Consider the following 248722-nt stretch of genomic DNA (forward strand, 5'->3'; position numbering starts at 1 on the left):
AATCTATTCATCACCTCCACTGTATATTCATAAGGGATATGATTGAGGTCATACCTGAATGGTTTAGTGGTTTTCCCGACGTTCTTCAATTTAAGCCGAAATTTTGCAAGAAGCAGCTCATGATCTGAGCCACAGTCAGCTCCAGGTCTTGTTTTTACTGACTGTATGGAGCTTCTCCATCTTTGGCTGCAAAGGACATAATCAATCTGATTTCGATATTGACCATCTGGTGATGTCCATGTGTAGAGTCGCCTCTTGTGCTGTTGGAAAAGAGTGTTTGCTATGATCAGCGTGTTCTCTTGGCAAAACTCTATGAGCCTTTGTCCTGCTTCATTTTGTACACCAAGGCCATGCTTGCCTGTTATGATTTCTTGACTTCCTACTTTAGCATTCCAATCCCCTATGATGAAGAGGACATCTTTTTTTGGTGTTAGTTCTAGAAGGTGTTGTAGGTCTTCATAGAACTGATCTTCCTCAGCTTCTTCGGCATCAGTGGTTGGGGCATAGACTTGAATTACTGTGATGTTGAATGGTTTGCCTTGGATTCGTACTGAGACCATTCTATCATTTTTGAGATTGTACCCCAGTACTGCTTTTCCCACCCTTTTGTTGACTATGAGTGCTACTCCATTTCTTCTAAGGAATTCTTGCCCACAGTAGTAGATATAATGGTCACCTGAATTAAATTCGCCCATGCCTGTCCATTTGAGTTCGCTGATTCCCAAGATGTCGATATTCAATCTTGCCATCTCATGTTTGACCACCTCCAGCTTACCTTGATTCATTGATCTTACATTCCAGGTTCCTAAACAATATTGTTCTTTACAGCATCGGACTTTCTTTTCACCACCAGACACATTCACAGCTGAGTGTCCTTTCGGCTTTGGCCCAGCCACTTCACTCTTTCTGGCGCTACTTGGAAATTCCCTCTGCTGTTCCCCAGTAGTATATTGGACACCTTCCGACCTGAGGGGCTCATCTTCCGGCGTCATCTCTTTTAGCCTTGTGATACGTTCCATGGGGTTTTCTTGGCAAGAATACTGGAGTGGGTTGCCATTTCCTTCTCCAGTGGACCACATTTTGTCAGAACTCTCTGCCATGACCTGTCCGTCTTGGGTGGCCCTGCACAGCATAGCTTATGGCTTCACTGAGTTACGCAAGTCCCTTCACCACAACAAGGCAGTGATCCATGACAGGGGACAAGTATTAGGAAAGGATTTTTTTTTCTTTTAACCACACATCAGGTGAAGGGGTGTAGAAAGATGAGTAACCAAATGCTTGCCGTCCATATTACCCCCTCCTCTGATCCAGTTCACTCAATATGAACGATAATACTATTTATGAAATAAATAATAAATATATAGGAGGATGAAAAAATTAGCCTTGCGTTTTTCTTTTGGAGGCTGTGCCCATGGCTCTTCTCCAGCTCCTAGACAACAATTAAAAAAATAATAATTTATTGGCTAACATTTGGGAACAAGATAATGTGTAATTGCTATAAAACAGGTCTAGAATGATTATAGCATTCCAATAACAAACCCCCTGGGGTTTTTTGTTGTTGTAATGTATCTGGAAGCACCCCATATCATTTTCATATAATTACCAAGGCTCACTTCAGAGAAGACAATACAATACCTAGCACAAAAGGTACTTTCTTATATTTCTGTTCTTGTCTGAAGTGGTTTCAATAGCAGTCTTAAAAAAAGAAAGAAAACATCACAGACATAGATTTTCTTTGAGAAGAATCATAGTGTTCACTTTCTGACAATGACAAATTCATTGCTCTCCTTGCCAAGCAGAGTCCAACCATTTAATAAGCTAAGACTAAAATATGATGTGGGGTGGACAATTTTCACAACATTTAAGTCATAAAGATCAGCCTGTAAAGCTGAATGACAACGTGTGACCCACAAAGCTTAATGAAGCCCATCAGCCATAAATGACAGCCCATCAAGGATTTAATAAGCTTCCTCTGTTCCTCTCTTTCTCTCTTGCTTTCTGAAACTCCAGTTACAGGGGGTTGTGCAACATCTGACAGATCACAGTATATGTCCTGAAGACTATGTTCATCTTAATGAGTGCAGCTGTGCAGGCTTGATGTAATGTAGGGGGGGCACTTGTGACCCTCCAGATGTTGTTGGACTACAGCTCCCATCATCCCTAACTATGCTGGTTGGGGCTGACTGGAGTTGCACCCCCTCATGTAAGGGCAAAAATAAGCATAAAATCTAGGCTTAATGTCCAACTTGTACAGATGTTAGTAACTGGTTCAAAATGTAACAATTCCTTAATCATATGTCTTAAATTATTGTGTTAATAACAATATCCCCCTTATTTCTGATGATAATTTTGTCACCTGAAACATGGAGCTGAAAGTGTTAATGCTGTCTCTTTTTTCTCTTCATCATTTCCTTTACTCTATCCCTTTCCTGTTGTTTGCTCTTATTCAGTCCCTGCTTTATCTCAGTACAACATGTGCCTTAATGACATCCAATCTCTCAGCTGCAACTCTTATTGATTGCTGTCATTTTATGTGACCAAGACATCTTTTGTGACAGCTGTTTGGCTATCTGAAGTTGTTTTTAGTGTGCACGTGCTTGGCTGTTGCGTAGTGTGTGTGATCTCCTTCTTGTTCGTAACTAAACATCTTACAGTCTGTTCCACAATCCAGTTAAAACAAAATTAATGGAGGTGCTTAACTAGAGGACTCAAGAAAATTTAGTCCAGGGCTGCACTGAAGCTGATGTGGGTTCTTTTGCCAGTAATAATTTTGCTCCTTTCCTTAAGGCACAGTAACCTCTCCAGCAAAGATTTACGTGATGTAATCTCCAGTATGGAATCAATAGGGACATTACAGCTTGAGACAAAGTAAACCTGTGAAAGTTGAATCAACTTAGAAGCTTGTGAAAAGTTCTTTCAGTGGTGTTTATCCGTGGTGAATAGGCCATTCACACATGCAAGATCCCTCCTGATGTTGCTGGTGTCAAATGATAAAATATGTGTGTATGGACCATCTCCACATCTCTCTCTTTTTCTGTGCAAGAAATACAAGGACCAAGCTACACATCTAAAGGAAGCATAGGAGGCCTATGTTGGATTGGGGCCGTAGCAGTGGGGCAGCTTTCAGCTTTCTCTTTGTTGTTTCCAACTGCAGAGCTGACAAACTGCTGTCTTCTCAGCTTGGTATAGTGACAAATTTTGAAGTGTAGGTGCTCATCATGACATAGCCATGCCCCCAAGGAGAGCCCAAAATATAGCCATGCCCCCAAGGAGAGCCCCAAAATGCAGGCAGTTCTGTGGATCCATATCAACAAACCAGTTCTAGCAGTTTTCGTCTTCACCAGGAGCAGGTCTTTTGTGAAGCTCATGGGCCGTAATTGCTCATTCAAGCCACCCCAAAGCATTACAACAAGGATAGCTCACAACAATATATTGTTGCTGGGGAAATCTGTTTCCCCCAAAGCACAGAGGGAACAGGCAGATCCAGGGGGATGGGCGGGGGGGGGGCAGATGAGGTAATTGTCCCAGCTAATCAAAAGTCCTGGCACTTCTACCCTGTGAGCCCTGGTTCCACTGCTTGGGAGGTGTCGTGGACTATTAACCAGTAATCTTTCTAACAAAGGTACAGTTGACCAGCAGCTATAACACAATATTTCAGATGCACAAAAGGGCATATTCATGACAGAAAGGTTACTTGGTGATATCAAGGAGCCTCCACAAGGGGGAGCCTTCACCTCACTCGATCCAAGTGGTTTATTTAAAATGAAACTTCCATGATTTCTGTGAAAGTACAACTGGAATTTTTTAAGTGTATCAATGATAGGATCTTTGAATAGACTTAATTAGCTAATTGTAACATTTCCTCTTTTCTAAAGAAACATCAGGAAAGGATACACAGTGTTCTAAGTCTGCCAGATAGTGTTTTAGTTGCATGTAAACTGGCAGGGCTGTGGATGGATATTTCTGTGCTAAAGGTTATTAGACTAATAAAATTCAAAGCCCGTGAGTCATTTTTCTGTCTCAGCACCAGCACCTTCGACAAGCAAGGAGGCACTAGCTTTCTCTCCTTTCCATTGCCATCTTGCTGTTCACCAACCTTTACTCAGGGCAAAGCTTTGGCCAGGTATGAATTTCCATCAATTTCATAATTGCATTCAAGCCGAAGTTAAATATTTACCAATCTGGTTTCGCACACAGTCATGAGATGCGTATGCAGTTGACATCAATAACAGATCAGGCAGAATATGCTATACCCACAGGTGCCTCCACCCTCAAGGAGATACTTGCGTCAGTAAAGCCCAATAGTGGTCAGATGGTGTTTTTTCAATTATCCTTTCCCTGGATACACTCTGACCCGGTGCCATTCACAGCAGAACGAGAATCTGCTACTTGGATTAATTCCTACTCTACAAAGGTAAGAGACCAGGTGCTGTTTTTGCTATTTGCGAAAAGAGAGGCAAATGTGTGGATAGCAGTCAACCTATTTGCCTGGGGACATCTGTTGTAGTGCATTGCAGTTTTCCATTTCCACTGTGGGTGGGTAATGCAGGTACAACAAATTCTACCCAGTTCACCAAGGCTTTCTTCCAATCCTCACAGGCTAGCATAGCCATCATGTAGAGCATGGGTGGGGAAAATCAGGCCCAGGGGCCAAGTCTGACTCTCTGGAGGTCCCAATCCAGCCCTCTGGGGTTCCCCAGAAGGCCCCACCCTCTTTCCCTCAGCCATCAATTATTTGGTGGTTTTCCACCTTTTGTGTAGTTTTTCCCCCATTCTAAAAGGTTGGAATGCCTCTCCTAAGGCTTACTTACTGGCAGTAAGAACTTCAAGCTAAAATACACTGGTATTTTTTGTATTTCTGACTCTGCCCCTTTCCCTTCAGATCCACCCCCTTTGCCCACTGGAATACCCCTGCCCCTGAGATTCTCCAAAATTGAAATTTCGCCCTCATACTGAAAGAGGTCCCCCACCTCTGATATAGAGACATACTCTGACACGTCATTCCAGTGGGAAAGCTTTGGTGGATACTTTGTCTAGATACCTTTACTCCCAAAGACTGTGATCCCTGTTACTAGAGAGTAAAGGGGGAGTTTCTTGATCTTTTAATACAAATTAAATAACCTCTAGGTGTGTTGACCTTCAACTCCTATCAGATCCAGCCTGCATGGTGAATGGTCAGGAATGCTGCGAGTTAAAGTCCAAAACATTTAGAAGACAGCAGGTTAGCAAACCAGGGCCAGGCACTGAATATGCAAATCCTGCCACAGCCCACTGTGGAATAAATAAGCCACCGTGGGCTGTTTTGATCATGCAAACTGGGTCACTGTCTTATGAAGGGGCTGTTCACATGATCACAGGGCCCACTGTGGATTATTTAAGCTACGGTGGGTTGCAGCTCATGCCAGCAGCCATTTTGAATATTCAAGTTAGCTGGGTGGCCATGGTTTATCATCATTTTCTTTATTATTACATTTATATCCTACCTTTTTCCTCTTGCAAGGAACCCAAGGCAGCTTACATAGTCATCCTCCTCTCCATGTCCGAACCTGCCACAGGATGGGTTGTTGGCATGGTTAACAAACCACATACAACATTAAAACAGCCCACGGGTGTCTGGCTTGGTTAAACCATGGCTTGTCGTGATGTCTGAACCCAGAATCAAAACTTATTCCTGGGTTGTTTGCACTCCTGTCTGCCCTGAAACAGAGGCGCCCAGCAGGAGCAGCCTGAATATGAAACCTGTTCTGAAGATTAGAGAGAGAAAGAAGCAAATCAGAAATAGGGAAAACAAGCCATGATTTGTTTGTTTGTTTGTCTGCGATATAATTCATAGCTAAAGCAGCAAGCCATGGTAAACACAAACCATGGATTAGTTTGGATGAACAACCATGGATGAACGCAGCCTCTGTGCCTTAAGAGGTTTTCTAAAGGCCTGTAATGATGGGGACCCGATGCACCCCAGTTGTTTTCCCAGTATTTGTTGGCTAATAATACACATTTCTTACATATTCGTTAATAGTGTTAATACATCATATCTAGTTGTTCATTGATTAGAGAATCCCATTGTTACCAGAAATAACTATTTTGGGTCGGTTTGAATAACATTTTGCTTTTGAATGGAACTTCCTCATAGCAGCTAAAATAACAGTGTCAAAAACAAAACAAAACACACCTGAGGTCACAACATGGTTCACGCCAACCGGAGTGGTTGACCACGGTTTAGGATACTGTGGATATGAATAAATTAACATATTATGTACATGTTCACCAAAGAATACCTGTAAGGCAATCCTTGACAGATGTTTGGCATCTATTCTGTACTTTATGGAACTTCTTAATTCAAGATATAAATATGAAAGAAGTTTTCTTAATAACTTTGTAACAGAACTTGAATGAGGCTTCTACCTCTGTTAACATCATGTAATTGTTGTTGTTCAGTCGTTCAGTCGTGTCCGACTCTTCGTGACCCCATGGACCATAGCACGCCAGGCCTTCCTGTCCTGCGCTCTCTCCCGGAGCGTGCTCAAGTTCATATTCATTGCATCCGTGATGCTATCTAGCCATCTCATCCTCTGCCGTCCCCTTCTCCTTTTGCCTTCAGTCTTTCCCAGCATCAGGGTCTTTTCCAGGGAGTTTTCTCTTTGCATTAGGTGGCCAAAATATTGGAGCTTCAGCTTCATTATCTGTCCTTCCAATGAGCACTCAGGGTTGATTTCCTTTAGGATGGACTGATTTGACCTCCTTGCAGTCCAGGGGACTCGGAAGAGTCTTCTCCAGCACCACAGTTTGAAAGCATCGATTCTTCGGCACTCAGCCTTCCTTATAGTCCAGCTCTCACAGCCATACATTACTACTGGGAAAACCATAGCTTTGATTAGACGGACCTTTGTCGGCAAGGTGATGTCTCTGCTTCTTACTATGCTGTCTAGGTTGGCCATAGCTTTCCTCCCAAGGAGCAAGCGTCTTTTAATTTCATGGCTACAGTCACCGTCTGCGGTGATCTTGGAGCCCAAGAAAGTAAAATCTGTCACTGCTTCCATTTCTTCCCCTTCTCTATGTCAGGAAGTGATGGGGCCAGATGCCATGATCTTAGTTTTTTTAATGTTGAGTTTCAAACCAGCTTTTGCACTCTCCTCTTTCACCCTCAACAAGAGGCTCTTGAGATCCTCTTCGCTTTCTGCCATTAGGGTGGTATCGTCTGCATATCGGAGGTTGTTGATAATACTCCCAGCAATCTTAATTCCGACCTCTGATTCATCCAACCCGGCATTTCTCATGATGTACTCTGCATATAAGTTAAATAAGCAGGGTGACAATATGCAGCCTTGTCGTACTCCTTTCCCAATTTTGAACCAATCGGTTGTTCCATGTCTGGTTCTTACTGTTGCTTCTTGACCCTCGTACAGGTTTCTCAGGAGACAGGTAAGGTGGTCTGGTACTCCCATCACTTTAAGAATTTGCCACAGTTTGTTGTGATCCACACAATCAAAGGCTTTAGCGTAGTCAATGAAGCAGAAATAGACGTTTTTCTGGAATTCTCTTGCTTTCTCCATGATGTAGCGAATGTTGGCGATTTGATCTCTAGTTCCTCTGCCTCTTCGAAACCCAGCTTGTACTTCCGGTAGTTCTCGGTTCGCATACTGCTGAAGCCTAGCTTGTAGGATTTTGAGCATCACCTTGCTGGCATGTGAAATGAGCGCAATTGTGCGGTAGTTTGAACACTCTTTGGCGTTGCCCTTCTTTGGAATTGGAATGTAAACTGACCGTTTCCAGTCTTGTGGCCACTGTTGAGTGTTCCAGATTTGTTGGCATATTGAATGCAGCACTTTAACAGAATCATCTTTTAGGATTTTAAATAGCTCGGCTGGAATACTGTCATCTCCGCTAGCTTTGTTGTTACTAATGCTTCCTAAGGCCCACTTGACTTCACTCTCTAGGATGTCCGGCTCAAGTTCAGTGACCTATCATGGCTATCAGGGACATTCAGATCTTTCCTGTATAGTTCTTCTGTGTATTCTTGACACCTCTTCTTAATCTCATCTGCTTCTGTTAGGTCCCTGCCTTCTTTGTCCTTTATCAGGCCCGTCTTTGCACAAAACGTTCCCTTGAGATCTCCAATTTTCTTGAAGAGATCTCTAGTCTTTCCCATTCTGTTGTTTTCCTCCATTTCTTTGCATTGTTCATTTAAGAAGGCCTTCTTGTCTCTCCTTGCTATTCTCTGGAACTCTGCATTCAGTTGGGTATGTCTTCCCCTTTCTCCCTTGCTTTTCGCTTCCCTTCTTTCGTGAGCTACTTGTAAAGCCTCATCAAACAGCCACTTTGCTTTCTTGCATTTCTTTTTCTTTGGGATGGATTTCGTTGCTGCCTCCTGAACAATGTTACGGACCTCCGTCCATAGCTCCTCAGGCACTCTGTCTATCAGGTCTAATCCCTGAAATCTATTCCTCACCTCCACTGTATATTCATCAGGGATATGATTTAGGTCATACCTGAACGGTTTAGTGGTTTTCCCGACGTTCTTCAATTTAAGCCGAAATTTTGCAAGAAGCAGCTCATGATCTGAGCCACAGTCAGCTCCAGGTCTTGTTTTTACTGACTGTATGGAGCTTCTCCATCTTTGGCTGCAAAGGACATAATCAATCTGATTTCGATATTGACCATCTGGTGACGTCCATGTGTAGAGTCGCCTCTTGTGCTGTTGGAAAAGAGTGTTTGCTATGATCAGCATGTTCTCTTGGCAAAACTCTATTAGCTTTTGTCCTGCTTCATTTTGTACACCAAGGCCATGCCTGCCTGTTATCCCGGTGATTTCTTGACTTCCTACTTTAGCATTCCAATCCCCTATGATGAAGAGGACATCTTTTTTTGGTGTTAGTTCTAGAAGGTGTTGTAGGTCTTCATAGAACCGATCAACCTCAGCTTCTTCGGCCTCAGTGGTTGGGGCATAGACTTGAATTACTGTGATGTTGAATGGTTTGCCTTGGATTCGTACTGAGATCATTCTATCATTTTTAAGATTGTACCCCAGTACTGCTTTTCCCACCCTTTTGTTGACTATGAGTGCTACTCCATTTCTTCTAAGGGATTCTTGCCCACAATAGTAGATATGATGGTCACCTGAATTAAATTCGCCCATGCCTGTCCATTTGAGTTCGCTGATTCCCAAGATGTCAATGTTCAATCTTGCCATCTCATGTTTGACCACCTCCAGCTTACCTTGATTCATTGATCTTACATTCCAGGTTCCTAAACAATATTGTTCTTTACAGCATCGGATTTTCTTTTCACCACCAGACACATCCACAGCTGAGTGTCCTTTCGGCTTTGGCCCAGCCGCTTCACTCTTTCTGGCGCTACTTGGAAATACCCTCTGCTCTTCCCCAGTAGCATATTGGACACCTTCCGACCTGAGGGGCTCATCTTCCGGCGTCATATCTTTTAGCCTTGTGATACGTTCCATGGGGTTTTCTTGGCAAGAATACTGGAGTGGGTTGCCATTTCCTTCTCCAGTGGACCACATTTTGTCAGAACTCTCTGCCATGACCTGTCCGTCTTGGGTGGCCCTGCACGGCATAGCTTATGGCTTCACTGAGTTACGCAAGCCCCTTCGCCACAACAAGGCAGTGATCCATGAAGGGGATCATGTAATTACTATGATGAAAAAAGAGTATACGTATAGCAATATTCAGGCAATCTAAACCTGAATAGGGAAAATATGCAAGGGGAGGGAGTGCTCCAGTCCCACCCCTGTACCTCGTCACGTTTTGTCACCTTCTACCTATGGAGGGCAACTGTCTGAAGCTGAGAGTCTCCCCTCTCTGTGGGGGCTCTCCATGTGATCCAGAATGCTGATTATCCCTCCCCTCGCATGTTTACCCTATTCAGGTTTAGAACGCCTTAATATTGCTATATTCTCTAAAGCAGGGGTGGACAAAAGGTATATCTCCAGATGTTTGGGACTTCAACTCCCAGAAGTCCTTGTTGCCAGCATGTCTAATAGTCAGGGATGCTGGGAGTTGAAGTCCCAAATATCTGGAGATCTACTTTCTGCCCACCCCTGCTCTAAAACATGTGCCATCCAAGTTATAAGGGCCAAACTACATGTGATACTAAGTCATAGATATTCTTTCACAGGAACATAGGAAGCGGCCTTACACCAAATCAGACCATTGGCCCATCTAGCTCAATATTGTCTATGGTGACTGGCAGTGGCTCTCCGGAGTTTCAGACAAGAGTTTTTCCCCAGCCCTACCTCCAGATGCCAGGGATTGAACCTCAGTGGAACCTGCATGAAAAGCATTCCCTCTGCCTGTGGAAAAAATTCCCCAAGGGTTTTTTTAAAAAACAAAATGCAGCCAGGAAGGGTACAAGCTCCTGGTATGGCTGGTGCTCCTGTCGAAGCCCAGGTCGTTCTGTGGAATGCAGAGATGACTCGGGCGGTTGACACGATCGTGCCCAAGCGCCCTCTCCCTCTGAGCAGAGCCCGGCCAGCTCCTTGGTATATACCTGAGCTGAGGGCAATGAAGCAAGAGGGAAGACAGCTAGAATGCAGGTGGAGGAAAACTCATGCTGAGACCGACCGAACACAGGTTAGAGCTCACTATCGAGCCTACTCTGTGGCGGTGAGGGTGGCAAAGAGGCAGCATTACATCTTCTCAGTATCGTCCAGCAGAGCTTTTCCGAGTGGTTCGCAGCTTGTTACATTCTGGGCCAGGGAGAGAGATGGTAGAACCCTCAGTTGCATGCTGTGACGCACTTGTGCGGCACTTTGAAGATAGAGGCACTCAGATTCGCCATGAATTGGACACCACCATTAATGCAGTTCCATTGGTAGAGGCGTTCAGAGCACTGTCTGGTCCAGTTCTATTGGATGAGTTTCAGTTATTGAGGCCTGAGGATGTGGACAAGGTGCTTGGCCAAGTCCGATCGACCACTTGTGTGCTTGACCCTTACCCTTCATGGCTTATTAAATCAAATAAGGAGGGGATGTTCAGCTGGGTCCAGGAGGGAGTGGTGCCAGCCTCTTTAAAAGAGGCGGTAATCAGACCACTCCTGAAAAAACCTAACCTGGACCCAGAGGATGTTAACAATTATAGGCCAGTGGCCAACATCCCCTTCTTGGGCAAGATGCTTGAACGGGTGGGTGCAGGACAGCTCCAGGCACTCTTGAATGAAACCGATTATCTAGATCCATTTCAATTGGGCTTCAGGCCTGGTTTTGGAACAGAAACTGCCTTGGTCACCCTGTGGGATGACCTCTGCCGGGAGAGGGACAGGGGGAGTGCGACCCTGTTGATTCTCCTGGACCTCTCAGTGGCTTTCGATACCATCAACCATGGTATCCTTCTAGATAGGTTGTCTGGGTTGGGAGTTGGAGGCACTGCACTGCAGTGGTTCCACACCTACTTGGATGGCCGACACCAGAAGGTGGTACTGTGGGATTATTGCTCTGTGCCATGGCAACTACGCCATGGGGTTCCACAGGGCTCTATTTTATCCTCCATGCTGTTTAACATCACATGAAACTGCTGGGGGAGGTTATCCGGAGGTGTGGGCTGAGGTGCCATCAATATGCAGATGACACCCAGCTCTACCTCTCTTTCTCATCAAACCCGGGTGAGGCAGTGGCTGTTCTGAATCAGCGCCTGGGCACAGTAATGGCCTGGATGAGGGACAATAAACTGAAACTCAATCCAGACAAGACGGAGGTACTGTTAGTGGGTGGTTCGTCTGCCTGGCTAGGTGATATTCAACCTCTTCTGGAGGGGGTTGCACTCCCCCTAAAGGATCATATTCGTAGTTTGAGGGTGCCTTTGGATCCAGAACTGTCACTTGAGGTACAGGTGAACTCAGTGGCACGGAGCACTTTTTATCAGCTTAGGCTGGTATACCAACTACACCCTTATCTGGACAGAGATAGCCTAGCTACAGTTATCCATGCTGTGATAACTTCTCCTCTGGATTACTGCAATGCGTTATATGTGGGGCTGCCTTTGAAAATGGTCCGGAAACTTCAGCTGGTCCAAAGTAGGGCAGCAAAACTGTTAACAGGGACTGGCCAACGAGCTCATATTACGCCAGTACTTTTCCAGCTGCACCGGCTGCCAGTCCATTTCCGGGCCCGATTCAAAGTGCTGGTATTAACATTCAAAGCCCTTAACGGCTTGGGGCCATATTATCTGAAGGATCGCCTCCTCCCATAAGTGCCTGCCTGGATCGTCAGCAGCCCTTCTCCGTGAGCCCCTGCCAAAGGAAGTGAGGCGGGTGGCTACTAGGAGGAGGGCTTTTTCTGCTGTGTCACCCTGGCTGTGGAATGAGCTCCCTAGTGAGGTTCGCCTGGCGCCTACATTGTATTCCTTTCGGTGCCAGGTGAAGACCTTTTTATTTTCCCAGGCATTTTAGCATTTTAGCTCTTTAGACTTTTAGCTTTGCTGTTTTAAATCTGTATTTTAAATCCCTGCACTGCTGCTAGGTTTTATTCTGGTTTTATTCTGGTTGTATTGTTTACTGTGGTTTTAATGTTTTATATATTTTGTATTGTTTTATTGTGTGCTCTTTGGTTTTAATTTTTGTGAACCACCCAGAGAGCTTCAGCTATTGGGCAGTACAGAAATGAAATGAAATGAAAAAATAAATGAATGAATGAATGAAGTACACGGGAGGATGGGTTTCTTAAATCTTTCTCCCCAGCATTTTTTCTGGTGAAAGCTTCTCCGCTCCCCAGCTACCTTTTCCCTGATGAAGGAAAGGATACATGTAACTGGATATTCCACTTCAGTTTGCAGCATCTGTGGCTGCATATATATATACATATATATACAGTATAGAGAGCGCAGGACAGGAAGGCCTGGCGTGCTATGGTCCATGGGGTCACGAAGAGTCGGACACGACTGAACGACTGAACAACAATATACAGTATATATATATATACTCAGAGAAAAGCTAATTCAAAACACATAACTCAATGTCACCTGTAGTTGGCCTTAGAGTGTAAAGTTCCAGTATCAGAAGCCTACCATAACATAATAATCAGTCTTACAATGGAGGAATTGTTATAGCTTTCAAGAGAACGGTGTGTAACCAGTAAATTAAGGAGGAAGAACTGAATGATGCACTATATAATCTCAGCAAAGATGAGGCCTATGTCTGAAGGGCAAGCCTCACATTTTCCATGGTTAAATTGAAAATCACCTTTAGAGAAACCTGAAATTGAGTTCTGCATAATTTATAATAGAATTAAATGAGCCTCATTTCTCTAGGGTGTGCAATTTTATCCTAAAGGCACCTCTCTCTCTCTCTCTCTCTCTCTCTCGGTCTCGGCCTCTCTCTCTATGAAATACATCAGTGACCTTGATTATTTCTCTGCTTCATAATTTAAACTAAACCATGATGTCTGGATTCCTGACTTACAACTCTCTATGTTGCTGCTGTTCTGTCCAGCAGACGTCCCCAGGGAAATATTTATTAATCTAAAACCTTTTGTATCACTTTTCAGTTAAACATTTAGGGCAGTTTACAAGAGATCTGAACTTCCATAAGAGTATGGGATTGTTTTATTATTTACTTATTTATTTGTTCATGTATTCAACTTATGAGTTACCTTATAGCTGCTATGTAAGCTAATGCTTAAGTTGAATAAATGTTGAATATAGATTCATAGATATACTTTGAATATATATCACAGATAAAACACAATGAAATCAATCAAAATCAATCAAATGCAACTAAGGTTAGAAGTCTCTCAATCACTGGTTGGACAAAAAGGGGCTAACCAGTTAAGGTGAGTAATGACAATCTGGCTCAATGTGTGGAGAAAATTAAATTACCGGTTATAGAGGGAAGGTAAATGTAGAAGTTGCCTCTTTTTACCTTCCCCAGTTGCCTTCCCCAACCTGGAGCCCTCCAAGTGTTTTGGACTAACTCCCATCAGTCCCAGCCAGCATGGCCAATGGTCAGGAATGCTGGGAGTTGTAGTCCAAAACTTCTGGAAAGCACCAGGTTGGGGAAGGCTGTTTTATGCTGATACATGACCTCATCTGTGGAGAGAAGTGGTGAAGTCATACCTGACTCGGCTCATGAGACAAGATTCCCACACAGGAAATTCAGCATAAAGATACATGCATCCAAGCTGACAAACACCTAACAATGTCAATGGGGTTTAAGAGGCATTTGGTTAGTAAACAGACTTCAGTTCACAAAGGGGATTGCACAAACACAGGCCACACACGCACAGAAACAGGCAGAGGGAAAATGGGATTTTGCAGGCCTTGGGGGGGGAAATGGGCTTGGATCCAGACTTAGTCATACTTAGAGTAGACCAATTGATTTCAATACCTCTGCTCTGACAAAGTCTGGATTCAACCCATGGATAGACCAAACTTCAAAAGTCCAGCTAATTACCTCACAGCTTCCATAAATTCATAGAACTGAAGTGTTAGCATGGGCCCTAAGAGAGTCTCAAATATTTTTGCTCAACCCCTCTTGAGCCCAAAACTCTTGTATATTACCCTTATATATAAGCCTAGAGATGCTTGAGCAGTTCAATCTTTGCAAATTCTGATATGAAGTGACCAGATTCAAACCACCCAGAATAACATGTGGATCAAAGCTTAGTTATCCACTTGCTTTTGTTCTTCCTGAATGTTCTGACTCAGTTCTCAGCTCACACAAATGTATAAAAATAAATTTTAGAATGTGTTATTTTGAAAGAATTGTGTTTAGAGATGATTAGTTTGAGAGAAAATACATTTAAAGATATGTCTTTAATACATATTTAAATTTAAATGTTCATGCAGATTAAAAGAACAATAGAAATTAATGCAAAAATGGGACAGAACAAACTTAAGGGTGAGCACCTGCAAACGTGATGTAGACTGGAAATAAACTGATTTGCCCATCCCTAGTTTGGGCATCACTGCCCATAGGTGCTCACCACAGTAACTTTAACACTATGCTGTTTCAGTAGAACCCAGAGCCCTCCTCGACCTACTCAGGTGCTCTTTTAGTCACTGACCTGGTTTCCATGATCATCGCAGCCCACCATAGCTTATCCTGCAGGCACCAGGTTGCCAGTTTACATCCTTACCACAGCTTTTTTTTTGCCATCTGAACCTGGTGAAGGTGGCTTCTTGGGGTGGTTAATAAACCACCTCACAACCCTACAACAGGCCATGGCTTCTGGGTGGTATGTTAACCAGGTTCAGACGACATGAGAAACTGCACCCAGTGAGGATAACTAGGGAAATCAGCCAGCATGTGTGGGGGTGATTAACAAGCCACCATGGGTTATTTAACCACTCTTGTGTCATGCAAACCAGTATACTTACTGGCACTGTCTATCCCATCCAGAAGACATGTTTGTAGTACTTAAGAGCTTCATTGCAGTATTTTAATCATTCCTTAATCGATTATTTGAGGAGAAGGCATGTAGTGATGTGCAAATCACTATCTTCCAATTATTAGAAAGAGGATGATTCCATTGACTTCAATTAGAGTACACTAATTTATCCCATCAAAAGGGACAGGAGTACTCAATGCACCAATCAATACACTGATCTCATGGGTCTATGGGAAAAATGCTGACTTACTACTTCATAACCTGTCATGGTTAAAGCCAGTTGTACCCAGGATCAAACAGTGCCATGGGAGAGCTCCCTTAGGGCCTCATGCATACAGGCAAAGAAAGCTCTTAGAAGCAAAAGCAAGAGAATTCTGTCCCAGAAATATGCTTGGCTTGCTCATTCACATGCAAATACCCTGGATGTTCTGTTAGTCCATAGCAATTGAAGGGAATTGCCAGAGTCCTAATTTTGAGAGTGAGCTGTATTTATCGTGAGCTTTTGTGTTTGTTCTGTATGAAGAATGTAATTATGTGTGTTTTCCATAGAACAGACAGCAGCACAAGAGCCTTCATTCAGTAAGTTTTCCATTGGGGCGTGAACAGATAAAAGTCAGCAGTGGGAGCCAAGGAAACAGTGAGTCAGAATATATAGTGGCAACTGTTACGTAAGGCAGAGAGATGTGGAAAAAGTCATGAGTGTGTTACTGTCAATCTCAAAGGATGAGAGTTTGCACATCAACTGGATATCAGGTGTGAGAGCTCCTTGGCCGCTAGCTCTGTGTTTGCCCAATAAATATTTGCACACTGCATGAATGGAATGCCAAGCATATAATCTGCCTGAGCTCTAGTTTGACTAAAAAAGCATGCTCAGCTAATGAGATCATACTGGAGTTTAACTTAAGCACTCACAGATGTAAAAATGGCCAACTACCCATTCTTCTTCAAAGCATATGGACATCAGCCATTAGGAAAGACTGAAGGACATGGGCCACAGGGAAAGATTTCCATGAGCACCTGGTCATGCCCAAATGCACATTATGCACAATAACCCATTCATGTGTTAATTTTAGCACCCCAGTGAACAATGGCCTGGGCAAGTGCACTGCTGTCATGCTAACATGAATGGTCCAGAGCATACAGAAAGTACATTTAAACATGATTCCATGAACATGAAAGGTTTATGTGAGTAAAGTTCTTTTTTTCTACACAGCTGGCATCCTGTATAAATCAGGTCTGATTTTTTTGTTTTGTTGTTCAGTCGTTAATACATGTGCACATATACAGTTTTCTTTATCAAATTCAAATGCATTCTACTCAGCCATGTGGGAAAATTCTGTCATACTGATGGGATTAAATGTATTGATTTGATTTGTACTCCGCTCTTCTACCAAGAAAATGGCACTCAAGGCAGCTTACAGTCATAGGAACTATTTTTAAAAATTAAATAAACAGTTGATTAAAACAACAATAAAATAAATACATTAAAAGCACAATTTAAAAACACAGCAATGCCAGGATGAAAACAGCACCCAGTTCGCTGCCTTTCGGGGTGGCCTGGACAATGGTGGTGGTGGGAAGGAGGAGCAGCGGGTGCCGCTGCCGACTTGTTCAGTGGCTCTCTGCCCAAGTGGTAGCCACAATGAGAAAGAGGATGAGGAACAATAGCTGCTGGTGACAATAGCGGTGGAAGGTAGACTCAGTGAGGGAGGGGGCCACTGAGGGTGTCTTGTCCAAGGGCCCCCAAAAACCTGGAGCTGGGACAGAATCTAGCCTCCCCTGCCAGGGAGTTCCACATCCTGGGAGCAGCCACCGAGAAGGCCCTATCTCGCATCGCCACCAAATGCACCTCTGAAGGTGGCAGTACCAAAAGGAGGCCCTCTGCAGAATATGTTAAAAACCTGGGCAAGATAGTATGGGAGGAGGCAATCTTTCAGGTCGCCTGGCCCAAGTCCCATATAGGGCTTTATAGGTCATAACCAGCACTTTGAATTCTGCTCAGAAACACACTAGTAGCCAGTGAAGCTGTTGTAAAAGGGAAGCCAGTCAACAGTCTGGCTGCAGCATTCTGGACTACACTGAAGTTTCCAAACAGTTTTATTTTATTTTATTTATTTTATTTTTTATTTATTTAATTTCTCCATTGCCCATCTGGCTGGTCACCCGGCCACTCTGGGCAATGAACAACAGTACAATTTAAAACAGTAAAATCACACATTAAAACATCATTTAAAAATACCCTAACCTACCCAAATGCCTGCCTGAACAACCAGGTTTTCAATGTGTGGCAGAAGCTCATTAAAGAGGGGGCATAGTGGAGTTCCCTAGGGAGGGTGTTCCACAAGAGTAGGGGCCACCACAGAGAAGGCCCTCTCCCTCGTCCTCACCAGCTAGCTGTCCTGGCTGATGGGACAGAGAGAAGGCCATCCGAGGCTGATCTTGCTGAGCGGTCAGTCTGGTGTTGCTGGAGGTGCTCCTTGAGATCAGCTGGACCGGAACCATATAGGGTTTTAAAGGTCAAAACCAACACCTTGAATTTGGCCCAGAAAACAATTAGTAGCCAGTGCAACACTTTCAGCACCAGAGTGATGTGATCACGCCAGCAGCTGCCTTTAATCAGGCGAGCCGCCACGTTCTGCACCAGCTGCAGCTTCCAAACCGCCTTCATGGGTAACCCCATGTAGAGCGCATTACAGTAGTCTAGACAAGAGGAAACCAGGGCATGTACTACTGATGGGAGCAGATGGTCGGGAAGGCAGGGGCACAGCCGCTGTAAGATGGAGGCTGCGCCCCTACCTTCCCGACCACCTGCTCCCATTGATAGTACATGCCCTGTCCTCCTCTCGTCTAGACTACTGTAATTTTCAAAGGCAGCCCCACACAGAGCTCATTACAGTAGTCCAAACGGGATGTAACTAAGGCTATGTGACTGTGGCCAGATTAGACAACTCTAGGAATGGGCACAGTTGGCACACTAAAGCACACTAGTTGTCATAACCTATAGGAAATAAGGAACCCACATGGACAGTACTACTCTGCTGACCATGTTTATCCCATGTGGGATTTTATACAGCTGAATGATCTGATGTGGGAGAACCAAGAGAGGTGTGACCCCCATAATTTTCAGGAAAAAATCAAGTCATCTTACCATTTGATAATACCACTTCAGCTTTCTACTCAGTGGTCAGCCACACATGTGTGGACACACTGCGTGGCAAAACAAAGGAAAGGCGAGGCCAGGAGTGGGTCTGTACAGATGTGGATGTCATGTTCTGGCCTGAGTATGAACCCACGGGGCTAAGAGCAAGGCAGCCAGGCAGGCTAGATGTTGCAGCACATAGGAGAGCTCCTAGTGAACAACTTGCTCCAATGGACCAAACTGAAGTATCTTATGCTATAGTCCCAGGCTCCATCCTTTCCTACAAAATGGTAGCCTAAAAGTGATAGACCTTGTCCTGAAGCCTAGCACTCCTCTATTTCTCCAAGAGCTTATGCTGGGTACGCTACTGGGACTGGTGCATCATCTCCATGGAAGGTGGAGCTCTTGGAAGGGAGTGCTGGGCCAATGATGGAGCTAGGCTTGGGGATCTTGAGCTTAGGGGTTTCTGGTTCCACAGTGGTGCTCAGGCCTAGAGTTTCCTCTGTTGGCACCGCTGGTTCTTCAGCCTCTGAATCTACATCTAGACCACTGCTGGACTCCAGCATGGTGACAATGGGGTGACTCAAAGTGTGGTTAAAACTGTAATTAAAACTGTGAACCACCGTTGTCTGAAGACCTTGTCAGAGAAATACAGAATGACATGGCTTTAAAGAAGAGGAAACTGCTAGCAGAAGTTTGAGACACCTGTGGACTCCACCCATTGTGAGAAGAATGACCCACACAATACTAGATTACAAGACTCAGATTTTCTCTTCAGACTGCCTAGCTGAACTGAGAGGTCTAATCTTTTATACAGCTTTGGCCCCAAGCCTTTTAGAGATTTATAGGTCAGAAAATAAGCACTACTGAACCCAATGGGGATTACCTCTAAGTATATATACCTAGGATTGCTCTGTTAAACTGATTTATTACTCATTCCTTCTACTTAGGAAACTGTAGAGCTTTGAAAGAGGCAAGGGATCTCAAACAGAGAATTCTCAGCACCTTCCCCTGACCAAACTACAATTCTTAGAACTCGGGGAAGGCTGTGACAGCTGAATTGATATCAAATCAATAAACAGCTGCAGCATACGCATATCCAAAAATAATATTTTGCCTTGAGCAACTTCAAAAGCTACATCACTGTGGTAAAGTGCATGAAAGAAACTGTGGTGAAAGAAGAGTGAATACTTGCAGGAGCAGCCCTCTGCCTCCCAGAGGCAACGCGGGAAGAAAAATTCCTGGTTGTTGTTGGCTGTTACTGTTAAGATGGCTGATTGTAGTTATAGGCTCTAGGCCTCTATTGTGTTTTATACTCAAATAAACAGTTTAAGTTAATTCTTATGACGCTGTGCCTAGTCTTTGTGGAAGCCAGAGAACATGACTGAATCTCTATTGTAACATTCACAAGTATATAATACAGGGCAATCTTTTGTACTAGGGCTGCCAGACATATAGTCAGAACAAAGTTTTAAAAGGTGATCCTGAAAATTGGGTTCCACTTGCTTGTGTATTAGGGAGATGCTGATTTCTTCTCAGGTTATTTCAGAGGAGACAGTCCCAAAATGGATGACTAACAGAACAAGAATGTTATTGCCAAGACCAGTCTACAACTGCAACATAGCTGACTTGCCTCAGTTTGGACACCGTGCCACCTATAGCTGAAACAGCAATAGAACAGCTAAATCCCCTTTCACATCTTCCCACTCCATTAACCCTTACATCCTACTTTAAAAATACTTCCTTGCGTGTTTGGCAGATACTGGTTTCCTTTGCCCAGTGTACCTCAGTACTAAAGAGTGACTGTGCTTTAGATACACTGACCTTTGGGTACTGGACCAGTCTTCCAGCAGCAGGGCACCACTGGATCCAACCCCAGGTTGCCTACTTTGCTCCATTCCCTTCTCAGCAGGGGCATCGTTAGGTTGCGGCCCACAGGCCCCGGATCTTTTTTGAGCTGTCCTAATTGCCATTTTTTTTTACATTTTCCCATTGACTTCCATTGGAAAACAAAAACGGCCATAACGTTTTTAGTTTGTATGATAAATACATGAAATTTGGAGGCTTAGTAGCCCCTGTGGAACTGATTGAATCTGCCAAATTTCAGGCAGTTCGGTCCAGTGGCTTTTGTGCTAGTCACAGGTAAACTTTGCTATTTTCAAGAAAAGCTGTCAAAGCAAAGAGCTATATTTTTTTGTGCTTCCACATACATGCATGGAATTCGGGGACCTGCCAGCCCCTATATATATGACAGAATCTGCCAAATTTCAGACAGTTAAGCCTAGTGGTTTTTGTGCTAGCCACAGGTAAAAGAAAATGTGTCAAAGCAAAGAGCTATAATTTCTTTGTTCTTCCATGTAACTGTATGGAATTTGGAAATCTAGCAGCCCTCATGGAGCTGATGGAACATGCCAAAATTTAGGCAGTTAGGTCTATTGGCTTTTGTGCTAGCCACAGGTAAAATTTGCTTTTTCCAAGAAAATCTGTCAAAGTAAAGAGCTATAATTTTTTTGTGCTTCCATATAAATTCATGGAATTTGGGGCCCTATGGAGCTGACTGAGCCTTCCAAATTTCAGACAGTTAGGTCCAGTGGCTTTTGCGCTAGTCATGCATAAATGTTCCTTTCTCAAAGTCTAAAACAAAAGTAAAAACTGTCAAGTCACCCAGGGGATTAGAGATCCTAATCAGAAGGTGTTTAAGGTGACCATTAGGAGGTCACTATCCCTAATCTCTGGTGTAGGGTTTTTTAAGGTGCAAAAAACCTCTCTCCTTTTCTTTTCTGCTCTTACATGCCCACTGTTGGGAGCTTGCCTGCAATGAAATTTTGAAGAGGGAGAAGGAAGGGAAGAAAGAGTTCGATGTGAAATACTGGTATTTCACACTGCATCTGATTTTACTGCCCCAAACTGGAACATGCTGCATCAGACCAAAGTCCATCTAGTCCAGCATTCTGTTCACACAGTAGCCAACCAGATGCCCATTGGAAACCCACAAGCAGGACATGAGTGCAATAGCACCTTCCCACCCATGTTCCCCTGCTGCTAACATTGGTGAAATGTAAATAAATTCTAGTAATTCTAAATTAGAATGCATGTATATCCTTCAGAAACTTTGCAGGTTTCTTGCCTGGGGGACACCTCTAGTGACCTGTGCATTTTCATACAAATTTACCCAAAAACTATTGGGGAAGGGGTGAATGGAAGGGAAAGCAAATCACTCCCTCCCCCAAAATGGAGAATTCCCCTTCCACATGAACTGCTGCACCTATCCTTCTGAAACTTTGCTGGTTTCTTACTTAGGGACAACTGTAGGCTGTCTGTAACTTTCAGAATAATGGTCCACAAGGAACATAAGGAAATAAATATGTCCTCTTTTGGAGACCTCAAAATGTCAAGACCACCCTTGCACAAAAACCCTTGTGGGTAGCATTCTGAACTTTGGCAGACATGATCTCCTCTGATGGGGCAATGAATCCTGAAATTTTTTATCCAATTCTCCCAAGGAATTAAAACATTATTGGCAGTTCCCTTTAAAAGAAAATAAAAATATAAAACCTGCACCTATTTTTCTGACATTGGGCAGGTGTGATCCCCTTCTAGGGGGCTACTATGCCTGAAATTATCCAGTTCTGACCAAGAGGAAAAAGTTACAGTTTTTTTTTTTCTTATTTCCCATGGTAGTCAACAGGAAACATAAAGACTCATTTTTCCAACCCTTGACTCAGGTTTGGTGCTGAGCTGAAGTGGTCTGACTACAAACTGGCCAGAGCAGAAGTGGGATGTTTTCCAAAATGCTGAATCGGGGTCTGAGTTGAAGTGGGGGGGGGGTCAGTGCACACTTCTTATGTATGTATGTATGTATGTAATCTATACACACACTGCATGCACACACCACACAGACACACACACACATATATTAGACGTGTGCTTAGACTCGTATGTGTGTGTATATGCATGCAAATTTGTGTTATGGGCCTGTGCCCCGGATCTTTTAAGGCCATAGCTCCTGCTCCTCAGTGTATGCCTCCCCTAATAAAACTAGCAGCTGGTGATGGAGTTATGCATAGATTGCATACTAAGTCCTACAAGGAACGTGTGGATTTTGGAACATGCCAAACAGCCAATAAATTTTGGATTAAATATGTCTGTCAATGATAAAGCAGGAGGTAGTTTGGGGATTATGGTATTCTTCCACAATTTGCTGGGAATCCAGAGTCCTCGAGAGATTCACATTAGGACATCTTGGCAGCTCCGTATCTGCCTTGATGATCTCTACTTTTAGTTGTGCTTCTTCTGTCTCCACCTCAACTGGCAAAGTTGTATTCATAGTCAGTCAATCATCTTTTCCATACCCTCACTGCTGCTTCAGGCAATGGCTGAACCATCTCAGCCTGTCAGTGCCTTCCCTTTATTGCATCTGATTCCATTGTTACTCCTACTTATTGCCTGACCTGAAACTCACTTCATTCTTGTCAGAGCGAAGAGTTCATCTACACAGGCTGCCCGTGGAGTCAATCCAGTCAGTAATGGGTAAAACATGGCAGGAGTGCACCACTGTGTACCTTATTCTTCCCCAGTAGGCCTCTCTTTTACTACTTTTATCCTGCCCCTAATAACTGGAGCCTTCTATCCCCCTTTTAGCACCACCGGCCTCTCTTCAGCATCATCTCTTAGCTGGACTTATTTGCTAGGTCACATCTGTCACTGCTGTTTCCTCTGACTCACTTTTATTAGATAGTACCACAGATCCCCACAGATTCAGACTCCCAAATGCATTTACTGTTCTGTTGGCAGGCTTATTATACAATTTTCCTAGCATTTGTACAGACTTCTAGCGCCCTTTTCTAAGCCAGCAATTTTCCCATCATCAGACAGATCCCATCTGTCAGTGCGGTCGTCTCTGACAAGTCTCCCATATTGAGGAAGTAACACGGCCTAGGCATGAGATGGCTTTGCCTGTCACCTCTCTATGGTAACTAACCATTGCAATACGTGCCTCTTTTCAAGTAAATGTTGATTAGAGCTATGCATAGTTTCCCTGAACTGTTGTTTCATGATCACTATATTCTTCATTGTATTTAATTTGTGCAGCGTCTGTATCTGTGCCAAGGTTATGAATTTACTACAGTTGAATGTAGTAAATGGCGGGTGTAGTAAATGGCAATAGTGCTATTTAAGAAAAGGAGACAGTTTCCCCTTCTTTTTGTTCCAGATGGCATGTTTCATAAAAATCTAAGAAGTTCAGTTCAGTTTTATTGATTATAACCCTATCACAATATAACACAAATAAAAATATTAACTGTATTGCAAAAGTCAACATGGACAAATTAAACATAGATCAAAGAAAATGACTAATAATCCGGAACTAACAAACTTAAACTAAAGATAAAATTCCATACTTCTGATTTCCAATTTTTATAAAAGTGTCCGTTAACCAAACCAAGGATAAAACATTCAAGGCTAAAATCAAACATTTGAACAATCAAAATTCTCCAGTGCAGCCTCTTACATCTGCCTTATAAAATCTTGCATGGACCTTAACTAATGCCATTAGGCATTGGTGCAGCTAGGTAATTTTAGAACGTGGACTTAATGGTCTTGGGGGGTGGGATCTAGATGGCCTCGTGTATTACTTGAATTGTGAAGCACACAACTAACATTTCTCATCCCCCCCACAACTGATGGGATTATTTTGTAATAATGCCTCCTGTTAGAGAGGCAATTAACAGAGAAAAAAAGGAAAAACAGGATGAGTGTTTACCAGTCCCATGTGCACACAAGACTATCTTAAAATAAAAGGAGACAACACCCTTCTTTAGCGAAGAAAAGATAAAATAGCTTCACTCACAAATGTTCTTGCATAAAAATACAGGTACAGCATAGAGTTTCAAAAAGAGTTTGTTTAGTCTATTTTGTGTTCCATTATACCAGCAGGAGGAAGAGAGCAAACACAAGTGCTCCCAGAAATCGTGGAAGTTGGGGGCGGGGGGAGAAGGAAGGGGAGGAGCAAAAGGAAGAAATCATAGGAAACCACACTGTAGGCTATAGAGACCCTAAGGCTAGCTGTGGTAAAAATTCCCATGAACTAACTTCAATACTGCCCCCTTACAGTCATTTGCAGATGAGGTTGCAATATTCCTAACACAACCACCATTCCATGCTTTACAACTGCTTCTACATTCTTGTATGTTAGAATGTTTGCCAACCCTTCTAAATAATAATAATAATAATACTCTGAGCATGTATAGTTTTGCATTTTACGCTCACTTAAATCATAGCACCATCATGACTACAGGAATAAAATGGGGCGTGCTTCTGCTACTCGCATGCCCTCATCCCCTACCGCTGGTCATTTGGGGGGCTCCTGGGTTGCAAGGTCCAGCCCTAGCGCACTTCTAATGGACCTAAGATGAACCCTGCTGGATCGAACAGAAGGTCCATATGGACCAGTATCCAGTTTTCAACAGCCAGGTGACTCTGAAAAACTTACAAGCAAGGTGTGAAGGCAACAACTCTCCTCTCTCCCCCACCCCCCAGAATCTGGTATTCAGAGGAACACTGGGCTTCTCTACATTAAGCAAAAATAATACCACATCTTTACTGGGCTTGCTTCTTCTGGAGTCTTTCCAGATTTACGATGGGCTCCTTTAGATGGCGAACACGTGATTTGAAATTGAAAACTTCCCTTGTCTGCAATGCTGTATATGTTCAATCAAACACCACTATCTAGTAGCTGAATTATAGCACTACTCCAGCTTTACACACTGCCATTATCACAGCATTTCCTTTTATTACAGTTTATCTCTTATCTTTTTAAAAGTGGGATTAGCAGGGGATAAAGGGGGGAAAGTGCAAGAAGAGATGTCTTAGAGGTTGATGACGTCATGTAGAGGACCCACAAACATCTGTGAGTGACCAATCACAAGCGTGCAATAAATTGCTCGTGTACAGAAGCTCACCGTGTCCATTCCATTTAACTGTCCTGGATTAATAGCCACGAATAGGCATATCCTCCATGGATTTCTGTCATCCTTTTAAAAACCATCTAAGGGCAAAGCGAGACGTGATACTAGATGCACATTTGCATTTAACAGTCAGGGTTTTTAAATAATAATGATGCAAATAGCATCACGGGGAGGGAGGGCTGTTATTGATCAGGATCACAGCATGTGTGGAGGGATGATCTGGGTAGAATGTCAGGTGCGTTGATGTTTAATGGCACCCAACTAGCTTGTCTTGGTCAAGCTAAATGCAAAAGGATGTTTTTCAAACATGTTTTAAGACAGGCCTGTTGTATAGGAAAGATTTCTCCTAATACAAACAAAGCCTCAGGTTTGATGTTTTAATTTTTCCAGGAAATAATGCCTGGATCACACATTGCACATCCAAGTTTCATAATCTAAACTATCTCAGATTTAACACAGAAGACCATGGGTGGGATGCACAACACTAGGGGGTTGTTATGCTAGCCAGACTTTCAGAATGTAATGCAAGATAAGTATCAGGTAACACATCTCATCCTATTGAGACATGATGTCCCATCTTTAGAATACCCTGCTCAGGAAGAACACACCTAAAACTTAACTAAGCAGGATTCCTGAATATTGCCCCATTTGTATCGTAGTCTATAGGAGGGGAAACCAATATTTATAACCTTAATCTTCAGATAGCTCAGCTTGGAGGACTATCTTCTATACCAACTTTCCCCTACCTGGTGCTCCCCAGATGTTTGGGACTACAACCCCCATCAGCCCAAACCAGTGTAGGCTGGTGGCTCTGATCTTGGTGGGGCTGTAAATCCATTCTGGGTTTCAGCCAGAACTCTAAATGAGCTAATCAAGGTGCTGCACCTATTTTGGGGCTAGGATTCAGCACCTTGGATAGCTTCTTTAGAGTTCGGGCTGGTTCTGGCTGAAACCCGGAATGGATTCACAGCCCCACCGAAATTGGAGCCACCAGCCTCCACCGGCCCAAACCAGCATGGCTAATTATCAGGAATGATGGAAGTTGTAGACCAAAAACATCTGAAGGGCACCAGATTGCTGTCCTATGTTTTAGTAATAGCAAACTCAATTATCCAAATGCCCATCATTATGTAGCCACGATAGCACCATCCACACATAAGAGGGAAGTATCAGCAGGCTTGGGGGAACCCCAAGAGCTTGCAGAAGTACAAACAAATATTTAGGTGGGAAGAAAACCTAAAGGGGGGATAGACCCAAAACAGCCCAGTGAGGGCCAAGTATGCTCACTGGGCTGAGCAAACTCACTCAGAATGCTGAGTGTTGGGGTATGTGGACAGAAAATGGGGGAGGGGGGAATAGGATTAAGTATCCTGGCCATGGATGGCTGGAACCCACAACAGAACAGGAGCACTCCAAGCTGTAACATTTTGCTGCCAGTTCCATTTGTCTCATATACTTTAGTAATTCCAGAACAGCCTTCCCCAATCTGGTGCTCTCTGGATGGGTTAGACGACAATGCCCATCATTCCCCGCGAGTATGGCCACTGACCTCCCTTCTGTTTGCGATAAACTGATGACTCAAAACTCGGAATGATGGGAGCCATTCACCACAGGAAACCCTAGTGCTGGTTTTGTGATACGAAGATCAATACAACATGGACAGGATACTAACCAGAATTCCATAGCTACATTCCATCTTTATTTTTCCAGTGCGATTTTCACCTGCCTCCTCCTCCCTTCCCACCGATGACTTAGAATTTATTTTATGAAGCCAGTGATTACACCTGGTTTTCACAATGGTTATTTATATAATCCTGTCTTGTTGTATCTTGCCTTAAGATATCAGGACACACCTACGCTACAAAGATAGATTGGTGTTGATCAGTTTAACTGTCATCATAGCTTCCCCCAAGAATGCTGGGAAGTGTCGTTTGGCAAGGGTGTGCTACGCATTTTCTGTTAAGGGTCTCCTAGTCCTTCTTCACAGTACTACAGTTCCCAGGATTTCCTGCGGAGAGGAAATTATTAAACCAGTGTGAGTCTGTGGTGCAGATTTTCCCATACAGTCTAGATCAGGGATGAGAAAGGTGTGGCCCTCAAGCTGTTGTGGGACACCAACTCCCATCGTCCCTCACCATTGGCTATGCTGGCTAGGCTAGAGGAGAGCTGTGGTCCAACCACACCCAGAGTGTCACACATTCCCCACCCGCTGCTCAAGACAGAAAGCTGTGTGGGCTCAGGGCTTGATACATTCTAGACTAAAAAACAAACATGCTAATTTAATACTTACAGAAATAACAGCTATTAATGTAATTCTCACTGTAGGGTCAATTATAAAAGATAGAATTGAGGGCCTTCGTGTCTCAATAAAGTGCCATATTCTTATCAAAAGGCAATATGCAAGTGCTTGACAATAAAGCAAGGGCGCAGAACTTGTGCGGTTGTGCCCCTCAAAATGGTGTTGGATTCCCAACTCCCATCAGCTCAGCCAACATGGCCAATGATCAGAGATAATCAGAGTAGGAAGTCCAACATCTGCAGGGCCACAGGTCCTCTACCACCCCTGCAATAAAGCAAATGGGCTTTTGTAATTTAGAAAAAGATGTACACCGTGTGTATTTTCAATAAAGCAACTGTGAAGGTTGATTACAATGGGCACATGATTATTTTGTTCCTTTCAGAGATGCTGTGGCATACATGCAGCATATTACATTCTACAGCTTATGGGTTTCCTCAACAAGATCATCCTTGGGGGGGGGGGGTTGCTTCCTCTTTGTAATCCACTATCTCATAATGAACCTCTCAGTTTCCTTAACAGAGACAGAAATGCAAATGGGCACATGCAATCTCAGACAACATGCAGAAAATATGAGCAATTTTAAGGCTACCTTTGTTTAAACAACGCATCACTCTCAATCACCAAATGCAGTAGCTATAGTCTATGGCTTCAGAGGTAAATTGCATGCTATGTGAAATGCAGGTGACCCTAATTTTTCTTTTACTTTGGTATAAGCGCGCTGGCCCCTGATCTGGATTGGGACAACAACACACAGGTTGCGGGGGGGGGGGGTGTAAATCTTCCCACACAGCTATTCTTCCCACCTAAAATTGTCCCCCTCCTATGGAGGCTAAAGAAAAAAAATCCTTCCTTCCTTCCTTCCTTCCTTCCTTCCTTCCTTCCTTCTTGGCACCAATGGAGGGTTTCTTCTTCAAAGCCCGTTGGGGTGGGGTGGGGGATTTGGGGAAGAAGTGGCTCAGTGGGAAGGTTTCACACACACACACACACACACACACGCACACGTAGACATACATGGTGGTCCTGATCTGGATCACCGCCCTGCGCACTTACACTAAAGAAAGTAAACAGTTAGGATTACCTCCATACTATGCATTTAACATATAATGTGTAGTTTAGCTCTCAGAATATCATACTGAGGTTGATGCTCTGATTTAAGATGTAAGAATGCAATACAAATGCCCAATACGAATTGACCTGTTTCTTATGCCAACATCATCATGGATGCCGACACTGTCTCTTTTTGGAAAAGCCTACTCTAACCACAAACTGCCATAGCACAGAATTAACTGATGAACAATAGAGCTTTTCTACATGAGGCATTGGGTGTGTGCCCATCATTCCCTACTCAGGGTTACTTACAGGTTGTTTAGATGATATAGTGACTCTCCAGTTTCACTTCAGTCTGTAAACAGCACTTTCCTGACGTTTTTCTAGAGCAGGGAAAAGAAACCACTTTTTTCACTTGTGTATTTGTGCCATTCTGCTATACCACAGTGCCACATGCATGGGTCCCCAAAACAGTGCCTGGAGATGTGGCACCCATGTGGCACCGGAGGGACCTCCAGTAGCACCCACAAAGCTCTCCCTTCCCTGCCCCCCTCAAAAAAATTGTTTTAAGAAAAACCTTGGAAAATGTTAGGGCATAGAATCATAGAATAGTAGGGTTGGAAGGGGCCTATAAGACCACTGAGTCCAACACCCTGCTCAATGCAGGAATCCAAGTCAGAGCATCCCTGACAAGTGGCTGTCCAGCTTCGTCTTGAAGGCCTCCAGTGTGGGAGAGCCTACCACTTCCCTAGGTAATTGGTTCCATTGTCATATTGCTCTAACAGTCAGGAAGTTTTTCCTGATGCTCAGTCGGAATCCGGCTTCCTGTCACTTGAGCCCATTATTCCATGTCCTGCATTCTGGGATGATCGAGAAGAGATCCTGGCCTTCCTGTCTGTGACAACCTTTCAAGTACTTGAAGAGTGCTATCATATCTCCCCTCAGTCTTCTCTTCTCAAGGCTAAACAGGCTCAGTTCTTTCAGTCTTCTTTCTCTCCCTTTCTCTCCTAGCCTGTAGCCTCGCTCTTTCTCTCCCCTCTACCCCTTTGCCTTGCTATTTCCCCCTCCCTCCCAGCCTCTAGCCTCACTATTTCTCTCCCTCCCCCGCCCCACACCACCTCTTTAGCTCACTTTTGACTAGCCAGGCCCCCATGGCAACCATTATGTGACTAGCCACATCCATTGTGGGAGCCATTTTCTGGTGGCACCCATAGTAGTTTCTGAAATTCGCAAATGTGCCCACAGGTCCAAAAGTACTGGGGACCCTTGACTAGAAGTTATGTAGTGGGAAAGCAGGAAAAGGAAAGGAAATGTTCTATGTGTAGTGCTCAGATCTCAGTTCTGCGACTAAGCCAAAAGTAGATGCATTGGATTAACTGCCTCATATAGAAAGCCCCCAGATAATTAAAGGAGGAGGAAGCAGTCCTCAGAATTTCAAACATTTACTATACACAGATCATGATGAGTAAGTGGAAAAAATGCCTTGATGGCACAGGGCTTGGCAGCTATCTATATGTACCATGTATTGTACATGCTTTGATGAGCCACAGCCAATCGTTATTCCCTAACACATATACAAGTGGTGGAAAAGATAAACAGTATTTAAGATGTGATGGTGTGTACACTACAAACCAAGTCTCTAAGGTGTAAAGACATCCCTAGATTGGGAGCTCTTGGAAGCAAGTGTCTTTTGTTAGCTTAGATTTTGCCGTTCCTGCAACTGACACAATCAAATAGATTTATAATTACTGTTTAACTAATATATATATATATATATATATATATCGGTCATGTTAGCACAGCTCTTAGCATGAATCACATTATTAATTACAAAAATATGTAGTCTGCTAACACATACCTTAACTTGCTCCATTGCTCAAAATTGTTCATTTTCAGCTATTTATTCATCATGAAATAAATCAGTTCATAATGTAAACATATACATTTAAAAATAGTATTTCTATAAGAACACTTTAAAAGTATCTATTCCAATATAATACAAAACTATTCCAATTTTCATAATAACATCTGATCTTATCTGGAGTTGGACTCGATGGTTTTGCAGGCCCCTTCCAACCATACTATTCTATGATTCTAGGATTCTAGGATTATCTACTCTATCCCTACCTTCTCAGAATCTAACCAAACGAGAACATTAAGTAATATGCAAAGTATTCCATGATCTCTTTAATCAATCTTCCAACCTTGAACTATGGGAGATTACACACTCACATTCAGGATATTATTGCTCTAACACGGAGCTTTTCTACAAGAGGCTGTTAATCCGCTGCATCTACTTTCAGTTTTGTGGCAGAATTGAGATCCTTCTCCTGCTTTTCCATTGCATAACCTTTAGGTGGCACTGAAGTATAGCAGAATAAGCAAATACACAAGAGGAAATCACACTTTCTTTCACTATCAGAAATAATAACCCACTTTCCCCTTCTCTAAAAAATCTCATGGAAAGTGCTGTTTACAAACAGAAGTGAAACTAGAGGGTCACAATGTCATCTAATGAATGTGCAAACAACCATGAGTAGGGAATGATGCACAACAAATGCCTCATGTAAAAAACCTCAAAGTTTAAATTCTGATTCTATTCTTCCTACAATTCACTCCTTTGTACCAAGACAACAACTCATGGGACTTTACTGAGTGGGACTAGTGCTTGCTCTCAGTCTTGACCTAAACCTCAGGGATAGTGTTTAGGACTAAAGATGCTTTGGCACTTATTACTTTCATATTGGGCCCTTCCTCTGGGAATATGGTACTCTTCCCATTTTGTGGTCACAACAACCCTGTGAGAAAGGTTAGGCTGAGAGATGGTGACTGATTTATTCCCACCCAGTAAACTTTATGCCAGAGAGGGGATTTGAACCCAGGTCTCCCTGCTCCTAGTCCAACCTTCCCCAACCTGCTGCACTCCCGGTGTGTTGGACTGCAGGTCCCATCATTCCCAGCTGGATGGGAATGATGGGAGTTGCAGTCAAGCACCTCTAGTGGGCACCAGGTTGAGGAAGGTTGTCCTAGTTTACCATGGCATGACACTGGCTATGCTTCACACAGGGCCCTCCCATAGTACAGGGGGATTCAGTAACTCACACTGAGATAGTGGGATCCCTTATGTGGGATCCCAGGGGCCATTTGAAGAGTGGGAACAAGGAGTGCTTTGGTGTGTAAGGGGATCGGTATGGCAGATTGGGAGGAGGGGTTGTCGCTGCCCCATTAGCTGAGTACAGAATGCTGCAGCACTCTTTGCATTTGGGCATTGCAAGAAATAGCTCAAAGATAGGTAAGAATCCTGTAAAACGACACCCATGCTGCTCTTGCCAGCATCCATAGATATGGAACAGTCCACATACAGGACTGGAATAGCAACAAACACCCACACCAGAAGTAACAGCCAGAACATTGGCCAACACCAGACACCGTCATGGGAAACCACAGAGGTGATTACTGGTTTCATTTTCCTAGCACAGGCTGCTATTAAGTTATAAGCAGAAGAGGTTTAAATGTAAGCCTGTCTGAAGGGCATGTTCTATCTATATGGGGAGGGGCGGGCGAAATACAACAAAACAAAACATTTCATGAGCGCAGACATAGTGTAAGATTATCACAAAGGCCAGATCTAATTACAGGGTTTGACTTTTCCTGGTAACCATTTATAATGAACGCTGTATGCTTTCCTGTTAATTAATAATCTACTGCTAATACTGTTTTCTTGAGTAGTTAGGAAAGGTAATGACATCCAAGGGGAGCACACAGTTCTGACAGGGCTACATGAGAAAAGCTAGTCTTAATTAAATCTTGTTCAGGAGCAGCCAGTTTTTTATCACAGCACTGTGTGTGGATGTCAGCTACTAGACAGCTGTTTCCTCAATGTAGGACCGGGGGTGCGGAGGGAGGATGTCTCATTAAAACCGGAATTGACATTTAAGACCCTAGGGAAAGCAAGGAGCTGCACTATTTTCTTTCAAAAAATTGCATGAGCAAGTACACAAAAAAAGATCTTACAGGCAGTTGAGAATGGCAAGAACAGCATCCAAGGGTCAGAATCCCGAAAAGTGTTATTTACATGAACAAATGATATATGCTTTGTCAGAATGGCCTAGTTTTTGTGGCGACAGCAATTAAATGATGCCGGTGGCTCTGGAACTCATGGCAATATACTGAGATTTTGTCCTTCCATGCAGAAATGTAGGCCTTATCCAGAAGGCTAAGATTAAGGTCATTCAACACTGAGAGACAAAGATTAAACAAAAAAACATATAGACACAACAATGTTGCTTTTGTCATTTAACATTCCCAGGCACCCGACATTTCCTATCTGACTTAACAAAAGGTACAAGGAATGTTTTGAGATAACATTCTTATTTGTCTGTGCCTTTAACAACCAGAGATGGCAATTTTATTGCTACTTGTGATTCTTATGTGCTTTTAGAAGGTACCCACTCTTGTTTTATGTCGCCTGTTTTGTACTGAGGTTTTGATTTGATTTTTAGTGATTTTATATCTTTTTTGTGTGTTGTTTTAAGATTGCAAGCTGCCTTGTGAATTTTTTGAAAAACCGGAAGGCCGAGTATAAACATCCTATAGAAACACACTGAGAAATAAAACTAAAATAACATAAATCTGCATTACCAAAGGGCTGACAGTGCTTATATTTAAACACACAAGAAAAGTCATGCTGGCTCACACCAAAGTCTTATCTAGTCCAGCATTCTGTTGCCAAAGAGTGGCCAATTAGATGTCTAGGGGTAGCCCACAAGCAGGACAGGAGTTCAATATCATCCTCCCGCTCATGGCCCCTAGCAATCTCTTGGGTGGCCCTGCCTTCTTTTATAGATACTTTCTGACGTTTTCTTTAAAAGTGTTACAGAGTTTTAGATGTTCTACAGACTACCGCTGAGCACGGATTAGTCTCAACTAAATATAAACAACAGCTATAACTTGGAAGGTGAAGAGCTAGTCCATGCAATGTCTGGAAACCAGGTATGCCTACCTCGTAATGTAGTTCTGCTGTAACTGGGTGCTTTTTAAAGGCACTATTTTACAGTTTCAATTCTCCATCTGTACAATGGCAATAATGACAACAGAACTGTTGTAAGCCTAAATACTATATTTTAAATTCCATGTATGTTACACAGTCATGATGCCTACACAGTTCAAGATTACCTTTTTACCCCTATATAAGAATGAGTATACTGTGAAAGAGAAATTGTTTTCCACCATACACAAAACATTATATTAGTGTGTTTGATCCTGTATTTAAAAGGCAGAAGGGAAACTAGTCTGTCTCATAAAATATTTACAGACGACCTTCCTGGCACTGTTACTTACATGCCAGTTACTTTTTTACAAGTATGTCATAGTTTACAGAGCAATCCAGAACACTGTTAAACAGGTCTTTTTCCATCTTAAAAGATTTAACAGGGTGGTTATGAATAGAAATAGGAAGGGTGTTCCACCTAGAGGAACAGTTATGGAACGTTTTCTTCCAGTGGTACAGGGTGTGGAACTTCTTGTATGAGGAAGAGAAACAAACAACGTGTGTCATTTGCTTGGATAAGATTATCTCAGCAAATGGCCCTGGACAATCTTAAGTGAGTTGTTCTGCTAGGCAAAGCGAGCTAAATCATTTAGTCCAAGGTTTCAAACCCATTTCCTTGGCACTAAGTCAAACTGCCCTGAAAAACCCTATCAGTTTGATCCATAGACTATATAAACTGTTCGATTTAAGAAAGACCCTATTAAGATAACACCCCGCTTAGGGAGGGACTGAGCCTAAGAAACAACCCATTCTTATTATTAGTCCCTCCCTAAGCTGGGTCTACCTTAATTTTTCTCTCTCACACACTATAATTTTATGGTTATCCAGGGACCCCAGAATAGGAAGGGCAGAGGAGGCTAGACACAGACACATACACCAGGGATGATCATGAAGAAAAAAAAGACTGCTGTTGTAGTCAGGGCCATGACAAGTGATTTTGTTTCTGGAGCGAAGAACAAGATGGTGGCCTCTCCCATTCCATGTACAAAGGCTGACTGGACTGGTAGCTGAAGTTTTGTTCAACAGTGGGGATGAGACAGTATCCTCCACTTTACCTGAGGGCAGGAGGCTCCCTTAGTGGGTGTAGGGCAGGCAGCATGGCCCACATCTCTCTCCTCCAAAAGCTTGCTGCCTCCTTCCAGCATCAGCTGCCTGAGGCAACTGCCTCACTCTGCCTAATGGTAGGGCCTGCCCTGGTTGTAGTCAAAGCTAATTGCATTGAAGTAGTCCTTAATGACAACATTTCTTAGTTCATGAATATGAAATGAAGAGGGAGCTGCAGCCCATTTTCTAGGATATTTGTTATTTATTTATTTATTAGATTTATTTCTAGGATCTAGCAATGGACTGCTCCATCTTCCATGCTATGTCTTGGGAGGAGAGCTTTGTTGTGGAGGGAGGAGCTGAGCTGAACTATTGTGTGGAAAAAGATAGGGGAGAGAGTCAAGGAGGAGAGTGAAGAGGCTGAGCCCTGAACTCGAGTTTCTGGTTCTTCTACTATTCCATAGTATTCCCGAATGGTGTCTTTTCAGCACATAGGAACCTTTTGGAATTTAATTTTTAATTTAATATTGGACTGCCTTGATCCCACACACACATGCTTTAAAAACAACTCTGGGGTCCCTGTGGTTAGTTCAATCCAGCCTTCCCCAACCTGGCGCCCTCCAGATGTTTTGGACTACAACTCCTAACATTCCCAACCATTTACCATCTTGGCTCAGGCTGATGGGACTTGACATCTAAAACATCTGGAGGGTACCAGGATGGGAAAGGCTGGACTCTAATCCCAGGGATCTGCAATTCTGTGTGCACGTAGACTGCTTCAACCAGTTTTTTGCACAGGTTTGCACCTATTTTGTTGCACAGTCATCAGCTTTGCTCAGACAAATGGGACACCTGGCTAAATTCAGCTCCAAGGCTGCCAAGTCAGTTTATTACAAGCAAATCTGGGCTTGGAGTTTTACAATAAGCAGCTGCTTATATTTTAAGCTTTGTTGCTTGTTTCAGAGCTTATTCTTCCCTTTCCTTGTGTTTGTTCCTCTAACCATGTTGCTGGGCTGGTTTGCGATCACTAAGTAAGGTTGCCAGCTTTTCTTTTTATTGGCTTCTCAAATGCACATTTTGACTCGCAGGCCTTAGCAGGTGATCCCTGTTATCTCATTAAAAGCCTCACTGCTGTTTCCTGCATACCAAGCTATTATGAAAGGGTTTGTTTGTTTGTTTGTTTGTTTGTTTTTCTGGCCAGTTGGCAACCCTACTAGTGACTTCTCTAGAAAACAAGACACCCCTACATCCAGCAGACTGGCCAGTTGAACTTACTACCTTCCAGTACCCTGCCACAGTAAGACATCATGGGAGCTGTATCAGCATAGAATCAACAGGGCAGATATCACCCACACATTGTAGAGCAGGAAGGGAAGGTGAGCAGAACAGCTAATAATTATGAAGCAGCAGGAGTCTTTCTCCCTTAGCACCACTACTGATCCAGCATCAGTAGCTCAATTACTGCTTCTTCCTATTCTGTCAGTGCCTGGGTTTTTTTTTTTGGGGGGGGGGGGTCTGATCCTTGTTTGCAATTGTCATTATCAGTTCAGCGTAAAGAGAGGGGATGCACAGCAGTATTCATTTCTAGAGGCAGCTGTTCAACTACTCAACCCGCTTTAACTAAAATATAGAGATTTATGAAACCTTGGCTGGATCTACACTTACTGCTTTTTTTCGCTTCCAATGAGGTTTCACCGCCTGCCTTTCACAGTACGCAGTAACCGCCTCGAATTGGAACCGGAATTTCCCACTTCCGTGCTCCCGCTTTCAATACCCTAATATCCCGGTATTTCCCCTTAATGTGCTCTGATTTTCCGCCTTCGCTACCATATCCAGCCATAGTCCCCTCCCCCGCCTGTCCATATGGGGCGGTGTTTGTATTTCCCTCCTGTCCAGTCACAGCTCTCGACAGCCCCATGTCTTCTTCTGGCTACCGATCACATCATGATCACATCATTCCTCAGCAGCCCCTGTTTCCTCAGCAACAAGCAAAGGGCTGGATGTGCGTGCACTTGTCTAATCTTGGAAGCTAAGCAGGGTCAGTCCCGGTCAATGCTTGGATGGGAGGCCGCCCGGGAACCAGGTTTCCTGCCCTGAGCAGGGGGTTGTTGTATCTCTTCAAATGAGATTAAGTTTTACCCCCTCCTATCCCCCGCTCTGGATAGTTTTTTTAAAAAAATTAAGGTGTTATCCTCACAGAATCAGGGCTTCTCCGCAATGTTTTTTTCCCCCTAATTGAGCCATGATCTTCGAAGCTTCAAAGTTGTGGAGCTTCGAAGATCATGCCTCAATTAGAAAAAAAAACATTGTGGAGAAGCCCCGATTCTGTGAGGATAACACCTGAATTTTAAAAAAAACATCTGGAGTGGGGGATAGGAGGGGGTAAAACTTAGTCCCATTTGAGGGGATACAACAACCCCCTGCTCAATGCAGGAAGCCTGATTCCCAGGCAGTAGCCCATCCAACTACTGACCGGGGCCAACCCCGCTTAGCATCTGAGATCAGACAAGCGTGAGCAGGAAAACAGCAGAAAAACAGCAGGAAAACAATACAGTGCTCAAGTGTGAACCGAGCTTGCGTATTCAATGAAGCACTGCAACGGGGAAAATGGGTGAGTGTGAATAATCATGTTTTAATGAGAGAGCGTTTAACCCAATGGGACACCGAATTCATTGCGATAGTGGGTGCAATGTAGATCAGCCCCTTATCAAAATTAATGGGGTGAAATCAGCTTACATCCAAATGTTTTGGTTAAATTTAGGTTTTAGTTGGGTTGATGAGATTTAATAAAGACAAGGTATAGGCAGAAGTGCAGGAATGCTACAGAGAAAGTTGAGGTGCATGGATGATTTGTACTGCTCTATCAAAATGCTGCATTGTCTCAAGTATATGCAAGTACATTGAACACTTCACTAGAAACAAAAGTAGTTTCATCTCTTGAAACAAAGGGCTCCTTCACAGGGAGCTTTTATCTTGCAGTTGAGATTGCTCCTTCACGGACGTTTGCAGGCTCTTTACATGACCCCGTGATCATTCAAGGCATCTCCTGCACTAAATGCCCTTTGTTCCATTTTTAAATAGATCGCAGATAATGAGCTACCAAATTACCCCATTGTGTTCCGCTTCAGTTCCCTCTGTGAAAAGGGTTAAAGCGGCAAGAAGAGGAGTGAGATCAGTGAAAGATAATGGAAGACTCAGATATGGGGAGAAGGGGGGGGGAGAAGGAAGCGTGTGCAAAGGGAGTCAGTTGTGATCCTGCATTTAAAACGGAAGCAGAAAGCCCCATTTTAAATGCAGGATTTTAGGCTAGTGTAGAAATGCCCAAAGCATGGTGAGTCATTAAAGCTTTCATTTTATCAGAATGCATGTGTCAAAAATTCCACCATTGTAAGCTGTTTATGTATTACCTGACTATAGTCAGGCAAGTAAAACTGGCTAAGGGAATGCTCCAGTGAGAAGCCAGCCACTGAGGTGTGTTGCCCCTGCAGTGGGCGTTGAACTCTTAGGTTAGAAGCGCCAAGATAGCAATAAATCAGATTCAGAGGCTTACTTACAAGGCTTCACTGCATTACTGAAGCTGGGCCTTTGACATTATTTTCGCTCTCATAACACTTTACTCTAAAAACTTACTCTTCTCCCCCCCCCCCCCGCTTTCTCGGCTTGGTTGCTCAGAGATTGGTGAGGGGAAGCGACTGTCCAAGCTAGGGAGCTTGCAAAAACATTGCCAGTGCTTCTGAGCTTTCAATGGGTCTACTAGACATTCTAAATCTAAGCTATTTCAAGCACATTAAAAACAACTAAACTATCTCCTTTGCAAGGAGAAAAGGAGAGATGGGGCTATCACTGATCTCTCCCCCTACTCAAAAGTAAGCTTACCGTTACTGGGCAGTTTTGAACTGCACAGATCTAGATGGTGACTAGCCCAGGGTCACCCAGTGAGCTCCTTGTCTTAATGAGGATTTGAGTCTCCCCAGTCTACGCTAACCATTAGACCACACTGGCTTTAGTGTAAGATCAACTGAACAAGCTGCTTTTACGTAGGTAAACCAGTGTCTTAAACTAATGGGGCAGTATCCTATTCAACACTAGTGCTAACATAAATTACATTGCACTGGTGTAATCCAGCTCAAGCATAACACCAATAGCAATTTCTAGTGCAACGGATTTCTCTGACGTAATTTATGTCAGCACTACTGTCAAATACGATATTGCCTATAGTTTTGAATATTACTTTTAGTAAGGGACCTATCAATAATATTTTTCTTTGGAACCCACTTTCTTGTTTCCAGATCCAAAGTAGTTAACTTCCTTTATTACTTTTGTGAGTGCCATTGTTCCCAAAGAGCTACCAAAAGACAAGACATAGCAAAGCTGATGGACGCAGGAGGGACTGTTTACACAACTAATATTTAGCACTACTGTAATATTTAACACTACAAACAAACTATATTTATTTGTTTGTTTGTTTGTTTATTTATTTATAAGTAATTGCCCCAAAGTGTGCTGAAAGAAAAGGAGACAATAAGATAATTAAAGACCAAAACACCCACCAACAAAGGAGGCTGCCTGCTGCATCTCTGCAAGACTCATTGCTCTGGCCTTGCATCTTTTCAACCAACCTCACCTTGGAGGGCGAAGGAGAAGAAGCAGAATTTTCAGCCTTCAGAGGGGGCTGCGTGTTACATTTTTATATGAGTCACTGCTCTGGGCTTTTTTCCTCCCTCCCAAGCAGGAGGCATGCTCAGAACAGTAGGTCATGGATAAACAGAGAGGCTGGGCTCCTCTGTGGGTGGGAAACATCTTACTTTTTTCTCACTCTGAAAGTCAACTTGTTTGAGTCTGAGAGTGAAATGTGCCTCCCATTTTAATTCTGAAAAGAAAGTGTGCTCCACAGCTCTACACATTTTGAGAAGCACAGTTTTAAAAGATGTCAAAAGCTGTGGGTGAAGGGACAGCTGGTGCAGTTTTTATGCACTAGTCCAAGCAGCTATTTAAAATTGCCTTTAGGAACAAAACTCTAAGAGCTACAATATCCATATTCATATCCAGCTGCTAGTTTTGCCATGAAAAATTCACATGATTGTTATTTAAAAAAATGAAGATTATCTAGTCCTCAAAACCCACACCTACTTTCTAATACAGTTGTTTCAATATTTGCTCTGGTAATGCACCATGAAAGCAGACTCCTACAGTAAAATCCATTACAAAATAGAACTGAATACATGAAGGGGGGGGCTAAAAAGAATGCAAACAGCACGCCAGATCAAACAACTACAAACGTTACATTCATAAGTCAACGTCCCTTGGCTCAAGAGAAACATTTGCTCACATCTGCCACAGAAACTGTAGGTTGAAAACAATTTTAAGCTGAACATTTTACTTTTGTTGACAACAGGCTTGGTCAAAGTAGTCAGAATCTATTTTAATTGTCAGATCTCACAAACCCTCTTCCAGGAATCTGGAAGTTACAGACGGTGGCTGTTGAAGTTTCTGAGCTCAGAATGTGATATCTTGGTTATGGCACCATCATAGGCAAAGTGAACTTAAGTCCAGACAAAATGACAGCTGACCCATTTCTCCTTTTGCCATGCAAATCCAGTTCAGAGGAGGATTAATATAAATGGAATGAAATAACCTATTGATTGAAGGAAAGATATTTAGATGAAATACATATATTAAGGAATATTTGCAGCAAGAGCCACTTGGGAAATAATGACATTAGCCTTAGTCTGCAGTCCTATGCGGACCAATCTGGCCAGACTGCTGAGTAAACCTATTCATCAATAGGTTTAATTTTATCACCAGAGGCTTGAATCAGGATAAAGGGGGTTTTTTTTAATCACACTACAGGTGTTAATTGGCTTATGTAGTGACAGGGTGTTTGTGTTATCAACCACAATTGCATTGTGAATGACCACTGTGATTGTCACTGTTTGCATTTAATTTCCTTCTCACCTCACTCTTTACAATTCTTTCATCACCACCACTGCATGTACTGTATAGAAACCTGAATTCTTCATAATACTCCATGCATCTGATGAAGTGGACTGTAGTCCACAGAATCTTACGCCAGACTAAATTTGTTAGTCTTTAAGGTGCTCCAAATCTCTTTGTTTACACACATTTGAGCAATTACGAGTAGAAGCCTGCTAAACACATGGAAGTTGGGGCTCAATACAGGGCCAGGCTGGCTTGCACAGCCCCATCCCTCCTGTGCCCTCTTCAGTATAACGCCGAAGTCGAGCAGAGAGCCTTCTATATCAGAATTGCTTGGAGATGAGGGAAAGATCCCCACCCAATCCCGCAGCGATCCTCCTACAGATTGCTCATTCCTTGCTGCTGCTAGCAGCAAGGAAAGAGCGATTTGTAGCAGGATCACTGGGCTGTGTGCATGAATGCACATACATGTGAATGCATATGTACATTTGTGTGCATGCGTGCAGCCCCCAAAGCCAGCATCACATGTGCCCATTGAGGCCAAAAAGGTTGTGCACCCCTAGTCTAAAGGACAGAGCCAGTTATGAAAACCACACTATAAGCCAGGGGTCCCCAACCTTTTCGTACACGTGGACACATTTGGAAATTTGAGATACGGCTGTGGGCACCACCACAAAATGCCTAATCAGTAGATTGCCGCTTTGGGTTCTACCTTTTGTGTCTATGGATCTTAGGCTGTGTCTCTTTCAGCAAAAATGTTTGCTTTCTGTCTGTTGGACACTGCAATGTCTCTTTAATAAGGAATTGTCTATTTCAGCTAATTGCCGGAAGTGGAATACAACCAATGTTTCTTTTAAACATATGTTTTGGCAATGTCCAGTGGTTGCTTCTTTTTGCAGGGAGCTTATTACACAGAAAAAGTTTGTACTGGAACAGTATTTAATATTCAGTGATGTACACGGTCTTTTAAATTATTTACCATCTTCATGGAAATTAACAAATGGTCAGCATAAATGGCATAGATGCCACCTTCAAATGGATACTTATTTGGATGTTTGGTCCATTTTTGTTGACGCCTATGTATAATTTCTGGGCCGCAGTGGCTTAGTGGTTAAGATGCTGAACTGCAGACCGGAAGGTCGGCAGGACAGCAGTTCGAGACCCGAGTGCCGCGTGACGGAGTGAGCTCCCGTCTTCAGTCCCCAGCTCCTGCCAACCTAGCAGTTCGAAAGCAAGAAATTGCAAGTAGATAAATAGGTACCGCCTCGGCGGGAAAGGTAACAGCGTTCCGTGCACCTCGGTGTTCAGTCATGCCAGCCACATGACCATGGAAGCGTCTTCGGACAGCACTGGCTCTTCGGCTTAGAAACGGGGATGAGCACCGCACCCTAGAGTCGGACACGACTGGTTGGGGACACCTTTACCTTTACCTTTATGTATAATTTCTAGAAAGCTGTATGCATTTCATACAAATCAATGTATGTATATTTTTAAAATGGGGTTTTTTAAAAAATTAAAAAATTGGGTACCCATTCGCAAGCACCATTGGAGGTTCCCTCAGGTGCCATGGTGCCCACAGGCATCGCATAGGGGACCCCTGCTATAAGCTATAAAAGGAACTTTGTGTCAAGTCTATATTTCTTCAGGAGAACTTCAGAAAATCATAGATACCTGAAGATAACCAGATCCCCTTACTCTTAAATGCTCAGGAGTGGAACTTCCCTTGACTGTGAAATACATTCACCCTGTTAACAACAGTATAAAAGGACTGTATAATCTATTGGATATGGGTTGCTATTGTCCTTCTTAGCTGTGCTACAACTCATTCCCATGTTCTATACCTTATGCTGGGTACAGTCCTTATGTTCTAAGGCCTAGTTCACACATACATGTTTATCCATTATTAACTATAGCATCAAGTGATAACTTGCATGTCTGGATGAGCCATCACAGATAGAACTTTCATCTCATTCAACGTTGAGAACAGTTCTGTGGTTGTTGCTTGGCCATAAGCCATCAAAAGAGGTTGGTATATCAGTAGTATAGCAACTGTACCCTTATCTGGACAGAGATAGCCTAGCTACAGTTATTCCAGCTCTGATAACTCTTGTCTAGATTACTGCAATGTATTATATGTTGGGCTGCCTTTGAAAATGATCCGGAAACTTCAGCTGGCCCAAAACAGGGCAGCAAGATTGTTAATGGGGACTGGCCTATGTGACCATATTATGCCAGTACTTTTCCAGCTGCACTGGCTGCCAGTCCATTTCCGGGAACGGGTGCAATTCAAAGTGCTGGCATTCACATTTAAAGCCCTACATGACTTGGGGCCAGGTTATCTGAAGGATCGTCTCCTCTCATATGTACCTGCCTGGACCCTAAGATCATCTTCAGCAGTCCTTCTCTGGGAGCCCCTGCCAAAGAAAGTGAGGTGGGTGGCTACCGGGAAGAGGGCCTTTTCTGCTGTGGCACCCAGGCTGTGGAATGAACTCCCTAGGGAGATTTACCTGGCGCCTACGCTGTACTCTTTCTGGTACCAGGTGAAGACCTTTTTATTCTCCCAGGAATGTTGGTAGTTTAGCATTCTAAACTTTTAGCTCTGTTGTTATAAATTTGTTACTGTATTTTAAATCTCTGCTTACTGCTAGGTTTTACTCCGCTTGTATTTTATACTGTAGTTTTAAGCTTTTATATTATATATTGTTTTTATGCTGTACTTGTGGTTTTAATTTTTGTAAACCACCCAGACAGCTTCAGCTATTGGGCAGTATAGAAACTTAATTAATAAATAAATAGTACTATCAATTATTACAGTTGTCTTTATCAATCTCAATGCAATTATAGTCGACCAAAGCCACAAACACGGTCTCAGGGCTGCACCCAGTTAAAATGATATACAAATAACATGGAACGGAAAGGGAAAAGATTAACTTTTTCACTGAAAGTTTATAATAATCTGAAAGAAGAACCAAGAAACTGACTATGATTTAGCAGGGCTATGCAATTTATCTGCTACATAATCAACTATGGCGTTATCACATAAACTTCATAAAGAATGTGTAGCAACTGGAAGAACGTATAAAAAGTAAATAGTCCACTCATTTCCCCACTACAGAGGCAAGATCAAACCATATTAATTTCTATAGTTGTTATTTTTTTAACAGTTGGGTTTTTGTAAAGTCTCTGATTGGATCTGCTATTTTACTTAGGCACAATCAGGCAAGTCTGAGGGAGGATAAAGCAGGAGTCTTCAAATACTTAAAAAGTTCTGTTGAAAGATAAAATACCAGCTGTTCAGTATGGTCATACTGATGGATAGGCCAAAAGCCTTGGCATCTAGTTACAGGGAAGACAAGTGTGGTCAATTATTAGGAAATTCTTTGTGAGTGACTTTGCAACAGGACTTTAACTTAGATAGTAAGCAAAATTGGTTGGGGAAAAGAATTCCATGTTAGTGAAAGAACATTCTCTAAAATGGAAATACCAGTCCAGTATTGTTCAGCAACTGACAAATACTACAAGCTGTAACTTGATTTCTTCTTGTGATCGGCTCTTTAAAATTAAATGTGTAAAATCAAAACAAATTAAAGTAGCTATATCATAGACAACCTTATATTGTCTTTGTAGCCATTAGTGTATGTAATTTCACCTTTCATGTTTATTTATTTACTTCCGCCGTTTAGTCCACTCTTCAGACTCGCATACCTGGATTTCCATTAGCTTTCAGATTTCATCTTTCTATTCTTGTTCAGTCTGTAACTCCCTCATGATCATGATTTTCATCTCCTTTCGCAGAAATTGTTTTTTCTGCCCCCGTTGTTCTTTTCACACAAAACGCATGCCATACACAACTGAAACCAAACTAATAGGAGTAGCAATAACAGGAACTCAACCAGGATCTATTTTAGAAGAGGCTGGAGCCAGCTCAGTCAGTCGGGTATAGGGATGTACGAAAGTCACTTACCTTTTCGCAGCTTGGATTCGCGGTGGGGGGGAGGCGCTCTGTCCCTCTCCCCGGAATCCTCCCTGGGCCAGCTCTGCGGAGCCGCCAGCCGGAACCAGGAGTTCCGGCCACGGACAGGCTGCTGCGGACGCAAATGGCGGCTGCCGTAGCGGCCGCCATTTGCGTCCTGTCAGGCTGCCGTGATAGGCTACGTAAGTATTTACGAAGCCTATCACGGCAAAGAGCAGGGGCGCAAACGGCGTAGTGGCCGCCATTTGCGTGGCTGCCTTTACCATGATAGGCTACGTAAATACTTACGAAGCCTATCACAGAGAGAGCAGCGGCGCAAACGGTGTAGCGGCCGCCATTTGCGTGGCTGCCTTTACCATGATAGGCTACGTAAATACTTACGAAGCCTATCACAGAGAGAGCAGCGGCGCAAACGGTGTAGCGGCCGCCGTTTGCGTCTCTGCTCTTTGCCGTGATAGGCTACGTAAATACTTACTTAGCCTATCACGGCAGCTTGGCAGGATGCAAATGGTGGCCGCAGCAGCCGGCTGAAAGACCAGCCGCTGCCGCCGCCACCCCAGGTAAGTTTTGTTCCGGGGGGATTCCACCAGGGGGGTGGGGGGTGGGAGGCCGTTCCGCCACGGATTTCGGGGGGCCGAATGCCAGTGCATGCGGCCTCACTGAAATCTGTGGCGGAATTCTCCGCCATCCCTAGTCGGGTAACCCTGGTCAGCCAGCCAAGCCATTCTTCTGCTTGACCAGAATCCCTGGGAGGCAGTGTTATCCCCTGTCTTTTTGGAGCATACTCTAGGGCATTACTAACTTGGGCATTTACCACTTTTAAGGAACAGTTCACAAACACACAACATTCATTGCCAATTAAAAAGGGCATTGTCTGCATAGCTGAGCAACTAATTAAATTCATCTTACTCATAGGGCTGGTAACATTTTCTCACAGGCTTCACTAAGGTCTCGTTTATTTTTGTGTCGACCAGACGGAAGGGAGGAAACTACTCTCATGCCAGGGACTAGCCATTGCAACATGATGAATTCCCCACCACCCAGTAGGGAGCTTCTTATATGCCCGGGTACCATATACAAAATACTGACCTTCATCTGCAAGCCAGTTTGCACTTCGTCAATGAAGGAACTCATAATTTCCTGTAAAAGGCACTCTGTAACCCAGTGTACTGGGACCTGAGACCCTTGTTCCATTTGGGAAAAAGCTAGGTAAGATTGTGTGAACACCCTAGGTAAGATTGTGTGAACACCCTAGGTAAGATTGTGTGAACACCCTAGGTAAGATTGTGTGAACATTCCTACACTGTCTGACTGCTGTTTCCCATGTAATTATGTATGGAAGGCCAGCATTGCATTCCCGTGATGTCATTTGTGAGGTTTTCAGGGTCTAAAAAGGTTCTGAACCTATATGCACACTCGGTGCCATTTAGGAATATTTCTCCTTGTTTGTCTTGGCCCCCCCAGAAAATGGTTCATTAACAATAACTCTTTCTTACAAACTTGTTGTTCCTTTTCTCACTTCCCAACACCAAACCCTGTTTGGGCGACCACATTCGCCTATGTGACTGTACCCAGGCTGGGCCCAATTGCAATTTGCAGTGATCATGGTGTGGTCAGTTGGCCCAAAGGGAACAGGAATCATCGGCACACCATGCTTGCTAGTACGTGGTGCATGTGAGCATACCCCACAACTCTGTTGTTCTGTCAAATTGGCCACTCTTTGCATCCATAGGATGGCCAAGTTCCCATCATAGGAAGGGGGGGGGGGCATAGGAACATGAACACAACATTTATTATAAGCCAAACCATTTTTCTACTTGGGCTTGCCTGTTTTGTTCTTTGTAAAGTCACTACAGTACTAGGACCAATAAGCAAGGTGTGATATAATCATCTAACCCTGAAGCTGGTTTTCTAGGGACACCCATACATGGTTTTTTTCTCTAACAGTCACACCTTTTATAAGTTTCAGCAAAGGAAATAAATGCACAGCAACAGCAATTATACAGCAGCATTTTTTTTTCTTGGCTCTCTTCGAGATTTTGTTCTCTCTCTTTTCACTCAAACAATTTGAAAACCACACGAGCAGTCCGAATATTCTGCTCTGGAGAAAGAACAAAAGCATACATGCAAGCGCCAGCTGCTCTTGTTGCTGAGGGCTCATCTGTCTTGGGACAGCTGTACGCTTCTGGCAGTCGTCTATTTCGGGACCTGGTCTGGCTACCTGGCCTGCTGATCCTGAGCATCAAGGGTCCAGTGGTTCGGGCTCGCCACGTCTGTTCTGGACTAGACAATCTGCAGGGCCCCCTCACGGCTCTCGGGGCACGACCACCTTCTTGCAGTGAGTAATGTGGATCCAGGTGTGGTTGCCTTTCGCCTTAACTGCTGTCAGGGTCACCAGTTGCACCTCATGCGGGCTGGTCCACCTGGGCTGCACGGCGTTCTTCCGCTAGAGGGCCTTGACATACATCTGGTCTCCTGGTAGCAACGAGTGGTTTGGGGCCATCATGAACAGGCTGGCTCGAACCTGCTTGAACCCGTGGAATTAAATGCTGGAAACTTTTGAGTAGAGCTTTGCAATATTCTTGCATCTGGTTATCAAGGTGGTCTAGATTGCATGCCATCGGGGTGACACCTCTGTTCTCATTGGTCTCTCTGTCAGAATTTCATGTGGGCTAAGTTCATTTCTTCCTGGGGTGGCCCTCATACTGAATAAGGCCAAGGACTGTGCCTCTGGCCAGGGTAACTTGTTTTGTTCACATATTTTTGCTATTTTATTCAAAATGCCATTTTGCCTTTCTCCTGCCCCCGCTGGCTAAGGGTGATAGGAGCAGTGAAAACATTGTTCAATGGCTAGACTTTTGGCCACTAACTGAACCACTTGACCCTTAGGCATTTCGATGGAGTCCATTTACAGTGACAGGAAGGGACCCTCCAGAGGAGGGTGCACCCCCCGTTTTTATTGCATTTATATCCCACCTTTTTTTCCCCTCCAAGGAACCCAAGGCGGCGTGCATAATTCTCTACCTCTCCATTTTATCCCCACAACAACAACCCTGTGAGGTAGGTTGGGCTGACAGTCTGTGACTGGCCCAAAGTCACCCAGTGAGCTTTGATGGCTGAGTGGGGACTAGACCCGGATCTCCTGGCTCGCAGTCCAGCACTCTAACCACCACACTACACTGGCTCTTTAATGGTTTCCTGCTGTTATGCCTCTGACAGATTTCACACCAGGAGGCTGTAAATTCGCAAAGGGCTGTGACTCTTGGGGCATACCACACTTGCTTGATCATTTTACCATCCCCCTTTTGGCTGCATATCAGCCCATATGGGCTGTACGTGCCATACATTCGTGTTAACATACTTCTTCCTCTCATTCAGAACCAGAGTCAGGGTCCCATCACTGGTTATTTTGGACAGGGACATAGCAACACTCTCTCTTCATGTGATCTACTTGTCCACACTGGAAACATTCTTTCTAAAAGATTCAAAGAGGGAGTGGGGCCGCAGTCCCCAATTCCCCTTTCTCAAAACCTCTATGACTTCGCCCTCATCCCCTAACTCCTTGCCAACCTCTTCCACGATCCCCTCTACCTCCAAACTGAGCTATTTGTTACTGTAACTGCACTACTTGTAGGCTTAAATCTGCCCTTCTAGGTCTTCTCGCTTCTTCTTTTTTGTGCATCTAAACAGTGCTGTACAACTTCAGTAATTTCATCTGATTTATTTCCCCTCCACCCTTTTGAATTGGGGGAGGGAGAGCAGACACAACAGTGTCCGCTATTACTCTAGAGGCAGTTACTTTTGGGTCTTATATACCAGGCCATCTTTCAAATGCTTTTATAATTCAGTTTTGGAGATCTGCTGCTGTCTCTCCAGTTTTCTGTTTTATGCCGTGTATTTTAACCCAATTACACGTGTCTGGGAACACCTTGCAAAATGTTGCCACTAGATTATCTAGGCAAGCTTTCACGGTGTTATGGTCCGCTAGTGGGTCCTGCGGCCATTGTGACTGGGTTTGCAACTTATTCCAGTCTACTGGGCTAACAATTAAATACATTAACTGATTGACATCATCCCAACTGGGATTTTAACAACTCACAACACAAAGGCATTCTTCTTTAAATTTCTCTGGTTCTTTCCAGAGATCAGGGAACTATTTGACTAAGTTCCTCGAATCAAATGGGGATCATGGGGCACGTAGTAACATTTGTATTTTTCCCACCCCCGGAAGGCACTTGGCACATAGGACATTGAAGGTCCTCTGGCCTCTCTTGGTCCTGACCTGAATCAATGTAGTGGAGTCAGGAGGTGGCCTGTATGGTGGTGACTGACTTGTTGTTCAGTCGTTCAGTCATGTCTGACTCTTCGTGACCCCATGGACCATAGCACGCCAGGCTTTCCTGTCCTCCGCTCTCTCCCGGAGCGTGCTCAAGTTCATATTCATTGCATCGGTGATGCTATCTAGCCATCTCATCCTCTGCCGTCCCCTTCTCCTTTTGCCTTCAGTCTTTCCCAGCATCAGGGTCTTTCCCAGAGAGTTTTCTCTTCGCATTAGGTAGCCAAAATATTTGAGCTTCAGCTTCAGTATCTGTCCTTCCAATGAGCACTCAGGGTTGATTTCCTTTAGGATTGACTGATTTGACCTCCTTACAGTCCAGGGGACTCGTAAGAGTCTTCTCCAGCACCACAGTTCGAAAGCATCAATTCTTCAGCGCTCAACCTTCCTTATAGTCCAGCTCTCACAGCCATACATTATTACTGGGAAAACCATAGCTTTGATTAGATGGACCTTTGTTGGCAAGGTGATGTCTCTGCTTCTTACTATGCTGTCTAGGTTTGCCATAGCCTTCCTCCCAAGGAGCAAGCGTCTTTTAATTTCATGGCTACAGTCACCGTCTGCGGTGATCTTGGAGCCCAAGAAAATAAAATCTGTCACAGCTTCCATTTCTTCCCCTTCTATATGCCAGGAAGTGATGGGGCCAGATGCCATGATCTTCGTTTTTTTAATGTTGAGTTTCAAACCAGCTTTTGCACTCTCCTCTTTTACCCTCAACAAGAGGCTCTTCGCTTTCTGCCATTAGGGTGGTATCATCTGCATATCTGAGGTTGTTGATAATTCTCCCGGCAATCTTAATTCCGACCTGTGATTCATCCAACCTGGCGTTTTTCATGATGTACTCTGCATATAAGTTAAATAAGCAGGGTGACAATATACAGCCTTGTCGTACTATTTTGAACCAATAGGTTGTTCCATGTCTGGTTCTTACTGTTGCTTCTTGACCCTCGTACAGGTTTCTCAGGAGACAGGTAAGGTGGTCTGGTACTCCCATCACTTTAAGAATTTGCCACAGTTTGTTGTGATCCACGCAATCAAAGGCTTTAGCGTAGTCAATGAAGCAGAAATAGACGTTTTTCTGGAATTCTCTTGCTTTCTCCATGATCCAGCGAATGTTGGTGATTTGATCTCTAGTTCCTCTGCCTCTTCGAAACCCAGCTTGTACTTCCGGTAGTTCTCGGTTCGCATATTGCTGAAGCCTAGCTTGTAGGATTTCGAGCATCACCTTGCTGGCATGTGAAATGAGCGCAAATGTGCGGTAGTTTGAACACTCTTTGGCGTTGCCCTTCTTTGGAATTGGAATGTAAACTGACCGTTTCCAGTCTTGCAGCCACTGTTGGGTGTTCCAAATTTGTTGGCATATTGAGTGCAGCACTTTAACAGCATCATCTTTTAGGATTTTAAATAGCTCAGCTGGAATACTGTCATCTCCGCTAGCTTTGTTGTTAGTAATGCTTCCTAAGGTCCACTTGACTTCACTCTCGAGGATGTCCGGCTCAAGTTCAGTGACCGCACTATCATGGCTATCAGGGACATTAAGATCTTTCCTGTATAGTTCTTCTGTGTATTCTTTCCACCTCTTTTTAATCTCATCTGCTTCTGTTAGGTCCCTGCCTTCTTTGTCCTTTATCATGCCTGTCTTTGCACAAAACGTTCCCTTGAGACCTCCGATTTTCTTGAAGAGATCTCTAGTCTTTCCCATTCTGTTGTTTTCCTCAATTTCTTTGCATTGTTCATTTAAGAAGGCCTTCTTTTCTCTCCTTGCTATTCTCTGGAACTCTGTGTTCAGTTGGATATATCTTCCCCTTTCTCCCTTGCTTTTCGTTTCCCTTCTTTCCTCAGCTACTTGTAAAGCCTCATCAGACAGCCACTTTGCTTCCTTGCATTTCTTTTTCTTTGGGATGGATTGAGTTGCTGCCTCCTGAACAATGTTACGGACCTCCGTCCATAGTTCCTCAGGCACTCTGTCTATCAGGTCTAATCCCTGAAATCTATTCCTCACCTCCACTGTATATTCATAAGGGATATGAGTTAGATCATACCTGAATGGTTTAGTGGTTTTCCCTACGTTCTTCAATTTAAGCCGAAATTTTGCGATAAGAAGCTTATGATCTGAGCCACAGTCAGCTCCAGGTCTTGTTTTTACTGACTGTATGGAGCTTCTCCATCTTTGGCTGCAAAGGACATAATCAATCTGATTTCGATATTGACCATCTGGTGATGTCCATGTGTAGAGTCACCTCTTGTGCTGTTGGAAAAGAGTGTTTGCTATGATCAGCGTGTTCTCTTGGCAAAACTCTATTACCTTTTGTACTGCTTCATTTTGTACACCAAGGCCATGCCTGCCTGTTATCCCGGTGATTTCTTGACTTCCTACTTTAGCATTCCAATCCCCTATGATGAAGAGGACATCTTTTTTTGGTGTTAGTTCTAGAAGGTGTTGTAGGTCTTCATAGAACCGATCAACCTCAGCTGCTTCGGCATCAGTGGTCGGGTCATAGACTTGAATTACTGTGATGCTGAATGGTTTGCCTTGGATTCATACTGAGATCATTCTATCGTTTTTGAGATTGTACCCCAGTACTGCTTTTCCCACCCTTTTGTTGACTATGAGTGCTACTCCATTTCTTCTAAGGGATTCTTGCCCACAGTAGTAGATATGATGGTCATCTGAATTAAATTCGCCCATGCCTGTCCATTTTAGTTCGCTGATTCCCAAGCTGTCGATGTTCAGTCTTGCCATCTCATGTTTGACCACCTCCAGCTTACCTTGATTCACTGATCTTACATTCCAGGTTCCTAAACAATATTGTTCTTTACAGCATCGGACTTTCTTTTCACCACCAGACACATCCACAGCTGAGTGCCCTTTCAGCTTTGGCCCAGCCGCTTCACTCTTTCTGGCGCTACTTGGAAATACCCTCTGCTCTTCCCCAGTAGTATATTGGACACCTTCCGACCTGAGGGGCTCATCTTCCGGCGTCATATTTTTTAGCCTTGTGATATGTTGCATGGGGTTTTCTTGGCAAGAATACTGGAGTGGGTTGCCATTTCCTTCTCCAGTGGACCACATTTTGTCAGAACTCTCCGTCATGACCTGTCCGTCTTGGGTGGCCCTGCACGGCATATCTTATGGCTTCACTGAGTTACGCAAGCCGCTTCGCCACAACAAGGCAGTGATCCATGAAAGGGGGTTACTGATTACAGGCATCAAAAAGAAAATCTTCAGGAGTCCCATCATCAGTAAATCTTGTCTAGGGGTGCTGTATTGTAATTTCTGATTAGAGTTCTGAAGACTCTTAATTTCTGTTTCAAATAAGTGTTTACTAGTCTCTGCATACCAATCATAATATATATCCCACTGAGGCTGATTTATCCTTGACCCTCTGATTGGGTTCTGAAATACACGATTTCTAATTTAAAACTGCCCTCATTTGAGAACCAGAGCTTAGAGACTCCTCTAATGTCCCTGTTCCACTTGTTTAACCATTTTCATGTCTTGGGACTATAATTGTCACCAGGAACTCCATTCCTGGTGATGGCACGGGAATCCTCTTACTTTGTCCTGACCCCATCTCCTCAGTAAACAGAGACTAATACAACACCTCCCTCACCAAAGCACTGGCTATTGTTCCAGCTCACTGCCTGGATTGGCTAGTGGCTTTCACAGGGAGTCTTTGCTGATGTAGGAACACAAAAGACAGATGAAACAAGACAAACAAACCCGTGCCTTTTCCTGGAGCCCCCCTTTCCTGGTGGCAACTTCACCAAGTTGCTATGGCCTGTCCAGAGACCACCCTGTCTTAACAAGAGACTTCCGAGCCTCAAATGGAGCTCACCATTTCAATAGTCCATCCTGGGCAGAACCGTATTGCCACTGTGAAACTGGGCAAGGGACGAGGACACACCTTTGTCTCCTAGGAATCTGAGCCCTTAAGGGTATTTTTCAAATGGTTTCCCTCTTTTCCCGGGACAGCCGGGGTCCCATGAGACCTTGGTTGGTCACTTACCCCAAATGCCAGATCCTGCATGAGCCCCCAGCTGTCATGGTCAGCAGCTTAGCTGGACTTTCAAGGACCACACTAACACAGTCTGCACTCGCCAAAAACTTTATTCAGGACAGAGTATTGACACTGCACCACAATGGCTCACCTGAAACATTTGAGTGACCAAGAACGGAACTTTCAACCCTTTGTTATGTAGCAGCCATATCGGGGGTCAGACTAAGATGCTTCATGTTCTTACTGAGCTCTTGCTCTCTGAAATATATGTTTGCAAGCTGACGAGACACAGGAATTTCTTATCTTGTCAACAAAGGCTAAGGTCATAGAATTGTATATCTTGTTCTCTGCTGTTCTCTTCTGTTCTCTGCTTATCATGGCTACCCTATAACCCATTTCTTGTATTATAAACAATGGTGCTAGGAGAAGAAATGTTGAGGACTGCAACCCCACATGGGAGGGAGAGGAGGAGCCGTTTCCTATGTGTCACAATATCTATAAAAACAATGTGCTGATGTAAATCGGGGCTTCTGGCTCTTTGGAAGTGATTCCAGCCTTAAGCCTGAGCGTTAAATAAAGAAACTCTTTTTCCTTCACTCCGTGGTCTCTCTGACTTTGAGTTCTGCAACAGTTATAGTTGATAACATCGTACACTAAACCAAATTCCTCTGTGCTCCCCCCACCTGTATTTGCTATTCATCATTGTGGTTTCTCATACAAAGCAATAATGTGTTACGCTTCTCTACTTGAAGCCCAGATGTAAATTCATAAAGGTCATGATGACAGACAGGAAAATGTTAGCTTGATCACAAGCTCTATAGGAAACTAGAGAAACCCACAAACTACATCCTGTTATTTTTCACCTTCTGCATTAAGCTAAGCCTTCCAATAAGTATTCTTGCCTTACATTCTTACCCTAATCTTATTATGGCCACAGACTTAAGATGGAGTCTCTTTGGCCAAAGCTGAATGTCCATTACAGCCATGACAACTGCATTACTTTACCACCGGATAGACATAGCTCTCTGGACGGTTCACAAAATAATGATTAACGGTGCAATCCTATGACTGCTAGACAGTGTCTAGATGGCCATCAGATTTTTCGGTTTATGGGAACTGAGCTCAGAGTACTCCGCCCGCCCTGCATTCGATAGTCGGCCACCTCCAAGTTCAGAGGCGGCTGACTATCCCCATAGGATTGCACCCCAAAACCATAAAATATGTAAATATAATTTAAAAATGTCAAATTCAAACAGATTAAAAAGCTACAGAATAAAAGTAAAACCAACAGCAGAGGACAGCATCAGTGCAAGGATCTAAAACACACAAACATATGTTTTAAAACTGAAAGACTGAAAAGCCCAAGAGAATAAAAAGAATGAAAAGACCACAGTGGAGGTACCAGGTGAGTCTCTCTGGAGAGAACATTCCATAACCAGAAAAGGCCCTATCTGTAGTAGCCATCTGCCTCACCTCATTTGGCAGGGCATTTGGAGAAAGGCCTCAAAAGATGACCATAGGATCCAGGGAAGTATATACAGGAGATGATTGGGGTTCCGAAGAGCAATGCTTTTAGTAGAATCATTCTGTGGGAAGAGATTCTGTGCTTTTAACAGCCAAAGAGAAACAGGCCAAAAAAATAATCTACAAGTGAACGCTTTTGTGTCATGGGAATACAGCAACGGGGAAATGTTTCCATGTTGATTTCTGCTTATAATTCAGATGTTAAGGGTGCAAAACCAGTGCACTATTTTTTTTAAGGCACCATTACCTCTAGATTAATTACGCATGTGGGGAAACAAAAAGAGGATGGTAATGATGTCCATGTCCACACATATTTACAAAGATACCAAAGGGACATTTACATGATGTTGAAGGTGTGGAACAATTCCCAGGCAAACATAATATCTTAAGCTACTCAGATTCCACTTTTAAGAAATTTGTCAAGGGTGTCCCCCCCCCCCCCAAAAGCAGATATTATTTTTCATCATACTACCTGTTCTGCAGGTTTTGTGTGTATTTTTAGAAAGCTTGCCCTTTTAACTGGAAAGGTAAGGAACTTGTGAAATTTCTCAGCCATGTAAAGCTACGTTCAACGTTACTGTAAAGCTGTAAACTAAAGTTTGTTCTTGCCTACAGAGGACAAAGATCCAACTATAATGAAAAGAACTCATTCAGTTCTATGCATTTTAATGATCCTTAATCATTCTGAATTAACACTTTATTTATTTGTTTGGGATTTTAAAACAATGTATCATGCCATTCAGTTTATGTAGGGTGGCTTACAAAAGGCAACTATCTCCATAATATATCAGTATCGTTTGGAACATTATTAGCTGGTTATAATCCCACATACACTGTGAAACTCACTCCAAAAAGCTAGCTTTATTTATGTATTTAATTACATTTCTATACCACCCAATAGCCAAAGTTCTCTGAGCAGTTCGCAGCAATTAACCACAGCATGCATCATAAAATGCAATGTAAAATGTAAATGCTTCTAACTACAATATAAAGTACAAACCGCAATAAAATCTAGCAGCAATGCAGAGATTTAAAATAAAGTAACACATTTAGAACAACAGAGCTAAAGACTAAAAAGCTAAAATGCCTGGGGAAATAAAAAGGTTTTCACTTGCTGCCAGAAAGAGCACAACGTGGCGACCCTGTCTGGGAAGCTCATTCCCCAACTGGGGTGTGCCAGGGGCAGAATCTCAGACCCAGGGGTCGAATCTGGCCTCCAGTGTTCCCCCAGATAGCCGCATCCCCTGCCCCTGCCCCATCCCCTTTCTGTTAACCATCAATCGTTTGGTGGTTTCCTGCTATTGTGCAGTTTTTTCTCCATTCTAAAAGACTGAAATGCCTCTCCTAAGTCTGACTTACCAGAAGTTAAAGCTTTAAGCTAAAATATTTTGATTTTCTTGGCCCTACCCCCTTTGTCTTTAGCCCCACCCACCACTAGAATGAGTCTCCTGAGAGCTTCTCCAAAACAGATCACAACAGACTCCCTTTACATGTGCTTCCTTCTCCCTGTGCCCTTTTCCCCTCCTTCTCCCCCTTATCTGAGTCTTCCTTATGTTTCATTATACAGCCGCTAGATGGCACTGTGATCTATCTCCTCTTATTGAGGCTTTTCCTTTTTCATGGAGGGAACTCAAGCAGAACACAAGTGGGATAATTTAATAGCTCATGATCTCCGATCTATTTAAAAACAGAATAAAGGTAATTTTGTGCAGGAGACGCCCTGGAGGTTCATGACATCATGTAAAGGGCCGGCAAACTTCCATGAGGGAGCAATCTCAGTAGCAGGATAAAAGCTCCATCTGAAGAAGCCCCTAGCATTGCCAGACTTGCAGCCTAGAGAACCATTATGAGGTAGTACTTGGCAGCTGCTGTTGAACCACAGCCAAGTGGGAAGAGATCCTCCATGTCCTTACCAGAAGGAGACATGGCAGCAGGCAAGGTAGGGATTGGTTCTACTAGCACTGCGGAGATGCACAGTGCTCTGAACTGCCCACTGAAACTAGTGCCCCATGTATACATAGGGAGCTGAGAGCCATGTATCTGATCAATGCCAAGGGGGCTCAGACCAAAGACTCTGGTTACTCCCTGTATCACCAGGACAGTGCAAGGAGTGACTGGCCTGATTCTTGCTGCACTGCAACACCTGGGCTGCATTGCACCACCTAGATGATGTCCAGAGAGCAGCACTCCAACTCATCAGGCCAGTTGGACCAAGCCATGGTGATTGCTAGATTGTCAAACCACGTAACTCCATATCTATGTAAATTATAAAATGTATTTTAAAATGTAGGGATGGTTCTATCATCTACACTCTTGCCCCCCAGACCTCCCCCCCATGGGGCATCCCCCCCAAAAAAAGTTTTAAAAGAGGGGGGACCGCTCTTGACAGAGTGCTACAATGGTTAAATTCAGCTTGTAGCTGGTACAAATGCCATTTAAAAAATAATAAAATTAATTTTATAAAAATTAAATTAAAACTTTTTAAAGGGGGCGTTCTTCACAGTGCTATAAGGATTAAATTTAGCTTGTTTCCAAGAGTTAAATTTCACTTGTAGCCAGTACGAACGCCTTTTAAATTTTTTTTTTTTTAATTTGGGGGCACGTGTTGCCCACCCCGTGCAAGAGCATAGCAGCTAAGAGTGCTAGTGTGCAACAGCCTGGAGTATTATGGTCAGATTTTAACAAGACAGGAGCCATATTCTGGCTCAAATCTTACCTGAACCCTGAAATGGGTGATGTTAGAACTTTTCTACACAAGACTGTTAATCTGCTGTATCTACCTCTGGGTTTGTCACAGAACTGAGATCCAAGCACTACACGAAGAGCATCGCCTTTCCTGCTTTTCCACTAAATATCGTCTAGGTGGCACTGTGATATAGTGGAATAGCACAATTACACAAGTGGAAAAAGCATTTCCTTTCACTAATAGCACTGCATTTTCCCTGCTCTAAAAAAAACTTGCTGAAAGTGCTGTTTAAAAACAAGCAAAACTGGAGGATCAGGACGCTGTCTAAAGAACCCGTTAACCACCGTGAGTAGGGAATGACGAGTACACAATAAAAGCCTCACGTAGAAAAGCTCTTAGGCAAGCTAATTTTCTCAGCCACTAGTCCTCATCTGTAAAATACCTTAGAGGGCTCCTGTAAGTAGAATTACTAAGATAAATCTTTAAATTTTTCAAATGTGCTATAGACACTGTTGATATTGAATTGTTTTTATATTAGATTTTTTTTATTGATATGTTTTGTAACAAACTGGGATTTTTTCTTTCAAATCTTGTCTTTCGATTCATTAACATTTATTGTGAATTGATTTGGGTACAGTTTACTGTACTGTACAGTAAACTGTACTGTAGAAAAGAGCCATATAAATATAGTGGATTAAAATAAATATAGAAATAGTGACTATTTTTATTATGACAACTCAATGAACATTAAAGCATGGGCTAAAGATGTCAGCGTTTTTTATTTCACCTATGATGATGATGAAGAAGAAGAAGAAGAAGCAGCAGCAGCAGCAGCAGCAGCAGAATTTTCATTGCAAATTAAATAGCCATGATTTGTATACTCTGTGTTGGGAGAAGGAGTAGAGAATTGCTTGGGCAGTTAATAGTTAATGTATGGCATGCAAAGTGTGCATATTATTACAACAAAGAATTGGCAGCTGCAGAAGGAAAAGGGCTTGTGCTCTGCCGTTCAAACTTGTCAGTCAACTCATGCCAGTATTCTGGATGTCTGCCTCCTCAGCACACCCTCATTACATGTGTCTGTCTGACCAGACTTGCTCATCTGTTTGGAGACGCTCTGCATAAGTCAGGAATTCTCTGTCCTCTGTGGAATTAGATCATAACCCTTCAGAAGCTTCTGCCTTGTAACCCTCCTCCTCCTTACCAGAATCTATGTGATATCTCTTTGTAGCTTCCCAACCTGTGTGTTTGTTTGATTTCTAGAATGGAAGAAGCTGAACTGCTGAAGGAAAGATTCCAGGCCATCACAGTAAGTGTTTATCGTGATTATATATATTAGAAAACCATAATCAAAGCAGCTTAAAGGTAACTAGGCAGTAGAAACCTATCTCCGTATTGACTGAAATCCTTTGTTTCTCTTCTTATTTGGTTTGGCTTTGCAGACCACAAAGTTCGGAGATTCAGCATAATTCTGTGTATGAATTGCATTTACAGTGTGCGTGCGATTTGACAGTTAAGTCCGGGGCACTGAATGTAGCAGACGCAGGAGTCGTGCTATGTTTTATATCAGGCATACGTGATGCTGTCATTAGGAGCAAAGAGCTGTGGGCACATGCATGCATTTGAAGGACACTGGGTCAAAAAGCTATGAAAGCTGGAATGAAATAATTCCACCGCCTGAAGAGAAGTAACCAGGGCAGTGAGTCTTCTGCTTAGACGAATGTATATTTGCTGATGGTTCATGTCAACACCAGAGTTTGTTTTTTAAAGCATCATATCTGGAATTCAAATCAGTTCATGCTATGGTTAGATTGCATTCATTTAGGGACAGTATGGTGTAGTGATTAGTGTGTTGAATTAGAACTGGGGAGACCCAGGTTCTTGTCCCCATTCAGCCATGAAGCTCATTGGGTGACTTTGGACCAGTCACTCACTCTCAGCCTTACCAACCTGACAAGGATGTTGTGAGGATAAAATGGAGAAGAGGAGGCCCATGTAAGCCGCCTCGGGTTCCTTGCAAGAGAAAAAAAAAGCAGGAGATAAATGTACTAATAAAATAAAATAACAATAATGATGATGATACATGCCAAGGATTTGGAAGAAGCTGCCTCAAAGGTTTGCTTTTCTTAAGAGAAAGAAGATACCGGGGGGAAACTAGTCTAAGAAAAAGTGTTGATATTCACATCTCTACTGCCCGGATATAGCCCTCTTGCTCTCATGTCATGGCAAGTTTAGGCCAGTAGACTAGTTCATTTGGGGGGGGAGGGACTTGACTTTTCTTTAAAGACAGAGCTATGATTGGTCGTTGGCATCATAATCCAATAATAATCATGATCCAAGAGAAGGCTTCTAAAGCCAGACACATCCTTCAGGGGAAAAAAATCCAGTTCTTTCCATGAAATGGATTATTTCATACACATTTCCATTGCTCCCAATGCATCCCATGGGGAGTTATGCAGCCAAGGGCCAGAAAGTGAGGAAAACCTAAAAAGTTAAGGAGCAACAGATTTCAATTGCTTCCCTAGCCCTTAGTTCAACCTCTTTTTTCTCCATCTATCCAGGGCCAGCCCTACTATTATGCAGAATAAAGTAATTGCCTCAGGAACAGATGCTGGGGGGTGGCAAGGAGGTCTTGCAGGACAGAACTGTGTGTGCTATAGGGCCTACCCTCCATCCCCTAAATTAGCCTACCACCCTCAGGAAGGCTGGAAACACCCAGTCCCAACATCATTGTTGAAGTAAGATCCAACCACTAGTCCATTTGGCTTCTATACATGGAATGTGGGAAAGGGAGATACATCTTGCCTTTTGCCTCAGGCAGCAAAATGTCTTAGCCAGCCCTGCATCCATGAACAGCAAGATTTCTTAGTGATGAACTGACAATGTCACAAACATACTCTCTAGCCAGGCTTGTAAATACATACAATTTGTAGCCCATGGTGAATGAAGAGTTTGTTCCAGGGAGGCTCTGAGATGAGGTTTTTATCATGCAATTGCCCTGCCTCATTCATGGGATTTTAGGGGCAGGGGGATCCAAACAATAACATCTTCCACTTGTTACCTTCCCATGTTTTCGCATCACTTCTTTTTTTGTTTACACACACACAGAGTAGGGAGAAAAGAAACAGAATACCTGCGCAGTACCTTTTCATTGGTAGTGCTAGGAGCTGTCTGTCTGGAAGCACCCCAGGTGAAAAGACAAGGACTTAAACAAAAAAACCTGGAACAGAGCTGGGTCTCCGCTCTCTCCATTCAGGCCATTACTGTGCCACAAATGTCCCACTTAAGTATGGGACAAGCTGTTAAAATGCTTGGAAGCTACTAACTTTGGTGGGCTTGTTTGTAAGGTTGCAATAGCACATTTCTAAACAGTGCCCCACAAGAAACATAGAGGGCTTTTCCATGTCCAAGTAGCAAATAGAGAAGGAAAGTTGCTTCCTCATAAAGCATGCTTTTAATATATTAGCAGTTGTACAATTGTAGATAATCTAATTGTTATTTATATAGCACCCTCAACATGCATTGTACCGTACAGAGGACAAGAGGACAGGTCCCTGCCCCATGAAGTTTGCAATCTAAAATCTGGCATGAGGACACAACAGAAGGAGGTCAGGGAAATGGGGGCAAGAGTAAATGATGGGGAAAGTGTACATTTATTTCAGTAATACATTTAGGCTTGGTTAATATGGGGTGTGGGGAATCCCACAGAAACAGTGGGTTTTAAGAAGGAGTTTGAGAAGAGAGAGATGGCTTTACAGAAATGTCCTAAGAGGGAGTTTCTAATAAAAGAAACATTGACTTGTAAGCTGAGGAGATGGGAGATCTTCTTCAGGCAGCCTAGAAATAGAAAGAATGTGTGTTCTTTGAGAAGTTAAGGCAAAAGGAAAAAGAGCTCACCCAGCAGCAGAGGAAAATCTCCCTGTGTGTAGCTATATCTGTAAGTACACTCAGCTAGGAAAAGTGAGCACTATTTGGGAGTTTGTTTTTAACTGAGAAACTAATTTTGATGGCCTACACAGTTAATGACTGGATTATTTCAAGGCCATTTATATAGTGACATTAGGAAGAAAGGAATGTGTGAAGTTCAGAAAGTGACAGCAGGATTTGGACTGAAATCTGGATTAACTGAACCACCCCAGACTGCTATAGCAGTGCACCTTAGTAAACACACTTTTAAAAATAGAACTCTCTGAAGACCACTGCCACCCACAGCAAGCATTCTTTTCTTAAAGATGTGAGTGCTTTGGTTCAGTGAAGAGAAGAAGACCTTGCAGAGTATATGAACATTAGAAGGACACGTGTAAATACAGACTACCATATTATTGACTTCCCAAATGAGGTAGGATGTGTGCCAGAAATTACTCCTATTTGCAGTGAAGATTCCTCAAAGCCTTGAGATACAAACAGGAATATAGAACCCAGCCTGCTTGCTAAAACCTCTGTAACTGAAATTATCTCCTACCAATCTAACCTCAATTAACTTCCTCCTTGTTGTTTCTCAGTGTGGTACTAGTGAAAAAGCATCTTTTGAGATATGGGAGAATTGTCTCCTGAAATAAGATCAAATATATTTGGATTGGTTTCCCTAGCTTTTGGTCAATGAAATAAAATAATCAGGACAGCTGCACTTGACAAAAATAATATAGAAATAACTTGCATGTCTAGGACATTCATATTAAACACACCCATAAAATCTTTTATTTATTCTGTTCCCAACTCTGAACTAGGCACCTGATATGTACCAAAAATAAAAGAACTAAAAGGCCACCCTGCCAAACAACCCTGAGATCTGTTCTCAAAGGAGGAATCTACTCTATGGACTTTAGCAGTCATTTCCTCTTTCCATAGAACTCTGGGAATTGTAGTTCTGTGAGGTGAGGTGAGCCAAGGATCTCTATGTTAACAGAGCAGTCTCTGAAACTTCACCAAACTACAATTCCCAGAATTCTTGGGGAAGCCATGACCACTGAAATAGTATAAAGCTGCTTTAAGTCTGTAGTGTAGAAATGTTCAGATATTTTCTTTCCATTTTTGTGTTAACTTCTTCTTTTCTGGGATAAGTTTATTCCTCTTTCCAGTAGCTGAAAGCAGGAAAGAACAGACAGCTTCTCTCTCCCCCACCTCCAGTTCTAGCAAATAAATTAACTTGTACAATCTAACATCTGTTTTCTTCCTGCAAAAAGGTTTAATTCCAGGTCACAGATATAGTACATTTCCACCATCTGTTTCTTACCATCTACACAAAAAAGAATTCACTATTTTGAAGTACAATGAACATTTTTGTACAGATTTTATTTCCAGGTTGGTGTCAGGGGCTGGCACTGTTAGATTCCTGCTGAGGCCCATGCCCTAAAAAGGGGGCCCATGGTAAGCTCACAGAGGGCCTGGCCACACTGCTCCTTGTTTTTGCTACCTGTTCACAAGTGCTAGGGTGGCCAGGCATCCTATTTTAGGTGCCCTACCCCTAGTTTGTAGAGCTGGCAGAATACAGTTCTCTCTTTGAAGGTCTCTTCTGTTGGATCAGCTGTAGGGTTAGACTAAAGTCTAAAAGGGTTAGACTTTAAAGTCTAGTTTAAAGTCAAAGAAGCCTAAGGAGGGAGACCCAGCAGAGGCCTAGAAGCTACCCAGCAACATTTAGCGCCTGGACAGCAGACTGAGCAGGCGCACAGATGACCTGGCCACAGTCTTCCCCACTATGGTGAGATGTATTTACTTCTGTTTAAACTATACTTATTTTTAAATTTTCACCTAATACATATATATTTGCATATGCAAATGCCATGCAAATTAGTGTCTTGTCCTCTTTTTTTGGTGATGCAATTCCTCTTTTTTGGCAAATGCTTTCTCTAAGCAAGTGAGCAGTGAGAGTAGCAAGAAAAGGAGCAGCAAACACCTCCACTCACCCTGGCCTTTCCCTCTGGACAGCTGTGTGGATTGGATCCAGAGCAGCCAAGCAAATGGGCAGCAGCAGCGAAGAGATGGGCCCACTCAGGAGTGGGGCCCATTGAACATCGTTTGCCCAAGGGCCCCTAAAGCCTGTAGCCAACATTGATTTTGGTTTCTTCTCTGATAGGTTTAAGGTTTTGTTTTCTGGAACTTTCTCATTACATAGCTATGATCAGGTGCTATGTTGCCAACCCTGTCCATGGCAACCACTTTACTTTTTGTTTTTCTGCCATGAGGAAAATTAATAGCGAGTGGATCATCCAACTCATTTGCCACAAGCACAAGCTGAATTATTGTACACCCAACTCACACTGCACCAGATGCATATGTTCAGCTACTACATATAACAAGTGAGACAACTGTTTGCCATGACCAAGGATTAGGAAAAAAAATGCCTCTACAAGCAGGGCAGTTGTATGCCCTAGTCACTGAATGTGATGAGATAGATATGACAACAGTAGACTAAGGTCAGATGAACTGATTCCATTTAATGAGTGATTTCCTTATGCTATTAGCAGAAACTAGAGGCCTGCAGCCAAATGGTGCTTCCAGATGAGGTTTTATTGTGCAGTCAGCCTACCTTAGTCTCAGAAATTTACAATGGGTCCAGATGATGATGTCTTCAATTCATAACCCTACCATGTTTTCCCACTACTTCTTCTCCCTTTTTTCTTACCAGGAAGAACCTATTCAGGGGGGAAAGGACAGAACGATGTGGTTCACACATAATGACAACCCACTGTTTTGAAAACCAATGGTTTGTCGCACACACACACCTCTTCCACTTTATCATACAACCCACGATCAGCTCCTTTGTAAGTTGTGCAGCATGACTTGTGAACCTGGAGCACTGGGTTGTTTGGAGGCTAACAAACCATAGGTTAACTGCTGGGTTGTTTAGCCCCTAAACAACCGAGAGGTCTGGGTTTGCACATCACACTGCACATCCTACCAAAGAGCCAATTGTGGATTGTATGGTGAAGTGCAAGAGGTGGGTGTGCTGCCACATCCCCAACAACCCATCGGTTTTTAAATTGATGGGTGGTCGTTACATTCAAATAGCCCCAATAGCTGCACGATGCCTTTCGGTTGGTAGCTCTAGGAGCCCTCTGCCTAGAAGCACCCTGAAATTGGGCTGGTTATTTCAAATGAATATATGAACTTGAGCCTCACCTCTGTAGTTCCTGAACTTTGTGCACCTCTCCTCTTTGCCCCTTCTTTTTTCTAGTTTTCCTTCACCATTTAAACAACTTCTTTTGGCCTTCTCCTCCTCATCTCAGGACTGCTACCTCTTACAACCTTCTTTTCCTAGGCCCTTTTCCTAGACCTTATTCTGTCCTTCCTTTCCTAGGACCTTCTGGCTGCCCCCTACGGGGTCAGAGCAGTTCAGCCAATGGCAGTCGGAGACTCTTAGGATCAGAACATCTTAGCCCATTGCAATCTGCAATCCTTAGGATCAAAGTCAGTCAGTCAACAGCAGTCAGATGTGCTTCTGCCTGCCCAGCCCCTCTGTGACAGCCAGGCAACTGAGACAACACTGCTAGGGTCTGAAACAGCGCCACATAATCCTTTAGCGTATATTAAATAATTCCTAAATCTGAGAATGATTACAAAGACTTCTGCTCAATGCAATTGCCTTTGAGACCATGTGATAACGTGTGTTAGATATAGCCTGTGAGTGCATGCATGCCAACATGCAGCACTTCTGGGGCCTTGAGAGTACAATGCTCCCTCAAGCTCATCAATCATCTAAAATTACCAGGCTCTGGCCAGCTAGCATTGCTTCTGGGTTGCATTGTTGCAACCACATAGCCTCCAGCTGACTTGAAGCAAGCCACAGCAACTAGAGTCAAATGCTGGGAAGTATTGGGCTTGTATTCTTCATAGGCAATGCTTTCACAGTACATATACAGGCATGCTAGACTTTGTGTTATGTTTCAGGACAGAGGCACAATTTGCTCTAAGGTCTTGGTTTTGCATCCATTGGATCCAATGGCCAAACTCATACTGATTTTAATTGTAACGGAACAAAATCTGTTATTAAAGCAAGCCTGATTTTTTAAAAGTTTGTTTGTTTGTTAAAGGGGGGAAATCCATTTCCATCTTTGCAATTTTCAGGACAAGAGGAAACTGCAAGAAGAAATCACTCAGAAACGCCTTAAAGTAGAAGAAGAAAAACTAAAACATCAACACTTGAAGGTAACATGCCCCATGAGAAGGCTCAAGTAATTGTCTTCTTTCCTTCCTTAATTCATTGCATCAAAATGCAAGAAACCAAAATTAAAGGTGCAATCCAATGCATGTTTAGACAGGCTGGCTGGGGAATGCTGGGAACTGTAGGCCTTTTTTCTGTCTAAACATGCATAGGATTTCACCTTAAGAGTATCAAGACTTGAGTCATACCCGCATGTATGTCACTTGATTTCTCTACACTTAATAGTCTTAATGGCTGGCAGCTGAATCTTTGACTGGACTTCATTGAAAAGCAATTGTGTTGGTGAGGGAGAATATTGAAGCACTACGATGTCAAACTTGTGCTGGCCCATTTGCACATGCAATAATCACTTGACAAATATGTATGTGTGAATGAGCCCTGCATAAGTCAATACATAAACAATACAGGGCAAATCACAAATATTATTCACAAATCTCAATATTTCCTTAATGTTTACAGGTTGAGTTTGTGTTTATTTAGATTTACAGATGCATTTCGAGTGTTACCAGTTAGAAGACAATAGCCTTTATTAATAAGCCCTGGGCATTTCAGAAATCACATAAATAATACGCTTGTATTATTTGGTCATGTTGTGCAGTGAAAATGAGATCACAGCCAGAAATAATACCTTACTAAAAGTATGGCTGCAATTCTTCCGACAGAGTGTGTTCACTTTGATATCAGCACTTTACTTTATACACTATAACAATGAGATTCAACAAAAAGCATCAAACAGAAGATCCTGCTAAAATCCTTATACTTTATTTTATCTGGCAAATCTTTAGTCAATTAAGTTAATGGTTCTAAATGAAAATATGTTTTGACCCTGCTTCCCACGCATAGCAGAAGCATCTGCAGATTTTGCACTGAAACCAAACCTGCCAAGTTCCTTGGTACAGAATTCCAATTACTAATGGATCAAATTACCAGCCTGACATGAATGGGAAGGGGAAAAAATGACTGTGTATTCTCAGACTTGGCTTTGCAAGGACAGCTTGACATTTTGTTGTCATATTAAAAACTGAGCAAAACTAAAAGCCTACAATGCTCATTTGTTGAAAATAGCAACCACCCTTACAATCTCATAAAAAAGAATCTTAACACAAAGTGTGCCCTGTCCAGAGAGTGGGTGAAAGCACTTATCTGAAATATGTCTGAATATTACGATATTTCTGAATCGCCCAACCACTCAATGAGTGTCTGCTTATTGCTGGCATGCAGCCCCTATACTAAAATTTCATCTTCCACTGATTTCAATCAGATTTCTCATATCCTAACCATACTTTGTTGTTGTTAAGTCGTGGCCGATTCTTCGTGACCCCATGGACCATAGCACGCCAGGCCTTCCTGTCCTCTGCTCTCTCCTGGAGTGTGCTCAAGTCCATATTCATTGCATTGGTGATGCTATCTAGCCATCTCATCCTCTGCCGTCCCCTTCTCCTTTTGCCTTCAATCTTTCCCAGCATCAGGGTCTTTTCCAGGGAGTTTTCTCTTCGCATTAGGTGGCCAAAATATTGGAGCTTCAGCTTCAGTATCTGTCCTGCCAATGAGCAGTCAGGGTTGATTTCCTTTTGGATTGACTGATTTGACCTCCTTGCAGTCCAGAGGACTCGTAAGAGTCTTCCCCAGCACCACAGTTCGAATGCATCAATTCTTCGGCGCTCAGCCTTCCTTATAGTCCAGCTCTCACAGCCATACGTTGCTACTTGGAAAACCATAGCTTTGATTATACGAATCTTTGTCGGCAAGGTGATGTCTCTGCTTCTTACTATGCTGCCTAGGTTTGCCATAGCTTTCCTCCCAAGGAGCAAGCGTCTTTTAATTTCATGGCTACAGTCACCATCTGCGGTGATCTTGGAGCCCAAGAAAATAAAATCTGTCACTGCTTCCATTTCTTCCCCTTCTATATGCCAGGAAGTGATGGGGCCAGATGCCATGATCTTAGTTTTTTTAAATGTTGAGTTTCAAACCAGCTTTTGCACTCTCCACTTTCACCCTCAACAAGAGGCTCTTGAGATCCTCTTCGCTTTCTGCCATTAGGATGGTATCGTCTGCGTATCTGAGGTTGTTGATAATTCTCCCGGCAATCTTAATTCCAACCTGTGATTCATCCAACCCGGCGTTTCTCATGATGTACTCTGCATATAAATTAAATAAGCAGGGCGACAATATACAGCCTTGTCGTACTCCTTTCCCAATTTTGAACCAATCGGTTGTTCCATGTCCGGTTCTTACTGTTGCTTCTTGTCCCTCGTACAGGTTTCTCAGGAGACAGGTAAGGTGGTCTGGTACTCCCATCTCTTGAAGAATTTGCTACAGTTTGTTGTGATACACACAATCCAAGGCTTTAGCGTAGTCAATGAAGCAGAAATAGACGTTTTTCTGGAATTCTCTTGCTTTCTCCATGATCCAGCGAATGTTGGCGATTTGATCTCTAGTTCCTCTGCCTCTTTGAAACCCAGCTTGTACTTCCGGTAGTTCTTGGTCCACATACTGCTGAAGCCTAGCTTGTAGGATTTTGAGCATCACCTTGCTGGCATGTGAAATGAGCGCAATTGTGCGGTAGTTTGAACACTCTTTGGCATTGCCCTTCTTTGGAATTGGAATGTAAACTGACCTTTTCCAGTCTTGTGGCCACTGTTGAATGTTCCAAAGTTGCTGGCATATTGAGTGCAGCACTTTAACAGCATCATCTTTTAGGATTTTAAATAGCTCAGCTGGAATACTGTCATCTCCGCTAGCTTTGTTGTTAGTAATGCTTCCTAAGGCCCACTTGATTTCACTCTCTAGGATGTCCGGCTCAAGTTCAGTGACCGCACTATCATGGTTATCAGGGACATTAAGATCTTTCCTGTATGGTTCTTCTGTGTATTCTTTCCACCTCTTCCTAATCTCATCTGCTTCTGTTAGGTCCCTGCCTTCTTTGTCCTTTATCATGCCCGTCTTTGCACAAAACATTCCCTTGAGACCTCCGATTTTCTTGAAGAGATCTCTAGTCTTTCCCACTCTATTGTTTTCCTCAATTTCTTTGCATTGTTCATTTAAGAAGGCCTTCTTGTCTCTCCTTGCTATTCTCTGGAACTCTGCATTCAGTTGGATATATCTTCCCTTTCTCCCTTGTTTTTCACTTCCCTTCTTTCCTCAGCTACTTGTAAAGCCTCATCAGACAGCCACTTTGCTTTCTTGCATTTCTTTTTCTTTGGGATGGATCGAGTTGCTGCCTCCTGAACAATGTTACGGACCTCTGTCCATAGTTCCTGAGGCACACTGTCAATCAGGTCTAATCCCTGAAATCTATTCCTCACCTCCACTGTATATTCATAAGGGATATGATTTAGGTCATACCTGAATGGTTTAGTGGTTTTCCATACGTTCTTCAATTTAAGCCAAAATTTTGCAAGAAGCAGCTCATGATCTGAGCCACAGTCAGCTCCAGGTCTTGTTTTTACTGACTGTATGGAGCTTCTCCATCTTTGGCTGCAAAGTACCACCTCATAGAAGGATAGACTTTATCCTTTTAAGAGATTATTACTGGGATGTCGGCCGAAGAACCTCTTTAGAGCCTTTAAAAGGAACCTTTTAGCTCTCTTACCCCTTAAAATGTTCCTTAAAATGTTATATAAAGCATATGTCATGCCTCAAGCAAAATTTACTTCAGATTATAGAATGGTTGGCTGCTGAGGAAGTATTATGGGAATTCTTTGCTTCTGGTTACCTCATGGGCCTGTGTGCATCCCAAGCATTCATGAGGCCTAAATGATAGAAGTTCATGTTCCTCAATTCCAATGATATGGTGGAATGTGAACCACACAAGGCAAATATAGCATTCTATCATTTGAGCCATTCTGAAAGTCAAATTGCATCACACTGTGTTAGCAGCCTCTATATGGTATAATTTACCACAAGCTGTCATGGCATTTAAGTCGTTGTTGCCTCTGCAACCTCTAACAAGCAAGGGCTGCGTTCTTCTGTGGTATGTTTGCAAAGTAGAAGAATGAGGTATCTGGATAACCAAAGGCAACCGTAATTGTGTTACTGCATGTCAATATGTTACTGACATGCAGTAAGAAGTTATCAATTGCGCAATGCTTCCAAGTTCAGGCATTTCCAAAATTTTAAGTTGTTCACTCTAAAGAGTGGGGGAGGGGGGTTTCAGACATGCATCAACTGTAGCAGCAAGCAGTAACTTGCATGTACGAATGAGCAAACATAGATTAATCACAACAGCTTCATATCTCACAGGATGTTTTCAATTCAAACACATTGCTTTTCAATTGAGACAGTTCAAACATTCACCTGAGATACACCAAGCAAGGAGTGATCAAACAGTGACCTTAATTCAGTACTACTATATGCGACATCATTGCATACTACCCATTGTCTCGAAAGTTCTAGGTACTTCATGTGGCACCTACATACAACACTGGAATACATTCCTGCACAAGTAAGACTGTTTAACAGTTCCTCCCTTTAAAAAGGGAAGGAAAAGCAGGGTGATGTCACAAATTAGTTCATATGTCATTAAGTCATTAAGAAGTGGTATCATTGAAGAGGGCACTGAGTGACATCACTCAACTCGTCCTACAGGTTGGTTTTTCATCAGGATGGAGCCAATGCATAGCGGACACTGTAATTTGTGCTAGATGTGCAATAAAGGAAATTGCTAATGGGATTTTTAAAAAAAATATGTATAGAAAAAAGCTCTGCGTGAGAAATGGCTCTGGGATGGATTAAATACGCTTACTCCGAAAGAACAAGAAGAAATGCAAAACCAGAATCGAGAGGATCAACAACGGATGATAGAGCTGGAACAAAACATCCTCAGGTGCAGCACAGATTCTTTTTATTTTTCTACCATTCAAAGCTTTGTGATCTGATCAATTTTCTATTCTGAACAGGGGGATTAATGTCTCTGGGGCCGGCTATTTGAATTCTCCTGTTTCAATAATACATCTAACTTTTGTTGTTGTTCCCCCCAAAAGGTATGATTTTAAAAGATCAGGTTCTGAATATCCTGCACATGGTTGAGATTTAATAGAATCATAGAATCTGACATGGTATAAGACAGCTTCTTGTCCTACAGTTCCAAGCATTTCCCAGCTAGTCATGTTGGCTTGGGAATGCTGGGAGTTGTAGGACTTTTTTCCATCTAAACATGCATAGGATTGCACCCTTAAATAATCTATGTCTGAGGTGCCAAGCATAATCAACGCAGGTCTCTCAGCAACCATGGAAATAGGCTTCCCACATACTGTGAGTAGGAAGGATTTGGAAACATGGAATTAGCATCAAAACAACCCCCTGTAATGTTACCAAGGAGCACAGAGCAACACCTGTTGAAATCCTCTGTGGTCTCATTAAGACTTCTCTACAAGTTCTTTGGAAGAATTTTTTTAGAAGCGAATACTCTACAAGCATCACATCCTATCAGAGGCAGGAAATTCTAAAAACGGTTGGTCAACACCAGCGTCATTTAAGGCAGGTCCGCATATGTTAAAACAGCAAAGACATGCTCCCTACGTTGTGTAGGGAAAATGCATGTGGCAAAAATATACAGCAGAAATTGTGCATTTGTTGTGTACACACATTGAATTTTTACATGTGCACATTAAGGCCTCTTTGAGGTCCCTGCGTTGTAAAGGAGAAGGCATGTATCTCTCCTTTGACGTTTCCTTCCCCCCTATCCCCCCCCCACGGGGGGGTGGGAGGAAACACCACTGTATAGAGCAAAGGAGAGATGTATGTCTTCTCTTTAAAAGGCAATCTGACATTGCCTTTTAAAATACAATTGGACCACTTAGCTTTGTTTCCCTGCTGTTTCCTTTTTAGCTTTCTGTTTATCTTTCACATACAAGCTCCCTCCTTCCAGAAGGGTTCCATTTTGATGCTTACCCAAAAATGTATCTTGGCTTTTACTGGGATAGATGTCAGCAGATTCCCAATAAAATATCATCAGTATAAAAAGCCGGAAGGTTACCTAACAAGAAGGATTCAACCCACTACTAGATACAGATAATCATGTGGTATATGAGATGCTACATGAAGGAACAGAGACCAGCAAATACCATTTTACCCTGTATTGATTTTATCATGTCCTATGCTTAGCACATGTTTAAATAAGACAATATGAACTAGTGCTAATTTGATAGTAGAATTTGTCACCAAGGATGCTGTGAAGCATATTTTTAAGCAGCACTCTCAATCCAATCATCCATTTCAGATTAATTTTGGCAGCTGAAAACATGCATTCATACCCAAGCTACATAAAAGTAATTCCAGAGACCACACTGCAACTGCTGGGAATTTTTTTTTAATATTAATTCTGTATATATTGCTAACATGGAAAAAGGATGGTGTACAAAATATAAAATGGAATGGCCTTCTTCACCCATTCCAGTTCCTCATTACACTGACTGGGCTATTACTGGGAGATAGTAGGGAGCGGACTGAAGCTTAATTCAGCAATTTCACTTGATGAGGCTCCATTCTCTGCTGTCTCTGAATAGTCAGTGATAGGGATGTCAAAGAAATCCATTTGGAGGGTGGAGTTTGATGGGTTTTCCTAGGCTCGGCACACAGACTTTGTTTTGCTGGCTGTTGCAGCGCCCAACTCGATCTGCAATGAGTCAGGCCAGTTCGTAGATTTTCTGGGAGTTTTGCACATTTGGTGGTGGTGGGGAGTTTCTGTAAACTATGGCAGAATTTGCACAATTTGCACGAATTTGGCCGTGATTCAGCTGCATTTTGCGCATATTGGGGAACCTTCTTTTAAAAAACGCACAAAAAAGTTTCCAGAGTTCAGAGAACAGCCCACAGCTTAGCTCACAGATGCAAAGTGAGTCATACATTCTGCAGAACTCCACTGAGCCAAAAAAACCCCTGGATTTCCCAGTGATGGACAGCCCTAGTCAGTGATGAAAGGCAGCCCTCTCTCTGCATTCTCCCAACTCACATTTTGAGGATCACAAATCTAACCTAGGGGTAGGCAGATTTCAGGCTTGTTGGATCAACTTTGTTCTTTACTACAACTCCAGGGCCCCATCTACATGGCACTACTTTCACCCTTCACCTCTCACAACTGCGCAACATTGCGGCTTCAAACTAGCTTCTGGTTTGAACACTCACGATTTACTGCAAGCTTCCCTAACAGACTCCACCATGCCCTCTTTTTGCCATTATACTTTAATGTGCAGCTGTGCAGTCCTATGAGCATAGGGGTGTGACACTTGAGTGGTTGTTTTGTATTTTAGGGGATACTGTTGTGTCTTTCCATCCCTCGTTAGGTAAAAAGTGGGTGTTCTGTGCTCCTTCATTTCCACGCCATCTGTTTGTCAGTTCCCCAGCCTGAGACTCTCGTGATGGTTCGCGTGACTGGTACGTGCCTACCCACTGCTCCGAAATGGTGGCCGGAGCGAAGCTGGTCCTCCCCCAAGACACCCCTCAGCCCTTATGCACAAAAGCAACTATTGCAAAGATACAAAGCTGCAAAAATGTGCAGAAGTGTGATTAAATAAATGAAAACGCCTCTCAGTGCCTCTGTAACTGCACAGCTGAGAAGGGTGGGGGAGAGTAAAGGGGCGTCAGAGTGACGCAAGCACTATGCACGCCTACAACACGCCCACTGCAAAATGCGAAGTCAGTTTGGGGAAGGGACAGATGGCTCGCAACTGCGGGGAAACCCACAGCAAACAAAAAACATCGCAGCAAAACACCTCCTTGGAAATCCGCATTTTCCGGGAGAAAACCACAGATGGCTGCAAAGTGGCGACTGCATCATCTGTCCTGAGGGACCTCGACTTGCAGCTGCCCCGGAGTAAAAGGCTCATGTAGGTGGGGCCCAAGATCCACCAACCAGAACCAGGTGCAGAAGACATACACTTAGAACAGGGGTATACAACCTGTGGCCCAGGGACTACATGTCAGCCCCCAGGGCCTGAAATGTGCCCCTGACTCCCAGCCACTACAAAAATCCCTTCCCACAATCCTGATGGCTCTTTCAAGAGTGATCCATATCAAGATTGCTGGGAGTGTGGGTGCAGAGAGGTTATTCACTCCCTCCCCAGTGAGCTTCCTACAGCCTAATTTAGGTGGGAGTCAAAAACCCTTGCTGATCTACTGCAAATCACTTAGAGATCTACCAGTAGCTCACAATCTATCTTCTGCCCACTCCGGCTATAACCAAATGGGCTTGAAATCAAACCCACTGATGCACAAGAGATTAGTCTGCACCCATTATTCATGATCTTCATTGCAATTCATACTGTTAAACATTATTTCTTCAAATATTGTATATCTGCAGACTTGAGAAAGAAATTGAGGAGCTTGAACAAGAAGAACTAACCATCTCAGTTAAAGAAAAAGCCATACTGAAGAAGCTTAAATCAGTTGAAAGGACCACAGAAGACATTATAAAGGTTAGTGTCTAATTTTAAAAGCCTGCTACTGATTGTTGCTTTGTAAAAATAAACAGTTAAGGGAGATGGAGGAATAAAACCAAGGAAATGGTGCAAGGCTCCAATATAATGCAGTGGAAACTAGAAGTGACTAACAATACAATACTTTACATGTCTACCCAGAAGCAAGCCCCACTGAATCTAAAGATACTTGATTTTTGTGACCTGCCCAGAGAGCTTTGGCTATTGTAATAAATAAATAAATTACTCCAGAGTAAGTGTATATAGGATTGCAACCTAAAACATATCCTAGTCAAGCCACTTAGGATCATGTTGATAAATATGTCATGATCAAGGTTTTTATAATTATTAGTGATTCTGGATCTTTATTTTGCCAAATCCATTCCATGCCACAGGAATGTTTTCCTACATTTATACTTTTACTCTGTACTGGTATATTTGTAGTTTGTGCTATGAACTGTGACATTAGTTTAGTATGAAATAATCCAGTGTTAACTATTAACTATATCTATGCTGGCAGAATGCCAGGAACATATGGGGGAACATTCCTCTGCAGCCTGCCTCTCTCTAAGCTCAGAAAAATTAAAACACCCTCTACATTTATTCAACCTTCAGAAAAAGCCTGAACAAACATGCAAGCTTGCCCATGCGAACTGAAAGTCAAACAGGCCTGTAGGAGTGTTATGCAATTGCTAGAGTGGAGAACAGCAACTGCCCTAGCTTGCCTTAAGCAGTTTACTTGAGGACGTGGTAGGGCACTAAGAGCCACAGAGAAAAAGAACGGTGTCTTCAACCCTGGAATAGCAAATAAAATTGACCGATCTCAGATGCCATGTAGGAGGTTAAAAGATGAACTTAATACCCTGCATTACAAATGGAAATGCTTGATACATACAGGGAGGAAAGAGCGCCGTGATTTCTAGAGCTGAGCAGAATTTTCACATGAGACATTTTTTTCTGAAAATGTTTTTGAGATTATTTTTTTCATCCCCACCCCTAGAAAAAGGTGGCCAATGTGCAGAATTTTCTCCAAATATTCTCCACCATTTTTTGAGGTGGCCGCCATGTCCCCACCACAACGCTCAAAAACAACACTGGGTCTGGGGAATTATGGAGGAGGATGCAAAATGGTGTTGCAACTTGAAGCAGCAAAAAAAAAAAAAAGGGGGAGAAACCCTTAGGGGAAAAAAGAAAGGTTTACTACTGCCATTGGGTGAGCCCCATCTCGGGGGGTGGGGGGGACCTATTGGAAGAATTTTTCCTCACTCTGGAAACAATCTGTGAAATAGTCATCTCCCTCCACTCCCACTGTTATCCTGTCCACAAGTGGAGAATTTCGAGACACCATTTGCACGCAGCTCTAGCCTCTGCTACTACATTTCCCCTGCCACTATTCTGTAACTGCATGGTAGAGCAGCAATGGCATTTCAGACCCTACTGGTTATCCATACTGGAGCCTTGCAGTTTGGTTGCTAGATTTCTACCATTGATATAAAAAGAAATTATTTAGGCCAGCCTCCCACAGCCTGGTGCCCTTCAGAACTGTTGGTTTACAACTGTCAGTGTTCCCAGCTAATATGTCCATTGGGTCATGCTGGTTGGGGATGATGGGAGTTTTAGTCCAGCACCTCTGGAGGGCACCAGGCTGGGAAAGGCTGGTTTAGGCCAGGTGCACCCGAAAGTCTACCTCAGGACATGCTGCGGCTTCTTAGATCAGCTAAGAATGTCATTTGCTGACCTGCACAAATATAGCAGGTTTCCATGCATGCAATCATTATGGAAGAAGATGCCCATCTAGATATAATCCCATCCACATCGTGATACTCATCCAGCTCCATTGAAGATGCTGGATGCCTTTTTTTAATACGCCAATCAGGATACGCATCCCAATCTGGATACTAGTCACTGTACACAACTAGTTGTCCATGACTAGACCAAATTGGGGCCTATATATACTAAATACAGATGGCCAGGGCACACAGCAACTGCTCTGTAGTTATGTGACTGCAATACATTTGTGGAATCCTTTTCTTCCCAAAATTCAGCCTAAGTCTAAACATCGTTAGTTTACTTATATACTTATACTTACATACTTACTTATATACTTGAACGGTCTTTCAATGGCTGGAGTCATGTCAGTACTGGGTGAACTTTAAAATCCAAATGTTTGATATTTTGCTTTTGTTTCAATGTGTAACCTGTGCCCCAAATTCTCAGTAACATACCAGTTAAAAATCAAAGTAAGTGAGTAAGTAAGTAAATAAATAAATGTTACATAAAAGACTAAAGGATAGAACAACTTTGGGGATGGGGGTAATACTTATCAAAAAAAGTTGTAATTTGTGAACTAATTCTATAGTACCATTGGTGTTTCTCCTCGGTTTGAAAAGAAAAAAAGTCTGGGACCATTGTTGCAGAGGAATTATTTTTGGATTCCAAGCCTTTTAAATATTACAGTCCTGTGCATACTTACTTGGAAATAAGTACCATTGAACACAGTGGGATATATTTCTTAGTAACCACACATAAGAGTCACTTGCCAGGTAAGATGCTTTACACCAAACTTTAAAAAAAATCAGTTTGTGTCATAATTTCTTAAAACTACATGAAAATCACAAAATTTGCTGTTACTGTTTTTTTTCTTAGTCTGTGAAGGTGGAAAAAGTAGAGATTACAGAAGGTATGTTCACTCAAAGCACAGAATTTAAAATTATTTATGGGTAACACCAGTGGGAGAAATGATATATATTGAGAACCGTCTCTTTTCACAGAGCCAGCTAACTACATATATGCCAACATACCAGATCTTCCAAAATCTTTCAGACCTTCTGCACTTAAGAGGACAGGACATCTAGAAACAGAGGACGATGAAGAAAAACGAAAAGGTACAGTTCAGCAATGCATGTCAAGAAAGACTATTGGCTTATATGGACATATTAAATGTCATATTAAATGACATTTGATAGGGATAAATACCATGTTCTGCACCTAGGAAAAAGAAACCAAATGCACAGTTACAAGATGGGCAATACTTGCCTCAACAATACTACATGTGAGAAGGATCTTGGAATTGTTGTAGATCACAAGCTGAATATGAGCCAACAATGTGATGGGGCTGCAAAAAAGGCAAATACTATTTTGGGCTGCATTAATAGAAGTATAGCTTCCGAATCACGTGAAGTACTAGTTCTCCTCTACTCAGCACTGGTTAGGCCTCATCTGGAGTACTGTGTCCAGTTCTGGGCGCCACACTTTAAGAAGGATGCAGACAAGCAGGAGAGGGTTCAGAGGAGGGCAGCCAAGATGATCAGGGGACTGGAAGCAAAGCCCTATGAGGAGAGACTGAAAGAATTGGGCATGTTTAGCCTTGAGAAGAGAAGACTGAGGGGAGATACGATAGCGCTCTTCAAGTATTTGAAAGGTTGTCACTGAGAGGAAGGCCAGGATCTCTTCTCAATCATCCCAGAGTGCAGGACATGGAATCATGGGCTCAAGTTACAGGAAGACAGATTCCAGCTGAACATCAGGAGAAACTTCCTGACTGTTAGAGCAATATGACAATGGAACCAATGACCTCGGGAGGTAGTGGGCTTTCCCACACTGGAGGCATTCAAGATGAAGCTGGACAGCCATCTGTCAGGGATGCTTTGACTTAGATTCCTGCACTGAGCAGGGGGTTGGACTCGATGGTCTTATAGGCCCCTTCCAACCCTAGTACTCTATGAGTCTATGACTACATCTAAAATGGCTTCAAATCTGGGAATGAACTAAACATTTGAAGTGTGTGGGCATGTGTGAGATAGGTAGGTAGGTGATAGACAGACAGACAATGTCAATGTCCTGTGTTCTTATGAAATGTTTACCAGCAAGAAAAGTTAGTGTGTGCGTGTGCGTGAGAGAGAGAGAGAGAGAGAGAGAGAGAGAGAGAGGAATGTCCTGTGTGCTTATGAAATGGTTACCAGCAAGATGTATGTGTGTGTGTGTGTGTGTGTGTGTGTGTGTGTGAGATAGAGAGGGGTGGGGGGTGGGGGGCAATGACCTGTGTTCTTGTGAAATGGTTACCAGCAAGAAAGATTACTGTGTGTGTGTGTGTACACACACCATTTCATAAGAACACAAGATGTTGCCTTATTCCAACTTAAATAAGAGAGATCAGTCCATCCAGGCCTCGCCCATCACTAGTCCCACCCACCTGTATGGTCCCCAAAGGGTTCCACAACCACCAAGACTGCCCTTCACTCAAAAGAGTTTGCCCACCCTGGCTGGCCAGCTCCGCTCCGCTGCCAAGCCACGGAGCCACCGGCCGGCTCCAGCCACCCGCAGCCAGACATCCGGCCACTGGGCAGCCCTGCAGGGACGCAAATGGTGGCTGTTGTAGCTGCCATCATTTGCGTCCCTGCAGTGAGCCATGATAGGCTACGTAAATATTTATGTAGCCTATCAAGGCAGGGGGAAAAAAAACCCCTGCCGTTCCCTCCCCCCACCGTGATAGGCTACGTAAACCCCCACCTGCCGTTCCCCCCCCCCCCCGTGATAGGCTACGTAAATACTTACGTAGCCTATCACGGCTGAAGAAGGAGGAAGCGAATGGCAACCGCAGGATGGCCGCCATTCGCACAGTAGCGCGGACGGGAGCAGGTAAGTGCTCCGTTTCGCGCGCCTTTTGTGGGGTGGGGGCGGCGGGCTCTTCGTCCCACGCGCCTTTCGTGGGGTGGGGGGCGAGGGCTTCATTCGGCAACGGTTTTCGGGGAGCTGAATGCACTGGCATTCAGCCTCACCGAGATCCGTCACGGAATTCTCTGACATCCCTACACTGAGATTTCTGCAGTAGAGCAGTGTGGCCAGGCTGCCTGAGCTCCCTTCTCCAGTCTTTAATGGACTGCAGACAGGTAACCAGAATAGCAAGACAATGACAGGGGCAAGTCTATGAGTCTTTCTACATGAGGCTTTTATTGTGCGCTCGTGATTGCTTACCTTTGCTCACCCACGATAGTTTGTGGGTGCTTTACATGTCGTCATCCTCCAGGGCCTTTCCCATGCTTTGCAACCAGTACTGCAGGGTTTTTTAGATCGAGGAAGGTTCAGCATTTTTCTGAATGGCGCATTATATTTATAGCATGTAATTGCGCTATTCCACTATACCACAGCACCATCTAGTGGCTGTATAATTAAATACATAAAAAGGCAGAGAAAGAAGAACAGCAGAAAAACACACATGTAAAGGAGCCGATCTTAATCCTGCAAAGAATCTGGCAGCAGAAGCCCCGGTAAAGGTGCAGGATAAAAGCCTCATGTCAAAATGCCGTATGGGGGTTGGGGGGGAGGGAAGGTTCCCTGTATTCCCCATGAACTCCTGTGTTTCCCCAATTCTTACTACATGGTTCAAAATCTATTCCCGAGTAGCAATGTGCCCTGCCGGTAGTTGATCAATATAGTTGATGACTGAATCAAACCATCTGTGATTGCAGTGATCATAGGAGCTAACATGACATGCCAGTGGCAAAATCCATCCGTAAGAACATGGATTGTGCCAAACTTATATAAAGTGGGTGTAGGTTGATTTAAACTGGAAGGAGCAGGAAGGAGAGATGGGCTCATTCCTTCCCCTGCCTTCAGTTTTCTTCCACCAACCACCTACCCCAGCTGAAACATGATCGCAAAGAGGGATTCCAAATGAAAAAGCTGTGGATGGGGAAGAATTCAGCACCTCCTGCATCGACTGCATTAAATAATTCAACCCCACTTTCCAGGAAGTTGCTGGTGCCCCATGTTCTACTAACACACAGGTCTACTGCTGTTATGTGCAAGTTCTTAAATGTATCTTTACATATTGTGTTAAACGGCTTTTAAAAGGATTCTGTTCCTTCCAATACAGCCCTGTTTGCTATGGAAATTAAAGTTGAAAAAGACATCAGGACTGGGGAAAGCACAGTTTTGTCAACAATACCGCTTCCGTCTGATGAATTTAAGGGTGCAGGAGTAAAAGTATATGATGATGGCCGAAAGTCTGTCTATGCAGTGTGTGCCAATGGAAGCGTAAAAACCAACGAAGTAGATGATCTCGCACCTGTTGAAGTGGAGGACCTGTTAAGACAAGCGACTGAAAAGCAGTCCAAATCTCCCACTGAATATCATGAGCCAGTATATGCAAACCAGTTTTGCAGACCCACAACTCCCCAGCAGGATAAGCTAGCCAAGCGACCAAATGGTGAAAAGGCTGCTATTCAACATAAGATTAACAGATTTGATTATTTTTATAATGAACCTTCCTATAATAAAGACAAACGGCAACAAATGGAAGAAAATGGTCTAGAAGATCTTTCAAAGGGCTGTCAGCGGAATTCTCATTCTCCAGGTGTTCAAACAGAGCAGTCTCTACAGATTAGCCCCCCAAACAAGATGGCACCTAACGTTCAAAGAGAAGTTCTCCAAGAGGCTGTCGAACCATATCAGAAGGAGGGGGAGGGCCAACAAGATATAAAATTCAGAAACTCTGTAAATACTAATGAAAAGCCTCCTGTAACACTAAAAAGCGATGAAGATTCTAGTTATAGTGTGGTCCAGGCTGTGCCATGTTATGTGGATGATACGGAGCCCGTTACAATGATTTTCATGGGATACCAGCATGTGGATGATGATGAACTCAATAAAGCCATCTATGGATATGATGGGATTATCCATGCAGAACTTGTCGTCATCGATGATGACGGTGAAGAAGAGGACAGTAAAGCTGAGACACCTTTGTATCATCCAGTGGGACCTTATAGCCAGGTCTACCAGCCATCCAACCAAACAGGTGCAATTCCACTGACAAATTCCAGCAAAACTACTGGTGACAATGTGAACAAGCCACCTTACAAAAATTCCATATCACTCAAGGAGCAAGAAGAAAGTCTGAGCTGTTGTACCCACAATGGTCAACTTGATGGCCAATTAGCACGTGATGGAACTGAAGATCCCTCCTTAACAGGTAAAAAACCGGGCAAGTCACGACACTGTTGTGCTCTCATGTAACAGACCAATTACTCCTGTTTCTCTGTCTTCCTTCCTGTTCCTTCAGCTTAAGAGCTTTTCTACCCGAGGTGTTTATTGTGCATTCATCATTCCTAATTCATGATTATTTATGAGTTCTTTAGACGATGTTGCGACCCTCCACTTTTGCTTCTGTTTTTTAAGAGCACTTTCAGGGTTTATTTAGAGACAGGAAAATGGAGTATTATTTGCAAAAGTGAAAGAAAACTTATTTTCCTACTTGTGTAATTACTTTATTCTGCCATAGCACAACACCACCTAGAGGTTATGTAGTGGAAAATTCTTTGTATACAGCTTGGAGTTCAATTTTGTGACAAAACCAAAAGTAGATGTAGTGGATTAATAGCCTCATGTAGAAAAGCTCTGACTAATTCACAATTTCTAGACTATTTCCTCCTTGTCTTTTATGTTCTAATTGTTTCATGTAATCTTTAATCCTGTGCTAATAGCAGCCATAGTACTTTGAAGGACCTAAATGCTCAAATACTTTATTTAAAGGTTCCTAACGTCAAATAAGGCTGCTGCTGGTGGTGGTAATCGCATATGGACCTAATTCGAGCACATCTTGAAAACACTGATTTCAAAACTATCTCTTTGTTCCTTTGACATGCAAGAAAAATGGGCTCAGATTGCATTTTGGTAGCAAACAGTATTTCTTCCTATTACACAGATCTCCATTTTTGGAGCTCAGTTATGCCTCTCTCTGGTCTCCTGACTTTGTACTGTATAACATACCTTGCACCTTAACTCTGAAAGACTGGTTAAACAGGTTTGTTTTATTTTAACCTTGCCCTAAGGTGTCCGCTGTACTGGAAATGTCTTTACACAAGTTTTGGTATCTTTTCTTAGCCTGCTTTATTTGGATTTATTTTTTTTACTAGTAAATGTGACTATTTTGTCTGTACATTAACCTCAAGCTGTCTGTCCTTCTACCTTGAATAAACATGTCTTACATTTTCTAATATATTTGCATGAAATCTTTCACTCTGCTTCTCACTATAAACCTCTTGTATTCTAAACACTTTGTAGAACTCAACCACCTTAAATCCAAATTGCATAGTAGCTCATATTTATGCTAGAGTGCAAACAGCTGGTAGTAGCTCTGTTGGGTGAATGCAGGATTGTCCCTTAGCCAACGTGGACCACCACTGATAGACCTGATCCCCAAACAAGCGAAGCCTGATTATTTGAATTTAAAACAATTTACTTCTATTGACTTCTTTCTGGAATAATCCTGCAACCCTATATATGCTTACCTGGAAGTAAGTTTCATTAATGAAAATCAATAAGGCCTACTTAGACATGCATGGATTTAGCATCAGAAGGGCTTAATTCAAATGCTCTTTAAATTTAGGTAGGCCTAGACATGTATTGTAACCCAGCAGGTGCTTGACAATCCTCTCCCCTCCATCTTTGCATCCCTGATAGTCAGCAGAACTAGGACACTGATCAAGCCACTGATCGGCCACCATGTACAATGTGGAGTTGTGCTGGGTCATTCTTTGTGCAGGCCTGTTTTCAGTACTCCAGCTTAAATGGCACTTACACAGCCAGCTATGCATATTATGCTGCTTCGTGTTACAGTGAAATTGGGGGCAGTTCACACATTCAAACAAGAAGTTGTCTACCTCACCCCCTCTTCCATATTATCCTTCCCACATACGGATTGTGAAGAGAAAACTCATCATGAGCCAAGTACCCAGAGACAACCCATAGGAGTGTTGCCAGATGTGCAAGTGTTCTCATAAGTGAATAAAGTGTCTCCATACAAAGGTACGACACCTTTTGCACCCTCACATACAACATATACAAAAATTTGGGGTTGTTCAGTGCATTATTAGCTTTGAAAACTTAGTAGCTCCTCCTAATTGTCCAGCACCTCTCACGCCAAGCGTGTGAATGAGTGAAGGCTCTGAACACCCTAGGCCAGGCTTCCCCAACCTGGTGTGCTCCAGATGTGCTAGACCATGCTTCCTCTTATCTCGAGCCAGCATGGCCACGCTAGTTGGGGATGATGGTAGATGTAGTCCACCACATATGGGAGGCACCGGGGGTTGTGTCCACTATTATTCTAACCTCAGTCCCATTCATTTCAGTGGTTCTACTCTAAGTAGGACTAACATTGGATGCAAGCCAAGGCCAGAGAAGGCAGCTCTAGGGCATTCAATTCAGGGTGGTTTGTTATGTAAAGGACAGGTCCGATTTCATCTCCCTCCCCACCCACCCCATCCCCAAGCACTGGTAGCACCAGAGTGGAGAAGACCCCCTTCCCTTTCTTCTTCTTCTTCACATTAGGTAAATTATAGGCTACTTTTCCCTTCTAGGAGCGCCACTGCATCTGTTCGCATATCCATTTAAACAATGGAATAGACACTTGAAAAGTAGCTTTGCACATACTTTGCTAGAAGGAATGAATGGCACCCTTACTGTAGAACAGAATGGAGGAAATGGAAATTTAAGTTTAATATTGTATTTATCATCAGCTGCAACAAAGTCTGAGAGGACCAACTAAGCAAATTGAAAGCTATTGTTACTATACCTTTTGGGATGCTCATGACCAGTAGGATTGCTAGGTTAGCATCTAAATCAGCCTTCCCCGACCTGGTGCCCTCCAGATGGGTTTACTAGAACTCCCTTTGTCCCCAATCAGCATGAGCAGTGACCATTCTGGCTAGGGTGATGCGACTTGTAGTCCAACTCATCTGGAGGGCATTAGGTCAGAATGGCTGATCTATAGCTTGACACCTTTACATGTAATTTCCCTGATGAAATGGGAAACAGCCTATCTTCCCCATTTTGTCTTCTTGTCCTTTTCATCCACTACCCTGCTGTGAAGCACAGCTAGAGTTGCATTTGCTTAAAAATGAGGAGGCAGAAAAAGTGTTCCAGAAGAAGCTGCTGCTGCTGCCTCCCCCTCTCTAGCTTCATCTGGGAATTGGAAATGAATAACATCAATTTGCAAGTTAGAGAGCCTGGCAGCGCTCCTATCCAAAAGGATACAGTTTATATCATCCACTTCTTATAATAGCTCTTATGCATCTAGCAGGAGATAGTAAAGTGCAGTGTGGCGACATATCTATTGCTGTTCTGCCTCAGGCAACAAAATGTCTTGTAATCCATACTGATTTCCAGGGGATGCAAAATAAGTAGGACTTAGGTTTATTCCCAGGCTCAAATCCAACTCCTGCTTTCAATGCCAGGCCTTAACCCTGGAATCTGTGAAGGAATAATAGATAGTCATGAACAGTTCATGAACAGTTGCAGAGACAGAACTGAAACTGAATTTAAGGTAGCCAGCCAAAGACAGTTCTCTGTAGAACTTTAATACTTGTCCTTGCTTTGGTCCCCTCCTCTATTCTCTTTCACATGCATTGTTACTGTGCCCTACCACATACCGAATACTCAGAGAATGCTAGGAAATGAGTAATTTTCTAAAACAATCTCGTAATTATCCTGCTTGCCCTAAAGAGGAAACGAAGCCAGGAAGGCCCGTCATAGACAAGGTAGCAATGCACAAAGGACCGTTTGTGAGGGGAACAGAGCTGTTTTCTTAGAATTGTTTTGACAAAGCTCATCCTACTTCAGCCACCAAAATCAGTGCCAACTCTCCCACATTTGGAGGCGGTACAATCATGGGCTGTGTGAAGTATTCCTTGATACCTTCGCACTGTAGGAAGAAAGAGCCCAAACATTCTAAGGAATACGGAGAAAACTAGGGTGGCCTCTGACCCAATGTACATGTAGGAATAAATTTTGTTCCAAGTAAAGAGGGAGGCACAGGCCAGACTGAAAAAGGAGGCTCCTTCCACATCAGCATTCCACAACCTAGTGCTCTCCAGATGTGTCAGATTATAACTCCCAGCATCTCCCAACCAGCCATATTTGGATGAGGGTTTTCATCCAATACATCTGGAGGGCACCAGACTGGGGGAAGACTGATGTACATCTTACTGCATAGTCCAGCAAGGCAGTCTGTGCATCTTCTCGGATTCACACATGTTCAGCATAAGCAACAGTTTAGTATAGCCCAGGCATTGGCAAAAGGGAGCTCAGCGAAGGTTCTTGACTACCAACTGTTTTAACAGCAGCAACAAAAATATTCTCTTTCTAATTTAGGCATTTAGAACCCCTGATCTGTCCTACTGAACTGTGGATTTGTACTTGTATGTACAAGTCACTGTAGTGATGCATGAGGTGCCAAGACCATGCCCAAGTAGAGATGGGTGCATCAGACTATTTCTGGTCAGTGCATCAACTCTATGTGTTTACCCGTCAGTCCATTCTGGCCTGTTTTCCCAGCAAACTGCAAAAAAAAAAAAACTAAAAAAACCCCACCACCCTTTTTAAAATCCACACAGAAATTTGCATTTATATATTTAAATGTGTTTTCCATTAAAATACATGTTTCTACATGAATGTTGATATGCTTGAGATGGAAACTGCATCAGAACACTTGGGAAGAGCAAAAGTACTGGAAAACCAAGTTCTGATCTGCACATTAGTTCAGGGGTCAATCTAAACTAGCATTTTATTCTGATACGGCACTCCCTAACCCATTGTCCTGACATTCTCCATCCAGCTTTTATTATGACTTTTTCTGTGATTGCAGTTCCCATGCACTACCAGGTCATGTGTGTTCCAATGTAGTACTGTAGTATTGTTACTCCTACCAGTGGGAGTGGCTTTAAAGCTGTAGAACCTGTTTTGCAACTTTTTCCTTCCACCCTCCCTCCCTCCCTCCCCACTGCTGCTTTCTCCTCTTCCTCTCCTGCTTTTTTTTCCCTCACAAAGATTTTGATGGAATTCGCAGGCAAGAAATCTGAGGGCGGGAGGGGACATTCAGGCTATTTTTCACTGAATATCTACACAGCTGTGAATAAGCACATAATTTATTTCTAAACCTGCATTCTTGCACAGCTGCAAAGATGTGCAAACAGGTACCAGACTGAAAAACAAAACAAAATACTAGCCTGAAACAGGAGCTTGGCCTACTTCTCTTGCAGTTGCAGCACTATGCTGTGGCTTGTGCTCATGATACAAACACAAACAACAAAATACAAATAACCTTTTCAACTCCTCCTACTTCTACTGTTACAGCAGTATGCATTGGTGTGTGGCACTTAATTGCGCTAAAAATACAGTGTGCCATATTCATTAACGTGTACCCACAGAGCAGCAATTGTGTTTGAAAAAAATACCAGTACAGAAGTGCCTCAGAAACAAAAGGGACTCCACTGTAGATTTTACCTAGGTGGCATCCCTGCCTCTCAAGGCACTTTATATGAACATATGAAACTGCCTTATACTGAGCCAGACCATAGGTTAATCTTGCCCAGTATTGTCAGTACTAGCTGGCAGTGGCTCTCCAGGGTTTCTGGCAGGAATTTTTCCAGCCTTACCTGGCGATGCTGGAGATTGAACCTGGGACCTTCTACATGCAAAGCATGTGATCCCCAAAGAGGGAAGCCTCTGATCTCAGTGGCTTCCAAGTATCTAGTGCCCTGCCAGGCTGCTGCCGGCAGGGTGGGAAGAGCAACGGAGGCGATGTTCTCTCATCCACCCTTTATTAAATTTTCCTTTAGATGCACCTCTGAGCCTGTCTAGAGATGGCACACTGCTGGGGGCTCACCTGGGGCTAGAGAAGTCATAGGCTCTCTCATATCCAGGCCTCTCCTCTCCCCGCCCACCTGAACATCTCCTTTTCTCTCCCTCTGAAGCTGCATTTGCAGCCTCTTGAAACAGCAGCTGTGAAAGGGCGGCGGAAGGGAATCAGAACGTAAAGTCCCTCTTCTGAGGTCATAGCAGTGTCTACGGCCTTGGGAGGGTGACTCCAAACACTCCAATGTTCCCTGGGATGCTCTCCAGGGACCATAGGATTGCTGTCTCAGTAAGTTAGAACATAGATCCAATTATCACTACACCACCCTTGCAAAAGTGTTTCAACTTAGCACCCATTCTTCCTTTGTCTGTTGTCTGTGCTATAATCTCAGTGTATATTAATAACTTCTGACTTTTAACACTAATAAAATAATGCTGTCCCCGGGACCAACTGTATGAGGTAAGTTTCTCTTTCACCCACAAAAGATTTAGTATCAGTAATGGGATAATATTTTTCATATTCATTGTGGTGTTTGCTTTTTTATTTTACAGCTCTGAGAATGAGAATGGCAAAACTGGGGAAGAAAGTGATTTAACAGCTACAGTGGCATAATACTAAGTATCTGGCAGTGTAATATGAAGCAAAAGAAGAATTTTCTATGTTTTGGACCTGGGTGGCTTTTGCTTATTCAAATATACATACATAGGAATAATGGCACTTTATAGGGAAATGAATGGACAACAGCAAGAGACAAAGTTTGCCCTTCCAGATATTTACTCTGATCCATATCAATTTAGAATTGAATCCCTTCAAGAATTACTGGTAGCATTAATTAGAAATTTCTCAGTGTTATGATGTATCATAGGAACTTAAGAGTGAATATCTTGAACAGGACTGCATCCAGCGAGTTTTGTTGAATGAGTATTATCTGTCTCACTGATCAGTGCATTCTCTAAACCTGACCCACAAGCATGCAAGAGCAAGTCTTCCTATCCTTTCTAAGCCAGGTTTGGTTAGAGGTTCTAATTCTTACATTCCCATAAGCCAGTTACTTGGTCTGATGTAGACTGAAGCACATTGTGATATTTACCACTACCAGAGCCCATCCTTCATATCTCAGAGGTAATGTCTGCATATGCTCTTTTAGTTTTTGTTTCCCACTGCCTAAAATGTCTGCATTATTTTCCCTTGGGCTTAAGGAAACACCTGGCAATTGTCACGCAGTCAGAATGTAGTTCAACCTGCCTTCAAACTATCAGCTTGAAATAGGTTGCATTCTTCCTTATTTGATTCTACATGGCTGCACTTTATAGCTTTTCCTTTAGATTTCCCCAATTTTCACCCTACACAGGTGCTAGACAGAAAAACCCATCATTTCTCCTTGATCCTCCTCATTAACGGAAGTGAAAGGATGGGAGATAGTGGATTACTAGAGGGGAAGCAGTCATAGTTGCAGTGTCCCATTTCAGATTTCTACTTCTAACAGTAACAGCACCCATCCTCCGGTTCCAAAACAGAACACACAGCACCAGAGCACAAGCTCCGCTGGCCACATTGTCAGCAACATGGGAGCTGGGTAACTTTGAGGCAATGCTCACTGTAGTGGTCTTGTCTCCACATTAGTTCCCAAAAAAGTGAAGAGCACACAGACTTCAGGGAGTCTCAACAGCACTTGCCCAGGTGTGTGTTCGAGGTCTGAAACCCAGGACACCATGCAAAAGAATAAGACACAGAAGGGGGAAGGCTCCACAACTCTCTGCTAATACCAACTTGCTGTAGTCTCTTGGGCAAGCATCACTAAAAGTGAACTAAAACCCCACGACAGTAGTCCTGGATTATGTCAGCCTACTCCATTCCCCATTTCAGAATTAGGATCACTCCATCTTAAAAATTCATTTAATGGGTAGGTCCCATAGAGGGAGGAAAGTAAATTTACCCTAGATGTCTGATCCTTTTCCAACCCTCTTCTGCCTGTATCCGTTTTCATTTTGAGTTTTAGCCATTTAGCCATTTCCAAATTAAAAGAAAATTCCCTGTCCTATCCTTGTGATTTCCTTATTCTCCAATGCTCTGCTAAACTTTATTTTTTGATTGGTAGAGATATGCAAGCCCCAGCTTCTTAGGAAGAGATTTTAAACTTATTGTGATTAATTGTACTACAGTACCTGGATTGGCTGGAGTGAAATTTCTGGACTCAGATGAAAAATTGGCAGCCCCCGTCAAAACTACCTGCTTCAGGTCTCAGTCTGGTCCAGAAAACAGGTAAGAGGGCAGAATGCATGGCAACAGGATGTGTGAGGCTTTTAGTTAAGTTAAGCATAAACTTCTGTAGATAGTCTGTTTCATACTCACAAAGTATATGTACAGAAAAATACTACTTTTAACTTAGGGGTTTGTTTTTAGCTAACACATTATGCTTTTAAAGCATAGATTTCTATCTGTCCTAGGAAGTTCAGACTCATGTGGGTTGTTTCACTTCTTCAAGTTGGCAATTGCTGAACTTTCCCGCTATTAAACTTGAGCAAGAGCACCACGCAGTGTCTCAACAGAAGAAGTGACATGCCCAATGCTCAGCTGTGCATCCAGGCATTTTATATGACGATGCCAAGGATGGCAGCACTGAACCTTTTCTACAAGTGAAAGAAATGCAAATAACGTCGAAAATAGATTTGATGGGCAGTTTATTCTCCTGGAATGTAAAAATAATACACCTTGTGAGAGGCTATGAGTTTGTTTCCTTATTAAATACGGAAGACTATTTAAGGCACACTATTCATTGTTATGAATGCATTCACTCCGGTTGAGTGTTTTCTACTTTTTTTACTTCTCCAGAAATATATCCATGGCAAATAATATTAGATTGGGGGGCAGGGAAAAGAGAGAACTTCCATTCCAGAATGTCCATTTGCCATTCCAATTGTTCAGTGGATTTGGCCTTAAGATTCAGTTGAGTGCACTTCCAAGGTGTCTCCTCTAACAGCTTGGAGGGATTACAGTAGCCAAAATCCACTAAAAACTAGAAGCCAGATTCCAAATTTCTGCCCCTACTCCATTAGAACGGAGCAAGGGGCAGTGGCGGAGGAGAGAAGGTCAAAGCCATTATTTTCAGCTGTGGCAGGAAGCTATCTGTTCATGGTGACCCTGCCAGAGCTGAAGCCTATCAGCTGCATTCTCTACCTTTTTCTGAACAGTTTCTGGGGCTTCCTCACAAAGGCCACACAATATTAAGGTATTATCAAAACATGTGTAATGCTGCTTACCCTTTCCCAGAGGAGGCTGTTTCTGCATACTACCAAAAGCTGATAGAGGCACTCTTAATTAGAGCCACCACCTCTTCATCTAGATTAACACTGGAACCAGTAGGATTCCAGAGTGGCTAAAGGAGCAATCCTATGGCCCCTAGACATTGCATGAGGGGTCATAGGATACTGAGGATTCCTCCCTCCAAGGTTGGAGGCAGCGCTCCAAGCTCAGAAGGAGAAGTCGGAGAGCTGCCCCCCTTGCCCCCTTGCAGCTGGTGCAGAAAGAAGGGCACCGGTTGGCCTCCAAGGTCAGAAAAGCAACCTCAGACAGGGGGGAAAGGGGGCATTTCAGTGGGAGGGAGAAGATTGGAGAGGCCAGGATATAAGCTATCCTGAGGCCTGTCCAGCCTCCTTCCCTCCCCTCCGAAGCACGATCGCGAAAAAGTCCATCTAGCAAAAAATGCTGGGCAGGAGGACAAGGAAGCAAAGAACACTTCCGCTGTTCCTCCCACCCTGCACTGGATGATTGGAAGCCTCCGAGTTCGGGGGCTTCTGATCATCGAGGGTGTGCAGTCTATAGGATTGCACGCTAAGCTAATCCTAGATGAGATCCCTTTGTCTAAACCTCTCCTGTCCTGGATTTCATGGATCCTCAACCACTGTTAGCTCTGCATTATCAGGATGCCACTTTCATTAGCCCAAAACATTTAGAGGGACACTTACCACTGAACAAATCAGAGTAGCTATGTGTAAATATCAAGTCATGGAAATATGAAAATAACTTTTCATGTTTTGTAACCACTATAACTGATCAGCAAAACACTTTTGGTGCAAATATGTATGTAACAGACATGCAGAAGGCCAGCAGCTGTAATTCATGAGGCAGCCATACCCATCAAGTTCTCAAACCATTATTTTGGTTTTAAAGTAGCATTTTAAAATGTTACTTTAAAAAAGGACCCTTTCAAAAAAATCTGTACAAGACACAAGCCTTTTAATTTAGACAATTCACGCTTTCATAATAGGATAAAAAATATTAGGCACTGAAATGTAATGCACAATTATAAAACCACTATGTCAGTGGTCTCACACTTCATTCTTATTGAGTGTGACAGTAGGGGAAGTGATTAAATGCAAAGGGGATTGGACTGAAAGGATCAACAAGTATTGGAAACTTCATTGGGGACAGGGGATCAAGAAATCCAGTGATCAGCATGGCAGAAGCAAACTATAGAGGCAGCAAGTTGGCACTAGCTGTTTTCTTATGCGGGTAACATCCAGCATCGCAAAGGTGTACGTCCATTCACACAATGGAACTTCCCTATCCTTGTAGCACCAGAGTGTCCCCCAATGCTCCAGAACAGATTTGGGGGGTACAAGAAGCTTCAGGGGAAGGGGTAACCACTCTTCTGCCAGATGCTGTGCAGACAAACACAACTGGATGTCACACACACACACACACACACATATATATATATATATATATATACACACACACACACACACACACACACACACACACACACACAAATATAGGCCAATAATGCATTAAATAAATAGGTTGACACTTGCTCTAGAGAGCTTTGGGGGCACAACTGTTACAATTTGCACAGTGACTAGTCATTACCTTTTGAAAGACAGAGAGAGAGAGAGAGACAGCTGTAGTCTGTCACCACATGTAGGTATATTGGAAGTTTCAAAGGAGTGAGGATGTTCAAACAACGCCATCATTCTTGGAGCGCTAAGTGTCTTTGCTCTTAGCGCCCTACAATCTGCCAGTCAAGCTAAAAATCCTGAAATATTACTTCAGAATCTTGTGTCACACACATAACATTCCTCATACAATTCCTCAGGATTTTTCTTTATCGCCTGTTCGTGATAGAGGTGGTATCAAACACCTATTTGGCCTCCATTCATGTTGAGCCCTCCCAGCTCTAAGGTTGACAAATCGTTTGTTTCCAAGTTTAACTGCTGTAATCCCTATAGATTAAAAAAGCTCCTTAAAACCTAGTGCCTTACAGCCTCAACTGGAGTCTAAGCACAGAAACAAGTAACCTCTTGTGCAAGGCATTGTTCTTCAAGTCTAGCTTCATAACGCCTGTTATCTGGGCCTAACTGGTGGGGAGATGGGAGCAGGAAGAAATACGTGGACCATAAGCCATGTTTGATTATTCAGACCAGGAGAACATGGAGCTGTATGTCCTTCTACACTACAATAGTGGTTGTTACAAGTGGTGAGATTAGCTAAGTGTGACAACTACAACCTGACTCATTAGGAGCTGGCTTCTGATCAAGAGATGAAAAAACAGCTGCTCAAAGGCAACGACAGGTAGTCCAGTTCATGTAGATAGCAAGCGTGAAACAAGAAGGCCCAACTTGTCCAAAGCAAGATCTCCCCTCTTCCCTTCTGGTTGGATACAAGTGGACAATACTGAAACCAGGTGTTCAGTCATGGTGGAGATCAAGGCAGGTTCTAATTACGATTGGGACAACACTGCCAAAAATGTCTAATTCTGCTCTTCAGTGTTTGCATGGTGAGAACTATATTCTCATGTGATTTCTTAAGTCCTCTATTTCATTCACAGATAAGTCTTTCTGCTGTGAACTTCAGTAGGCCGTGTGTCTCCAAACCAATCCTATTAAAGCTTTTTAGGATATGAACATCTTCTTCAGAGTCATATTTGTACAATTGCTGTCAGGAAGGTGATAAGAAATGCGATGTTGCCACAAATGTAGAGGAATAGTACTGTCTTTTTAAACATATGGCCCTGGAAAGAAGAAAGGAAAGAAAATGTGAGGGACTGTGCCTGTCTGTGAAAACACCAAGCCATTTTCAAAAAGGCATGTCTACTAATCCTCTGAATTGTACCAGAGAGGGGAGACATTATTCAGAATAGTATGCAATGCAAAAAGAAGCAAAAGAGTGAGTGGGAAAGCAAGGGGATGAATGAGGAAGAAGAATACTCGATCCCAATATGCTTGCTTTTCACAACGACTAGGAGCATTCAAAATCTGCTAGCCCTGAAAAATGGTTTCATTCTTAGAAGGCCATTCCATGTTCACAAAAAAAAAAATTGCATCACCTGTCTCTCTTAATACACACACACATTATGCTTACCTGTGCCTCTGCACTGGTAATAGACTGCAAGATTTGTATCCTGTCATCTTCCAACACTTCAACTGCAACATAGAACTGTCATTAGAGCTACATCCATGGGGACATACACACACATTTTAGTTATTAGTTGTTGATCAGATTAGCTTTAAAAGAGCATGTGTCACCTGATAAGACACTGGACAATCTAACAGTGTTAGGCCCACTTAAGCCTGAGGTGGATGACATGTGGCCTTCCAGACATTTTGGCCTACAACTCCCATCATCCCTCACTGTTGGCTAAGCTGGCTAGGGCTGATGGGAGTTGTAGGCCAAAACATCTGGAGGGTCACAAGTTGCCCGCTCCTGAATTAATCATATCTGCTTTGTGGCCACTGAGCTTCATCCAACAATACACAACCTAAAAACAGCCACTCATGCATTGGATATTAAGACACCTTGTGAAACTAGCGCATTCTGTTTTAATTAAGGACTGGGGGTGGGGGGATCCTTTCCTTGCAGCTCCATTTTGGAATCTGGGATACACTTTACCTTTTATAGCACATGTCACATCCTACATTGAAGGCCAGTTTAAGACAATCTTGTACCATGCAAAAGTTTTAAGTCTGTAGGCAATAGAAGAGTTTGACAACACCAGTTGAAACCACAGGAAAGCAAAGAGAATATAAGGCTTCAAAATACAGTTTAGTTGCTTGTGACAAGCTGATATGTCTATACCTCGAACGCTGTGAGGTAGGACAGGCTGAAAGACACTCTTTGACAATACTCCTGCTACCACCAACTCCTATTTAATATTTAATAACTGTTAACCTGAACATATTGGAATCTAGAATTATGGCTTTTATACAGGGAGACTGAAACGCTCCTTTTCCAGAGCTTCCTGTAAATTCCTTAGAACCAGGTCAGCATGTTTGCCAAGCAGTCCGGTGCATGAGTGAGTCCAACTTTCAGGCTAGGCAAAGAACTAAGATCAACTCCAGTTTCCAATTCAGTATATGTATTAAAGAACCATGGAGTGAAAGGTTCAGAAATAGCTGCTTTTTAAAATAAAGCAAATATAAAATTAGATAACTACAACTTATCAGGATCCTAAGAATAACCAATGGAGGCTCCAATGTCAGTGGGCCTGTAAATCCGCTCTGGGTTTCAGTCAGAACGCTAAAGGAGTCCTCCAAAGTGCTGAACCCCCTCTCCAAACTGGGTTCAGCACCTTGGATAGCTCCTTTAGAATTCTGGCTGGTTCTGAGTGTAACCCAGAGCAGATTCATCTCCCCACCAACATCAGAGCCCCCACCCTCAAGTAAGAATAACTTATCAAAGCAGCTTACAGAGGACGGCCCCTGGGGTTCCAGAGCACAGCTTAGACTTACCTTGCCTCTTTGCCCACCAGTCGGAGACAAAGGAAGGCCTCAAAGACCAAATGTATGTATGTATTTCAATGGGGCTTAGCAGCTCCAGGAGAAAGAGAAATTCCCCTCGGAGGACCTGAGGTTTATGTCAGGAATGGGCAACTTGTGGCCCTTCAGATGTTTTGGCCTACATCTCCCATGATCCCTCACCATTAGCTATGCTGGCTATGGCTGATGGCAGTTGAAGCCCCCTAGATGTTTTGGCCAACAAGTTACCCAGCCCTGCTCTATGGGATTCCTGAATGTACGTATTTAATGTAAGGCCGAGTTATGGGGGAGGTGAAGGGGGAGAGTCAGCTTGGAATGTGTAGATAAGCAGATTGACGTCTACAGCTGCCTGGGTGTGTCCTTTCTTCAGAGACCTTTCCACAAGAGAGGGATGGGGAACAGTTGGATTCATCACATGGCTACTCCACCCTTCAAAGCTATTTTGGACATGACCATTTTGCACAAACGTTCAGCGCTGGTCTCCTCAAAACACACATGAGCAAACTGGAAAAGTTCAGGCCCCTGTTTGCTTTTGTTGCAAAAGGACAGCCATAGGAAATGGTGATCTTTCCTGCAAGGCTTGCATCTGTTGCAAAGGACAGCAGGGAAATTGCAATCTTTTTTCCCCCATCAGGGGGCAGGGAGAAAAAGAATCTCCCCGCACACAACCCAGTGATCCTGATCAAAATTGCCACTTCACCACTACAAATAGCACCACCAGAACAGCAATCTGTCCCCTGCTGCCCAGCTAATGGCTGATCAGCTGGGCAGTGGGAAGAAGTGGGTGGGGCTCTGCAGGACGCATGGAGGGTGACCACAGGCAGCAGGTGGCCCACCGGTGTTTGATGCCATGGTTTGGATAAGGTCTTGCAACAGTGCAATTTTCTAGGCAAAGATAGATTTTTGCTCATGTGCATGATGTTTGGACACAGTTTAAACAAGCAATTCTTGTGACAGACGCTCACTGACACCATCCTTATGAGGTACTTTTCAGTTCAGAAATACTGAACAAGGGGTTTATTTAGTGGTGGTTGCAAATGGAGAAAGGCACTAGCTAAGTGTGACAAGTAAAGGTTTACCCAACAGACTCCTCGCTGGGAAGTGAACAAACTCATGCATGAAGACACGTAAGTGACTAAAAGTACTCAATGGCCTGTTATTTCCATGACTTGAAGTAATGAAAATGTGTGTCATGAGGATAAATATGGACAGAGCATTCAATCTTGGTCCTAGAAGACTGAGAGAATTAGTCCTAGGAGATCTTGCTTGCCCATGCACTCATCTGGTGACTGGAGCATATCAACATCTCTGCCTCAGAGCCCAATACATGAAGGTACTGAATTGGCAGTTCTTTACCCTTCATACCCATCTGGCTATTACCTGCCACTTAGAAGGCACATGATGGACAAGTCTAGATACCAGCCCACCAGCCACCTCCCCCACATGATTGTTCCTGAACATCTGATCACAACTGCAGCCGTGTAAATTACCAATCAAGTACATCACATTCCATTTTCCCACTCAAAAGGCATACCTGGAGCATTTCCAGCAATTACCAAAGTGGAGAAAGCACCTGGTAAGATTAGTGTGAACTGTCTTAAAATAGCAAAAGCCAAGCTCTTTAAGAAGCACAAAGAGCTGAAGGACCTGTTGCTTGTCGCAATTGCATGGTTTTCAACGCAAACTGAAGTAGTATTGCTTGTACCTTTGCGAATGAGGCAATAGCCATGAATCTCCAGGAGAAGATCGATGCCAACATGCCATGCTACAAATCCCATCATTGTGTAGGTATCCCACGGATCTGGAAGGTTGAGAGCAGGCAAGTCCATTCCCAGGAACATTGTTATCACTAGTTAAGAACAAGATTAAGTTAATCTTCTTCAGGTAACAACCAAACATTTGAAAGGTAGATCAAAGAATTTCACAGCAACAAGCAAGCCTCTACTACATGTTGTTTCTACACAGAAGTATTTAAATCCTTCTATAGAAGGAATGAAGAGCATAAGCCAGAGTCCCACACAAGTACAGACTTCCTGGGTACATCTATAAACAAAGACATTCCACACCCTCCACATTGCTCATATAAAGACCTTGATGCAGAGTCACTGGCCCATGGACAAGATGTTTAGCAATAGTAGTCTATGCATTCCCAGATTATGATCACAGAATAAGTACCATGTATACATCACATGTTAAGACTCACCAGCTAATATTCTAGCAGTTGTACCAGTGCTCCAATGTAGCCAGTTGAAGATTTGCCTTCTGTTCCCAAAAGAGGAAAGAAGAATCAATGTATAGTTTCAAACACCATAGTAAAATGGCGAGAGGAGAAGCCCAGACCAGGGAGCTCATGCCATCAGCCCCCAAAAGGACCTTCAATGGCCTGAGAGGACTGTTGGGGTGGCCGCTTCCCCACCTTCCCCAGGGCTATTTCAGATCTGTGTGCCCTGAGGGAAGACAGAAGAGGAGAGGCCCGGGGGGGGAGCTCATCCCATCAGCTACTGAAGAGACCTTCAGTCAGCCTGAGAAAAGTATATTCTGATTTTTTGTTTTGTAATATTTGTTTCAGTATTTAAACATCGTAAACAGCTTGGATGCCTTGGCAGAAAGGCAATATAGAAATGTATCTGATAAACAAGCGGGGGCTTAGCACACCAATACATTTCATTAGGGCTGCTGTAGAGTTACGAGTTTTTGAAAGTTTGGGGTTTGCAGAATTTCTTTGGAGGTCTGCACATACCTAGTTTTCTATGTCTGTAGCCATCTGATCACTATCCTTTAAACCAGGGGAGGGAAGATTGTAGTCCTCCAAATATTTTGGCCTAGAACTCCCATCATCCTTCTCCATTGGCTAGGACTGATGAGAGTTCTAGGCCAAAACATCTGGAGGGCTGTAAGTTGCCCACCTCTGCTTTAAACCTTCTGAACAGGCTAGTAACATCTTCACAATCTCATTATGAAACACTTATGGCTCTTGCATATATAAAATCCAAGTACCTTGGTGCTTGTGGAGGTGGTCTGAATCCTGCCATGAGGGGTTGAAAGATTGCCAGTGCCATCACTGTGCAGCCAAGGTATGGATGAAAGCCTGCTTGCTAGACAGAAGATAGCTTTTGTTATAAAACAGCCTTATTAGGAATGCAATCTTTTTTCACAACGCCACACATCACACCGCAACTGGATGTATCTCTGTTACTACTTTGGCACAGTAGGCTCTTCAAGTTCTTGAATGCCTAAGAGACCATTTCCCATGTATAGAAAGCCAGGTTTAGGGTTAGATTTTTTGTACTGTGGAAAACATGGATCAAAAGACAGAAAAACACAAAGATAATGTTAAGAAGTAATTTCAGGTAAACTACTGAAAGATGGAAGGGTTTTCTAAAGATTAGAGGCAATGCACTACTAGAGGAAGTGCAAGTTCCATCTCTCGTTGCTACCCATATTGTGTTTATTAGGGTTGGAGCAGAGGTTGGAGTATAGATCCATCTTACTTCCCAAACACTTATTCTATACTGGGTAAAACCAAGTGCTCTTCTGAACAATCCTCTATTTTAAAGGACATTTTTGCTTCTCCCAAGCATGGCAAGGGCCTATGTATCTCGGGTCTCTTTGTAGATCAACTATGTGGTCGTGATCCAATTATCTGGGTACCAGCAATGATGCGCACACACACAAGTCTGGAGCAAGTGCATTGTTCCTGGTTTTATGGAGGATAGCAGGTAAACATAAACCACAAACCTAATGCACACACCATGTCCCAGTTCACACAATTAAACAACCCATGGTTTGTTAACTCTGGGTTGTTTGGGGGAGCACAGGAGCAAGTGAGCATGCTGGCTCCTGACCACTCACCCGCTTTCCAGAAGCTATGGTTTGTTCTTGGGCTCTAACTCTGGGTTTCCCTCAACAACCCAGAGTTCTGGGTTCGCACATCATAAAGAACAACACAGGGACAGAGCATCCCGTTGTTTAGTGCACCAGAAGCAGGCAAGCAGTTGGGAGACAGCATGCTCACTTGCTCCCAAACAACCCATGGTTAACCAACCATGGTTGTTGAATCATGTGAACTGGGTCATTTATCTGTGACCCCCTCTTTAGTATCTAGTACTGCCTTCAACTTTCAAGTAAACAATTAAGACTGGGCTGAAAAATTTCTATTGAGGAAGCGCTGACTGTATAGGTCCCCAGCTTCACCATATTAAACCTTCCACATTCGAAGTGTGTTATAAAGTAAGCATCTTGAGTTAATAATTTTGCCTAATTTCCTGACTTATCAAAGACCTGGGATAGATTACAATGTTCCAAATTTCTCTCTATCAAGGTGGCAAAGATTAAACTGCAAGGTAATTACTCCTTTCATATATATCCACGTGGTCCAGACCACTCCAAAAAATTCAGCATGGAGGGGTTCTGAACTTTACTTTGTTATACTCCAACCAGAATTCTATCTATGCTACCATGCAATACGATTATGTGAAAACACACAGAGACTTACTGCCATTACAGAATATTGTAAATTCCTTTTACTGAGATGTTTAAAAAAGGGGCAGTACCTGAATACTGAAACTTCAGTAGAAGGATATTTAATAGGCAATTATGAGATTAAGCAAAATTAGTATTCAAAGCTTAAGCAATGTCACTTACTTCACTCCAACCTCCACGGTAGACAAAAGGAAGAACAAAAGATGCACTTGTAAGCAACACTGTCGTCATCATTAGCATACGATGGACCTATTGTTGAAGTTACATTAAAAAAAATAGTTTACTTCAAAAGAAGTTGCGTACTGATTTTTATAGAAGCTCTAGTATTAAGAAATATTTCATTTATTTCATTTATTCCATTTCTGAGTTGCCCTAAAGTCACAGCTCTCAGGGCAATGTACATAATAAAAACCATGTGGCAGAAAACCAATCTGTTCGGAATAAAACTCAGTATAAGCTCCTAGGGATTCACAAAAAGACTTGACAGGAATCTTGCACAGGGCATAAGAGAGAGAGAGAGACTGCCATATTTCACTTTTTCCCTCACCTGAAACCAGATCTCTTCCCCAAACAGCAATGAATTAGGCCAGACGGGTTTGAAAAATCGAGCAACGATTACACCAATGCTTACTGTCATCATCCAAGCAACAAACATTAATGCACCTGAAAGGAAGATGCAAGTTACTTGCAAGTGCCTTTGGTTACAGGGCTGAGCAGCCAGTGCAGTAAGACTTTATTTCAGACATTCAAAGAAGAATATTCAAAGAACAGCAAGAGAACACACTCACACTCGGGCCATTTATATTTCTTTCATCACTAGCCTAAGCTCTCAGAAGCTGACCTTGCATAGCTTCCTTTGGAAGCATTCTTCAAGTTTGCACACTCTCTTCATTTGAGAAGGGGACGTGCCCGAGAAACCAGAGCATCTGGGGGTAGCAAAGGGAGGATGCTTTATGTAAGAGTTTTCCTCCAGCATGTTTGCCCACTCCCCTAGTTTCCTGAGTATGTTCAGGAGCCAAACCTTGGAGGGAGCAGAAGACCAAACAAAGCCATCACTTTTTGTGATCGGTCTAGGACAGCTCACCTAATAGAGAAGTTGCAAGAGGATCTAATTACACAGATGACGAGTCATTGGACAGCAGGAGCCAAATCTTGCTCTTACTCATACACTTAAAATATGTAAGGCATTAAAACTTGCCATGGATCTTGATGAGAAATGGTGAGCGGGATCCTCCAATATCCATTAGTGGTCCTGAAACATTATACTTTCCATTCGTGATCAGAGGCTGTCGGTGGTGTTTTTGGATTGTACCTCCTGCACAAGAGAATAAAAGTAGCAGATTATATGCTATTGGCAAAAGAAGGCTGGAATTACCTGCATTCTGCAGGTCTTTAGAGTAAGGGCTCCTTTTGTGTATGAAGGCCAGCTTCTTTATGCAGTTGTAGTTTTTCAGCCAGAGACAAAAAGCTGCCATATCTAAGTTTAGATGAAGATCAGAACAACAGTTCCTATAACAACTTGTAGCCCTCCAGGTGTTTTGCCTACAACTCCCACCATCCCTGACCATTGGCAATGCTGGCTAAGGCTGATGGGATTTGTAGGCCAAAACACCTGAGGGCCACAAGTTGCCCAGCCTTGCTGTAACATGATTCTACAAGACAATGTACATTTCATCTGTTGAAACATCAGTGTGTTTGTCCCTTGCTATGGAATAATGAACACTAATTTGCAAGAACAAAGATTCGGAATCATGCAAGTCTAGAATTTCGCCTATAGCCTGGTACTAAATGCTTCAGCATTTCTTATGACTGCTGGCAGTCTTTCTTTAAAATGAAAAAAAGAATATGAAGTACAAGACCATCTATCCATTTCAGTTGGCACTCATGTCTTGGGCCTACAGCCAGACAGATCAAAGGATGTTCAACCTTGTGTACACATAGGGAAAAGGGTGTGGAGAAGAGGTTGTTCAAGGAGACCAGCTTGACACAGACCTGCAATTGCAGTTTTCATAGGGAAGGAAGAGGCCATATACTCAATGACCTGGTTGCAAATGACAACCAATGGGTTAAACAACCCATGGGCCATCATGTATGAGCAGGAGGGAGTGGGTGTGCTGCCTGTGGTGTGCTGGCCACTTCCACTTTTTTTTCTCAGCAACCCACAAACGTCATAAGTTGCTGAACGTGATGTCTGAACCTGGACCACTGGGTTGGTCAGATTACACACTACTGGCAAAATAGTCATTTACAGACTAAACAACCCAGCAGCTAACCCTTGGCTTGTTGTTGGGTTAACTGCTGGGTTGTTTAGCTCCTAAACAACCCAGTGTCCTGGGTTCGCACATCACGCTCAGCAACCTACAAAGGAGCCAGTTGTGGGTTGCTGATAAAAAGCAGAAGGGCAGGCATGCTGCAGGCAGAGCATCCATTCTCTTCCACTTGTCCCCAACAACCCATGAATTGTTTAACCCATGAGCTATTGCTAAGTGCAAACTGGGCCAATAGCTTGAGGTTGTATTTCTTGAACATAGCTGGGTGGTGGGAGGAGAGTTAAAGCATTGCCTAATTTGAGGCCTACCTATAAAGATTTTCTCAAAACCTTACCAACACAGATTGCACAGAATCTACAAGCCATTTTCCTTCTCAGTTCTAAACATTATTTGGCAATGGGAAAACACCCAGTAATGCTCAGAACTGAGAAGGAAATTTAATCCACGGCAGAAAAACCACCAAATCCAAAGTCCTACTGGGCTCGCACTTGCCAGGGTAGAAGGGGGTAGAGGGGGGGATTATCTCTTTGTTGGCAGTGGCCAGCCTTTTCATTTTCTCTCCTGCTGCTTCCAGTGGGAGAGGAATAACTATGCCAGCTCCAGGGGTAGAATAATTTTCTCCCCTTGTTAGGGGTGTGTCAGAAGAATAGGAAGGCTTTGGATATGCCCCATTTTAGCCCATACCTTTGTCAGAACTCTAGTAGCTCAGGAGTGATGGCAGCAGTGCTTTCCACCACTCAACCAAGGAAGTTTCCAATGGAGGACCTCCCCTCCCCCCCGCCCATGGATCTCCTTCTCTGCCTATGGAGAAGAAGGTGCACAATATCCTATGCCCTCCCAGGGACCATCGGATTGCATCCTAAGAATCCATAACTGTTAATGGAACCTGAAGAAGTATAAGAACTCAGACACATTTTATTTCAGTCCCAAACTTTACCTTCACCGACTTCACCATCTGCCAGAAATATGTAGTAGCTGGCATCTAGGTTAAACCTCCCTTTAAAAGCAGGAAGATGAATTCTTCTTTTGAAAGAACACTGAATAAAGCCATCAGCCAGCCTCCATGATGATTCTTCCAGAGCATCCTGAGAAATATGCAGTGCAGATTTAGGATTGGTGCTTCAAAGGATGAACTACCACAAATACAGATTGTTACATGGCCAGTGCTGCCAAAGCCTAATAGGCCACCATTTTTACTTTCATCAGTGTCATCAGAATGAACTTGCCTGACCCAAATACCTTTGGTTGGCCTTTTAAGAAGCAGTTGTGGAAAGTTGGAGACAACTGTGGGATGCCATTTTAAATCATTAGAAATTCTTCCTCCCAGGTGATCTCAGCACCATCCCACTGAGATCTGTGAGAACTTCAGTGATTTTGAAAGATCAGGAAACCACACACCAGCTCTTGTGGCCAAAAGATTTTTCAGCATCCAATTGTGGGGAGGGGCTTGGCAAACGTGGTGATCACAGATGCAAGTAAAAGCTGGATCCTTCAAAGACATGCTAGTTCCACATGAACCCCATCACAAGGCACCTTAAAGAAAGTCACGGCTTGGACCTTACTTACAGCCCTGGGAAGTTTGTTATCTCATAGTGACTAGTAAAGACCATGCTAGTAAAGCATCTACATGCTACAGAAATCGTTGAAAGAAAACTCTGTGGTAGCCAATTGGTGTGTCATACTCCTTTTTAACCAGCAGAAGAGTTACCTTATGACCAGTGTACATGTACATATTAAATCCAGAACTCTCCTTTGCCTGATGTGCATTTTGAAAAACGTGACGTATACATGCAGAAAGAAGCCAGATATTGACTGGAGCTTCCTGCCACCCTGTATGCAGGTTCTTTAAGTATGCACCTTTAGTGTGACGTGTGAAGTTAGCAACCAACTAAACAGCAGTGAGTTGATAGAATTTGGGAGACTATGACTACGTGTAAACTTACTCAGCATGTGCAGCAAGCAAGGGACCTCAACTTTAAGAAAGGTATTATTGCACCATGGTTTTCATTTATTTCCTATGTTGAGGTCCTTCAGACTTTTGATCCAATTCCAACCAAGTACAGTTGCCTATATTTTTATGACTAATACACACATACACACAAATAACACGCACACACTCCTTTTATATGCTGTATACATTGTTCTTTTATTCTTTCATTAGATATTGAGCTCCTACTTAGGCCATTTTTCTGTAGATGGTTATAGACTAAGAATTATATTTAGTGAATTCCTATGTTTCTTTAATTATCTTGATTGATTATTATGTATGTTCTTCTTTCTGTTGCTTTTATTTCGTTAACTTTATCTTGAAATAAAACAAAATGTCATGAGGAAGAATACATCGCATGTTGTTGCATAGAAATCTAGGTTAACTGGGGCAAAGTCAAAAGCCTTCAAGAACCTTTTCAAGAATTTTGGTATACTGGCTCTGTTTAAAGCAGGATCCCCCAACCTTTGGGGGGGCTAGCAGAAACATTTGGAAGAGTGTCATGGGCACTCTCACAAAATGGCTGCCATGTGGGAGGCCTTGGTCATTCTCAAAACACCTATTTGCCAGAAGGGAAACTGCTGAGGCTAAAAGAAAAGAAACTTACTGAAGAACCTAAGTATAAAGCAGAGCTGGGATCTTAGTACCAAACACAAAACCACTCTTTTGAACCCCCAGTTTCTACTCACCCTTCTAGCTGCCCAGGATGCACCTTACCATCCCCCAACTTATCTTCCTCTTTTTTTCCTGGGTGGCTAGGCACACTTCAAAATGAAGTGCTGGGCTGCAGGTACCTGCCATTTTTATTTTCTAAGAATGCCTCTGTGTCCTATGTAGGGCCCAGAAGCATTCTTGGAAATAAAAATGGTGGAGAAGGCACCACACAGGACACCCCAGACTTTTGCTTCTAGGCAAGATACTTTGTAGCAAGAGTGTGATGAGCTCAGCCCTATGATCTGTAAAAAAAGAGAGACTGTCCATGGAATTTTAATACCTCTGAATCAAACTCTGGATACGCTCGTTCAGTCAGAGAGGCCGTACTGATGTCAACGTGATGATTTTCACTAATGCAGAGATATGCATCATCACCATCACCCTACAGATAGAGTCAAGAGATTAGTTAAACTGCATTTCCAAGATATTCTGCCGTCCATGTCTGTGTGGGGCCTTATTACCTAGCCAAGACAAATGAGGCTGAGATAACTATCCAGCTTGCACATGGGCTAACCATCTAAGGATACAGTCAGTGAATTTCCTGCTTAGTAACTCTATCACAGCTATTAAGTTCACCCTTAAAATTCCAATAATGGGTAGCTGTAATCCATGGTAGTAACATAATGCAAAATGTCACCCTTAAGCATTTCAGAGGCAGCTCATAAGAAGTGAGCCCTACATATCTGAACCACCAGCCAGCGCTGGCTCCAGGTTTTGGAGGGCCCTCAATGGGGCCCCTCGCTCAGTGAGTCTACCTTCTCTCCACCATTGTCACCAGCTCCTATTGCTCCTCATCGTCTTTCTCATCATTGCTACCACTTGCTTGCTTGACAGGCAGAGAGTCAGTGAGCAAGTAGGCATCTACTCCTCCTCCTTCTCACCACCACTGTTGTTTGGGCCAGAGCGAGAGGAAGGTGAACAAGCAGGGTGCAATGGTAAAGAGGAGGAAAAATTCCAGGGGGCTCTTGTCAGTGGGCCCCTGCTGGTGTGTGAACCTTGGCAGGTGCCCAACTATGCCTACCCTTGATGCCAGCCCTACCCACCAACACAACCATAGCATATTGGCAATTAAATACTTGCTCACTGGTGCAAGCAGCACTATTACATATTCATGGAGCTCGAAACTCACATTTCCCACAACAAACTCATTGACTGGAACATCTGGCTGTCTCCAGTTCCCTTGCTCAAGTAGCTGTATCATGGGTTTTTAATGGTTAATTCATATTTATGGCTGTAGGATTTAGGCTCACAAGATTATGCAGTTTTCTCCAGATTGGAAAGAGGATTCAGCCACAAAATAAAGAGGTTACTAACCATCCACTGATCATGAGACAATGCAAACGCAATGTAGCCTTCACTAGGACCACTCATTTCAACCAGCATTGAGTCATGATCTCGTCTGAAGGACAGAAAGAAGCAATCATCAGCTTGAGGATCGCAGTTTGAAGGGTTTCTCACACAGAACTTGTTATTTCCACAGTCTGAAGCATTGAACTAAGGAGACAAGAAGACAAGTTATATTACTTAACAGGTCCCCGCTTGAGAAACAGTGCATTTTCAGAATACTAGCTAGCACAGTTGCAGGCTGTCGTGAAAGCACATTTCCCACAACCACAAATTTCTACCTAGTAATTACAGTTTTTTCCCTGCAATTATTAAGCTGCAAGCCTCAAAGTCACCGTCCTGTTTAAACTAGGTACCTGACATCACAATATTAGAAGTCTATAATTTTGGATGCACATACAATCCCACTCATGTTCTAGTCAGACACTTAATTGTTAATTGTTCAAAACTTTGCATTAACAGGAGTATAATTAAAGGCTTTTTGAATCACCACAAACTGTTCTAGATAATTACACAAATCCCCAAAAGCTTAAAGTGACTTTAAAAAATCCACAAGGGCCTCCTTTTGACAGCCTACAGAGGACAGATTTGTGTTTGTTTTGCAGGAGCCTAATGCAGAAAGGGCAAAATGTAATAGCTATTTATGAAGGTAACCCTACCCCACTCTCCAGTACTTGAAGAGGCAACAATATTCATCTAAGTTTTAGAAATGGCAAGAATGATAATTAATACTTAAGAACCAATAAGACTTAAAGGAAAGTCTAGATCTAATCTAGAGCTGCTAGCCAAAAGGTGATTAGAAAGGTATAAATTGGATGACTGATTCCCAAAGTTTCATGAAAAGGATTAGAAATGGAGGTATCATTTTTTTGAGAATGACTCCATGTAAAAGTTAGGTTCCTATTTCTGCAATGGAATTTTAACCTGGGGATTAGACATTCAACAGAAAAACTGAACCTTGAACATAAGATTTCAGATCACCCATATCCCAAATTATAGCCACAAGTCATGAAGATCTAAATAAAAGTTTTCCTCCCAACCATGCGAACAAAATGTGGTAAGGCCTAGTCACATTGTGCATGCGCACACGCGCGCGTACACACTCACAGACAGAATGAGCACATAGCTGCCAGAAGAAAATACACAGCTTGCACTAAGTTCTAGCCTGGTAAGATGTTCCCAGGGGGTTTAAGGGTTTGCTGCCAGCACCCATCAAGATGCAGATAGGTATCAAAGGCATACCTAAAAAGCATCTGGTTGTGATCACATGCTTAAATATACCTGGCGAATTGTGGTCTTTGGGACACCAGCTAAAGACATTTTATTCTCCCAGGCATTTTAGTTTCTCAGTCTTTATTGTTTCAAATTTGTTACTGTATTTTTAGATCTTTATGGTTTTACTTTTGACTTTGGTTTATACTGTAGTTTTAAACTTTTAAAAGTTTTGTGCTATGTTTTGTCAGGTTGTTGCATTTCATGGTTTTAACTGCAATGAACCACTCAGACAGCTTCACCTATTGGGTGGTATAAAAATGAAATGAAATGAATGAATGCCAATCCATGCATGCCTCAGCACACACTAGCAGTCACCAAAGAGGTTGGTATAATATGTTGCTGGGGTGGACTTCAGTATGGGGTCAAACATTTTTCAAGAACACTTACACACAGTGTAGCAGGATCGGCCCTCCCATGAGGCAGGGCAAAACCACCACCTCGGGCAGCAGAGCAGCAGGAACAGCAGAGTGCATTGCTCCTCTCCTCACCTCCAGTGGGTGCTCTGGAGAACTCCTCCAGTCCCACTCTCCTGCTGTGGCAAATTCTGCATCGAGAGAGTGGCTGGTGGGACTCTCTGAAGCAGCCGCCTACCCTCACTTTGAAGGGAACCTCAGAGTGGAAAAGAGGACATGCGGCTGCCCTAAGCCACCCACACTCTGGCTCATGCCGAGAATCCTCTCAGTGAGTGAGGTGGACAGGCTCTCCACAGAGCTGACGGGGTGGAAAGCGGGGCGACACACCAAGCGAAGGGCTGGGGGGCAGGCATGATGAGGTAAGAGGTGGGGGTGCGATGCAACGGCAACACATGCGCTCTCACAACTCAGGTGATGAGAGAGCTTGTGCCAGGCCTGCAGTGTGCAGAGTGCAGGAGAGAGTGTTGTGTGACTAGGCCCCTAACTCTTTTCAGACTGCAGTCTTAGAGCTCCCCTGAAATCACATTAGATTAAAACTCTACTTACTGGCTGCGTTAAATGAGGAACAAGCAAAGTTGTTGGAACAGTCCCAATGGTTGTTGTCAAAATAGATGAATTAGACTGGGAAATTGTAGGAGCAGGAATTTTTACCCAAAATATGCTATATTTTTCTACAACCGTGACTCTGGAAACAAGACAAAAGACACATATTCAATATTTGAACCAAAATTGTATATCTTTCTCTTCCACATACAAGCCCTCTTGGATGATTCAGACCTATTCAGCTATTGCTTATCAGACAGTGATCTCGATACCTCTCCTCCACCTCTCACTGAAGGAGAAAGACAAATGGATATCTTCTTGACCTGTCCCAAGAAAGAATTAGGGTTCCCAGTTGTGGTGGGAAATATCAACTGTTAACCGCATAATTGAAAAAAAAATGGAGGGGGTGCTGCTAAACCATCTCTAATGTTAGGTACTTGACAGAGGCCTCCAAGAACTAAAATATTCTGAATAGTTGTCACATCCTCATTCACACACAGACACACAAATGTAAACTTATGTGTGTACACATCAATGAAAGCAGGATTGTTGTTGTTGTTCAGTCGTTCAGTCGTGTCCGACTCTTCGTGACCCCATGGACCATAGCACGCCAGGCCTTCCTGTCCTGCACTCTCTCCCGGAGCGTGCTCAAGTTCATATTCATTGCATCAGTGATGCTATCTAGCCATCTCATCCTCTGCCGTCCCCTTCTCCTTTTGCCTTCAGTCTTTCCCAGCATCAGGGTCTTTTCCAGGGAGTTTTCTCTTCGCATTAGGTGGCCAAAATATTGGAGCTTCAGCTTCAGTATCTGTCCTTCCAATGAGCACTCAGGGTTGATTTCCTTTAGGATGGACTGATTTGACCTCCTTGCAGTCCAGGGGACTCGTAAGAGTCTTCTCCAGCACCACAGTTCGAAAGCATCAATTCTTCGGCGCTCAGCCTTCCCTATAGTCCAGCTCTCACAGCCATACATTACTACTGGGAAAACCATAGCTTTGATTAGACGGACCTTTGTCGGCAAGGTGATGTCTCTGCTTCTTACTATGCTGTCTAGGTTTGCCATAGCTTTCCTCCCAAGGAGCAAGCGTCTTTTAATTTCATGGCTACAGTCACCGGCTGCAGTGATCTTGGAGCCCAAGAAAGTAAAATCTGTCACTGCTTCCATTTCGTCCCCTTCTCTATGCCAGGAAGTGATGGGGCCAGATGCCATGATCTTAGTTTTTTTAATGTTGAGTTTCAAACCAGCTTTTGCACTCTCCTCTTTCACCCTCAACAAGAGGCTCTTTAGATCCTCTTCACTTTCTGCCATTAGGGTGGTATCATCTGCATATCGGAGGTTGTTGATAATTCTCCCAGCAATCTTAATTCCGACCTCTGATTCATCCAACCCGGCATTTCTCATGATGTACTCTGCATATAAGTTAAATAAGCAGGGCGACAATATGCAGCCTTGTCGTACTCCTTTCCCAATTTTGAACCAATCGGTTGTTCCATGTCCGGTTCTTACTGTTGCTTCTTGTCCCTCGTACAGGTTTCTCAGGAGACAGGTAAGGTGGTCTGGTACTCCCATCACTTTAAGAATTTGCCACAGTTTGTTGTGATCCACACAATCCAAGGCTTTAGCGTAGTCAATGAAGCAGAAATAGACGTTTTTCTGGAATTCTCTTGCTTTCTCCATGATGCAGCGAATGTTGGCGATTTGATGTCTAGTTCCTCTGCCTCTTCGAAACCCAGCTTGTACTTCCGGTAGTTCTCGGTTCGCATACTGCTGAAGCCTAGCTTGTAGGATTTTGAGCATAACCTTGCTGGCATGTGAAATGAGCGCAATTGTGCGGTAGTTTGAACACTCTTTGGCATTGCCCTTCTTTGGAATTGGAATGTAAACTGACCTTTTCCAGTCTTGTGGCCACTGTTGAGTGTTCCAGATTTGTTGGCATATTGAATGCGGCACTTTAACAGCATCATCTTTTAGGATTTTAAATAGCTCAACTGGAATACTGTCATCTCCGCTAGCTTTGTTGTTAGTAATGCTTCCTAAGGCCCACTTGACTTCACTCTCTAGGATGTCTGGCTCAAGTTCAGTGACCGCACTATCATGGCTATCAGGGACATTCAGATCTTTCCTGTATAGTTCTTCTGTGTATTCTTTCCACCTCTTCTTAATCTCATCTGCTTCTGTTAGGTCCCTACCTTCTTTGTCCTTTATCATGCCCGTCTTTGCACAAAACGTTCCCTGGAGATCTCCAATTTTCTTGAAGAGATCTCTAGTCTTTCCCATTCTGTTGTTTTCCTCGATTTCTTTGCATTGTTCATTTAAGAAGGCCTTCTTGTCTCTCCTTGCTATTCTCTGGAACTCTGCATTCAGTTGGGTATATCTTCCCCTTTCTCCCTTGCTTTTCGCTTCCCTTCTTTCGTGAGCTACTTGTAAAGCCTCATTAGACAGCCACTTTGCTTTCTTGCATTTCTTTTTTTTTGGGATGGATTGAGTTGCTGCCTCCTGAACAATGTTACGGACCTCCATCCATAGTTCCTCAGGCACTCTATCAGGTCTAATCCCTGAAATCTATTCCTCACCTCCACTGTGTATTCATAAGGGATATGATTTAGGTCATACCTGAACGGTTTAGTGGTTTTCCCGACGTTCTTCAATTTAAGCCGAAATTTTGCAAGAAGCAGCTCATGATCTGAGCCACAGTCAGCTCCAGGTCTTGTTTTTACTGACTGTATGGAGCTTCTCCATCTTTGGCTGCAAAGGACATAATCAATCTGATTTCGATATTGACCATCTGGTGATGTCCATGTGTAGAGTCGCCTCTTGTGCTGTTGGAAAAGAGTGTTTGCTATGATCAGCATGTTCTCTTGGCAAAACTCTATTAGCTTTTGTCCTGCTTCATTTTGTACACCAAGGCCATGCCTGCCTGTTATCCCGGTGATTTCTTGACTTCCTACTTGAGCATTCCAATCCCCTATGATGAAGAGGACATCTTTTTTTGGTGTTAGTTCTAGAAGGTGTTGTAGGTCTTCATAGAACCGATCAACCTCAGCTTCTTCGGCATCAGTGGTTGGGGCATAGCCTTGAATTACTGTGATGTTGAATGGTTTGCCTTGGATTCGTACTGAGATCATTCTATCATTTTTAAGATTGTACCCCAGTACTGCTTTTCCCACCCTTTTATTGACTATGAGTGCTACTCCATTTCTTCTAAGGGATTCTTGCCCACAATAGTAGATATGATGGTCATCTGAATTAAATTCGCCCATGCCTGTCCATTTTAGTTCGCGGATTCCCAAGATGTCGATGTTCAATCTTGCCATCTCATGTTTGACCACCTCCAGCTTACCTTGATTCATTGATCTGACATTCCAGGTTCCTAAACAATATTGTTCTTTACAGCATCGGATTTTCTTTTCACCACCAGACACATCCACAGCTGAGTGTCCTTTCGGGTTTGGCCCAGCCGCTTCACTCTTTCTGGCGCTACTTGGAAATACCCTCTGCTCTTTACCAGAGGTGTGCAGATTTATCCACAGCATTTCAGAGATGTGGGGACTCACTACTTCTAAGGTGGGGAAATATGCTCAAACAACCATGTCCAAGTGTAAGATATTTTTCCCCCAGATTTATCTTAACACATACATACACACACACACACACACACACACGCACGTTACTAAAAAGAAAAATGGCTTGGTTAATATACCACCCCCTAGAACATGGACCCGTATATCAATTCTAATAGGCCTAATTTAAAGACAAGGACAGAGATCAGGGAAGTTAGTATTTGCCAGATAAGGAACAGAAGGAGGCACTGTGGAAATGGCAAGGCAGGGCATTGGGACCATAGGAGCTGGTGACAATGGAGGGCCACCCAGGTGGAAATTGATGGACTAGAAAGAGAGGAGAAGAAATAGAGCCTAAGTGGTTATAGTTCCCTGGCTTCTAAGTAAAGGGAACCCAAAAGAACACAGGAAGGTGCCTCATACTGAGTCAGACTCTGGGTCCATCTAGTCCAGTATTGTCGACACTGACTGACAACAGCTCTCCAGGATTTCAGGCAGGAGTTCTGCCTTATCTGGAGATGGGACCTGGGACCTTCTGAATGCAAAGCATCTGCTCTACCCCTGAGTTATGGTCCCTCCAGGATTTCACTTCCTGGTTAGTTACAAACAGTTGGAAAAATGCTGTGGGAACAAACTTCCCTCACATTTCTCAGCTTTTAGTTATGAATTAAAAATGGGGTGCTTAGGCATTCCTGAGCAAGAGACAGCCAAATGGCTGATAGATCCAAACAGAGCTGGATTCTTGATGTTTTAGTCCTTGCGGCACTGATAGGGAGACCAGATGAAGGCTTAGCCATTATCAGGGCCCCAAAACCACCACAATCTGGTTTAAAAATAGAATTTGAATATAGCGCCTTGAAATGGGGCCCCTCCTTAGAATTTCCAGTAAGATTTGAAATGGTTACACTCAGCTCGAGACTTTCGGTAGCAGCTTCCCAACGTTCTCAGCTCTTTGCTTAACGACTACTACTGCACTAAAAACTGACAACTCACGGATAGGTCGTTGTCCCCTGCAAAGCACCAACAATCAAAATAGGGAACATGCAGGCTGAGATGTGTTATTTGTGTAGAACCTGGCTTTGAACTCAATGGGACCTTTACCAGGGGGTAAAGCTTTCTCTTTGGGTATAGAAGGCAAATGGATCTCTAGACAAATGAGGCAACACGACGATTCAAGAAGAAAACTAGAGACTCTGGCCCTGGAAACCTGGAATAGATTGTTAGAAAAAGGAAAGATAATGAGAAAACAATCTTCGAAACCAATCCAATCCTGGGTTTATGTTAGAGCTGAGCTGGGACCCACCAGTGTGAGGAATGTCCAAGTAAAAAGAACTAACAGATGCTGCCCAAACTCCAGCCGTCTTCATGACAACGGAATGAGGGCGCGTTGGAGTATTATCTGGATTTTCATGGAATCAGCTTTTGTCCATCAGGGATACACGAAGCAAGAAATGTCATGTGTACCATACCTTTAAAATCCGGTTTTCACAGATCACAGAACACTTCAAAGGAACATACTTCCGGGTTTGGTGGGGGAAGTAAGAACAGAATGTCATCAACCTGGCAGGGTCTGCTCAACCAATGAGAGAGGCTTGTTATCCTGCTCCTGTCCAAGCTCTCCATCTTTTGCATGAAGAACCTCAAATCTCCAGTTCTCCAGTGCAGCATGTAAAGGCTCCCCATGGGAGTATCCCCTCCACACCCCAATTTTGCCCCATTCCAGCAAACTATCACTGAGTTACTGCTCCCACCCCATTTTGCCCAATGTGAGCACTTTTGCCTGAAAAAATCAAAATCCCCGATTCTCAAGTGCAGCATCTGAAAGCTCAACCTGAGAGCACCCCCCCATTTCACCCCATTCCAGCAAACTGTCATGGAGTTATTTCTCCCACCCCATTTTTCCCAACGTGCACTTTTGCCTGAAGAAGCCAAAATCCCCAGTTCTCCAGTGCAGCATCACGCCCCCCCTGAGAGCAGCCTGCCCCTTCAAGTTACTCCCTATTCCAGCAAACTGTTGTGGAATTATAGCTTCCACCTCTCCTTTCTCCTTCTCTGGGCACTTTCTCCCTGCTCGTAATGACAGGCTACCTTGATCCAAAAACCTCGCCTGATCGCTACTGCACTAAAGCTCTTATGCATCAGAGAAGCAACTTTACACAATATCAGGGAAGCGATTTCACATGACATCAAGGAAGTGAAGTAATGCAAACGTCAGAAAAATGCATCATTACAGAGGCTAATTAGTCCTACTGGCAAAAGGGCGATTCTGAAGGCTTGAAAAAGCACTGGAAACACAGGCGAGTTACTCTACTTACCTAGGTTACTGGGAATACGGCCAGGTGAAAGACACACCCCTAAGAACACCTGATCATACCAAATTTAAAGTGGAGGGATGGGCACACAGCAGCTCAACCACAGGGGAGCTGAATAAAGAAAAACAACGGAGTAAAAGTACTCTGCATAAATGTGGCTTCCCCACAGGTAAACACCAGGATGGCTGCATAATGGCCACAACATCATGTGTCCCTAATGACTTTAAGCTACAGCAGCATCAGAGAAAAACTCCCTTGTTACAAGGTTCAAAACAAAGAGTAAAAAGGATTTGCTGGCTCAGGGGCTGGACCCAGGATGACAGCAGTCAGTTAGCTCTGGGGAATGAAAAAAAAGCTCAGAGAGGTGCCTGGCCACTTGACTGTGCTCAGTTTAGTGGGTTGCCCAGGTGGTGTCTAAACCTGTTGCCCTGTCTAAGGACTGGGAATGCTTTAGGATTGGGTCATATTTGGGCCCACCTTCCCTGTTTGACCAGCAAGGTCTAAAGGGGGCTTGGATGTGAGTAGAACCCTCCACATGATCAGAACCCTGCTGCTTTCCCAATCATACACAGGGTTCTTCCCACATTCAAGAGAATGCAAATAGAAGCCCCCCTTCAGGCCTTGCTGCTCAAGACAGCAAGGTCGGGAACAGGGAGGATGGAACGTTGAGGGTGGGACTTGCATTAACCCTCATCCCACCACCCTGTTATCAACCAAACAACTATATGAGCTTAGGAGACACTTCATTCAGAACAGAAACAAGTTCAAGGCTTCTTTCGCAGAGGTATTTCAAAATTCTGTATCTATGTTTAGAAAGGAGATCAAAAGAAGAAAAGTCAACAATAGATGAAGTAAGTACTTTTAATACATACTTACAAAAATTGTACTCTCTTTGGTGCATCTTTAGGGGCAATCCAATAGGCATCCAGATGCGTTTTCTTATATTTATTTGTGTGACTGACAGCCGAATTCTGCAACATTCAGAAGCTCTATTTTAGCATTACACAGAGAGATTTGTGTAAGCCGCTCTATTCATGCATAACCTAAATGGCAAAAAAGGCCTAACACAATCCACATTTTAATACTTACATCATGTCATAGTCTTGTTGACATCATACATCAATATGGGTTTGAAGAAAATATTTCCCTATCTACACTAATTGCCTCTAGTGCCACCCTGATTAAGAATGATAGCGACTTGCCCAAAGGTATCTAGCAAGCATCAAAACCACACAAGGTTTGAACCCTGGTTTCCCCCACATCTAGCATTGCATAATGGATTTTACTAAGTACTTCAAGTAAGCCTGCTTCAGGCTTGAGATTGATTTGCGTAGGATTTTAAAAGATAAGCACAACATCTAAAAAGAGGCAAGTCCAAAAATAGGGGCAGAGCACATACCAATTACTCAGAGAAAAAATATGGTTAAAAATTTGAAAGCCAATTCTAAATACTATTTCTGATATGAAAAGGAGGCCAACAAGTTAATTATACTTTCCATATTACACTGTTATACATTTCAGTACACTGGCCTGTACTCCCATGCAGGAGAAGTGAACTTGGTTTGAAGTCGACCAAGAGAATCTAATGCAAGGATGGGGAAATTCTGGCCCATGGACCAAACTTGGCCCATCAGGCCAGCACATCTGGCCCATGGATGTGGCCCCTCCTCCTCCTCCCTGGAGCCCCACCCACCCAGTCACTTCGTTCCTCCTTCTCCTTCTCAGCACAAGGTCAGGACTATTTCAGCTCCTTGAGGTGCTGGTGGAGTATGCTTTGGTCCTCCCTGACACTCCCTGTATGGGGAACATGGAGTAGGAGCAAAGCCAGCACCTTGGTGGCAGTTGCTCCACCTGGGCAGAGCAAACCTGGCTCCCTGATTGACGTGTCTCGGTCTGGGAGCCAGCTTCACTCAACCTGGACTTTCGCTAGCTGAGAAAAGTCCAGGAAGAGCAAAGTAGGCTCCCTGGCTGAGGCGCTGGCTGGGACCCAATGATGTCAAGGGATTGGGCGTCTCCCCAGACATAATTCAACCTCCAGGAGGATCTGGGAGGGAGAGCACTCTGGCCACCTGACCCAAAATGGTTCCCCATCCCTGCACTAGTGACATTCATATTAGCCAGTAGTACTTGGATCCTAAGTTGTCCCTCCACCATCATGTCAAAGCAGGGATGCAGAACTGAGGGGCAAATTGCCCCCAGAGAGCTGGAGAGCTCCTGCACATTCAAAACAATGGGGTAGGCAAGTTTGTGGGGGAGGCAGTGGAGGTGGGTCTACTTGCCAACTTCAGGAGGAACATTGTTATCAGGGATGGATAACAGTGACCAGGCACTCTGTCCTGGAGAGGTCATAGACGGTGCACAAGTCTTTGCTTATGGAAGGTACTCTGTCAGAAACCACCCATAATAAAGCTTGATCTAGGAGTACCTGCAGGCTTTAAACCTGCTCCTTTAAGCCTTAAAGTTTAAGTGGAGTATAATCCCATCCGGAACAGGTTGAACACCATCTCCCCAAGCAGATGAACTACCAATAGTACCTCCATCTTATCAAGATTGAGTTCTATATGCCCCAGCCGTGGGCTGCTAAGGTTTGGAGGTGCCAAGATAATGATAAGCCAGACCCAGGTTTGCTTACAAGGAGCCTTTATTGAGTACTTACAACACACAGGCATACCCAATGGTTGGATCAGACAGCTTCTCTGAACCCAGAGCCAAGGGATACAATGGGTTTTATACCATACATGTTAGCAGTGAGGCAGCAGGACAGAAGCAAGCATTAATTAGCGTTCATCTGCAACTTTCCCAGCATAGACTAACAGTGCTTGTTCAGAAGCAAAACAATCAGAACTTTCCCAGCACAGCCACCTGTAACTCGGCATAAACATAGCCTCACTTCTCAGGCGCATGGAATTAGCATGGAATGTGCTGAGGCTGTGCTATCGACCTTTGATTCATTTTACCTGCTCAGAGGCCCACCAGCAAGGAAATTGCACTGATAATGAACCTAAGCCAAGCATTATGGATCTTTAGGCCCCTCTAAAACTACAGGTGACTTGGTTACACTCTTGGGGCCATTACAAGTTAATAACTCAGTCTCTGCATATCAAAATGCATATTTTAGGATATAATATATTTAGAAGTGTGAATTGTTGAGGTAATACTTATTTAAATATGAATTTTCATGCCAATTATTTTAAAATAGTGCAGAAATGGGACAAACAGACCTTTGAACATGTGCAAAACTAACATGGACCAAAACCAGACTGATCCATCCAGTTTGAACATGTCAAGCACATCATGACACAGAAGTGCCTGCAGATCAGAGATGATCCCAACAACAAAGCCAGCCCAGATAGGAAGGTCAAAAAACAAACAAAACACTGTAGAGTCAATGTAGAGTCATTAGTAGATAACAATTTTAAAGCTAGCAACAGCCATTAACCCACTTTCACCTGAATATACCAGCAGAGGGAGCCCTAATATTTAAGCACTGCCTATAAAGGAGAAAATTAGGCACTGTGAAAGCTGAATGAATGAATGAATTGATTTATTACAGACACAGACCAGCAATATAATATAAAACATATAAAACACAGCTAAAACTAGTACAGTAACAATATACAATTTATGATATTCCTTCTCTCAAGAAAATAACATTTTTTTCCTAGTTTGCACTGAAATCATAAAAAACCTGGCAACTGTTCCAGTGACCCAAGAAGACACATCCCTTAAACAAATGGATACCAAAGTGGTGGAGCTACATCCTGAGAAGACTGTTAATAGTGGGGAAATTAACTTTTCTCTGCATTCCCTATAGAAGTTACAATATCAGAGACCATGTTCAACCAATTCTGTTACTTCAGCACTACAGAAACATATCCGTTCACTAACCGGGATCTTACTAAATCATCCATTTAATAGTGCCAAGGGCAGCACATTAAAACAGGCAAGAGTAAATGCTCTTCTCTACTTTGGAATGGTTAATGTATACAAATATGGCGCTTCAGTGATTCCATAATTTTTAGAATTATTATATTTAGTATCGAGTAATGGAGAACAAGCTTTATTTGTGGCAGTTCTCAGATACTGTAGCTAAGATTATCAGTCTTTGAACAACAAGAAATCGGGCCTTCTCAAGCCTATAATTGCCCATGACTTCCACAGAGAAGCCTAGCCTATAACATTTCTTCTCCATCGCTCTCATCCAGCAGGTAACATAGGAATCTGAAAGCAGTAAGGAGAGATAGCTACCAGGAACTGCTAGAAAATATAAACATATCCACCACTTAAAGGCATCAGTCCATACCTTGCATTCAACTGATTGGACACACACTTCCAGATAGATTGCTACATCCCCCACACAAGAAGGAAGGCGCAATAGCTTCTTAAGAAATACAGACTGGAGTCTTTCAATTTGGGAATTAAATCCCAAAATCCAAATAGAAATGCCATAAGTGAGTCACTGTGAAAGCTACATCAGTGCTGATGAATTCCAAGACCAAACTTCTATAAAGGTTGTATTTTCACAATATTAATTAAAAACAAGATATTGACAGAATCCCTACCTGCTCCTGTGTCATGTTGGTGAACAGTAGACACTCAGGAAGAACAGTGGTGTCAATGTGCCTTCTACATGTATGCTCAGATTCTGGTCAACATAGAACTAGATAAACCTGCTTCCTAAAGCCATCTCAAAGGTTCTGGATCCCTTACCTTTGTGTGCCCACATGTGAGGAGCTGAGATATTTTCTTGTCGGCCAGTGCAAAACAGCCAATGGCAGGGCCCCCCACATTCTCAGCATTGCGGGCTTGTAGAAAAAAGCCTTCGAATGTAGGGCCGGACAAACTAACTAAAGCCAGAAGATGGGGCAGGGGGGAGAGAAATGGATGTTAGTTCCCAGTTATATTAGCAACACTAACACGACTCTTATCAAATACGGATGTATTTACTACCCTTTAGGTCACATATAGGATGGCCTTCAGAGATCAGGAAGCCACAGGTGGCTGTTCTAAAAATGATCCATGGGCCACATCTTTTCAGAATGAAAGTGTGTATTCTCACATAGGCATGTACCCTGCATAAGCTAAACAATGCATGCATACACACACCTGCAGCCAAAAAAACAGCCACCATTCTTATTATAGTTACTCTCCAGATATGCATACCCCATCAAGTGCAACTTACCCATTTTCCATTTCCTTACATGGTGGGTTTCCCCAGCCAGGGCTGTATCCAATATTAGTCTAACTTATATCCCATCTATTTCAGTCGTCTGCTCTAAGTAGAATACAACCCTCAGTGCTCTCCAGCACTACCCACCAGTGATGTGGAGCAGGGTCTCAGGACTCATACAGTATCAGGACACTGACAAGTGACACAATGTTATGAAGGGGATTTAAAAAAAACCAGCCCATCACCCAAATATCTGAAGGAGGAGCAGTAAAGTAGAACTAACAATACTTATTACAATACAATGACTGGATTCGCACAACACACTAACCTATACTTGGTGGTGGAGTGTGGGTTGTTTTTGAACTATTGGTTAGTGTGTTGTCTGAACCCAGGACGTTTTCCACAGGATGGCTCGTTAACCATGCAGTGTGGCTTATTTTTCTCAAACAAGCCCCCTTGAGAACCCATGGTTTGTAGTTGGGTTGTTCATGGTGGTTAACAAGCCACACTGCATAGTTAACAAGCCGTGCTGTGGAAAATATCCTGAGTTCAGACAACACACTAACCCACAGTTCAAGAACAACCCACAGTTCAAGAACAACCCACAGTTCAACTACTGGGTGTGGGTTAGTGTGTTGTGTGAACAGCCCCAATGAGTAACAATACAAGTCGCAATACAATAAGACTCCTGGTCACAGATGGCAACAGATAAAAAGATGGTACCTTTCACATGATCGCCTGGTTTGAACTCTGTCACATTTACTTCAATGGTGTGTTTAGGAAATTTTTGAGGCGAGTGTCCATGGAGAGGCATCATATTATTGCAGGCCTCTTTTACTTTTCCATTTGGGTAACCAGCTAATGGGCCAAAAAGGCAGATGAGCACCCAGACAAGAAAAACTATTCCAGAAGATTCCATCTACCAAAAAGAACAGCGTATATCACAGAGTTAATGTAGTTCAAAATGTTTCTGAAAATGGCAGACTTGCATGCTCCCTTGTATAGAGTTTTCTACACAAGCCTCAGGAATACTCTTCCTGCAGTTCATTAAAGACTTTGGACTGGAAGAAATGCCAGACCATTTCTAATAACCCCTCCCGCTCTTTTAAAGTAGGGTGCTCAACATAGCTAGATTGCCAGATCTTTTCCCACAGACCTCTACTATACTTTTATGTGCTCTGAAGCAACTAACGTACCTCCTGCCACTTTTCTCCAGTTATTGATTTGTAACACTTATGCCCAGTTATTAATTTATGACATTTTATTCCAACCTTCCTCCAAGAAGCTCGGGGTAGCTTACGTGGTTCCTTCCTTATGCTTTTACCCTTACAACAACCCTCTGAGGTATGTTGGGCCAAGGGATAGTGACTGGCTCAAGGTCACCCAGCAAGCTTTGTGGCCCCATGTGAATTTGAACCTGGTTCTCTCCAGTCTGGGGAGCGGTTAGGGAGTTTTGGTCTCGAACTGGCTCTCTGATTCCTTTGCCCACCATCCTCCCACACTCATTGTGGACCAAGAATAGAAACCGGCAGTCCTCTAACCTTCTGCCCCAAATGTGGGATGTGAGGTATAGTGGCCACATTCTGTTTAGGTGCCTGTAATATTTGTTAAGGTATATAGGTACTGCCATTCAGCAACAACCTGACAGTCCGATATGCTTTATCTTCTGTCTAGGAGTTATAGCCCAAAGGACTAACTGGTCCCATTCCTGTTTTAATATCATTTAAAGACACTCCATTATAACCCAGATTAAGTATTGAGAAACTATGTTAACCACCTTCAAGCCTAGATAAGTGAGAATTTATTCTAGTGAGCGATGCAACAACTATTGAAGCTTACTTTTATTTATTTATTTAATTTCTATACCGCCCAATAGCCAACACACTCTCAGCAGTTCACACACACACACACACACTTCAACGCTTGGATAAGTTTTTAAATGAACCTTTGTTTACTCAGGTTGCACAATGGCACAGAGTTATTAAATACATGATTTTACTTGCAACACCATTACAACACTGCTTCAAACTGGAACAGTGGGTTTTACCATTAAGTGATCTTTCAATGGATGTTACAGACTCCCAAGTTTTGAATGCAGTTTTTCTCTCTACCCTACCTCCATCCCTTCCCCTTCCTGTATTTATGCCAAGAGACTGAACGGGCTAAAAGCATCACCTACAAGCCCCTCTGTCCTAGCTTTTGAGAGCTGCTGCGAAGACATGAATGTTAAGGCATTCCAAATACTGAGCAAGAGTATCAGATGCTTTTGTACAAAACAGAGCCCATGCTTTTGGCCAAGAAAAAGCCATAAAGTGAGCACAGGAGTAGGAAGTGTGTAGTTTTGGCTGTATAAGGTAGGGGCCAGCCTTACCATTAGGCAGAGTGAGGCAGTTGCCTCTGGTAGCAGATGCTGGAAGCACCAAGGTGCTGGAGAAGAGAGATGTGGGCTATGCAGACTGCCCTGCATCCTCTAAGCTAGCCTGCTGCCCTCAGGTGAGGTGGAAGAGGATGCCCCATCACCAGTGTTGAAGAAAACTTCAACTATCAGTCCAGTCAACTTTTGTACATGGAATAGGAGGGGCCACCATTTATTCTTCGCCTCAGCAGCGAAATTTCTTGGGCTGGCCCTGAGTGTTAAGCAGGGAAGAAGGCTTAGATCGGGGGAGCTGAGTGGGGAAAAGAACCTGAGGTAGAAAAACTAAAAACAAGGAGCATGGGAACACAACCACTGTATGTGGCAGGCTGAAAAACAGGAAGAGCTTTTCAGAGTGTGGCCTTTGGTCCCACACTTATGATTGCAGCTACCCTAGTTTTTGTAATTGGGCAGACATTTATTCAGTTTAGAAATTAAGTACTGAAGGCTTCGCCTGTGTTCTAGATCTAATGAGAGCTGGAATGCTTCCACATGAAGCTTTTATCACGCCACTGCCCTGCCTCATATAAAGAATTTTACAGGGAGTCCAGATAATATTTCATTTATTGCCCACTTTTCATTACAAAATAATTTCAAAGTGTGGTACAACTAACAAAACACAACAAAACCATACTGCATCATCCAAAAAGCAACCAAATAGGGGAGAAGAGTAACAGGTAAACAACAGTTTACACAATGCAGCAAAATAGATTCAGTTAAAAGCCTGGGTAAACAAATACATCTTTAGTTGGTGCTGAAAGCTTATAAGACTTCTTCCACTCACAACCCCCCATTTTCCCACCACTTCTTCCACCTTTTTACTTGCCACAGCAAATCCATTAAGGAAAAAAAGATGGAATAGCTGCACACTGCTTTCTCATTGGTAGTGCTAGGAGCCTTCCGTCTGGAAGCACCCCTGGTCTACAGCCCCAAATTCAAGTGGCATACCTGCATTATGCACAACAAATTCCTACCACAGTCTTGTCATTCTAGCCATCAAGAGGAATTTAGACATACTGGCTCAAACCTGAGAAAATGGAAACACGATCAGCCAGGATCCTTGGTCCGTTAGCATCAAGGAGACAGTAGAATGGTTTTACAAAAACACGGAGAAGGGTTTTGACAGCTAAAGCCAAACCTTCTTAGCTTTGAAGATTAGGCTCTTGCACTGGTAAGGTTCCTCCCAAACAGGCATATGGAGATCTTGATAATGGCAAAGCACTGTTTCACAAGCAAACTAAAACCTTACTTGCCAAAGAGAGATCTGGCAAGAGGAAAGCCAGTTTGCCATCTTGGTGTCCTGAAGTGACAGTGTTTATCCTGGAGTACTTTGTCTGAATTAATGCTTTATAAGCATCTAACTTAACATTGGTGACTGAAGGCTAGTCAATTCAAGAGCTTTCTAGATAGTCAAACATTGGTTTGCACTCTGTGTTGAATTCCCTTCTCTCACATTAGCAGTCTTAATGGAAGACTTCAGTGTTCTGTGTCTACAAACGCTAAAATGAGGTATGCATTTCTATTGATGAAATCGCCACAATGAAATAACCTCTACTTTAGCTGTGCTTGTTGCTGGCCATGAACTAATTCTCTCCCACATGCACACATAATTCATGTGTCCTTCCTTGACTCCACTGGCTTGGGATTCATTTCCAGGCTGATTTTGACCTATAAAGCTCTACATGGCTTGGGACCTGACAAAATGCCTCTTCCCATCTTTAGCTACCCATGCCTTAAGGTCTTCTACGGAGGTCCTCCTCTGAGTGTGCCCTCAGTTTGAAGTTTGGAGGGTAGCCATGAGACAGAGGGCCTTTTTGGTGGCAGCCCCCTGGTTATGAAACTTCCTAGGGAAGTTCACCTGGCACCCAGTTGGTTGCCTTTTCTGGCCTCCTGGCCTTTAAGACCTTTTAAGGTCTGGTTGATTTAGTCCCTATGGCACTGATGGTGGTTTTAGCTTTGCATTGATCGGTTGGTTTTAGTTCCTGCTATTTGTATTGTACTTTTACTATGTTGATATTGCATATTGGGTGTGGGTGTTCAATTTTTACTATATTAGCATGTTTTAGTCAGTTTTGTACAATGCCTAGAGAATTTGTTTAGAAGGTGTTTAATAAGAATAAATAAATAATCGACCATTCTTTGAATACAGATGCAGATAATCAAGAGCGGTTTCATATTTAAGCTCCTTGCAAATATAAAAGGTTTTAAAGAAGTAAATGAACTTAAAATTTTCCTTGTAAAGATTTTTTAAAAACAGGATATGACTCAGTGATCTATGACAAAACATCAGTGTGGAACTGAGTTACATGGAATACAATATTGGGAGTTTCCCATGCAAAGCAGTTAGCTAGTGAATAAAGCAGTTACAATGGATTTTGAAGGAACATTAAGGGACACCATAGACTTAGATAAGAATATCAGCTTAGAGGTAGAAGGAAAAAGCTTGATAGTACTATTGTAAGACTAGACAAAGAGTTATGTAATTTAGGATGCAATCCTATGGCCGCTAGACAGCAGTAGACAGCCATGAGATTTTTCATTTTCTGGGAACCGAGCTCAGAGCCAGTGCCCTAAGGTCAGTTCCCAGAAAATCGGCTCCCCTCCTCCACTGCCTTGTAGGCGGCACGATTCATCCCCGGCTCCATTCTCAGACAAGCAGCATGGAACAGCCAAAAAGGAGGTGTTCCTGGGGGCGGGGAGGGGATGCCAGAATGCTTTTTATGCGCCATCTGTCCTACCTCCCCCCACCCCACCCCACCCCACCCCACTCTGAGGCATCCTGTCTAGACATCCAAAATTGGCTGTCTAGCCACAAATGTAGGACAGCCGGAGCATGGAGGAGAAGATCCCCTCTGCGCTCCGTCCACCCTGCATTGGATAGTTGGTCGCCTCCAATTCTGGAGGCAGATGAGTATCCCCATAGGATTGTGCCTTTATTTTTCAAAGTTTCTATACTGCTCCTTCATCACCAAAGGCAATCCCAGGACAGAGTTATATGTATTATACAGAGCTGAAACAAACTGAATCCCAAGAACATGTACTAAAAGCAATTATGGCAGCTAAGCTCTCTGAGCAGTCACATGGATCTGTATGGTGGTTTTATCAGTTGTTTCCAGTTACAGTAACAAGAAGTCACACATACAGAATTAGAGAATGTGCAGCAACAGAAGATAAACTTAACTACCACTTTACAGATTACAGTGAGCTAGTCTAATATGTGCACGTATTTACAAAGAAACAGTCTCTACAGAACCGCAGCAAGTGTATACTTACCACTGGAGGGGTCTAAGTAAGATGGTCCTCTTTCCTGCCATCTAAGTAATTAGCAGTCTACGTCAGATTCTAGGGCCCTGCTAGGGTGGCCACTTAGCATTGCCAAAAAAAGAGGAAATGTGTCACCAAAAAAGAAAGATTTGCATAAGCTAGTTTATATGTGTAGGTGCAAATTTCAAAATAATTACTATAATTTAAATAGAAATACATCTCACCATAGTGGGAAGGACTACGCCCAAGTGACCTGTGTCCCTGCTCAGTCTCCTGTCCAGGTGCTTCTAACTGTTGATAGGTAATTTCAAAGCCCGTGTTTTTCCTTCTTATAGCTTTATCTTTAAGCCAGGCTTAAAGACCAACCAGAGGATGCCTTCAAACAGAGGCCTATCCTCTGTAAAGTAGGAGACATGATGTCCACCCCAGGACTTGCTTTGCCACAAGTAATGGCATGTGAGCTCATTGCAAATAGAAGTTTCTTTCCCATATGCTTCAGGGATTTTCCATCAATACTACACAAGCCATTTGCAGCACTGTCTGTCTGTCTGTCTCACACACACACTCACTCACTCACTCACACAAAGAGGGAGAGAGAGAATGAGAATGTTGATGATAGGCTGGCAAAGCTAGAAATTAAAAAAAAAAAACCCGTTGGGAGGCAAGAGAAAGATGGAAAACATGTTTTGTTCTTAAAGGACTCAAATTTTCAAAATGGCATAAGTAGATACATCCAGATGCCTCTTGGACAACTAGCGCAGTCATTTTTATAATAACAACGGACCTACAACAACCATTCTAGCTGAGGGAAGGAGCAGCTTCAGCAGTTACAGCTAAAGGCACGATTGCTGTTAGAAGTATTTGCTCAACAGCATTACTTGGCTGTTCTATTCCCTACTGTGAAGTCCTCCTCGGAGAATAGCCGTGTCAGTAAAGGCCGTTACAGCTCCGAGACACAATTTAATTATTGGGGGTGTGGGAGGAGTGCAAAGTATGGAAGAAGACTCAAATACTGCTTTAGTAGGAAATAGTAAGGCTTTAATCTTAAACACAATTCCTAGGAAATGAACTTAATGCAGTTTATTTCCAAGAGAATAGGCATGGGCTTCCACTGAATAATCACCTTCCCTTTAAAAGTCAAATACTTGCACTGCACATATATAACCACACTAAATTATTAGGATATTTCAATGTCACTATTTCCAGGATCAGGGTAAAGAATAAAGTCATAACTGTAAATAATACTACACACAACTGAAGTGCTATTTTAAAAGAGGTAATATATTAAGAGTTAACACTATCTGTTTGTTACCAAGAAGCCAGACTATTAGGTTATTGCTACATCAAGATGATTAGTCTGGACTTTGCAGGCTGAGTCACAGAAAGGAGTTTAACACCTGATAAAACTAGGCAGAAACCAACAAGAGACAGATTAACTAGATCCAGCCCACTAGAGGGGAAAGCTGAACTGCACTAACTAGAAAATGTATGTAGAGCTACACCCAGCAAAACATCAGTGCGGCTTTGTGTTCAGATTCAGCCTTTCAGGTCTTGATTTGTTCAGGCCTAACTATTCCGTGACCTTTAGGTCACAATAGCTACAAAATGCAAGGTTATCAATAGAGAGGTATATCTTCTCCAATCCAAGTACAAGGATGACTTTGGAAAGATCTCATTGAATTGTCAAATCAGATTAATTAATTTCTTAGTATACAGTTTGGAAAGCATCCACTGCATGGTGATTCATTTTTCCATGACTGTCTACAAGAACTTCTGTTTAAGAAGCTTCCTACATTTCAGTTGCTGTTTTAGAAAGGTTTGAAAATTGTCACCACACAGTTTGACAGTCTACTTCTGGAGATCTAGTCAAAATAACTTGAGCTAATTTATTTATTTTCAAGTTCTGTTTTTTAGCATTCTATAGTCAGTTTGAAAGTTAAGCAGCTTAAAGGGGAAAGCCATTTGCATATTGTAGGTTTGGGACAAACCCAATGACCTGATGCTGTACATAATTTATAACTTTCATTGCCACAGATCTTGTGATTGCCATGAACACTTTTTCAAAGCAAGATTACGTCTACTAGTGATATGCTCCAATTGCCAGATAGCTGGGGCAAATGGGATAGCTACCTCCCTTTTGCACAATGTCTGAGGTTCACAGGGACATCCCAGCTTCTGATGGAGAGAGGACGCTGGGGAAGGGGGTTCATATAAACACCTCTGCATGATTAGTCTTGTGTTCCCACACAGCCATGGAGGGCAAGAGCAGCAGTGTTGTGGCTCAGTATTAAGTCATAAGGAAGAATTTCCTAACTGCGGAAAAAGCTTGCTAAGTAGAACACTGGCTGCTTGAGAGACGCCAACATCTTAGGATAATAGTGCATTTGGATGATAAATTGGGCCCCTCTCAAGTTTATGATCCTGTCATTGCCTCCCACTTTGGGGCAAAAGCAACTACAAAGAAGACAGCTAAGCATAAGGAACACAGGAAGCTGAATCAAACCACCTATTGTCAACACTGACTGGCGGTGGCTCTCCAGGGTTTCAGACAGGAGTTTTTCCAGCGCTACCTTGAGATGTCTAGGAGTGAGCCTGGGACATTCTGCATGCAAAGGAGGAGCTCTACCACTGAGCTACCCACCCACCCCTCTCTAGGAAGACATTGTCCCAATGCAGAGACACTCCGGGGTAGTGGGCCAGGCAACAATGGAAACCCAGGGCAGGAAGGAAGGCGACCTTCTAGAGAGAAAAAAGAGTGGAATGGAAAAGCAGCAGACAAGCCTCTGTTTTAAGCATTTGGAAGAATGAATCCGAGAAGTATGCATCTGAGACATAAGCTTTATTGTTTCCTAGGGCATCCTAACTCAAGCAGTTTGAGTTATAGGAGTGGGCAGAAAGTAGACTGGGATCTACCAATAGATTGCTGGAGGATTTGAAAAGATCAGCAATGGCCTCTAACTCCCAATTGCTTAACAATAGCAACAATAAAACTCCTTCCTCCACCTTAAAAATTAGAATCCCGGATGTGTAGTAACTCAGATACAGATTTTTTAAGACTTTTATGCAGCCAGTCCCTATTCTCCTCTTAAACTGGTTTCCCAATTGTCTCTGCACATTTAACATTTAGATGTCTTTCAGATCTTCACAATTAGAAACCTTTATGTATAGTTCACCCAAGCTGTGCTTGCCAATCTTATACTAGCAATTTAATGATAGACCTTTTCAATAGAAGAGAATATATTAATGCCTTTAACATGCTTGTTTTCAGACTACATTCCAAGAAATCCGGGGGTGGCTCAATAAGGTGATCTGTAAAGGCAGACAAGATTCCCTGAGAGTTTACTCACCATTCCTGATCTTGCTTTGAAACATATAGCTCCAGGGAAATGTTGGGTTGTGTTCCAAGGTGCACCCTCAGTTTACAAAGTAATAGTAAGACCCAACAAGCCTGGGCAGCATCTCTTGCATAAACCAAGTACTCACTCTAAAACACAGGCCAGAGTCCTCCACAAAGCACAGGAAGTTCTTGATTTGCCTGTCTATGTAGGAAGGGCTTCTTGGAGGTAGGAAATTTGAAAGCCAGTGATCTAACAAATGCATGTGTCCCCCCCCCCCTCCTACTATCACGCCCCTTTCTCTTAATATGGTATTCCCACCTATCACTTTGGATCTTTGGAGCATTAGCACATACAAGAAACAGTGGCAGGATATAGATATAGATATAATCAAGTAAGACCATCTGCATTTACATTACCAAACTGACCTAATACTTCTTGCAGACTATGTTTTATTAAGCTATTTTAGTAGGTCTAGCTTTTTAGAAGCAAACATACGAGTCCCTTTACTACAGCAAAGGCCATCCAATACAAGTCCAAAGTCCTCTTATATGCATCACATTGTACCTCTCCCCCCTCCTCTCCCTCTCCCTCTCTCTCTCTCTCTCTCTCTCTCTCTCACTCACTCATACACACACACACACACACACACACAACAAATCACACAAAATACACACAGGCACCTTCTAAATGCTAGGATTAAAACAACAACACCTGTTTCTTACCTTATCGGACACTGCTCATGTAGCCTAAACGTAGCTGCTAAACTCTGTGACAGGCAAACCATTAAGAATCAGCACTCTTTAGCATATACAGACTACAGCCATACGCAGTCACATCTGTAGGCTAATAAAGTGAGTCGCTTCCTGCTTTTCTCACGAGCTGTATCGCATCCCAGATGTGGGTGGGGCCAAGCAAGCCTAACGCCTTTGAAAGCAAACTCGCCTTTGAAGAAGCTCTAGGGAAGAAGTTGTTACGGGGGGGGGGGGACTGGGGAAAGAGGGAGAGCACCCATTAAAACAGGTCGATCCTGTGAATATTTATTCACTCAAAAGCAAGTCCTACTGAGTTCGGTAGGACTACTTAGGCTCTAGTAAGGAAGGTACTAAGACGAGGGACACAGAATGGCAATTGAAATACATAATCCCTAAAGGAGACGTACTCCTATCCATATCTATTAATACCTGCCTGGGAGTAAAGCACTTTTGAACTCAGTGGGATTTACTTCCCAGAAAACATGCACAGGAACGGGCTATAGAGCTGTAATCAAACGCACATTCTCCAGGAAATAAGCTTCAGCGAAAATGGTGTGTTTACTTCTGAGTAAGCACGTGTAGGACTCAGTGTGCTGCACCGCTGCTGGCTTCCTATGACCACTGAACTCTGTAGGACCAATAAGATCAGGCTGCATGCTGACTTTTAGACCATATGACTTTCAGACCACAAGTTCTCTCCCCAAGAACAATTGCCTCACAATTGTTGTCAAAGTTAGCCAGCTACCTTTTACTAAGATAACAAAACGGTGGTCATCCTATGCTCACCTACTGCTAAATCTCTTTGAAATCAATGAAACGCTCGCAAGTACATTTGCTTAGGATCAATTCGTTTACTTGCCCATCACCACCATATGCACACACACCCTGCCCCCCCCCCCCAAATCCCAGGGTCCTCTAAGAAAATCAGAACAATTTAAGAGCTTGCTCAATGTATAACCCTTTCATCAAATGCAGACTCTGTAAAGATTCATCAAGTGCAGAATCTGTATTTACCCCCAGACTCGTTAAGTATTTACAGAGCAAGAGTTAAGGCAACCAATTTGTTAAACTTTACCTAGGTTTACTTTAACCCTTCACACAGTAATTTGAGTCAACGCAACAGGAGCAGGTAAGTAAAGCCATTACTCATTCCTATGTAAGTCTACAAGTCCTGCTATTGCATGTGTCTTTGGGACTGCACTGCACAGGGTACGAATAAACCACCAGGCATAGTTTTGATGTATGCATCCTAAGGAGACAGTGGGATTGAGTGGGAAGAGTAGGCAGACACACACACACAGTTTTCTGCATGATTTCCATAAGGTGGCTCTAGCTGCAATCTAGCTGGATAAAAAACAAGAAATGGTGCTATGACTGGTGTTGCTTGGGGCGCTATCTGGATACACTATCTGTCAGACTGGCTCTGCTAGGCCCAAAGCTCAGTGATTGCTGGTGGTTGGTGAAATACTATTGTTCTAGACTAGGTGGATTTCTGTATGTGTGTGTGTGTGTGTGTGATGATGATGATTCTTGCCTACCACATCACAATTTTGTGATACAGATCAGAAAAAAATATTATACATACACACACAGCTGGCATTGTACTACTGGGAGCATAGGATCCTGCCAAGTTTGCATTGGCTTATGCCATCTTGCTGGGGCCATATTTGTGCTGCCCTGATGTCAGACAAATTATGTATTGGGGTTTATACCCCCAACACATTCCAAAGGGAAGGTAGCAGAAGCACAAAAGAACCCCCCCAGCAAATACAATACATATGAAAAGTGCCCCACTTTCTGCTGCCTTAGTCCTGAACCCCAAAGCCAGACTAAACAAGCAGGTCTAATATCACTGCTGAAAGATGCTTAGGAAGAAGCTTTGATTATAATAGACATCGTCTTTGCAAGTAAAGCATGCTACATTTTAAGGTGATACCAACCAGCATTTGCTTAAGGTAGAATGCATTTAGAAGTGTACTATAATAAAGATTTCACTACTTGCTGCCCACTTTCCCAAGTGGTGAGAAATTCTTGGGACAGCAATGCAGAACAAAGATAGGTAACCTCTTCACTCCCAAGGACAATGTAGAGCAGTGGGTGGCAGGTCTGGGGCAATATGTCAGATGTGGGAATGGCTGGGGCTGACAATGAGCAGGACCTGGGGTCCCCCTCACCCCTTTCTCTGCCTCTCTCTCTCTCTCTCTCTCTCTCTCTCACACACACACACACACACACACACACTTCACCCCATTCACTGTCTCACACAAACAGAGATACACCCTCTCTCTCTCCCCTGCCCAGCTGATTAGCGCTAGGAATAGCTGAGGAGTGCACAATTGGTGAGCTCCTCAGCTGTTTCTAGCACTAGTCAGCTGGGCATCAGGGAAGGGGGACTTCAACTCCCATCAGCCCCAGCCAGCATGGCCAATGGTTGGGATGAGGGGGGTTGTAGTCCAAAACATCTCGAGGGACCCAGGTTGGGGAAGACTGACTATTTCTTCACTCTCCTGTTCAAGACCCATAGTTTGACATCACACACCAGCCCAGGTCAAAAAATAGAAATGCAGTTTTTGAAGGGCTTGTCTTGGGTTTAAATCAGTTGATGGTCATTCAAGAAAAGGAGTTTACATCTCCTTTAAACTGTCCTTCATCTTTTTCCTTACCAAAGGATGACTCTATCAATAGCTACTAGTCATAATGGCTGTGTTGCTACCTTCAGGATCAAAGGAAAGTATTTGAATATTGGTTGCTGGGGTACAATAGCAGGAGAGATATCCCACTTATGGACTTCCTAGAGGCATCTAGTTGAGCGCTGCAGGAAATAGTCTGCTGGTCTGCTCAACCAGGGCTCTTTTGCTCAGTGACTTGTCCTCCAAATGTTTTGGACTTCAAGTCCCATCAGTCCAAGCCAGCGTAGCCAATTGTCAGGAATTCTGGGAGTTGTAGTCCATGAATCTACAGGGCACCAGGCTGGGGAAGCCTTACAGAGCTACTTGCTAGGTGTATCTCTTCTTATATTGCTGGGAGTCTCCACACCCTTATTTTATATTCTGGTGGCTTTTGGCAGAGGTGTGGAAACTCACAAAGTGATAAGGCCATCCATTCAATAAGTTGTTTTATTGTTACAGCCAAGGCAGGAATCGCTTGACATAGAAGGTATCCTTGTGGCAACTGTGGAGGGAAAACGCGAGCTGGGTGGGGATGGACATTTTTCAGAATCAATGTCATAATCTGCCAGAGAGCCAGGGGACTGGATGGGCCATCGTTGCTCTGGCAAGTGAATGAAGTGATAAATGAGGGCTGTTACTATTGTTTGTGACAGATAGCTTAAAGGGAGTCAGAGAATGAGGAAAATAATTAAGCAGATGCTGGATACTTCTTTCCTTTTTTTAAATGGGGCTCCTACTGCAGTCTAGTTTAAATGGTAACACTTTTTTGCAAGATTGTTTGAATTTCTAACTGAAAACTAACAGTGCCATCCCATGCATGCCTCATTAGATGAAAGTTCTATTAAATACATTTCAACTGGCTGAAAACTGTTTGTAAAATTCAATGTTGTTCTTGTTTTACTAGTTCAACCTATGGTGCAAATGTGAGAACCACGGAGTTCAATGGAGCTTACTTTGAAGTAATTATGCATAGGATTGCAGTCATGTTGATCCTTATACATTGGATCACCTGCCTAGGCTTTTTCTTGGTCAGAGGGCAGCAGGCAAGCAAGCAAGCAAGCAAGCACAGGGGAGGGGAAGATTCTGCCAACTTCCCTATGTGACTCCTGATCCAAAAGGTTCAACTTGCCTCATATCAGGGCCAACCCTGAAACTAGGGACTCTCATGCTTTTCAGGAGATAAACAACAAATTAGAAAAAGGGAGTTTGTTCTGATCCAACTGCCTTGAATGTTGTAACATGGGGCCACTCAGAATATTAAACTGAAACACTATACATTTGTGTTGTTGTATGCTTTGTTGGCATGCTGTTGTGCTTAAGAACTTGTGTATAACCTTGTCCGTTTAAAGCGACCTCATTGGCATTAGATTACAATTAAGGGTGTGCGTGTGGATGGAATGCAGAGTGGGTACCATGTAATTTCTATCAAGCCTTCTTTTTAATTATATCAACCAGAAGCCCTGAACACAGGCCACTTAAAGACCTGTAATTATTCTTTGTAGTGACCTATCTCAGGATGATCTCAGGATGAGATCTACACCAGAATCCCCAAATAACATCAGATTGTTAGTCACCTGCAATTATAACAACCCTTCTTTTTTGTGGAATTGTTAACATTTCCCCTGTACATCTTTGTTCATTATAGGAGTGTCCCATAGCTAAAGGACAGAAAAAGGAACTGGTATAAATATATGCCCATTTAAAAACAATGAATAGTATTATCCATCTGGACAGCTACAATGTACAAATTAATATAGATACAATACCTGTATCAAGATCTCCAACTTCCCCACCCCCCTCCACTGCTGAACCTTTATCCTAAAGTCAAAAGTTGAGAATTTACAAGACTTTAGACTGAAATGTCCCTTAAGTAAAGGTCAAGTTACTGTATGTATGTACAATGCAAAACAGTTCCATCATCTTTGTGGTAAATAATTCTATTGTGCATCTCCATCTGTGCACATTGATTATGTATTTTGTGTGTGTGTGTGTGTGTGTGTGTTTGATGCGATAAGAACTCAATGCAAAATAAATTTTGGAAAGCATCTCCACTCATTACAGCACAAAGCAGCATTGTATGTTTTTCTGAGTGTAATAAACTCTGTCACCGCACAGTAGCAAATGCTATGCATTTTAAAGACTTGTTTTATTTAGGGGGGATGGGAACAGAATTCCATGCTGAGTATATGTGTGCCCCTTTTTCATCTAAGTTAGGTAAACCAAATTTGAAGGTGGGGCAATCCCCCAAATTCTTGCTAGTGTTTGTTTTTAAATATCCATAGTAAAAGCTGGCTTTCAATTTCAACCAAGAAAACTCTGACTGTTGCTGACCGGGCATGCAAAAAAGTAAGCGGGACCACTTCCTACAATTTCCACTGGTGGGTTCAAATTCACATCACCTGCTTCCTATCTCCAGAAGCCACTGGAGGGTTGCTTCTGCATTTGTGGCTATGGCTCCCTTTGTTGTGTCCTGGCACCTCCCTTCCTCTGGTTAGCAAAATGGTTGAATCCTGAATCCTTATCCTGAGAAAGGCTGCATGTCCAATGGAGGCTGGTGGCTCCGATTTCCGTGAGGCTGTGCATCCACTCTGGGTTTCGGTCAGAACCAGCCAAACCTCTAAAGGAGCTATCCAAGGTGCTGAACCTATTTTGGGATTTGGGTTCAGCACCATGGATAGCTCCTTTAGAGGTCTGGTTGGCTCTGACCAAAACCCAGAGTGGATGCACAGCTCCACCAAAAGCAGAGCCACCAGCTTCTACTGTGCATGTCCTCTCCATAGGCTTTTGCCACTTGAGCTATATGGGCACTGTATTATATGGCTTCTCCTTCCTTCCTTCCTTCCCTCCCTTTGTTTGCTGGGCTCTAAAACAGTACTTATCAGTAGGGTATAGCATCAGGGGTCTCAACCCCTTGCCTGGAATGATGCCTGGGGACTCACAGCAGCAGATTCATTGTGGTCTATGCTATGGGAGCTCATGGAGTGGTGGAGCCATGGCGCCATAGTCTGAACTGTGATACAGGGAGGTGTCCTGCTGGCCATGGGTACATTGGCTCCTTCTGTGTGTGGGTGGCATGTGGGTGTCATCAGCACAAAAGCCCATCATTGGTGGACATGGGCAGTGTTCCATGGCCGCTGTGGGTACGGCTGCCATTTCTGTGCCTTTTCATGAATAGGAATTGGCAGTGCAGTGTGAGCATTTCTACAACAAGCTAAAATCCTGCAACTTTACTGGGGCTTTCTGCTTCTTTTTTAAATGCAAGATCACAACAGGTGCCCTTTACATGTACTTCCCTCCCCGCCCTTCCCCCCTTATCTGTGTGTTCCATATGTTTCATTAGACAGCCACTAGAGGGCACTGTGGTCTAGCTCCTCTTATTGCACAACTTCCTCTTTTCACCAGGAAAGTCATCATGCTATAATTTGATAGCTCATTATCTCCGTTCTTTTAAAAAATGGGATAAGGGTAATTTAATGTGGGAGACCCCCTGGAGGTTGTCAACGTCATGTAAAGGACCAACAAACTTCTGTGAGTAACCAATCTCAATCGCAGGATAAAAGCCCTGTGTGGAGAAGCTCTGTATCTCCTCCCCAAAGGGTAATAAATGTACAGGATTGCTCAACCCAGTTTGCTAAACATTCTGATTGACACACTTCTTGCCACAGTACTACTTTTGGCATGGTCAACTGACCTGCACCCTACATCCATATCAACAAATACAGCTTTTGAAACTCCCTCAGGTTTCAAAAGAGTATATATGTACGTGTATATGTGCTTTGCTAGAAATACATATTCCAAATCCTGCTGGATATGCAAATCTAGTAATACTTCTCTGGACTGCAATATTTACTTATAGACTAGTAAAATGTCATTATGATGGAAGGCCCCAGGTGGCCATGTGTCATCTTTTACAGAGGACCGTCCTCTATTTGAATTGGTGTGCTGTCCAGTTCGGGTTTAAAATTAGGACTGTTGCACATGAACAGCAGACTGAACCAGCAGGCACACAGGTCACCTGGTCACAGACTTCTGCACTATGGTGAGATGTACTGTATTTCTAATTAATTTCTAACTTGTGGGGTGCCACAGGGTTCCATCCTCTCCCCAATGCTATTTAACATCTATGTGAAGCCGCTGGGGGCTATCATCAGGAGGTTTGGGGTGCAGTGTCATCAATATGCGGATGACACGCAGCTCTACCTCTCGTTTAAATCTTCACCAAGGTTGGCCGTAGAATCCCTGTCCAAATGTCTGGAGACGGTGAGTGGCTGGATGGGGAGGAATAGGCTGAAGCTGAACCCTGACAAGACTGAGGTACTTTTGGTGGGAGACAAGAGGAGGCTGGGGGATGTTGACCTGGTGTTGAATGGGGTACGGCTACCCTTGAAAGACCAGGTCCGCAGCCTGGGGTTCATTTTGGACTCCCAGCTGTCCATGGAGGCTCAGGTGTCAGCTGTGAGCCGGACAGCGCTGTATCAACTCCATCTGATATGGCGGTTGCGCCCCTTCCTTCCCGACCATCTGCTCCCATCGGTAGTACATGCCCTGGTCTCCTCTCGTTTAGACTACTGTAATGCGCTCTACATGGGGTTACCCTTGAAGACGGTTCGGAAACTGCAGCTGGTACAGAACGCGGCGGCTCGCCTGATTAAAGGCAGCCGCCGGCGAGATCACATCACTCCAGTGCTGATGGAGTTGCACTGGTTACCAGTTGTTTTCTGGGCCAAATTCAAGGTGTTGGTTTTGACCTTTAAAACCCTATATGGTTCCGGCCCAGCCTATCTTAAGGAGCGCCTCCAGCAGCACCACACAGGCCGCTTAACAAGATCAGCCTCGGATGGCCTTCTCTCTGTCCCATCAGCCAGGACAGCTAGACTGGTGGGGACGAGGGAGAGGGCCTTTTCTGTGGTGGCCCCCACTCTGTGGAACTCCCTCCCTAGGGAACTCTGTCATGCCCCCTCTTTAATGAGCTTCCGTCGTGCATTAAAAACGCTGTTGTTCAGGCAGGCGTTTGGGGTGGGTTAGGGTATTTTAGAAAATGTTTTTATTGTAGAATTTTATTGTTTTCAACTGTTTTTATTGTGTGTTGTACATCGCCCAGAGTGGCTGGGTGACCAGCCAGAAGGGTGATTAATAAATTTAATAATAAAAAATAAATAATTATTATTTCTCAGTTTGAATCTATACATATGAATTAGTATCTGCACATTTTATGCAAATCTATGTCCTCTTTTTTGGCGATACATTTCCTCTTTTCTGGCCATTCATAAGCGCCCCTAGTACTCATGCCTATTTCCCCTGCAAATCCTATCTGCACACCCTGGCCATTTTCCCCTCAGCCAGGAATTGTTATTACTAGTTTCCAAGTCCAGCTTGGGGTGGGGGTGGGGGTGTAAAAACTACCTGGAGGGTCATTTTCAGGAAGGAATTTATGGCTGCGGGAAAGATTATGGTGCTCCCTTATTGCTCATTCTCCCCCTACACACAATTCCCCTCCCACCCCCATAATGGCAAACATGGGAACCCCATATTTATCTCATAACCTCTACTTCCATTTTAAGAGTTTTCCTTTTACTATCCATAAGGCTTTGTTTCCACAGAAAGGCCACAAGATGGCACCAGATGCTAGAATTACCTCCTTTTTATCACCACCAGTAGTACAAGAGCAACTTCTAAGAATCATTTTTTTATTACATATTTATTCCACCCTTCCTCCAAACAACCCAAGATCATGTCTGCTCTCCCCACAGCCGGCCCCAAACATTTTCCTGCCTAAGGTGGAACAACAAACGCACCCCGCCCCTCGGTCAAGGTGCATAGTACCCGGGTCTGGTCAAGTTATCTTGGCATCTGAGGCAGAAAAGCACACAAGCATCTCTCCCCCTCCTCAGCAATAAAAATATAATAACAATGCAGTAAAGAATGAACAATTCTCTGCCCCTTCATGACACCGAGAGCCAGCTGCCTGAGGCAGAGTGACTAATGGTGTGGCTGGCCATGGGCCCGCTGTACTTCGTGGCTGAGTGTCTACTACGCTATACATTCACCTTCAAACTGCCACTCTAGTTAATAACCAATCGCCTTTCATCATCATCATCATCAACTGTAACAGTTATCAGTACAAAATTTTCTATTGATTCCATACTGTTTGGATTGGACCCAATGATTTCTTAATGAATGGTTTCTCTACACACAGAAGTCAGACTGGTGCGAGTAAATATATACCCCCCAAACTTTATTTTTTTTTAGTGTGGATGCACCGATGATGGTTTAAATTAGAGAAGGCCAGGAAAAATTTTCTTTTTCCAGTAGAATTACTGGTGCTTTAAATCTGCACACAAGATTTAATGATTAAATCCAATGATTTAAACAGAATTTTCTTCCCTATATTTCTTAGTATAGCCACCTCCTTCTATTAAATAAACACTAATCCAGAATGCATGGTAAGGGCAAACTTTGAATAAACAGATATTACCACGATATAAATGTTCTACTGCTAATTAGAAATGCAGGGAAGTGAGGTTTAGCAAATATAATTATCTGAAGAGACAGACAACCGGCTTCTGTGGTCATATACTCACTTCAGCACCTTTCTGATGTTACCTGAAGGCTGAAGCAGTGAGGAAGCCACTGCAGCATGGCTCCATTCTGCCCCCCTCAGGTATGTTGGAAATCTGAGATCATTTGGGAAGAGTCCACATGGTGCTTCCTTCCTACAACAGTATTGCTCCAGTTCACAGCAGGAATAACACTGGCGTAGGAAGATGCTATGGTGAGGATTCCTCCTACGTTACCTTGAACATCCAGTGTTATCAATCAGTGCTGGAAAGAGCTACATCACAGCCACTCTTGCACCACTAAAAGCAACGTTTGTTGTTGTTGTTGTTCAGTCGTTAAGTCGTGTCCGACTCTTCGTGACCCCATGGACCATAGTACGCCAGACCTTCCTGTCCTGCACTCTCTCCCGGAGTGTGCTTAAGTTAAAAGCAACATTAGGGCCAAACTAAACATAACATGGAAGAACTATGGTTAGAATCTCCTCTGTTCTGTGTTTTACTTTTTGGACAGAAAGACCTTGCAATGCTAAGGTATGTTTTCAAAACCCTCCAGACTTCATCGCAATGTGATCTACATAGAGTGACTGTGTGTCCTACTTTACAGAGGGCAATCCTCTATTTGAAGGCATCCTCCCTCTGAAGAACTGTCCAGTTCAAGTCCAGGATAAACATAAAGACCATGACAAGGGACAGCAGGGCCCCTGAAGTTGCCCATCAAGGCTTAGCGCCCAGGCAGCAGACTGAGCAGGCATACAGGTCACCTGGTCACAGCCTCCCCTGCTATGTAAGGTGAGTGTATTGTATTTCTCTTTCAATCATAGAAGTAATGTCCACATTTGTATCTGTACATATACACGAACAGAAGTCAATTTAGGCAGTCTGTAGCCTTTTCTGGTGATGCATTTCCTCTTTTTTGGCAATGTGTAAGTGGCCATCCAAGCTCTATGTGGACTGCCCTTGAAGACAGCTCATGAGCTTAGCTGGTGCAAAATGCTGCTGCACCTTATGGTTGTGAGGCACTGTAAAAACATCTAGCTGGTGATATTCCAAATGCAATGCCTGCCAATATGTTTCTGGAATCAATTCAAGGTGTTGATCATGGGCTGAGTTCTACATATCTCAGGGACTGCCTCTCCTTTTATTGTCCCTCACATCAACTTCAACCCTTTTCTAAGGCCCTGCTTCAAATACCAAGTATCTACATGATGTAAGAACTGTCAGTTGCCTGATGCATATAACTTAATTTTACTGGAGTGGTGTACCATCTATGCCTCATTTTAAAAATATTTTCCCTTCCCCTAAGAGAGACAGATTTCATTGGTGCTGTGAAGCAGTCTTAACCATTGCTCTGTGCTAATTGTATTGCTCAGATTTTTCCCCAGGCCAATTTTTGTTCCCTCTCCTGGACCATTCCCTATATCGGGTACAGAACCTCCTGCCTGCAGGCCCATGGGGCACGCCAATCTGGCCTGTGCTGCCTCTTGGGGCCCCTCTAGGGGGCAGGGCTTAGGCTCCAAGCCACACACCCAGGAGCAGGGGTAAGGACTTGCCCATGAACAGGAAAGAGCAGGCACTCCCCCACACACACTGGCAAGTCCCACTGCCTCTTGTCCCCATTGCTATCTCTGACCCTGGGGGGAGCAGCAAGGATGAGAGTTAGCACTTGCCCATCCAGGGAGAAGAGCAGCCACTCATCCCCGCACACAGGTGAATGCCAACGCTTGCTGCCATCAAAGGAAAAAGGGGGTGATGTCAGGGGGTGGGGGCTATGCCTCCAACATGACATCAAGGATGTGGTGATGCAACATGATGTTATCTGGGGTTGGGGAGAATCCAGCCCTCCCGCCCAAAACAGTTCAGCACCCCTGCCCTATATCATTCAGAAGTTTGTATATAGCAGATGCCTGGCCCTTAATTTCTAAGGCCGATGTTATTACTGTTCTATCAAAGCTATTCAAAGGCCACAAGGCGTAGTCATAGGAAGCCCAGGAATCAGAAAGTGATACTTGGGAATAGCGTTTTTACAAGTGCACAAGAGTGTCCCTACTGTTGGAAAGTATGCCATGAGCTTGTCTTTCTAGGCTCAAGAATGCAAATATCTACTTTTCTTCTGTTGGTGGAGCGGCTGGAGTTTTCAGCCTAAGAATGTACCCTGACAGCTTCCATTCATTCTGAGCTGGCGCCACAAGCCAGCACTGTTGGACACCTGCCCAGGCCCATACCTCCACAGAAGGCATTCTGCTGCCCACCAGGCAGTTCTTTTGCCCCCGTTACTGCTCTTCTTCCCATTTCTACGTGCTCGCTCGCCCGCCCTATCCCCCGGCCCAGAGGGAGCACCCCAGTAAGTAACAGGAGTGAACAGCTGCCTGTCCACATCTACCCTTTCTCTATAGGCAGTGGTGAAGACTGGGCCCAGGGCAGAGCACGTGGGAAAGGGTAGGGAAGAGAACAGCCCACCGAGGGCATCTTGCCCATCCAAAACCTCCAGCCAGCACAGCATTCATTATTAGATGCAAAAGAGAGAAGGGTAGATTCTACATTAGAGGTGCAGGACCTCAGGCCTGGGGGCCAAATTCAACCTACTTGGGATCTTAATCCAGCCCTCTGAGGTTTCCCAGAAGGCCACACCCCCTTTCCCTGGTCTCACCTTGTCTCCCTGACCACCAATAATTTGGTGGTTTCTAAGATTTTGTGTTTTTTCCACATTCTAAAAGGATGGAATGCCTCTAAGGCTTAGCTACTGGCAGTAGGAGCTTTAAGTTAAAAATATGCTGGTATTTTGGCCATGTCCCCTTTGCCTGGAATCTGGCCCTCCAGTTGAATGAGGTTCAACACAGATTCTATATGTAGAATCTATGTATAGACAGATGTGGACTAATTGCTCTGAACTCTTTATCCTTTCCTATCCCCCAACCATGGGTGAAGGGAGAGAAGCCCCTGGTTGTCCTGTATAGCAGGGATGTTGTATCTATCGGGGTGGGCAGAAAGTAGATCTACAGATGTTTTGGACTTCAACTCCTACCATTCCTTACCCTTGGCCATGCTGACCGTGGCTTCTGGGAGGAAGTCCAAAATATTTAAAGATATAACTCCCCCCCCCCCCCGGTGATATACTACCCCATGATACAGAGTTCCCTGTCAGTTTTATTTCTTGGCTGCAAACGCTCACTAGCCAGGCCACAGTTTGTTCAGGTATGTGTTGTATCCAGGCACAGAAAATAAATTGTGTTCTATTCTCCTAAGTACAGCCCACTCTCCAACCTCTCCCTTCATTTGGATAGGTGAAATTAAATAATATTAATAAATAAGTATGAACAGATTTTGCATGGTATTGGGCACTATCCAGTGGTGTCATTCTGCAATCTCAAATGGTGCTAGCAGAGATGTGCCAAATCTTTCCATTGTGCTTGCACAACCAGTTTTACAACCGGTTGCACAATGGGTTGCTTAAGCAGAAATGTGCAACCAGTTGTGCAACCAGGTGCACAAGGGTAACGGACAACCACTTGCACAAACATAACTTTAGTTGTATTCTCCTCTTGCGCATAATTCAGAACCTAGTTTCCGCTAGCATATAATTTGCGCTAACAGAACACGGTTGTCTACCCCCATTCTTCACTAGCAGACATTTTTATTTTGTAGTAGTAAAATATGACCAGGCTGGGATCTGATGTCCTGTTCCTCAGAGCATTTTAGATTAATCAAGTTTATATCAGCAATCTTGCAAAGAAATCCTACATGCCATATCCGCTCTAGAAACAGCAGGCTGTTTTGTTTATAACGATATCTACTTTGTATTTGATACATTCTGTTCAACTTCTATAACGATACATCATATGAAAATTAAGATGTGTTAATCTCCATTTTCTAGTCATCTTCATTCCACAATACAATTGCCCTTGCAAACACAGAAACACCTCACCACAGTGACTGTAATTTGAGAACAGGATTTATTTTTTTTTACAACTCCAATCATTGAAAATAGACTGACCTTTGATTACTGCAGGACTGACCTTTACTGTGAAGTGTAGTTAAAAATATTTCATTGGTGAGACACTTGCAAGCAACTGGCCCAGTTTATGTTATAGCAGTGGCTGAAGTATGAGAAAGCGAGGGATTGCAAAGGCAAAACTCAGAGAGAAGCTAAATGGATTGCAATAGCAACAACAATAAACAAACATTGTTTCAGATTATGTAATTCATAACCAGAAATTGATCAGAAATAGGTATTGCTCAATATCCGGAGTCAGTAACTACTGGAGCATTGAAGAAACTAACAGATATGGTACAGCAAAAGCTTTAGGCTACAACCCTATGCTGAGTTAGGAGCACCTAAATTCATTTATTTGTGTTAGCTTAGACACACTGAACTCTACATGATGTTGTAAATTTGCCATCTGACCACTCTGATGGGCATATCATTATGGTTTTATCTCAAATTGTTGCCCAACCGAAGCCAGGATGCGACAGTAGAATTAACAAGTGGGGCCTGCAACAAAATGCCAGTCAGCCATGCTGTCCTCAGCAATATTCCATTCCATTCCCACCCCCACACAGTTTTCAATTTCTCTCCCCCAACAGTCAATCAGTATTCCAAAGCTACTGAGCACACTTAACCCTCATTGGGTATTTTGGAGGGTTTACTTGGGATGTTTAGGGTTTCTAAAGTTTTTTTGGACTACTGCAAACCTTGGGGTTTCCCTGATGTTACTACCTTCTTGTACATGAATGGTGCCATTTTGCCCACATAAGCACCAGCATTCACCTCTGAACATTGGAAATAGAATTATTATTGTTCTTTTAATGACAGTGGATGGTTCACTGGATGGACAATTCCCCTCCAGGGCTCAGAGGTGTGGTTGTCAGATATATGTAAGAACCACTCCCCTGAAGACAGAGACAGCAATATTACTTGGTTGAAATGCCTTAGGGTGCAGGCTCTTTTTCTCTGGAGATCTGACAGAACTTCTGCCTTGCAGGAGTGTCTTTTTGCCTCCACTTATGCTCTGCTTGTGGACTGTAAGTGAAATAAAATTACAAAAATACTATGTTTCCAGTGCACTCTCATCCAAAGGAAAATAAACCCGGTAGCATTGCCCTTGGAGCTTCTCATTGCTGAGCCAATTCTGGAGCACGTTACAATACAATCTGGTTGTTAGTCTGTTCAATGCTGCAAACTCTCCTAGTGCTTATATATAAGGTCTAGCACTTGTGTGCAGGATCCAGAATGTTACAAGAGGCAGGCTGCAGCTACTCTGTACATGCACGTACTCACTGGTAGCCAAATATACATACAGCCACCTGCACCCCCATCCATTCCATGGAAGGAGACTCTCTGACACAAGTGGGACAACCAGTTTGTAACACTCCACCTGTGCATATACTCAGTGAAATCTGGGGATAATTATAATGTCCTGCTTTACAGGGCTGTTGTAAAAATTCCTGAGATAATGCACATGATGTGCTTTGAACACTTGACACACACTATGTAGATACTAATAGTTATTAGCTGGGGGTATCCAAACATGCAATTCATACTGGTATTGATTTTGATGTTTGACAAAATACCTATTAAGACAAGCCAGCTGATTAACAGAAGGTAATTTACTGATGGTTATGCCATCGGTTTAGTTCTCTTCTCCTATGTGCCTATGCATCTCTGAATTAACCATAGCACAGTAATGGAGGTCTTCTGCTTTTCAAATATCAAGACAAAGCAGAGATATATTTACTAACCAACCAACAAACCTTTTCTGGCCTAGCCTTCCAACAGTTGCTAGAGAAAACTTTAAGCCAGAAAAAAAAATATGGACGGCTAGTACTTTGTTGTTTCCTTACTTCCTATAAGATGTAGCTTAAAAATTAAAAATGAAATCTAACCTTCTGAGAAAGCACATAGCACATTCTTAGAAAGGTTAATTTTGTTAGAGGCATTTCTTTAAAAGTATCAACGGGATCCAGTTTCAGTTGGGTTGGAATACCCTTTCGTATGATACAGCAAAGTCTTCAAGCAAACTTACACCACTGTCAGGTTGTATATCTTGTGCCCACCCTGAGTAAAGCCATGCCCAGTGGCACCCCCAGATGTGGCACCCGCCCTGGTGCACCCATATAGCCCCCTGAGGGAGGAGTCTTTTCCTTCAGGGAGAGCTGCCCCACAGCAGGAAGAGGAGGAGTCAGGCTGTAACTCCGTCCCTCTGCCTATTTATCTCCCCTGGCTTCGAACTGTATGGACTGTGAAGCTATGTGCTAGTTAGGGAAGTCTGCACCTGCTGGCTGAAGATGCTGCTGCTGCAGGCTTCAACCACATGATCACATTAAAATTACTTAAAAATCATTGCTTTTTAAAAACAAAATAACCCTGAGGTGCATGCCCCTAGGGTTCTGTTAGTATGCATGCCAGGTTTCAAGTGTCTAGATTTCATGGTCTTGGTGCTCTGGCACAGACAGACAGACATCCTCTTTTATTATTGGGAAGCAGAATGGCCTTTCACCTGTGGGAGATGAAAAGCCAGTCCCATATGCTTAGAGGCACTAAGCCTTAGGTAAGTTTAAACAAAAAACATACTTTTCTTCTCAGTGGAAAATACATTCTGTACATGCTAAAAGGCATTTGTCTGGAATACTAGAAGTCATAAAAACAAACATTGGCAACACTGAACCAGGATGTTGTATTTACTTCCTCTCAGAGGTCATGCTGGAGCTCTAGGAAAACTAATGGGAGTAGAGAGGAAGGATGTAGACTTGTGGAGATTCTCCAGTGTCAAGGAAACTCGCTTTGTGTGAACCCACTAGCCCAGTTCTGAAGTACACGTGTAAGAGCTATCATGGAAAGAGAGCCCATTTTTGCCTAAGAGCCACCCTTCCGGAAACACCCTCAGAAGTTTAAACTGATTGCCTTACAAGGAGTAACACACACAGGGCCAAAACAGATATTGCTTTAAATGTGTCCAGGAGCTACATTTCCACCCCCACCCCATTGTTACACTACAGTAGACAAAGGGGGCCCAAAACCAGATATGAACCCTAGTGTGGGGGCAAGGCGGAGGTCTGTAAAGATCCAGATTTGGGCGGGGGGGGAGGGTTCTGCACCTACTCTCGAGTAAACTGGAAGGAAAGCAAAAGACGCCGCTACTAGACACATATGTCTAGTAATATAGCAATGCCTATTTTGGCCCTCTGTTTTTGCCGGGCATTTTGCAACACCCTCTGGAGCAACGTCTCCTCGTTCCAAATATGCAATTTCCCCCTTTCCGGCCTATCTCGGCACCCTGCCTCTGGTTCGGATGCCCTCTCCCGCTCCTCCCTTCTTTGGCTGTCTTGCATTGCATTGTTGCATTGCAAGCAGCCTCCTCCCTACGAGCCCTTCAGGCGGCAGGCGGGGCTGTTTGGTCGCCTTGCCAGCCCTCCTCCCCGCGGAGACTGAGCCTCCCCGCCGTTGGAGTTGCACCCCTCGCTTCTCTCGCTCTCTCTCTCTAGCTCTCCCGCCTCGGCCCGCCCTTGCTGTCTGCTTCCTCTTCAGCTGACGAGCCGCCTTCGCCCGCTGCAGCGTCCCCGGGTGAGTGAAGGGCGGCCTTCGGATCTGTATTTATAGACAGCAGCAGCCGGGGATAAATGGGGGCGAGAAAAGAGGAACGGGGGGGGGGGGAGCTGGGTATTCCGTGGCGCCCGGACAGGTCGCATTGTGCAGGGGGGAGAGTGACAGACGCCAGCCCCTTGGCCCGAGAGGGACAGCGCCCTCCCCTTTCTGCCTCCCTCCCTTACTCCGTCCCTCCCTCAGCCCGGGCTGTAGAGCCGCGGGGAGCCGAGCTGTCGTTGCCTGCTTGCAGCCTCCCCGGACTTTCTGCCTCGAGGTTGTGCGCCCCCTTGGCAAGACTCCCACGCACTCATCCCCCCCCCCCCCCACACACACACACCACCCTTCTTCAGTCCCCTGCCAAGTTGTTTTATTTGGACCGAGGAGGGAAAAATGTAAGTATCTTGTCCGTCGATCTGAATCTCAGAAGGAGTTTCAAGGTGACCTATATGTGAACCCATCGCTTATCTGCCTGGGTGAAAAAAACGCCCACTTCGCACTCTGTGTATTTCACCGTTGGCTTGTGCGTCTGTTTCTTCTGCCTGCTAGGAGCCGCTCCTGTCTTTCTGAAGTTAACCTGTGCCGCCTGCAAGTGCAGAAGACGCCAGGCAGGCAAGATGCCCCATGGTAAGCAGACCAGAGTTCTCCTCCTCAACGACATGGAAAAGCTGGACAAGACCCTCTTCCGGCTGGAGCAAGGTCAGCGTTGACACTGCCTGCCTGTGTGTGTGTGTGTGTGCACGTTTTTGTTTAACAAGGCAACTTTGATCTACGCAAGAAGAAATTTGAATGGTTGTCACCAGCTCTTCCATGTCACCTCATCCCTGGGCTTTTAAGGTGCCTCCATATGAGGCTTTAAGTGCGCTATCGCCCTGCCTCATTCACGGAGTGTTATTGGGGACGGGGAAATTCTGTTGTCTTCCACTGGTAACCATCCCATGTTTTCCAATTGCTGCTTCTTTAGTCTTTTTCCTGACTGTGGACAATCCACTGAGAAAAAGATGGAATAGTTGCACAGTGCCTTCTGATTGGTAGTGCTAGGAGCTCCCCATCTGGAAGCACCTGTATAGACTCAGACCAATGTACATTGTGCTTTACAAGGGAAGGGTGCAATCCTATGCATGTTTAGATACCTTGCTGGCTGGGGAATGCTGGGAGTTGTAGGCCTTTTCTCTGTCTAAACATGCATAGGATTGCACCCTAAAAATACTTTTCAAATGGGGAGGTTCCTGCCCCAAGGAACTCAAGGCCTGCTGTTTGAGTTTGAAAGGGGAAGATTGCTTCCCCTTTCAAACTCAAGCAAATCAATATTGCTTCTGAGAAAACAGATTACATCAGACATTAAAGAGTTAAGCAAAATGTTTTATTAAAAGGATGGGTTTTAATAAACCAAGGAAGGATTTGAAAGAAGAGAAAGGTGCATCATTTCCTTGTTCAGACAAAAAGGGCAATGTGAAAGAATGGGCAGAGGCATTTGAGAGAGGAGACTTTGGTTGGCTAAGGGTATTCATAATGCATGAAGAAGAAAAATCAATATTGCCATTAATATTTTGGAAGGTAGTTCCATATCTATCAAATGGTATATATGAATACAGCATTCCACTGAGTGGCCATAATCTGACTAATACATGGTAGGCTCCAGTCTTGTAATGACTTTTACTTTAGGACCAAACTGTGTGTTGGCAAAGAGGTCAGAGAGAGCAGTGAATCATATCTCTGTTTTAAAGCAATAGCGTTGGGGTGCTGAGCACTCCCCCATAACCCCTTTTCTGCATTCCTCTCTGAGGTTTTTTTGTTGGCATATTTGCTGCCCTGTGAAGTGCATTCACTGTCCAGTGTCTCTTCTCTGTGAAGTGGTGGGAATAGGGGTTACAGACTTATTGTTTGCCACTGAGCACTTAGTTCGGTTGTAGTATGACATCTTAAACATGCTTACTAGGAAATAAGTCTTTATAAACTCAATGAGAGATTTATTTCTTCTGAGTTAACCTGCAAAGGATCCTGCAATGTGTGATTTAGGTTCACAGAAATTAGTGAGTGAAAGATTACAACATATGTTTACCAATACAAAACCTCTGCTCATGAAAGCTTCCTTTTATTTTGCTTTTATTTTCTTGAAAGCTTAGTCTTAATAGATAAAACTGTCAGTTGTCCTCCAGCGCATATACTGCAAATACTTATGTTCCAATTCTAAGCAATGAATGGGTCTTGCTCATCTCCCCCAAGGATATGAGCATATGAGCATACCCCAAGGATATGTTTCTGCAGCCTTGGACAAGGAAGATGCTAAAGTTGTATTTTGGTGACTGTGTTGCTTGCAGCTTGAAGCCAGCTTTCTTTGCAGCATTTTAGGTGCATTTACTTCATGTGACTTGTAGAGCTTGGAATCCTAAGTGCATTATCTGGGAAGTAAGTCTCATAGAACTAAGCATTCAAAATTACACTGCTGAAGTTGTAACTGAACTTCAAAGAACTTTTGAAAACCATTTTGTTGCTTTTGAAATAAATTGTGTGTTCTCTGAAACTATAAAATCACTCAGATTATTTGGCATGTGACTAGTTGTAGACCTCAAGGAGAATTCGTTGTGATTAATGAAGAAAAATGTAGGTTCTTCTGAGCTGTATTATTTTTGTTCTGAAACCCAGGAAAAAATAATTTGGGGATACTTTTAAAATTGCAAACACAAAACCCACCCCTTCCATTTAATGGCAGAAAGAGCTAACAGATAGAGGATGCGTAATTAATTTCGTCAATGCATTCTTGAAGTCTACACAGGTTTTAGGGAATAAGGTATTGGTGGAAAACATCTGCACATGTACTCCATGCAGAAATCAAAGCCTGCATGGATTGAAAAAAAATCCAAAGGTCATATATCATGCATACAAATAGAGAGGATCGATAACAGCCAAAAAGTCCCAAGAGCAAAAAAGACAGCTATACAATTGATATGGTCCCCAATGTGTTTTGAGGGATCCCTTGATCAAAGAAAGTGTTTAATGCTTCTTGATTTAAAAAGCTCTTGAACAACTTTTCTACCACTCACTTAAGCAAATAGCTTAAACCTAGCCATGTAAACTCAGAAACAATCCCCTTAATTTTCCAGGTAATGGGCTGTATCTAATGTTAGTCTTATTTAGAGTAGATCCATTGCAATTAATGAGAATTAAGTTAGATTAATATTGGATACAACCCAGTATCCAATATCCAATCCAGTATATTCAGAATTACAGCCTTTCCGTGTGTTTGTCAAGTTCTGGATTTATTTTGATTCCTAAAGTATAGTGATAATTGTGCTTGACAAATTGTGCTTGACCATAACAGATATTAAATTGACATTGTGATCTACAGAAGTGTGACTAAACTGTGTTGATAGCTGCTTGTGAACTCCATTGCTTCAACAATCTTTGAACTAATCCTTGGGTGGGGTATCAGCTAATTCTAAATCATAAGATTTAAGACATTGAGTTAGATTCAGACAATCATACTTAGAACAGACCTGATGAAGCCAATGGGACTTAAGTTAGTCATGCCTAAATTTCAGTGGGTCCACTTTAAGTATGACTAAGTCTGGATCCAACCCACAGAATATTTTTTTTAAGTGTCAGTTTGTTAAAGGCCCATACTTTTGAGTTGCTATGCGTATCGCTAAATGCACTTGCCTCCATCCATAATATTCCATTAACATTTTGTGTATGAAAAGTTGCCAGTGCAGGTATCAACCTAACTCACTTGATACCTGTATTGAGTTCCTAGGAATGTGAACTGCCCCTGATGCGGCACCCTTGAAGAATCCCACTGGTGTACACCCAGCATACTTTGACTTGGGACAATGGAACTCTTTGAGAATCAGGGTCTAAAATTCCAAGGGTGCAATCCTATGTATGTTTGAATAGAAAAAAGTCCTGCAACTCACAGCATTCCCAGCATGGTCCTTAGGCTATCATCTTCAATACACTTAGTAAGGGCATTTTCATGTGAAGATTTAGCTTCACAAATTGAATTAATTAATTACATCGATGGGAGCATCTATCTGATTTAAAGGTGGCTCAGTTGTTTTCTGCTCAGAAGTGAACACAGTGGTGACTAAAGGGTATGCTTGTGAAAATGCCCCATGTGAAAATGCCTTTAGTTCTATTCAAACATATATAGGATTGATATTTATACTACTTTTATACTATTTAAGGCACAGTCCTATGCATGTTTAGACAAAAAAAGTCCTACAATTCCCAGCATTCCCCAGCTAGCCATGCTGGGGAATGCTGGGAGTTGCAGGACTTTTTTCTGTCTAACCAAACATAGGATTGCCCTCTTAATATCCTAAAATCTCTAAGTGGGTCACAATACATATATAATAAAATATAAAAACACTGTAACAGCAATATACATTAATTAATAACTAAAACCATGAAAAACATTACAACAGAAACAATGATGAAACCAAGTTGTGTCATTGGCAAGAATCTTCAACTTACTTATTTATTATTTATCTATTAAAAGCATTTTAGATTGATTTTCTGCCTACCAAGGCCCTCACGATGATGTAGAATTTAAACACAACAGTACATATCCAAAACCCAATAAAAAGCCAAAAGGGAAATATCTTAATAACCAAACCAGAGAGCCCCATTAAAACCTGTCATAAGCCAGGTGGAATAGAAATGTTTTTATTGCATTCCTAAAGCAAGGTTTTCTGAGTAAGATTCAGAACTAGAGCTATGAGAGTAAACAAAGTAGCCCTGAGTTATTTTTTTTTCTAATGGTCCAGTTTAGAATGAATTAACTTTGACATCATTGGGACTTCATACTATGTTGATCTTTAATTCTATCATGTGACTTGCTCTGTTCAGGTTTTGAGCTGCAGTTCCGACTGGGCCCTACCTTACAAGGCAAGCATGTTTCAGTGTATACAAACTACCCAGCTCCTGGAGAAGTCTTTGATCGTCACAAGTTCAGATGCCTATCTTGGCACAACCCAACAGGAAAAGAAGATGATTCTGACAAATATTGTAAACTAGATCTCGAGATTTCTGGATCATACCAGTATTACTTCAATCAAGAGTAAGTGACTGTTGGTTCTGGAGGGAGAGATGCAAGATGCATGTCTTCTGTTCGCTATCTTGGGACTGGTTCACATCCTTACCCACCTGGCAGTGATTTGGGGTGCCCAAGGAGTAGGCTGCATACCTTAGGAAGAGCACTCTGTGTCTCTAAGCCTAATTTACATGATTCTTCCTCCTCCAAAAAGGGGTGGGGAATATTGAATCAAATGAGTTCTTTGCATTTTTTAGCCTTGTTGTGTGGGATGTCTTTCTCTGACATTAGGTGCATGATAGAGAATGATGCCCATTTCTCCACCAAGTGAAGAGAATCACAGTCCAGGGGAACTGCCTGTTAATCATGAAGTAGAGAATTCGCTAATAAAAGAACTCTGATTTAGTAAAAATGTAGTCATTGGTCTTCAAAGAATGGCAGTTGGAATGGTGGCATAATGCTTCTTGCACGCTATAATATTTCAAGGAATGTTAAGGAAAAAATTTAAAACTAGAACTGTTTATAAGTGGTGGAAGAGCCTAGTACCGATTAGGTTAAATTATTGGAAACTGCTAGATTTCCAAGCCAGGTTATAATACTGACAACCATTTTGTTTATAATCAGTAAATGTCAGGTCCTACATGGAATGGAAATGCAATGAATATCATAATTTTATGTGTTTCCTTTTTGAAACTCCACAATAAATTATTAAACGGCACATCATGAATGCAGTGTTATCAGTCTGTTCTGGGCAGGAATACGTGCAGGAATCTGCATTGTGCCATGTCATGGACTTCATCACACTTGTGCACCACCTGTGTATAGAGAAATTCCAGTGGTGTGCCACTTTTTTCTTTGAAAAGCAAGTTCCGGTCTAGCTCACTTGAGATATTACAGAGCTGTGCTCTCTTTGGCCATGGCCCTTCTTTCAGCATTCTCTTCTCATGTTGCTTTTTCAAGGCAGAGGGGCACTGCTGCAAGGCTAGGAAGATATATGTGAAAATGTAATACGAGATCCAGGACATGCATAGCTTCTCTATAGGAAGATCCTGAAAAGTGTAGTTGTGCTTGCAAACCACTTTCACAAATCTTCAGGCAGATATATGAGAGCACACCAGTTTTAAAAAATAAAAACCACAATGAATCTGCTTCTAATTTTGTTTCCATATCCATTTAAAAAAGAAAATGTGTAGTGGCTGTGTGTGAGCTGGAACCTCCATTTAAATCTTGTGTCGCTTTAGGCAAGCCAACATCTTGTAGTCTCATCTTTCCCTTAAACTGCAATATAGGGATAATAGCAGCCTCTCTTTTCTTTTTCCAGTACAATCCTATGCATGTGTACTCAGAAGTAAGTTCCATTGAGTTCGATGGCGCTTACTTCCAGGTAAGTGAGTATAGGACTGTAGCCCTAATTGTTCCTGAGACTGGGTACATGAACACTTTGAACAAAACTTTTATGTCAGAAAGGTCAGAGGTCAATTTTAGGGGATCCAGGGGTGGGAATCCTGGATCCTTTGCAAAATATGGGCTTCCTGCATTTGACTTTTCTGACATCACAGTTTCACCTATGTTTAGCATTTTCCTGGCTTATTCTCTTAACAGTGCAATACATGTCTACTTAGAAGCAAGTCCCATTGGGTTCAGTGGGGCTTACTCCCAGGTAAGTAGGTGTAGGACTGGTAAAACTATTTCTAAAACAGTATTTTCTGTGCTTGAAAGTATTTTAATTTTTTTATGATACTTTCAAAGACATTACATTTTAAAATAACAAGAAAAAAACTCTGGATAGGTCTTGATAAAAGGTGGTTGACTCTAGGATATATTTGCTTTTACATTGATAGAAGATGTCTGTGTTTTTATTACAGAGATCAGAAAAGTGGTGGAGGTTACATAGTTGTGGATCCTATTTTGCGTGTTGGTGCTGACAATCATGAATTGCCCTTGGATTGTGTTACACTCCAGACATTTCTAGCTAAGTGTCTGGGACCATATGATGGATGGGAAGATCGTCTTAAAGTTGCAAAAGAATCTGGTAATAACTGCATTGGCTCCAAGTGAAGTCTTGATTTGAGGATATACTGCTTTGTAAGGCTAGTTTATATGTTTGTCCCTTCCCTGGTACATAGCATTGATTTACTGATTGTATTTATATAACAGCCTTCCTCAACCTGATGCTTTCCAGAGGTCTTGGGCTACAATTCCCAGAATCCTCTAGGCTGAGGGTCCAACACATGTGGAGGGCATCAGGTTGGGGAGTCAAGGCAATATACATAGGATTTCCAGGCAGTCTCCCACATGGGCACTAACCAGACTTAGACCTCCTAGTTTCACCAAGTTTGCTGCATCATCTGTCTTCAGACCATAGCTCTGGAGGGTTGTTTTTCAGTGCTTATGACTGCTCAGTTTATTATGCGTGTACTCTAATCCTAGGCAGGGGAAAAACATGCTAATACATTTCATTATTGCTTTATAGGTTACAACATGGTTCATTTTACACCAGTGCAGAAACTTGGTCTATCTAGATCATGTTACTCATTGGCTGACCAGTTGGAAGTAAATCCTGATTTTTCAACCCCTAACAAAAAGTGTTCTTGGAATGAAATTGGAAAGCTAGTGGAGAAAATGAAAAATGAATGGAATATGCTTTGTATCACAGATGTAGTCTACAATCACACTGGTATGTTTGGTTTTTGTTCTCTTTCTCTTCCTCGTTAACTTTATCTGTTACTGACTTGCAAAGAGGCTGCCATCATGAAATTACATGCTTCCAAGCTCTGATGGCTTCAGTGCAAATAGGTTTAGGTATATAATTAATATTGGTACTGATTTGTTATTTATTATTGAAATAATGAAAGAAACCTCTCTCCCTCATCCCCAGTTATACAGTTGATGGTATAAGACAGATAGCCTAATTTGGTTATTCCCATCCTGCCCTGACTTTGGGCTTCCTGTTTTGGAGGATAAGGGCACTGCTGCCCGCCACATGGCCAATAGAATTGTATGAAATTGTACATTCCAAAACCTTTTAGCTGAGAACTCTCTTGCCATTTATTTGCCCTGGTGACAAGGAAAGTAGAATTGTTGTTCAGTCGTTAAGTCATGTCCGACTCTTCGTGACCCCATGGACCATAGCACGCCAGGCGTTCCTGTCCTCCGCTCTCTCCCAGAGTGTGCTCAAGTTCATATTCATTGCATCGGTGATGCTATCTAGCCATCTCATCCTCTGCCGTCCCCTTCTCCTTTTGCCTTCAATCTGAAAGTAAAATAGCTTCACCCTGTCTGTCTTTGAGTTTACAAGCTGCAGAAGTAAATCATTTTTGCATGTATTTAAAATGCATGTATTTCTTCAGTCACTTTAGTGTACAACCTCTGTATAACTACCATCTGAACCTAAGTATGTTTAGTCTTAATATGCAGTCATAAAACCACAGGGATGTTGCTGAAAGTAGCCTCTGCATGGCTGCTATTCCAGCCGAATTGGGGATTGCAATTTATACAATTGCTTATCATGTGACTTGCCCACATTGCATGGAGAATTTCCATGCTAGTATTTGAATGTTCTTAGCAGTGCGTATTACTGGCATGGAAAGTTCATGTGACTAGGATAGGCCACATGATGAAAGACTTTAGATGTTATTGCCCTGCTGTCGAATGACAATTGTGCAAAGCCAGTTTCTGCTGCTCTCCCCATTGTTAGTACGATGTCTAGATAGTTTATTTTTAGGACAAAATGTTGAGCTTTAAGAGTTGCATTTGTTCCAACACTGGCATTCTTCCCAGTCCCATTAATGACTTGGTTCATTTTGATATTTGTGTCCTGAAACTACCATGTTCCTATATTTGTTTCATCCATCTTCAAATGCTTCTTGATCTCTTTGTATATAATCATTCTCATTTAGAAAACAATCCTATGCTCCTTGGGCAAGCATCCCAGGGACCATAGGATGGCTCAGAAAACCTTTCGGAAGTCGGAGAGAGCACTCCAACCTTGGGAGGGGTAGTTGGAGATGTGTCCACAGACTCCACCCCCTCACAGCTGGTACAGAGAGAACTCTGTCGGCTTCCTCTCGAAGGTCAGAAAGGCAACCTCGGAGGAAGAGGAAAGGGACCATTCCAGTGGGTGGTCAGGGCAGGAGACTGGAGAAGCCAGGGTATGAGATATGCTGAGCCTCCTCCAGCCTCCTTCCCTCCCCCTCCAAAGATGGAGGATGGGGAGGTGAAGATCACCTCCACCACTCATCCCACCTTGCCAGCTTCAGGGCATAGGAATCTCAGACGCCTTCAAGTTCAGGGGCTTCTGACAGTGAGAGAGCAGTCCATAGGATTGCGCCCTAAATTTTAAAATCTACTTGATGTGCAGCAATCATCAATGCACCCTCCAGTTTCTTACTGGTACATTAGAAATAGAGTCTAGGGCTGCAATGCTGTACACGTGTACTTGAGTGTAAGTCACATTGAACTCAGTTGGGCTGAGCTCTGATTAGATATGCATAGAACTGCATTGCGATTTCACAGGTGGTAGCAAACTTTTACATCAGTAATATGCGTACATCTGACATAGCAGCCTATCCTGGTCAATAAAGAAAGAAAATAACTTTTAAAAATGTAATTTGACCTTGGCAGTAATTTTTGTAGTAGGTTCTGTGTGTGTGTTTCATGCATGTTTTTAGAACTGACCAGAATGTTGCAAAAATGAAAACATTTTTTTCAGGAATCTGAAAAGATGTTGCAAGTTGAGTGTAGCCTTATTATATCACTTCAGTCCGCTGGTTTCCTTTACTGCTGATGGAAGAGTTCCATGTTTCTAAAGGTCAAATCTTCAGTGAAAAGTAAGAACTTCGTGCTTTAGAATGCCAAGTTCTAAAGGATCTTGTGTTTCAATGTTAGAGGACATTTTAGGTTAAGGAGAACAACTTGCACTGTAACAGAGGTTCCCTTCTTCCATGGACCACTTTTCATGCCTCCTGAGATCCGTGCAAGGGTCAATCTTTCTTTTTTGATCAGTCTTGTATGTGACATTTCCAAAGATAACAGGCTAATTGACACATGCCTGGACCTTGCTTAATGATATGCAGATGAATGTTGAATTCCTTGCATTGGAGGAAGCATTGTGCTGGTTGTTTGCGATATCTATCTATCTTGTTATATTACAGTTACATGTGTGAACTTGACCTGATCCTCAGAGAGTGTCACAAGTCTCAATCAGTGGAATCACCATTTCTGAGAAATTGTAGAGCTCCTTAGTTCCTAGGTTTGTGTTGTTGACTATTTCCCCTATGATTACAGAATTTAATGGGGAAGAGTAATGCATAAAATAGGTGTGAATTTCATGTATGATTGCATCCATTCAGAATAATACCTTTCTTAGGGCCCTCTTACAAAACCTCCATAAAGATGTTATTGATAGGACAGTCGATGTGCAATCTTGAGGTGTTAAATTGCACAATAGATTATACCAGCTAGTTGTGTTGCTAATTCTGTATGTCTTGTTTTCTCTAAGCTGCAAACAGCAAATGGATAACTCAGCATCCAGAATGTGTGTACAATCTCGTTAATTCTCCTCACTTGAAACCAGCCTGGCTTTTGGACCGAGCCCTTTGGCATTTAACCTGTAAAGTAGCCGGTGGAAAATGCAGTGCTAAAGGGCTACCTCCACTGATTGAAAATGAGCAACACTTGAATGTAAGAACAATGTATATCTTCCTTGGTAACACATGCTGTCACTGAATGAAGGAAAATATTATTCCCACTTTATGGAAGTCCTGTCCAAGAGAGGTCAATTTTGCTTCCCACCTTGCTTTGTTCCACAGATGGATTAAAGCTGTCTTTGTTGTCTGAGAAAGCATTTCCCTTTAGGTTGATAGTGGTGTGTTTGTTTGTTTTTTAAATGTTGCTTGCATTCTAGTTCTTACTATTATTTTGCTATTTATACTGCTTTTCATTAGAAAAATAATAATAATCCCAAAGTGGTTCACAAAATAAAGTCATGATAAAATAAAATTAAACCCATCAATAAAACAGTAATAAAACAATATAATATCTCATTAAAATAATGAAGGGTAGCTGGCAATGCTAGAGGCCAGGAAAATGCTTGGGCAAACAGATGTATCTTAAGCTGTCAGCAGATATGCTCCAAACTAGGATCCCACCTAATCTCAATGGGGAAATCATTCCACATGGTAGGTGCCACAATGGTCATCTTGTGCTTTTCTAATTATATTGTATTTTAGCGTGTTTTTCTTTAATTCTTTATACTGCAGGTTGCCTAACCTTGAATTATTGTGTAGAAAGGCAACTCATAAGTTCATATATAACTAAATCAAATTTGTACTAGAGTTCTGCTCCATCTTTTATTTAAAAAAAACAAATTTGCTTGCTTGGTTTTCTGCTTGCTTTCTTGTGCAACAAATGTTTCACAGAATGTTATCCATGTAATAAAGGAAATATATTTCAAAACAGCATGAGTGCAAATGCATTTACAGAGCACAACATATGTGACACTGAATTTTCTCTGCCTGCCTGATATGTTTCTTATTTTTTACAGTGTATCCGCAAAGTCATTTGGGAGGATGTTTATCCCAAGATAAAATTATGGGAATTCTTCCAAGTAGATGTTAACAAATCAGTGCAACAATTTAAAAACCTTTTAACTCAAGGTAAAAACCATATTACTTAGAGCTTAATCAATGAACTAACAATGGCTAGTATCCAGAATACGTCTTAAGCTCACCCTCCAGTGGAATTCTTGACTACTTTTCTTGGGGCATGGAACAACGTTACCTTTGAAACTCACTTCAGTTTCAAAAGTACTTTGTCATGGGCACCGAGGTGGTGGGGTTCCTAATATTTCAGAAAAACAGTCTAAAGCTGCCTTAGGCTCATAGAACTAGTTTCACAGTTCTTTGATCCTGACCAGTAAATATAGCTATATGAACAAATCCAGAATAATCTGTGCCATGTTAATACTATAAGGAAATTTAACTCTAAGGTACTGGAAGTGCCTCCCCCACCCCCCAGTCTATCTTGCCTTTTATTTTATTTATTTAAACTGTTTCTTGGCCGCCTTTCAGAAGAGAAGCTCTCCCAAGACGGGGTACAGCAGTAAAACACAAAAAAGGATACAATATTAAAAGCAATACAAACACAATAAAACCGTAAGAACACAATAAAAACAGCAGGATTTTTTTTTCCTGAGGGCCTTATTGTTATCATGCTATTAAGCTTAAGGCAAGGGAGGTAACTCAAGATTCTTAAATAGTATCAAAATGTCTCTGTGTTCATCTAGTACATGTGATAGGAAAACATCAAAAGCTAGCACATTTTATGTGGTCAGTGTAATTCTTTTCAGAATGCAGAGTTTCTCCATATGCAGCAGCAATTAGACTGCTGGGTTGCATCTGTGTCTGTCTGCCTCTTGGCTTTGAGAAGAAATAGGAACAATAAATGCCTCTGAATTCATTACAACATTTTCTGTTTCTCTAAACAGGTGGCTCAAAAGCTAAAACAGATCCCAAGCAACATCTGGCAATCATTCAGGATTCTGAATTTAAGAGATTTGGCTGTACTGTAGATATGAACATTGCAATGAACACCTTCATACCACATAGGTATGTAATTGCTTAGTGTTGACATGCTTTTCCAAGAGCAAAGATTACAACTGTCATTCAGGGGTCAAAACACTGTCTCTACTCCATTCGCTGGCATAAAGGTACCACTAAACTGCATTGCAGCAACCTTTGTTGTAGCTCCCCCAGTCCAGCTGACTGTAGCACATGCACAGAGACACCAACACAAATTTGCTGTAAAATTGCTGCCATGTTACTTACCTCCTGAATTTCCAGTTCTTAGCGGAAAGCCCTCAATGATCTCTCAGTGTTCACAAGTGCTACGAGTCTTTGGGGCAGCTGTTACTATACTTAATGCACAGGTGGCTGTAAAAGGTGTGCAGAATAAATTGTTCTGGAAGAACCAAAACACCAATGATTTCAGGATGTGCAGCTTTTCCACAGGTTGAGTACCTCAGCCGCAGACCGCAGTGTGTGCACACAGACCACATGGAAACTGTACTTCACAGAAGTTCAGTACCTCCTCTAATTCTTCCCAGGGAGCCTTTGAACTCAATGAAGGTTTATCAGATGGGAAATTTACATTTTGGCAAATTAAAGTGCCCAACCAACTTTTCTGACCTTTTCAGTTTTGCTACAGGGTCATATTTGAAAATTTATTTATTTATTTATTACATTTATATCCCGCCTTTTTTCCTCCAAGGAACTCAAGGCGGTGTACATAATCCTCCTCATCCTCCTCATCCATTTTATCCTCACAACAACAACCCTGTGAGGTGGGTTGGGCTGAGAGTGTGTGACTGGCCCAAAGTCACCCAGTGAGCTTCCATGGCCGAGTGGGGACTAGAACCCGGATCTCCCTACTCTCAGTCCAGCACTCTAGCCACTACACCACACTGGCTCTCAAATATACAAAATATACAAAAAATATATATAAAATATATATATATAAAAATATACAAATAGACCTAACAACCTGGATACAGGGGACTCACACTAACTTAGTGTCTGTGTCAAAATCAGGTGGCATCAATTTGAATGTCTTAAACGCAAACCTGTGACATTTTGAATTGGGTGCCTTTCCATACCTGTTGTAGTGATGTTATATTCCATGTATTATTTTTTTAGCAATGGGCCCGCTGCAATTGAAGAGTGTTGTAACTGGTTCCGCAAGAGAGTTGAAGATCTCAATGATGAAAAGTTACGGCAAACAAATTATCACCAAGAGCAGGTTGTAACCATGATGAAGCATGTGAAATTCTTGCTTATGGTCTTCATTAATTTTGTAATATCCCTTGAAGTTTTATTGAAACAACTGTTTTAATGGCTTCTAGGCAGTCAACTGTTTTGTGGCGACAGTGAACTATGACAGACTGGCTGGCCATGGACCTAAACTAGGTCCTGTAACTAGAAAATTTCCTTTAGTTACAAGGTATTGAATCTTTATTTTAAAGAAATTTTATTTTAAAACATGTGCTTTCCTGAGTGATGATAGACAAGAATTGTTGGGCTCCCTTAATAAGGGAGAGTATATATTAATGTCAGAAAGCACAGAATATGGAGGAAGATTCACTTTATATAAGTTGTGTGTGTGTAATTTTTACAGTAGACTGGTTCAGTGGTCATATCTCAGTTTAATAAACCAAGGGTCCATAGCCCAGTGTGATAGAGCACATGCTTTGCATGCAGGAGGTCCCGGGTTCAATCCCTGGCTTCTCCAGGTTGGGCAAGGAAAGAATTGAGAGCTGCTGCCAGTCAGTGTCCACAGTACTGGACTAGATGAACCAATGGTCTGACACCGTATAAGACAGCTTCCCATGTTCCCAAGACACGCATGATCCTTTTGCCCACACATTCTGTCCTCCCACTGCAGCAATTAAACACAGAAATCTCCAATTAGCTATAGTCTGTCTGTAATATATATTACACACATACCAACTATATAGAATGAGGTTGGGGGGGGGGGTGTTATGGGGCATTTAACAATAATCTGACCAATAGCCTCTTAAGCAGCACACAGGACAATGCTTGAAGGCCTTTGAATGCATGGGGTGTGGGGAATTAAACACAAAATTTAACTGAAAATATGGCAAGACACTGAATGAAAGACTTGCTTTCCACTTATGTGAAAGGATCGTTTCCTGCATTCAAAAATTAAGGTAGAATGAATCAACTGTCTACATACACGATATATGAGGTGGTACATATAGTCTACTTTTCAGTTAGCTTGTTGGTATCCATAACGATGTGGCTATCTATGTCCAGATTGGGCCCAACAAGATAACAGTGGGCTGGAAGAGAGAAAAGCTCAGCACCAAAGTGTCCGTTACTAAGTCGGTTGGAGGGAAAAACAATTATATGTTCTTGCAATATTATAGATATTTATATTATTTAAACAATACCTTTTTCTTTGTGGAGGGGTATATTTCAATTGTCATATAAAAATTATCCTCTCTGATGCTCAAAAACATAATTTCTGCACACTGCAGGTACTTTACTTATCCCTTTAAAGAGCTAACCCTGGAAGAGGAGGAAGTTATGATGCATCAGCCTGAGAAAGCGAGTTATTTTATGGCCCATAATGGTTGGGTGATGGGAGATGATCCTCTGAGAAATTTTGCTGAACCAGGTTTGTGATTCTGAATGCCATCTCCTGTAAATGCCTTTCACTCCTGTAGCTGCACAAAGGCATTGTGGCAGCTGCCAGTTGCAATAAGAAGTTACTGTGTAATTGTAATACTTGAGTAGTTTCCCAGAGGTCTTTAATAAAATGCAAGTTTCCTAAGAGAAAATTTAATAAAAGCTTAATAAAATGCAGGTTTCCTAAGCCTGCACTAACAGTCTGAACCAGAGACTATCTCTGCCAGGGATGAATTTAAGCATTGCCAGCTGCATGTTAGGCTGGCATGGCAAGGACTTTGAGCCTGCATAGGGCTTCACTCTCTTCCACATGGTGGGAGCAAGAATGTACCTTGCTTCCTCAAGCAGTTTGTTTGCCTGCCCTGCCTTTGATGCCACAAGCCATCCATATGAGGGTATAACGTTCAAAGTAAGGCCAACATGCATGAAGTCCTTTCACATAGACCCATTTCACAAGGATGATTTCCAAGAGAAAAACCAGGAACTGACTGTGACCTGAGGCGATCCTCACTGGATTTCATGGATATGGGCTCTATTCAAACGTTAACATCTCTATATGGTGCTGGAGGAATGCCAGGTGGGTGAGGGGAAGTAAGGTGCAACTCTTGCTCCAGTTTCCTACCGCATGTAGAGGGGCAATTGGATCTGTTTGATTCCGCCCATACTAATTTGCCACTGTGCTTTTGATAGAGAATTCTTAAATCATACTTCTACACAAAGATGGATTAGGAGAGGAGAAATCCTTCTGTGCTTCATTATACTCCCATATCCTAATCTCTTTGTTTTATCTGTTAAGTGTTTTAAGCTGTATAGCGCCTATATTGTGGTGTTGTCTCAGATGGATGCAGGGTTACTAATTTTTAAAAACTAGGACTTTCTATACCTATATTTTTCCTTCCACGCCTTTTGTAATTTGTATGTGAGTTGAAGTGACTTTGTTTCTAACAGGGGTAAGAGTGTTAAAAGCCATGACCACAACATTGTACCTAAATTGTTGTTGTTGTTGTTCAGTCGTGTCCGACTCTTCATGACCCCATGGACCATAGCACGCCAGGCTTAAATTAATGTCTTTCAATTTTGCAGGCTCAAATGTCTACCTGAGAAGAGAGCTTATTTGCTGGGGTGACAGTGTCAAGCTACGTTATGGGAACAAACCAGAAGACTGTCCATACCTCTGGGCTCACATGAAAAAATACACTGAAATTACTGCTAAATATTTCCATGGAGTGCGCCTTGACAACTGCCACTCCACGCCTCTTCACGTAGCTGAGGTATAGAAAAATCAAATGTCTCCGTAGCATATAGATATAACTTTGAAACCAGTTTTTAAATCTGTGTCTACATCAGGTGATGCTCATTACAAATTAATTTTGATTTACTTTTACTAACACTATTTCAACATGCTTCCTTGATCCTGGATGTTTTTGTCTGGTTAGTAGTGGGCAAACTGTTGTTTCCCTGCCTGTGTACAGGTATGGCACAGTCCTGTGCATCTTAGTGAAATGTAAGTCCAACTGTGTTCAAGGGACTTACTCGTAAGTATGTGAAAGACTGCAGACTAACAGTGCAGTCCTATGCATGTCTGCTGAGAAGAAAGCCCCATTGAGTTGAATGGAGCTTTCGCCCAGGTAAGTGTGCATAGGATTGCAGCCAGAGTCATGATTTTTGTGGTGTGGTGGTTAGAGTGTTGGACTTGGACCAAAGCACCCTGGGTTCAAATACCTGCTCAGCCATGAAGCTTGGTAGATGACTTCCAGTCAGTTGCCTTCTTTCAGCCAAATGTACCTTACAGTGTTGTAATGAGGGGGAAAAACATGGATGCCACCCCACCCCTGGACGTTTTCCTGACAGGAAGGATGGGATACAAATACATAGGCATGGCTGAAATAAGAGGAAATCTCTTTGGAAGTCATAGGGCAGCCTTCTCTACCCTGGTGCCCTCCAGATGTTGACTTCCAGAAGCCGCACCCAGCACAGGCCAGTGGGCAGCAATGCTGGGAGTTGTTGTCCAAAACATATGGAGGGCACCAGGTTGGGGAAGGCTGATTTATACACAGCTTTGAGGATTTGAAAGTGCTTCACATATATTCTTAGTCATTGATAGAGCAACTATGAAAGGTAGGCCAGCTTTGTTATCCCCATATAGCAGATAGTAGTTAAGACTGAGAGACTAGTGGACTGCCGGAGTTTACCTAGTGAGTTCACTAGAACATCCTGGTTCATATTATTGGCTCTACTTTACAGTAGTAAAGTGACACATCAGTAACATTGGTGTTACTCTAAAACACTTTACATTTTTGTGTAAAATAATATGAGAGTAGAGCACAGTGGCAGAATATGGGAGGACTTCAGCATGCCCAGTAGTCATGGTAAGTGCTATAATAGGTAATGAGAAAATCTCCTGTACCATATATACCATGAATAGGAGGATTGGAGTGAAGATGTCTAGTTATACAGTTACTCCTGAGTGCATACCATTGAAAGCATTGAAACTTACGCTAATCATGACTAATTGGACCATTGGATTTAAAAAAACTTTGGACAGTGCTGACACAGTTTTCCCAGCCTTCAAACCATGGTTTGGAGATTGGGAACATGGCACAATTCCCTCTCTCCTCTCTTGTTCATCAATCCCCCCTCCTTCCATGGTTTGCTTTAACTGTAGTTTAGCATTGTTTCCATAGAGAGCCAGAATGGTGTAGAGGCTAAAGTGTTGGACTAGGACTGGGGAAACCAGGGTTCAAATCCCCACAAAGCTGTGAAGCTCATTGGGTGACCTTGGGACACACACACTCTATCTGTTCATCCATCCAACATCACAGAGTTGTTGTGAGGATAAGCAACGAGGGAGCCATGTACAACATGTTAAGTTCCTTGGAGGGAAAGACAGGATACAAATGAAATTAATGGATTAAAATGTCTGAAACTGGTTTGAAGTTGGATCGGAAATTATAATTCTAGTAAGCCTTAACCATATAACTGATACAGAAAGAATGCTAAACCATGGTCTGAGCAAATCGTAGAACCTGTGAGTGAAACAGTTGTAAGATGGAGTGCACTGGCCCTCCAACACTTTTCCCAGTCTCTAAATCATTGGGGCTCTTGTGTGAATCTGTTTTAACATTGTATATTATAAAATAATCAAAGTTTGTGAAGCTACCAAAGGTTTATCCCTTGGCTTTCTGTGCAAATTTAACAAGGTTAGTGATTGATCTGCTGTTTATTGATGTGACTTGAAATTATTTGAACACTTCCTGCTGATATTTCCTCTACCGGAGCATTTAAAATGATAACAAAATGTAGCTGGTTGCAGGCTTAGCATTGATCTTTGGATTTTTGGTCTTCTTTCTATCGTACATTTGCCAAAGTGACAGATTTCCAGATTGACTCTAAATTAATTTTTCATTGCCCAGCCAAGCAAAGTGACTGTACAATAATTTCTTTAAAATGTTACTTTTCCAGAATTCTGAAATAGAATTATTTTTCTCACAGTTGCCTTTTGAGAGTGTTGGAATTAGTTTGTAGATTTTAAATTGGTTGAATATTGAAATTTTGTTTGTCCTGGTTCCATTGGTAACTTATCTTGTAGGTAAAGCTGTAATTTTTTCTTCCTTTTTTTTCAATTAATTAGATTAATTATTTCTTAAGCTGCAAGCATATCCAAATATTCAAATATACATTAGCTTGCCAAAAAAGGGCAAAAGTATAAAATGTCTGTCACGAATGAATGTATATTACACATATACGTGTGTGTGTGTGTATAGGTTCTGAAAACTCTGTACTACTTTGGATGAAACAGCCTTATGAATTAATGACATCTGTGTTAGAAAAATTCATAGTGAGAATGTTCAAACTTCCATATAATCCTTGCAAAGCTTATAAATATGATATCTACAGTTGCACTTTAGGAAAGTTGTTAGGAGAAGGATCCAGCTAACCTGAGTACTATTAAATCCCACTGATTTCAACTGAAGAGTTAAATACTGGCTGGATTGTGCCCTTTCTCTCGCAATCTTATTTTGAGAACTCTGCTTTGATTGGGTAGCACCCGTGTCGTACGCTATAGGAAAAGCACATGTCGTGGGGAAGCTGTTTTTAAAAATATGTTATAATCTGTAGGAGATGCTGGCAGCAGCCAGGTCAGTCAGACCTAATCTTTATGTGATAGCTGAACTCTTCACGGGCAGTGAGGTCATTGACAATGTCTTTGTCAACCGCCTTGGAATTACCAGTCTGATTAGAGGTACCCAAAAAAACCCCACCCGTGCTTGAAAGGTTTGTTGCAGGATTGCTGTGTTATATAAGTCAAAAGCTCTTTATGTGGAACTAACTTTGTGTTTTATTTGTATTTACTCATGTGTCCTTCGCCGATTCAACTGTCTCTTCCCTTTTTATTTGCCTATTCTGTGGGTTGCTGCTTTTTTCTTACATCTAACTCTCAATTCCTTGGCTTGTGCCAACTTTCATGCATCTTCATAAATGAATGTCTTTGGTTCTTACATTTGTGGCTTCCTCTTTTGGTTTTGCTGTGTGGCATTTCCCCTGTTGTCCCAATCCATGCCTAGCCTTGCACCCTTTCTTTTCTTCTGTTCTGCCTTTTTCCCGTCCGTGGCTTCTTGGCTGTGCTTTTTGCAGTACATGATGGATGCGGCTAGAAAATTGCGACCCAGCTTGTATGTAGTGGCTGAACTGTTCACAGGGAGCGAGGAGCTGGACAATATCTTTGTGAATAAACTGGGCATTAGCTCTTTAATCAGAGGTAGGCTTACTTTGAACTGCTTTTCCTTTATTTACCCTTGAGATTATGCATGATATGCTGTCTGGGAATGACGTTAATGTGCAAAATATTCTTTGCAGCCTTTTTTGATATACACACGACAGTGCACATAACAGTATGGCTTCTTTCACAATAATCATAGCATTGTGATGAGTATTAGGGGAAGGTATCTTGCACAGGGTAATTGTAGCAATGACCATCTCCACATATTTCTCAGTATGAATAGGTGTGTGTGTATATCATACATAATTTTGTATTGATACACAGTCATATGACTGGTACAGACATAACATAACCTATCCCTTTATTGTGGTTAAGGGATGGGAGCTGAGCTGAGGGATCACAGCCTTTCTCCCTTCTGGAACATGAATCTGGCTAGGCTTTCCCTGTTAATGGTTGCATTGGTGCAGACCTTAACCATGGCTACCACTAACCAGGTTCCCTATTGCTAACCTGGGCCTGAAGATGGCAAACCATGGTTAAGAAGGAACCTAGACAGTGTTAACAAAGATTAAGATTAGTGTCCACCTAACTTTTAACCATGCTTGGGAGATAATGGGATGGGACGAGGGAGCATGTGAGTCTGGCACATCACCAGTCTCTTAACCATGGCTAGGGAACGGACTATATTTTAAAACATGTTTAAAGCTGAGCTTAACAGTTTCTTTTTAGTATTCCGTTTTTAAATGCTGCTGCTGCTGATCAAATATGAAAAAGGGACTATACACAACATACAATTATTCATACCATTTCCATTGTCTGCTACTGGAATTTAATTTAACAGTTCATCTCAACCATTAAGTATAATATAATCCCATTGCCAGCTTTCACAAATCAACAAAAAAAAAGCTGATTCATTATAAAGAGAAAACACAAATGGTTGTACTGTATCCTGGTATTTTATTATTCCAAAATGCCAGAAACAGAACTCACTTTCTCATAAATCCATCGGACTCTACTCCCCACCCACGCCCAGGTTCCTCAAAATTTAGATTAATTTAGATGTTACCATAATACCCCAGACTTTTAAATGCCAATCTGAAATAAGGGGTACTTTCTTCCAGTAACTTGCAATACATATTTTAGCCGCAGTAAAGAAACTGATCACTAATTCTAAATCCGACTTAGGTCCTGTATTCTGTTGTAGAATAATTTTATGTTTTTAAATCTTATTTATTATTACATTTATATCCCACCTTTTTTCCTCTTGCGTGAAACATAAAGTGGTTTTCATGGTCCTCCTCCTCTCCATTTTATCCACTGGCAAAGAACACCCAGTAATTTCCTCCGTAGTCCAGTAGTATACTATGAGACATTGGGCCTGTTCATTTGCTGCTTTTCTGGTATAAGGAGATGCAAACCCAGGGCTCAGGTGCATCCCTGTCCTATTCCACCACCCTTTCGGTGCCCAGAAAAGTAGCACCCAAACTGAGAGATACCATGTTTATTTGTATGTGGGATTTCCCTGCCCTTGCAACCCATTTTTTTCATTCAATCCAGGGATAAGATTGTGGAGTCAGAAAATAGGTAAACCCAGAATCGACTGGCTTGAGTGTTGGGTTCTCTATGTCATGAGGGTGGCAAGACAGAGGTCTCTATATCATACCAGCTTGAGTCAAGTTGGGCCTCTATGCAATTGTTTTTCTTGGAATATTGGTCCCCATGGCTGTAGCTATCAGCAAAGTTCAGTGGCTGGAGTGAATACTAAAGCATGTTGTAGACTTTATCAGTCCCACAATCTCACCAGGTGTGTGATGACTGATTCTTCATCAGGGCCATATTCTAGAGGTGGGAGAGGACAAAGGCAAAAGGGGCAGGGCCAAAAAAAAACAAAAATACCAGCATGCTTTAGCTTAAAGCTCTAACTAAACCTTAAGAGAGGCATTTCAACTCTTTAGAATGGGGGAAAAAACTGTACAAAAGCCAGGAATCCACCCAATGACTTGAGGCTGGGGGAAGGAGGGGCTGGGGAAAGTAGGCGTGGCCTCCTGGGGAACCTCAGAGAGCTGGATTGGGACTCCCCGAGGGCCAGATATGGCCCCTAGGCCTGAGGTTCTACACTTTTGGTATAAATGCTCATGTAAGTTTTTTATTCTGTAGAGGCAATGAGCGCATACAACAGTCACGAAGAAGGAAGGTTAGTTTATCGCTTTGGAGGAGAGCCGGTTGGGTCTTTTGTTCAGCCACGTTTGAGGCCTTTAACTCCTGCTATTGCACATGCACTCTTCATGGACATTACACATGATAATGAATGTCCAATTCAGGTAAGCGAAGTAGCTGGTTATATGTTCAAGTACAGGTTTAGCAGCTAACTGAAGTAGTGTTGGCACTCTTATAAATATTAAACAACGACGATTTCATTACATATTTTGGCACATTAATTATAGGCATATAATACTACTTTAAGGTGCATGGGATTTAACTGTATTCATTTTAGCTGCAGGCAATAATGATGTTTTTGTCATATGCAAGTGAAACTCAAAACATATGAATTATTGTTTCCTGCAATTAAAATGTTAAATATAGTAAGAGAAATAATTTTAGAGTAGCTAACAGTGACCTTTCTGAAACAATCCTATGCATGTCTGCTCAGAAGTAAGCCCTATTGAATTAAACAGAGTTTACTCCCAGGGAATTTTGTAACGGAGGATTGTAGCCTTAGTGATTCAGTCTAGATTCTAATGAGTTGCAATACGTGGCCTCCTGTGAGTTTTTAGTTACTATAAATTCTGCAGAATCACCATGTGCCGTTTATGTCCTTCTTGAAAAGAGTGAGGGAAGTACACTGAGAGAATAATGGGTATTAATTAAGTAATTAAAAGATTTCTAAATCACCTTTTGCCCTTACAAGGCTATATACAAAATTCTATAACAAAACCATAATGCTGTATGAAGCCAGTATAGATAGTCGTTTTGAGTGTTTATGTAGGTAATACGGTTCATAGGTTGGATTTGCTTACGACTGACGTATTTGACAGTTTCAGGATCAGTTCGCACAAACTTTGCGCAGGTGCGTTTTACGTGCAGTTAGGGCAAGTTCTCCCAAGCAGTGGATGAGACTGCAGACCTCTGTCTTGGCTCTTCAACTTCAGGCTGCAGGTGGGGACTCTCGTGGTTGAATGCTTCCCCGTACTATTACAAAACTTGCCATTCAGGGAGAAGGGTTCTAACCTAATCTCCTCCCTAACCTTCGAGTTTTCCTATGTGCAGAAGGCTTTCTTATACGGAGGACATCTAATCACATGAGTTGCTGTCTGCGGTCTGAAGTGCTGTACCATACAGACACAGGTTTGCAGTGTCTACTATTTCATAAGAAATAGGCCTAGTTTCCCGGGCCCTCCCACTTCTCGTATAAATAGGACGTATCATGAGGTCTACTTCCTTTCGTAATCCACCCTGTAATGTTTTTTTGCAGACTGTGTGGCCAGGGCACACTCATGCTCGGGTGTATACACGTACATATCTAATTGCTTATTTTGTGGGTGATGAGGGGAGTATGCAAGTTGAGAGCCATAGTCTCACTCCCAGGCACATATATAACCTGTATGCCAGACTGCAGTGTAAATCAGCCTTCAGTGTCAGTAAAAGTATATATATTGTGGGTATTCAAAACTGGAATTATAGTAGGAAGGCTGGCTATTAACAGATTGCATCAAGAGCTGGGAGCTAAAGGTTTTAATCAGGCAAGAACTGACTTAACTCCAGACAGCAGCAAGATGAGGCAGTTGCCATGGCCCTGAGGGGACCACAGGGTGGGCGAAGAATGAGGGGAACTGAGGAAGTTGTGTAAATCCTTCAACTAAAGGCACCATGTCATCTTTTGCTGGTGTCTTAGTCTTAACTAAGCTTGTTATGGCTCTTGGTTAAAGGAAACAGATGCTACATTTGAATATTGACAGTCCAGTAGGGTACTAGGCATGTGGCTTAGCCTGTGGCCAAGAGCATCAAGTACACCACTTCAGTATTTTCTCCATGCGGTATAGTGGGTTGCATCCAATCTTACATGAGTGGAAATCTATTCATGCAGTGGAGATTTTCTGTCCCTCCTCTCCACTGCCTCCTCCTGTGGTACCCAGAAAGCCTTGCCTGAAGGTGAAGAGATCCTCAGGAAAGGCTGGGATAGTGGCTACAGCAGGTGGAGGTATTCATTGGAATTTGGAGAGTCTGCCTTGTGTGAGCAGAAGTGCCTTTTCACTCACACAAGGTATCAAAACACAAAAATTGTTTTTGTTTTTTACATGTATAGAAAACCAGGCCAATGGACTTGACTGAATTCTCTCCCACCTTTCTTATTGCTAGCATCGATCTGCTTATGATGCCCTTCCCAGCTCAACAATTGTTTCCATGGCCTGCTGTGCTACAGGAAGCACTAGAGGGTATGATGAACTAGTCCCACATCAGGTATGTGTTGTAGTAATATGCTTCTCAAACATGTTGGCAGGGAGAGTCTGGTTATTCATGCTCTGTAGGATAGTGCTATCAGTAGCTATTAATCATGGTGGTTATATATTGGGGCTGTTCACACAGCACGCTAACTAACCCACACTCAGTGGTTGAGTGTGGGTTGTTTTGAACCATGGGTTTTTTGTTGAACTGTGGCTTAGTGTGTTGTCTGAATGTAACTAGTTTTCCAAAGGGTGGGTTATCATCTTGTTTGAACGCAGCCAGGGTGGCTTGTTAACCATGTAGTGTGGCTTGTTAACCACTCTGAACAACTCAACAACAAACAATGGGTTCTCCAGGTGGCTTGTTAAAGGAAATAAGCCACACTGCATGGTAAGAAGCTACCCTGGCTGCATTCAGATAACACGCTAACCCACAGTTCAACAAACAACCCACGGTTCAAAACAACCCACACTCAACTACTGAGTGTGGGTTAGCATGTTGTGTGAACAGCCCCATTACCTCCAGTGTGCCTCTTTACACCAGTTTCTGGAGAACATGAAAAGGAGGGTGCTGCTGCACTTATTTCCTATTTGTGCATCTGAATTGCAACTATGGGAACAGAATTCTGGACTAGATAAGCCTTTGGTCTGATTCAGTATGGCTCTTCTTATGTTCGTCTGGATTACCACAATATGTTACATGTTGGGCTGCCTCTGAAAATGGTTCAGAAGCGTCAGTTAGTGCAAAATGCAGCAGTCTCATCAACCCTAAAAGAACTTTACAGGCTGCCTGCTCACTTCCGGGCCCACCTGAAAGTGCTGGTCCAAGCACTTGTTTCACATGCCAACCTGTCCTCACACTAAGGTCATTGGCTGATGGCCCTTCCCCAAAAACCACCTCCATCAGAGTGATACCCGAGCTATGGCGTGGCCTCCCCAGGAAGGTGTGCCTGGCACCAACTGTACTGTGTCACAGGCAAAACCCTTTTATTGACCCAAGCATTTCAAAACATTTTTACCATCTTATGTATCTTTAACTGTCTGATTTTTAATTGCACTTCTATCTGCCAGTTGCTTTGAGTGTATTTATTGTTCTACTTGTTTGTAAACTGCCTTTTCATCACTGATAAAAAGCAATATATGAATGTTTTAAATAAGTACTACTACTGTAATATTGGAAAATGTATACCACCATTTAAGAAGAAGCGTGTGGAATTTCTTTGAGCATAGAAAAACAATGAATTGCTACTTTTCCATTTGTTTGCAGATTTCTGTGGTCAATGAAGAGCGATTCTATCCCAAGTGGAATCCAGTGGCAACACCTTCGACCCCTGGGGGAGTTAATTTCAAAACTGGAATTATAGCAGGAAGGCTGGCTATTAACAGATTGCATCAAGAGCTGGGAGCTAAAGGTTTTAATCAGGCAAGAACTGGCTCAACTCCAGACAGCAGCAAGATGAAGCGGTTGCCATGGCCCTGAGGGGACCACAGGGTGGGCGGAGAATGAGGGGAACTGAGGAAGTTGTGTAAATCCTTCAACTAAAGGCACCATGTCATCTTTTGCTGGTGTCTTAGTCTTAACTAAGCTTGTTATGGCTCTTGGTTAAAGGAAACAGATGCTACATTTGAATATTGACAGTCCAGTAGGGTACTGGGCATGTGGCTTAGCCTACTTGTCCAAGTCAGATGACTTTGGAGTACTCCTTCAGTTTGAGCATCCCATCACGTCTACCCCTTGCTGATTAAAGGAGTCTAGGGCTTCTGAAAATCGTGAAGCCTGCCTTCGCACGCCCTGGACAAGAATTGACGTGGTGCTTCGTCATGTGAACTAAAGTATAGTTTGAATAATAAACATTTATATTTGTTTATTCAAAAAAATGCATCTGTAGGTGTACGTAGATCAAGTTGATGAGGATATCGTGGCTGTGACAAGGCATTGTCCTAACACACACCAGTCTGTTGTAGCTGTTTCCCGAACAGCTTTCAGAAATCCCAAGACGTCCTTCTATAGCCAAGAAGTTCCCCAGATGTGTATTCCAGGTAAAATTATCATCTTGAGCAGGATTTTAGTCTTGATGATGGGAATGACAATAATAATAAAATTTATATCCCACTTTTCTGCCCAGAAAGGCAGCTTGTTAAGTTGCTCCTTACCCTTCTTATCCTCTCAACTCTGAGAGATACCAACTGGCCCAAGATCACCCAGTCATATTCATGGCTCAGTGGGGATTTGAACCTAGGTCTCCCACTCCTAGCCTGACATTCTAACCACTGCATCACACAGTCTCTCATCATATTCCCTCTCTCTCTCCTCCCATTCCCCATGAAATAGGCAATACTGGTGGTAGCAGGAAAGGTTTAGCCCTCCCCTGCCACTGTGTCTTTTAGTATGCCCATTACTTTGTCCCATAAAGTTTTATGCCATCCCATTCCATAGAGAGAACTAAAAGTGCTGACTTGGAGACATGGTTAAAGCATGAGCAGGACTGCGTCACCACTGCTGAAAGTGGGTGATGTGATCTCCATTAATAAGGACATCATTTTTTGCTGGAGTTCTGCAGTACATGAAGCTTCTTTCAGGAGTGTGGGCACATATGTCCACACGCGTGCGCGCACGCACACGATATATGGTTAGAGTAAAATGATAAGATGCTACCCAGACACCAGTCATACTGATAGACATTTGGTTTATTATATCAGCTACAAAGATCTAATATCTACTGCAACCAGTTGGATTTTGGGCATCAGTCACACTGGCCAGATGAACACCCTTTGAGGGGTATCGTCGTATTTGAAGTTCCAGTCTTGATAATACAAAACAAATGCACATTCTAAGACAAAATAATCCAATATTTATACCCCTTATTTAAGTAAAATTAATTTAAAATATTCCTACTGCCACTTCTTAGGACTGATCTTAATACCCTTCCAGCAGTGCCCCTCCTCAAAAAGAAAGGTTTCATAATCTTTTGAAATATGCAATTGGGCATGGAATATAAGGGGAAATTCATGCTGACCTTCACTTTTTAATGTTAGAAATGTCTTTGGCCTGGAATTTTAGCAATAAATAAACACATTCAGACATTTGGCACAGCCTATATATGATCTTCTCACTCCTTAAACTTAAAATGAAGTTCTTTGGTGTGACTAAACTAATGGATGGTCCAGGTTAGTATGGCTATCATATTGTACGGCTGGCTAACACATTCTCTTCTCCTTTACTGTTCATAGTAATGAATGTTTTGCTAGCTGTGTACGAGAGCTGTCTTTTGTCTCATACCCTCTATAGGCAAAATTGAAGAGGTGGTTCTTGAGGCTAGGACTGTTGAGAGAAATGCCGGCCCTTATAAACAAGATGAGCAGGCAATCAATGGATTGCCAGATTATACTGTTGAACTCCGAGAACACATCCAGGTAGCTATGTCTTTTTTTTCCATTTGATTTTCCTGAAATGTAGCCACCAGTTTAAAGCGGTTTACTGAATTCAGCTATTTTTCTTGTCTTGACAGCTCAAGGAAAGTAAAATCATAAAGCAAGCCTCAGTCGCTACAAAAGGCCCTAATGAATTTGTTCAAGAGATAGAATTTGAAAAGCTAACACCAGGGAGTGTGATTATTTTTAGGTAAAATGTGATTACTTCTGTCTATTGTGTAAGGCTTTTGGTGGCTGACGTACACAGAGTGATAAGCAAAGGCTCCCGGCCTCTATGGGAATCCTAATTTGTGAGGCAGGCAGATGGGAGACTGTGAGGTGGGAGCAATGGCTGCCACAGCTGTACTACATGGTGCTGTGGCATGTGGGGGCAGCAGGCTGGGACCTGTTCCCAAGGAGCCAGTCAGAACGCTGGTTGGCAACCTGGGCGTGGGGCTTTTGGGCAGACCAGAGTGAGAACCTTCTTGCTCTGGTTCAATGATGGGCTTTAAATTCTGGCTCAGGCCTACGTCCTCTTCAGTACCAGAACTCAGGGGCTGGAGAGCTAGGGACAGGAAGGGCCCACAAGAAGAGCTTAAACTGTGGTGGGCCCACAGCTCCTGCATTCCTCCCACCTATGTGCCAAGCATAAGGCTGGGTCGGAGGCATCAGCCAGCATGCAGGCTGTCTGATAGTTGAATCCTTGCCTTTTGCTTCTGCCAAAATCTATTTAGCTGTAACCAGTAAAAGTTGTAGCTGATTATTTAACCCATCCAGGTCGGTGTGCCAATTATTTTCTCCCCACATCTGTCCCCTGGTCCATGTTCGCTCTGCCTGCACAATTTACCCTCCAAGATTTTTGTTGGGAGTCATCAGATTAACATTTTTTGTTTGGTGCTACTATTTGTAGAGTTAGCCTTGACCCAAAGGCACAAGATGCTGTAGGAGTACTTCGCAATCATCTCATCCAGTTCAGTCCTCACTTTAAATCTGGAAGCCTTCCTGATGATGGTTCAGAATCTATACTCAAAACACCCTTCTCCACGTAAGTACACCTTTTTATTGAGATACATTTATTTATTTATTACATTTCTATACTGCCCAATACCAGCTGATGCTGTCTGGGCAGTTCACAAAACAAAACTTAAAACCATAAAATACAAAACCATAATGAAACATAATAGAAAAACCTAAAACATTTAAAACAGAGTAAAAGCCAGCAGCAGCACAAAGATCTAAAAGTGTGCTAAACACAGTTTTTTTTAATTTTGAAGGACTAAAAAGCCTGGAACATAGAGGAGCAAGGGTCAGGTTGATGTGGTTCCTCCCCTCTTTCTCTCTAAACACAGGCTGCGGTCAAAGCAGTAGGGAAGATTTAATAACAGAATAGCCTCTTGAGAAGTGTGTAAATTGTCCGTTTCTATCATGCGCGGTTTACTACTTACAGAGCAGATGAAAGTGGCGTAGGCATATAGCCCTATCTGCATTTTCCTGGGAATAAGTGTCATTGCCCTCAGTGGGACTTCTGAACAGACATGCACAGGACGGCTCTTTGGCTAATCCTTCTTCATAGTATTGCACTGTCTTCAATCTAAGGACCAAACTACATGTCATGTTAAATGTGTCTTCATGTGTGTGCATCGTGTGTGAGTCTGGTTTGTGTTTTCTTTAAATAGCAGTTGTGGGATGCCCTGATTGAAACTGGAATCATTGCATGGATCGAGGGGAAATGTAACCCCGCCCCACACTGCAGCCTCAGTGAAAATCCTCCCTCAAAAGTGCCCCAGGAATGAAACTGGTACCAATCACAGCTCTCCATCCCACCCCCAGAGCAAATAACAGTTGGGGTTTATATTTGTTGGGCCCACAGTGCAGGAAGATGTAACCCTTCCTCCACCCATGCCACAGCTCTAATCTGCTGTGTAAAATCATATAATGGCCCCTTTTCATTGCTGAAAGCTGAAAGGATTCCTAAAGTTTGAACAGGGAAAAGTAACTGAACAGAACGTGCTAAATAAACTGGAAGGGGAAAAGGCCGAAGAATTGGGAAAAAAACAGATGTCTGTACATGCAAAGCTGACTGGGGAAAATGAACAAAAAGATACATTAATAATCATTAATAATAATTAATTATTTATGTCATACATGTGAGTCTCTTATCTATACCTGGAAATTTTTTCAAAAAATCAATGCTTTGTTTTGTAATTTTTTTAGTGTGTGTATGTGGGGGGAGGGGTCCTCCCATCCAGGCTTATCTCTGAAAACGATGCAACTTCCAATTAAAGAAGGTGGATTTGGTTTTCCAGATCTTTCTTTATATCATCAGGCTTATCTGCTGACTTGCACTGAATTTTGGTCTTTCCCGTCTGCTTTGGATCTTTAGCCTTGGTCAGGTTTAGAATATTCTTGTCTGGTTCCTCTCTCTAAATGGATGGCATTAGGTTCGAGACATGCAAGAATGCATAGGGTTCCTCCCACAGTTTCTGCAGTTAGAGATGTGTGGCATATAATGTCATGTCAATTACACTTTGATCCATTTTCTCATGCTAAATTGACTTTATGGGGCAGAAAACAATGAACAAAGAAACTTCCCAAGATGAGCCCGGAGCCTGAGGCAAAGGTCATATGGGTGCCAGCCGGTGAAGTGGTAGTCAAGACCCCTGAGGGAAGGACACCCCTGATGTCCTTTAGCATCAGAAAGAGCATCTTTAGCATCTTTTTAAAAGACGATAAGATGAGCTCAATTAATGTACAACCAGGACACGTAGTCAACAGGTGTGTTTTTCCACATTGTGCAAAAATGCAGCATACCTCCTGGATCTGAGAATACGATCTGGCTAGCCCCTGGGCTCTATGGCTCCAGCATGAGTAACTATCTCAGTGAATGGAAAAAGTATGAATGAACTGACTTAAACCGCATTCTGTCTAAATAAAGGTGTTGTAGAAATTTGATTTGGATTTGGAGTCTTAGTCTATCTTACCCTGTAATCCCAGCTATTTGTAACAGATCTAGATACAGCTGGGGGCTCCTCAACAGCTTTTTTAAAGAAACATATTCACAGATACAAATTCAAAGATCCTTTTAATATACCATGAAGTTGGCCCTAAGAAAAAGATTGCAGTAATATCATATTATTTTCTCACATGTAGGTGGATAATCTTTTGTTAACTATGCCCCGGCTATTATATAGCAGCGTAGACTTAACATGGTGTACTCATCTTTTAAAATGATTTTAGTCCTGAAAATAAATTTAACAAAAAGTATGTTTTTAACATAGTCAATTTCTGGCTCTTTCTCAGTATTGCATCAAAATTAACCTTGGCGGATCTAAATCAGGTATTATATCGGTGTGATGCTGAAGAACAGGAGGATGGTGGAGGTTGTTACGACATACCAAACTGGACACCCCTTAAGTATGCAGGCCTTCAAGGTAAAAATTAATAGGGGCTTATTTGTTTCAAACTAAAGATTTAGTGTATCCTTATTCCTGATCTACATTCTCCAGCAGTGGGTAAAAGTTTGCCTTTGCTCTGTAATCCAAGTGCTGCTGTTTCTTTAGCAGCTGGTCAGTTGGAAATTCACTCTGCGTGTTATCAAAATCCAAGTGCAGCACTTGGATTACAGAGTGCAGCCCACCAGCCATGTGGTCTGGGCTACTGGGCGCTTGATAACGCCCCATCCTATTTCGCTTTAGTTTTGCAGGCCCAAGCAGACAGCAAAAACAGGATGTTAATTGAACCCCTGGTGGGCTGCCATATAAACTGGTCAGCTGTTTTGGCTTCGGTCACAGATCTTTTGTCAAACATTAATCTTATTCTGTATGTTCCATAATGAGCATTAGTACTAGATTCCTGGATAAAAGAAGGTAGTGAAATACAGGCTTCAGCAAATAATACATTTGCCATGGCAGTTGTGGTGCCGCCCTCTGGTGACCAGGACAAGTGGCCGGCCTTTTTCCCAACATGGAAGCTGCAGAGGTGGGTGGGATCGACTGAACTCTTGTGCAGGGATCCTCACCAGCTCCAAAGTTGGGAGGAAGACTAGGGACTGTTTGGCAACTGTATGGCCAAGGCGCCAGAAGAGCCTTAATTACATACGGCTATACCAGAACCTTTAGAGCAGGAAAGGCAGATAGGGTGAAGCTTTGGATGCTGCTGCCTTAAAGGTGTCCTGTGTACCTTTGGATGCTGCTGCCTTAAAGGTGTCCTGTGGACCTTCGGACAGCAGCATTCAACTGTGCACGCTTCTCCCCTTCCCTCAGCCTTTCCTTTGGGAAACGTCAGGAAGGTTTGACACGTGTGACGGGTGAGGCTATGGGTAGTTTTGTTTTTACTCCTGGGATCTTAATTCACTGCTTGTGATAGTTTCATGACCTGTAATACAGAACCATGTTTCTATGGACTTTCAGGAATAATGTCAGTGATGGGAGACATACGACCAAAGAATGATTTGGGCCATCCCTTCTGTGGTAATTTGAGATCTGGAGACTGGATGATAAATTACGTGAGTGATCGTTTAATTTCCCGTGCTGGAGCCTGCTCTGAAGTAAGTTAAACAACGCAAAGAGAACATTTACCTTTTAGACAGATGTTTATCTGTTGTATGGTAATTTTCAAGAATTTGTTTTAATTACGCATTTAAATTCAGTGCTACAATTTGTTTCCTTGAAAATAATAGGTTGGCAAGTGGCTGAAAGCAATGTTTATCTACTTGAAGCGGGTTCCTCGTTATCTCATTCCATGTTATTTTGATGCCATATTAGTTGGTGCATATACAACACTTCTTGACTTGGCTTGGAAACAGATGTCTAGGTATGTTTTTAGTACAGTTGCAGAAAAGATGGTGCATGTTATGGGTGGTGCATGTCATGCAGAAACAATGGTATACTCTTCTGAATGTTCCGTTTTTCTAAAGAAGCACAGGAGATACATTATGACCAAACTGCAGCAGTCCTGACTGAGTTCAGAAGAGGTTCCCTCCGTCAGTCTTCTATCTCAAGTAAAATAAAGTGGCTGATTTATTTTAGGACTGACTCACACACTTCTGTTAATCACAAGATATCTCATCATTTCCTGCTTGATGACTTTCAGCCGAATGTGTAAACTATCTCCACTGAAAAGTGGTGTGTTTTTTTGTTGTCGTTGGGTGATATTAACGTTCTGTATATGGTGATCAAACTAGCCATATGCAAACATAGGCCTGCAACATGGGTATAGCCAGAGTGAGGATGGGATGTGTGCAAGCATGCACGCCCCACCTCCAAATGTTCCTGCAGCCCCAGCTCCATCAAAGATCTTCCTGTGAGCTTTGTAAGTGTGTTCGACCGAATGTGTTTGCAAGCCCTTACTCACGTCTTCGCACTCATTGCACAGAGATCTTAGACATAGCCAGGGTGGAGGGGGAAGGATCGTGCTTGCACTCATCCCATCCCTTCTTTGGCTATATCTGTGTTGCAAGCTTCTAGTGGTCGCTGCAGTAGAATATTTTAGGAATACCAGAACTCCCAAGAAACTGTCTTATACTGCTTCAGCCCATTGGTCCATCTAGCCCACTGTTGTCAACACTGACTGGCAGCAGCTGTCCAGGGTTTCAGGTAGGAATCTTTTCCAGCCCTACCTGGAGATGACAGGGATCAAACCTGGGATCTTCTGCATGTGAAGGATTTGCTCTGTCACTGAGCTATAGCCCTCCTTTCCTATGGGTCCAAGTATCAGTTATTCTTTACCCACAGAAATGTATTTTATGTTCTATCCTACCCAGAATGATCTCCAAGATGTCTTGCATAAAATATTATGCAATTAGCACATCACACATGACATAACATTGCCTATCAGTGCAGGAGGACTGGCATAATGCCTACTGCATCCTTGAGATCTTAGCTAGTAGAACCTTCTAGAATCTCATAGGTTCATTTGGTGGAATTGGGGCTCTTGGAATTCAAAATGGATTCCTGGATGGGTTGCAGATGCATATTTTCTGAATCATCCCATCAGAACTCCCTTATCCACCAAACCTTTTCTTGCACAGAGACAAGTTGTTCTGTCTGCCCTGCACAAGGACCTGGATTAGTACTGATTTAATGCAGTGTGATGGGCATGGGGATTGGCTGTTTTTCCATCATGCCACTTGTAACAAAATATTGGTGAGGAAGGACAGAAAAATGAATTACTCTTCTGATTTGTGGTGTTGTCCATAGACTGTACCTAGTATGCCTAGTTTTTTGAGTATTCTCAAGCCTCAGAAGATCCAGAAGTTCCCACAGATTTCAACAATACTTGCATTTAAAATCACCACTGCAAGTTACATTTACCTTGAATTCTGAAAAGAGGAACAAGTCTGTGGGCTTGAAATAAACAGTGTTGCTTTAATTACAGCTTTGTTCAGAATGGATCGACGTTTGTTAAACATCTTTCCTTGGGTTCAGTCCAGATGTGTGGGATAGGAAAATATCCTTCTTTGCCACCTCTGTCTCCTACCATACATGATGCTCCCTATAGGCTGAATGAAATTACAAAAGAGAGAGAACAGTGCTGTGTTTCTTTAGCAGCTGGTAAGTTGGGAATTCACTCTATGTTTTATCGAAATAGGCTACCTTAAAAATGAACTTGAATATTTTGACTCTGTTTTGTGCTGCACAAGTGGGCTAGCTGATGCTCTATAAAGGCTGGGAGACTTGTGGGTGGAGATATGAGCAATATTAACCTAGTCAACACTATTTGGGTGGGAAAGGTCATGTCAACCTAGAAGCAGATTCTAGGTTCATTTGTGAATGCATGCCCTGTACTGATCTCCCATGCAGAAGTAAGGGATAGCACCCAAAACGATAAGCAGAACAACAGATGGACCACTTTTTAAACTAAATTTTTAGCATGTAGTAATTTTGGGAACTGGGTTTATTGAGCATTTGTCTCAAGTGCATGTACACTACACGTGCACTGTCTTGAGTTATTTCTTTAATCAGGTTTCTGACCCTTTTGTTTACAAGCTGAGTTTCTAGATTATGCAGTTTTACTGTGTCACTGTTGCAGGAGTGGGCAACTTCTGGCCCTCCAGATGTTTTGGCCCCCCTCATGGTTGACTATACTGGCTACACCTCATAGGAGTTGTAGGTCAAAACATCCGGGAGGCCACAAGTTACCCCCTCCTGCACTACTGGTTGATAGCTTTTTATCAATGGTTCCACTGTTTTTAGTTCTATTCTTGTATCTTTCATTAGCTCTTTCTCAGATGGTATGTCCCATTCTACTAGAATTCTATTATTTCTAGTTTCTAGGCACCCTTCGACTTTCCTCATCTGACTATATATATTGTGCTTTCGAAAATGATTTCCATAGGTGCGTGGTTGGGTAAACTAGTTTCTGTAACTCAACCAATTTCCACAGAAATTCTCTACCTGTGTAAAATTAGTAGTTTAAGGTGCAATCTTATGCATGTTTAAACAGAAAAAACTCCTGTAACTCCCAGCATCCCTTCAGCTAGCCATGCTGGCTAGGGCATGCTGGGAATTATAGAAGTTTTTTCTGTCTAAACATGTATAGGATTGCAGCCTTTGTACTGATGCTCATTTATTATGGTCCTGAGATATACAAACACTTATATATATATACACACACACACACACACACACACACACACACGGCAGGCAATGAGAAGATAAACGTTCTGGCAACCAAATGCCTAGATTTCTTCAAGTATGTCTAAAAATAAGACTTTCCTCAAAGTTGGGTAGAAAATCAAACTTGAGCAAGCCCTCAAATGCTTTTTTAGGATCCTAAGTGTTGCTTCACCAGCAGATAACTACATATATTTAATATTCTAGCAGTGGGTGAAATGCTCTACAGAACCTAACAGTCCTGTATATATGGGACCCTCCCAGGGAGTCTATAAGGGCAGATGATTTACATATGGCAGTTATGAAGGGAGGCAGATGTACATGCAGTGCATTCCCACATGCTCTGCTCCTCTGTCAACATACATTGGTAATTCCACCCATTGTACATCCACCAGTTTGTGCTAGTCCACAGATACTGCAGGTTGCAGGAAATGTGGACTGTGTTAACAGATAGTATCAGTAATTTTGAAGGTATCAAGAGTCCAAGTCTTCATTTCGAATGTACTGCTCTTAACAGCAAATCAGGAGTACAGGAAATTGCCATTCAAATATTCACTTAATGGTTTGGGTAACACGTCAGTGCGGTGTTGCATAGGTGATCTTATGTTGGTGTTGCAGCCAGTTGCAGATAAAACGTTTAGGATCGAAATCAGTCCAGCAATAAGCATAGAACCCACTGTGATGTGTTCATGTAGCAAACCTAGCAAGGCGCTCATGTGCAAACATGCTCCTGTAGTCTTGCGTGTAACACCGGTGGTTCAAAGTGTTAATAAGTAGAAGTGTGAAGTGATAAAGGTCCATTTTGATGCTGTAGACATAGAAAAAGATGAGTGCGGGAAGGTGATTTTGTTCATTAGCTGTGGTGTAACAAAGCTGACTCCATAAAGATGTATGCATTCTAATAGGGCTTAAAATAAGTTATTGGTAGGGAGGAGAGGAGGGCCCAGCCATGAACATGGATGAGAACATTTTTTGGAGAGCAGAGAACCATTGAGTCCCAAAGTTATGTTTGCTCTATCTTGCACTGTTTAGGTTTACCTCATTTTTCATCTGGCATTTTCCGCTGCTGGGGAAGGGACACCTTCATTGCATTGAGAGGGCTACTGTTAGTTACTGGACGTTACTTGGAAGCGAGGTAAGATAAGTACATGTGTCAGTAGTGAGTGCCTGACATAGCTATTGGTATAGGGTTACACTAGCACGGAATAAAAATACACATTTGGATAGCTTAGGAATAACTGATGTTTTAGTGGTGTGGTTCTGGTCCTTTACACATGGTTATGTGCTTACATTTTTCTTAATATTTTCCACATGGAGGGTAAAGATAAATACATACATGCCTGGGGCATCCTGGGAGCTGTAGTCTTAACACATCTGGAGGACAGACTGGACTAAAAATGTATGCCCATTTGTGTGAGCCTTTGAAGGTTGATCTTTGTCTATTTTTGTGATATGTACATATCAGTATAGATTAACTGTTTTGTCATATTTCAAAAACAACAACAACATAGCCATGTTGGTCCATGAGAAAGAAATCCAAATTCCACAGTTGGACAATACCTTTATTAGGACCAACCAAAATTCCACAAAATTATGGAAAACTTGCATTGCCCAACTGTGGATTGTTAATTAATAGAAACTGAACTGTTCTAAAGAATAATAAACACTTGGAGTAAAAGAATAAAAAAAACTCCCTTGTATTCTGGTTATTCAAGTCACTATTTACATGTTTTTATCTTCTGGAACTTAATGGCTGAGTATCAATGTTAACTCGGAAACATGCAATTTTTATTTATTTTATTTATTTAAAACATTTGTATCCCACCCTGTATCATTAAGATCTCAGGGCGAATTTATGTTACCTTCCTTCACCCACCTCTTGGTTTCACCCATCTTGGTTTCAGGAACATAATTTTAGCGTTTGCTGGTACCCTAAGACACGGCCTCATTCCCAACTTGCTTGGCCAGGGGACTCATGCCAGATTCAATTGCCGTGATGCTGTGTGGTGGTGGCTTCAGTGTATACAAGATTACTGTAAAATCGTTCCAAATGGCACTGACATTCTCAAGTATCCTGTATCCAGAATGTACCCTACAGATGACTCTCTTCCTCAGCCAGCAGGCAAAAAGGTAATTATAACTTGCCCTGTCTTGCAACTTGTGTCTAGCAGTAGATTGTAAGCCTGATGGCAAGGGACTATTTTTCTCCACAATTCTTACCCTGGACAGGAATCTTCCTGTCATACCTGTTTTGGGCCTGTGGTACACTATCATTTAGGCCAGTTGATCTGTTGTGGGCTGCTGGGAGAATTTTTGGCAAGAAGCTTGAACTAAATATTGTGTAGTTCCTCCCTCCTCTATGGTTCTCTGATCAAGATAGCGTCTGATGCTATTTTGGGCCCAAAGAACAGTCTGAAGATATTTCATGTAGTTGCATCTGATAAAGTAAGCAGATCTTGGCCTGGCCTGCAATGGTACAGCTAGGAAATTTTAGATCTTGGACTTAAAGGTCTTAAGGATGGGGAGTGTGGGTGTTGGGGGCGCTTTAGACAGCCGTGTGTGTTACTTGAGTTGTGAAGCACACAACTAATATTTCTCTTCTCTCCACCCACCCACATTCCATGGTTTACAACAGTTTCTACATATATTAGAGCAAAAAAACCCCAAACCCTGATTTTAAAAAGAAATACTTTGAGCAGGTGCACTTTCGTATTTTAAATTCACTTAAATCATAACGCCGTCATGATTGCAAGAATAAAACGATAGTTTGCTTCTGCTGCCCTGATGATAAACCCATTTACTTGTGAATAAGCACCATTTTGTTGTAGAAAATGAAAATATATTTTAAAAGTACAATAATAAAATGAGCATCTGTAGCCATATACATGGCTAGATGGTCACCTTATGACTATAAAATATTTTTTTAAATAAGAATAAATTAAGGATGCTGTAGCAAGCAGCATCAGCCCCAGTAGGCCCTATCACCTGTCACTCTCTGTATGGTCATTTGGGAGCCCCTGGGCCTGCAGGGCTCTGGATTTCAGCCCTGAGGTCCAGCCCTGACTTCAACATAGCTGGACTGTGGCTAGAACAGAGACTTCTTGAGATCTTCTTGTACTGCAGTTTGAACTGCTTGTTGGTAAGATGGGATCCAAAAGCAACACATGTCTACAAACATTAAAAGTAATGAAAATGCAGAACCACACCACTGGACATCCCTGTTTTGTGTTCAATATTCTGTCGTTTAACTTGTAGGCATATGTATTGTTGTTGACGGGAATTAATATTTGTTTAAACATGATAAATGGGACTTGTCTCCATAGTCAGAAAATGTATAACCTTTTAAAATAATTTTGTAACTGATCATATAACACAGTTTAAGTACTTTTGGGAGGAGTGTTACATGGATCTCTCTTAAGCACCTTAGAATGGACACAGTCCTAAACTGTCTATGCTTCTAAGTATGCAAGTCTGTGGTTGTGCCTTGATTTTGTCTCACTCTCCTTTTCCTCTCCTATATTTGAACCAACCAAAATTCAGGATCAACCACTGTATGAAGTGATACAGGAAGCCATGCAGAGACATATGCAAGGCATACAGTTTCGAGAAAGGAATGCTGGCCCACAGATAGATCGAAATATGAGAGATGAAGGTATGCCAGCCTCTGAGATTTTTTTTTTAAGGCTCTCATCTCTCTGAGCTGCTCTTATGTTTATTTTCTGAGTTGACAGTGAAAATAGAAATAAAATGATTTTTTCTTTAAACCACTTTAAATATTACTTTTGCGATCTATTTTTACACTTGCTTAGACCCTTTGTGAATATGCTACATTTAAATCTTTGTGCACCAATATTTAAGTTATCATAGTTATGCTAAGGGGCCTTTTGTAAATTGTTAACTCTGCTGAACTGGAAATCCTAATTCGTTCTGTTAGGGTATTATCTTGGGTGCTGTCTAAAGTTCGTGTGTGTGTGTGTGTGTGTGTGTGTGTTTCCTGTGGTTTATTGGAAAATAATGTTACTTTTGTCGTTGGTAGGTTTTAATGTGACTGCAGGTGTGGACATGGAAACTGGTTTTGTCTATGGAGGAAACCGTTTTAATTGTGGTACGTGGATGGATAAGATGGGAGACAGTGACAGAGGTCGTAACAAAGGAATACCAGCAACACCAAGGTACAGCATAAAGGTTTTATAGCATTCTTGACATCTTAAATGTCAGTTGAATTTGGATGAAAGTGGTTCCCCACCCCTGTGCTAAACCATGATCTATAATTTAAATCACGATTTATGATTTACCACAGCATGCCTGGACATCATGATTTAGCACAGCTAGAACAAGACCAAGCAAGCCTTGTGTTCATGTGCTCCCCTTCTCTCATGTGCAGCTGGGAGGAGGACTTTGGTAGGGGTGCACGAAAGTCACTTACCTAGTCTCGCAGCTTGCTTCGCGGTGGGGGGGAGGCGCTTCGCTGCTCCCCCCGAAGTTCAGGCCGGGGGGGGAAGGCTTCCCTCCTCGCCCGGCCGAAATTCAGGCCGGGGAGGAGGCGCCTCACCTGGCCGCGAAATACAAAGTTAAAAAAAAAAAAAAACGCCCCCGTGATAGGCTATGTGACAATTTACGTAGCCTATCATGGCTAGATCTGCAAAGTCAGCCGTGATAGGCTACGTTAATCGTCAGGTAGCCTATCACGGGGGCGTTTTTTTTTTTTAACTTTTATTGGAATGGCGGCGGCGGCAGCCGGTCAAAAGACCGGCTGCTGCCTCTGCCCCTGTTGAAGACCTGCCGAACTGCCGCCGGGACCCGCCGCCCGTGATAGGGAGGGACATTTGTGAAAGGTAAGTCCCATCCCGGGGGGGGCGGAGAATTTCTCCCCGAAACTACTTCGGGGGGCCGAATACGTTGGCACTCGGTCCCCCGAAGTTTTGGGGAGAAATTCTCTCCCATCCCTAGACTTTGGTAATGTTTACTTTCAGTTTCCCTAAACTTGGCTTATTGTTGCATTTGAACCCAGAATCGTTGTTTATAACAAACTCTGGTTAGTTTAACAAGCCAGCTTCATAAATGGTTTGAAGTTGGCTTGTTTTGAAACTGACCAGAGTTTGTTATGAGCCATGAGGCTGAGCTCCCACACAATGACAACCCAAGATTAGCGGAAACTGAAAGTAAACACTGCCAAAGGCCTCCTCTCAGCTGCACAGAAAGGGGAGGGAGAAGCATGCAAGACTGAGGCTTGCTCAGGTTCATTCCAGTTTGTGCACATCACACTTACCCATGGTTTAATGTGATGTGCAAATGTAGCCAGTGTCTGAACCAGCCCTGTCTTTGTCTGACACAAGCAACTTTTGTGACTTTAAAATGGCATGAATCCTTTACTGTTCTTTAGATCAGGCCTGTACATCATCAAGAACACAGGAAGCTGCCTTATACCATGTGAGACTATTGATCACTCTAGCCAACTTGAGTCTATTATGACTGGCAGTGGCTCTCTAGCATTTTGGACAGAGGTCTTTCCCATCAAAATACTGAGAAAAAGGCATTCTCCCAGTTGATGCAGCCCTACTCCAAATATATCAAAGTAGTTCTTGGAGTGATCTGAATTGAGGACCCTTGCTTGGACTCTGAATATATTGATGGAAAACACATTAAGTGTAGCCTATCATCTTCCTCTGGAGTTGTGTTTTAAGCTGGTACCTGTCTTCCTTTAGAGATGGTTCTGCTGTGGAAATTGTTGGTTTGTGCAAATCAACAGTTCGCTGGTTACTGGAGTTGTCCAAGAAGAACCTATTTCCTTATTCTGGGGTTACTGTGAAAACACATGGTAAGTAGTCTTATTCCTAATGTACAATAGCAACAGTGTACTACTATTGTTTGCTAGTGTTGAGAAAACTGTCCTTCAGATAGGTTTGACACCTGGGCAGAAAAAAAAGTTTGTCCTGGTCATAGCTTGATGCACATAATTCAGGAGGTTTTCAGAGCATGGAGATAAACATTATCACCTGATAATGTCTTTAATTTTTTTAAAAATTTGTAATTATAACAGAAACAAAAATGGAAAATGGGGGCGGGCAAAAACAATAGAGAAAGGAAGGAAGGAAGGAAGGAAGGAAGGAAGGAAGGAAGGAAGGAAGAAAACATGACAAAAAGGGATATCCATTCACAATAAACCTTCACAACACCATTAATGAAAAGCAAAGAAAAACAAGATTTGACACTTCTGTTTCAAATATATACATGAATATAAGCAGTCCATAGATCTAAATAAATCACCTGGTAATGTCTGCACACCAAGGCACAGCTGTGGAGTCTGGTTTTAAAAGCTGGGAAGTTTGCTCATTTTCTCATGGAGAAATGTTCCTGTGGGACCCATGGAAAACCACCATTATATGGGATAAGCATCTTGTTGTTTTTAAAATTTAAACTTTTTACCATCTGCATAATAACTTTGCAGAAGTAACTCAAAATTATGATAATACATAAAATGTTATGGATCAGTTTACATTTTCATCTTTTTTGATTCTCAAAGAACAAATCACTGCTGGCTTCTAATTTCTTTTAAAATTAATGCTGGTCAAGATTTCCTCTGTGTTACATTTGTAACTCAAAATATACAAAGACTTTTTTTCTGATTGTGCCGCTTCTGCAGCGGGTGTTGAACTCTTAGGTTAGAAGTGCCAAGATAGTGATAAATCAGACTCAAAGGTTTACTTACAAGGAGTACTTTATTGGGTAACTTACAGCACTCAGGCGTACCCAGTGGTTGGATCAGACAGCTTCCCTGAACCATGAGCCATTGGGTCAAATGGGTTTTATACAATTAGGGATGTACGAAAGTCACTTACCTTTTCGCAGCTTGGATTCGTGGTGGGGGGGGAGGCGCTCCGTCCCTCCCCCCGGAATCCTCCCTGGGCCAGCTCTGCGGAGCCGCCGGCCAGGGCCGTCCACAGCCAGAGTTCCGGCCACGGATGGGCTGCTGCGGACGCAAATGGCGGCTGCCATAGCAGCCGCCATTTGTGTCCTGCGAAACTGCCGTGATAGGCTATGTAAGTATTTACGTAGCCTATCACGGCAAGCCAAAAAAAAACAAAACAGCGTACGCAAATGGCAGTGGCTATGGCGGCCGCCATTTGCGTTCCCTATTTTTAGCTGTTGTAGCCTACGTAAATATTTACGTAGGCTATTACGGCGAGAAAAGGGGAACGCAAATAGCGTAGTGGGTGCCATTTGTGTTCCTTTCCCCTCCCCCCTGTTTTAGCCTACGTAAATATTTAGGTAGGCTATTACGGCGGGGAAAAAAGGAACACAAATAGCACCCACTACGCTATTTGCGTTCCCCTTTTTTTCGCCATAATAGCCTACATAAATATTTACATAGGCTAAAACGGCTAAAAATAGGGAACGCAAATGGCGGCCGCCGTAGCCACCGCCATTTGCGTACGCTGTTTTTCCTCCCCCCCCCCCCATTTTAGCCTACGTAAATATTTACGTAGGCTATAACAGCGGGGAAAAAGGAACTCAAATAGCGCCCACTACGCTATTTGCATTCCGCTTTTGTGTTCCGCCTTTTGCGTCCCTGCGGAGGCCGTGATAGGCTACGTAAATATTTACATAGGCTAAAACAGCTAAAAATAGGGAACACAAATGGCGGCCACCGTAGCCGCCCCCATTTGCGTACGCTGTTTTTTTTATTTTTAAAAATTTAAAAATAGGGAACGCACAAGGCGTCCCTGTGTTAGCCGTGATAGGCTACGTAAGTATTTACGTAGGCTATCATGGCTATGATGAAGAAGCGAATGGCGGCCGCAGCCATTTGCAAGTCAGTGCGGACGGCAGCAGGTAAGTGCTCCGTTTCGCGCGCCTTTTGGGGGGGGGGGGGGGCTTCGTTCCGCCACGGATTTCGGGGATCCGTGGCGGAATTCTCTGACATCCCTATATACAATACATGTTAGCCATGAGGCAGCATAGCAGCAGCAAGCGCCCCTAGCGTTCATTCCCAGCATAAACTAACAGCACGTGGTTCTCAAGCACAGCCACCTGCAGCTTTAAGGTAAACAAACTCTGCTTCTCAGGCACATCAGTGATAAGACATTCTCCTCATTAGCAAGGAATGTTCTGAGAAGGCTGTTATCGGCCTTTTGACTCATCTGCACCTGCTCAGAGGCTTACTAGCATGGGAATTGCACAATAAACTTAAGCAAGCGTTATGGACCTCTAGGCCCCTCTAACACTACAAATGACTTGGCTACGCTCCTGAGGCCAATACATTGATGTAATTCTCCTCTCTTCTGAAATACCATTTTCTTTTCTTTTTTATACTTAATGTTCTTGGCTGTTCTCCTGAATACATTATCCTGGCTACATTAGAGTAGCCTGTTTCTGAAGTGCATTTCCATCTTCGACTGTAACCTGAGTGCTTGACGTAAGCTTAAATTTCTTGACCTATGGATTATATTTAGAGCTAGCCATAATTTCTCTCCTCCCATCTGTGGCCTGCACTTTTTTCAATTCATGTGAAGAATTAGATGGCTAGAACAGCCTTCTACTTTCCGGTGCCCTCTAGATATGCCCTCTAAACTCCCATCATTACCAGTCAGTGGCAATGCTGGCTAGAATGATAGGACTTACAATTTGGGGGTACCATGTTGGGGGAGACTGGCCTAGAAAATGCTGTTATACTGAGTAATCTACTAGAGAATTGGGGTAGTATGTGGGATTGAGTGTGGGACTTGAACTGGAGAGAGCTGTGTTCAAATTCTTTCTGAGTCATGCAGCTCCCTGGCTGACTTAGGTTGAGAGACAGCTGTTGTCCCAAAGAGAACTGTTGTGGGGGTAAAGTGGTATACGCCCATGTACACTCGCTACCCTGGACCACCTTAGAGCAATGGCAGGATACTAATGGCATAGATGAATAAGCTCACTTGTGTTTATGAATTCCTGCTCAAAATATAATGCTTTGCAGTGTTTACTCTTGTCCATAGTTATAGAGACACGCTCTCCTTTTTTTTGGTCACTGGTTTCATTTATAAAATAGAGGGTACTTCATTCTTTCGTGCCAGGTGGGTGAGGTTTCCTGGGAATGTGCAGCACTTGAGAGCAAAACTGATTGCAGTTCTGTGCAGGTTTATTCCTTTCATTTGGGTGGCTTTCCATACTGCTGCTTGTTCTCGAAGCATCTACAAATCTGCTTTTAGCAGCAGAGACTCCTAATATCCCGCTTCCCCTCCCCCAAGCTCTCACTTGTGCTGAGGTTCGGAGAAGGTAAGACACTCTGTGAGTCTCACCTGCTGTTTCTTACCTTCTCCATACACAGTGCAAATGAGAGAAATCTCTGCCTTTCCAGGAAAGCCCTCTCTTCATGCCGGGGGCGGGGTTAATGGCTGAGCGCAAATAACTACCTTCGTGTCTTACTAATCAGAATCAGTGCCAGCTCCAGGTTTTAGAGGGCTGTTAGGCAGGGGTGCTGCTAGGTTCTTAAAAGATCCGGGGCACAGGCCCATAACACAAATTTGCACACATATATATATATATATATATATATATATATAATATCCGAGTCTAAGCACACCTCTGATATAGATGTGTGTGTGTGTGTGTGTGTGTGTGTCTGGTGTGTGCATGTGGTTTGCTTGCGTGTGTGTATAGATTACATACATATATAAGAAGTGTGCATGGACGCCCCACCCCACGTCAACTCACATCCCGATTCAGCATTTTGGAAAACATCCCGCTTCTTCTCTGGCCAATTTGTAGTCAGTCCACTTCAGCTCAGCTCAGCAAAATGAGTCTTTATGCTTCCTGTTGAAAATTTTTAAAAAACTAACTTTTTCTCTTGGTCAGAACTGGATGATCATTTCAGGCATAGTAGCCCCCTAGAAGGGGATTACACCTGCCCAACGTCAGAAAAGTAGTTGCAGGGTTTATATTTTGATTTTCTTTTAAAGGGAACTGCCAATAACATTTTTATTACTTGGAAGAATTGGATAAACATGTCAGGATTCATTGTTCCATCAGAGGAGATCATGTCTCCAAATTTCAGAATGATAGCCACAAGTGTTTTTGTGCAAGGGTGACCTTGACATTTTGAGGTCTCCAAAAGAGGACATACTTCTCTCCTTATTTTCCTTGTGGACCATTGTTCTGAAAATTACAGGCAGCCTACAGTTGTCCCTAAGTAAGAAACCAGCAAAGTTTCAGAAGGATTGGTGCAGCAGTTCATGTGGAAGGGGAGTTGTCTAATTTGCGGGAGGAAGTGATTTGCTTTCCCTTCACCCCTTCCCCAATAGTTTTTTGGGTAAATTTGTATGAAAATGCACAGGTCATTAGAGGTGTGTCCCAGGCAAGAAACCTGCAAAGTTTCTGAAGAATACACATGCATGCAAATTTAGAATGACTAGAATTTATTTACATTTTACCAATATTAGCAGCAGGGGGTTATGGGTGGGAAGGTGCTATTGCAATCATGTCCTACTTGTGGGTTTCCTGTGGGCCTCTGGCTGGCCACTGTGTGAACTGCTGGACAAGATGGACCTTGGTCTGATGCAGCATGGCTCTTCTTATGTTCTTAAGTATAGAGTGCCTCTGAGCATATGCAGAATGCTTTTCTTTCACCACTGAGCACTTACATTCTCTCCCACCAATTCTATCCCCCTCTGTGTAACCAACCCTCCTCATCCTACCATCCTCCAGCAACTCTTCATAAAAACAGATCTCTTGTTTTGTGCAACTCTCCTCTACCTCGTCCTTGTTATGCACAAGCTGTCAATGTATCTTCCTCCCCATAACTTCAGTTGTGCCAAGACTTCACCAGGTTTCAGGCCAATGAGTCTGTTTTCAAAACTAGAGCTCAGTTATGGAGAAACTCTGAGCATGCACTAAGTGCCTTTCCCTCCCCACTGAAGCTAGCGTTCATGCAAAATGAAAAAAAAACACAAATGACAAAACATCCATAGGACTGAGCTGAAAGGGTAGTCAATTCATTAGATGGAATTGGGTAGGCACTGTATTAAGCCTGCATGCTCACAACTCAGGACTTATTTCTGAGTAAACATGCAGAACATCAAGGTGCAAACCTCCCTGCAAAAGTAACTCATGCTGGAATCCTATGCTGGAATCCGTGAAGGTAAGCCTCATTAAACATAATGGGGCTTCTGAGTAGGCATACATAGGATTGTATAAATTAGCAGTATTTATCTCCCCTCCACTTAAAAAAACAAACCAAAACCTCCTATTTTTATTAAAGCTTTCTGTTCATAGGAACATAGGAAGCTGCCTTGTACTGAGTCAGACCCTGGTCCATCTAGCGCAGTATTGTTGACACTGACTGGCAGCAGCGGCTCTCCAGAGTTGCAGGCAGGATTCTTTCCTAGCCCTACCTGGAGATTGAACCCGGGACCTTCTGCATGCCAAGCATGTGCTCTGCCACTGAGCTACAGCCCTTCCTATTGCTGGATAATGGCAACTGACAAACAAAACAGCCCCAGTTTTGTTTCCCTGCAACCATGCGAACCCACTTTTCTCAAAGGCTTGAGTGAGAAGGAGAAAAACCAACCCTCTTGTCTGTTTGTATAAAGTCAAATACAGTTCAGAACTTCTCTTGCCCACCAAAGAGAATTCTCTTTAAGAATTCCCCAAGATATGCTCTGGAATAAAGAAGAGAAAGAAAGAACAGGATAGGGGAGGGAAGAAGAAAAGAAGAATGGCGATTGGAAATGCAGGGGGTGGGGTAGAGAGAATTCCCTAAGCCAAGTGGCTCCTTTCAGAGAGGTAGTACTTCAGAGGAATTTAGGAGGCTGTGGAGGGCTTGTAAGGATTGCACGTACTTAAATGAACTTTATGAGGTGAGGTGGCTGAGGGCTTTTTCTAGCTTTTTTAAAACTGTAGAACCTGTTTAAAAGCCTTAGCACTTCCTCGATCATGATGCCACATAGTCCTAACCCTCCTTTTGAAATAATTTGAGTCCTGCGACTGTTTCATAGAAATTAAAGTGGAGGGGGAGAAAGAAGTTTGTAGAGGCTGATTGGATCCTTTGCTATACTGAAGCTACTAAACTTCTGCAGAAGCCAAAGGTTCCACTCTGGGGCAGTAAAATCAGGTGCTGTGTGAAATACCAGTATTTCACATGAAACTCTTTCTTCCTTCCCTTCTCCCTCTTCAAAATTTCATGCAAGCAAGCCCCCAACAGTGAGTATGTAAGAGCAGAAAAGTAGGGGGAGAGAGGTTTTTTGCACCTCAAAAAACCCTACACCAGAGATTAGGGATAGTGACCTCCTAATGGTCACCTTAAATTCCTTTTGATTAGGATCTCTAATTCCCTGTGGGGCTTGGCAGTTTTTACTTTCTTTGAGAAAAGGAAACTTTACGCATGGCTAGCACAAAAGCCACTGGAACTAACTGTCTGAAATTTGGCAGGTTCAGTCAGCTCTATAGGGGCTGCCAGGTCCCCAAATTACATGCATGTATATGGAAGCACAAAAAAGATACAGCTCTTTGCTTTGACACATTTTCTTGAAAAAAGCTAATTTTACCTGTGGCTACCACAAAAGCCACTAGGCCTAACTGTCTGAAATTTGACAGATTCTGTCATCTATATAGGGGCTACCAGGTCCCCAAACTCTATGCAGTTATGTGGAAGCACACAAAAAATATAGCTCTTTGCTTTGACAGATTTTCTTGAAAATAGCAAAATGTACCTGTGACTAGCACAAAAGCCACTGGACCTAACTGCCTGAAACTGGGCAGGTTCAGTCAACTCCATGGGGGCTACCAGGTCTCCAAATTTCATGTATTTATCATACAAAATAAGAAAGGTATGGCCATTTCTGTTTTCCAATGCAAGTCAATGGGAAAATGTAAAAAAAATGGCAATTAGGACAGCTCAAAAGATCTGGGGCACAGTTCAGATCCGGGGCCTGTGCCCAGGTGGGCTCCCTCAATGATGCCCCTGCTGTTGGGCAAGACAGCCTCAATGGCTGCCTTCCTTCAGTGAGTCTACATTCTCACCACCATTGTCACCAGCTACAACAGTTCCTCATCCTTTCTCTCATCATTGCTACCATTTGCTTGCTGGACAGATAGAGAACCAGTGAGCAAGTAGGCAGAGGCATCTGCTGCTTCTTTTCACCATCACCGTGGTCTAGGCCAGAGCGAGGGGCAGGTGAATAAGGAGGTTGCAATGGTGAAGAAGAGGAACAATTCCAGGGGGTTTTTGTCAGTCGGCCCCTGCTAGGGTGTGGGCCCTCAACAGGTGCCCTACTACGCCTATTGTTGACACCAGCCCCGCCCAGAATAGCAGGCTTTTGTAAATGTCTGAATAACTCCAAAGACAACAAAAAAGCTGCTTACCAATGGTAAAACTTGCATAGGAAAAATAACTTAAATTCAGATATACAAGAAATAAAAGACACTTCATGTTGCATTCTGATTTAGTGTACTTAAGGCATGAATTCATTAACCAGGGCAAACTGCATAGAAATTAAATCACTTCTTAGATGCCAAACTCCCTTCTCTTCCCGACAAGCGGGCAGAATCAGCTGTACACATGTAGCAGAATGAGGTGGTAAATTCCTTAGTGGACTGTACCTCTTCAGCCTGCAGGTGGAATTGAGCCATTTTTTCATGCTCCCCGTGTTTAAAAATGGAATAGTCTTACAGGTCAAAACAAAATAAAACTCAGAGGCTCAGAAACCCTGGGAAAGAGCTTCTGGTCTAGCCTGCTCCTCACTGTGCCAATATTCCGCTGGCAGGGAGTGTTCAGACATGTGATCCCCCTCCCCTGTCCACACAAACCCACCTGCAACCTGAAGTGGTCCAGTGGTCCATACTGATGCATGTGTAGGCCATACATAGGCTCCATTTCTGTCCACAGATGAGATTATTAGGACAACACTGGAACGCATGCCCTTGTGGCCAAAGCAGAAATTACATTAAGGATTTGAGTTGTTTTTTTACACTAGTGTGAGCTAAGGGGGCCCAGTCCAGATCAGAACCCTAGCAGGAGGGGTAGGGGTCTTTAATCCCTCCTGCTATGGGCCCAATCTGGATTGGGGTGGGGGGGCACGCCTGCAATTTATAGGGCAAAATAGTCATACATTTGCTGTAATGCAGGGGTGCAGAACTAGATGGAGGTGGGTGGGGCCCCCATCAGGCTCCCTGCAAGCTGGATGGTGTCAATGGGCATAGCCATACCCACTGATGTCATGGTACTGCTCATTTTAGCCTGTCTCAGTGCTAAAAGAGAGAATAGCATGGAGATACGGACTCATCTAATGGTGGGATTAGCAGCCTCTCCTTCCAGTGCCGGCAGGGTAGCATGGTATCTGGCATCCCCATGGGGTTACTGTGTGCCTTGTGAAGCGACTTGGCTGCCGCTCTTCTCAGCACCAGATGTGTCCCCTGCCACCCAAGGGGAACCATGGGTCTGCGAGCTGGATTGGGGAGCCTAGCAGGCTGCATTAGGCCCGCAGGCTGGGAGTTCTGCACCCCTGCTTTAATGGATCACTATTTAGCACTATAAATTGCAGACATGGGAGGAGGGGCGACAAAAGACATAGCTGCTTGCTATGTCTTTGTGCAGTTGTTCCCCATTCTAAGAAGTTGAAAGGCTTCTGTTAAGGCTTGGTAACTGGCAGTAAGAGGTTTAGCTAAAATAGGGTGGTATTTTTGGCCCCACCCCTTTTGCCTTTAGCCCTGCCCACCACTAGAATGCCGCCCCACCCGAAAGCTTCTCTGAAGTGGAATTTGGCCCTCTGGCTGAAAGAGATTCTGCACCCTGCAAGATAATTACAGCATTGCTACAATGTACTGGCATATGTCTTTTATTTCTTTTTCTGTTGATGCTAACATGTTATGCAAGACCGATCTTTTATATTATACTGTTTTCCAGGAAAAGAAGAGACCATTACATATGATCAGTGGAACAGAAAAATCCAAGCACACTTCGAAAAGTTATTCTTTGTCTCTGAGAACCCAGCAGATCCCAATGAGAAGCATCCAACTCTAGTTCATAAGCGGGGCATATACAAGGACAGCTATGGAGCATCAAGCCCTTGGTGTGACTATCAACTAAGGCCAAATTTCCCAGTAGCAATGGTTGTGGTATGTGTTGTGTAGATATACTTTAGAAATTGTTATATTGCTTTCTTATATCATTTACTTATGTTTGCATTAAAATAAGCTTGCATTGCACAGTTTATTTTTCCTTTGTCGATGCATTGCAAATTATTTCAGTGATACTTTTAATGATGAGTGAAATATGATTTAGGAGTGGGGAACATTGAACCTTACTTCTGAACCCTCCAAAATGCTTATCATGTACTTAGATCTGTTTACCAGCTTTATCATTAGCATGAACATTTAATGTTCCTGAAGAATAAACATGTTAGACACTCTTTTTCCTGTCTTTGGGCTTTTCTACACAAGGCACTTATCATGTGCTTGTCATTCCCTATTCATGGTTGTTTATAGGTTTTCTAGACAGCGTGACCCTCCAGTTTTGCTTCTGTGTCTAATGAGCACTTTCAGTGAGTTTTTTGTAGAGCAGGGGAAATGTGGCATTTAATTTTGAAAGCGAAAGAAAGTGCTGTTTTCACTTGTGTATTTGTGCTATTTTGCTGTACCGCAGTGCCCCCTAGAGCTTATGTAGCAGAAAAACAGGAAAGGAACCCCTCTTCGTATAGTGCTTGGGTCTCAGTTCTGCGACGAAACCGAAAATTGATATAAATGATTAACAGCCTAGTATAGAAAAGCTCTTTGTCACAGACTATCCTTATAAATTCTTAAGATGCTATACACAACTCGTCTGCACCAAAGATGTTGTGCTACAGTCATCCCATCCCTTTAGCTTTGACAAACCCCACGATTATCTGGGGTCTAGAGACTGCAAAGCCTGTCCGCTATGCAACGAATAGCAGTGTGGGCACTCTTGGTCGCAACAGCTCCCTGTGAAAAGCCACATGCTTGGGATGCTAACCGTGAGCTGTTGTAACTGCTCCCACCAACCACAACAGTGCTAGTGGTGGTTGTGCAGCCACTGAGCACCGAAGTCTCTGATCTCCAGGTATGCTTGGCATTTCCCTGGGTTCACTTACCTGTTCTGACAAGGGAGAAGAGGGAAAGACTGCACCAGCAAAGTGAGGGACATTTGTGGATTGTGCTCTTTAGTAAATAAGCTATTTAAACTCTCATTTAAAAAAATGATGTTTTAGATTACAGTATGGACATACGGGTGGGGAATTAAAATATGACCAAAATGCAGGATGTTTATTGTTAATTTAATTCTGCAGAGTTCTGGGTTTTTTGTTTTTAAGAAAACTATTTTTCAATTTTTTTGTGTCAAGGCACCTGAAATGTTCTCTACTGAGTATGCTTGGAAAGCACTTGAAATGTTAGAGCAAAAGCTACTTGGTCCACTTGGCATGAAAACTTTAGACCCAGAGTAAGTATGATAGAGAGCTGGTTAATAACAAAGACCATCCTGCTTATTCACTCTGAATTTGGAACTATATTCTATACAGAACAGACAAAGGTGTCTATCTGTCTCCAGGACTTCCTCACTAAGAGAAAGCTGGAGTTCTGTTTCATCAAATATAGGAGTAAATGTCTCCTGATAGAGACATCTGTTCAAAACTTCCCAGACTGTCAGGTTGTGATAGTATCTACCTTTCCAAAGTCCCCTCTCAATCCACCTCCTATGATTTCCACCTCTGCTTTAATACAATAGCATTTGAATATATTTGGCAGGCAGGGCGGGGAGGAATAAAACACAGCATCCAACTGAAATAATCTCATGGACTGGGATAGTAGTGCGAGTCCCCATCAGTATGAAAATAGGTTTGGCCTTACTGCTGGTCAGAGACCCAGATGGTGGATGCTCTTCTCCGAGTGCTACAAGGTTGATTTCACAAAGAAGAACACTGAATCCCAGCTGAATCAGAGAACAACTTCCCCCATTATCAGTACCCCCCAGTTTCTTCTCTCCTAAGTGGTCTGGTGTCCTAAAAAGTGGACCTCCCCATCCTTATCTATCAGGGTGTGTTCAGAGATTTATGGGGGCGGGGTCCATGGTTGGGCAATAGAGATTTTCAAATACCATAAAATGCCCCATACAGTTGGAGAAAGATGGCTACACTGCTAGTAGTACAAACTTCAGACCATTCACCTCATTTATCAATAGATGGTATCTAAAGTAAGTGTTGACAGCTTAATAAAAATAACACACTAACAATAAAATTCACTAACTTAAAAAAAATCCAACCCACAGACAATCTAAAAGCCCACAAAAACCATCAGTAAAAGCCCCTCAAGGGCCTGCAGCTACAACTATTTTTAATAACCTCCCAAAGCCTTTGAGAAGAAAAAAATTAACTTGTCATTTAAAAGCCAGTTGGAAGAGAGCAGGCCAAACATCCCTGAGAAGGGAATTCCACAGCCTTGGTGCCACCGCTGAATGTTGCTTACAAATAACTGATGGGTTTTAAATAACAAATATTGAAAAGGTTCTGAATAATATTCTGTTGAATTTAGATAAATTATTTCCACAAAGATATTTATTGCCTTTTTGTTTATATGTTTTTCCTTTTGTTACAGTGATATGGTTTACTGTGGTGTATATGACAATGCCTTAGACAACGATAACTACAATGTGGCTAAAGGATTTAATTACCATCAAGGGCCTGTAAGATTTGTGCTTCAGCGGTTTTCATCAATAATTTCCTTGCTCCTTACCAAGTATTTGTGTCTGTAATTCTGCTTTTCTTGCTTTTTTTTTTTTAAAGGAATGGCTTTGGCCCATTGGATATTTCCTCCGTGCCAAGTTGTACTTCTCCAAGTTAATTGGTCCAGAGATATATGCAAAGACTGTGTTTTTGATTAAGAATGTTCTTTCCCGCCATTACGTTCATCTTGAGAGGTAGCTTTCATTTTGAGAACTTGAAATATTACTGTTGGACACAATTGGTTTTGATATTCAGTCCAAAATGAAATAGGTCTCATAACATGAATATCTATGCGGCAAACATGGAAGGAGAGGTAGAGAAGAAAGAGCTTTGCCTATATTCAAGGTAATAGCCACTGTGACAGGGTAACTCAGACTGAATTTGATCACAATTTTTGTAAACTGACCAGTAAAAGACCTGTGAAATGGAATTAGGATTATTAGCTTTAAGTTATAGATGAGAATGAGACAAGAGTGCATCATAAGCAATCATAATTATTTTAATACTTTTATACCTCAACCCTACATGCTTTTACATTGGAGCTACTTATCAATCTGATCCATCAGCAGCAATCTCTATGCAGAAGCAGGAAACTACATGTTGTCCATGTCTACTAGATAGATAAACAATTCCTGTCCTCAGGAATAGGGATGGAGAAAAAGATAGTACAAAATACCTGCATCAGACAAGCAACCCTGATATTCATCATAGTTGTTTGGGAAAGGCATAGTTTCTGCATTTTCCATCTCCCACCCCAATTGTAGATGGTCCTTGTAAGATAATTTCCCTGAATTAAATCTGACAAGTAACATCAGTTCCTTAATGAAGCAGGAGAAGAATGTTGGGGGCCAGGACTTTGTCTGGCTGTTTCCTTTTCCTCTTCTGAAAGGTGATTGGTCACATCCAGGAATCCCTTATGGTTCTCAATCTTCAACCTGAAAACCAGAAAATGGGTGCCCAACCCTACAGGATCAGATGGGCACCGAGAGAGTGCTATTTTCCATCTCGATTCTTTGCCATATACTGAGGAACATGCATGCACTCTTCTATGGAATGGGGGCCTATCTATTTTGAAAACCAGTGCTGTGGTGCAACACCCCTGCCTCTACCCAGATCCTCCTGGCATCCTCTTAGACACACATCCCCATGTGGGTTTTCCCTTACTTATGTAAGATGTGTTCTTTTAAGTTAATAAAATAGTCAGTTATTCTGCTAGTGATATATTAACTTTGTTTTTTTGTTTGCAGATCCCCTTGGAAGGGCCTTCCAGAACTGACGAACGAAAATGGTCAATATTGCCCTTTCAGCTGCGAAACACAGGCCTGGTCAATTGCTGTGATCCTCGAGGTTCTCTATGACTTGTAAAAGTGGTTCTTTGTCTTGATAAAACTGCTAGATCTTATCCTGAATGCAAGTAATCATGCTTGTCCCATAGTAAAACAAAAATAGTCATGCTTGTAGAAATGGCTTGTGAAATGGCCTCTACTTTCCAGACACTTGTAGGAGCATTTGTGGGTGCCCGTCCTTTGAGACTCTCTCTCTCTCCCCCTCCCTCCCCCCCCCTCTCTCACACACGCACACACACACTCTCACACTCAAAATTAATAACTAGAAATGGAAAAATGTAATAAATTATACTGTAACGGGTTTCAAACTCAGTTTCTTGCATGCAGTAAGATTTTATTTCAAAAGTCTGTGGAAGAACTCCCATATATAAAAATTTCATTGTACCACTGAACCTGCATTATGAAAACAAGTAAAAGGAACGTAAAGCCAAACTAAACATGTTTAAACCTAGAGCTGCCACTGCCATATAGAAAGGGAAGTATCACCTGGTTTGAGGAGTAACAGACTCAAGCAGGTGAGAAATGTGGAACCCTCCCCAAGCCCGCCACTTACCTCTCTGCAGGCCCTCTTCCCCATTTCCTGTCTCTGAGCCTAGCTAAAGGGAAAGTGACATCAGAGGACACGGAAAAGTAAGCTTTTAGCAGGGGCAGCAGGTTTTGCACACCTTACTTGCATGCCCTGTTTGTTCTTAAAAGTGGACTCCCTGAGCTCCCACTTCCTATGTGATTGTGGCAGATGCCCCTTTTCATTGGGGCGGGGGGGTTGGCCATGGTAGCACATTCCATGAGCATTACATTTATTTAGGATGTCCTTCCCTTTATTTTTTGAAGTGGGGTGGGCTTACTCAGAAGCTCTACTTTAACACAGTGAGTAGTATCCAACTGTGCCCCAGCGCTAGTGCTAATGACATTGCAGTAGTGTAAACCAACGCTTGCATAATGTAACTAGCGATTGCTAGGGCAATGGGGAAAAGCAACAATTTGCTGCCACCACTTTTTCCATTGCAAGTGATAGTTAATGTATGCAAGAGTTGGTTTATGCTAGCACAACATCATTAGCATTAGTGCTGGGGCACAGTTTGGATACTACCCTCTGGGGCTAACATTTTGTACAAAGGGACTCATGCCCTGCAACAATCTGGCCATGCCATGCAGACCCCCCCCCCCTGTTTTCTTGAGGTCTAGAATAATAATAAACAGTTCCTAAACTGTCCCATGGATTACTTTTGTATATTGAGAATCTCCTATTATCCCTTTATTGCAAATCCCACTTGAGTTGGTGCTGTTAATTGGTGAATTGGGCTGTACAAGGCTCACCCTTACAAAAGAAGCTACAAATTTAGGAAAACATTTATATCCCTCTTCACATAATGGCTCTTTGTACATCAGCCCTAGGTAACCTGCATGAAGAGAATTGCTCTTTAGCAGGTCATTTTAAGAGATTCTTTCCTTCAGTTCAAGCCAATTTGTTTTAAGTACTTTAGATTATGGTTTAGTGAAAGCATCTGGAACTCAGTAGCCTGAATTCAGCTATGCCATTATTTCAGTGCAATTAATCAGCAAAAGCCAGATTAGGCAAAGATGTCCCTTTCTATTGCAGAAGGAAATAGTAAGACATGGCTTAAAATATAGGGTGGTGACAATGCAAATCTCACTGCCTATTTTTAATTTGTGTATGTATTATTAATAATTTTATAGTGTGCTTTAATCATTTCAATACTACTGTTAATATTTAATCTCCAAAGCAAAAGCATATAGTTTGAGGTTTATCTGAGGACATGCTGATGGCAGAGGCATGTAGTCAAACAGGTTAGAAATAATGTTACTCTGCAGCTATATTGTGGTGTACAACGCCTTTTAAAAATGTCTATTTAATGTGTTCATATTGGTACTTTGATACTATGAATAATTTAAGAGATCTTAATGGTTGACACTTGCACTACTACTTCATTTAGTAAGCATAATTGTGTCAGTGAATGCCATCTAAGCATTAGGGTGTTCTTTTTTTTATTAGTAAAGGGTAAATTCTACTGTAAAAACTTTGTTTTGACATTCCTAACTATTTTCAGTCATATTAATGAGCGGCTAATTCAAATTGTATGTATCCAGTTTTCTTGTGGGCTTTTTAAAAAGCTACTTTAGAAAACAGATACTGTTCTATTTATTTTTATTTTTTAAAGCCTCATATGTTAAAAGAAAGACTGAGGAAATATACATCAGGCTAAGACAATCTGTTAGGAAAACATTTCTTAGTGTTTAGGAAGCATTTTATTAAAAACAATTGAGGTTAGAATCCTATATTAACCTGGAAGGAAATCCCATTGAACTCAGTGGGGCTTATTTCTGCATAGGTTATGTATAACATTGCTCTGTTATATACCCAAAAAACTAATTACTGAATCTCAATATCCAACTTGTAAATTAGTACCAATGTATATGACCAAATTGTGCTCTGCATGATACTCTTTGAGGTAGCTATCTTAGGGAAGTATATGGATGTTACATCTGAGCAAATGGGAAATCTTTCCTTACCTTTCACCAGGCAAAGAGCTTTTTGGCCATATGAATTTGCAAAAAATCTAATTGGCTTCAGAGGAACATACGTTGGTGCACTTTAGAATTCACACCCTAAAGGCTTGTCCTTTGCGCCAAACTAGACTTGAAGATAGAAGTTCCACATGGAGCACAGAACTGTCCAAATTGTGTGGAAAGAAAGGGGTGTCTGATTTTTAACAGCAAAAGGGTTGCCGACAGCTTATGTCACTGCAACTTCTCTCCCTGAGCATTTTCTTTTCAGCCAAGCTCCAATACCGGAAGTGACCTCCCTTGGGGTAAAAGTGCTTGAGGAGTGGAGCTGCAAAGAGGTAAGCGGGAAGGAATGTTCAACAACCCTACACTCATGTGCTTCTTTTGTTGTTAATATTGGCTCCCCGCCACATTTTCCTTTCTTAATCGGGGGAGTTTCAGCACGGCCAATAACACGTCTAGTTTGGCCTTTGAGTCTAGGTGGGCTTTTTCCTGCAAGCATTCGGAAAGCATATGTACTTCTTAAAAAATTCAGTATGCTGTTACAAAGCTGAGAAAGAACTTGCAAAATTGTATTGTACTAACTAAACAGATTTCCACATGGTTTGGCTTTTCAGAGATTGAAAAAACTGTTTGAAAGGGGAGGAATGAGTAGTCATCAGTTCTTCCATTCTGTTGAAATCTTGTGAGTTGCATTTGTCATGTCTGAAAACAGTATATGTTTCTCATGCTAGTGTTTTTTTGTATAATAATAAAAATCATAAATGCTTAATACATTTTGGTTCTAAATCTGTATGCAAATAACGTACACAAATATTACATAGATATTTTAAAATGTATAGATGTTTAAAAAGTTAATGCATATGCCTTATTGGAAAAACTAAGTATGATGTTCGTAATAATTACATACTTCCATTTCATTGACCTATACTTGGTTATGGAGAAAAGGACACCTTCAAATGAAAATTTCCATTTCGCTACTTTAGCAATGATCTCAGGCATTGACATGATGGAGAATACACAAATTGAGTCTGGAAAGCATAGCTAGAATTTGCTTGGAGAAAAATCTTTTAATAAAGGTAATAGGCTTGTCAGTTGGCAGATAAGAATATGCTATACTATTGTTTAGGCTTGTTCTAATAGACATTTTACTACCAACCGTGTGGTTAAAAAAACTTCTTGTAGGCAGACTGAAGAGACACCTTTTCCACAGTCTACTTTATGCCATGACTCCCAGCAATCAGTGTTTCATTCTGCTTCAACAGTAGAGCAAAGCCATTCGGGTATCACATTTGCACACATTGCTTGCTGCTTCAAATAGATTTGTAATTTTCATTTCATTTCATTAGTACTTAAAAAGCCTGAAAAACTATTGAAAAGGGAATCATGGGAATACTGCATGTTGTATAATGCAAAGTGCAGTTGTTGCACACATGAGTTTTGTGTGTTTGTCTGGTACAATTATTTTTGTTACATGAATGATATTTTTCTGTCATTATCTGTGAGTGACATTAAATAAAAGTCTAACCAAGATCCACTTTGCCACCTTTATTAATATGCGCATAACTATAGTGGTCCCAGCAATGAAGCCTAGCAGGAACAGAGGAGGGGAGGATAGCTGGACCCTTAGTCCTGCGTATGCCATGAGGCACACTGCTCCACATCCAGTCTCAAGGTGAGGATGGAGCTTAATGTAATATTGAGAACTGGGCACCAAGAATATGGTGGGAAAGCCCCAGGGTCAGTTTCTCCTAGGCCAGGGATAGGCAACCTGGTGCCCTCCTGATGTTTTAGACTACAGCTCCCATAATTCCTGACCATTGGCCATGCTGGCTGAAGATGATGGGAGTTGTAGGCCAAAACATCTGGATGGCACCAGTTTGCCAACCCCTGTCCTAAGGTTTTCCCTATCAGCCTGAGTGTTCAGGGATTCTCATGGTTCACTGGGTGTTGAAACTCTGTTAGAAGATGGAGCCTAATTTGCAGATGCTCTGTTCCCAGGCCTGATGGCTGTCCAGTTGCTGTTTATAAGGAACTGGTGTTTCTAGGCAGGTGTTCAAGTACCCCAACAGGCACGGCCAGCCTTAGGGGTGGGTGAGCTGGGTGGTTGACCAGGGTACCAAGCTGAAGCTGAGGGGATCGCCAAGCAGAGCTCAGTGCCTGTGTATTTTGAATGTACTGTCTGCAGTGAGCTAGGGTGGCAAAAAGTAAGTGTCTGTAACCCTTTTTTCAAGGTTCTATAGGTTAGTTGGGTGCTAACTACAAAAACTATCTTCCGTCAATTAACTTTAAAGTATGTTTCTTTTCAATTTTTACTTTGATGTCATTTGTGCTACATAAAAATCAATGGAACACACCTTTACATTGAGGCAATGTTAACAAGCACTTAGTACTTCAAATACTTTAAATACTATAAGCATTATATAAATAATAAAATAAAGCTGTAAGAAGTCAGGTGGATACCCTTTTTATTTATCGCTTTCCTTCATTATTCTTTTTAAAGATAAAAATAATGGATATTCTAAAATATGCTTTGCGTTTTCTGTTCTGAGCCCCAAACAGTTTTCTGGAGGACTTTTTCACAAATACCCCAGTGAAGACACTGATATATACCCCACCATGGTAGGTGGTATGGTGGTATCAGCTTCATCTGTGCCACAAAACTGGTTGGCATACAAGACAGTTGCTAGGCTTGGTCATGAGGGTACCACAGCTCTATATTTTAGTGCAATGATCATTTTCAAATTTAAAAAAAAAACAGCAAGGGAAGAAGACTGAAGAAGAAGCTACAGCCTGGGAGACGGTAGTGTATTGTGATACTGTCCCTTTGCAACTAGTTATATCTAGAACAAACGGCCTGCTTCTTGTAGCTGAGGAGGGAGTGTTGGAGCTCAGGGAGGAGAGCTTGCAGCAGTAGCTATTTTGTGTGTCTGCTGAACATGCAACTCCATGAGAGTCATCTTTTGAGAACCAAGCACACCATATTACAGAGACTTCATTGGGATCCTAGAACTGGAGCAGGAGTGCATCGAAAGCACAGCAGCAAATTAGAGGTAGCTTTCTCTGGGCCATTTTCATAGACGTTGCTGGGGAAAGGCCTGGGAGTAGCAGGGCCTGATACACCGCTATGTTTTGCAGTCATGCTGTACAAGCTGTACAACTTCATAACACTGCAAAGTTGCAAGGCTGCCGGGGGGGGGGGGGAATTTGCTTTGGCCCTCATAAAGCAAGATGCCCCCAACCTCAGTTCCTGTGTGTACCATTGGTCCTTGCCTGGGCCCTGTCACATTGCTCACCAGAATTCTTAGTATTTTGTTTAAAGTTTTCATAAAAAGAGGAAATGGTATATCAGAGTGCAGGATGAGACTGAATCTCAATGTGTAATTGTGACATAATGGGACCTCTCCCTGGCCATGATGAAGTAAATATTTTACATAGTTGTGCATGAAACAGAATAGAACTTTATTTGAAGCTTAAATTGGCTCTAAAATGTATTCTTGGGAGGTTGGAAGGGAGCAGCCTGTGTTTTAGCTAAGGGAGTCTAAACCTATCACAGTAAGGTAAAATCTTTATTTACGTCTGGGCAGCAATAGAGATAAGATTGGTCAGGCAAGATTATGATTGGCACAGGCCACGTAGCCCTGGTTACAGGGTTTGTTGTAAGGAGGGAAGGATTTAAGGAGGGATTCTGTGGCTGAGCAGGCAGCCTGTTCTTGAATCTTGTTACAGAAAAAAACTCCAGGGCTCCGGGGGAAGTTCAAGGTTTTAAAGTTCAAGGAGTTCAAGGACTAAGTGAACACCGCCTAAGATTTCCAGGCAAGGTGCCACTGGAGAGTAATTTTCTGTGGCAGTTACCACAGAGAAAGGCATAAGAGTGGCCTTAACGGAGGAATCGTTCCTGAGTGAGTAGTGGAGAAGGTCAGCAGTAGGCCATACCCAGAAGACCTGTGAGACTGAGCCCCAAGAAGCAGAAAGAAGCTCTGCCAGAAGGGGTTTGGAATTTGGAGGAGGTACTCAAGAGAAGCACAATCTGATCTCTATTCCCTTACCCTCATGTAAGAAAAAATGAAGTGTGTCTATCCTTCTGCTTGATCCCAGGGCAAGGAGGAGGTGCAGGCAAGAATTCGTAGATGTACTCTGTGCATGCAATAACTATCGCATTTGACCCCCAGCTTTGTACATATATGCATGGGTCCTTGCAAGGGGCAGCAGCAGGGCCCCAACATCACACCTGCCCCAATCTCCATAAATCTGACCACAGGAGGGGGTGGGCACTGAAGGAACTCCTCACCCAGGGTGCTATTTATCCTAGGGCCGGCCCTGTCAACAGGCAGCTGGTGCTGGAGTGCCTTTGTCCTGAAGTCACTCCAGCAGAGTTACAATAATCACTGTGTGGTCCCAGCATTCTCAGATGCTGTGTAGGAGTGCTGTTTCCCATAATGTGTTGTACCATCTCCTTACATTTAAGCTTTCTGTGTCCTTCACAGAAATGCTGTGTCCAGCATTTGGCTTATCAGCATACATGCTGCTATTAGAAAATATTCAATTTGCTTTTTATATAATAAAGTTTGATTTTGACCATCAAATGTGTTAAGTAAAGCCAATTCTGGTGTTTTAACTACTTTTGTTTCCGTTATGATAGATATTTCTCGGAAGAATTCCATCCAAAATCTTTGGTTACATTCACAGTCCCACCACATATGAACACAGGATTGCCAAACCCCACAGCCTCTCCAGCACAATGGTGAGTATGATTTCTCTATCTTTGCTATTTTAACTGGCGTTAAATACCATTTTTGTAATATTTTAAGCAATATCTCTGTACATTTAGCTGATGTAGCTTTAAAGGGGATTTCCCCCCACATTTTTGCCCAGTATTCTTGATCTATTTTAATGTTCCCGTCAGGCTCCCAACAAATTTGTAGCCCTTGTAATGATCCTGAATCTTGTTGGAGTAATAATTTATATAAATTAGTTATTTGTCCTTTATCTTTTTCTGTTATGGAAACTACCATTCTTTCAAAATATCTCATGTTTCTGGTACCTTGCTGTATAATATGCTGCTTTCTAATAAATGTAGATAATTGATACCACATTAACCATGTAACATTTGTATTCCTCAGTGACAATAATATTTTATATAGCACTTTTAAGCTTTCAAAGTGCTTCCAATGCATTATCAAGTTGTAATCTTTATTGTGTATGTTAATGCACAATAGAAATTTGAATGTAAAACCTCCCTTGGCTAGGAACTACATATTTTTAAATTTTAATATGTTCTCTAATATCTTTTAAGGGGTCTGCTTTTATAAGTAAAGAAGTATGCAGACATTTGACTCTCACACACATCAGAATATTGTAACAAAACGAGATTAATCTTAGCAGTATTTTAATTAATGCTAACCTCAGTTACAGATCCCTAAAGCAAAAATTAGTTTCTTTCTGCTTATAACCATTTTAGTTTGGTAGTTCATTAATGGAAGCAAATTCTGGGATGGTAAGAGGACAGCCACAGCCCTTTCCAGACTTACAAATCTTTTGAGGCTGAATTAAAGGTCTGAACTAATTACCCTCTCAGAGAAAGAAGGTTCATTTTTCTTCATGAGCAAACCCTTTCAGCCAGAGTTGTTTTCAGTACATGTGACATCACACACTGGCCAGAAGAGGGATTACTAACAAATGTAATGAGTGGCTGGACCCAGGGAATGTAGATAATTGGATGAATTCTTGTTAGAAAGTAACTAAGGAAATTTAGGACTTGTAGTTCTTGAAAGAGCATAGCCTGTTCATGAATTGGCCTTCATAACTATCAGAGAAGGGGGTGGGTGGTGAGGAGGCTATGCAGCCCCTAATATCCATGCAGTGACTGTAGACATTTGCAGGAGAAAAGCCTACTCATGCGGACCTCTGTGGGAGCTGGAACCCAGTGCAATCAGCATTCCGGCTCCAGGGAAAAGTTTTTGATACAGAGGTCCACACTTGATATGTGAACGTTGCAGGGTACGGGTGTTGAAGTCATGTTACCACAAAGGCGGCAGTGTGGCCCTACTCACTGGTCATCACATGAAGACCGCTTCATAGTCTCCTGTCACACAGGGAAGCACACTTCTCTCTGTCATTCAAGCTACAAGTCCTAGAGTTTCATGTGCATGTTCTTTCTCCTCTCGAGCAGCCTTCCCTAGTGCCCTCCACAGGTTTTTGGATTCCAGCTCCCATCAGCCAGCATGGCCAGTGGCCAGGCATGATAGGAGCTGTAGTCAAAAACATCTGGAGGGCACCAGATTGGAGAAAAATCACAAATGGATGGGGGCGGGCCAGGAGATTAGGCTTTGATGCTTTTCTGGTTTAAAAAGGACCTTCCGTTTAATGCTACATGCTTTTATGTGTAACATAAGGTCAGTACTTCATGTGAATGCTGTCAGATGTTCCAGGAATGCATGAGCATGTCACAGGGCCATGCAACCTTTGGTCCTCCAGATGTTGGACTGCAACTCCCATCAGCCCTAGCCAGCATGCCCAGTGATAAGGGATGATGGGAATTGCAGTCCAACAACATCCGAAAGGCCATGGGTTCCCCATATCTGTGCTAGACACGCAACGCCATTGACACACTCAGTTATGCCCCACACACCCTGCTGTCTGTGCATCCGGTGCATGTGAAAGGGCTTGATGTGTCTTCATGGAGGAGCTCTATGCATACAGTGCCTCTTCTCACATGTGCTGAATGTGTGGCCGGCAGGGAGATGGCTGGCATGCATGACAGCAGGGCGTATGACCGCCTGGCGCAACCCCACTTTCCCTCACCAATGTGTGAGGGATGTTTGTTGAGCACCTCGACAGCCTTTCAGAATGATGCGTCTCTACTACTGCAGAGAGAGCCTTGAGAATTCAGAACTACTGGTGTTTTAACTACTTTAACATGAGACCAGAAAGTGCACTCCAAGCTTGTTCAGTGCTTGCCTGGGGCCCTGACGCTAGCCATACCTGTTGCATTTGCTAAAACCATGCACTCCCTTCGAGCTCCAGTCTTGTATTGAGTAAGGATGGCAAATTGTTCTGGACACCAATGCAATGCTGAGTTTTTTCCTCAGACCTGAGGTACATAATAAGAAGCAGCAGGGAAGGGGATGCTGCTGCAGCAACAACATTCTTGTATCATCCATGTGACTGGCCTCCTATTCAACTCAGTATCTCAGCTTTCGAGTTTTTGTTTTGTTTATTTCTGCAAGGCTCCTGTACATCTTAAGAATAGGCAGACATTTGACAGATGAAGTTTTTATCCACCCAGTGAGTGTCTCATGAAAACTACAAATGCACTGAATAACTGCTAGTCCAGCAATAGTTAAAAGTACAGCAGGCCTGCCTAAAACTGAGAGGGAAGTCCACTTCCAATTGTTCCATTTTGTGAACGGGGAACTGGTATGTGTAGTTTAAGACTGGCACTTTTCCTAGATGTGGTCTGGTGTTGTAAGTTTGAATGCCCAGGTTTCCATGAAAGTGGTTGTTTATACAGATTAAGCAAGGTAGGGCGCAATCCTATTGGGATAGGCAGCCGCCTCCAAACTTGGAGGTGAACACCTATCCAATGCAGGGCAGGAGAAGCATAGAGGGGATTGTCCCCTCTGAGCTTCAGCTGCCCTGCATTTACGGCCAGACAGCCGACTTTGGCTGTGTAGCTGTGGGACCTTGGAACGCAGGAAGCGACAGCCGGATAACATGTAGGATGTGTCATATGGGCATTTCTGACTTGCCCGCCCTGATGTGCCTCCCAGGAATGCCCCGTTTTTGCCACTCTTTGCTCCTCTTCCAAGCATGGAGCACAGGGCCGTTCCACCCTGCCTACAAGGCAGCATAGGAGGGGGTGGAGGTTGGTTCTCAGGGAACCGACCTCGGGGTCCGAGGTGAGTTGCCAGGAACTGACCTATCCTATGGCTGTCTAGCTGCTGACCAGCAGCCGTAGGATTGCTGCCTAAGTGATGAAGAAAGGATGGGTCTGGTGGATTTTTGTCATTATGTTTAAAGCACAGAACTGAATGGCTAGATGTAACCCCAAACCTGAAGCTCATTAGCTTTATCTTGCCATGTATATTTTGTCTTTCTTCATCAGGTTGCCAGTACAAAAAACTCTACTTGCCCTATCTGAGGAAGGGGGCCTTCCCCAACCTGGCACCCTCCCAGTTTGTTGGACTATGGCACCCATTATTGGATGTTGTAGTCCAACACATCGGGAGAGCATCAGGTTGGGGAAGGCTGAGAATATAATCTTTATCCATGTTTTTCCTTGTACAAAGCAAAGTAGATGTGATTTTGTGGGGGAGAAACTGCTGGGGCATTTATAAATACATGTGTTCTGTCTTCCTTTGTGTTGGAGTAGTTGTAAAATACGTGGGCATTGTCTTCTGTTTGTCTAGAAGTAACATTCCAGAGGCATTATGGCTCATGGTCTTAACTTTGGCATGTGCATTTTCTCATAAGGTTTTCTCGTAAGGTTATTGGTTCAAATCTTATGGTTATTATAACATACGCTTGATAATGTAAATGTTTGTGTTTGAATTGTAAAATGTTATCCAGTTAAGTTAGAGTTAATGGAATGTTGGTGTGGGAGGGGCTTATGAGTGAGATAATTCTAAGGTGTTTTAAAAGGCAACAACTGGCAGTTTAAGGATTGGATAGGGTTTAGGGATTCAGTGAAAGTACATCTAGTGAGTAGGGTTTGGGGAGAAGGGTTTAGAAGGGATAGGTAAGTTAGGACTAAGTATAAGATGATTAAATAGTTATATATTTAACTCTTCTCGTGTTTATTTTATTTGTTTTTTAAATATATATATATATATATATATCCCACATGTCAGTTTAATTTATTAATGCTACCAAACAGAAAAGTCAATCTTCCTGTTACTACTCTTGAATTGGTTAATGGAAACCAGTTAACCTATTGGGTGTCTCCTTGACACAAAGTAAAAGGGCTGAAGCTTTGGGATTCAGTGAGGACAACTGACCAAAGTGGAGGCAGATGTCCTGGGGTTTGTTTTCAGTTTCAACAAGTGGAAACTGGAGAGAGAATAACCCAGCGCAGGAATGTCACAGTTATCCTAGCTGAGGGGGAAGTAAGATCTGAGTGTTGTAGGGTGGCCTGGGCTTCCTCCGTGCTGGAAAGAAGCACAGTTCCATGCCTCCTTCCAGCATGAAGAAGGGAAAAAGGAGGAAAAGGAGGAGTAATGTCAGGGGCAGGGCCCATCTCCTGTTATCATTTGGCCTGCATGGTATGGGGGAATCCATCCTCCCACCCCAAAATAGTTCTGCACCCGTGATTTGAATTATAGTGATGACGTCTAAATTTCCATCCATATATATAAATGGTATGTGAATCTGTGTCCTCTTTTGGTGAAACACTCCCTTGTTTTTGCCGATGTGTAAAGTGGCCACCCTAGTGGGATAAGAGTGGTCTTCCTTTGGCTTTGGATAGTCCCCTAGGATCATGCACCAATTACCCTGGTTTCCAGCCATTGAGCTTTTCTGTGCAAGGCATTTATTGTGCACTCCTAGTTCCTTACTCATGGTTGTTTACGGGTCCTTTAGACAACGACTTAGACAACACTCAGATCTTACTTCCCCCTCAGCTAGGATAACTGTGACATTCCTGCGCTGGGTTATTCTCTCTCCAGTTTCCACTTGTTGAAACTGAAAACAAACCCCAGGACATCTGCCTCCGCTTTGGTCAGAGCAGTTTCACTTCTGTTTTTTCAGAACACTTTCCCTTTTTTTCTTTTTTAGAACAGAGAAATTGGGGTATTATTTCTGAGAGCACTCTTTCTGCATGTGTATTAACACTATCGTGCATTAACATAATCTCAATTCTGTGACAGAATCAAAAGTAGATACAGCGATTAACAGCCTTGTGAAGGAAAAACAAAACCTTGCAACACAAAAGGAAGCTTGCGGGAAACATAAGGAATAAAGCTTCCTTTCCTCTGGTGAAAGCTGATGATGACCTTTCATTTCCTCTAAAATCTTCTCAAAACTTCTTTTTGGCCTAGGACAGTTGTTCCAGAACATACATAGTAACAAGAATAGCCCAAGAAGCTAATGTTCAAGTTTAATCATGGCTGGAAGCTAAATTATGCTTCTGTGTATTTTTTCTGAATCTCTTGTTATTAGGTGTACATTCTAAGACAGTAGCAGTACTATTTCTGTTATAACTGTGCCTAGTGCTGCAGTTAGGTAATTTTAGACACTCCAATGGTCTTCTGGGTAGGGGGAGTCTTAAGATGGCAATGTATATTACTTCACTTCATTCCAACTGTGGTAAGCCAGACCTACTTCCCTTCTGGGCCCTCCTGCTCATTCTGCTGGGTTAGGGCAGGACTTTGGGACCCTCCATATCTGCCCCAAAGTCCTGCCCTAACAGCACTGTTGACTGTGCCAGTGGAGGCTGGTGGCTCTGATGTCACTGGGGTGATGAATGTGCTCTGAGTTTCAGTCAGAACTCTATAGGAGCTATCCAAGGTGTGAAGTTCTGACTAGTTCTGACTTAAACCTGGAGTGGATTCACTGCCCCACTAACATCGGAGCCACCGGCCTCCGCTAGACTGTGTCATGATTTTGGAGTCTGAATTGCAAAAGGAGGGAAACATTGCTTTCTTTAACTGCCCATTAATGAATGTTTTTGTCATGCAGTTTTATTCTGTTTGTATAATACTTAGCACATTTAGGCTATGCCTCTGACCTGGGCCCTCTAAGTGCGAGTGGAATGCAACTAATAAATAATAATTACCTCTAGTAACTAAAGTTACTAAGGCTCCCATCAGCATCTGCTTTTATGCTGGCATGGAAACGATGCTTTAAGCTTGCAAAGTGTCAGAACATGTAGAACAATTGTATGCAATTTTATGAGAAATAATCCCCCTCATAGACACAGCCGCAGCAACGTCTATGGCAAATCCTTGGGGAAGCAAATCAGACACATTACATATTTGTCCAATAGCAAAGTCCTTTTGGAGCAATTTAAATTTGTGTAAATTAGAAATCCATGTTCTGTTTGTTTTCCATTTCCCATCACTGCCATCACCACTTGTGATTGCATGTAGATTTTATTCAGTGTGTAATCTGTGTCTTGCAGCGGCCAAAAACATTTACCAGCTGCTAAACTGTAGCATTGATGTATCATTTTAAAGCTTGTTTCATATTTGGTGCATGCCTGTCAGACTGCTGGAAAAGAAGTCTTTAATTTGGGTGGAGATTACTGCACTGTTTGTGTGTGTGTGGTGTGTGTGTGTGTGTGTGAGTGAGAGAGAGAGAGAGAGAGAGAGAGAATGAGACTGTATGTGTACTAGCAAACAGGTCCAGCTTCGTATGAGTTGGAATAGCCCTTAGTCTCATACAGTGAAACCTTCAAGCAAACTTACATAGCTCTCAGAGTTGGACACGTTGTGCCCACCCCATCTGAGTGAAACCATGCCTACTGGCACCTGTAGACACAGCCCCTACCATGGTGCACCCCCATAGTCCCCTAAGACCACCTGCCCATTTATATGTATGTACCAGCTAATGGTTAAGATTTTCAGATGAGGCCATGTCGGTCATTCCACAGCTAACAGAATGTCACCATGTAACATGTCAGAAGCAGGCCCTTCTCAGTAGCAGCACCCACCCTCCAGAACACCCTCCCTCATGCTGTTTGGGAGGCAGAAAATGTGGTATGTTTTTAACACCTCAAAAAAACACATTTGTTTAAGCAGTCTTTCTCTAGCTTGTAATTAATCATAATTAATCTTGATGCTGCTCCATTTTATTGCTTTTGTATTGCTTTTACTGTTACTGTAGTTGAAATTGTTTTTAATAGTGTATTTTAAGCTGTGATTTTAATATTGCTATACATAAACCACGTAGGGATTTTATTATATTAAATGGTATATAAGTATTAATAATACATAAATAACAAATGAGGGGGTGTCTGTGCACTTCATTCCCCTCAGAGGGGACTTGTCCCACAGCAGGGGGCAGGTGTACAACTCTGTCCCTTGGCCTCAAACTGTATGGACTGAAAAGCTATGTGTTGGTTTGCAAAGTCTACCCCTAGTAGCTGAAGATGTTACTTCAGTCTTCAGTCACATTTAAATAAATTAAAATTCATTAATGCATTTTAAAAACAAGATAAGTCTGTAGTGCATGCCCCTAGGGTCCCCTTAGTACGCATGCCAAGTTTCAGTTGTCTAGGTTTCATGGTCTTGGTGCTATGGTGCTGATGCACAGACAGACAGACACACAGACACTCAATCTTTTATTATTATAGATACATAAAATATTGGCAGGAACTGTTTAATGTAAAAGCGATGCCAGCCCTTTATACCACCAATCGCATCATCACCTGTGCATGACAGATCCTGAATTTTCTAGGGACTGTACAATTTTGTTACTTATCCTGCAGGTGAGGAAGGTGATTGACATTGAGCTCAAGAGAGCCTTCTTCCCTTTGTTGGCCTCCCACAGACTATGCATGATACCTTCAGGCCCAGGGAGCTAGGAAGCCAAGCCCAATATGGCAGGCATACAGGGGTCTTCTATTGAAATAATGCTTGGAAAGGAAGGGAGAAAAGAGGGTTCCATTGTGCATTATGCTTGTCCTCCATTTCCACACATGCAGCTGTACCATGGGTGTGTGTGAATGAATGGTTCCATAATTACTACGTTCAGGAACTTTGACAGCCCAGTGTGTGTGCTTTGCTCAGCTATGCGACTGCAGCCGACTTAACATATGAGAGTGACACCAGTAATTGACTTCTGTTGCTGCTGCTACTGCTGCTTTTTATGTATTTATTTATTATCATTATTAATTTAATCAATTTATGGACCACTTACCATATCTGAAAAGACACCTAGAAGCAGTTACCATACAAGATTAAAATACAAAACATCCTCCTCAGTTAAAACATACAAAGTCAGAAAATACAAAACAGCATTCTCAGTGAGAACTTTTAAAATCAGAAAACTTGCTATTAATAAACTGGACAGCACAATCAGTCAGGGGAGGCCTGGGTGAAAAGATGGGGCCTGAAGACCACCACAGTTGGCACTTCGCAATACTTGCTGGTATATGTGATATAACTGCCATGAAAATTGGAGAGCAGGGCTCAACAGCTTGGGCCAAGAACACACTATGACTGCTCTTCAGATACAAAGGGTGCAATAGTGTGCATGCTTAGAGAGAAATAAGTTCTACAACACCCAGCATTCCCCAGCCAGCATGGCATAGATAGCTGGGGAATACTGGGAGTTGTAGGACTTTTTTTCCCTCTAAACATGCATAGGATTGTACTCTAAGCCTACCTTCACCGTTATACAAATAAGCACATTGTGATTTCTTTAAAATGTATATGTCCCGTCCTTCCCTCTCTTTCTTTGTGGCCATGCTATTCGAAAGAGACTTCTGTTGTAGATGACATAGCAGCCTTGTGCTGGATCAGACCAAAGACCTATGGTCCAGCATCTTGTTTCCCACACTGGACAAGTAGATGCCTCTGGGAAGCTCACAAGCAGGATATGAGAGCAATAGTTTTGCTTTAATAACTGTGCTGGCAAGAGGATGGGAAAGGGGATGGGGGGGCATACTGCATGAGAACTGCAATGTGGGTCAGAAAGGCAGAAACAATTGCTATATAAGGAGATTAGTAAGCCATTCAACTAAAGCTGCTAACATACCACATAAAAGGCGGGATGGACTGTTGCTGTAGAATTGTGCAGTGCAACACTCAGAATTTTGAGTAATTAGGATATAAAAGCCTCAAGGTAAAGGAATGGTACTAGAAAACTCAACAGTCGCTAGATACATATGAATGATTACCATTATTAGTGTTGCTGATCAGGAAACTGTGGGAACAAAATGTACCCGCTTCAAACTGTATTCCAAGATGCTGGCTACCTCTAGGTTGGCAGTGATTGAGATATAGTGGCCTTTCTAGTTTTCTACATGTTTTAGATTCCTACATACACGATCATGTCTAAAATGTATATTCTGCATCCTGTGCTTAATGATGCATGCAGAGTATCACTAGAGGGAACAGGCTTCAGCATATATAACTAGTAAAGCAGTGACCCCCACCAAAAAAAAACCCTGCAGCATAATCATAGGGTTGGATCCAGCTTAGTCATACTCAGAGCAGACTTATTGAAAGCAATGGGGCGTAAGTTAGTCATAAGCAACTTAAGTCTCATTGCTTTCAGTGGGTCTAATCTGAGTATGACTAAGTCGGATCCAATCCATAGAACCCTGAGATGGAAGGGACCATGGAGGATATCTAGTTCAACCCCTGCTCAATGCAAGATTAAAAGCAAAGAAAGCGTATTTTTTCTTTAAATTGTTTTTTCACTCATGCGAATGTATGCAGATTTTATCAACTGGGGATTCTCTCAGAGTGAGCCGGTGGGTGGGCTCACCCTGAAGACCTGTGTTGGCCATAAAAACGGCCGACACGGCTCTGCAGAGAACCGGCCAAGCCCAAATGCCTGGCTTTGAGGGGTCCTTTGTCAGAGTCAGACATTGGCTGGATTCACTTAACACGCTAACCCACACTCAGTGGTTGAAGTGGGTGGGTTGTCTGTGGGTTCTTTGTTGAACCATGGGTTAGCGTGTTGTCTGAACCCAGGACATTTTCTCAGGGTGGCTTGTTAGCCATGCAGTGTGACTTCTTTTTTCTCGAACAAGCCAACTTGAGAACCCATTTTATTGTTGGGTTGTTCACAATGCATGATTAACAAGCTATCCTGTGGAAAATGTCCTGGGTTCGGACAACATGCTAACCCACTAAGTTCAACAACAATCCACACTCAACCATTGTGAGTGGGTTAGCATGTTCTGCGAACCCAGTCATTGTGGTAGGGGGTATCCCTGGAGATTGCCTGTACTATATGTGACCAGGGACACCCCCTCCCACAATGCCTGGCTCTAGAAGAACCCCTCAGAACCAGGCATTTGGGTTTGGCTGGCTCTCTGCGGAGCCCACCAGCTGCTTTTTATGGCTGATGTGGCTCTTCAGAGTGCAGTGGTGGTGGCAATGGGAGGGTAGGTGGGAGACGTGATGGGGGCATGGGGGGAGATGCAGCAGGTTGCTGGGAGATGCAGCGTGGGTGGCAGTGGGAGTGGGCAGATGTGGCAGAGACGTGCGGGTACTCTTCTGCCTCAGGCGGCAGGAGAGCTTGCACCAGCCTCTCTGTTCAGTCTTCTGTCCAGGTGTTAACTGTTGATGGACAGCAGATCTTCAGGTTCTCTAAACTGAAATGGGACAGGGCAGTCTTTCAAACAGAGGATGTTTTCAAATACAGGACTGTCCTCTGTAAAGAAACTAAAAAAGGACACATGGCTACCTTACGTTGTCACAGTGCTGAAAAGAAATCCAGCCTGCCTGTATTGACTAATACAGAGTGTTGCAGTTACTCCCCTCTACCTCTTTCTAGAGCTAGCTGTTAGGGCCTACTCAATATGTAGCATTTCAGGGTGGGCAGATTGCTCTAAGAAGATTCTAGCAGCTCAGGCTGGCCCAGGTACTAATGGAAGGCCCTGCCATTAAAGAAGAGTAGGAGGATCCTGTAAATGATTAATCCTCCAAATGAATTAAAGCAGGCTCTGCAGGAGTTTCTCCCTTCCTGGGCTATTATTCATCCTCCTCCCCCTCCTTAATCATTTGCAGGACTCAAGTGCGACAATCTGAACATCGTGTTCAAAGGATTGTATGAGCCATTTGTGTTATGATACATTTCACTTAGGCTGTTTCTTTGCTATTCTGTTGTATTCTATAGATGCTGAAGATAGGTATGCTGATGTCAGGGTGGAAACTGAGCTGATAGAACCCCAGAGCAGTTCTGATTCTGAGGAGGATCAGCAATCCGTGGGAGGAGCCAGCTCATCCCTCACAGGCACAGCAGCTGGCAGAGATTCCTCCTGCCGGCATTCCTGAGATAATGACCCTGGCAGTGAGAGAGTGCGGGAGGGGGGCTTGCTAGACGCTCGACGCAGACGCAGGGAGCGATGAGCAATGGAGGGCGCGGAAAGGAGGTATAGTGCCCGTTTGGCGCGCAAGCAACGGCCGCGTCCCATGGACCCAAGGGAAAGAGGGAGGATCTCTCCCTAGCCCATAAGTTCAGGGTCTTCAAGTGATTCTCCTTCAAACGGGGACCAACTGCCTACCCGGAGCATAGGCTACTCTGCTGTTCATTGGTTAGTTGCTGGTGATTAGCTTCTGAAAGAGTCATTCAGTTGTAAAAGGATTAAAGCCTTGAAAAGAATCCTTTCGTCTGTGTCTTGAGTTGGCTATTGGAATGTACTGAAAGAGGCTGCTAGGGCGCTCCTGACAGCTTCCTTTTATAAAGAATGGGTCTGTTGCTATAAATTAGCGATTAGCAGACATCCCAGCTGCTTCAGAGTCACTAGGGGAGGGAGCAGGCTGCATGATGGGAGTTGTAGGACTTTTTCTGTCTAAACATGCATAGGATTGTGCCCTTAAAAACACAACAATAAAAAAAGATAAGCAGCACTGACCAATGAAAAAAGCCCTTCAGGAACAGACCAGCTTATATGCCAAGGACTTGCCTGAATAAAAATGTTTGGCCTGCCAGCAGAAGGACAATGGAGAGAGGACCAATCTAGTCTCCCTTGGATGGAGCTCCCATGGCCTGGGAGCAGTCACCAAGTAGGCTCGTGACCACACCAAATGCACTTCTGATGGCTGTGATACCAAGAGAAGAGCCTCCCTATTTCTCTTCTCCCCACCCACTCAAATCTCTTCCCATGCTTTACAACTGCTTCTACATTCCTGATATTTTAGAACATCAAAAAACTGTTCGCCAACCCTATTTTTTTTTAAAAAAAAAAATACTCTGAGCATGTGCAGTTTTGCACTTTAAATTCACTTAAATCGTAGCACCATCATGACTACAGGAATACAATGGAGTTTGATTTGCTGCTCTAACGAACTCATCACCTGCTGCTCTCAGGGATGGCCCTGGGTTGTAGGGCCCAAGGTCTCTTGAGATTCTTAAGTGGGAGCAAAACAGTGCAGGGTGGTGATCACCTTCAGAAAGAGAGAGTGTGCACGGGGTGACTCAGCTCTGGCACACAGCTTCTGAGATTACCTGAGAGCCCTTAACAGAAAGAAGATCGCCCACTTCTGGCCCAAAAAATGAAGTGATTCCTGCAGGTGAATCTTACCTCTGCTACATCCATAGTCTACACTTTGATTTTATGCAGCACATTGCTCCATGCACACAACAACAGAGATTGAGCCTTTAGGAACAGGAATCCGTTGTTGTTTTGAATTCAGTGCAAATTGAAGTGGGTGGGGAGAATTATGTAGCCTAACCTGAGCCACTTCGCTATAAAGATAAATAAAATACAGTGGGATAATGTAGAGATAGTTTATTAATTACTGATGAATCCAATAATGGCATTAATAATGCCTTGCTACTCTGTGAATTGCACACTATAAACAATACTGTTCAAATAAACTTGCTTTGTTTCTCACAGGACTAACATTTTATATGACTGATGCTGTTAAATGTTGTCTCTTAGCCAAAGCAATTATTTAGTAAAATACTGAGAGCCACAGAGATGCTAGCAAATTGAAAGCCTGTGGATTCATTCCGAAAGCTTTTACAACCCATTAATGCTTCATTCAATATTGATCCTTCCCTTATCAGTAGCTTAGTTTTACAGAAAGGGGAAAAATAACATCTGATTATATTCTCTGCCTGTTCCCTAGAAGGTTAGGTCTAGTTTTCACTGAAGTGGTAAATCTGTGCCTGGACTATACCACATTGCACTGCAGGTGTGGATTTGCATGAGTGAATATTCCTGCATATAAAAAAAATTCCCTCCATATAGAAAACCATCAACATTTGTGGTTTAGGATTTTTTGAATTTATTTACTTGATTTATTGCCTGCTCTTCCTCACAAAGAGCTCAGGGTGGTTAACAACCTCTATAAAACACAACAGACCTCACAGACAACATTAAAATCATGACTCTAAAATCACAAATAGTTAATAAATGACAATAAAAACCATCAACAGAATCAATTAGAAAACAAATGTAGCACTGTACTCTCAAAGCCTGCACAAATAAATAGGTCTTTAACTGGTACCTAACTGACAACAGAATGGAAGACAGCCAAATCTCTGCTGGAAGAGAGTTCTAGAGACAGGGTGCCACCACTGGAAAGGACCTGCCATGTGTGCCAATCCCACAGTCCCACAACTTGTGCCCTTGAGAACCACAAGTTGTGGTTCTCAAGGGCACCACAAACAAAGCCCCCCTAGCTGATCTTAAATCCCGGGTTGATCAGTGTTGGGGAAGGTGGTTCTTCAGGTACCTGGGTCTGAGCAGTTTAGGTCTCTGTACACCAGTACGAACACCTTAAATTGGGGTTGGTGGCTCACTGGCAGCCAGTGTGGAGATTTTAAAAGTGGTGTGATATGCTCACATCTCACTGCCCTTGTCAGCACACAGGCAGTGGCATTCTGTGATAGTTGCATTTTTTGGACCATCTTCAAGAGAAGCCCCATGTAGAGACCATTGCAATAGTCCAATCAGGAAGTTATTAGAGCATGGACTACTGTTGCCAGGTTATCCTGGTCCAGGAACAGCTGTAGCTGGTGAACTAGCCATAGCTGGCCATAGGTACTCCTCGCCACTGAGGTCACCTGGGCCTGCAGCGACAGCTTTGAATTGAGAACTCCCTGGCTGTGTATTTGCTCCATCAGAGGGAGTGCTATCCCATCCAGGACAGGCAGTCGACCTTATTCCCAGACCCAGGAACCACCTACCCACACAGCCTCTATCGTATCAGGATTTAACATGTTTATTGGCCCTCATCCAGCCCACCACTGCATCCAGGCACAAGTCCTGTACAGCCTTTCCCGATTCAAATAGAATGGAGAAATAAAGCTGGGTGTCATCTGCCTATTGGTGACATCATGCTCCAAATCCCCAGATGACACCGCCTAGCGGTTTCATAAGGATATCAAATAGCATGGGAGACAAGACAGAACCTTGTGGGACCCCACAGCATAACTGCTATGGAGCCAAGCAGAAGTCTCCCAGTGCTACTCTCTGGTAGGAACCATGTAGGTTACTACAGGGGTTGGCAACATGCAACCCCTGCTGCCACCACACCACCGATATCTGTGGTGGTGGCGGCCAAAAAACAGCAGTTTACTGCTACAGAGCAGTAAATACGTCCAGTTTAGCTTCTTCTCAAGCTAAATTTGACCTTTTAACCACTCCATAGCATCTAAAAAGGTAAAGGTATACCCAACCAGTCGTGTCCGACTCTAGGGTGCGGTGCTCATCCCCATTTCTAAGCCGAAGAGCCAGCGCTGTCCGAAGACACTTCCGTGGTCATGTGGCCGGCATGACTGAACACCGAGGTGCACGGAATGCTGTTACCTTTCCCGCCGAAGTGGTACCTATTTATCTACTTGCAATTTCTTGCTTTCGAACTGCTAGGTTGGCAGAAGCTGGGACTGAAGACGGGAGCTCACTCCGTCACGCAGCACTCGGGTCTCGAACTGCTGACCTGCCGACCTTCCAGTCTGCAGTTCAGTGTCTTAACCACTAAGCCACCGTGGCCCCGTAAGCCACCGCGGCCCCATAGCATCTACAGAGTGGTAAAAAAAAAAAAAAGTTTTCTTTAAAAACAATGATTAGTTTTTGGCCACCACCACATTCAGCCTGTCAGAGTGCAGCCTGCGGGGTTAAATATGGCCTCTGCACCTTCCAAAGTTGCCCACCCCTGCTGTAGATAGAAGTCAAACCACTGTAATACAGTACCTTCCATTCCCAGCCCACTGAAGCATTCTATGAAGATACTGTGGTAAACAGGACTGAAAGCTGCTGAGAAGTCAAACAGAATCAACAGGGTAGCACTCCCCTGTCTCACTCCTGAACAAAGTAATTGACCAGAGAAACGAGGGCTGTTTCACTGCTGTGTCCAGGCCTGAAACCAGACTGAAATGAGTCTAGATAATCTGGATTGTGCTCTAAACTGTATCCTTTATTTACTCATCACACGTGGGAATTTACCCTTTTGCCGAAGCAACACATCACCTGTAAACAAAAAGTATCAATCAATGACCCTCCAATGTAATTACAATTTTTTATCCAATTATGCTCACATTTTTAGCCTGCATGTACATAAATATTTACCCAGTAATTTATATTACTTCCTGGATTCTTGGAATTCTTTCTGCATTGAAACAAAGTTAACCACAGTGATTTTTAAGAATACCAAATAATATTTAAAGTTAAGATTCAAGAACCCAGAAAACTAACAAAAAGATTAAAATGTATTTGATATTACACAGATATGTATGAGCTTGTCTCTATCAGAACAAATTACAGTGCCTCATTTAGATACACTATCTACTTAATGAAAAATGTAAATTTAAATGTATCAAGGCTGATTATCTGCATAGCATAACTACGGAAGCATTGCTGAAGAGTATCACCTGTTCTTAATCATTACTCTTTGATGAAGCATAAATACAACATGCTAAAATGTTATGTTTCCAAATATAGTAATAAAGCATAACGTAATAGCACTGTACAGTGTCTAAACTGCTACCAATTCACAGTAGCTTCTCATTCAACTCAAAAGATGTAGGCAGCCTTTAAAAAATTCATTTCATTTATTTGAAAAGCTTTATACCTTCATAAAAAAGGTTTAAAAAAAAATGCCCCAAATTTACAGCACAATTTAAAGTGAAAAACACAGAATCAGGTAGGAGTTTCTGAATTCAATACATTCTGATACTGAATGGAGTTTTCCATGCAAATATTAACAAATAGCTTAGGATAGCAATATCCAGATACATACGAAAATGTTTACTTCCTTTACTGGCAGAGCTATCCTGCGAAAGTCAGGTGGGGAGAGTCCGTTGTGGAGGATCTGTCACATACAAGCCCTGCTGGTCTCTCACTGGCCAGGTTAGAAGGGGGGGGGGGTTCTTTTTCACTACACCAACGCCAAGACTAGCATAGTTTGTTTTTCATTTCAGGTGCATGCTGTCAAGTCTCGTGCCCTCCTGGCATGTTTGTAGTCAAAGAAGTCGATCTCCGAGTAAATAGGTTTTATTATGTGAATCAATCAGTCTAACAGTGATTCAAGTTACAGACCTTGTCGTCTTATGGCAACCTAATGCTAAGATCCCTGATTAAGCTGGCACAACACAAAATAGCTTACCTAAAGATCCCTTTGAGGGATGCACAATAGTCAGTGAGAAAATGTTTGCAAATCTGGGGCCGGTCTGCAGCACAGAACCTGAAATGCTTTCTCAGTACCACCCCTAGGGAGGGTCTTCCCTTAGAGACCTCTTGTGACGGGCCAGCCTTATAGAGCACCTTACTTCCCTACACTGCTCCTCCTTCTTGACCCTAGGTCTGATCCTTGTGTCTGTCACACCCACCTCTCCCCCTTTGTGAGTGCCTGTGTTCCCACAGAAGGAGAAGTTATGGTTGGCCTTTGATTCCACTGATTAGTCTGGACCTGGGACAATTTTTCCCTGTCTCTGTCTCCTTGAGGCTCAAGCTCCTTCCCAACCCCTTCACACTATTTTTCATCTGACTCTGAGTCCTCTTCCCACTGTCTCTGCAGAGAGCCCAGTCCTGACACATGCTGGTGGAGTGAGCGAGCTTTGAATCCTACAGATCCCAAGACTCCCTTGATCCACCCAAGCATGTCCCTTTTTTCTCCTGTCATCAGAGCACTGATGGCAGAGGAAGCACGGATGGGAGAGGGGCAAGGGCTCCCTCAATCCGTCCCCAACATGCCCCCTTTCCTTCCCTTACTGTCATTAGAGCACTAACAGCAGAGGGTAAGTTTTCAGCAGTGGACCTCCTCCAAGCTTGGAGCTGGGATGCTCTCCAGGGACCATAGGATTCCACCCTAAAGTACCCTGTGTTGGAAAAGAATTACCCACTGGAAACCGAACACCCACTACGCTTAACAGAAAAGTATTTTTCACAACTGAAAAATGTCTCTACTTAAGAAAGTGCTGGTTTGGCTGTTTTTCTCCTCCTATGGGCATGCAAGGTTCCCATCTGGTTCCACTCGGATTAGTTCATTTGAATTGTCATGCCACCTTCACCCTATTCTATAAACTTCCTGCTTTGGACCTAGAACAAAGAATTGTTATAATTCAGAGTAGTCAGCTGTTTCTTTATCCTACTTTCATTATTTATGAAACACTGTGGTCAGTTATTTTGGGCACAGGAGATGCATTAATAACTGGCTATTTAATGCCATTTTGTGCACTTCTTTCTGGATTCCAACAGTATAAGACAGGGATGGGCAAATTGTGGCCGTCCAGATGTGTTGGCCTACAACTCCCATGATCCCTCACCACTGGCAATGCTGGCTAGGGCTGATGAGAGCTGTAGGCCAAAACATCTGGAGGCCTACAAGTTGCCCACGCCTAGTATAAGAGCAATCTTCTCTTCTGTTTTGGGACACAAAGTGCCTTCTCCTCTTGCTGTTTCCTCCAGATGTTGGCCTACAACTTCCATAATCCCTCACCATTGGCTATGCTGGTGAGGGCTGATGGGAATTGTAGGCCAAAACTTCAGGAGGGCTATAAGTTGACCACCACTGGTATAAGGGCAATCAAATGCAAGAGTTCAGCAAATCTGTTGAAATCAACGGATGTATATGTGCCTAATTCTACATAGGCAGCTCAGGATGTTACTCTGCTTTTTCAGAGGTTTGTCTTTATCAGGCATGTATCCCAACCTACAGAATATGTAGGTTCAATTGTGCACAACGAGGAACACTAATCCCGCCACTAGGATTTCAGTCTGCTTAGTTTCTAATTGTAAGATGTATTAAATGACACTTTTATGCCATATAATTCCTTCATAATTTTAACATTAATACTGGTTATACTAGGTAATATAGCAGCTCTGTGCCTCATAAATATGTAATCACTCTATTAATATTTTATATTTATTTCCTCTTCTGTGCCAAATTAGCCCAGAGGTGCTTTAAATTATGTGTCTGGGAATTAAGTAATGGATGAATAAAATGAGCCAACCTCTCGGGAAGAATGCAACATTTATATTGTGGGAGCCACAGACAGCATTTTTTTAAAAAGACTATTTCAGTCTGCTAAATATATTGTGAAAACAAATGCAGCTATCACCCCCCTTTCACGTGTTATTTGCATGAAGGACAAAATGTATTGAAAGGAGCTGTGGGACAGCACCTTTAGCTCTGCTCCCAAGCTTCACACCACTCCTCCTGGCCCCTGCCCTCCACCATTCGTGCGTTAGCATAGTCATCTGCAGCAGGGAAGCCTTTGTGCATAGACTGCTGTGTGTGGAATCTTCCCCAGATCGTGAAATGACCAAGGTTCCAGGATTTGGGGAAGACTCCATGAGTAGAGGTCTATGTCCAAAGGCTACCCTGCCTCAGATGTTCATATTAACGCATGGTTGGTGGACGGGAGGAACTGGGCAACACTGGAGGCACAACTCTGTAGTGCAGAAGTGTTGAAACATAATTGGTTCAGGGGCTGGGTTCCCCCCATCATGGACCAATCTGGTGGTCCAGATGATGTCAAGGGGTGGGCCCCAAAGCCTCAGCACCCTCTCTGACATAATTCAGTCATCCCTGACGTCATCCAGCCACCCGCCCCTATTTTGCTTTTCTCTGTGCAGAAAAGCGTCTCTTTCCATGGAGCTCCGTGCCTCTTTCTGCATGGAGTTTCGTGCATGTCTCTGCATGGAGGAAAGGACTTAGCCAGCACTTAGAGGAGTGGCTCCTCCACACGCCGGCTGAGTCCCTGGCTTTGTGCACCGCTCGTAATCCTAATTGGGATTGTGTGCTGTGTGTAAACAGATTCAGACAGTGCTTGGAGGAGCTGCTCCAGTTTAAAGGTAGGGAGATTGGCCTCTGTCTGAAACCTTGGAGGTGTTTCCAGTATTACCTACTCCAGTCGGAGTAGGCAATACTGGACTAGCTGGACCAATGTTGTGACTCAGTATAAGGCAGCTTCATGTATTCATATCTCCCAGACCAGAGATTGCTTTGGAGCAGGGATGCTTTAGGAATTTGATCTATATGAATTTCATTGCGAATTGAATTGATCCGCAGCTCCCAGACTAATGTGCAGACTATCCATCACATTATCTGAATATTGCAACACAATTCATGACTCAAAAAATAGAAAATGCATTTAAGAAATGCATATTTTGTCATAAAATATGTTTAGAAATAATGTATTTTGAAAGAATAATACATTTAAAATTAGTATTTTGAGATAAAATAATGTAAGAATATGTATATATATTTAAATGCTAATTTTCATGAGGATTTATTTTTAAAACACAGATGAATGCAGGAACAGATGGAATGGATTTATGAGCTCCCGTGAAAGTGACATGGACCAGACATAGACTGATTTGTACACCCCTACCCTGAGTATGGTATGATAATACCTTGCGGTGGGAGTGGGGCAACAATTTTCACTAGGATTGTGCAAGGGGAGAAAGGGTTGAAATGTACAACAGACCTTCCCCATGATTGGTCCCATGGCTGATCAGCTCCCCTGTGGTTGTGAAATGCAATCACACCTTTAGTTTATTTGGCCCTCAGCCAGGACTAGGGATGTCAGAGAATTCTGCCACGGGTCTCGGTGAGGCCGAATGCCAGTGCATTCAGCCCCCCGAAATCCATGGCGGAACGAAGCCCCCGCCCCGCGAAAGGCGCACGAAACGGAGCACTTACCTGCTGCCGTTTGCGCTGCTTTGCGAATGGCAGCCGCGTCTGCAACCACCATTTGCTTCTTCATTATAGCTGTGATAGGCTACGTAAATACTTACGTAGCCTATCACGGCTAATGCAGGGACGCCATTTGCATCCCTGCGGAGGCCATGATAGGCTACGTAAGTATTTACGTAGCCTATCACAGCAAAAAAAAGGGAACGCAAATGGCGGCCGCCATAGCCGCCTCCATTTACGTTCCCCCCCTTTTTTTTTTTGCCATGATAGGCTACGTAAATATTTATGTAGCCTATCGCGGCAAAATACAGAGACACAAATGGCGGTGGCTACAGTGGCCGCCATTTGCGTCCCTGTGCAGGCTGCCCAGCGGCCGGATGTCCGGCTGCGGGCGGCCCCGGCCAGCAGCTCCACAGAGTCGCCACGGAGCGGAGCCGGCCAGGGAGAATTTCGGGGGGAGAGACGGAGCGCCTCCCCCCCACCGCGAATGTCGCCCTTCGAAAAGGTAAGTGACTTTCGTACATCCCTAGCCAGGACCCACCCAGCTGATCTAGAGTAGCATTGTGTGAGTAAGCCAGGGCCAGATTCCAATGGGCCCTCGGCATAGTGTTGCCAACAGCCCCTGCCAACACCGCAGCGAGGTGCCAGTGAGGTAACGTGATTCCATTCCATTGGCTGCACACCTGCCAGTTAAGGAGAGCATCTCATGGGGGAACAAGAAGAACCAAATAGAGGATACCTCCACGTCAGTTCTATGTGTACATCATGTACAAAGAAACCATACATGAATTTTAGCTTGCCCAGGATTCTTAGAAAGGAAGGAAGGAAGGAAGGAAGGAAGGAAGGAAGGAAGGAAGGAAGATTAGAGTCATAGTTTTAACCCATATTTCATATAGCAAAGCAGACCTGTCTTTATCAGTCTGGTAGAATTTGCTACAAGCATGTCGTGTTCAATTAAGCATTCCGGGAACAATGATAATGTATCAGACTGAATTCTCTCATGAACAGCAAAAGAATTCCTTTGGAACAACTCCCCATGGAGTGAAACTAGACTTACTTAGGTTCTTACAAACAATGGACATTTGCAAAAGCCTTAAAGGCTTAAAGTGTTTTCCTAGGAAAGGATTATTTTCATTTTAAGGATCTCTTTGGCAGGGAATTTCAGGGTCTCATTTCATTGTTTCTGCTCTGTTCTACATGCAGTGGAGTGAGGTGTTAAACTTTACCACTCAGGTTGCCTGATGGGAATGCCATCTTTGAATCCTTCCCCACATAAAATGCTCCCTCCAAGCAAAAAGCGTAGCACATCACAGAGAAAGTGTCTACATAGCTCTCTCCATGCTGTGGTAGCTTTCTACATGCAGGAGGGTTTTTACTGCAGCAGCATATTTAAAAAACATAGGGTGGCCACTTGCACATTGCCAAAAAAAGAGGACATTCATCACAAAAAAGAGGATGAAAGAGGATGCTGATTTGCATAAACATTGCATATGTCAATTTATATGTATAGATGCAAATGTAGAAAAAATTCTTATAATTTAGAAATGCAATACTTCTCATCATAGTGGGGAACACTGTGACCAGGTGACCTGCGTACCTGCTCAGTCTGCTGTCCAGGTGCTAACTGCTGACAGGCAACTTCATGGCCCCTGCTCTCCCTTCTGATGCTTCTTGATATTTAAACCAGACTTAGACTGGCCAGTTCTTCAAACAAAACAGGGATAAGCAACCTGGTGCCCTCCAGATGTTTAGGACTACAGCTCCCATAAGCCCCACCCAGCGTGGTCAATGGTCAGGGACTCCCTCTGAGCTTAGCTGCAATCCTCACTGTAGCTGTGGGGGGAATGAATTTTCCAAGCAACAATATGTTGTTCCATGTTGGAATGCAAAGTATTTGGGATGACTTGGTCTGGAATGGGAAATTAAGACCTATTCACTTTACCAGAAACGTGTTCCTAGTGGAAATGAAAAGTCCTAGAACTGGTTTGTTGATATGGATTGACACAGCTGCTTAACATTTTTGGACTGCCCTTGGAGACTGTCACAATGAGCTCCTGCATTTCCAAATTTACCACTACACCAGTGTGTGTGTGTGTGTGTGTGTGTGTGTGGTTCAATCCAGCTGGGTGTGTGGACGTTTCTGTTGGAGGGGGAGGGGGAGATATAATGAAGGAGCTCAGGGAAGGCTAATGGGTAATGTTGGGGCATTAAGGGAGTGTGCAAGGGGGCTGTTTAAATGAGAAGGGATCTGTCTATGAGGGCTGAGTTAAGAGGGTGAAGCTTCCATAGAATATCATATTTTGAAAACCTAAAATGTTTGTGTTTGAGTGGGTGGGTGAAAAAGAGTTTAACAGCCCTGCATTTTTCTCAATTGAAATACCACCGCCTTACTCTCAGCTGCACTGTTTTAGGATCACAGTTGAAGGCTGTATATCTTACAAGGTTATATAATCTTAGAAGGGGGCATGGCTGTGAGGGGGCGTGACTGTCATGAAGGGACGCCACACTTCTGAATTTGCCACTACACTACTGGTAATCTCCCATCTGAAGCCTGATGTGGTGGTACAATTAATTGTGCCATCTCACTACCACTTAATTCTGCTGAAGGTATAGAATGGCCCCAAAGAAGGAGCTAATCTACAAAGGATCCATTCCTTTCCTATGCAGGCCAAGGAACCAACCCACCTCCCATCACAGATACACTCTGAACTGGCTAATGGCAGTTGAGGTGGGTGCATTTACATTGGGGAAGAGACATGGGCAATGTCTCCACCTGTGCTGTGGTCCATATCCAAAATGCCTCCACCTCACCCAGGTTGCTTTAAAAAAAATAGATGTGGCAAATCTGATCATGGATCGCCAACATCTGATCTAGTTTAGCCCACAGGCTGGGAAAACTTAAGGTCAAGTCATCATTAGTTGTGAAGCCTAGATGGCCTGGAGCAAGCCAGTGATTCTCAGACTAAGCTACCTCACAGAGCTGTAGTGATGATATAATGGGATAACCTCATGTATGCTACCCCACTCTAAGCTCTGAAGGAAGACTAAAATATAAATGTGATAAATAAATCATGTTAAGTACTCTTGAGAGAATGTTCCTGTCCTTTGTTTTGTAAATTAAAGAGGTGTGTACTATGAGATAGCTTTTTTTCCCTATGAGCAATTAATGAATCACCTTTTAACCTTCTTTTGATAAGCTGTTCACTGAACTCTTCTAGTGTCTCATAATATAGTGGGTTTTACATTTAATCAATATTTTCCATTGCTCTTCTTTGAAACTTTTGCAGTTTTTCCAATATCTTTCCAGGAATGTCTTCACAAGCAAAAGACGTGCGACTCCTATGAGAGTAATAATCTCTCCGTATATTATTAAGTGTTTATGTTAATGATTTCCAGAGAGGTAGCCATGTATTGTTATACATCTGTACCTATACACATATCCATATATATGCCAAATAACACCTCATGCATCTGATGAAGTGGTATCTAATCGCTCAATGCCACAATGAGTCTGTTAGCATTTAAGGAGACTTCAGCATTCTTTTTTGTTTATGTTAATAGTTTCCAACTTCCTTTGGAGACATAGGTTCTAGCACCTCATTCTACTATGCCATAAGTATGATCTAGGTGTTTCACTACGTAAGAGAGGAGTGGGGAACCTATGGTCCTCCAGATGTTTTTGAACTCCAATCCCATCAGCCCCAGCCAATGGTCAGGGATGGTGGGAGTTGTAGTCCAATATCTGGCATACCAGAGGATCCCCACCCCTAAATTGTAAAATACTGCATTTAACTCTGTTAAGAGAAATCTATGGTGTGACCACTCTCGGAATACTGTGGCCCAGTCGATGCACCTCAGAAAGGATATTGTAGAGATGGAAAAGGTGCAGAAAAGGGTAACTAAAATGATCAAAGGGCTGGAGCAATTTCCCTATGAAGAAAAGTTACAATGTCTAGGACTGCTTAACTTAGAAAAAAATTAAAGAAGGGGAGACATGACAGAGGTGTATGTGTGGAAAATATGGCTAGGGAGAAGCTTTTTTCCCTCTCTCTTAGACTAGAACCCAGGGACATCCAGTGAAGCTGAATGGTGGGAGATTCAGGACAGATAAAAGGAAGTACTTCTTCACTCAGTGCTTAGCTGCTCTAAGAAATTTGCAACCACAAGATGTAGTGATGGCCACCAACAACAACAGCTTTAAAAGGGAATTAGACAAATTCCTGGAGGATAAGGCTATCAATTGCTACTAGTCATGATGGCTATACACTACTACATCCACTATCAGAGGCAATATGCCTCTCAATTCCAGTCTGCTACTAGGGAACGTGAGTGGCAGCTTGCTATTTCACTCATGTCCTGCTTGTGGTCTTCCCGTTGGAGCACTGATTGGCCATTGTAGGAACAGAATGCTGGGTTTAAAGGGCCTTTGGTCTAATCCAGTATGGCTCGTCTTACATTCTTAACTGTTTATTGAATACTTCTTAGTCTAAAAACACCCTGTGTAACCTGGTTTGCACATCACACTAAACCAGAAATCCTGTTTTAGCAAGCCAGGATGTGAACAAGTGGTATTCTTCACTCTTCCCTTCACATGAGCAAACTAACAAGCTGGGATTCAGTCCTTAAAAGAGTTTCCCATTTTGTATGAATCAGATTTTACCATTTTGTATGGTATTGTTTAATTTATTTATAGAAAATAAAATAAATAAAAATATATTCGGGGGAAAAAGAGAGTTTCCCATGACGTATGAATCAGGAACTATGGTTATGTGCTTGCAAACAAGCCAGAATTAATAAGTCAACTTTAAACCCTGGTTAAAATTACAGGAAGCTAAACTTAAATGCAAAAACCTGGCTTGTATTGCCACTAACCCTAAGGGAGGGGCGAAATGGCAAGGAAAGTGCTGCATGAGGGTATATGCCATTCTTTCACGTCCTGGCTTATTAAAGCAGAATTTGGGGCTTACTTCAGGGGCAGGCAACTTGTGACCTTAGATATGTCGTGAGAGTGCATCTCCCATCATCCCTTATCATTGGCTATGCTGGTTAGGGCTGATGAGATTTGCAGTCCAACAAAATCTGGAGGGCCACAAGTTGCCTACTCCTGGCTTACTGTGACATGCAAATAAATGCAGTCATTACAATACTTAATGATGTAGTTTTGATCTTCACTACATATACTGAAATACGGGAACAGTTTTTGTAGCCCTGGCATCTGTTAAATCAGATTATTTTGCCCTTGAAATTACGTGTCTTCCAAGAATGACAGTTACTTTAATTTATTTAATATTGGGACAGCACCATAAAGGAAAATCTGGTACTGAACAGTCATTGAAAATGGGCAGGCACAGATCTGATCAGCAACCTGGAAGGGAGATCACTGGTAGTAAGAATGGGCCAGTCAATTTTTTTTAAAATATTGGAGCAGTTCTAATAGCATATCAGTGGTTGTTGCTGTTGTTCAGTTGTTAAGTCATGTCCGACTCTTCGTGACCCCATGGACCATAGCACGCCAGGCCTACCTATCCTCCGCTCTCTCCCAGAGTGTGCTCAAGTTCATATTCATTGCATCGGTGATGCTATCTAGCCATCTCATCCTCTGCCATCCCCTTCTCCTTTTGCCTTCAATCTTTCCCAGCATCAGTGACTTTTCCAGGGAGTTTTCTCTTCACATTAGGTGGCCAAAATATTTGAGCTTCAGCTTCAGTATCTGTCCTTCCAATGAGCAGTCAGGGTTGATTTCCTTTAGGATGGACTGATTTGACCTCCTTGCAGTCCAGGGGACTCATAAGAGTCTTCTCCAGTACCACAGTTTGAAAGCATCAATTCTTTGGCGCTCAGCCTTCCTTATAGTCCAGCTCTCACAGCCATACATTGCTACTGGGAAAACCATAGCTTTGATTATGCGGACCTTTGTTGGCAAGATGATGTCTCTGCTTCTTACTATGCTGTCTAGGTTTGCCATAGTTTTCCTACTAAGGAGCAAGCGTCTTTTAATTTCATGGCTACAGTCACAATCTGCGGTGATCTTGGAGTCCAAGAAAATAAAATCTGTCACTGCTTCCATTTTTTCCCCTTCTATATGCCAGGAAGTGATGGGGCTAGATGCCACGATCTTCATTTTTTTAATGTTGAGTTTCAAACCAGCTTTTGCACTCTCCACTTTCACCCTCAACAAGAGGCTCTTGAGATCCTCTTCGCTTTCTGCCCTTAGGGTGGTATCGTCTGCGTATCTGAGGTTGTTGATAATTCTCCTGGCAATCTTAATTCCGACCTGTGATTCATCCAACCCAGTGTTTCTCATGATGTACTCTGCATATAAGTTAAATAAGCAGGGCGACAATATGCAGCCTTGTCATACTCCTTTCCCAATTTGAACCAATCGATTGTTCCATGTCTGGTTCTTACTGTTGCTTCTTGTCCCTCGTACAGGTTTCTCAGGAGACAGGTAAGGTGGTCTGGTACTCCCATCTCTTTAAGAATTTACCACAGTTTGTTGTGATCCACACAATCCAAGGCTTTAGCGTAGTCAATGAAGCAGAAATAGACGTTTTTCTGGAATTCTCTTGCTTTCTCCATGATCCAGCGAATGTTGGCGATTTGATCTCTAGTTCCTCTGCCTCTTCGGAACCCAGCTTGTACTTCCTGTAGTTCTCGGTTCACATACTGCTGAAGCCTAGCTTGTAGGATTTTGAGCATAACCTTGTTGGCATGTGAAATGAGCACAATTGTACGGTAGTTTGAACACTCTTTGGCATTGCCCTTCTTTGGAATTGAAGGTAAACTGACCTTTTCCAGTCTTGTGGCCACTGTCGAGTGTTCCAAATTTGTTGGCATATTGAGTGCAGCACTTCAACAGCATCATCTTTTAGGATTTTAAATAGCTCAGCTGGAATACTGTCATTTCCGCTAGCTTTGTTGTTAGTAATGTTAGTAATGCTTCCTAAGGCCCACTTGACTTCACTGTCGAGGATATCTGGCTCAAGTTCAGTGACCGCACTATCATGGCTATCAGGGTCATGAAGATCTTTCCTGTATAGTTCTTCTGTGCATTCTTTCCACCTCTTCTTAATCTCATCTGCTTCTGTTAGGTCCCTGCCTTCTTGGTCCTTTATCATGCCCATCTTTGCACAAAACGTTCCCTTGAGATCTCCGATTTTCTTGAAAAGATCTCTAGTCTTTCCCATTCTGTTGTTTTCCTCGATTTCTTTGCATTGTTCATTTAGGAAGGCCTTCTTGTCTCTCCTTGCTGTTCTCTGGAAATCTGCATTCAGTTGGATATATCTTCCCCTTTCTCCCTTGCTTTTCACTTCCCTTCTTTCATCAGCTACTTGTAAAGCCTCATCAGACAGCCACTTTGCTTTCTTGCATTTCTTTTTCTTTGGGATGGATTGAGTTGCTGCCTCCTGAACAATGTTACGGACCTCCGTCAATAGTTCCTCAGGCACTCTGTCTATCAGGTCTAATCCCTTAAATCTATTCGTCACCTCCACTGTATATTCATAAAGGATATGATTTAGGTCATAGCTGAGTGGTTTAGTGGTTTTCCCTACGTTCTTCAATTTAAGCCGAAATTTTGCAACAAGCAGCTCATGATCTGAGCCACAGTCAGCTCCAGGTCTTGTTTTTACTGACTGTATAGAGCTTCTCCATCTTTGGCTGCAAAGGACATAATCAATCTGATTTCAATATTGACCATCTGGTGATGTCCATGTGTAGAGTCGTGTCTTGTGCTGTTGGAAAAGGGTGTTTGCTATGATCAGCGTGTTCTCTTGACAGAACTCTATTAGCCTTTGTCCTGCCCGCTGCTTTTAATAAGGAAAAGCAACTTTGGGAGACAGCTGTTTTGAGCAGAGAGGTGGCAAGGGGGAAGGCTTACTTCCCATTCCCCCACCTCCAATCTTTTTCTGCTCTAAATCACACTCAGTTGTTTTCTCCCTGCAGAGTGTTAAGGGAAAGCACCTTAGGGGATGTGTGTGGGAGTTAAGCATTCCCTCCCCCCTGCTGCTATTCCATGCAAAATCCCAGCTTCTGGGAATCAGCTTTTCTTTATTACAAGCAGTTGCTAGGGTTTAAACACCCATGCATGCTTGTGACATCGAGGTAAGCCCATGATACAACCACATCCTCTGCAACTGAATTGACACATACCCTTATGTGACCTTTTTTTAAACAATCCAACAGAGGAAGTAACTGTTGCTGTGTTGCACTGTCCTTATGTTTTGTTTAACTTTGTATTAGCCTATCTAAACAACCTTGCAGAGTACAGTGGTTTCTTTAAAATAAAATAGCCTTTTGGATGAGATGGATGCTGCTCCATGTACATATGCTGGAGGCAATGGCCCAAAGGGAGCAGTCAATATAGCACAGATACAGGAAGAGACTGAGGGTTTATATACATGCTGCCAGCTACCTCTCTTCCTGATACAGTAGTTGCAATCAGGCAGGCTTCCTCATTGTCTACAGCTGGGACCTTTCCCTCCTTCCAAGTAAACCCTTGCTCCTGAGCAAACCCTTCTTGCTGAGTAGACCCTAGGCTAGGGTGGGGAACCTCCTTCAGCCAAGGGCTGAATTCAGTTTTGGCGCTTTCAGGAGCTGTATTCCACTGGTGGATGGGGCCAAAAATATTTTTTAAAAACCAGTATATCTTAACTTGGGGACTGCGGTGGCTTAGTGGTTAAGACGCTGAACTGCAGACTGGAAGGTCAGCAGGTCAGCAGTTCGAGACCCGAGTGCCATGTGACGGAGTGAGCTCTCGTCTTCAGTCCCAGCTCCTGCCAACCTAGCAGTTCGAAAGCAAGAAATTGCAAGTAGATAAATAGGTACCGCCTCGGCGGGAAAGGTGACAGCGTTCTGTGCACCTCGGTGTTCAGTCATGCCGGACACATGACCACGGGAGCGTCTTTGGACAGCGCTGGCTCTTCGGCTTAGAAACGGGGATGAGCACCGCACCCTAGAGTCGGACAACACTGGCTGGGGACACCTTTACCTTTTACTTATATCTCAACTTAAAGCTCTTCCTGCCAGTAACTAAGTCTTGGGAGAGGCATTTCAGCCTTTTAGAATGGGGGAGGGGAGGACTGCACAAAACCCAAGAAATCACCAAATGATCTGTGGTTAGGGGGAGGGGGTGGGACTGGTTTTGGCCTCCATGTCTGAGGTTCCCCACCCCAAGCAGCAGGATGAGAGTTGGGAACCAAGGCAGGGCTTGGGATGGGATCAAAGGGCTTCTTTGAAACCCCAAGGCCAGATCTACATGGGGCTTTTACACGGGTTCTACTGTGCCCCAAAGTTGTTACTGTCAGATGATGCATGCTCTTCTTTGTGGCCAGCACACTGTCTCTAGCTCTAAAATCCAGTGTTTCTGAAACTGCTTTTCTGACAGATTATCCTGTCACGGCACTTTCAGGGTCTGTGTGAGCTGAACTGCCCCTGCTGTGGGCTGCTGGAGCAGTGTGATTGGCGGGGAAAGTGGCGGTGTGCGGGGGGCATGGGGAGAGCAGTCATGTCGACCGGGTAGAAACTTCAAATTGCACTTTGCCAAGTACAGGAGCAGAGGGCTCGGGAGAATTCCTCTGCCTGTTGTTATAATATTCATTGAGCATGGGAATGGGGAAGGGGTGTGGTGGAGAGCAAGCCTCAACCCTCCCATTCTAAAACTGCACATCCCTACTTGGAAGTAACTCATCCTCCTTTGCGGTTCACCACCTGCAAGGGTGGGGGGAAGAGTGGTGGAGAGCAAGCCTCAAACATCAGGAGAGGGAAGGAATGGAAGGAGTTAACCTTCCACTTCTACCTTTCTGCGTACCTTTGAATATGAATGGGGCCAGTTCTCTTCTTTCTCCCTTTTAATTTCTTTGCTTCAAGGAACAATGAGCTGGAATGGATAACCATGTCTACTCAGCAGTAAATCACTTTTTTAATGAGGCTTACTCCTGAGAAAGTCAGCAGGTTGCTTTTGGGTTCCCATTGTAAAAAAAAAAAAAAATCTCCACCAGCACTGTAATTTTATACTCATTCCTGCAATGTCCTTCCCCTCCCCCCACTTCCCGATTCTCAGGTATGCAGAGCTCTATTGATTTTAAGAGCTGCTGGCCCCAAATGACCCCTAATCCTGCCAGGACTGTTCTGTATTATTATTAGCACTGCTGCTCAGTCATCACAATATCGCTTTTCCAGAGGAGCGCTGTTGCACACCTTTGCATTACTTCATCTGGGCTTAGGGGTGCTGCCACCACTGGAGGAAGAGAGAGGGGCAGGAGGGAGGATGTTTGCATGTCTGCTTGGAAGTAACTCCTCCAATACAAGCAAGTGAGGACGGGAAAGCCGGTTGATTCAAAGCTGCGTGGGGCTGGGTGGGGAGCAGAGGGCTAAAAAATGGGGATGTGCAAGTATGCAGAGCTTTATTGGTTTTAAGAGCTGTGCACATTTACGAGCTCAAAAAGTGATCATCCCCAACCTCCCTCATCTCATCCATTTCACTTGACTGAGCATGGAAAAGAGAACAGGGGCAGAAGTAACTTGGTGTCTCCTATTGACTTAACAAAGCACAGGAGTATAGAGAGTAGGGGCAGGGCAAGCCTGTCTGTCCCCACATCCACAGCAATTTAATTCAAGTACTTTAATTCACCCTGACTTCCCCTGGGAGAGGGAGCACACAAGGGGAGGTCAAGTTCAAAAGTTTTTCCCCAATTAGGACCCAAGAGGGCTCAAATTGACCAGAAAAAATCCATAACATATTGAAATTGAAATAATTTCTGGGAGCATCACTGAAAACATGAAGAACTGACAGTGCAAAATGTATAAATCATGCATGGAAAAATTTCACTTGTTGATCTTTTAGGCAACACCTTCTTGTATTTTACATAATTTTGATTTTATGTAAATTGCCTTGTATCCAGTCTTTAAAAGGCTTCGGAATATAAATAAGCTTGTTAACATGTTTTAATTTATTTAACTTGTATCCCACACCTCCAGTACAACTATGGTCCTAGTGCAGCTCACATTAGCGTAGAAAAATACAACATTTAATAATCATTAAAAACATCATAGTTAAAAATGAAGCATCATAATAAAACACAATAATAAATAAGGAAACAGGAGAGTACAACACAATTACCCCAACCACTTAAAAAAAAAGTTTAACACCTGGGAAAACAAAAAGGTCTTTGCCTGGCATCGAAATTGCATGAAGCAAATGCCACATGAGCTTCCCTGGGGAGATCATTCCACAAACCACAGGCCCAGCACTAGCACTCAGCATGGAAGGGCAAATGCCAGGGGTGACAGGTGCAGGAGCGCCTGTTGGAGCTAACACTGATCACCTGACACCCCTTTTTCTTAATTAAGAAAAACATTTTTACTAGGGTGGCAGGCGTGCTGCAAAGCAAAGTACCAGTAAAGGCTGCAGCTGCCCGCCATCTTCATTTCCCCAGAATGCCTCTGGGCCCTACTATGTCAAGGCCCAGAGGTATTCTGTGGAAAAGGAGATGGAATGCTGGGTGGCTGCAGCCCTAGCCTATGCTTCATTTTGCAGCCCTCTCAAACTAGGCAGGGTGCCACAACTGAGAAGGCCCTCAGAAGGTGGAGACACCCAGAGGAGAGATTCCTACATGCATACAGTTGGACTGTCCTTCGGGATGTGATTCTGGGGACTGTCATCACAAGCACCTGCACTTCAAAATTTACTCTTACACCACTAGCTGAGCCTGCAGTCCTACCATTGTATTTTCATTGTGTAGAAACAGTTTTATTTCAGAGAAAATTTGTATTCTAGAGATTTTGCGTTGGAACCCCTAGTGATGGTGCTGGTTCTTTCTCTTTCAAAGTTGTATCATTGGCTATTGTTGGTATTATTATGTTTGCAGTCTTGTAAGCTTCATTGTGAACCAGTTGTTGGGTCAAAAAGTGGGATCCAAACTATCTAAATAACTACAATAACAGTTTGAACTTATTCAGCATATTCCTTTTCCTCTAAGGCTTTAGCATGGAACATCTTAGCCCCTCCAGCTTGCCATAACCAAACATTATGAACAAGCATCATCTGTATCTTTTATTAGATGAGAATAGGTATACATTTGGCCCCCTCCAAAACTGCAGTTCTATGACTAGAGGTCACGATGACAGACCTGATGACAGGGCAACAGGTCAACTTTGGATTTTCCCCTCTAAGCATTTTATGTCTGGTTAAGTTTGAGCAGGAACATTTTCCTTTCTTTAATGCAGAGCAACTTCAACTTTGCAATCCTCACTTGTACAGGCATTTCTACCAACTCTCAGAATTTTTCAGTGTATAGATTCAATTAGCAAGTCAGCAACTAGTTAAAATGAACTCAAGTTCAGATTTGCACTGATTCACAACATAGACAAGCTTTGGGTCAAGTGAAAATCTGTTTGAGCTTTTCTAACAGATAAAGCAAAGACAGATGGCTTGGCTGGCTGGCGGTGCTCACTCTCGCTTCATGCCTTGAGGCAGATGGATAAAAGTCAAAGCAAGGGAGAAGAAATGCAGGTCCGTGGCGTAGTTTAAGTTCCCCGAAGGAAGAATTCTGTGGTCTTCCCAGCAGTCTCTAACAAAGGTCGGGGGCAGGGGGGATCAAACAGACCAGCCTTATCCAACCTGGTGCCCTCCAGGTGTTTTGGATTACAACTCCCATCATCACTGACCATTGGCCATGCTGGCTGGATCTGATGGGAGTTGTAACCAAAACATCTGAAAGGAACCAGGCTGGGGAGGCTGCAGTTCATAATCTGCTGTATGATATTGACTGAAGGGAAGAGATAGAAGCAGTTCAAGCAAGGTGTGTTCAGAACTCAAAAACTGGTCTAGTAGGAGCCAGTTCATGCTTCCTTTGGCAACTGCCACATGCCTCCATAAAAGGGTCTGAGAACTGGGAACACTGGACCAGATAAGTAAATAATGGTTTCAGATCTGCAAATGTATCCCCTATATCCTGCACTGTGATCTTTAGCACAGACTGCACTGCCTCGACCATTCCGTCTGGATGGGAAGGAAACGTAGCTGAGTGATAGAACATACGCTTTGCATGCAGAGATCCCCCAGTTTCAATCTGTCATTTCCAGTTAAAGCATCAGGTATCAGGTAACGTGAAAGATTTCTGCTGGAGAGCCACTGCCAGTCACCACAGACAACCGTAGACAAATAATCTGACCTAGTATAAGTTATCTTCCGACGTACAGAGAGACGAGACATTCTTAATAGCTGCCCCACAATTGTGGGAGCAAGTGTTTTCCATTTATAGTTCACTAAACACTGAATCTCAGTGTCTTTTAAACATGTTTTGGATGACTTTCAAGCTGGGGATGTGTATGTGCTAACCTCCAACTTGGCTTTAAGCATATAACAACGCTGTGCTCTACTCTTGGGACTGAGAGCTCCACTGTTTTGAGTCTGTTGTCATTATTCATTGTCTCTTCATCACCAGTGTCCCCCCACCTCAGATTCTATACTTCTTTCCCTGTCTGTCACTGTATTCTGCCCCTTCAACCACTTCCTTCTTGGAACCAATTTTGGTCAAGGGCACAAGAAACATGCTTTAAATAAATAAATTCCCGTTTCTTGCTTCCTTCATTCGCTTTGTTCTGCTCAGCAGCTGCATGTTTAGTACTCATCCCCAGACAAGTGTCCTATCTTCCCAATGGATAGAACAGTTTTAATGAACTGTGATTTTAATTTGTTGATTTGGAAGTAACCTGATTTTAGAGTTCAAAATAAGGTGAAAATGGTGGATAGCAATTGTAAAAGAGATTAAGAGAGCAATACTATGGCCCCTAGACAGCGTCTGGGGGACCATAGGATAGATCGGATTCCTGGATCCGTGGTCAGAGACAATACCCCAACCTTGGACCCAGCGGTCCGAGCTGTCCCCCTCCCCCTGGCAGCCAGCATGGAGAGAGCTGCGCCAGCTGCCTCTGTTGTGACCTCAGAGGGAAGGTGAAGGGAGTGTTCCTGTGGGGGGACAGGGAAGCCCAGCTTATGAGGAATCCTCCGGCCTCCCCAGCTTCTTCCCCAACACCTCTGCAAAAATGCAGAGCAGCAGGAGTGTGGAGGTGAAGACTGGAGGTTGACGGGCATCCCAATAAGATTGCGCCCTAAGGATATGATATATGTTTAGATTCATTCTCCTAAGAGAATGTTTCACAATATTTCACAAAACTGATGGCTTATTATTTATGGATATTGTACCACTATTTCCTGTAACTGGAAGAAGTTCAATTTCCCACTGATAGCTAAATGGATATATAAGATGTGGGACATTGTCTTTATCAGGGGTGTGGAACCTCAGCCCAAGGGCCAAATCTGCCCCTGCTGGGCTCACAGCCCAGCCTTCTGGAATTCCTCAGATGGAAACACCCCCTTTCCCCTGACTGGTGATCATTTAATGGTTTCCCAGTGTTTGGTCCCCCTCTCCCAATTTTAAAATGTTAAAATGCCTCTCCTAAGGCTTAATTACCTGCACTAAGAGCATTAAGCTAAATTATGCTGGTATTTTTGTCCCTGCCCCTTTTGGCTTCAGCCCCACCCACCACTGGAATGCAGCCCCTGACAGCTTCTCCGAAGTGGAATTTGGCCCTTGGGCAGAAAAATGTTCAACACCCTTGGTCTATATGATAAAGTTGATAAATGTGGTATGGGCTAGGGAAGTGAGACCAATTCATAAGAAATTGGATTATTTTTATAAGATTCTGGAATAATAACATTCAGGATGTGATAAATCCATATACATTGTTGGGTATAATTTCACCAGATAAGAGTAAATGAAGGGATCGTAGGAACTTTTGTATATGTTTATGGTAAAATGTTATAGTATTTATAGGTTATTGATATTTATTATATTTATTATGGAAATTTATATTTCCATATATGGGAGGAAAGCTATGGCAAACCTAGACAGCATAGTAAGAAGCAGAGACATCACCTTGCCAACAAAGGTCCATCTAATCAAAGCTATGGTTTTCCCAGTAGTAATGTATGGCTGTGAGAGCTGGACTATAAGGAAGGCTGAGCGCCGAAGAATTGATGCTTTCGAACTGTGGTGCTGGAGAAGACTCTTACGAGTCCCCTGGACTGCAAGGAGGTCAAATCAGTCAATTCTAAAGGAAATTAATCCTGACTGCTCATTGGAAGGACAGATACTGAAGCTGAAGCTCAAATATTTTGGCCACCTAATGTGAAGAGAAAAGTCACTGGAAAAGACCCTGATGCTGGGAAAGATTGAAGGCAAAAGGAGAAGGGGACGGCAGAGGATGAGATGGCTAGATAGCATCACCGATGTAATGAATATGAACTTGAGCACCCTCTGGGAGAGAGCGGAGGACAGGAAGGCCTGGTGTGCTATGGTCCATGGGGTCACGAAGAGTCGGACACGACTTAACGACCGAACAACAACAAAATGGTTTATATATGGTATGGTTAAATGAATGATTGGATTTCTTATTTAATTGAAATGAAAAAGGGAAATTTACATAAATGCACATTTTTAAAGGTTGCCTTGCTACCTTCCTGTTGTGGTGCACACCATCCCACGCTCACATCGCATTTCTACCAAGGGACAGAAGATGGAGACAAGATAAGAGAGGAAGCAGAAAACAAGCCCATCTGGACATGCTGATATAGGAAAAGAACATCCTCAATGGCAGTACATTTGCTATTGCAAAAGCAGAATATTTTTACTAGGTCCAGACTTAATTCATAAATTGTGATGACTTTGCTCCTGAGGAATTCCAGCAGCAACTGCACTCTCACAGTCTTCATACACTGTTCCTAATCAATACAAGGCACTATATATTCAGCAGAATGCTTGGACTCCATGGCTTCACAATGGTACTTAAATTCTAGTCATTTGCCTAAGAGAGCATTTTGTGACAAGGGCATTCTCCATTCACTCTGGGAATTGGTTTTATCTGAATGACAGCCAATCTCATAATGAAAATCAGGCATTTTATGACAATCCTAGCCTTTTCATTTTTAAAGACAATACATTTTATTTTCAGTGGAAGTCCATCATAAGCCTGGCATCCTGAGCCTATGCATGTTTACTTGGAATTGTCCCATTATGTTCACCAGGCTTACTCCCAGGTTAGACTGCATTGGATTTCAACTTGCAGTCAGATCGTATACATTTTTAATTAAAAAGTAAACCCCATTGAGATTAATGGGGCTTACTCATAAATTGTGTGCATGGGATTGCAGCCTTGCATCTTGTTCCTAAGCACATTTACTCAGAAGTACATCCCAGTACATTCAGTGGGACATGCCTTTAAGTAAATGTACACAGCCTTGCTTTCTTTGGCCTCTCATTCCTCTCCAATAAATAAATAATCATTTTGTTTTGCCATTTAGTCAAGGCATATACTTTACTGTATTGCAGCACTCTGTATGTTAGTGGTAGATGTGGATGGTATTGTACTAGATCTTAACCTTCTTTTTTATTCTACATCAATGCTTTTTTTACTCCACATCAGCACTCAGGTGCATAAATGAACCTGAGGTATAAAAATGAAATGAAACAAACAAACAAATGGGATTACTCCTGAGTGTCGCCCACACATAGGTACATAAGACACTTGTCACAGAGACAAAGAATGTTGCCACCTATTTTGCAATCTTACATAAGAACATAAGAGAATCCATATTAGATCAGACAAAAGGCCTATCTAGTCCAGAATTTTGTTCCCACAGTAGACAACCAGAGGCCTGTGGGAATCCCAGAAGCAGGACATTAGCTCATTACCATCCTGCTCACGTTCCCCAGCAACTGGCATACAGTCATCATGACTAGTAGCCTTATCCTCCATGAATTTGTCTAATCCCCTTTAAAACCATCCAGGTTGGTGGTCATCACTACATATTGTGGTACCAAATTCCATAGTTTAACTTTGGACTATGTGAAATACTTCCTTTCATCTGTCCTGAATCTTCCACCACTCATCTTCATTAGATGATTCTGGGTTCTAGTATTCTGCATAACTGTATACACCACTGTACACCACTATATACGGTGCCCCCCTGCTCCTCTTTTTTTTAAGCTAAAGAGCTACAAATGGTGTGATCTTTCCTCATGAGAGAGTTGCTCCAATATCTTGATCATTTTAATTGAAATCATCGTCAGGGTTGGTCGTGACAACGGCCGTTTTGATGGGTTCATCTTCCGCTTAGCTGCGGTTTGATCTGGTGTTAGAAGGATTAGCTGGTGCAATTCACCATTTCCAGGGTACGCCCTATTGTATTATTATTTCAACCATCTTTGAGGAGGCTCCTTCTGTGTACCCCAGAAGGAAGAGGGTGGGGGTACCAAGATGTAAGACAAATTTATTTAAGTGGGGGTTGTTGGTTGACGACAATACATTATGTGAATGTGGAGAAATCCAAGACCCAGCACATCTGATAGTGTGTCGATTACTGCCGGAGTCTTTAACTGCTGATGATCTACAGCAAGCTAATGACAAAGCTGTGGCGATGGCTACATTTTGGCAGAGCAAAGTTTGATCTGGACACTAAATAAATAAAATCATTTTAATTGCCCCGTTCTGCACCTTTTCCTGTTCTGCAATATCCTTTTTGAGGTGCAGTGACCAGAACATCCTTCAGCTACCTTGCTTATGAATTCCCTAGGGCAGGGGTCCACAATGCAGCACCTGTGGATGCCATGGCACCTACAGGCACCTCCAATAGTACCCGCGAATGGGTCCTCAATGTGGTGCCTGTGGCACCAAATTTTTATATATATATATATATATATATATATATATATATATATAATATTTTTAATATACGTACATGGGTTTGTATGAAATGGAAACAACTTTCTAGCAGTTATACATAGGCTTCAACAAAAGCAGACCAAATATCCAAATAAGTATCTATTTGAAGGTGACATCTATATGCCACTCATTCAAATGTTGAAAGTGTTGTAAGGTCCTCAGTCCATTGCATGGAGGTGAGTGTTTATCCTTACAGTGTTGTAATATCAGTCTTTTAGCTGTCAAAAGGGTGCAAAGAATCCATGAAGCAGGTAAATAATTTAAAAGAATGTATACATCAGTGAATCTTAAAAAGTGTTCCAGTACAAAAGTTATCTGTGTAATATCCCACCCCACTGCAAAAGAAGCAACTACTGGACATTGCCAAAACATATGTTTAAAAGAAGCAATAGCTGTATTGCACCACCAGCAGTTAGCTGAATTTGACAATCTGTTATTAAACAGACATTGCAGTAGCCCCAAAATAATTTTTTTGCTGAAGAAGATGCAGTCTAAGATTCATAGACATGACAGACACCAAAGCAGTGATACACTAATTAGGCATTTTGTGGTGGTGCCCACAGCTGTTTCTCACATTCCCAAATGTGCCCACTGGTCCAAAAAGGTTGGGAACTCCAGTCCTAGGGTGTGAGTGAGGTTTCAATCCCAGTCAAACTAACAATTTTCCTTCCCCCTCACAGAAACCTGGCAGTTTAATCCCTGTGTAGTTGGAATGTTGATAAACATTCCATGCCATTACACCAGCTCAGCCACTTGGTGTTAGAGCCTTTAGTACTGCCAGTATATAATATCAGTTAGATTAAAGTAATAAAGTGATTGTTAAAGATTATGGCAGGGGTGGAGAACATGTGGCCTTCGAGATGGTGTAGGAGTGCAACTCTCATCAGCCTTAGTCAGCATAGCCAATGGTGAGGAATGATGGGAGTTGCAGTCCAACATTATCTGGAGGGACACACATTCCCCATCCTTGGATTATGTGAATGCAAAAAACCATCACATCTGAATAGATGAGGGCTAAACATTGTTACAATATGGAGTTTATACTTCCATAACGTTACACAGTTTATTAACATAGGGTGCAATCCTAAGGAAACTGGCTGGGGAATGCTGGGAGCTGTAGGACTTTTTTCTGTCTAAACATGTATAGGACTGTGCTCTTAAAGGCTCAAACAGAATGTAAGGGTGCAGTCCTACTGGGGTAAGCGGCCGCCTCCGAACTCAGAGGTGACCGCCTAGCCAATGCAGGGCAGGAGAAGTGAGGAGGGGATCGGCTCCTCTGTGCTTCAGCCTTTATGGTGCACAGGAAGCGGCAGCTGGACGACGCGTCCTACCAGCATTTCCGACTTCCCCGCCACCAGGAGCGCCCCATTTTTGCCACTCCGTACTCCTCTTCCAAGCACGGAGTGTGGGGCCATTCTGCACTGTGTACGAGACAGTGCGGGATGGGGTGGAGGTCAGTTCTCAGGGAACTGGCTTATCCTATGGCCGTCTAACCACTGACTAGCGGCCATAGGATTGCTCCCTAAGAGACCTTTCCCTTGGTAAACTGCATCTTTTTATGATCCAGGTAACAGATTACTTAGAATAAGCAAAGAAATAAACCATATGGGTACGATTTTAGCTTTTTTTAATACTTGAATAATGTCAAATGAATAATTGACATTCATTTTATAGTTTAAAATGGTGGTAAAAGTGCACATACTTGTGTTTTGCCTTCTACAGTGTTGTACTTGAATTTTTGATTATATTATCTGGTTTTATGATTATGTTGTATGCCATTCTAGGTACTTCTAATAGAAGTTTAGAGGAGAGAAAGCCCACTGTCCATACCAGATTTTAATCAATGTGTGGTAAATATTTTAGCTCCAGTTTCACTTATAAGGAAAAGCTGTAGGTATGCATGAGAGATCCCATACATTAATGTTGCATTTCCTTTTGGGGTTTGCTGGTAGTGGTATGGGCTATTCATGGAAACAATGAGGCACTGTATATTTCATGTATGTTTTATTATATGGCTATCTCATGTTCATTCTAGCAGGGAAAAATATTGCTGCCAGTCTGCCTATTGAGAGGGCGTATATTTACTCCTCGACAACTCACACCCTCCACAGGACTTGCTATGTAATAGCGAAGCTGTATTGCCTGATGGCACCAAACTTATTAATACAATCTGGCTATCAGTCAGCCTAATCTTATACATGTTGACTCAGAAGTAAGTCCCAATGAGTTCAGTGGAATTTATTTCCAGGTAAGTGAGCATAGAATTAAATATACTTTAAATTAACATGAGGCTTAAATTTATGCTTTAGAACACCTTAAATGTACATGAATGTGTTTTTTCCTTTGACATAGCATTATTGAAAAGAAGTCACATTTTATGTTCATCTCCACTGACGGATTTACAAATGAGGTGCGAAACCACACTGGTGACTTGCTAATTCATTTATGGTTACATAAAGCCTGTCATGAACCTCCAGCTCAATTGTATTTACTGGTGGTGTAAGAGGCTTCTGCTGTGACACCTATGAGGATAAAAGTGTGATTTTATTCACTCATCAGTAAACCTGTTATTGTTTCTCTCTGTTGTGCATTGTGACTAATCATCCTAATGTCTATTATTAATGGAGAATTGCTGGAGTGAAAGGAAAAGCCCACATCTGCTTTCAAAACAATGCAGCTATTTAGGATTTGCATCAAAGTTACTTTGAAAGCATAGATGACAGATGTCCAGCAGATTCAGTCAATCCATTCAAATGGAGGCAAACCAGAGACCCACATATGGAACCATGAAACTTACTTAATAACGGAGTCATGATTAGGATTTAACCAATTTATATATGTCAGCATATAAACATCTATACTGAATGACTTTTTCCCATTTAATTTGATAGGACTAAATAAGATTAAATCCAAAGATTCTGGTGAAATTAGTTTATGACATGGGTGTCCAACCTTTAGCGCAGGTGCCAGAAGTGGCACAGATGTGCTGCACTCCTGAAAAAGATCAGGAGGTCTCAGGAGCTTGGCTGTGGCTTGCTGGGAAAGAAGCATGTCACTTTAATATAAAGAAGGATAACTTACATTAACACAGAGAACCAATTTGAGCCAGTCCTAGCTTGAAGAGCCAGGAGAAGGCTTTGCTGGATCACAACAGTTACCTAGCACTTAGAATAAAATCCATTTAATTTGAAGACTTCCTCCAGTTTAATCTCTCTGAACAAAGCAGAACATAACAAGATCTAAATGCCTCTCTACCACTGCATCATTGCCTTCTCCCTGAATCACCAGAATAATTAGCAATAACTGATATACTGTGACCTGCCCTATCCCTTGGGGTAGGTTAGATAGAAGTCCCATACATAAACTGTGGTAAAGCATAGGAACACGTATTTACAGCAGCAAGTACTAAAATGACCAGTGCTGATATTGGCACCATCCAGCATCCTTGAGGAGCTGCTGGGACACCAGTATGGTCCACCACCACTTACCTCTGTCCAGGCTTCTCATTTAAATGAAATTTCTGGCCCTGTGCTCCAAACAGCACCAGGCTCTAGCCACCATTTAAATTTCCCACAGTGCACTACAGCAATAGGTGGGATTGTGGGAAATTTTAATGGCTGCTAGCCCAAGTTGTCTGCTTGGAGCGGTAGTTCTGCTACTGCGCATGCCTGCCAGGATCAACTTGATGGAGGAGAGACTCCACCAGAGGACTCTTTACCTAGGGCCCCCTCAAACCTGGAGCTGGTCCTACCAGGAACATTCTCTCATACATCGTGGCATATCTGGCATTATCTGCCAAAGTTGATAGCCACATAGTAGCTAATAACATGAATGACCAAGCCTTATGGAAATCAGTGGGGATAATGTATCTTAAATACACATTCCTCACATTAACTGGTTTGTAGATTTCAGCCAGATGACTGACGATTTAGTTTCAAGTTTGCTAGTATGGTAAAATTTGTTCAGCAGATCTATACCTCATGTCATATCAGTACAGTCCCATAATGGTGATGCTATATCCCTCTTGCACAATAGTACACACAATGCCATCTGTTGCAGTATTTTGGATAATACGGAATAAAGAGTGGGAAATAACGCTAGAAAAGCAGTATATGGAATGCATAATCAATTATCAGTGCACTTCAATATCAGTAAAAAAAATACTAGTGTAGATTTAGCCCCAATCCTGTTTTCCACTTGCAGCCCACTATTAACCTGATTTATATGGGTGTA

At 42.9% G+C, this 248722-nt stretch overlaps 3 protein-coding genes across 9 annotated transcripts; 2 read left to right on the forward strand and 1 right to left on the reverse strand.

The window, feature by feature from the left end:
- Window positions 1–4249: 4249 nt before the first annotated feature.
- PALMD (palmdelphin) lies at window positions 4250–89549 on the forward strand. 3 transcript variants are annotated; one of them, XM_084851892.1, is made up of 9 exons: window positions 4250–4414; window positions 58602–58647; window positions 65403–65483; window positions 70194–70324; window positions 73799–73913; window positions 76560–76593; window positions 76685–76798; window positions 79789–80883; window positions 87096–89549. In XM_084851892.1, exons 2-9 carry the CDS (start codon window positions 58603–58605, stop codon window positions 87137–87139), a joined length of 1659 nt encoding a protein of 552 aa, XP_084708018.1. In that variant the 5' UTR covers window positions 4250–4414; window position 58602; the 3' UTR covers window positions 87140–89549. The 3 variants fall into 3 exon arrangements, with proteins under 3 accessions (XP_084708018.1, XP_084708017.1, XP_084708019.1); XM_084851891.1 differs by lacking the exon at window positions 4250–4414 and having other exon boundaries at window positions 58288–58647; XM_084851893.1 differs by lacking the exons at window positions 4250–4414; window positions 58602–58647 and adding an exon at window positions 62289–63036.
- On the reverse strand, window positions 89209–128242 carry LOC146347937 (ferric reductase 1-like). Of its 5 annotated transcripts, none has more exons than XM_084851890.1 (16): window positions 128107–128242; window positions 119093–119288; window positions 117910–118046; window positions 114076–114170; window positions 107330–107468; window positions 105066–105245; window positions 104032–104133; window positions 101988–102135; window positions 99979–100095; window positions 99328–99443; window positions 98943–99029; window positions 97296–97393; window positions 96502–96560; window positions 96004–96147; window positions 92905–92966; window positions 89209–92554 (listed from the first exon to the last, which is right to left on the reverse strand). In XM_084851890.1, the coding sequence occupies exons 2-16, from the start codon at window positions 119286–119288 to the stop codon at window positions 92462–92464; spliced, it is 1773 nt and encodes a 590-aa protein (XP_084708016.1). In that variant the 5' UTR covers window positions 128107–128242; the 3' UTR covers window positions 89209–92461. The 5 variants fall into 5 exon arrangements, with proteins under 5 accessions (XP_084708016.1, XP_084708013.1, XP_084708011.1 ...); XM_084851887.1 differs by lacking the exon at window positions 128107–128242 and adding an exon at window positions 124056–124145; XM_084851885.1 differs by lacking the exon at window positions 128107–128242 and adding an exon at window positions 121810–121944.
- Window positions 128243–144856: 16614 nt separating this feature from the next.
- Window positions 144857–203470, forward strand: AGL (amylo-alpha-1,6-glucosidase and 4-alpha-glucanotransferase). Its single transcript, XM_084851894.1, has 34 exons — window positions 144857–144920; window positions 145488–145637; window positions 149787–149997; window positions 151836–152002; window positions 152444–152647; window positions 155471–155652; window positions 156515–156626; window positions 157457–157577; window positions 158664–158766; window positions 158870–158967; window positions 160025–160164; window positions 161259–161446; window positions 164811–164934; window positions 167053–167216; window positions 169252–169353; window positions 170605–170760; window positions 171227–171377; window positions 172627–172751; window positions 172847–172959; window positions 173659–173793; window positions 176049–176179; window positions 177158–177294; window positions 177427–177560; window positions 179124–179299; window positions 181394–181496; window positions 182266–182491; window positions 183902–184013; window positions 184398–184533; window positions 186067–186179; window positions 195240–195451; window positions 196693–196790; window positions 197942–198029; window positions 198130–198263; window positions 199317–203470. Exons 2-34 carry the CDS (start codon window positions 145556–145558, stop codon window positions 199432–199434), a joined length of 4596 nt encoding a protein of 1531 aa, XP_084708020.1. The 5' UTR covers window positions 144857–144920; window positions 145488–145555; the 3' UTR covers window positions 199435–203470.
- Window positions 203471–248722: the final 45252 nt, after the last annotated feature.

Source organism: Heloderma suspectum, chromosome 4 (genome assembly GCF_057233095.1).
Source record: "Heloderma suspectum isolate Gila_16-S chromosome 4, 16-S_ref, whole genome shotgun sequence".
In the NCBI taxonomy this organism is placed as follows: Eukaryota; Metazoa; Chordata; class Lepidosauria; order Squamata; family Helodermatidae; genus Heloderma; species Heloderma suspectum.

What these genes read in the sequence shown, in the direction of transcription:
- PALMD (XM_084851892.1), top strand. Translation starts at nt 58,603, where the DNA reads ATGGAAGAAGCTGAACTGCTGAAGGAAAGATTCCAGGCCATCACA. An exon ending in CCACAGAAGACATTATAAAG is followed by an intron (nt 73,914 to 76,559) that starts GTTAGTGTCTAA and finishes TTTTTTTCTTAG; the next exon opens with TCTGTGAAGGTGGAAAAAGT. An exon ending in AAAAGTAGAGATTACAGAAG is followed by an intron (nt 76,594 to 76,684) that starts GTATGTTCACTC and finishes CTCTTTTCACAG; the next exon opens with AGCCAGCTAACTACATATAT.
- LOC146347937 (XM_084851885.1), bottom strand. Translation starts at nt 121,857, where the DNA reads ATGCTAACGGACCAAGGATCCTGGCTGATCGTGTTTCCATTTTCTCAG. An exon ending in CCAAAGAGAGTACAATTTTT is followed by an intron (nt 107,469 to 114,075) that starts GTAAGTATGTAT and finishes TCTTGTTTCCAG; the next exon opens with AGTCACGGTTGTAGAAAAAT. An exon ending in CTATTGCCTCATTCGCAAAG is followed by an intron (nt 92,967 to 96,003) that starts GTACAAGCAATA and finishes TCTATGTTGCAG; the next exon opens with TTGAAGTGTTGGAAGATGAC.
- AGL (XM_084851894.1), top strand. Translation starts at nt 145,556, where the DNA reads ATGCCCCATGGTAAGCAGACCAGAGTTCTCCTCCTCAACGACATGGAA. An exon ending in TAAGTATGCAGGCCTTCAAG is followed by an intron (nt 176,180 to 177,157) that starts GTAAAAATTAAT and finishes ATGGACTTTCAG; the next exon opens with GAATAATGTCAGTGATGGGA. An exon ending in CTGTGTTTCTTTAGCAGCTG is followed by an intron (nt 179,300 to 181,393) that starts GTAAGTTGGGAA and finishes TGCACTGTTTAG; the next exon opens with GTTTACCTCATTTTTCATCT.